At 41.0% G+C, this 264,233-nt stretch overlaps 3 protein-coding genes across 10 annotated transcripts; 2 read left to right on the top strand and 1 right to left on the bottom strand.

Annotated features, from left to right (window-relative positions):
* Positions 1–63,480: 63,480 nt before the first annotated feature.
* TIGD4 (tigger transposable element derived 4) lies at positions 63,481–73,985 on the bottom strand. Of its 2 annotated transcripts, none has more exons than XM_082638108.1 (3): positions 73,628–73,985; positions 66,179–66,269; positions 63,481–66,004 (listed from the first exon to the last, which is right to left on the bottom strand). In XM_082638108.1, exon 3 carries the CDS (start codon positions 65,460–65,462, stop codon positions 63,924–63,926), a length of 1,539 nt encoding a protein of 512 aa, XP_082494234.1. In that variant the 5' UTR covers positions 65,463–66,004; positions 66,179–66,269; positions 73,628–73,985; the 3' UTR covers positions 63,481–63,923. The 2 variants fall into 2 exon arrangements, with proteins under 2 accessions (XP_082494234.1, XP_082494235.1); XM_082638109.1 differs by having other exon boundaries at positions 73,819–73,985.
* Positions 73,986–74,017: 32 nt separating this feature from the next.
* On the top strand, positions 74,018–197,754 carry ARFIP1 (ARF interacting protein 1). Of its 7 annotated transcripts, none has more exons than XM_082638136.1 (10): positions 74,019–74,147; positions 92,767–92,846; positions 116,521–116,622; positions 133,324–133,432; positions 139,113–139,208; positions 140,509–140,621; positions 151,498–151,719; positions 159,294–159,451; positions 168,669–168,843; positions 195,885–197,754. In XM_082638136.1, the coding sequence occupies exons 2-10, from the start codon at positions 92,769–92,771 to the stop codon at positions 196,038–196,040; spliced, it is 1,209 nt and encodes a 402-aa protein (XP_082494262.1). In that variant the 5' UTR covers positions 74,019–74,147; positions 92,767–92,768; the 3' UTR covers positions 196,041–197,754. The 7 variants fall into 7 exon arrangements, with proteins under 7 accessions (XP_082494264.1, XP_082494262.1, XP_082494265.1 ...); XM_082638134.1 differs by lacking the exon at positions 74,019–74,147 and adding an exon at positions 74,194–74,282; XM_082638135.1 differs by lacking the exon at positions 74,019–74,147 and adding an exon at positions 74,429–74,512.
* Positions 197,755–223,633: 25,879 nt separating this feature from the next.
* FHDC1 (FH2 domain containing 1) lies at positions 223,634–263,207 on the top strand. The gene is made up of 13 exons (XM_082602320.1): positions 223,634–223,717; positions 228,246–228,870; positions 239,601–239,662; positions 240,329–240,431; positions 246,075–246,160; positions 246,253–246,353; positions 248,336–248,406; positions 248,507–248,614; positions 250,964–251,034; positions 253,720–253,837; positions 257,123–257,287; positions 259,319–261,954; positions 263,185–263,207. Exons 2-12 carry the CDS (start codon positions 228,382–228,384, stop codon positions 261,344–261,346), a joined length of 3,402 nt encoding a protein of 1,133 aa, XP_082458446.1. The 5' UTR covers positions 223,634–223,717; positions 228,246–228,381; the 3' UTR covers positions 261,347–261,954; positions 263,185–263,207.
* Positions 263,208–264,233: the final 1,026 nt, after the last annotated feature.

Raw genomic sequence — 264,233 nt, 5'->3', positions numbered from 1 at the left:
GGGAGTAAAGTCAAACACTTCCTGGTTCCTATCAGCCTCCAGAGGGGACGTGTTCCTTTCTTCCTTCCTGCAGTTATTCACGGGTGGACCTGGTCAGGGTGTTTCCTGTGAGCCAAACAAAGGTATTTTAGCTCAATGCTCATGACCTGGGAGGCAGGGTTCCCAGAGATGGGCCATTAGGTACGATTTAAGCTTATAGGCAACATTCCTTTTGTGATTAATCTGTAATAGAATACAAAAGTTCTTCCCTATTACACCTCCTCGACAGAGTCTTCAGGGCCTAAGCAGATGGTCTGGTCACCAAAAACGAAACTGAGAAGGATTGAAGTTAGGAGCTGAAGTGGCGTGTGGGCTCTGGTCTGGAGGGTCCTGTGGGGAGCACCTGAGGAGAAGAAGCTGGCTGGTCTGGAGATGCAGGGCCCTCCTCTCAGTGATCAGCAAGCCCCTGAGGGCAGGGGGCTTCTCTGTCTGGTTCTCCAGTCTAGCCACAGCATTTAGGACAGTGTTTGTTTTGTTCTGGGTTTTGTTTTTTTTTTTTGCAGTACGCGGGCCTCTTACCGTTGTGGCCTCTCCCGTTGCGGAGCACAGGCTCCGGACGCGCAGGCTCAGCGGCCATGGCTCACGGGTCCAGCGGCCCCGCGGCATGTGGGATCTTCCCGGACCGGGGCACGAACCCACGTCCCCGGCATCGGCAGGCGGACTCTCAGCCACTGCGCCACCGGGGAAGCCCTGGTTTGTTTTTTTGAATGAACAAATGAATGAATGAGTAGACAGATAAAAAACTCCCTTTACAGCCGTAGTTTGTAGGTGGGCTGGGGGTGGGGGCACCTACCCCAGAATTATTCAGGGCGTTTGTTCAAATGCGTAGCCTCGGACCCCACCCCAGCACTACTGAGTCTGAGTCTCTGGAGCTGAGCTCCAGAACTCTGCATTTTTAATGATGCTTGGGGGCATTTTCACACACGATAAAACTAGAGAATCACTATTCTGCGTTTCATTTTTGGTTCCTAGAAAGTTATGTCCCCTTTGTCGCACAGTAAGAAATAAATAGCACGAAGTATTTTCGTTTTTGCCTTGTTTGCCAAAAAACCTGGAACTAGAAGTAAAGCTTGGGTGTAGAACTTTCATTAGCCCAGGTTTCCTTACCACTTCTAGGGACATTCCTTTCCCTGGCTAACTCTAACTCATCCTTCAGGACTTAGTCTAGGAGACATCTCCACCAGGGAACCCTCTCAGAAGCCTCCCCCTGCCTCCAGCTGGCCTAAGGGGCCTTCCCCCACCTCATCCCACAACACACATCAGAATGTACCAAGAAGATCCGGTTGGTCAGTCTCCCCACCTGACTGCCCTGGTGGCCTCCCACACCTGTTAAAAGGAGTTAAACTTCCTTCCACTGCTGTTTCAGTTTTGATCAAATCATATCTTGATAGCTTTTCTTTCTAAGTCCCTTCAAGTATTTTTGAAGTAGGACATACATCACTAATAAATACAGCGTATCTATATCAAAGTCCACTTGAGAATGATAAATGCAGATGAGTGACCTCAAGGCTTGTTCTTTTCTTTCTTTTTCTGTTTAATTTGACTTTCCAGATTCACAGTCGATGGGGTACTGGCCAACTAAGTCCTCAACACCAATGAAACTAGAAAATACAAAGGCACAAAGATTTGGGGGAAATAGTAAATTATAATGGAATAAAGAAAGACACCACGAGGAACAACTCCAGTGCCAAGGTATGTGGGTCATGCCAAAAATAAGCAAAAATTGGGAGGATCTGAATCAAGTGGGAGAGAGTAGGGGAGGCTGGGATGTAATTGTTTTTAATTTAAAATAATATATTTTTAAATTACAAAAACAGTACATGTTTATTGTGGAACTCTTTTTTTAAATAAATTTATCTATTTGGGTCTTCACTGATGTGCACAGGCTTTCTCTAGTTGCGGCAAGTGGGGGTTACTCTTTGTTGCGGTGCGTGGACTTCTCATTGCGGTGGCTTTTTTTCTTGCTGAGCATGGGCTCTAGGCACGCAGGCTTCAGTAGTTGTGGCACGAGGGCTCAGTAGTTGTGGCTCGTGGGCTCTAGAGCGCAGGCTCAGTAGTTGTGGCGCACGGACTTAGTTGCTCCGCAGCATGTGGGATCCTCCCAGACCAGGGCTCAAACCCGTGTCCCCTGCATTGGCAGGCAGATTCTTAACCACTACGCCAGCAGGGAAGTCCCTATTGTGGAACAATTTTACATGCATATAAGCAAAACGAATGTATTCCATGTTTAAATCCTTCAGATCTTTCTCTGTAGATATTAGCTAGCAGTATCACTTCTACTTCCACTTTGCAGCACTAGCCATTCATGTCGTTATCCTGCCAACAGACTGTAGGTACAAACTCGGGTATGGAAAAATGGTAATTTGCTCTATTTTTCTATTATAGCATCAATTTCAAATTTCAGTTCTGGTCGTGGTAAACTGAATACAGTCACAGATATAACCCGTCATCTCTCTCCCTCCATCCTCCAGCTTTCTCTGAGACTGCCTTGGGAATGCCAGAGCTGGTAGGGAGGGCTGTCTCCTTCCTTGGGCCTTTAGAAGATCACAAGAGATTGACTCTTTATCTTTGCATTTTAGCTGAGTTCTCCTTTTCCTAGACCAAATAGTAGCCTAATTTGCTAGTTATGGGGGCCTTAGGCAGGTGTGTAAATGGAGTCCAGAGCCCCCCCAGTCCACATATTTTTTTAATTTCATCTAGTATCCTGCCACCGTGTTCATGATAATTTCAATAACAGTGAAACTAACTCCCCTGGAGGAAGGATGGATGTGGTGGGACACTGGCTCCACTGGACTGAGAATCCCAAGTTCAAGGCCCCAGTCTTAATTCTTTCATGAACTAGATTCTCTGGCCTCATTTGCTTTGTCTGTGAAACAGTGGGGTTGACTAGATGATTGCTAAAGCCCATATTCTATGAGTCTATGAGGTTCTTTTGAGAGCATCCTCATTTAAAACTTCTTAGTGGAGAAATAGACCTCAGCTTCTAAAGACAGGACCTGCAACAAACAACCCAGCCCATTCTCAAGCCTGTCCTTCATCACTGAGCTGCAGAAATGTAGGCAGGTATTTACAGCAACGTTGCAGCCCTGGGCTGACTGAGAGAGGAGGGCGGAGGACCTCCAGAATTGCCAGACAGCTGAGTATGATGAAGTTGAAATGGAGCAGCTACTAACATGGGGTTGGAACAGCATGACAATTGTGGATCTGGGGCAGGAGGAAGGAAATAAACAGGCAAGTACACGGAAAAGAAAGATGATGTGTTTCCTTCACTGTTTGTGAAGCAGCAGGCGCAAAACTTATCTGAAGGCGGGGACAAAAGTCTTCAAGTCTCTACAGTGACGATCATTTCAGCTACAACCACACAGGGGCACTGGCACTGGTGTCGCAGCACCCACGGGTCCGCAACAACTCCACTACATGGTAAGAGGTCGCTTACTTCTAGATCTCATTGTGAGGTTTTCTCTTGAGGAGAATGGCAATCCCTTATAGCTGATTAGATAGGAAGGACAGGAGTTTCACCCACGCCCTGTAACTTGGCAGTTTCTCCCACTCATGTAGGCAACATTTACTTCCCTGCCTTCTCGATCTTGACCCAGGCCATGTATGACTTGCTCTGACCAAAAAAATACGGGTGGAAGAGACAGTGTGGGCTACATTCTTTCAGAGCCATCACACAGTCTGGCTCGCCGTCTTGTGTTCCCGGGATCTTGCATTTCTGTGATCTGAGATCCTGAGCCCCGTAATGCAAAACAGACCTCAACAAGATCAGCAACCTGGAAACCAGTCTAGCTCAGCCTGGATCAGCCAAATCTCAACTGACTGACAGATCCATGGACATAAATGTTTATGACTGTAAGCTATGGAGAGATTTAGGGTTGTTTTCACATAGCATCAGTACAGCAATAGCTGACTAATGTAGCTCTTAAGATCCTTCATTCACAAGTTGCAGACCTGAATAGAAAATGTCAGAGAAGAAAATAAGAGCTGCTTTTGGAGAAGTTGCACTGAGAAATGTGGCTGTCACATCATCCTGTAAAGAGTAAAGATAAGGCTTGTGGAGATAGAGCTGTTTACACTTAACTCGCCACTGTCACCCTCCTGCCCGCCAAGTGTGGGGGCCAGTGTTCAGTCCAGTGCCAGCAAATGTACATGGCTGAGTCATGCTGAGCTATCACCCATGGCCTTCCTGGATCTCTGGGTCCCTGGACAATTGGGCCGGAAACACTGTTCATGGCAGTATTTATTGGAGAGGAAGTATACTGATAGCATCCGCAGCATGTTAGCTGTACTCGTGACCTTTATCACATTATATTTGGATTATATAATTTACTGTTTTCTTTATTTTTTATTTGTTTGCAATACACAGGCCTCTCACTGTTGTGGCCTCTCCTGTTGCGGAGCACAGGCTCCGGACGCGCAGGCTCAGCGGCCATGGCTCACGGGCCCAGCCGCTCCGCGGCATGTGGGATCTTCCCGGACCGGGGCACGAACCCGTGTCCCCCGCATCGGCAGGCGGACCCCCAACCACTGCGCCACCAGGGAAGCCCTGGATTATATAATTTAGACACTCTCTTTCTGCCCTGATGGACCATGTGCTTCTGGAGAGCAGGATCCTTGTCTGAATCAACGTGATGACTTCCGTCTCCTCAAAACTCTGCCCCACAAGACAGCCTAAAACGACTGAATACATGTTGAATGAACAGAGGAATTAGAGGAAGAATCTAAAAATGGCCCTTATTCAAGTGGGATTTTTAAAACTCTCTTCTTTGCGCTTGGGCACCTGCATGTGTAAACAGTCACGAGTTACTGAATCAGAAACATCTCCCAGCCAGGAATTTAATCCGAGAGCCTTTTCAAAGGAGCACAGTCCCTGGAATGAGCCCCAGTAACACCCTGCCTAATTCTCCTCCTCTGGTGTAGCTATTTTTTGCCATTGCATAAACCTGTCTGTCCTCTCTCCTCAGGGTCCTTTGCAAAACGTGTTGCTTCTTTAAAAGAAAAAAAGAATCCAAGAGAATGGAATGGAGGTCTTCATGTGTGGGTTAGGGTGTGAATACCTGAAGGGGTTCGCCTGGCCTTCTTGGGCTACCCAGTGGTTCCGGCGCATGTGGCTGCTCCCGTGGGGCTTTGGCAGGAGTGGACTCTATTTCCGATACCTGCAGAGCACGAATAAAACCTCCTCTTTGACCATCTTTAGGGATGGAGAATTATTCTGGCCAGACACAGAATAAGAGAAAACTCATCGTCATCATATACAAACATTAGCACGTTGAAAAAGCAGTGGGGAAAAAATATGCTTGCATCTGGATAGAAAACTGGAGGATAAGACCCACCAGGAATTAACAGTTATCTCTGGAGAGGGACAGTGAAATCCGGGCGGGAGGGGGCAGGAGGAAGGGGAGGGGAAATCAAGGGGACAGATCTCCTTTAATACACTTTGGTACTATCGGAAACAATGTAATACATGTATTACCTTCTTAATATTAACAAACAGAGCAAAAGAGATGTGTGAGGAGAAAAAGAGACCCCACAATGAGGGAATGACTTTTAGGCCTGCAGGTAGGTTGGAAAAAACTTGGATTTTTAAGAGAAATTGTGTGTCAAAAGTAGGATTGTCTAGTAAACAAAGATGGAAGGATGAGTTAGAAAAGAGGAAGTGTTTTTGAGTTCAGTGTCCAGAAAATGAAGTTTTCTCCTGGGAGATTCTGTGGACAGAATCCAGAGAAGCTACTAAGTCTGCACATGGATAACTGCAAAAACATCCTTATAAAAGGTTGGCAGAGAGTGGGAGAAGGCGTCGGACATGGAATTTTAAAAAGCCTTGTTTATCTGATGATGAGAAAAGACTGTGAATGGGGCTAGAGGGAACAGTTTAGGGGGAGAGATGGAAGGGTGACCAGAATACAACTCTAAGGACTGCCCCGGTGGTCCAGTGGTTAAGACTCCATGCTTCCAATGCAGGGGCACGGGTTCAATCCCTGGTCAGGGACGTTCCACATGCCGTGTGGTACGGCCAAAAATAAAAAACCCAAAACAAAACAAAACAAAAGAACACGACTCTAAAAATTCATCCTATACCAGGGGTTCTCACCAGGGGCGCTTTCTCCCCAGGGACATTTGGAAATGTCTAGAAACATTTTTGGTGATGCTACTGGCATCTCGTAAGGAGACATCCTGCAACACACAGGCCAGCACCACCACCAAAGGGGTCATCCAGCCACCCCAAATGTCAATAGCACTGAGGCTGAGAACCCCTGTACTAGACTAAAGTGAAAATTGAGATTGAGACGTGAACACCTCACCCTGGGTGTGCTTTACAGCTTACAAGGTGTTTTCACACCCGTTTACTCCTCATCTCAAACCCTGAGGGAAGCAGGGCCGGCATCCTCATGTCCCTGAGGCAGCTGAGGACCAGAAAGTCTGGGAGCGACCCAAGGTCACAGAGCTTGGAATCCAGCTACTGGGCCTGGGCTCCACGCTCGTCCGACTTTCTCGTGGAACCCACATGACACACCGAAGTCCTCTTGGAACCAAATGGTTGAGTGAATATGTGCTATACTCCAGGAAAGGGGCTGCCATTGAAGCACAAAGTAGGAATGTCCCAATTCCAGGGTGTAGTGATCAGAAGAAACTGTTCGAAAATTATTCAAGTGTCAGTGAAATAGCTACAGAGTTTTCTCCTTCGTAGTGGCTCTTAGTCACGTTGGTTGTACACCCGCAAAAGGAATTTTTGATATACAGAGATCTGAAAGTGCTCGGCTTGCTCAGGGAAGGGCAATCTCACATGGTCAGAAAGTGGGGTGTATCACGAGACGTGGTGGGCGATAAGGTTAGAGAGGAAGCTAGGACGAGGGCTGGAGACGGAGTGAGGAATGGAATTGGATTCTGTCGGTGACAAGGAACCCTGGATGTTGTTAAAGGCAGTGGTGACACGACTTGACTGGTATTTAGTAAGCCTGCTCCATGAAGAACATTGTCTTTTAAAGAACATTTATTCTTCCTGCCCGTATTACAAAACAGGTTGCTTTTGAAAGCATTGCATTTGATGTTGATGGGTTTTCATCGAGGACTGGGTGCTTTGCTGCAATTTGGATGGAACCACTTTCCGAGAGATTGGAGGCAGATGAAAATAGCATCTTGCACAGCTGTCCATCTGGGTGCCTATTTAAGTACACAGTAAGTGAAGTCATAGCAAATACTCACATGACTAACCATCATCTGAGCTAACCCAAATGGGTTTATTACTCCAATTCTAAAATCAAATGCACGAAAATAGGCTCCAGTGTGTTCCCAGGGTATGTAGTGTCATTTACATGTGCTAACTCTGGAATGGAGATCATCATACTCAAAGGCATTAGAAAAGAGAGCCCTTATTTACTTACTTATGGCACCATGCTGGCTACTACACCAAATAAATGGCTGTCTTTGCCTTTTAATTGCTTCCAATTCATATGTTAATACAACATTTATATATTTCTCTGGTGATACATTCTCTTTGTAAAAACATTAGAAAATGCAGATAAGTAGATGGCAGAAAATGTGTCACCCACTATTTCTTTCTAGAGTTTTTTTCAAATTAATAAAGATAAGTTATCATTTTTTTTCAAAGAATAATTCTGAAATCACACTTGTGTTTTCCTGTTTAAAAATTAAATCTTGGGACTTCCCTGGTGGTCCAGTGGTTAAGAATCCGCCTGCCAGTGCAGGGGACACGAGTTCAAGCCCTGGTCTGGGAAGATCCCACATGCCGCAGAGCAACTAAGCCTGTGCGCCACAACTATTGAGCCCGTGTGCCACAACTACTGAAGCCCGTGCGCCTAGAGCCCGTGCTCTGCAATAAGAAAAGCCATGGCAATGAGAAGCCTGTGCACTGCAACGAAGACCCAGCAGCCATCAATCAATAAATAAATAAATAAACAAATTTTTTTTAATTAAAATCTTTCATTTAAGTAAATACATAAACCTAATCTATCCTCCAGGTAACTCTTTTTCTTCTTGGTGAGGTTTATGCCAATGTGATAACCTCTCTGGGAGTATAAAGCATGTACAAAAGTATTTGCCCTTAAAAAAAACTACAACATTGCCTCATGAATTGTTTTTTTTTAAACTAGTTAATTTAACATTTCTAAATATTCTTAGTCTTTCAGAAATTATGATATTGTGGATAATTTGCTCCTATAGAGCACATTTTTGTTTCAGCCCTGATAATTCAATTTTCATCTCTTTTCCCCAAAACAGGTTAAAAATCATTGCTGATTCTAAAAGAGAGACTTTGATTCAATTTTACTTCGTTCTTTAAACCTGCGGTGGGGGAATCAGTGCGTGTCACTCGTTCACAGCTCTCCAGGTCACGGAGGCACAGTTAGTACCATGAGGGTATCACAGCAGTGACTGAAGATTCTAGTTCTAGAGTTGTTTTCTAAGTCATCCTTTTAAACATGCAAGGCATGGTGCCTTTCACTCCTAACTTCCTCTTACAGTTTCAGGGAAGATACATCAGGATATTTTATTGTCTTGAGGTTGTCACTGTCATTGTCACTCTAGGGGGCCCTCGATCCAACGCTGTCCAGTGACCCATAAGGTAGTGGGCCTGAGGGCTTTTGCCCTGTGAAGGTGATCACAAGCTAATCAAACTTTGTCCCTCTGAAATGAGGACTAAATGATTTGTGGCCCTTTGGCCAGTAGGTAGTGAAAGGAGAAGGCAGAATTCACAAGCAGAGAAAGAGAGGCCTATGCAGGAGACCACGTGGGTCAGAGAAGCTGGAGGCAAGGAGAGGATGGAGGAGCTGTGAGTGGTCCATCCACAGGCCTCCTTATAATAAACCGCCTTTCTCTTTAAGGGGACCACATGCCTTGTTTTTGTTTCGAACAATCAAAAGTGCTCCATGCTTATTTTCATTCTAGAGTTCATGGTGATTAGCATAAGCTTTACACAAAGTGAGTCTTAATGTTTATGGAAATAAATAATTCATTTGTTCTCTCCAACAACATTGTATTCAAGACCTTAGAAAAACTCCACATAAAATATCATGATTCTGAAAGACAATATGAAGAGAATTGGCAGACAAGACCCAGACTGGGAGAAAATACTTGCAAAAGACATATCTGATAAAGGACTCTTATCCAAAATATACAAAGACCTCATAAAACTCAACAATAAGAAAACAAACAACTCAAGTAAAAAAGGGGCTAAAGACCTTAACAGACACCTCACCAAAGAAGATATACAGATGGCAAGTATGCATATGGAATAATGCTCCACATGTGCCATCAGGGAAATGCAAATTAAAACAAAGAGATACCAGTACACACCTATTAGAACGGCCCAAATCCAGAGCACTGACAACACCAAATACTGACAAGGATGTGGAACAGCTGGAATTTTCATTTATTGCTGGTGGGAAAGCAAAGTATTACAGCCACTTTGGAAGACAGTTTGCCAGCTTCTCACAAAAGGAAACAAATTCTTGCCACATGATTCAGCGATCTTGCTTCTTGGTATTTACCCAGAAGAGTTGAAAATTTTATGTCCACAAAACAACCTGCACATGGATGTTTCTAGCAGCTTTATTCATAATTGCCAAAACTTGAAAGCAACGAAGATGTCCTTCAGTCGGTGAATGGATAAACTGTGGTCCATCCAGACAATGGAATATTATTCAGCACTAAAAAGAAATGAGCTCTCAAGCCATGAAAAGACATGGAAGAACCTTAAATGCATATTACTAAGTAAAGGAAGCCAATCTGCAAAGGTATACATACTTTGGGATCCTAACTATACGCCATTCTGGAAAAGGCAAAACTATGGCGACAGTAAAAAGACTGGTAGTTGCCAAGGGCTGGGTTGGGGAGGGATGAATACCTAGAGCAGAGAGGAGCTTTAAGTCAGTGAAACTACTCTGTATGATACTACCGTTGTGGACTTATGTGATTTACATTTCCCTAAACCCGTAAAATGTACAGCACCAAGAGTGAACCCTAATGTAATCTAGGGTCTTTGGGGGATAATGATGTGTCCATGTGTGCTCCTCATCCGTACCAAATGTACCACTCTGATGGGAGATCTTTTTTTTTTTTTTTTTTTTTTTGTGGTACGCGGTCCTCTCACTGTTGTGGCCTCTCCCGTTGTGGAGCACAGGCTCCAGACGTGTAGGCTCAGCGGCCATGGCTCACGGGCCCAGCCGCTCTGCGGCATGTGGGATCTTCCCAGACCGGGGCACGAACCCGTGTCCCCTGCATCGGCAGGCGGACTCTCAACCACTGCACCACCAGGGAAGCCCTGATGGGAGATCTTTTAACAGGGGTTGGGGGTGCTATACATGTGTGGGGCAGGGAGTATATGGGAAATCTCTGTACCTTCTTAATTTTGCTGTGAACCTAAAACTACTTTAAAAATATGAAGTATTTTCTAAAAATACAACAACAACCAAAAATCATCATTCCTGATCTCAAGGAATTTTTGAGATATACACACAAATATCTGCAGACAAATAAAAATATAGTAATTTTAAGATGGCTAAAATAACATATAACATTTAGGATGCTTTTGACTTCAGCAAACAGAAGACCTAACTTAAATAGCTTAAACAAAGAGAATCTCACATAACCAGAAGTCTGGAGATAAGGCACCTCCAGAGCTTGTTGGTTCAGTGGCCCAAGGACATCATCCAGGAAGGACGTGGGTTCCTCCCATCTTTGTACTCTGCCATCTTCAAGGTATTGACTTTGGTCCTGAGGCTTGTTCCCTCATAGCTGTCAGACGGCTATTCCTCCTCCAAGTATCAAACCTCACATAACAGTCTGAAGACTGGCACAGAGAATGTTCCTGAGTCCTGTTCCAAGGGAAGTTTTCCCAGAGACCTACCAGCTGACTTCCCTTCACATTTATTGCCATTTTTTTATACCAGTCACTGGCAGGGGAAATGGAATTACCTTTATTGGTTTAGCCTAATCAAGAGTCCCACCTGATTATACTGTAGTACAATAATTGAAATTTGCCAAGCAAAATATTCTTTCTCTTTCCCTCCCTCCCTCTCCTTCTCTCTCTCTCTCTCTCTCTCTTTCTCCCTCTCTCCTTCTCTCTCTCACACACACACAAGATAAATATATAAGACGACGGATGTGTTAATTAACTAGATGGGAATCCTTTCATAATGTATACATATATCAAATCATCACAATATACATGTTAAGTATCTTACAATTTTATTTGTCAACTACACCTCAATAAAGCTGAAAAAAAGACTTTAGAGGGGCTCATGAAGTATATGACTATCCAGTCCCTCAACCTAATAGGGGTCTAGTAAACAGGAGGTAGGGGGTATAAAATGACTCTTGAGTGGGCGAGAGCATCAGTCACATGGGTCAAAAGGGCAAGTTAAAAAGACTGATAGAATAAAATAGAGGATAAATTAAAGGTAGTAAGAAAAATCTAGATAAAATATAAATTAAGAAAAAAGATTAAATACAGCATAGTTTAATGAGAAGAGGAAAATAAAAGCTGAGGAAAATTAAGATCTAACTGAAACATTAAATCCAGAAAACTAAAAGACTGAAAGGATGAAATGATAAAACAGGTTAAGACCAGCAGTTCTCAAAGTATGGTTCTTGAACAGGCAGCAGCAGCGTTACATGGGAACTTGTTACAGATGCAGATGATTGGAACCCACCCCAGGGTTACTGAATCAGAAACTCTGGGGGTAGGGCCCAGCATCTGTTTTAACAGATTCTCCTGGTGGTTCTGATGCAGCCAAAATCTGAGGATCCAAAAGGGAAATAGACATTTTCAAACATTAAGAATTATAAAACTGAAAAGATCAATAGGCAAAAGGGCAAAATAAAAACTGGCACCTGGACCAATTCCAGGGTTAACGCTCCTCTGACTCCCTTTAGCACCGCCAGCCACCCTTTACCATCCCTTCCTGACTGACCACCCATTTGGTTGCCCAGCCAAATCAGAGGTTCTCCCCCAGCTACCCTTTAGAATCACCTGGAGAATATTTAAATGATGTTATATCTCAGATTCCACCTCAAACCAACTAGGTTGGAATCCCTAGGGGTGGGGACCTGTCATGTGTATTCTTAAGAAATCCTTAGGTGATTCTATTGTACACCCATAGCTTTGAACCACTGGCTGAGAGCCTCTGGGCTGAGAGCTGAGGGTCAGAGAGGCCTCCTGCTCTCTGTGGCTCCCTTGGCCTCATGTTTGCTGCTCATATCCCCAACAACCTGACTAAGAACATTTGGGAAAAGATGAAGCAAGCACGCGTGCAGCTCATTTCTCCAGCAGGTCTACACATCCTGCTCTACCAAATAACTCCATTTGGAGTCTGGGTTGCTCAGTGTGGGAAAGCACAGGCCGATGCTGGAGTCCTTTATGTCTCTTGTGTTTTCTAAACACCTGCTGCGAACACAGTGTCCTCCAGCTAGGCAGCATCCCATCAGTGAAGCTGCTTTGAATGGTCAGAGCTTGGCCCCCACGCAGGCTGGGCGTGGCAGTTAAGAGCAAACCACGCTGGCCAACAGCTCATCCAAGCGCTCCCTCAAAGAGGGCCCCTCCCCAGGCTGGTCTGGTGCTCCGTTCTCTCACCGAGAATGCGGCAACACTTTTATCTCAGTCTTGGGCAGTTGTATTAGCCAGTTTTCTTTCCTGGCTCAGTTTCGTCCCCTCTGTGACATGGATCGCTTGATCCTTCAGCCTAATGCAGTGGACTCTAGGGGCCCATGGCCCACACCACTGACCCCTCATTGAATCAGCAGTGCCTACAAGGTAAGACACTCCCTGTTCACTTGGAGAAAGATTTCTGGAGTCCTGAACCTTAAAGGACCACAGTGCAGGCCTCTGGTCCATTCTTGAGCTTCACATCTCTGCAGACAGATCCCTTCTCCTCTGCACACCTTAGTGCCTGTCTGCCCTTATCCACCCTGCGGATAGGACCTGCTGACTCGTTTCCCCTATGAGTCCTTCAGTCAGCAACCTTGACCCCCACGGTCCCCTCATCATACATCTTAAATATCTGAATCAATGATTCTCAGTCATGGCTAGACTCCCCTGAGAAGATTATATACATACATGGGACTTCCCCGGTGGTCCAGTGGTAAAGAATCCGCCTTCCAATGCAGGGGACATGGGTTTGATCCCTGGTCAGGGAGCTAAGATTCCACATCCAACGGGGCAACTAAGCCCGCACACCACAACTACTGAGCTCACACGCCTCAAAAAGAGAGACTGTGTGCAGCAAAAACTACAGAGCCCACGCGCCACAACTAGAGAGAGAAAACCTGCATGCCACAGCTAGAGAGAAGCCCGCGAGCTGCAACTAGAGAGAAGCCTGCACGCCACAATGAAAACCCGACACAGCTTAAAAAAAAAAAGAAAAGAAATAAAGAAGATAATATATATACATATGGATAGTGCTTTGTGGTGGTGATGCTTCTCAAGAGGGTGAGTGCAGAGAGGAAACAAAGAAGGGTCTAAGGAAGGAGCCTAAGGGAATCTAAGGAATTTGTGTGTGTGTATATATATATATATAATTATAATTATAATATATAACACATAATATATAATGTATAAAGGAATTAATATAATACGTATATAATATATGTATAAAGGAATTTATATATGTTATCATAACATATAATATGTAAGTTCGTATATATAAAGGAATTTACATATATAATATAATCAAATACAATATATAATCATATATAATTAATATAGTATATATTATATTGATTACAATATTATATAAAAATTCCTTTATATTTATATACTGTATGTAATTATAGTACATATGTAATTATATATACATATATATGAATTTCTAAGAAATTTTATTACATATATTTACATACAATATAATATCCTATTATATTATAATTAATATAGTACATTATATATTATTTATGTATATTAAGTTACATGTTCCATGTAATTATGTTATATTAAATCCCTTTATATATTATATGTAATTATTATACATATACCTATATATAAATTCCTTAGGAATTCATATATGTAAACTATTATAATTAATATGATATATAATATTGAAAGGAATTTATATATAATGTAGTTAATATATTATATATTAATTACATATGATTACATATTATATGCAATTATATATAAATTCTTTATATAAGTTCATATATTATATATAATAATATATATACATTCCTTTAGTTATATGTAATTATTTTATATTATATAGATATATAAATTCCCTAGGTTCCCTTCTTAGAGATTCTGATTTACATGGTCTAGGTCGGGGTCTGAGCATTTTAGAAGCTTCTCCAGTGATCTTCCTGTGCAGCCAGGATTGAGAACCACCAATTTAGAGCACATTTAAAGCAAAAGGGAGAAATACAGCTAACAAAAGTCCCCAAGTAATTCATGTCCAGGGGAAGAAGCCCTGGCTGGTCACCTCCTCTGCCCTCACCCGCTTGAGAAGCATCACCACAAAGCACTATCAGTGGCCCCTGAAGCCACACGGACTCCTCCACTGGACCTTCATCTTCCATCCTGGCCCAAAGTCTTCACTCGCACTCCCCCCACCCCACCCACCGACCTCCACACCGGTAGGGAGCTCAGTTCAATCGCCTCTTCACACCTGCCTCTACTGCTAAGTCTCCCTGGACCCAACCACACAGGTGATGCTCCTGAGGCTTCTTCTCGTCTTCAAGAACCTCCCAGTAGTGGCAAAAAAAGACACGTGAGAGGAATGCCCCACAGGCCAGCAAGCGGCAGTTCAGCAGAAAAGAGCACTGGGAGGTAAGTGACCAGCTGTCCTGACTTGCTAGTTTCAGTGCTAAAACTGGGACAGTATTAGACAAACCAGGTCAGTTGGTCACCCTACAGCCTTGTATCCTTCTGGAATGGAAACTCAGGTGGGCCAGTGAGACCTTCCTTAACACAAGCATCTTCTGTCTTCTTTGTTGCCCTGTACCCATGCAGGGAGTTATTTTTCCAATTTTATTTTTTGCTTTTTCAAAAAATTAAGCAATTGATGTGTCAATCATAGAAAAATTTAAATATCCAGAGAAGCAAGAAGAAAACAAATGAAATCGCTTGTAATGTCATTCCCCAAAGTGAATGACTTTTGAGATTCTAGCGTTTCTCCTCCCAATCTTTTTATGCATATATATTCTAAATTTCTATGCATATATAAATATGTTAAATTTATTTTTCTATTAGAGAAATCAAAGATGTTGAGAGAGTAGAAAAGATCATTCAGCGCAAATGAAAGAGGGCACACCAAGGGAAATGAAAATGAAAACATGAATGACTCGGTAAGTTAAAGTGGAGAGCATTTGAGATTTGCCAGAGCCATGGTCTTGCTCTGAGGCATCGGGGTTGTGCTTTGTCTGTGAGGGAGGTGGTTAGAGCCATGAGGTCATGCTCCTGGCATCCCCTCTGATGGTGACCAAGGTTCTGTGTACATCCTAGGCTCCAGAACTCAAGGGGCCTGTATGGCACTTTCACAAAAGGCAGTTGCTGTAGCACATGGAAAGGGCTCAGAGAAGAGAAACAGGGATGGCTAAAGGGAGCACAATGAAGCCTGTGAACAGAGGTGAAAAAGCAGAGCTCTTCAGCCTGAAAAGAAAGAAAGTGAGGGGCAACTTAATAGCACCCTTCATGCAGATGAAGGGTTTGCCCCGCAGGCTGACCTGCTGTTCTCCATCTTCACTAAGGACCAAAAAAGGAGAACAAATAACAAATGTTCCTCTCCTGTGTAAGGGCTTTTACTTTGTCCAACGCCTTTCCTTCCCATTGGTTGGTATCATCCTCAGAACATCTCTGAGATGCTGAAAGAGCTCACACAAGGGATTTAGTTTACACAAGAGAAAATGATGTGAGGGTTGTTAGAGCACCCAATGAGATTTTCCATGGAGGTCACAGATTCTTCTTTTAAAGGTCAATGAAAACGGAATCATTTTTCATCAAGTAGGGATGCTTTATACATCACCCTGCCTAAGGACAGGGAATAATAAGTATGCCTTCCATTTATATAATACATTTAAAAAATATCTTTCACCTTCCTAAACTCATTCTTTCTATGAAAGAATCATTTGAGGTCACAAGGAGATATTACTTTCCCATTTTCCAGATGAGAAAATGGAGGTTTAAAGAAATGAAGTGGCTTGCCCGAAGTCCCATAGTGAATTGGGGAGGTAGAGTATTTTCTAGACCTAGTGGTTCTTGGTTTCCAGGTCTAGTGGTCCAGGTCTAGTGGACCACACTAGTGGTCCTCAGCTTTTAGCACACATCGGAATCTCCAGAAGGGCTTGTTAAAGCACAGGTCACTGAGCCCCCTCGCCCCCAAGTTTCTGATTCAGTAAGTCTGAGAATTTGCATTTCTAAGTTCCTGCTGGCCAACTAGATTAGTGATGGAAAAAAATGTCAGTAAGGCCTTAGACCCATAGAAGCTGTGTTTAACTTCAGAAATTGTCTCCATGGAAACCATTACCTTCTGACTGCCTTTACAGCTGGCCCCTATGTTATCAGAGCAAAATAGCACATATGTCTGCTCACAGTGTAGGGGTCCAGCTCTCCTTCCCAAACAGTGTCTCAGAAGAATACAACCCAAAGGGTAGAAGTGGAGCAAGAAACTAAGACATTTTGGGCACCTATTCTTTTTTTTTTTAATTATTTTAAATTTATTTTTAAATTAAAAAAAATTTTTTTTTAATTTACACCTATTCTATTCTGTGACAAGCACTCTTCAGGTCTTTTATAATAACTTACTTTATGTTTGCAGTTACTCTTTGATATAGAAACAATTATTCATTCCCATTTTATAGATTAAGAAAGTGAGGCTCTGGAAAGCTATGCAACTTGCCTAAGAAAAGAATTAGAATTTTCAGTTTTGAAACTATATTTTTCTTTGACATCATAGATTTAATTATTTTAGATCCATTACCTGATTTCCATTATACTCAGCCTAATATTTTTAGGTCCTCAGCATATTACACAATGGTTCTTTCCCCTACTCTACATGGTTAGTTATTTTCCCCAGCCTATGGTATTATACTCAATTTCTTTTTAGTTCATAAAGTTCTTTTCTGGACCTTGGAGCCAGAATCATTTAGGATTTGTTAGTTGGCTGATGAGTTTGATGCAAAAGACATGCCTAGGAGGGAATTAGTTGGGATATTGTGGTACATCCATACGATGATGTTTTATTTAGTACATATTGACCTGAAAAGATTGGCATGATATATTTGATTTTTTTAAAAGCAAGTTATAAAACATGCACAGAATGCTGCTTTTGTAAAAAAAAAAAAATTGTACGTAAAAACACACATGTGCATATGCAAATGCACATACTCACATTCCAACATATATACTCAGAGCAAACATCCAAACATTAACAGTGATTAACTCGGAATAAGGGGATGATGGGTGACTTTTTAATTTTCTCCAACTTGCTTTTCTGAATTTTATCATTTCTCTTCCATGGGTGTATATTATTTTTTTTTTTTTTTTTTTTTTTTTTTTTTGCTGTACGCGGGCCTCTCACTGCTGTGGCCTCTCCCGTTGCGGAGCACAGGCTCCGGACACACAGGCTCCACGGCCATGGCTCGCGGGCCCAGCCGCTCCGCGGCATGTGGGATCTTCCGGGATCGGGGCACGAACCCGTGTCCCCTGCATCGGCAGGCGGACTCTCAACCACTGCGCCACCAGGGAAGCCCGGGTGTATATTATTTTGTGTAAGAAAGTCCTCTTTGCCCACCCTTAAAACTTCCCCCTTCTCTCCCCACACTAATTTCTTTATGTGTTCCGGGTGTTTATTCTCCTAATTAAATACTTAGCTCTATGTTATTCTCTATACCAGGAAATAGTAGTTCTTTGGGAGCAGAAAGAAAAAACACCAGCCTCCCACCCATGTCCCATTCAATGAGAAAGAAGGCAGCTACTAAATGTCCCCTTGGACTCCCATTCTGTACTTGCAGTGTGAGTGCTACCCCAAGGCGTCTAAGAAGAGAACGTGTGTAATAATGATCTCTTCAGGATTCCAGGGCTCTGGAGGGTATGCCTAAGAATTTACTAATTATTTATACTTACCAACTCGCAAGTCTAAATGATTAATATCAACGGCAAATACACCATAATAAATACTTATAGGACGCAATGAACAAAACGTGCATGTTGCAGAAGTGCCTAAACAATTAATAGCTGGTGTTTGAAGCCCTCTGTAAAGTAGTAAATCCTCTGGCATTTCTCTGCCCAAGTGACTCTGTTTGAGACCCCCGTACAATGGGGACCAAAGCTGTGCAGGCGTGAAGAAGGAAGATTCTGCAGTGTGAAGCCAGGGCCCCTTGAGGAACAAGCCTCGGGTCCAGGCCTCTTCCAGTGAAGGTCTTTCTCCACTGAAACAGGGACCACAGGTGATGCCCTGGGTTGGGGAGTACTCACTCCGTCACACCCGATGCCCTGGGTCATCCACCCACCCAGTTAAAGGGAGTGGATCCTCAAGGACACAATCACCTTTGACCTCTGATGTCTCTGGAGCCAGAAAGGGAAGGAATGTGTCTTCTTTCATGTAAGCTTCTAGAAAGGACAGGATCAGCAAGTGGGGAGTGAGGGGACAGGGAATCATTCACTGCACAAAGACAAATATTTGAAACTGGGACATCTCTAAGCCTGCAAAGTAAAAAGAAATCTATACATCTTCGGAATAGGGTCATGAGAGTGAAAACATCCTCTGGTCCAGGTCCCAACCCCTCAGTGCTGTGTTGGGACAACCCTCCTAAGGAAAACAAAGGAGTGACCCATCAGGACTGCTGGGCCCGGCCTGGGTTCTGGCTGCTTAAACAATGACTGTCTTCTAACGAACTCTCAGGGGGAGCAAAAGTCATGCAAGCATCTCAAGCGTTCTATCTGCGAGAGCCAGCCTCTGGCATTCTCCACACTCACCCTGCACCTTATCTGTCTTGTCACCATTAAACAGGTGATGTGGGCAAGAGATATACAAAAAACAGAATGACTCACAGGCCCTGCCCTGCAGGTTAGGGATCCAGGCAACTGTTTGCACCTGGGTACCTGGTGGCCAAGAGCGAGGTGCCCTGTTGCTGCATTTCCACTGGGCGCTGGCTGAACAGATGCCTTGTGCCTTCTCTCTTGGCCCTGTTGCTGAACAAAAGTACCCCAGACTTGCTTCCTCTCCAGGGTGATCTTTGGGTACAGATGTGCATGGAAGGCGTCTGTTCCCGGCCTAGCCTGCCTGCCTACAGGGAATTAAATCTACATTTCAGCCCACCCTCAGCGATGTCAGGGGCTACCCACAGCTTGTTCCTTCCCCACCTCCCAGCACTCAGAGGGTCTGTGCAGACCGAGGCCCCAGAAAGGAGGGCTGAGCAGGACAGCAGGGAGACGGCCCAGCTGGCGGCCCCTCACACCCTGAGCCCTCTGGCCAAGCAGCACTGAGAAGGTTTCCTGATCAACCTAAGTTAAGAGGTAAATACACAGTGGTCCTGGGAATGCCTCTGCTCCAGCAGAGAAGCAAAACCACCACCTTGTACGTGCAAAGGGGGAGAGAGCTCTTAGAAAGATTCTTCAGGAACCTTGACAAGAAGCTAAATACCACGAGGCACAGCCGTTTTCTAGCCACATTTTTTGCAGTTCTGTGCTGTGTGTTTATAACTCCCGACCACTCGCTTTATCACTCAGCCTCCTTCCTCTCCTCCAGAAAGGCTCAGGGAAGCAGCATCTCTCCGAGTGCCTTCCAGAGCAGCAGGATGTTTCTTGTCTCCCGCAGGCTGACGGCACCTTTGCTCCTGTAACCGAACCGGGGCCCCTTCTCCCATCCTGTCCTCCCCCGATGGTGGGGTCACTGAGAACACATTCCCTCTGCCTTTCTGCATCATAACTAAACGCCATGACACTGATCTTTCTGACCTGCTCCCCCCTCCCCACCAATTTCTCAGGCGCGCTGTTTTACTTTGAGTTTCTAAAACAGCTTGTGTCGGCAGGTACAAGAAGCCTATTGTGTAGACAGCCTCAAGCTCAGCTACTAAGAATGAAGCTAGAGCAAGACATTTGAATGAGCCCCTGAAAAGCTAGGTGGATGGCAAACAAGCACATGAAAAGATGCTCAGTGTCCCTTGTCCTTAGAGAAATGCAAATTAAAACCACACTGAGATACCACCACCTATTTGAAGAGCTAAAACTAAACTAAACTAACCACACCAGGTGCTGGTGAGTATGTGAAGCAACAAGAACATTCATACACTGCTGATGGGGATGTGAAATGGACAACCACTTTGGAAAACTTCAGCAGTTTGCCAGTTTCTTATAAGATTAAACACATACCTTACCACGTGACCCGACAATCCCACTCCTAACAGAAATAAAAACCTATGTTCACATAACAAACTTTATTTGAATGTCTACAGTAGCCTTATTAAAAATTGCCCAAAGCTGGAAACAACCTAAATGTCCTTCCACTGGGAACAGATATGCTTCATCCGTACAGTGAAATATTACTCTGCAATGAAAAGTAAGGAACTACTAATATACATGCCGCAACACTGATGAACCCCAAAAACATTATGCTGATTGAAAGAAGCCAGGCTCAAAAATCCACATAATGTATGTTTTTTCCATAATCATGATATTTTTGTGAGATTGTTGCAAAGGCAAAATTTTAGGGGCAGAAAACAGACCAGTGGTGGCCAGGGACTGGGGGTATGGAGGGGTTAACTACAAAGGGGTGTGGGGGAATTCTGGGAGTGATGGAGTGTTCTAGATCTTAATTAGGGTGGTGGTTACACTACTGTGCACATTCACCAAAGCTCACAGAACTATACACTGAGGGTGAATTTTACCCTACATAAACTATACCTTAGCTTTTAAAATACAAAGCCAGAGTCTCCAGGTAGCCTGTGTAAATGCTTACGATGTCACCTTTCCAGTCAGCCTCCCCTGAAGGGCCATGTCACTGCTTCTCTCCTCCCCGTCTGTATGAGAAATGTCACCTCAGAGTGGCTGAAAAGGAATGTAGTTTCGCCACAGGCTTTTCCAGCTCTGGAGGAAATTGCTGTTGCTGCTTCGTTGACAGAGGTGATGCTGGTAACGAAAGTCAGCTTGTGCAGCTGGTTAAATCCAGCTGGGAGGGACGCTGTCAGGTCTGCCCTTTATACACATCAAGTCATCAGGGGTCATGTAGGACACGGCCACCACGAGCCACTGAGCACCCAGGATGACCTCTAGGGTGAACGTGAGAGGAGGCAGCCCTGCCTACCCTGTGGTCAGCACATGACAAACTCAAGAAGGTCCCCAACCCAGGTTACCCCCCATGCCTCCCCACCCCGACACAGTGCCCAGTGCCAGAGGTGGGTGCAGGGGCAGCTGTCCTGGTGAGCAATGCCTCACTCTGCAAGCAGAAAGCTGCCTGGCTCTGGCTTAGAAAACCAGGTCCCCTGGTTGCTGGTTACCCTGATGAGCGAGGTCTAGCTCTGAGCCAGTTTGAGACTGTGGGTTCCCTCCATGCGGAAGGCACGTGTTCCTGGGAGCCAGCCAGCTGCTGCTTCTGGAAAGAATCCTTTGGGCCCGAGTTGAACTGGGCCCTGGATGGTTCTCCCAGGTGAGTTCCTCTCCAGGCTGCTGAGCCCGGGGGGGTCCCTAGCGAGCAGCACGTGGAGGGCAGGATGAGGATTCACCTTGCCCCTGGTTTCTGCCTCGCCCTGGCCCCAGGCCTCTCTCCACTGGTCTTTCTCCTCAACGTTCTTTCCTGGCTCTTGGGTATTCTGGCCATCAGCTTCTCTCTGTCTAGCAGCTTCCTTGAGGTATAACTGATATACGATAAGCTGTACACTTTAAAGCTCACAGTTGGATACATTTTGCCATGTGCCTACATCCAGGAAACCCTCACCAGAATCAAGATAGAGAACCTACAGATCTCCCTCCAAAGCTTCCTTGTGCCCCCTTGGTCATCCCTCCTCCTGCCCTTGCTTGCCCCTTATTCCCAAGAACCACTAACCTGCTGTCATTATAGGTTAGTTGCATTTCTAGAGTTTTACATAAATGCAATCATACAGAATTGCTCTTTTTTCGGGGATGGGGCTGGGGAGGGTCTGGCTACTTTCAGAAAAATTATTTTAAGATTTATCCATGTTGCCACATGCATCAATAATTCATTCCTTTTTACTGCTGAGTAGCATTCCACCATATGGCTACACCACAATCCATTTATCCATTCATCTCTTGATGAACATTTCAATTGTTTCAAGGTTTGGGGCAGCCTTTTTCTTAAACCAGTCAGGTTGGCAGTTCTTTAGGAAACACCCAGAGCTCCTCACTCTGGCTTCTTGCTCGGACCCCTCCTGACCTGCCCAGTGGGAGCAGCAGGAAGTCATTCTGAGGTAGGAGGTAGATAGGCCTTGGGAAAACCTGCTGTAGCCAGTTTCATGCTGACCCTTTAAGATAAACTACCAACGGGAACAATGCGCCCTGACTGGGTGAAAGACAAAGCAGCCCAGCGCAGCCTCCTCATTTCTGTGGTTGAGAGGATTTCCCAGTCCAACACATGCACAGAAGGGCTCTCAAGTCATCCTCTAGTAACCTTGGCTGCCCTGTAATATCATTATAATATCATTAGCATTGCAGCCCCCCTCCCCGTGGGTTTTTCTCAGGTGCTCCCCGGAAAGATTCAGAATGGCGCCTGGTGGAAGCCCAAATAAGGAATTCTAGATGACATGCTCATAGGGGAGGGGAAAAGGGAGTCATCCTCATCTAAAGCCCTGAAGACTAACCCCATATTAACACCCTAAGCTACCCCTATAGGGTGCAACTCCCTCTGCAAGTTCTCGTGTGTGTCCTCCCACACTTACTTGCTTCTGATAAACTCTGTGCCTGCTATGCAATCGTGGTCTCTTTGCTGAATTCGTTCTTCAAGGAAGACAAGGACCTTCACTTACTGACAACAATTCCACAGAGCCTGGGAATTACGGTGGGGAGCACTGACATCTCCTTACGGCCTCCTCCTTCCCACCGCCCCCGTTCCAGTGGCCTCTCGAATCTCAACTGCCCCTTGATTTGAGCCAGAAAGAGAGGTGAGAACTGGGAGGAATGGGGCAGTTCAATAGGGACACCTTCTCTCCGTTTGCCTTTGAGAAGAAGGCAAGTCTCTGCAGAGTAGTTGGTTGCTGACAGTTTTTATAATACCGGCTCTTGGAACATGTTTTTAAGAGCCCAATTATAGAATGTCAATGGCAGTGCTTCTTAAACTTCGACGTGGACACAAATTATTATAGGATCATGCTAAAACTACAGATTCTGATTCAGTAGGCCTGGGATAGAGACCTCAGATTCTAGATTTCTAGCACGATCCTAGACAATTTGATACTGGTGGCCTTCAGACCACACCCTTGGGAGGGGTCAGTCACAGGTGTTAAATTATTTAGTAATTGCTTTTAACAGGCATTTAATCACTACCTATGAAACTCCACTAAATACAGGCTGATTGCAGTCTGCCTCTCTCCTGGAGATCCTAGAGCTCTTCTGACCCGGCCAGGGCCTACTGAACCCCTCCAGTGCTCCCCTGAAGCCAGGAGGAAGAAGGACTAGATCTGGAGGGTCAAGAACGGCATCTCTTCTGAGCAGGATATCCACGGCTTCTCTTGTGTTCTGCCTTCTACATTACTTCCTGGGAAATACTAAGTTCAGGAAGTAAGACTGCAGAAATGGGTTAAGGGACAGGCTGAGAGACTGGAAAAAAGGGGAAAGGAAACAAGGGTATTCAGAGGAAAGCAAGGAAGATCTCCTAATTATGTTCCCCAGGCAGATCCAGCTTAAGGCTCAGGACCGGATGGGGAATCTGAGATGTGCTGTTAGTTTAAAACCTCGATCCCCAGGAAAACTTCCCAAAAGGGCTCAGCGGCTCCGCTATCCCCATGAAATACCCCTCCCCTTCCTTTCACTGGCCCTCAATAACCCCCACGTTTGAGAAACGGTTGCATTCATCTGGCTCATTCTTTAGGCCATATACACTTGGCCCAGAGCCTAAACCTAATGGAATCTTTTTTCCGTAGGGACCAACTATCGCAGACCTATCTCGGGTGGAAATGAGCTGGTAATGGTAACTGTGGAGATCATAGATCTCTGGGTGAAACGTTTCAATCAAGTGATTCACTCAATCATGCAAATGAATATCCATCTCCTATAATGTGCCAGGCACTGTGGACACCAGCCCCTTCCCTCGAGGGAGGACGAGATATATACTGATACATCTACACTCCTTCATGGGGGGAGGTACAAACAAGCTTCTTGGGAGATCAGAGAAGGTCACTTCTAACCATGGTATACAGGGAAGGCGGCCCTGGGCAGGTGGCACTTACCTGAATGATCGCTAGGAGGTGGTCAGGGGAAAACTGGGGAGAGGGTTTTCCAAGGCAAAGTCACAAAGGTGAGAATGCCCGCTGTCTGTGGAGAAAGCAAGTCACCTGGTCTTTGTGTCGAGAGGAATGGAACATGGAGGTGTGCACGGATGCCAGAGGCTCACCTGCTGCACTTGAGGGCTAACTGGAGATACAGAAGTGACAGAACAAAAATGGTTCTTTAGTGTTGATTGGCCCCAACGTGCTTGGATCAGAGCGTGGGTGAGTCGGGAAGTGAGGAGAACAGTTAGGAGGCCACCTTGTCAGTCTAGGTGGGAGGGCCTCGGTCAGGATGGGGTTCTGGGAACAGAAACGTGGTTCAGATGAGCGGGTAGGGAAGGAAGACACCCCAGGATCAGGTGGCTGCATGTCAGAAGTGACGGAGAGCGGGTGCAATTCTGAGTCTTTCTGGGAGAATGACTGTTCCAAACCGTGAGTTTGGTTTTCGTTAAATTGAGACATTTATGTGAAAATGTCCAGCAGTCAGAAACACAAAGCTGCAGCTTTGAAAGCCAGGGCCGCCCAGAGACACGTGCTTAGGTTACTCACACTGAGGTCCTTTTACAGTCAAGCCAACAAAAACGAGAGGATCTCCAGTATCCCACGCAGTGCTGCTCACTGCGACTCAAAAGAGTCCTTCCCTTGTGGAGTTCTCATGTTTGTAAAGGAAACAGGCCCTCCTGCAATCACAGATCCCAGGGCCGAGGGCCATCTGCAGTGGAGGTGTGTGCGGAGCTGCGGGAACACAGCTGGCCAAGGGGTGTGAGGGAAGGACAGGCTCTTGTCTCTCAGGCCTACATTTTCCCAGTGTTTACAACAAGCCAGGCACTGGGCTGAGCATGGCAAAGTGCAGACTCGTGACCGCTGCACTATACTGTCCCACTAAGTAATGTCTGCCTAGGCAGAGGAGAGAAACTAGTCAGAGAAGGAAATGGAAAGGAACAGTCCCAGGGGTAGGAAATCAAGATACTGAGATGTCCGGGAGCCAAAAAGGAAACAATTCCAAGTGATAGCCGTGCTCATCAATGTCAAATACTACCAAAAAGTCAGGAAGGAGAAGAACTGAACAGAGGTGACTGAATTGGGGACTTAGAGGTCACGGTGACCTTTGGTAGCAATTTCAGTTAAGACGCATCAGAGAAAGTCATATTCTAAGGGATTAAGGCAGGTAGAGGAACATTGAGTGTAGATGTCTTGTTAGAAATTTTTGGTAATGAAAGGGAAAATGACTGCTCCTGGTTCAAGGTGAGAGCAATGTAAGATTCTTTTTTTTAAGAGAGCCTGGGGCAGGACTTCCCTGGTGGTGCAGTGGTTAAGAATCCGCCTGCCAATGCAGGGGACACGGGTTCGAGCCCTGGGCCGGGAAGATCCCACATGCCACGGAGCAGCTAAGCCCACACGCCACAACTACTGAGCCTGCACTCTAGAGCCCACGAGCCACAACTACTGAGCCTGTGTGCCACGCCTGTTAAGCCTGTGCTCTAGAGCCCGTGCACCACAACCACTGGAGCCCATGCTCCGCAACAAGAGAAGCCACCGCAATGAGAGGCCCGCGTGCCGCAACGAAGAGTAGCCCCTGCTCGCCGCAACTAGAGAAAGCCTGCGCGCAGCAACGAAGACCCAACGCACGCAGCCAAAAATAAATAAATAAATAAAAATAAATTTTAAAAAAAGAAAAAGTACTTTCCCTTTAAAAACAGAAAGAGAGCCTAGTCCAGGTTGGTATTCAGAGGAAGAAGGAACCAATGGGGTGGTAATGTTCAAAGATGAAGGAGATAATTAACACACTAGATTCAAGAGTGTAAAGGTCTCCTGGGCTGCCCACATCTAGGGGCCCTGTCCTCCCCTCGGCAGCCACCAGGCCCTCACCTGTACCTGCAGCTCTCAGCAGGAAAACAGGGCCCCCGTCATCAGCATTCTGGTTGGACCCTGAGTCCTTCTGGAGCCGCCCTGCCCTGATCTGTGCTTTCTCTCTCCTGCTCCATTTCCCTGACGGTGAATCACTGGCCTAAAGCCCAGTTTCCTAGGGGCGTATTTCTCCGTGTTCTCACCTGTAAATAAAGTTCTGCCCTAGACCCAGAGACCTCAAGAAACTGGTTTTCCTAGCCCTGAACACCAGAATCCCCTGATACCCAGTGACAGCTCTGTTAAGTGCTGACCATTTGTCCACCTAGATGTCTATGAAGTCCAGCTATGTGGATGTTGACACTCAGGATGTAGGACTCGATTTGGAAATTTTGGTAGCTGTCCTCCCAAGAGATGTCACTTGGAAAAATGCTTTTCTTAACCCACAGCTATCAAATTACTTGCCTTATTTGCACCAGATAACCAGTGTTCAGCTTTCTCCAGTTTAGGCAGCCTGCTGTTGCTTCAGCTTCAGGGTTGAGAACAGGAGAAACTGTGCTAACAGGCGTAGGTGCGGGGCATGGGGTCGGGGGGGACGTCCTTCCCTCCAGGAAGTTTAAAGTTAGAGGAGAAAGCTTGGGGAGCTCCAGCAGGTCAGCCTGGAGCTCCCCAGGCTCCAGCCACAAAGCCATCCTCCTGTCCGTTCTTTTATTCCACCCCTCAGTCATCCACTTCCCTGTCTGCCGGTCAACAATGCTAGTGAAACACCCACAGCATGCCCGGCTCCAGAAACAAGAGACCGAGAAAGCCTCAGGCAAGACTGCAACTAGCCCATCAGTGACTCAGAGACCTAGACACACCCAAACCTCTCTGCTTTCTGCCAAGGAGAAAGGGGAAAACCTGTTTTATTTGCAGTCTCAGTGCTGGGGCTTCCCTTAACCAATTAGGACCGCAGGCCTCACACCCCACAGTCCTCCCTAGGAGGTGTAAGCAGACCCATCCTTTGGCAATGCTGGGTAGTATGGCCAGCACGGGGTGCCAGGCATTTAAAGACCTCGCCCCATTGCCCAATCCAGAGGTGAGGATGAACACTACCTGCCTGATAATTCTTGCTATTAATCACAGTGACAGGAACATGAGTATTTTTAGCATTTGAAACTCAATTCGCACACCAGGCCCTGCTCCAGCAGAAGCCCCATTACCAGCGGCTTCTCAGCTTCTCCTGTTCAGCAGTTAGGGACCAGCAGCGGCTCCCACAGCCCGGTTCTACCTGGAGACGTCTGCTTCTGCCTCCACTGCCTTCCCTAACAAGACGCACGGGACCCACAGTCCTTCAGGCTCCATCTGCTCCTCCAGGACCAGAGCAGAGCCCAGCCTAAGGCCAGGGAAGGGAAGATGCGGGGACACCAACTCAAGAGAGGAGTGAAAGAAAAGACTAACAAACCAGCAGGAAGTGGGGTCTACCTCACCCGGCCTCTGTCAGACATGGGAATCAACAGGCCTCTAGTTATGTGATGTTCGTTTCAAAATAGATTCGTAGTTTTTACTTTTCTGATTAAAAGCAAAAATACTGTTATGGTGGAAATTTATCAAACATTAAAAAGGATTAAGAAGAAAGAAGAGTCATCCAGAAATAAACACTGTTCACATTCAGTCTTCTGCCAGCCTTGCTTTGTCTACATATATGTTATATGTTCCCAAAGTTGTCTCCTTTGTAATCGGCTCTTTTTTTCACTTCATACATCACGTCCACTTCCTCACATTTTCAGATATTCTTCGACACCATATTTAATGGCCATGTTGAATCCATGAAAAGAATAATAATAATGACAGCAGCTAACACAGAATAGTGCAGGCACTTTACACAGAGTAACTCATTTCATTCTCACGATAACTTAATGGGGCAGATGCTATAAAATTATCTTCATTTTACGTATGAGGACACTGAAGCACAGAGAAGCCACACAGCTAGTAAGTGGAGAGGCAGAATTTGAACCCAGGCCGTCTCAGTGTCCATACTCTTAACCACTTAATCATACTGCAACGAAATGTACTGAACCTAAATTCCCTCTTCATGGAGATCAGTCCAGCTCAGGGGCTTTTTTGCTGTCGTAAACAATACTGAATTGAACATCCTTGAATGCACAATTTTGTACACACTTAATTATTTCTTTACGACAATTCCTAGGCCAAAGGGAAAAATCACTTTTAAGACTTTTGATACATATTGCTGAATTTCAGAGACATACCAAATTATATTCTGCATATATGAAAGTATGACTTTTTAAAGAATGCTTACCAATGCTGGGGTTTTTTTTCCTTAGCAATTTATTTGGAGGAAATGGTTCCTTATGATTGTTTTAATGTGCATTTCCTTGTTACCTAGTTTTATAGAAATTTTTTTCATAAAAGTATTGGCTAGTTGCATTTTTTCTTATAAATAACCATTTTGTTTGTTAACATATTTTTTCTATTAGGGTATTCTCTTTTATTTTAATTAGAAGTGTTCCGAGTATATTAAGATTTTAAGTCTTATGTCAGGTACGTGTGTTGGAAACATCATTCAAGGTTGTCATTTGCCTTTTAATGTTGTTTACAGTGGTTTTTAAAAATATACAGACATTTTTAATTTTTAGTTTTTAATGTGTCCAATTCACTGATCTTTTCCCTTATGTTCTATTTTTATGTTCTATTTTTAATGTTCTATTTTTAATGCCATGTTTAGAAAGGATTTCCCTACCTCAAGAGATTAATATTCACTTGTATTTTCTTGCAGTTCTTTCCAAACAATACCATTTAATGGCTTTATGGTCCAGTGAGGAAAACTGCAGAAAATCAGAACAACTTGTCCAATGACATGATTGTTTGCCCAGCTCAATATCTACTTTGCTGCCATTTAAAAAAATGTCCCTCTTGGGAAAGGACAGGACTCGGTGCCATTTTGTGGGTCTCCTGGGACCTGCCTATCATTCCAACTCAGGGACTTTAGTTCCCCACGTACCCCAAGGCTTCATTTCCTATCTCAGAGGTTGCCTGCTTGAGTCAAGATGATTTCTTTGCTGCTGTTGATGGGAGCCGCGGGTTTACCATCTGTGTGCACTTGGACCACTTTCTTTCCTCTCCAGCCTTCTCCAAAGAATACGTTTAGGAAAAATAAACACCTAGAGCTCCCAAAGACATTGAGAAATTGGTCCAAGGACTCCAACATTTCCTTTCTTAAAAAAAAAAAAAAAAAAAAATCCCGCATGCCCTGCAGCGCTCCCCCTCTACACCAGAAAAAAAGACCAAAGTATTAAGAATTTCAAGACAGCAATAACAGAGCATTAAACTAAGCACTGGGCCCTTCTAAGTGTAGGACCCTGTGTGACTGCAGGACCTGGGAAGCCCGTCCTGGCTATAATACTCCGTAGGAGTTAAATGGGAAGGTGGATACTTTTATCATCTCCGCCCCTTACACAGGCCGAAGGAAAGGCACCTCTACAGAACAGGGCACTTCCAACCAGAGCTCTCCGAGTTCTTTTCGGAATACCCTAGGACACCGACACACACATCCCTCCATGACAAACCCCTCCTCATCTAACTCAGGGACACCAGCGACAAAGGCCTTGGTTCTGCACCCAGGGCACAATGGGACAGTTTCATGGCAGGTTACACTGCCTGGCACCAGGGGAGCTCAGATTCCAAGAGCCCGATCTCCAGTATTGTGGTTATGTGGGAAATGTCTTTTATTCTTAAGAGATACATGCTTAAGTACTTTGGAGTGAAGCATCAAAATGCCTGCAACTAACTTTCGGATGGTTCAGGGTATATGTACACTACATATACATGTATTGGTAAGGGAAGGCCACTCTAAGAGTGCGTCAAGTGGAAATCTAGGGAAAGAACGTTCCAGAACAGGGAACCACAGGAGAAAAGCCTTGAACCAAGGTGCCCTTGAACAAGGCAACCAGCCTGGCAGAGCTAAAAGCTTAAATTTGGGGTTGTGAAAAGAAACACTTTATTCCATCTATCACTGTAGGAGCTCATCTTGCCCTGTTGTTTGTTTGTTTCTCTCTCCTCTCCCCGACCCATTAGAGTGTGAGGCCGTGAGAGACGGAAGCCTGGGCTCCTTATTCACCCTGTCCCACTGGATCCCAGCACCCAGAACAGGGCTGCAGCCCGAGGAACTCAGGATTTGTTCACTGGGTGACAATGGATGAATAAGTGGTCGGAAGGTGCGTTTAACTCAAGACCGTCCCCGGGGCCGTTTCTCCTTGTTCTCCCGCGCACTGTTGGCCCGACGGGAGGAAAGGAGTCGGTGATGTCAATCCCAGTGATCCATCAGATCTGCTGCAGCTTCTCGGGAGTATGAGCCGTTTCAAAGAAAGCCAAGGTGGGCCTCCCTGGCGGTGCAGTGGTTGAGAGTCCGCCTGCCGATGCAGGGGACACGGGTTCGTGCCCCGGTCCGGGAAGATGCCACATGCCGCAGAGCAGCTGGGCCCGTGAGCCATGGCCGCTGAGCCTGCGCGTCCGGAGCCTGTGCTCCACAACGGGAGAGGCCACAGCAGGGAGAGGCCCGCATACCGCAAAAAAAAAAAAAAGAAAGAAAGAAAGCCACGGAGAGGAGTGTGCTTTTGCTAGAACGGCAAACATCTGTGGAGAGATGGTGGGGTGGGCGGGAGAGGAGGATGAAAGGGGGAGCGCTTTTCCTGCTGTTCAGATCATTCCACATAAACAGAGTCTGGGCTCCACCACCACCCCCCCTTTCCCTTTGTGGGCCCTCCTAAAATGTGTGTGCCTGGAGGGTGGAGGAGTTGCTGCCGGTGTATTTCATCTTTGCTCAGCAGCCCTCTCCTGTCAGAAACAGGATTTCAAAGGTCCAAGGGTTAAAATACCACGAAGCCCCCTCACCAGGCTCCCCAGGGGGCTTCACAACCTGTTGGAATTAATCTCCTGAGGTTTAAGGCATAATCCACGGAGCGATGTGGTTATTATAATTTTTCAGTCTGGCGAGACACAGGAGCAGGCTGATTTAAAGGGAGATTTACATTCACCTGCCTAGAATGTTGATGATCTGGCAGAATTACAGGGGAATCCAGGGCCACATTTTCAAAATAATTTTTAGCAGACAGGCCTAGTCTGGTGCCAAGAAAAAAAGAAAAAGAAAACAACTGTCTGGGAGATCAAATAAAATGATAATTCCGGACCTTGAGAAGCAGGGTTGTTACATGCCACGGTGCTCAGCACTCTTGTCTAATATGTTTTAAGAACAGCAGTTTTCTTAAAAACAGCCCCATGTGCGGTATTGAGCAACCTGTGAGGTTGTATCCCCACCTTGTGAAAATGTGTGCATTTATTCATCCTAAAGCTTCCTGAGATTGTGAAATACTAAAAAGTAAAAATAGGACTTGTCACGTCAGACAGACAGGATTTACGAACCAAATATGACTTGTATGTCAGAGAGTAAAAAATAGAAGCCTCTGAAGAGTTGGAAGTTTGAAAATATAAAGGTTTTTTTTTCCTGTCATTCCCCAAAGCCAAGAAAACAAAATACAAATGATGCCAAATGATTCCACTGTTTCTCTCTGCTTGTAAGTTTAAAATATTTTTGGGAACAGTCCATCTGTTTAGATAAAAGAGCAACAGTCCCTTAGCCTTGACACAGGTCAAACTTCTTAAGAGACTTGGCCCTTTGCCTCGGATAAAAGCTAGACACGCCAAGTCCACAGACGTATCAGAAATGAAGGTGATTCCCTTCCAGGAACACTTATTAGTTCAGCCATTTGGCAAATGAATAGATAAGCGCCTTGTCGGCAGACGGACAAAACTGAAGCAAACAGCGGCTTGAAAGTTTCTGTAGCTTCTCTCACAATCAAAGAAATAAAAAGTTGGTGATATTACCCAGCCCATTATGGACTAGAACAACTGGCATTAAGTATTCCATTGCAGCAGGGCTTGTATCATACAAATAACCAATCTAACGAATCAATGCATCTAACAATAATTAGACATCTCCTTTAGAAGAATTGTCACCTACGTCTTTGTCTTAGTCATCGTAAGTTTTAAGAACAAACTTAAAACTACTAGCAAAATCAAGCAAATCCCTTCAGATGGTAAACAAGGGTCTGAAGACGACCGAGGAAATAAATGTAAGGAAAGGCCAAGTTCATTGTCTATTTTCCTTTGGGTCTTTACTTCTGCTTCTTTTGCTTTCAGGCTGGGGCAAGTCTTTTCTTAACAGTATCCAGCTAATGTCTTAGAAACTAAACCAGTAAGAACTGATACGGGGACATATGCTGTTGAGATAGCCTCTGAAACACACATTTTAAATGAATTTGAAACTATTTTCTAAGACCTATGTCTAAATATTAGTCAGAAAACTTTTTAAAAGCCCAGGCTTTCATGAATTCATTTGGAAAAAAATGTTTGTTATACATGTATGTTGGAACCAAAACAACACCTTTAATTTTTAAATCTCATTTTCTTTATTCATATAAATGAAGTAATCATTTCTATCTTATGATTGCTACTAGATAGAAAAATGCCCTCACACTAAGACTCTCAGCAAAGAGGGCTGATCATGTGTTCAGCTCTCTTGCCTATGATGATACACGCCACTCATTCTCTATTTACTGAGACCCACTATGTGCAAAGAAATGCACTAAAGGCTTTGGTGCATACAGAGATGGCTCAGGTGTAGCTCTTTTTGCATTTTGCATGTTGGATGAGGGACACACAGGGTTAGAAATTGGGGGATTGAGTTCTAGTCCTGGGTCTGCCACTGACAGTGTGACTCTTGGCAAATCACTTAACCTCTGGAGGCTGCACTCTCTTCACCTATAAAAAGAGGAAGAAACTAGATCAGTAGTTTCTAACCTGGGGTCTACGACCCCCAAGGTGTTCAAGGATGATATTTGGATCAATCAACTTGTATGGGGAAAAAACCGCATTGTATTTCCACTCACCTCTAACTGAAAAAGTACATTTCCTCCCATTGTGAACGTAGGCAACAAACCACAGTTGTATTAGCTATGTATCAGCTGTGCTTTGCCACCAATAGAAACCAAAGATATCTTCATTTGGCAATTGCTGCAAATATGTTGAAATATTGTTTAGGCTCATTATTACTTTGAAATTATGGTAATTATTAGACCAGCTGCTAGATTTTTTTAAAAATAACATGTTAATAAAAAGCATATATATCTATTACTACAAATTTGTTTTTAAAAATATGTTGAAAACTCCACCTTATACCCATTAGGATGCTTACCATTTAAAAACAAACAAACAAACAAAAATAACTAATGCTGGAGAGGGTGTGGAGACAAAGGAACCCTCTTGCACTGTTGGTGGGAATGTAAAATGGTGCAGCCACTATGAAAAACAGTATGATAGGTCCTCAAAAAATTAAACATAGAATTACCATAAGATCCAGAGATTCCACTTCTGGGTATATACCCAAAAGAATTGAAAGAAAGAGCTCAAACAGATATTTGTACACCCATATTCATGGAAGCATTATTTATAATAGCCAAGAAGTGGAACAACTCAAATGTCCATGAAGGGATGAATGAAATAAATAAAGTGTGGCTTATACTTACAATGAAATATTATTCAGCTGTGAAAAGCTACATCCATGCTACAACATGGATGAAGCTTGAGGCCATGATGCTAAGTGAAATAAGCCAGATACAAAAGGACAATACCATAAGATTCCCCTGTTTTTTGAGGTACTTAGAGTAGACAGATTTATAGAGACAGAAAGTAGAAGGGTGGTTGCCTGGGGCAGGGTTGGGATGGAGGGAGAACAGAGGGTGTTTGTTCAATCAGCACAGAGTTTCGGTTTTGAAGATGAACAGAATTCTGGAGGTGGACGGTGCTGACAGTTGCACAACAATGTGGTACTTCATGACCCAGCACAGTACATTTAAAAATGGTTAAGATGGCAAATCTTATGTTATGTGTATTTGATCACAATTTTAAAATAATAATAATATATATTGATAACTATATTTCAACGTGGTTGACATTTCTGGAATCTTATGCATTTTATTTTATGCATTTAAAAATATTATTCTGAAAGGGGACAGTGGGCTTCACAAGAATGCCAAAGAGGTCCATGACACAAAAAATAAAGAACTCCCGAAAACCTCCCAAGCGGTTGTCAGCTTGGAAACTCTAGAATTCTCTGAAATGGAAAAGGAAGCAAGAGAAAAAAAATAGCTGTTTTATACGATGGAAGAATGCAGCTCTACAGAGGAATATTGAAACCTTCACTATGAAGTATTTTTTCATAATAAAAATTTTAAACTAGATTCAGAAATTATTTGAAATGTTCTTCAAATCCCAAGAAATAACAACCATTCTACAAGCTGCCCTTCTCTTCATAATGCTCACCTTGGGCATCTGATCAGGCGCTCTATGAATAATTTTAATTATTGATTACAACTAACCAAGCCTTTTTTTTTTTTTTTGCGGTACGCGGGCCTCTCACCGTTGTGGCCTCTCCCGTTGCGGAGCACAGGCTCCGGACGCGCAGGCTCAGCGGCCATGGCTCACGGGCCCAGCCGCCCCACGGCATGCGGGATCTTCCCGGACCAGGGCACGAACCCGTGTCCCCTGCATCGGCAGGTGGACTCTCAACCACTGCGCCACCAGGGAAGCCCCCCAAGCCTTTTTAATTTTTTTCCAGCATTTACCAAGATACTGTAGCAGGCTGAGACTTTTATATCATTTTGCATGTAGGAAGAAAACAGAAAAGACATCCTTTCACTTTTTTTTTATATATTGACTTCAAACGGGAAGAGGAAAGTATCTCCAATCTTTAAGGCGGTTTATGTGCTCTGACGCTGCTGCACCAGCCTCCCCTTGCCTGCCGCAACTGGCCCCACTGCAGAAAGCAGGCCAGTCTGGGCAAAGGTCAAAAGGAAATTCCTTCCTCAAGGAGAAGCAAGGTCTGTTTCCCTTACCTGATCCTCAAGGTTTTGTCTAATTCCCTAAGTTGCACGTAGGTCATTTTCAGTTGTAAAGGATTTTTGTATAAACTGCCAACTAGGGTGTCATTTGTACAAACTGCCCGCCCTGCAGAGTGTCTTCATGTTGCTTGTCTCACACGTTCCCGACTTTGTCCTCCAGGGACATGTGGCCAGGTCTGGAGGCATCACTGGCCATCAGGACTGAGGGGTGGGATGGGGGGGGTGTAGTGGCATTTGGTGGGGACGTCGGGGCCAGGGGTGCTGCCACACGTGCTGCAACGCACAGGACAGACCCCTACCCCCCAAAAATCATCCCGCTCCAAGTGTCCATAATGTTCAGGTTGAGAAACCCTGCTTTATCTGATTTTGTTTAAAAGAAAAGGATTCTCAGATGTCTCTTGAGAGCCATCTTGGGGGGAGGGGCAGTGGACAAGGGAGAGAAGCAGAAAGTCATACTGAGCAGTTTAGGCTTTACTACCTAATACCTGTCATGCTCACTGCGACCGTGTATTTTAGTATTTTCTCCATTTGTACAAATGAAGAAATAGGCTCTGTAAACAAGCCACTTGGGGTTGTGATGTGACAGGTCTAGAATGAACCTGAGACGGTGTGGCCCTAAAGCCTATGAGCTCTCTATTATTTGTGATCTAGGTCCTAAAAATTCATCTGGAGTGTAATAGAATGAGCCTCAAAAACCCGGGTCCCTAGTCTTTATTAAGCCCTTACCATGCCATGGACAGAGACCTAGGACCTCATACAAGACCCTGTCTAGCCTAACCCTCTGTTGCTAAAGCGGCGTATCAGAGAAGTACTGGATTGTTCCAGGGGAGCAGAAATGAATTGAGAAGAGAAAATGAATCTGTACGAAGCTACTAAATAATAGCACAGCCCATTGTCGTACAGTGTATTGGATTAATAGCACACATATACAACAAGAGTTGAATGACTTGGCATCAGCGGTGAGTGCGATGGGAGTTGAGAAGGGGCCCCTCCCATGTGTGCTGGTGTAGACAGGGCAGCTTCATAAAGGAAGTCGGGGAACTGCGCTTTCAGAGAGCATAGGCTTTGAAGACAGAGTTAAATTCAGGAGGTTAAGGCAACATGTTACTGTGGGGAGTAGGAGGTGCTCAGACATCAGATTCCCTAGGTTTAACTCCTTCCTCTAGCACTTAATAAGTGGTGTGGCCTTGGGCAAAGCATTAAACCTTTTGGTGTTTGTTTTTTTCATAGGTAGAATCCAGATACGACAGTTGGGTTGTTATGAGAATTAAATGAGATAATGCACGTAAAGTCTTAGCCTAGCACTCGCCCCATGGTAAATGCTCACTGACTGTTAGCTTAAAAAAAAAGTCAGGGGGTGTGTGTGTGTTTGTGTGTGCATGTGTGGGCACGCAATGTCAGCAGGAGTTCTTATTTGGAAGCAACAGAAATCTAGTTAACTTAAGCAGGAAATAATTTTGCTGGAAGGCTACAAGGTAGCTCCAAGAATTGACAGAAGGCAGGAAACCTGGATCAAGAAGCCAAGGGCAGCTGGAGCACTGAAATTACAGCCCAAATCATGTGGTGACAGGCATGGTCCTGTCTCCCACCAACACTCACACCAGGAGGAGTTCCCCCAAGGAGGAAGGGGACAAAGACTTTGGGGAGCTTCTCAATTATGAAATATCTACTAATGTGGGTGTTATGTTTGGGGGGGAGTCAGGATGGATTTTAAGGGTTCGATGGTGAAGGGTAACAAGAGGAAAGCCTCTAGTATTGAACGGACACAGAGTCGGAGGTGCAATGGAAACTTCCCACGGTGCCTATAAGAGCAAGTAAAATGAGAGGAGGAGTGAGTGGAAGGGAAAGCGGCTTCACCAGCAGGCAGAGGAGAATGAGCTCTGACCTCTGACGGACCGGAAGGCACAGCCCAGAGGGACCTGCCACAAACTCAAAACTTCTTTTAAGTGTCCAGTTTAGAATTTAAAGTTGCTGTGAATTTAATATTCTTGTTCCTAATAGGTTTGTTTTACTATATGCTATGATTTAGGTGCCATACTAGTTAAACTTTTGAATATTTTTCCCTCAAATCTTCAAGTAAAATGGATATTACAGGAAAATATATTTTATCCATGTGACTTCACACATCCCTACCCAAACTGGCCTTGTACTCTCCAGGGGGATATGCATGGTTTCAAACATTCATTCATCAAACCTTGATTAAGCCCCTCCTATGAGCCAGATGCTAGGTCTACGAAGTGAGTAGTAACCAGTAAGGCCCCTTCCCATGTGGAGTGATGGTCTAGCTCATACTCCCATCTAAGAAGCCTGAATCCTAGAGGGCTGCGAACAAACACAGCTGGAGAAACATGGATAGGGCAGACCATGGAGTCGATCTCAGTTCAACCAACATGGGGCCTAAAGAGAGAAAAGAGTTTACACCAAGCAGGAGAGGCAGGCAGGAAGAGGCGAAAATTAGACTCAGAAAGTGGGCAGAAAATATATAAAGACTTTCCGTATGAAGGATGTAATTCCTCATAGAAATACCTATAAGAAAGAGAGACAGCACAAATGAGTCAGAAATGAATTCTGCAGAGGAGGGGCCATTGGCCTGAAGAGGGTTTTAAAGGATGACTCGCAGCCGACCAAGCAGGCAGTGAGGGAAGGGCCTTCCAGGCAGGGAAGACACAGCCTTGCGACACAGTGTGGGGTGCTGGGGAATTTTAAGTGTAAGAGAGCGAGTGGAGGAGACTGGAGAGATGATCAGGGGCCAGACAGTTGTCCCTTTGTCTGTCTGTCACATAAGTGCTGGGACTTTATCTGAAAGCAGTGAGGAGTCACCAAAAATGTGACATTTCTCAGGAATGAAAGGATCAAATTTGTTTTCAAGAAACCTAACTATGGCAGCACTGGGTGGGTCTAAAGGAGACAAAACCACGGACTGGTTGGAGACTAGCGAGATAGTCTAGGCAATAGATAGTAAGAAGCTGAAATGGGAAAACCACTGTGGGGAGGGAGAGGAGGGAATAAATCCAGTAGTGATGAAGAAGATGATAATTAGAGCAATAAAAAATTCCAGTTAAGGTTAATAAAAACCATTACTATATGCTAGGCACTGTTCTATGGTCATTAAGTGAATTATTTCATTTTATGAATTCACTTAATAAATATTTATTGAGCACCTACTATATGCCAGATACAGAACCAGGCAATAGGATACAGCAGTGAATAAGCTCAACAAAAAATCCTTGCCTTCATAGGGCTTACATTCTCCTGGGGGAGACAGACAATAAACAAGCAATAAATACAATTTAGTAGCATGTTAGATAGTGCTAAGAGCTAAGGAGAAAAAACTGATGCAGGAAAGGGGAAATAAAGTATTGTGGAGGGTGTAAAGATTTTAGAGAGCAGAGCCACACAAGACCCCGATATAAGGTGAGATGCGAATAGACGTGAAGAAATGAGGGAACCAGCCACAGAGATATCTGGGGGAAGGGCGCTGCATGCAGAGTGAACAGCATGTGTGACACAGAGGCCAGAGCATCCCTGGTAAGTTCCAGTAACAGCAGGAAGGTCATTTGGTCTTAGCTAATGAGAGGAAGAGGAACTGGGGACATGCCAGGAGCAGTGATGGGGTCGTGATCTTGTTGGACCTTGAAAGTCATAATAAGGACTTTGGCTTTTACTGTAAGTGATTTGGGAACTGGAGCACCCAGAGCAGAAGAGTGACGTGATGGGACTTGAATCTTAACAGGGTCACTCCCGTCTGATTTTTAAGAATAGATTGCAGGGACCAGGGCAGACTCGGAGAAACCGATATGGTACCGTCATCCAGGAGAGAAATGATGGTGGCTCAGAACAAAACAGTCACAACAGGGATGGTGAAAAGTGATCCGTCTCTGATTAGAATTTGAAGGTTGAGTCAATAAAATTTGCTGATGGATCAGATATTGTGTGTGTGTGTGTGTGTGTGTGTGTGTGTGTGTGTAAGAGAAAGAGAGACAGAGAGAGAGAAAGAGAAGAGAGAGAAGACAGAAACCAAGGATTTCTAAGGGTTTTGGCTGAGCAGATGGAAAAAATCGAATGATGTTTACGGGGGAGACTGCAGGGGGGTGGATTTAGCTGTTCATTTTGGGACCTGATAAATTAGCAATGTCACGTCAGCAGCTGGATATGTTGGTCTGGGCTTCAGGGGAGCGGTCTGTGCTGGAGATAAAAATGCTAGAATGATCAGCATATAGGTGATGTTTAAAGCTAGATGAGATCAACGCGGGAGTGAATAGTCAAAAGGAGAGGTCCAAGGACCAAGTCCCCATGCATTCTGACGGTCAGAGGTTGAAGAGTTGAGGAAGAAGAAATTATTATAGGAGATGTAGACGGAGTAGTCAGAAGGGTGGGAGGAAAACCAGTAAGTGTGCTGTCCTGGAAGCCAAGTGAAGAAAGCGTTTCAAGGAGGAAGGTGTCGGAAACGTCATCTGTGTGTAACTTGAGACTGTGAAGACTTAAGCCAGGGGTAACACCGGAGGGAAGGTGAGACAGCTATTAAAATAATCAAAAAGTGATACGAATGAGTGGAGACTAGGTGTTCCGGTCTGAGGACAAGATCATCAGAGATGACACGACAAGGAAGAGCCCCACCCCACCTCCAAGCTCTGTGAGTGGGGATCCGGCCCCCAGCAGAGGCCGCAGGGGAGGGAGTGTCCCTGAGGGACAGGGCCAAGTTTCAGTTAGGGAGGACAAGAGACTGCTCAGGAGAGGTAAGAGAAGGAGGGTTTTGCTGATGACTGACCCACGTTCCAGAGGGCAGGTGAAAGGGTTTCAGAGATGGGGAGGGGGGCCCAATGAGGCCAGAAAATAGCGTGGGGATTAGACTCCCAGGGACGAGAGGTGACCTGTGAATGCCGAGTCTTGTGGGGATGGGCATCGGTGGGGATAAGGGACACGATGGGTTAGTCGTGGTGGTCACAAGGCAGATAGCAAGGGATCTGGGGGACTTGATAGGAGTTGGACAGGTTTGGGGGCTCCCCCCTGATGGCTGTTGGGAGGGGTGTGGGGTCTGGCACAGGGGTGGTCTACCCTGAGCAGGGCCCTCTTTAGGGCCCTATTTAATCCACACAGCACTGTGAAGTGAGTACCGTTATTATTCCAATTTTACAAAAGAAGATATATTCAAAAAGCAAGGAGGCTGAAAAGCAACAGGACTTGGTGAACAAAGGCCTTAAGTTGCAGGTTGAATCTGGTCTTAATCACCAGAAGGGAGTTGAGAAGGGAGGCTACTTGGGTGTGAAAGTGGAGGGAAGAATAGACTGGGGAGTTGATTCCTGTTTAACAGGTTTTGAGTCGAAGGTGCAGGCAGAGGGGAAATGAGTTGGAGATGACTGAAAACATAGAAGCAGGCTTGACTGATGTGTCAGAGCAGGAGAGGTTGATCTGGAAGTCAGCAGTCCAAGCCAGAGCACACCTTTCCAGCCCAGATCTTCCCTGGGTAGGGGTCTTACTACCACAGGGGAAACGTGTTTTCCAGAGGTGAGAAACAGGAGGAGGTTAGAAATGGATTTCAATGTAGGAACTTGATAAAATCCCAGCTGTTGCCCTCAAACTACCCTTGGTAGTTTGTCTTCAACTTCTTGCCCTCAACCTCTCATGCCAACTTCTCACTTGGCGTGATCTGAAGGATCGTCTCTCAATTTTATTGCTGGTGTAAAGCTGATGCTTTTGAAATATTGCTTGAACAGCGACCTCTAGTGTTATAAAGAGATCTCTGCTAACCGATGAGGCAGTCTAAAAATGAAAATTCCCTTAACCTAAGAGTCATCGCATAGATTCATATTGCCAGGATGTACCTTAATAAATTATTCAGTCCATCTCTCTGCCTTTAGGGAGGACATCCCTTGAACAATTCCAGGTCAGTTCCCTTCAAGGCAGATGTAATAGAGCTTGAGAAAGTTCAGAGAATGGCAGCTAGAGTAAACAAGGAGAGAAAAGTACTTTCCTGTGAGAATGGATGTTTTTTTAGAGATGAAGAAGAATATACTACAGACTAGAAAGTTGACACATATGAAACACTGAACTAACAGAACAGATCTCCAAGTGTGAGATCTCTTTGAAGCCATGAAGAGAGGGCTTTAGTATAATACTGGCTACACTTTTGAGTATTTGCTCTGTGCCAGGTATGCTTTCAACCACCCTTGAGGTAAGAACCATTATTATCTCCATTTTACAGGTAAGGAAACCAAGGTATAGAAAAATTGATTGCTATTGTAATGAACCAAGGTGACACAGCTGAAAGGGGGCAAAATCAGGATTGGAGCCAGGCTTCCTGACTCCCAAGTCTGCACTCCTAACCTGTAGACACAACAACCCTGGAATAAACAAGAATGCTAATTTAGGTATAGGATGCACATGAATCAGCAAATTAACAAAGGATAAAAGTATAAATTTGTTCAAGAAAAGTGTGGTTGTGGCCATGGCAGTTTGGGAATGACTGGGATATTCTAGGCATGGGTGGTTCTCTTCCATTTCTCACCCAGCGTTCCTCAGTCCTAGCAAACCCTGGATCTGTGGACCTTCAGAGAAGAAACCCCATGCAGACTGAGCCATGCATTTCAATTTTTTAAAACCCTCATTAGCAGAAAAGTTCTTCGTGTCTAGTCTAAATCCCTCCTGTGGATGCCCATTTTCTTTTATTCTTTTTTTTTTAAAGAATCAATTTATTTAGTTATTTAGTTTTGGCTGCGTTGGGTCTTCGTTGCCACACACAGGCTTTCTCTAGTTGTGGCAAGTGGGGGCTACTCTTCGTTGCGGTGTGTGGACTCCTCATTGCGGTGGCCTCTCCTGTTGCGGAGCACGGGCTCCAGGCGCGTGGGCTTCAGTTGTGGCACACAGGCCCAGTAGTTGTGGCTCACGGGCTCTAGAGTGCAGGCTCAGTAATTGTGGCACACGGGCTTAGTTGCTCCGTGGTATGTGGGATCTTCCTGGACCAGGGCTCGAACCTGTGTCCCCTGCATTGGCAGGAGGATTCTTAACCACTGCGCCACCAGGGAAGTCCTCATTTCTTTTATTCTGTCATCAGTGAAGATGGAAAACAGGTGGACAGAATCCTCGCTGTTTCTCTGTATCTGAATACCATCCGTAAGTCCCTCTTCAGGCTTCTGGTCTACCCGCCTTCAAGATATACCATCACCCCCATCCTTTCCAGTATCTCCATAGGTCTCTTGTCCACCTTAAGACTTTAATGCATCTTATGGGAACATTTTCAACCCTAAAAAGAAGTTTGTGCTTACAAAATCAATCATAAAAATTGTCTTCCTTCATAATATTTACACAATATTTCTCATTTTCAAAGGACTTCCATTTACCTTATCTTCCTTGATTCCCATGTGCTTGTCCCTGTTTAACAGAAGAGAAAATGAGGCTCTGGGAACTGAAATGATTTGCCTAAGGTCCCATAAGGGAGTAGTAGAAAAATAATGAAGTTGACAAGAAAAGAGGCTGCATGGTATTTTATGACGTTTTTTAGAAGGCATGTAAGGGTTGGAAAATAATCCTTTTTACCTTTTCTGTTTGTTTTGGTAGCTATCAGCATCTGATAATAGAAATATCCAGCAAACAAAACAAAAGTACAGCTTCCCTTTCCGGTCATCCTTGGGGCTTTCATTTTCATAATTAGAGCCCAGAACCTCTCCTTCAATTTCTGGGACTTAGGTAACTGCCAACTCAGTGCCACCTAATTTACTGGGCCAGGCACTGTTCCAAGCACCCTCCATGTACCAACTCATGTAATCTTCACAGCAGCTTTGTGTGGTGGGGACTATTTTTACCTCTCATTTTACAGATGAAGAAAGAAGCACAGACAGGGTAAATAATTTGCTCAAGATCTTACAGGTAGTCCTGGCCAATATACAGGTAAAGTTAAGATAAAATCTGCCTAAATCCTGCTGTGAAACAGTAAGCATCCATCACGGACTATGACCCATTATAATGCTGTGTAGGCAGACAAATATGCTTCCTGTGACACGTGAGGCATTTGGGCTTTAGTGAGATTACGTCACTTAGTGTTGGCCACACAGAGGGGCAGGGCTGGTACCCGCTGGCGCCCTCCAGTGGTCATACCAGTGGTTAAAATGGTAAATTTTTCTACACGGGTTGACCGTGCTGTTGCCTGAAGCTCCCCAAGAATCCCCATCACCCCTGCTGCCCAGGCTTCTCCCCTATGAGCCCTCCAGATCTCCCTACAGCCCGGCGACTCCAGGGGTCCCTGCTCCGATGACGCTTTCACCCGGCTCTGGCAGGCTCCCTTTGGGAACTGGCATCAGGGAGACAGGAGGGGGGTTTCAGGGAGATGGGGTGTCCACAGGAGAGAGGGCAGCCCAGGACAGGAGGATTTGAGGGGTGTCTGCTGCATAGATGGTTTCATTTCCCCTCTGCGTTATTACCTAACAGACAAAATAGGACTCAGGAACAGCAGAGGAAGTATTTCTCCTTTGTTTTCACATTTCCCGGAGAAACTCTAGGTGTCTGAGCAAGGAAACAACCCTGTCTGTGCTGCTGGTGGACTTAGAGGAGAGAGGACCCCAGCATCTGGGGAGGGCCAGAGGGCTGGAAATGAAGACAAAGGGATCTCTCTCCTTCCTGATAGATGGATCCATGATGATACATACACATGAAGCCCTCCTATACCGGGCCAGGCCCTTACCTGGGCCTCCATAAATACGTGTGTCCTTTCTTAAATTATGATGTGAGTTGTTTAAGAAAGAGCCATGAGTCTGCTTTCAGCCTTGCATTTAGTAGGCGATTACTGTAGCTCCAGAGCAGACAGGCAGCAGCCGGGAAGGGATTACCAAATAGGGGGACATTGTTTTGGTAAAAGAGAGAGTCTCTGAAATGGGCCAGTAGTTATAAATATCAGTGGGAAATGCCTATATGCTGATGTCAGAAGATGAATAGTAAAAGCAAGAAAGTCTTAGAAAAGGCCTGTGAGCATAACTGATTCTTCCAAGTATAAATCCTCTCAGTTAGTTCCCAGCCTCCTCAGGCATTACGTGGAAAAAGGAACAGCAGATGAGGCATCCATCTGTCTGTACAAGTACACTCTCAGAGCACAAGGAAGCAAACAGAAGCAAAAACAGGATAAATGGCACAGGGTGAGAAGTCAGGACAGATGACCAAGAGACGGAGCCTGAAAACTGGCGAGGGTGTGTGAAGTGTTCCTTGGTCAACAAAGAGATTCCACAAAGATTCACTTGTTGAGTTTAATAACCACATCCTTGCACAGGGTATAGCAGAAAGAGAACTGAGTCATAAAAAGCAAAAGATGTTTGTATTACTTTCCTAGGGCTGCTAATTCGGTGACTTACAACAAAAATTTATTCTCTCACAGTTCCAGGGGCCAGAGTCCAAAATGGAGGTGTCAGCAGGGTCATGCTCCGTCTGAAGGCTCCAAGAGACAAACTTTTCTTGTGTCTTCCAGCTTCTGGTGGCTCCTGGCATTCCGTGGCTTGTGGCAACATCACTTCAATCTCTGCCTCTGTCTTGTGACCTCTCCTCTTTTTATTTTTATTATTTTAGGGGTGAATTTTTTTCTTCCAGTTTTGTTGAGATATAATTGACATATAGCACTGTGTAAGTTACAGCATCATGATTTTTTTTAACATCTTTATTGGAGTATAACTGCTTTACAATTGTGTGTTAGTTTCTGCTTTATAACAAAGTGAATCACTTATACATATACATATGTTCCCATATCTCTTCCCTCTTGTGTCTCCCTCCCACCCTCCCTATCCCACCCCTCTAGGTGGTCACAAAGCACCGAGCTGATCTCCCTGCAGCATCATGATTTGACATACATACATCGTGGAATGATGACCACAATAAAGTTAGTGAACATGCATCATCTCATACAGATACAAAATTAAGAAAAAGAAAAAAAAATCTTTTTTCCTTGTGATAAGAACTCTTAAGGATTTATTCTTTTAACTTTCACATATAACATATAGCAGTGTTAATTATATTTATCATGTTGTACATTACATCCCTAGTATTTATTTACCTTATGACTGGAGGTTCACACCTTCTGACTGACTTCATCCAACTCTCCCTCCCCCCACTCCCCACCTCTGGTAACCATACATTTGATCTCTTTTTCTATGACTTTCTGTTTGTTTGTTTGTTGAGGTGTAATTGACCTACAGCACTGTGTCAGTTCCTGACACAGTCTTTCCTTTTCTTATAAGAACACTGGCCATTGAATTCAGGGCCTGCCCTAAACCCAGCCTGATTTCATTTCAAGATCCTTAACTCGTTACGTCTGCAAAGACCCTCTTTCCAAATAAGTCCACATTCTGAAGTTCTGGGCGGATATGAATTTTGGGGGGGTCATTATTCGACCCACTACAATGTGTGACCTATTGCAGGAAATGGACAAAAGGGGGAGACTATGCATTTATAAGACAGGAAATTCTTTTACTCTATGTGATTAACTTGTTATTCTTACTACAGCAAATTATCTCACGATTGTTGACAATTAAAAGCAAACTTGACTTTTACCTATATCCTGTAGGACAGTGGTTCCCAGATGCTGGGTGATAGCACAGCCCTGGTCCAAGGGAAGTTTTCATAGGTCAAGGCATCTTTCCCTATAAACCCTGCAGGCCCTGAGTTGAGGCCCCGGGGCCTCCAGCTGCCCAGTCTCAGCTAAGCGGAATCACTGAGTAGGAGTTTCTTATAGGCACCTGGGTTCTTCAGGGCCCAGCAGAGAATGAGTGTGGCATCAGCGCTGTCAGTGAACTTGCTTCTGTTTGCACAGAATATTCCAAATTAAGGGAAATGCCATGAAGAGTGTCACTTCCGTTTTTGTTAACAAATCTATGAGAAACAGAGTTTAATAGTGAAAGATAAAGGCAAAATATGAGAATAAATTGAATACTTACACTCTACTTCATGATATCTCATTGAATATATAACCACAAGCTGATAAATGTGTATCAAACTAACAATTATATAAATGTAATATTGTAAAACAAAATTTCATATTGCAATTCTTCTCAACTCAAACACTATGTATATATTTGTAAAATTATATTTCACCTGTGTTTGTTGTCAGGCTCTACCAACTGACCTTTATGCTATGTCCTTTTTACTTTCTGTATGTCAAATTAGTATTTTTTTAATGAAATAATAGCAAAAATAGATTTCTACCTCACAAAATTTAAAGAGGGCAACTTTTTTTTTTTTTATTTGCGGTACGCGGGCCTCTCACTGCTGTGGCCTCTCCCGTTGCGGAGCACAGGCTCCGGACGCGCAGGCTCAGCAGCCATGGCTCACGGGCCCAGCCGCTCCACGGCATGTGGGATCTTCCCAGACCGGGGCACGAACCCGTGTCCCCTGCATCGGCAGGCGGACTCTCAACCACTGCGCCACCAGGGAAGCCCAAGAGGGCAACTTTATGTTGTTCTGTACCTTAAAAAAAATTTACTGAATATATTTTACGTTTCAATGACTTATTAACCTATTGTTTTGGAACACAGAATGATTACAGAAATGGATTTCAGAATCTAAAGGTATTTCACCATAAGAAAAGAAAACCTGCCATTTAAAAGTCAAATTTAAAGGCTATATTGGTTAAAATATTACTATATGTACTGTTTTGCTTTACAGTAAGAGAGTTTGCACTTGAGGGAAGGTACACCATGGAGGCCCTTTACACAATCAACTTCTGAAGTGCATTTACAATATGATTCCATTTTATATTTAAATCCAAAGTTTAAAGAGTATAGACTCTTTGCAAATCAAATTACAGCCAGCGGTAGGCAAGGTATTCTATCTGCAGCTCCCACCTGTCCCACCCACCTGAGTGCTCCCCTGGCACCTTGAGGTCAGGCAGGAGGAAGGGCTGCAGAGGTGGGAGCCACACCCCGACTGAGCATAGCCATCCTGGCCGAGACGTTGGCTCTTCTTTTCCCTGGGCCTTTACTGTAATTGACCAGCACGTGACAACTGACAGTGATGGCAGGGTCCCCGGATCGTCACTCCAGTCACCTTCAAATGCAGAAGACCTCAGTCCTCCTTCAGAAAGAAACCCTCACCCCAGCCTCGTGTAAAGGAACTTGAACACCTACTCTGTCCAAGGTGTTCCAAGGGGAGTGGCTCACGCCTAATCGTGTTTTATTGTTATTTCCTCTTTGGTGTTTGTCTGTGTAACTGCTTCTGTGCTTCTCTCCTTGTATCAAAACTTTCAGGTGCTTTACTAGGAATTGTTTTTGTCACCTATTGATAATTAGAAAAGCACTAAATCAAGTTGTCATTTAGTCTTTCCAAATATTTCAAGCTTTTAGAAACCAAGGTCTTATTCATTTTAAATGTTTTCGAATTACAACCAGAGGTTTATTTACCAATCTCTAGTACAAAGTCATATGCTAAGAGACATGTCTGTCACATGGCTGACTTGCTTTCAAATTCTAACTCGTGGTATATGCGTATCTCTGGCTGATTCCCAGTGAAATCTCTTATTCACCTCCATGGAGATACATAGTTTAACTTGATGCATCAAACTGCTTGGGCCTTGCATTCCAGAGAAGGAGCTGGCATAGACAGGAGGATGGCAGGAGTCTAAAAAAGATGAAAAACAATTTCTTCTTGGTCTCTCTTGTGCTTCTGCAATTCATACATAAAATACATTATGCCCTTGGAAATGGCGCTTATTTTCTCCCCATCCTTCCATCATGTTAGAGTCTAATATGTCATAGTGTGAGGCACATATAAGCATCCTTTTGGATTGAGCTGGCCGGTAAATTAACTTATGCTAAACGCTGTCTGCCCATGACTGTCAACTATGTCATCCTTGTCAGCCTCCTTTTCCTTCCCCCAGACATTTCATTTCACTGTGGGTGACATTTCATTTCATTCTCCATACCATTTCATCTCCTTGCAATGTATGAAATTTTTCAACAAACAGCATACTCACTGACCCTTCTGAAGCTGACAAGGATACTTGTATGCCCCCTACAAGTCCAATAATACAACACTGCTTGGATTCCCTTCCAGTCTCTCTCAAGCTTGTCTACACATCAGAAGCTGAGTTCTTAAAACGGAGCACTTCGGGCTTCCCTGGTGGCGCAGTGGTTGAGAGTCCGCCTGCCGATGCAAGGGACACAGGTTTGTGCCCCGGTCCGGGAAGATCCCACATGCTGCGGAGTGGCTGGGCCCATGAGCCATGGCCGCTGAGCCTGCGCGTCCGGAGCCTGTGCTCCGCAATGGGAGAGGCCACAACAGTGAGAGGCCTGTGTACCGAAAAAAAAAAAAAGAGTGAAAAAGGAGCACTTCTCCCACCTGTGCTCAAATCCCAAAACTGGACTTAAGCCTTCATTACAGACACACACCATCAAGGATAATCTATCACATGAAGGTCTTTAGTAGGCTAGTGGGCAAAGGTCATCTAGGAATCAGAAATCAAGATATTTTCTGAGCACTTAAACAGTGTGACCTTGGATGTTGGCCTGGTCTCAGAGTCACCTTAGGAGCACGTGATCCTCATGTGCTTTATGATAATAAGAGATTGCTAGCAGAACAACTTTCTGGACGTTTCCTATAAATATATTGGGAACCTAAGTTCCCTGCACCTCTTCAATCCAGATACAGAATCACTTTTTCACACAACTATTTACTGAGGTCCCACTATGTGCCAGGACTGGATATTGTTAAATGCTGAGAATGCAAGGCTGAAAAAGATGTGTGTGGCTTAGTTCCTCACCAAGCTTATGGTCTGGCTGAGGAGCTAGACAAGAAAACTATGAAGAAAAGAAGCTGGGACGTATAGAACACTGTGGGAGCACACAGGAAAAAATCCCTAACACAGGTCTTGGGAATCAGGAGGGCTTCCAAGAGGAAGCAATATTAAGCTGAGACCTGAAAGGTGAGTGGAAATTAGATAAGAGAAGAGTGAGGGGCCCAATCTCCTGTGGATTAAACATTGGCTAGGTTTATTATAGCAATCACTCACACACATGCACACACACCATTCTAGATTAACTTTAATGACGTCTTACTATTTCATGCTCTTCTGAAACCTGAGATGCAGTTTCTGCTTCTACTGCCCAGTCTCTACAGCTCGGGCTTGGCCAAGTCCTGGCTCATGGTGGGTGTTCAATAAATGAATGAAATGAAATGACCACTATGGACCCAGCATCTGACTCAGTGAAGATGCATTCTTTTTTTCCTGGGAAGATGAATCAACTGAATGGAGACAGGACGTTTTCGGAGAGGAAGTAGAATGAAGTAGTAATCATAGGTTAACCTTACGTACTCTGTGCACCAGATACTATTCTACACATTCACACATATCAATGCTTGTGCTCTTAGGACAGTTACTTAACCTCTCTCTGCCTTAATTTTCCCATCTGTAAAGTGGAAATAATAATAGCACTGACCTCATAGCCTTGTCGTGAGAGTTAAGTTGGTTAATCCATACATAAGTCTTAGAACAATTCCTCATACATGGTAAGTACTCAATACGTTTTTTGTTTTTGTTTTTGTTTTTGCGGTACGTGGGCCTCTCACTGCTGTGGCCTCTCCCCTTGAGGAGCACAGGCTCCAGACGCGCAGGCTCAGTGGCCATGGCTCACGGGCCCAGCCGCTCCGCGGCACGTGGGATCTTCCCGGACCGGGGCACGAACCTGTGTCCCCTGCATCGGCAGGCGGACTCTCGACCACTGCGCCACCAGGGAAGCCTCTCAATATGTTTTAAGTCTGATTAGGTTATGAAATCACCACCCCTCCATGTTTTACCAATGTGCTGTTCTGAGTTCAGTAAATAAGTGCTTTACAAGTTCTGAGATGAGGCCAATGTAGGCAGTAGGAGCATTTACCAGAGGACATAGGATTGAAGCTGGGCCTTCGCTCAATTTGGGCGGGCAGAGTGGAGTGGGAGGGGCATTCCAGGAGGAGGGAGGGTGTCGGGGGATGAGGTCACAGTCATCCTCTAACGTGCTTGGATTCCAGCCTGACCATTTATTGGTTTCCCTATGTGCCAACTCAGGACAATATCTGCCTCACAGTCTTAGTGCTATTTGGGTGTTCCGTGAAATAGTGAACAGACAATTCCTAGCACAGTGCCAGGCACACGGTAAGCATCCAGTGTAGGCACCAGGGTTACTACTGTCATAGAATAGAAGGGCAGAAAGAGAAGTTTGTGAGACTCTGAGGAGACGGACCGCTTCCATCTAGAACTGGCTCCCCTATTCTATCACTACCTTAGTGACTTTTTCACCGACGTAAGACCTTATGAACAGCACAAACCTGGTTTAAGTGGAGCCTTAAGTTTTAATGGTTTGGAATTGGGGAGTGGGAAGTGGGACCTGATTTTGAAGAGACTACTTAGAATACCTTTCACTCTTAAACTGGTTAGGGTTAAAGTTACTGAGAAACTGAATCACTGGAAAGTGAACCAAATAGCAAGTGGAGTGCGGAGGTGATTTGTTCTTTCTTCACACCCTGGCAAGCAGGCAGACTCGTGCTCCTTGTAAGTCACCTTGCTGCTGCTGGGGCAGGAAGAAGCAGTAACATGAGCCAGGTGCCTTTCCAGCCACTCCTTAACATACTTGATATGAACTTCTAGCTCCCAAAATAATTTCCCTGAGCTCAGCGCTCTTTTGGACTTGGGTTTTCCCTACTTGATCTTTCAGCCAACCCTACCCCAGATATCCTACAGAAGCCCAAGCTTAGGCCCCTCTAACTTTTTCTTTCATATCTAGGGCAGGAATTGCTGTTTTAATCAATTTTTGGTTTCCCGTGAAGATTCCGTGCACATATGGAATGGAAGGGCATTTTCTCTTCAGAGCTTTATGCACTCAAGGGTGGCGTTTTGTAGATTTATCTACAACATGTACGAAGCCCCAAGTGACTTCATGGACTCTTCTACAATCTACATTTGGAGATACCGTAGATGTACACTCTTTCTTCCTTATATACAGCACAGAAAATATCAAATTAAAAACCTCTGAATTCTTCCAACCTGGCTTTATTGCCCTGCACATCACCTGTCCAGGCCTGGGACCCCCTGCAGGAAAGCTTCCTGACTAGAGCAGCTCATGCCAAGCTTTTCTCTATACTCTAGGAGTTCTTTTACCACACAGATTTGAAACTTAGCATACAATGGCTTTTATTACCCAGTGTGTTTATTCTGTCTTCCCAACCAGATGGCAAAATCCAAGGTAGGGATGAGGCCTTTCACTGCTCTTTATCCTCTCTCACTCCCTAACACAATGCACTGGCAGAGAAAGCTCTCAAAATAATATCTTACCCCTATGTGATAGTCCTCTTCCCATTTCAGAAATAGCTCAACTAATAGCGATCCTATGATTGAATCTTTATTTTCTTTGCTCTGAAAACAGAAAATACGTCATTCTGAAGAGGTTAGCTTGGGGTCTGTAGGGTTCACTTTTAAAACATTGTGTTTCAGATGCTTCACCAGATGATAATATCTCTGAGTGTCAAAATGACCAAGTCCTGGTGGTGGAGATTCAGCTGGGGGCTAATTTCGGACTCTGTGTTCAGCTTCTAGAGAGCCAAGGCCTCAGACAGTTCTATTTATTAATTGGATCTGGCAAGGGGATTTAATTCCTGGTAAAAATACACAAGCAAGCTTTTAAAAATAATAGTCAAAGAAGAAAGTTAAAAATAATGTGCAAAAGACCAAACTTCTTAACTCAAATACAAGTTTAGAAAAATAATTCTCTTACAATTTCTTTAAGTGTTTATTGGTAACATTGAAGAGTTTGAAAAAGAGGAGGGAGACGTGGGATGTTAGCTTAATATCCTCAGAGACTGAGAGTTCTTTTTTCTTTTGTTAACAGTTTGTATAACTTTTAATACTGAATACTTTATATACGGTGGAAAGATGAAGCAGGGTTTCTTAATAGTGAAATCTTAAACAAATTTTATACGCACGTCCTTTGTCTGGAGAAAGTCCAAAGCTTTATTTGAATTCTCAGAAGGGGCTGTTAATCAGAAGAGATTTAAAAACACAGGTAACCTTCCTCCATACTACTCTGAGTTTAGTAGGAGAGATGTAGACACTTCTAAATTCCCTTTATTCCAAGTACGTCTCAGATTTCAATGCGTTTTTCAGTTCTTTTAAAGTAAACAACAACCCCCAAAATCCTGTACCTTTAACAATCTTAAAATTAAACAGAAAAAAAAAAAACGCACAGGTAGTATTTATTCAAAGGCTAGGCTTATACAACGATCCCATGGGCCGATGGAACTTGACAAGGATTTCTAGAATTGCTCTCCAGAGCTTTGAACATCTGGAGTCCTCATAGCAGTGGGCTGCTAAGTCATTAAAAAGTGTTAGCTTTTTAGTTTGCCTGATTAAAGACATGTATCATCTCCCTCAGGCCCCACAAAAACCACTATAAGTACTAAACAGATTTCCACACAGTGAAACCATTCTCTGGGCAGTTAATTAGGAGCCAGGTCTTCCCTAGACTCAGACGTTTTTGAACTGATCAGCACAATGTATCTATTCCACACATTATTGAAAGTAAAAAAAAAAAAAAAAAAAATTGCCAAATTTGTGGAGAAGGTTCTTACAGAAAATAAAAATCCAAAGAACCATCTTCTAACCAGGGGCATTATGTGTGATAGTTTTTTAGAAGTCTGGCTTCTCATTTTGAAACAGGGGGAGATGGAGTAGTGTGAGAAGAAAAACGGATTGTCAGTGAATCATTTTAAAGACACCGGCTCCTGTTCATGTGCTCGTCACACAGCAGTGAATGATACTCGAGCTGAGAACAGTGGTCATTCAAGGGACAACAGAATTTGGAGAGGACAGCGAATCATTCTAAAAATATATATTCTATCTTTTACGTTAAGGAGAGCTGCAGAACATGATTAAAACACCAAAGAGCCAAAATTAACAATTAGAGAACGAACCTTATCTGTTTTGCTTTCTACCTCCTAGAATATACCTTTATTATTCCTTCTTGAGCCCCAGCCTGTTATATAGACCAGCACATCTTGTTACTATACTAGATAAGAAAAAAAATAAAGGAGGGGAAAATCATTTATTAGAGAATCATTTGTTTTTAAACATTAATTTTGCCTTTTGTCATGTTTTTTTTTTCCCCTCCTCAAGTGTTTTCAGATCCTCCTTTTGAGGCTTGAATCTTAAAAGACATAGCTTTCAGATGGATTATTTAGTTTTTTCCCCAATAGTATTGAGGATGTTTTATTCCAAGGAGGATGTTCATTCCCAGTGAGACCATTTGAGAGCACTGGCCTAACATAATTCAAGCTGCCCCCGATAAACCACACCTCAAAACAGAGAATTAGGAGAACCTTGGTTATTATTTAACCTGTGGTTCCCAATTACACACAATAGTCATAATATTTATAGAGAAGTGGCAGAAAGGGAAGCAAGAATGTTAATATGTGGGGTGGGGGAGGGACAGACTGGGAGTTTGGGTGAGCAGATGCAAACTATTACATACAGGATGGATAAACAACAAGGCCCTACTGTACAGCACAGGGAACTCTATTCAATATCCTGTGATCAACCATGATGGAAAAGAATATTTTGAAAATGTATATATATGTATAAGTGAATTACTTTGCTGTACAGCAGAAATTAACACAACATTGTAAATCACTACTTCAATTTTTAAAAAAATGTTAATATGAGACTGTTGAAATCTATTTTATTGTCTTGTAAAGATGTATGTCTTACAGCATGACCTTATCTATTTGTTCCATAGACACATTCTTTCCTTCCAGGTTATAATTCATCTTAACATAAAGGAAATGGTTTCAGCACTGGGAGAGTATGTTGGGAGGAGGGGGGCACAGTTTACAGGGGTCTTAAATGAGCTCCGTTTAGGTCCTATTTCAGGAATGGGAAGATTTCTCTTCCTCGTCCCCACCGCCATCTCAGAGGCATCCAAGGTCCACCTCCCCTTCTCTTGGGCAGTTGAAAGGCAGGCTGCTCACGTGGGGAAGTGGACAAGATCTGCCAAGGTCTTGGGGCTAAGACTGGAACCACCTCTGCAAGGCGGTCACCAAACAAGGTACTGGCTGCTGTGGAAGGAGGATTCCCCGGATGCCATGAGGACGGAGGGGCAACGGACACGGCCCATCCCAGGGGGCACTGGGCTATCTGCAGAGTCAACTCAGCTCCCGTAGTTATTTGACCTCCAAACAATGTCCATCTCAATGACCCTGGCTATAATCTTCCTCATTCCTGTGTGGTTCCCAGGTCCTTTCTTTTCTCGCCACACCTGGAGGAAATTTTTTTTCTTCTTGAGAGGAGCCTCCAAACTCTCCTTTCTAATGCTTTGCCTATGTTCCGAGTCAGGCTTTGGAAAACAAACATGGGAAGACTTCTCCTTTTCCTCCTCCATTTTATTTCTGTTTTGGTAAATAAGAGAGCGAACGCTTACCCCGTCCTGACTGTAGGCCAGTCCCTGCAGGCCTAGCCTCTTCCTCCTCCTCCCACTTTTCATCACTTGAGATGCTTTCTTCCGGTTCTTTAACCCATTCAGTCTCCTTCCCTCCGAGAACCGTTGCCTAGAACGTCTTCTCCTTTCATCTCCTTTGACTCATTGACCCTTATTTATCAGGCAAATCTCAGATCTCAGGTCCCGACACTTCCTTCCTGACCTTGGGATTAGGTCAGGTTCCCATATTATATGGTTTTATAGGAGCAGGTACTATCCTTCAGATATTTCAGCATGGTCGTAATTTTATTTTTCTTCGTGTCATTATTGAGTACCGTCTGCCTCTGCCACTAGCCTGTCAATTCCATCACGGCGGGGACTTTTTTTTTCACTCTCACCGGTCAACCCGCAGTCCCTCGCATAATGAGTGTGATAGGCTCTTATGGAATAACCAGCCATTTTTTTTCTTCACTATAATCTTCTGGAGTCACTAGGCTTGATTCAAGTCTATCTGGAAAATTCTCTGAGCAACAAAATCAATTAGGCAATATCAATCTGGACTTCCTAGGATTTTGTATTATTTCTCTAACAGAATAACTGAATATGGCAGATAATGATCAAAGGTAGGGAAAGAAAAAAGACAAAGTTGAAATTCCACAGCCTAGGTGGATGTTGTAATAGGTTATTAGCCTTGTAGTAGACTTTAACTGTACAGCTACAATTCAGGAATGCAAAAATATACGTTGTTTTTTTTTTTTTTTACAAAATTAAACTTTAAGGGACTTCCCTGCTGGCGCAGTGGTTAAAAATTCACCTGTCAATGCAGGGGACACAGGTTCAAGCCCTGGTCCGGGAAGATCCCACATGCTGCGGAGCAAATAAGCCCGATTGCCACAACTACTGAGCCTGTGCTCTAGAGCCTGTGACAAGAGAAGCCAACGCAATGAGAAGCCCACGCACTGCAATGAAGAGTAGCCCCCAATCGCCACAACTAGAGAAAGCCTGAGCACAGCAATGAAGACCCAATGCAGACAAAAATTTTAAAAAAAAGAAATTAAACTTTACTTGTCCACAAGCCCCCATTTCCATTTAGCAGCAGAAAAACAACAATCTTTCCACTTAAAATATTAATTGTCTTCTGGTTTAAAATTTACTTTCACTTTAGAAATTACTCAGACATTGTGGGATTTAAACTCTTCAGCATGACCTCTCAGTGCAGGTGCAGGAACTTGTTATAAATAGAAAAGACATTACAAAAGAGTAAACTAGTCAGGATGATAACTTTCCCTTTAGGAAAACAGGATTAGATCCTTGCCTCTACCACACAAAGGATAAATCCAAACATGAAAACAAAGCTTGTAAGCTACTAGAAGAAAATCCAGAGGACTATTTCACGGCCTTGAAGTAGGGACAAGAAAAATAAAATAATTAGTATAAATTAAAAAAACAGAGATTAAGTGATCCCAATTTTAAATAATGAAATGATCTGACTAAAACCATACTTGAATTAGTAAGAAACTTTGATGATGTGACTAGATATAAAATAGTCAAAAATCATTCACTATTCTCTATACTAGTAATAATCAGAAAATTAAAAATTAAAAAACTATTCCATTCACAGTTGCAACCAAACTATAAAATATTTAGGAATAAATTAAGAAAATAAAGGATATATATGGTCATCTGAAGCAAACATCATATTATGTAAATTGGTAGATATTTGTATTGTATATACTTTCCCATACTTTTAAATTAAAAATTAGAGTATGTCAAATTAATGATTATTCTCTTATGATATTGTATATGAGTCTTCTTTTACCAAGTTTATTGTTGGGTGACTTTACAACAATTAAAATGGTTGCAATGCATAGGTCTGAGTTTTTTGGTGTTATTTGCTTTATTTTCTTTCTTACTTTTTTGGTAACTAATTTGTTTGGTTTAATTTTACTTGGGAATTAACTGTTCATTGCAGTAAACAGCATGAAATTCTCATAGATATTTAGAGTGTAGGGGTGGGGCAAATATCTCTCTGCAAACCACTCCAAGTGTTGAGAAATGCACTTCTGGATCTTTTTTTGGGAGCAGTTGTGCTCAGTGGGGCAGGTAATAACATGAAAATGACTCTTATCTCCACGCTGAGTTATCTATTTTGAGATATAGAAAATAACGCGTGGCACCAGCCAGCAATGCTGGTATGACTTTGTATTAACAACAGGAGAGTTTAGTGGCATACAAAGAGGAAGTTAGGGGAAAACAAAACAAAACAAAACGTGGCCTTTATTCCTAATACAGGAAACAAGACTCTCTGTAACGTCATTGAGTTCCCCAATTGAGCAAATATTTAATCATATCAACAATCTGCCTATACTTAATAGGTACTATTGGAAGGATATAAAGGGATTATATAAGAGTCCACCTTTAAAAAGCAAAACATGATGTTGTTGGGATTTGATGACTCAGAAAAAAATAAGTAAAAGTGGAGTGAAACGGGGCTCCTATTCTTCTGATTTTTCTCCCTGACACATTGGCTAAGAGTTTTCCTATCAAGGAAGCTGACTTCTTTGGACTTGTATTGGACTAATGTGCGAAGGTGAACACGTAATTTATAGTACCTTAAACCAGCAAGTCTAGTTTTTCACCAATTCGATACTATGTATAGTTTCTGTTTCACTTGGCAAGGAATTTTCTAGCCTTGTGGTAACAGTAAGATGTTCAAAAAGGAGAATCAGAAGGGGATTTTAGTTCCAGAATTTGCAAGTTGAATTTAGAAAATATTCACTTCAGTTCAAGCAAGGAAATTTGCATATACACACAAATAAAAGAAATTTTTAAAAAGTTTAGACCTTGATGTTTCATCAATGTAAACATATATGTAATCAATTTCCTTAAAAACCTTCAAATAGTTTTTGGTTTTTTGTTTTTGCTTTAAGCTATTATAGGACTGCAATCTGCTATCTGCATTCTGAAACATGAAAAGCTCTGAAAACCTTTTTGTAACCTGTATGGTGGTAAAAGCTGACCTGACGTGAACTTATTTGGCAGTAAAAACTAGGAAGCTACTAAGCTATTTATAATCTTTACATATCTGACTTCATGTGAGTATGATTCACCGCAAAATTATTGTTTGGGGATGCTGCCATAGTATTCCCAGGGGGTGTTAAATAATATGAAGTATATGCATTATTATCTTTTTCAAATCTGAGAAATTCTTAATTCTGAAACATATATGCCCCCAAGGTTTTGGATAAGGAACTATGGTCCTGTATACACTGCAACAAATATTCTTAATATCTTTCTTTTGTTAGGATGAATTTATATCATGTACAACATATTTCTAAGTCAGGTTTTCTGGGTTTAAATCCTTGTTTTGTTATTTATTAGCTGTAGCTGTTCTTAAATTTTCTCAGTGGTAAAATGGAAATGATAATAATTGGAGGTATTCTGAGGATTAAGTGAGACAACATATGCAAAACACTTAGAACAGTTGGGTAATTACTAAGCATTTAATACATGTCAGCTATAATTTTAACAGAGTGTACCAATTTATATTTCCAACAACAGTGCACCCGTTTTTCTGTGCTCTTGTCTACATTTGGTATTATCCTTCTTTATAATCTTTTCTAATGTGCTACACCCTCCCCCAAAAGATATCCCATTTTTGCTTGCATTTCTTGTGATGTTGAAAATATTTTCATACTTTATTTTGACACAACTACTTTTCTTGAGTATCATACTTTTTAAAAGATCTCTGTTGAAGTAATATTAAAATATTGACATTTACCTATATTTTTCTTAGTGTCTGCAATTTTCTTTCCTCTCTTCCTTTCACTTTTTCTTTTTCCTTTCCTCTCCTCCTTCCTTTCTTCCTTTTTTGCTTTCTTTCCTTCTTTTCTTCCTTTTAAGAGTTTAATCCTTCTAGGATTCATTTTGAATATGACTTTTAAAAAATCCTATATTGTTAACCAGTTGCCCCAGTGCCAGCTACTTAATAATCCATCTTTTTCACCACTGATTTAAAACTATTTTTATTATATGCAAATTCTTTGTCTTCTTCTAGACATCATACATTATTCATTTGATTGACCTATTAATTCCCTTGCCAACACTATACCGTTTAAACTTCTGCTATAGGTCAAATACTACCTATTTTTATTTTTCAAGAATTCCTTAGATATTGATACATTTTTATTCTTCCAGATAAAAATCAGAATTATTTTGCAAAATTTTCAGCAAACCTGGATTGGGATTTTGTTTGAAATTACCTTGGAGAAAACAGACATATTTCAAAGTTGAGTCTTTCCATTTGTTCAACGACATGAAATATGTTCCCATTTCTTTTTAAAGTTTCATAAACTTTAAAGTTTTTGCTAATAGCTACAGCTAATTAACAAGTTCTGAAATATGCATGCCTTTTTAGTTTATAGCAAATTGAAAACTAAATTAATATGTGAGAACAGTTAACCCTTGAACAACTTGTGGGTTAGGGGCACCGACCCTTCAAGAGGTTGAACATATGCGTATAAATTTAGTCTGCTCCCTGTATCCATGCATTCAACCAACTGGGGGCCAGTGTAGTCCTGTAGTATGTATTTAGTGAAAGAAATGCACATCTAAGTGGACCCTTGCAATTCAAAGCTGTGTTTTTCTTTTTCTTTTTTTTTTAATTAGTTTCTGCTTTATAGCAAAGTGAATCAGTCATACATATACATCTGTTCCCACATCCCTTCCCTCTTGCGTCTCCCTCCCTCCCACTCTCCCTATCCCACCCCTCCAGGCGGTCACAAAGCACCGAGCTGATCTCCCTGTGCTATGCGGCTGCTTCCCACTAGCTATCTACCTTACGTTTGGTAGTGTATATATGTCCATGCCTCTCTCGCTTCGTCACAGCTTACCCTTCCCCCTCCCCATATCCTCAAGTCCATTCTCAAGTAGGTCTGTGTCTTTATTCCTGTTTTACCCCTAGGTTCCTCATGACATTTTTTTTCTTAAATTCCATATATATGTGTTAGCATACGGTATTTGTCTTTCTCTTTCTGACTTACTTCACTCTGTAATGACAGACTCTAGATCTATCCACCTCATTACAGATAGCTCCAAAGCTGTGTTTTTCAAGGGTCAACTGTACCTTCATCGGTACGAGGTAGTCGTTATGGACAGAATGAATGACTCAGAATTCACATGTTGAAGCCCTAACTCCTCAGTGTGATGGGACTTGGAGATGGAGCTTTAAGAAGGTAATCAGGGTTAGATGAGGTCATGAAGATGGGGTCCTCACGACAGGCTAGTGCTCTTATAAGAGACACCAGAGGGCTAGCACTTGCTCGCTCTCTCCCTGTGCTGACACAAAGAAGAGGCCATATGAGCATCAGTAAGAAGACAACTGTCTGCAACCCAAGGCGAGAGCCCTCACCATAAACTGACCAGCTGGCACCCTGATTTCAAGACTTCCAGCCTCTAGAATGGTGAGAAAATAAATTTCTGTTGTTTAAACCACCTAGTCAATGGTATTTTGTTATGGCAACCCAAGCAGATTACGCTAGCAGTGTGTATATTAGTATTCCCCCTGACTCGGGGTTACCCTCAGCTACACAAGTTAATCACAGGCCAAGGAAACAGTACAATCAAATCAGCTAGCGTGGTGGCGGAAAGGGCTACTTAGAAAGGGCTACTTCACAATGAGTACTTATTGTACTGAATTGCTTTCCGTGAGGATCAGTTTTTTAAAAATGAAGGTTTCTAAGTCGCCTTATTCCCTCATTCAAAAAGGAGATAATTTTTTTATTTCTACAGATGAATTGCATATTTCTAGAAGTGTTGGCTTTCCTATTTTACTGCACAGAAGAATCTCAATGAGAAAACTGTCGGTGGTGTTTAGCGACCACAATATTAATACTTGTGCATATCTGGGAGTAGTAACATAGAGGCACCTTTCTGGTCATTCTCTATAGTTCTGGAACACTTCAGAGTTTGCTAAAGGCATTCACATGCAAATTTTTCTTTCATCTTCAAAATAAATTCAAATGAAGTGTCAGTCTCATTTTATGGATGGAGGAAACTGAGATTCAGAGAAATGAAATGTCTTTTGCAAGGTAGCCTAGAACTAGGGCCAGATTTCATATATTCCAGCGAATGAAATGTTTTCTGAGAACTTAATTGTATGCATATCGTGGCCCCTAACCTAGGTCTTTCTCTCATGGGGTATCCTCTCAGCAGCTAGGGTAGCTGTCTGGCTGCCTTATACCATGCTGTCCTCAGCCCAAGTAGCTTTTAGTGCCCCCAAAGATCCAGCCCACCACTGGACTCTGAACCTCTGGGCAGATGTGTGGTGTCGTCTTTCCTAGAGGCAAACCTCTGTCTGCCTGTCTCTACCATGCCCCTGCTGGGCCAGTGATTGAGAGGGCTGCTCTAGACATCTGAGGTGTTTGTGTGGCAAGCTCTCCTTCCACTCTTCCTCTCCTATTTTACACCCCCTTCCAACTATTCTGCTTTGTATACACTAAGAGGGAGGTTTAACATTTGATATTAGGTCCAAATAAGAAGCCAGGCAAGTAACATGAAACCCACAGGCCTTGATTTACTCACTGTCCTACTTTATCCTGAAGCAAACCTCTTACTAGTGGAGTGAATCAATGTCCCAAATCCAATACAAGATTTGTTGTTTGATGAAGTAGAAACAGGCAAAAACATTGTTGAAACAGTAGGAATTTATAAGGAAGAATAATGAAAATAATGCCACATTTAATTGAAAAATGAGTGAATTGTAAATCAAGTCCTTCTTTGAAAAGATAAGTGACATTTAGTCCCAACTTTTTATTGACTGTGTATAGAGAAGATAAATCAGGAGTGAGGCAGGCAGGTAGTGACTGTCTTAGGAAAAGTGACTTTTTTTTTCTTTTTTTTTTTTTTTGCGGTACGCGGGCCTCTCACTGTTGTGGCCTCTCCCGTTGCGGAGCACAGGCTCCGGGTGCACAGGCTCAGCGGCCATGGCTCAGGGGCCATGGCTCAGGGGCCTAGCCGCTCCGCGGCATGTGGGATCTTCCCGGACCGGGGCACGAACCCCTGTCCCCTGCATCGGCAGGCGAACTCTCAACCACTGCGCCACCAGGGAAGCCCAGGAAAAGTGACTTTTTAAAACTTTTGTTCTGAGAATGATTTAAATCTATATATCTTGTAAATTACACAGAAGCATACACATCATCAACAACTTAAAAGTTTATCTTTGAATTTAAATCTGCAAGCATCTTTTGCTTATTCTTTATAGGAGCCTTGTCTTATTTTATCACCTTTAGATTTATTATGCCCCAGAAGTAAAAAATGGTGATGTCATACAGAGGAAAAAAGAGTAGGTACTTTCAACACTTTGGGAATATTAAAGTTTTTCTAAATATTTTCGTTAGAACTCCACTGGAACCTCTGTGTTAAAGTGGTACAGAACTACCAAATCTAAAGGTCCTGGTATTTTCTGAAATACTTTGACCTCGGGGCCCTAAACTCAAGGGAAAAAACATCAGAATTTTCTTTTATAGAGTATAGAAAAGAAGTATTGTGGTATATAGTTAGAAGAACACAGGACGAGGTGATGGGGAACTACTGCATTTTAGTTTTGGTCCTGAGATTTTAACCAAGTCATCTTTCCAGGTTTTAATTTCCTCATCTGTAAAGATGGAGATAATAATTCTTATGTCATAAAATATCTGGAATGATTAAGTAAAATATTTGATATCAAAATGGTATGAAGTGGAGAAAGAAAGAAAAAATTTATTGAGGGCTCAGTATACACCAAGTACATTAGTTACAGGTGGGGCTCTTAAAAGAGATCAACGTCCATGATTTAGGTCCATGATTCCACCACTTTAAAATTTTAAATCAAATCATTAATAAAAATGCTTTTAATTAAATTTAAATAATCCATATTTCACTCTAAAAGAAACTTTCTTAATATTAATATATTTTTAAGGCTTACTGTTACTAAATCTCAAAAGCAAAGTAAATCAACAGTGGAAAATAAAAATACTTTCTATAAATATTTCCTTCCAAATGTGTCTTGTGTTGGCAGATTAATGATAATTCAGAATAAAAATCATCCATATAATGTTTTATACTTTTTCAAAATACTTTTCAAAGGGAACGCTAAATTAGATGTAATAAGTTAAATAAACGTAGTGTTTAAAATTTAACAACAGAAAAGTCTGACACATTGTTATATTTTTCTGTTGGTTAAAGACTATTTTATGGATGGAATATAAATAACTTCATACAACATTTTAAAACATTCTGAAGACAAAACTTCCCCAAACAGAAAGTTAATCCAAAATGTTACCCACTGGATTTGAAAAAAAAAAAAATCAAAATATGCTGAAAGAACAATCAGTCCTGAAAATAAAATTCAGTAAAACCAAAAAAATTCAACATTACAGATTAAAAGTTTCAGCTCTTAAAATCAGAAAACTATCTAAGAACTACATAAGACATTTTCTTTTTTAGTAACTGCATATGTATATTCATATTTACCTTTTAAGAGTAATCTTATTAAAATATAAATATCATAAGAGTTTAATACATGTTTCAATAATGTATTTTTCTATTTAAACACACACATATACATACAAATATTTAGGAAGAACCCATATCACCTTCTGGTTATAGATGATTTAAAGAAATCTGATAAGGTCATAGTCTTTTATTTGATCTTATATAGAAATAACTTGAAAGTTAGACACATTTTTAAACATATCGGTATATAATTGGGTCAGATTTTAGTTTCAGTAATTTTTCATAGTTTTTATTAGGACGATTAGCTAGTTATGAGAAAAATAATTTAAAATTAACATTCCATATTTAAGTCTAGTTAGTATATGTTTATAAAACTAAATATCTAACCAGTAGATAGATATTTTGTTTCTTAGATGAGGTAGATAAATTAAAATATCCTAGAACATGATCTGAACTTAAAAAAACCCAGAAAATAGCAATCACCAGTTCAACCTGTATGAATCAAACAGCTGGAGAGTTCTTTTTATTTTTGACATATATGCTGTATGTTTCAAGTACAAAGCCTCTGAAATTCATTTTCTGCTCCCCAAAACCTTAGTAAATTGAAATTCATATTATTCATTTACTTACTCATTATTTAATCTACCTAGGGAACTTTGCTCTTCAGACTAAAGACATTTGCAATTAAACCAAAGATTACTAGTTTTTCATTTTTTAGGTTTAAGTAGTAGTATTTTCCCTTTACATACCTTAAATAGTAAAATGTATTACAAAAAGCTATTATCTTCAGATGTTGTACAATAAATAATTACTTAGATGATAAAGAGTTAATAAAAATTTCAAGGTCTGCTAAAGAATTATGAAGCTCATCATTCATATCTTGACTTCTAAGAAAACTTTTCAGAGTATCTAAAGCGGTTATTGCCACATTTTTTGATGGTAAAGGGAGTTCGGTTCCCAGAGATCCACCATCATCCTCTTCATCAGAAGTATAAAATCCAGTTTCATCTGATTTACTTTCTTTGGTCCATACAGCGTCACCACTTGGTGCTGTTTCACATGTCTCTAAATCATCATCCAGGGCAGCATACTCTTCTATGGATAAGCCTTCAGGAAATTCCACTCCTGCCGCCTGGGCATGGACAACCAAATCAAGACCAGTGTCCGTCTCTGCATTTGTCTTGTCACTTTCTCCCTTTTGAGATTTGAATCCTGCCTCTTCATAGCTCTTAACAATAGTCTCTGGGGTGACAGCCCTCCAACAGAGATGCAACGTATCAACTGCATCTAGCAGGGAAAACATAAATTCTTTGCTGCCTTCAACAGAGCTTAAAAATTTCTTAATGAGACAATGTCGATATTTGATTTTAAGGCTTTTAATAACACCTTGTTTCATGGCTATAAGTTTGGAAGATAAGCATGATGGAAAGAATGCTAACTCAATGGATTTTAGGTTTTTTACCTCTGGATGTGCAGGAAACGATTCAACAAAAATCACCACTCTTCTTTGCTGGGCTTGAAATTTCTCATCAAGCTTCCGCATCCATTGTTCAAATACAACTGAGGTCATCCGTGCCATCTTGTTAGCTTCATAATACACAGGCAATGATTTTACGCCTTTGAAACAATGTGGATTTCTGTTCTTTCCAATGATAAGCAAAGGAAGTTTCTCTGAGCCGTCCATGTTTGTCCCAACCACCAGAGTTATTCTGTCTTTGCATAACTTGCCAATTGAGCATGTTTCTCCTTTAAATGCAAATGTATTTGTAGGCAACATTCGATAAAGCAGCCCAGTCTCTTTTACATTAAAAACATTTTTAGGATGATAATCATTTAAATAATAAGGAAGTATGTTTTGGTGCCAGACATCTGAAGGGTCTACTGATACACCTGTAGCTTCTACAGGTTGAGCTCTGAATACTAAACCATACCTGGATTTAAAGCGATCCAGCCAACCATTGCTGCACTTAAAATCATTATGTCCCAGTTTCTGGGCAAAATCATTAGCTTTTAGACGCAACATTGGACCATTAACTGGTACATTCAGACACTGGGCGATTCGATACCACCTCATTAGTGCCTCTTCCAGATCTGTGTAAAAAGCAGTTCTCAGTCTTTTTCTCTTTGGATCAAATCTCAGAGATTCAAAGGCTTCTAGAACCTTGTCTTTATTCTTCATAATAGAAGACAATGAATTTTTCTTTATTCCATATTCAGCTGCAATCTCTGCTTTTTTCTTACCACTTTCTACTGCATTTATGATGTCGATCTTTTCTTCAATGGATAGACTTTTCTTTTTCTTCACAGTTACGGGCAGAGTTGAGGTATCCACAGGAGCCTCTGCCATCTCACCCTGTGCTTATGTACAGATGTCTTCTCTTTCTGGGTCTGTTTCTTGATGAAAATTTATTTTCCAGTATGATACAAGTTGCTGCTTTGTATTCCACTTCATATATTAAAAGTCGGTAAGTGTCTAATAGTCGTATTCCTCAGAAAATGGATGAGTAAATAATTTCTTCAAAGGATCTGAATAAGAAAAATGTTATCTGCAGCTAGAATATTTTAGAAGAGAAATTTCCTCCCCAGGGCCTTGTGTAGCTCAGTTTATAGTTTATTCAGAGTTCCAGAAGTCAAGCTAAAATAGAAATCTCATTATGTCAAACCTGTCCAGTCCTGCTGATGTATTTTTGGAACTTCAATCCTTTAAGATGATCCATTTTATCCATGCGTGCATTCAACCTCCTCTTAATTCTCCACAGAAGGCCTCAGAGATAAGAAGAAAAGCATCCAGTAATTTCATGCAAAATGTTACCCATTAATTTCCAAGTCTCTTTAGGATGGAGAAGAATATGGTAGAACCCTTCTAGGACTTGACGATATCCTCTATCTCTTGAAATATTAAAAAAACAAAACAAAAAAAACACACAACAATTTTAACAATGATATGTCAACTGAATATCAAAAAATATTTATACAAATTAGTTATGCTTTTAATAATAATGAAAAGAATAGGAACATATTTCTAAAAATACAATAACTAAAGTTTCCAGGGGAAATGCTTACCTCCTAAATGGTGTCTCTGTGAAAAGCTCTCTAGCTCTGCTCTGAGCCTTTGAATTCTCACTTGCCTTTGAATGCTTTGTAATATATACTTCTGAAATAAATCAGACAAATTTAATCTGTTTTGAAAATGTGAGCTTACCAAAATTAAAGAACTAAAAATGATGCTGGATAGATCTTTGGTGGCTATTTTTTCCATGAAGTCACAAACTGCCCCCCCTGACTTCTCTAAAAGAAAAACACAGTCAGACAGTGGTCACAAGGCCCAACTTTTAATAGCACATGGGAGACAGTGTCTCTTTTATAGGAGTCTGGTACAAAATGCTTCACTAAAAATCAAACCAAGGGATTCCATTACAAATTTTAAAAATCAAAATCTTATTCTATCTAAATGGTTAAAAATCTAGTAACTTTTTATCAATTTGACACATTAGCTGGATGCATAAAGGCCAAAAATACTTGATAAAATGCATAGGAATAAACAAATTACTGAGAAGATATAATGCAGAAAAAGACCTAGACGAAGAGTTAGGAGAGTGACCATGGTCTTAACCTCTCAGGACTTCCACTTTTTTATCTGTAAAATAAAGGGCTTACCATAGTGTAAGGAGATGGACTTTGGTGCCAGACACACCCGAATTGACAAGTGACTCTGCCATTTAGTACTGAATGTGATCCTGGGTAGTTTATTTAACCATCTGAAGCCTTGGCACCCTTATTTGTAAAATAAGGGTAACTACAGCAAGTACCTCATGGGGTAATTGAACATTCAGTGAGATGGTGTAAAGCACTTAGCACAGTATTTTGCACCTTACAGAGTGTTCAATAAACATTTGATGATATCATCATCGTCTTCTCTCTAATGTTCCTTTCATCTGTGTCAATCTATAAAATTCAGAGATTTAATGAAATTGTACTTCAAATAGAAGCAAGAATCCCACCTAAAACATATACTGAAAGCAGAGCTCTTCTTAAGCCAAAGAGTACTGTGAGAACAGTCACAGGGCCCCAGGTGGGCTCACCTCTACCTTCCCAGGTAGCATCTCCCCTACCGGAAACCACAGTCTTTGGGCCTCCTGCAGGCCAAGGAAACAAGCTAATTTGATGAACCCGTGTTACTTCCCTGTGAGAGTGTGGGCACTCCATTCCTCTAATTTTTCTCTGTCCTACGAGGTTTCAAGATGACACGTGCATTTTTTTTTTTTTGCACAAAACTTTGTTAAAATTCCTCTGCCTTTGTCATCAAAATCAAAGAAGTAATTTTTATTACAGGAAATACAACCAGTAAAGGAGTTTTCGTTGTTGCTGTTATTGCAAAAAAAAAGGTCTTAAAAATAATTATGAGAGCCTAGAGTGTTAGTTTCTAAACTGCTTTACTTCCTGTATTCCAAACAACACGGGAGGGAGGTAAAAGTGGATTTCAAAGCTCATACAGTTATAATGTGGTTGAATGCAGTCCAGAATCCAGGCTTTCTAATGTCAAGTCTACATTCTTTTCACTATATTACAGTGTCCTTGAATTACATTGTGTGGCTCCTCTAACAGGGGCACATTCTATGCCCCCAGCACCAAGCCAACTCAGCATTTCCAATGCCTATCCAAACCTACCCCCCACCCCAAAAGGCAATATCAGGCCTCCATAGGAGAATAGCCATTATGAATTCTGTGGACACAAATAGCAACCACATTCCATATCCAACTGTTAGGGTGGGGGGTATTTACCTTAGAAAGGTATTTACCTTTCTAAGTAAATAAGATTTGACCATTCAACTAAAAAAAAAAATCTTACTCATATATGGGACCTCCCTGTATATTTTTCTGCAGTTTCCTATAAATCTACCATTATTTCAAAATAAAAAATTAAAAATATCTTGCTCTCATTAGGAAGATACCAACCTTCAGAAATTTAGGTAGCAAGAACCAATTTCTTGAGAAAAATTAAGGAAAACTACTCTCCAAAAGAAAGAGGGAATCTCTTTCTTCTTTCTGTTCTTTCCTTTCTTCCTCTTTTCTTCTTTCCTTCCTTTTTCCCTCTGCCTTATTCCATTTGTCAGAAATAAACCCTATCATCTCAAATAACAAGGATTACAGAAAAGTGACTTGAATTTTCTCCCTTACCCCATCCCAAATAAAGCAATGTAGTATACACAATCAGAGATTACTGATTATCTTGATCAAATTGAAAATAGTGATATGTTTATTTAGGAAGATAGTTTTTTTCTGAAGTTAACAGTATATATTTCCTTCTTGAACAGTAGTCAAATCTACAATTTTCCACGGTAAGATGCAATATATATTTATTCCTGAAACAACCACACTTCTAATGACAAACCAGACATGCTAAACTTTTTCCCTAGCGAAGAATAAGGCACCAATACTGCCTAATCAATGAAGCTGACATTTCCCATTCTCCCACAGTACAATGGCTGGGATATTATTTTGCAGGGAGAGATGGCAACAGCTAATATTTCTTAGACTATTCATTCTCTCAATCAATTAATCATTCTCTCAATTAATCATTCTACCCCTTGAAAATATTACAAGAGAAATGCTGTACTACATGTTAGGAACAACCTTCTCTATGTCAACAGTAAAGCTAACTAACGACTAAGAACGGGCAATTCACTAAAAAAGACTTACCAACTGAATTCCAAATAAAGAAAACAATGGTCAGTAATAAGAGAAATGTAAATCTTCCTTCAAAACAGGAGATACCTTTTTGTTTTTGCTTTTATTTCCTAGAACAGCAGTATCTAGTGTTTGCCAGGATGCAGTAACATAGGTTGCTAGGAACCTATGTTAAATAAATTGGTACAAAGCTTATGGAGGGCAAATTAGCAATACAGTACAAAAACCTTAAAAAGGGGGCTTCCCTGGGGGCGCAGTGATTAAGAATCTGCCTGCCAACGCAGGGGACACGGGTTCGAGCCCTGGTCTGGGAAGATCCCACATTCTGCGGAGCAACTAAGCCCGTGTGCCACAACTACTGAGCCTGCGCTCTAGAATTTGTGAGCCACAACTACTGAAGTCTGCGCACCTAGAGCCCGTGCTCCACAAGAGAAGCCACCACAATGAGAAGCTCCTGCACTGCAACGGAGAGTAGCCCCTGCTCGCCACAACTAGAGAAAGCCCACGCACAGCAACGAAGACCCAATGCAGCCAAAAATAAATAAATTAAAATAAATAAATAAATAAAAAACAACCTTAAAAATGTGCATAAGTTTTATCCAGCAAGTCCGTACCGAGGATTTTATCCCCTCCCCCAAAAATCGTAGATGTAAAAATAATCTAGCTTACAAATATATTTATTTTCTATTGCTGTGTAACAAATTAACACACATTTAATGGCTTAAAACAACACCCATTTATGATCTTACGGTCTGTAGCCAGAAGTCCAGGTGGGCTTAACTAAGTCCGCTGCTTCGGGTCTTACAGGGCAGAAATCAAGATGTCAGTCAGACTGGGCTCTTATCTAGAGGCTGGAGGAGAAACTGTTTCCAAGTTCATTCAGGTTATTTGCAGAATTCAGCTTCTGTGGTTGTAGGGCTGAGGTCTCTGGGTTTTTTGTTGGCTGTGAGCAGAGACTGCTCTCAGCTCTTGGAAGCCTCCCTCAGGTACTTGCCTGTGGCCCTCTTTATTTCAGCAACAGAGAACCTTCCTCATGTCAAATCTCTTTCATGCTTCAAACCTCTCTAATTTCCTCTGCTGCCACCAGCAGGAGAAAACGCTCTGCTTTTAAAAGTTTCATGTAACCTAATTAAACTTAAAAGCTTTTGGACAGCAAAGGAAACCATACACGGAAAGAAAAGACAACTTACTGAATAGGAGGAAATATTTGCAAATGATGTGACCGAAAAGGGGTTAATATCCCAAATATATAAACAGCCCATTAACTCAATATCAAAAAACAAACAACCCAATTAGAAATAGGCAGAAGACCTAATTAGACATTTTTCCAAAGAAGATACGCAGATGGCCAACAGGCACATGAAAAGATGCTCAACATCACTAATACTCAGGGAAATGCAAATTAAAACCACAATGAGATACCACATCACACCTGTCAGAATGGCTATCATCAAAAATAATAAAAAATGTTGGCGAGAGTGTGGATAAAAGGGAACCTTTGTACACTGTCGGTGGGAATGTAAATTGATGCAACCAATGTGGAAAAAAGTATTGAGGTTCCTCAGAAAACTAGAAACAGAGCTATCATATGACCCAGCAATTCCAGTGCTGGATATATATCTGAAGAAAACAAAAACATTCATATGAAAAGATACACACACCCCAATGTTGATAGCAGCATTATTTACAATAGCCAGGATATGGAAGCAACCTAAGTGTCCATCAACAGGTGAATGGATAAAGATGTGGTATAAATATACAATGGAATATTACTCAGCCCTAGAAAAGAATGAATTTCTGCCATTTGCAATAATGTGGATGGACCTAGAGGGTATTATGCTTTGTGAAATAAGTCAGAGAAAGACAAATAGTCTATGATATCACTTTTATGTGGAATACAAAAAATAAAACAAAGGAATGTATATAACAAATCAGAAACGGACTCACAGATATAGAGAACAAACTAGTGACTACCACTGAGAAGAGGGAAAGGAGGAGGGGCAAGATAGGGGATTAAGAGATACAAACTACTATTTAAAAATAAATAATCAACAAGGATATATTGTACAGCACAGGGAAATGTAGCTATTATTTTGTAATAACTTTAAATGGAGTATAATCTATAGAAATATTGAATCATTATGTTGTACATATGAAACTAATATAATATTGTAAATCAACTATACTTCAATAAAATAAAATAAAATATAAGGCTCACGTAGTCAGTTTAGGACAACCCAGATTATCTTCCTTTTGAGTAACTCAAAGTCAACTGATTAGTAACCTAAATTACATCTGCAAAATTCCTTTTGTATGTAATATAATATAATCATAGGAATGATATACTATCATGTTCACAGAGGAGGGAATTATACAAGGTGAACATCTTTGGAATCATCTAAGAATTCAACCACACAAGACTGTTCCTCGTATTGTTGTTTTATAATCATAGACAAAACTAAAAATAATCCAAATGTGTAACAAAAAGGATTAGATAAATAAATTAAGGAATATCTATATGCTAAAATACTATTGAGTCACTGAAGGAGACTATTTAATGATATGATGGAAATTCCATACTATATTAAGTGGAAAAAGCAAAATACAAAACTGTATGCCAACAAATACAACATACACTGAAAGTTACATGAGGGCAAAGGCTCATGGCTATTCCTACAGTGCTTAGTGCCCAGGAAACAGTAGGTTCTTAAGAACGATCTGTTAAATAAATGAAGAAATAAATACTCACAGAAAAAAAAGATCCTGACCAAAATGTTGAATGTTAACTCCAGAAAATGGAATTATGAACACGTTTTTGTTCTTTTAGTTAAAACAACTTCTACTCTGATGTTCTACTCATTCTACTATTCAAGGGCTTGTTTAAATGTTCCATTAATCAGTACCCTCTAATCAAGGGTTTATTTCCAGAGAATGACACTGTGCAATCAGTAACTGAATATCTCTTCATGAAAAGGAAGCTGTCAATAAACAGTGATAAAATTACTGGGACACTACCAGAATCCCCCTAGAAAAGAAAAATAGCACCTTCTTCTTCCAAGGAAATATTGATAAGCAGAATACAGTATTCAACATCTAAAGCAAAGAGAAAAGGTTGCATCCACATTTAATTCACTCAGAAAGGAAAAATAACAATATCCTTTAACCTGTTGCCTCCTTTCCTTCCTGGTCAATAAATAAAAGATAGGCTGCCACAGTTCCCACAAGCCAAGTGAATAAATGGTACCTGATTTTTCTAAAGCTAAATAATAGCCAATAGCAGTGCAAAGGTAAATGAGTAGATAAGCCCCATGTCATAAGCATATGTGACAGGCAGCTATTCCCTTTTTGTCTTACTTCTCCAAACACAATGGCAGTTAAAAGAAAAGTAGTAATTTTCTGTTCTTCCTAAGGAGAATGGGCAGGCAGAATTCCCCAAGCTGTAGGGAGAGGGGGAGATAGAGAGAGAGATAGATAGAGAGGGAGAGAGAGAGAGAGACGAAAAAAAGTCTCCATCTAAGCAAGGTTAGGTTTAAAATAGTCTTTGAGTTAGTATGAAAAATTTTCCCCAAACCCAAGAATAACGACTACTACTTCCTTTTTCCCAAAGAAAGTGCATAGACTTTCACTGTTTTCCATCTACTACTAAGTTCCATTCTGTTCCTATATAATAAGAGCAGTAATTATCCTAGATTAGAATCCTTTTCTTATAATTGAGAAGACTAACAGGATGGCTTTGAACGGGAAAATCCACAGTAAACTGTAGAACTTAAGTTAAATGAATCGGCATATATATTCACCCATTTAAGATAAAGGGCCCTTTAACCACAGATTTATGTTTTGGGATTTCATTACGGTTTTTGTCAGAGAAGGTGTCCTGGAGATTTCAGACAATAAATAGTTATTTACTTTTGAAATACTTGTGGTGTCACGGGTATCTACTCTTCACAGATATGGGAAAGATTATCTGTACAGGGATGTACAGTTCACTACGCCGAAACTCCCTACAAATTTGGAGAAGCAGAGTTCTGCCATCGGGCACTTAGTCATTAAAAATGTCTTGTCAACTAATGTGACAAGGCAGGTGAGAATTATGTTCTAAAGAGGGGTAGGTCCCACGGAGTGCACTGTTGCCTTTGGCATTCTTGCAAGTGAAATGGTGGTGAAAATGAGCACCCAAGGCTGTCAAAGTAAAAGCGGAGTCCGGAACCTTGAAGGGAGATGCGCTCGGCTGGGTCACCGGTATGTACTGTATGTAACTGAGCTTCAGGTTTGTCTAGCACCACTGCAGAGCCATACGGTGCTGGGGACAGGGAGAATATCCGAAGTACAGACTGGGGCCTCCACTTAGGAAACTACAAAGGGATCCGAGAGAAGGACTGTTCGTCGGCTTCTGTAGACAGGGCAGTGATCTACTTAAGTAACGGGGCGAGCAAAGAAAGCAGAAATCAGTCCTCTGGATAAACAGGAGCAGGAAAGAACAGTATCATGGATACACTGTCTGCGAGCGAGCAGAGCAGAAGGTGATCACAAAGATAGAGCAAATCATAAGAACTCAGGGATGCCGCGCGAGGGGGTCTGGTCTTCCTGAAGCGGGTGGGCGTGAGTGACGTGGCCAGAGGGTGGCTTCCCAGGCACTGGGGAAGGAGAGTGAGGCGCCCGCATCCCGTCTGCTCCCTAAACCCCGCATTCCCTCCACCCTCCTACCTCCCACGGGGCTGGAATAACCTTCTACGTGCTCTCTGGCAGCTGAGAAAGAAGCTTGGCTCTCCTGTGATTGCGAGGCGGTGAGCTACGTCCACCTCCACCCTCCCGCCACCGGCTCACCGTCTGTTGGGGGGACGCCTAATACGTGAGGCTGGGGTGTGTGGGTGAGAAAAGGATGCCGAGGGCTCCTGGACCTCCGACCACTCAAGACCAGGCCGGCGCGCCCTTCGGCAAGCTCCCGGCTCTGGCAGGTGCATCTGGACCCGTGCTCACACACCCCCACGGTGATCTAGCCGCAGCCAAAAAATTACCCGGGCAAAGTCGCCGGCTGAGTCCCGGATGTGGTTGCTAGGGGCCGCAGCGGGAGGGGCGGGGCCCGCCTCCTGGAGCGGGGCGGAGGGGGCCTCGGGGGAAGCGCGCTGGCACCATCGAGACGTGGCTGGGCCGGCCAGACTGAGGGAGAGAGAGGCCGTCCAGGGCTACGGACAACGCTACTTCCGGTCCCCTCACTTCCGGCTCCGCTGCTCGCGGTGTTGGAGCTGTAGGCCTGGTGGAGGTGCCGCCGGTCTGAGTGTCCTCGGCGGTTGGTCAGTGTGAGGCTGTGACAGCTGCTGTTGCTCCCCGCCCCCGAGGAGCCGAGGTGCGTGGGAGAAGGGGAGGAAGGAAAAGGCCCGGGTCGCGTTTCCGCTCACTTCTTGCCAGGGCTGAGGCGACTCCGGAGAGCAGAGGCAGGGATAATCCTCGACGTGAGAGCTGCCGGCTTCCCTGCAGACAGGTGAGGGCGGAGCTGGCCGGCTGGGAAAGAGGCGGGGGAATGCTTCTCGGAGATGGTTGGCGGGGCTGGACACGTTGCCTCTGGGGCTCGCAGTTCCGGACTTCCACGGGGCACTTATGTCCTTAGTCTGTGTGTGCCGTCTCTCTCTGCCCAGGCATTCGGCGTTGGGTTTCTGCTCCTTCGTTCCTCCTGTCCCCCTGAGTGTGCCCCCGAAACAGCCGGGTGAAGAGGTAGGACTGGCCCTCCCAGGGCGGCACCCTCCCGGTTTTGCTTGTATTTAGTGGGGAAAGGGGTTGCAGGATCCAGGAATTTCTCGACTGAGTCTCGGAGCGGGCCACCTTCAGGTTTGGTGTCCAGCCTTTATCGCTCTCCTCCTTTCCCTGCATCCCCTCTTTCTCCTCTCCCGCAGTGAGAGGAAGGGAGCTAGCGATAGTCCCTGCGAGAGGTTCCTCGGGCAGTGGTGCAGGGAGGAGCCTTGCCTGTGAAATGTCCCAAGCCTGACTGCTTGCGAGGACGTCCAAGGAATGCTGGAGTTTGGGAAGGAAGTTGTGCCGTCGTCTCGTCCGTTCCTCTTTGCCAAGTTACTACTGTTTACGTGTCTAGGAAAAAGGAAAGAGGTTTTTGTTTTGTTTTAAGAACAGTTTCTAGACGCTTTTCCCTTTTACTTTATTTTATTATTACTTCCTTTGTTTTATTCTCATCTCCCTCTTGAGCCCTTTGATCTCAAAAGGTTTGTAGTTAACACTTCCTGCAGATCCTTTAGCCACCCCGTTTGAGGATTGCTGGCCCCCTCCCTTCCTTTTTTTCTCCTAGATTAAAGCATATAATTTCTCTCAGTCGGTTCTTAAGGAAAAAATGATTTGCAGGACTTTGGTTAAACTTATGCTTTCACCTGCAAGTGTGGCAGGTGTGGGTTCACATTTGCCATTTAATTAACTTCACTGGCGTGGGAATGTGCACCAAAATTGGGTACCTTAAATCGTTCCTTGTTAACGCTGCAGGAATTGGCCATTTTATTGCTGCTGTCTGAGAGTGAATGCAAGAGACTACATGTCAGTACTGTTTTAATTCCACTTGTCTTTTGTTAGTCCTGTGTTTTTTTGTTTTCCCTACTCCACATGACCAACACCCTCTCCCAGCCACCACGTCTAACACTCATTAGCTGAGAAAACAAAATATTTCTAATCTTGTTTTATTTTCTGGACTAAAATCTCGGTCTCAGTTACTTTCATTCCGTTTCAAATTGATAAATTAGTTTGCCTTAATCCTGGGTCATGCCTTTGGGGACTGTGGTCTAGTGAGTGGTCAGTGACTTTCAGGGGACTTTCTCATCCCCACCCCTGAAATTAAGTGCACAGTTTTGTTTTCAGTGCATTTTCTCCTTTCTGGGGAGAATGTCCATTCTTCTTATCAAATTCTCAAAGGAGATATATAACCTCCAGGTAGATTAAAAGCCACTCCTTAGACAGTGTCTTGAAGTTAATGAGAACTTTTTTTGTGGAGCTACTACTTTTTCAAACTGTACATAGCTAGTTTGGGCACCAAGGAGAGTAGAATGCAGAGATTCCAGCTTTATAGTGATGAAATCTCTAGCTACTTCAAAACTTCAGTGTTTCTAAATTTCTTCCTAGACCTAGAGAAGGAAGTAAGACTGCCTGTTTATTTAGTTCCTGATTTGTGGTTTTGAGGTTTCTTTTTATGGATAAGTATTTGTGGCCAATGTTGTGGCGATCCAGTGGATTTATAAATTGATACATTTATTATTATTTAATACATATTTAGTATCACCAACCTACTGGGTACAGTTCAGACTAAAAGTTTAAATTTCTAGTGTACTTTGTTTTCATTTTCTTGTTTTTCACTTGAGGCATCTACTTTGGGCTTCGGCTTTGTTCAGAAGGGCAAATGATGTTTCAGTGGTGTGGTCTGTAAGCCTTTGGCATGTTGCTGCTTATCTCGACATCTCCTTTCCCTCCATATTACCTCTATATTAGGAATTTAATGATCGTTCTCTTTTGTGACTAAGATAGTATCCTTCCAAACTTAATGTAAGTTTAGAGTGCATATTTGAACTTACTGATTTGATGGTAAAGTGTTTGTTGATCAAGGGTTGACGTGCTAAAATGTTTGACACCTGTTTCATAGAACGTTAGAACTTGAAGAGACCTATACAGCTCATCATAGTCCATATGGAGTAACCAGTGTATTCTGCGCCCAAAATAATTTTCCCTCTGTCTAGCATCCTCACTTTGGGGGGCAGAAAACATAAGTTTATAAAGAGTCAATTATGCTAAATTAGTTTCTTTCTAAGGTAATGACAAAGTCAGAAGATTGACTATATCTGATACCATAACAACAGTTAACATTTGTTTACTTACTGTGTGCCAGGCATGATGCTAAGTGCTTTATATGATTATCTCATCTAATCCTCACAGCAACCTTATAAAGTGGCTAAATGTTTCATTTTTGTAGATGAAGAAGTTGAAACTAAATGATTAACTGAAGCTAAAGTAATCTGCTCAGAATTACACTGGTCAAGCCAGGATTGAACCTAGGTTATCTGAATCCAGACTGTGAGCTCTTAACTACTACTCTAGGCTGCTTCTACCATATTTTCTTTACATCTTTTATTGGCATGTGTTGGGGTATCTCACCTTATTTTCTATCAGACATTAAGTAAAGAAGGTCTTTTCCTTTATTAACCTTCAGTAGCTGAACACCTGGTTGAATGTCATACCAAAAAGTATGACAAAAAGAAATGAATTCGGAGGAGGCCTATGGAGTGTTATTTGATAGTTTTCCCACAGGGCGGATATGTGTATGTGTTTGTCGTGTGTGTGTGTGTGTGTGTGTGTGTGTGTTTGTATGTATGTATGATGACATATGAGGAGTGGAAAATGTGAAAATAAAGGTTTTAAGTAATAGACTTGGCATTGTAAGAGTCTGGAGCTATAAATACATTCCAGAATGATAACTTTGGGATGGGGTAAGGAATAAATTCAGGATGGAGGAAGGAGTAAATTTAATAGGGAATTTAAGATAATATGGCTGTGGATGAAGAACTAACAATACATGTGCAGATTGGAAACAGTAGTCCCACAAAATATGGATGATGATGACGTAGGGACCATAACAGTCTAAAAGTCAGACATACACCAGCATTAGTTCTAGGAAGTATGAAAAAGACTATCAAACAAAGGCACCTGAAAATAATCTTGTTCTCTTTAGTGTCTAGTTTAGCTTTAGGCAGTCATGGAAGCCAGTGATTAGCTCTTACGGATTCTCAGCTATTTTCTACAAGACAAAAGTCTACATTTTCTTTTTCTCTTTGTTTCTTTTCTCTTTCATCTTCCCTCCATCCCTATTCCCCTCTCTTCCATTACTTCTAAACTTTTGTCTTAAGATGGTTCTAGGCAGATATCGCTGGACATGGCTCAAATCTTTTGTGAAACTACCGTAACACCTTTGCCGTATTGTCACCTGAGAGTTTTTATTTTGTTTCATTTTTTGTATGTGTATGATGGCATTGGACCAGCAGCTCCTTGATGTTCGGGCTTCATCCTTTGGGGGACTGTGACATCCCTGTCTTCGAAGCAGGATCATAAGAATAACAGAGTTGGTGGTGAGCCCTAAATCATCCAGAGGAGGGAGTCATTTGGCCATCTCCAGCATCTGCCGACATGAGACAGTGTGTTAGAGCAAAGTTTCCAAACATCTGCATCATGGCACACATAAAAACGATTATTTGCATGGCAGATTCCCCAGCTCCCTGTAGGCCGAGGGGGCCAGGGAGAGGGGGTGTCAATATTTCAGCATGTCTGTAATCCTTTTTTTTTTAAATGTATTTTTGGCTGCGCTGGGTCTTTCATTGCTGCGCACGGACTTGCTCTAGTTTCAGTGAATGGGGACTACGCTTCATTGTGGTGCGCAGGCTTCTCATTGCGGTGTCTTCTCTTATTGCAGAGCAAGGGCTCTAGGCGCACAGGCTTCAGTAGTTGTGGCACATGAGATCAATAGTTGTGGCTAACGGTCTCTAGAGCGCAGGCTCAGTAGTTGTGGCGCACGGGCTTATACTAAGGGATCTTAGTTGCTGCGGAGCAACAACTAAGATTGGGATTTTCCCGGACCAGGGCTCGAACCTGTGTCCCCTGCCTTCCCACCAGGGAAGTCCCTGTAATCCATTCTTGGCATATTGATTGGAAAGCTTTGTCCAAGAGAGGAGAAATATGATACTCTTTAATACCTTCTTTTTATTTAGCATATAATAATTTACAAAGCATTTTCCCATACATTCTCATTTTGTTTTTACTCCAGCCATCTCAAGTAGGTAAGAGCAGATAACATTACCATGTTAGAAATGAAGAAATTTAGATTTTAGATGACGTACTTTGCATAAGGTCATACATCTAATAAGGGATGGATCAGGAATTCACATCCCAGATGGAAAGAGGCCCTGGGGTTAAGCCAGTGTAACGTAACCTCTAGGATGGCTGGGATTCTGTTTTGCTTCAGAGCTCTCCCCTTCAGTATCTAGGGCAGCGCCAGGCGCATAGAAGTCCGTAATAGTTGTCATTTATCGAGTGCTACTCTGGCTAGGCATTATGCTTTATAGATGCTCTCTGTGTATTAGGTACCCTTATTTTCTATAAACAAATGAAGAAACAGGCATAGAAACCAGCAGAAGTAATTAGTCCAAGTCATCCAAATAGTGAAAGGAGAACCACAGACTCAAAGTTGCTTGACTCCAAAGCTTGTACTCTTTTTCACTATAGTGACTAATGATTCCATGATATTGTGGGGTAGAGATTGGGTTCCAGTTACAGTGGTGGCAGAGGGTGGTCGTGGTGGTGGTGAAAGGGAGATAAGCAAGAGGACTATGAAGTGTTTATTTTTGGCAGCCTTGAGGTAGAGTTCTAGAGATGATAGCTTTCTAATAGGATTCTTAAGGTGTTTGGGATGGGGATGGGGTAGAACAGGAATATGATAAAACTCAGAGAGAGTAACGGGCCATTGGTGCGCCTTCTAACAGAAGGGTTAAAAATGTAGATCCTCGGGCTTCCCTGGTGGCGCAGTGGTTGAGAGTCCGCCTGCCGATGCAGGGGACACGGGTTCGTGCCCCGGTCTGGGAAGATCCCACATGCCGTGGAGCGGCTGGGCCCGTGAGCCATGGCCGCTGAGCCTGCGCGTCCGGAGCCTGTGCTCCGCAATGGGGGAGGCCACAACAGTGAGAGGCCCGCGTACCGCAAAAAAAAAAAAAAAAAAAATGTAGATCCTCTTCATATAGGGCTAAATGTTAATTATAGATTATTTCTTAAAGTAGGTTTACAGATTATTTTCATTTTCCTCTTTCTGTATTTCCTAATTTTTCTGTGCATTTAATTAATTTTAAAATTAAAAATATTTTAAATTTCACAAGTAAGATATATTCTTGAAATAAAAATTCAAATAATATAACAAGCAGATGGAATGAGAGCTTCTACTTCTTTACTCCCTCTATCCCCCACACTGGCTCTCAGTTAATTCACAAGGTGGTGGTTTGGGACTAGATGAAATATACAAGGAAGCTCTAAAATGCTCCTGTCCAATAGAGTAGCCACTAGCCACATGTGACTATTTAAATTAGTTAAGATAAAATAGGATAAAATTCAGTTCCTCAGTTCAACCAGTCACGTATCAAGTGCTCAGTAGCCACATGTGGCTAGTGGCTACTTTACTGACTAGTGCAGGTATTGAATATTTCCAAGGACATTGGCCAGCCCTGCTAAAACTTTAAAATACTGTATGATTAGTGACATAATAAATATACTGTTGAAACAAGATTTTTAAAACTCTGTGTTCCGCATGGTGCCTAGCAGTTTTTGTTGTAGTTGATGAAATATTACTGCCATGTTCTGTCTCAGCTTTTTGTTTTAACTAAATACAGATGGTCAAAGTCTAACGTTTTTCTTGGATATTTGGCAATTATAGTTAGCTGCTTTACTAGGATAAAGACGTCAGCTTTTCTAAGGACGTGAGTGTTTTCTATCTCGTCTGAGCTCTAGATCTATATAGTTTGCTTTCTAGTTGGCACCTCTCTTGCATATATTAGATATCGCAAATACAAGGTCTAAAACTAAACTGGTTTTTCCCTCACTCCCAAAACCCCCGCAAAATGTTGGTCCTCTTTCTTTGCTTTTTATTTCAGTGAATGACTCCATTATTTTTCCAGTTGGAAAATGCAGGACAGTAGGAGTGATCCTTAATAACTCCATCTCCCTTATACGTCTAGTCTGTCAACAAGTTTTATTAATCTTACTTTCTGAGTATCTCTTAAATCTGTCTGCTACTTCCCGTTTCCACTACCACCACTTTAGTTTGTTACCATCATCTTGCCTGAAATTTCTACAATAGCCTTCCTTCTTGTCTACCCACTTCTGTTTCATCCCCTCTCTAATCCAGTATCCATCCTGAAGGCACAGTGATTTATTTTGAAACACACGTCCGATTGTCACTCTTCCCTCCTCTTCCCCAGTCTTTTTATGGCTTCTCATTGCTTTTAGGATAAAAACGAAACTCCTTAACAATGGTCCAGCCTTATTTTTTATCCTGTTCTGCTGAACTCTCCATTTCACCCATGCTGGCCTTCGTTAGTCCCTTTGTACTTGTCTTGCTCCTTGCATTACATGGCTATTGCCCATGCTTTTCTCCCTGTCTTTACCACTCTTTCTTTTCTTTCATTTCACTTGTTGGTTCTTAGCTATCCTTCACACCTCAACTGAAGTTTTGCTTCTTGAGGACATATCCTGACCTCCCAGATGAGGTAGTAATGTCATACGTTTTCCACAGTTGCCGTTTACGTTTATATGTGTGACAGTAAGATTGTCTTTCTCTTCCGCTACCGCCATATCCATGCAGATAGGGACCACATCTTATTTTCTTTTTTGGCTTATTATTGACTCCCAAGGACCTCGACCAGTGCCTGACACCTAATTATTGATTGAATTTCCAAGTTGATAGTATTAAAGATTTCAGTTCATGGAGTTTTGCCATATAGGATTTTAAATATAAATATTTATAAATATATTAAACTGCCAGTTATGCTGTTTTTTCCAAGTGCATGGAAATAAATTTTTTTCTTTTTTATTGGGGTATAGTTGCTTCACAATGTTTTGTCAGTTCCTGCTGTACAACAAAGTGAATCAGCTATATGTATACATGTATCCCCTCCCTCTTGGACCTCCCTTGCCCCTCCATCCCGTCCATCTAAGTCACCACAGGGCACTGAGCTGAGCTCCCTGTGCTATATAGCAGGTTCCCACTAGCTATCTGTTTTACACATGGTAGTGTATATATGTCAATCCCAATCTCCCAGTTCATCCCACACCCCCCTTCCCCACCTCCATGTTCCACACATCCCTTCTCTATGTCTACATCTCTATTCCTGCCATGCAGATAGGTTCATCTGCACCATTTTTCTAGATTCCACATACATGTGTTAATATACGACATTTGTTTTTCACTTTCTGACTTACTTCACTCTGTATGGTAGACTCTAGGTCCATCCATGTCTCTACAAATGACCCAGTTTCATTCCTTTTTATGGCTGAGTAATATTCCATTGTATGTATGTGCCACATCTTCTTTATCCATTCATCTGTCTGTGGGCATTTAGGTTGCTTCCATGTCCTGGCTATTGTAAATAGTGCTGCAATGAACATTGGGGTGCATACATGTAAAAGAATGAAATATTTTAATAATATAAATTTATATTATTAATATTAATTATTAAAAACAATAATTATAAAATAATAATATAGCAAAGTATTCTTAGATTATTTTATAATAAACTCTTATTTTAGAATTACTTTAGATTTACAGAATTACTGTAGAGATAGTATACAGATTCCTATATACACCATGTCCAGTTTCCCACATTATTAACATATTACATTAGTATGGTACATTTGTCACAGTTCATGAACCAGTATTTATACATTATTAGATAACATATGTTCAGATTGCCTCAGTTTTCTCCTAATGACCTTTTTCTATACCAGGATTCTATGCAGGAATAAATCCTGGTTATCATGTGTCCTCTTAGCTTTAAGAGTTTCTCGGACTCCTCATTTTTGATGACAAGTTGATAGTTTTGAGGATTGCTGGTCAGATGTTATGTAGAATGTCCCTCAGTTGGGATTTGGCTGATTCTTTTCTCATGATTAGACTGGGTAATGTGTTTTGGGGAGAAAGACAGCAGAGGTAAAGTGCCATTCTTTTTTGTTTGTTAGTTTTGGTTTTTTTGTTTGTTTGTTTGTTTTTTCTGCAGTACGCAGGCTTCTCAGTGCTGTGGCCTCTCTCGCCGCGGGGCACAGACTCCAGACACGCAGGCTCAGCGGCCATGGCTCATGGGCCCAGCCGCTCCGCGACATGTGGGATCTTCCCGGACCAGGGCACGAACCGGTGTCCCCTGCATCGGCAGGCGGACTCTCCACCACTGCACCAACAGGGAAGCCCCAAATTGCCATTCTTGTCGTATATCAAGAGTAAATACAGGGACTTCCCTGGTGGCACAGAGGATAAGACTCCACGCTCCCAATGCAGGGGGCCCGGGTTCAATCCCTGGTCAGGGAACTAGATCCCACATGCTTGCCGCAACTAAGAGTTCACATGCCACAACTAAGGAACCCCTGGAGCTGCAACTAAGACCCAGCGCAACCAAGTAAATAAATAAATAAATATTTAAGGGGAAAAAAAGAGTAAATACAATCAATATGCCTTACCACTGTTGATGTTAACCTTGATCACCTGGCTTAAGACAGTGTTCGTCAAGTTTGTACCTTGTAAAGTTACTTTTCCTCTCTTCCTTTTGCATATTGTACTTTTTAGAAGAAAGTCATTATGTGAAGTGCACACTTAATGTGTGGGGAATTATGTTCTACCTCCGTAACAGTGGGGTGTGTACATAAATTTTTTGGAATTCTTCTGTAAGGGAGATTTGCCTCTTCTCTCCCATTTATTAACTTATTCAGTCATTTATTGATATCAGCATTGACTCATGGTTATTTATTTTATACTTTGCATTATAATCCAGTGTTACTTTATTTTATTGCTCCAGTTGTTCCAGCGTTGGCCACTGGAAACTCTTTCAGTTGGTTCCTATATTCTTTTGAGCTTCTGTTGTTGTTCTGTTATGGAGTTTTTTTTAAAGCACGTTCTTACTTTCCAGCACTACAAGATACTCCAGGCTCATCTTGCGTGTAGTCCTGCCTCAGTCCTAGAATCAGCCATTTCTCCAGGGAGCACTGGTTCCCTTTATTGGAGAATGGTATTAGAAACCAAGATCTGGGTACTATGTGTGTTCATCGTTGCTGGGGCTGCTGCTAGGAAATATACACTAACTCACGTATATACACATGTCTATACATATTTCTCTGTGTAACTCTCTATACTATTAAGCTGTCTTCTTAGATTATTTCCTCTGAGCTTTTTCCCACTGAAAAAATTACCTGAGAATATTGAGGGGTTTATTTTATATGGTTTTGGGAATTAATACAGAATTTTACAGTGACTCTCCAATTCTCTTGGTTGGCTTCATTGCGAATGTTCTGAACCTTAGCTAGCCGTTTGTGAAGAATGAGGCCACAGTACACTGAATAATTTAGAGTTTATTTACAGCTAGCTTTCTTTTCAGGGAGTAATTTAGTTTTGAGAGTCTTATCATTTTACTTCTCATTAGTTTCTCTGTAACACAGTCTGAATGGGGAAAATAAAAAGACTTCTCCAAACTGTTCACTTTGTCACTTGGTTAGAAGGTGGTATGATGGTGAGGATGAGAATAGTTGAATATCTGTTGATTTTTAAATTGTTTCTCATTACTGCATATAATTGAGAATTAACTTTTTTTTGTCAAAGCTTTCTACTTTTGAATTATCTAGACTGATGTGTTTATCTTAATGAGCCACGTGAACTTAAGTTATCACTGTCTAAAAGAATTTAGGAGTATCTAACAAAATAGCTTTTACAGATACCAGATAGTTGTTGACATAAAGACAGCAGTATAATGTAGATGATTCTTTATCTTACTCTTGATTATTCTACTTATCAAAGAAAATGTAATATACTTTGAACATATTGTGTGGTAAACCATTTTCAGTTTAGCATCATTTGCATTGACAATAGGGAAAAGGATCTTTCCTCCATGTTAAGGAAACTACCATCATAAAAAAAACCCACTATTTTAAATTGTTTTGACCAAAACTAGAAAGCTAATGTATTTTAGATACTATTTTTCACTCTTAGCATATATAGTTATTTAATGTAGTCACTATGTATTTTAACTCTAAATTTTTTACTGTAAACAAGTCAGTTCAACTTGAAAATTAATATTGAATTATGAAATTAAAACAAATCTTACCATTCTCTTCCTGTTTATCTATGAGCAAGAAAAGATGGACATATTTGAGTGAAAGAAATAGAGCCATTTTCTTTAATCGCTAACCAGTCTCTGAAATCAGTGATATACCCAGTCTAGAGAAGCTAAGCAAGTTCAGACCAAAGCAAGCCCAAGTTTTGCTACTTTTTGCCCTCAGTTTTCTGTATTTACCTCCCTAGCATTGTCCTTGAGTTCCAGTCAGAACTCCTTACTCCCATACATCAAAATTAATTATAGTACTTCTCCAACTTTTTTACTGAAGTACCCCTAGAAAGAATAACTCTTCAGATATTCCTTTGGAGATTCGTATTTCATCATAAAAATTCAGAAAATTTCTTAGAAGGCTTATGTGTATTTTATTCAAGTGAATTTTGTTTTAGATTCCATAACAGCATACTTATTTTCATTTAAAAAAAAGTGTAAATTCTCATTCCACTATGATGTGCTGTGTTTATCCTGTTTATATCTGCTCTCCTGTGCCCTGAGTATACCATTTCAGATCCCCTGTGGTATGTGAGTACCTTAATTTGAAATGTGCTCATGTTATAATTTCTATTCAACATTCATTCTTTAATATTATAATTCTGAATCTTTAACTCATGGAGATTGTAAATGCAGTTTTTTCTTTTCTGGTATCCATGGAGTATTTTGTTTCTTCTTATCTTCTAGGATCCTGGCAAGTCTCTTACCTCCTGCCCTCTCTTTCCTGGGTCCTTGGAAAGACCTTAAATGCACTTAACAGTTGTAGGATATAAAATTCTCCCTCATTAAATTCTGGTTAAAGTTCTTATATAGTTTCCCTCTATAAACTGAATAGATCTAGTCTATTCAGTTTATAGAAAACAAAATGTGATTTTGATAATAAATCAAAAACAACTCCAAAAAGTTGGATGAATTATAAACTTCAGGTAATATTAGTTATGCTTTTTTTTTTTTTTACAAATGTTAATTAGTAATTCACTTTATAGGTCATTGGTTCTTACACTCATTAGTTAATGAATACCCCTGGCTGATTTATGGAAGTAGAGCCCCAGAGATGACTTGAAGCATATTTGGCCTCCAGTATAAACCAGTCTGTGAAGTCTCAACATTGATGGAAGTTTTGTAATAATGATTTATCATTTTATTTTGAAGACAAATTTAAAGATAACTTCAAATTCGTGTAAAGATCAGAACACATATATCTTAAACAGCACATTCTGTAAGTCATTAACTTCTTTTTTGGTTTCCCATAATTATAAGTTTTTTTTTCTTCCAGTTTTATTGAGATATGATTGACATATAGCACATATAAGTTTAAGGTGATAATGATTTGATTTACATACGTCATGAAGTGATTATCACAGTAAGTTCAGTGAGTAAGTCATTAACTTTAAATCTTGTTGTCATTCCCTGTGTGTGTCCATTATTAAAGTTATGAACAAATGAACTTTTAAAAAATGTGAAGGTAAGACCATTTAAATAATATGAATAAAACACAGACTTAGTACCTGACTCCGTAATTCTCAGAAATTTGATTCCCTGTTTCCCTATCTGCTTGGAGTTATTTGGTCTTTTTTTTTTATATACTTATCGGTTTATTATATAGTAAAGGATATGATAAAGGATACAGATAGATAGCCAGATGGAAAGGACATTGGGCAAGATCTGGAAGCGTTCTGAGTACAGGAGCTTCTATCTCAGTGAGTTGGGGTGTTCCACGATCCCAGGACATGGATGTGTTCACCACAGAATTTCTCCAAACCCCATAGTTCGGGGATTTTTGTGGAGGCTTCCTCACCGACGCATTATCAGTTATTAACTCCTCTCACTCCTTTCACCTCTGAAAGTTCCAAACTTCTAATCATGGCTTGGTCTTCCTGGTGACCGGCCCCATTCTAAAGCTATCATTTGGTCTTTTCTTGAGCTGGATGATAATGATATATTTTGCTAATTGGTGCAACTGATGAATACAGAGGAAAGGATGATAACTCCTATTTCACAAGGAAGTAGAAGACAGCAAAAATGAACTGCCTTAGCTTTCTTCTGTTTTCCATTCCATTCCTCACTATTTCCATGGGTTCCTTCCTTCTTTCACTCTTCCTTCTATCTAAGGAAGAGATTTTCTATCTAAGGGTAATTCCTCTACCTTTGCTCAGCATTCCTTACTGTTCTTTAAAAACTTTTATTTTGATCTAATTTTAGACTTGCAGAAGTGGTACAGAGAGTTGCTTTATATTCCTTACCCTACTTCCCATAATGCTAACGTCTTACATAATCATAATATAATTATCAAGAATAAGACATTAGGGGCTTCCCTGGTGGTGCAGTGGTTAAGAATCCGCCTGACAACGCAGGGGACCCGGCTTCGAGCCCTGGCCTGGGAAGGTCCCACATACAGAGCAATGGAGCCCGTGCGCCACAACTACTGAGCCTGCGTACCACCACTGCTAAAGCCCACGTGCCTGAAGCCCGTGCTGCACAACAAGAGGAGCCACCGCAATGAAGAGTAGCCCCTGCTCACCGCAACTAGAGAAAGCCCGCGTGCACCAACAAAGACCCAACGCAGCCAAAAGTAAAAGAAAGATAAATTAATTTTTATTAAAAAAAATAGAAAATTAACATTGATATAATAGTATTAACTGAACTACAGACCTTATCAGAATTCCACCAAATTTTCAACTAACTGTCCTTTTTTCTGCTGCAGGATTCTGTCTAGGAACCCATATCGAGTTTGGTTATTTCTCCATAGTCTCTTTCAATCTGTACGTTTCTCACACTTTCCTGGTCTTCATGACCATGACACTTTGAAGAGAACTGGTCAGTTATTTTGTAGAATGTTCCTCAGTTTGGGTTTGTCCAATGTTTTCTCAGGATTGGACTGAGTTAATGCATTTGGGGGAAGAATACCACGAAAAATAATGTTGTCCTTTTCAGTGCAATGTATCAGGGATTACGCTCTTGATATGTCTTACTACTGGTGATTAATTAATCACTTGGTTAAGTTAGATCTGCTGAGTTTCTTCACTGTGAACTGTGAGTTTCTCCCCTTAACTGTCTTTCTTTTTTCAGTTGAGTACCTTGTGGGAGGTTTTGGAGATTATGTAAATGCTGTTTCTCGTCAAACTTTTGCTCTCTAATTTTAGCATCCATCAGTGAGTCTTTCTGCAACACTTATTACTGTGATGTTTGCCTGATGGAGAGTTCTGGTTTTCTCTCTTTTCTGTGTTTATTAATTGAGATTCTGTTGTGAGGAATTGTCACTTTACCCCCATTTACCTATTTATTTGATTATTTATTTCTATCAGTATGGATTCATTAATATTTGTTTTATTCTAGGAGTTTCAATTCAGTACTGTCATTATTTGTTGCTCAAGATGTCTCAGGATTGGCCATTAGGGGCCTTCAGGTTGGGTCCTTTTTTCTTTCAATAAGCCCCTGTCCTTTTTTGAATTTTTTCCTATTTTCTGACACCAAAAAAATGCCCCAGGCTCCTCTTGTATTTTCCTTGCCCCAGTATTAGAATCAACCACTTTTCCTTAAGAGTTGTGGTTCCTTTTATTGGAGAATGGTGTTTAGAGACCAAGATTTGAGCACCAAGTGTACTCATTGTTACTGGGTATCACTGCTTCTAGGTCCTCTCAGTGGACAAAGCTAGGAAACCTATACATACGTGCATATGTATATGTATAACAAATATATATACACGAATACGGACACACACATATTAAAAACCATGTGTTTGTACTGATAACTCTAATTCCAGTCCAGTACCACAAGGTTTATTTAGCATTTCTCCTTTCTTTATTACTTTTTTCTCTAGCAGTGAGAAACCAAATTCTCAATATCTACATTCTGTTTACATATTTGTTCTGTTCTGTTACATACATAAAGTACTTTAAGAATTATTAACCTATACCCCTGTGAGAAGTACTTTTACTAACTATATTAACAGAATTTGTGTATAATTCTTTTTGTCTTCAGCCTCGTGGTGTCCAGTCAAGACACTCTTTTCTCCTGCTCTTCCTTTCCCTCCCTTCTTCTCCCTCTCCGCCCCCATCTCTCTTTGCCCCGCCTTCCCCTTTCCCCCTTCCCTTTCCTGGGTTATTCATTTCTAATACAGTTGGTTTCATGTGTTAGTGATTTTTTACTGTTTGAATTCCTCTCAAATCCTGGTTGGTTTTTTTTTTTTTTTTTATGAGGGGTGTGTGAAAATTTCTATGGTTCTAAGAGTCAGAATTATTTCAAACTATATATTCAGAGAAGTGTCACTCCTTCTTGATTCCTGCTACTTTGTTCCCATTTCCTACCTTTTTTTCCACTCTTTTCCCACCTCTCCTTGTAGGTAACCTATCTCTTTAGTTTCTGGTTTATTCTTCTTGTATTTCTTTTGTTCCAATGAGCAGAAACATGTATTTTCATGTATCCTCTTTGTCCTTACATGGAGACAGCATACCTATAGGTGTTTTTGGACTTTGCTGTTTTCGCTTATCACTACGTCCTGGAAATTACAGTATATCATAGAGATCTTCATTTTTTTCAACAGTTGCACAGTGCTTCCTTGTCTGGATGTGTCTTAGTTTATTCAGCCACTTTCATATGTAAGGACATTTAGGCTCTTCCCAATATTTTACAATTATGAAGAATGCTGCAATGTGTAAGTATTTTTGTATTATTGGAGATGTATTCCTGGGATGGATTCCTAGACATGGGATTGCTGGTTTCAAAGGTAAGTACATGTGTGATTTTCTTAGGCATTACCAAAGTTCCTTCCAGAATGGATATACAAATTTGTGTTCCTATCAGCAATGTATATGAGTGCCTCTTTCCTTACATCCTCAGTAACAGAATGTTTTGTTACATTTAAAAAAATTTTGCTAGTCTAATAGATGAGAAATGGTATCTCAGTGTTGTTTTAACTTGCATTTCTCTAATTATGAGTGAATTTGATCATTTTTTATATTTTGGAGACCATTTTAATCTTTTTTTGTGAATCGTCTGTTCATGTCTTTTTCCTGCTTTCTATCTGGTTTTGGTTTTTTCCCCTTTGTTTTTAAGACTTCTTTATATATTAGGAATATTAACCCATTGTGGCATATGTTGTAAATTTTTTTTTTTTTTTTTTTTTTTTTTTTGGCTACACTGGGTCTTCATTGCTGCGCGCCGGCTTTTTCTAGTTGTGGTGAGCGGGGGCTACCCTTCGTTGCGGTGCGCGGGCTTCTCGTTGCAGTGGCTTCTCTTGTTGAAGAGTATGGGCTTCAGTAGTTGTGGCTCACAGGCTCTAGAGCGCAAGCTCAGTAGTTGTGGCACACGGATTAGTTGCTCTGCGCATGTGGGATCTTCCCAGACCAGGGCTTGAACCTGCGTCCCCTGCATTGGCAGGCGGATTCTTAACCACCGTGCCACCAGGGAAGCCCCTGTTGTAAATATTTTATCCTAGTTTTTCAGTTGTCTTTTTTCTTTGTTTATAGTGCTTATGTTATACAATTTTTAAAACATCTTTATTTAGTCAAATTAATCAATTTTTTAAATTATCTCTAGATTCTTAGAATTAGAAAGTTTAAAGAACAATTCATCTATGTTTTCTTTTAGCAGTTCATCTATGGTTTCATTTTTTACATCTAGATTCCTAATCCATTTGGAGTTTATTCTTGTGTGTGGTGGTCTAATTTTGTATTTTTCCAAATGGCTACCTAGTTTTCCTGGCATCATTTATTGAGAAGCCCATCTTTAATTAAGCAGTTTGAGACGTCACCTTTGTTATATATTAAATGTTTGTATATATTTGGTCTAACTTCACACTTTTTATTCTGGTCTCTTTGTTTATTCATGTGCTATACCATAGTGCTTTAAGTATAGATACTTCATGGTATGTTTTAACATCTGACAAAGTTAGTCCCCTTGTGAGTTTCCTTTTTCAGTGTTTTCCTGACTACTCTTGCATGTTTGATTTTTCCATATCAACTTTAGTATAACTTATCTAACTGTATAATTTAGCTTGTTATATTTTTCTCTATTGCAATGAATTTGTAAATTAACTAAGGGAGAAATGACTTCTTTATAATGTCATCATAGCCGAGAACAGGATGTCTTTTCATTTGCTCAGTCTTTAGTGTCTCTCAGTTGTGTTTAAACATTTTTCTCATATAGGTTTTATACATTGTTTAATCTATTCCTAAGTATTTAATCTTCTTTGTTGTAATTGTAAACGGGATTTTTCTCTGCCTTTATGTCCACTGATTATTGTTTTTCAATAACAGTTCAAAAATTGTTGTTTTTTTTAATTGAAATATAGTTGATTTACAATGTTCTGTTAGTTTCAGGTGTACAGCAAAGTGATTCACACATATATATATAATATATATATAATATATATATATATTCTTTTTCAGATTCTTTCCGCTTATAGGTTATTACAAAATATTGAGTATAGTTACCTGTGCTATACAGTGGGTCCTTGTTGGTTATCTATTTTGTGTATAGTAGTGTGTATATGTTAATCCCAAACTCCTTTTGTATGTTAATTTTTTATCCTACTTTTTCACTGAATTCTTTTAATTTTTAGTTAGTTTTACCATTGAGTCTTTGGAGTTTTTCAGGTGTACTATCATTCATCTGCAAAAAGAAATAGTTTTACTTCTTTACCTATTATTCTTCTAATTGGTTTATCTACTTGGATTGGCTAATACCTCTAGTTCAGTGTTGAATAGTAGCAGAAATGGTGGGTTCCTTTGCATTGTTCCTGTTTGTAGTGGAAATGCCTCTGTTATTTCTTTATTAAATAAAATAATGGTTGTAGGACTAAAGCATGTATCATGTTGAAGACATCTCCCTTAATTCCTTTTTCCTTGAGTATTGAATTATGAATGGGTATTGAATTGTCAATAGATTTCTCAACATCTACATAGAAAACCATGTTTTTTTCCCCTTAGATTTATGAATATATTATATATTAATAGCTTTCTTAATTGAACAGCCTTGTATTCCTGGAATAAATCCCACTTGTTCATGTTGTATTATTTTCTTAATGTGGTATTGGATTCGATTTGTGAACAATAAAATTGTTCCCTCCCTTGTATTTCATGAGTAAAACTTTGCTTCTGTACATTATAGTACCTAATATGGTGTTTTGTACTTATTTATCTGTCTCCTTGATTAGATTCAGAGTACAGTCGCCCTCGCTATATATGGGGTATGGGTTCTAGTACACCCACAGATAACAAAATCTGCAGATGCTCAAGTCCCTTATAAAATGGTATAAAATTGCATATAACCTATGCACATCCTCCCATGTACTTTAAATCCTCTCTACGTTACTTATAATATATAGTATAATGTAAATGTTACATAAATAGTTACTGGTGCATGGAAAATTCAAGTTTTGCTTTTTGGAACTTTCTGGAATTTTTTTTTCAAATATTTTTGACCTTTGAACCTGCAGGTATGGAGGGCATTATGCTCTTATAACCTGAATTAGATTTTACTTTTCTTTCTCCTTAGTGCCTAGCAGAATTCTTCATATGTAGTTGGCATTCTCTAAATGTTGTTGAATAAGTTAGAAGCAGAAATAGCACATTAAAGTTTTATTGAATGAAATCTGAGTATAATTTGACTTTGACAATGAGCAGTCACATCTGTTATCAGTACTAAAGAGCACTGGTCAGAGAGTTGGAAGATATCTGAGTTCTGGTCTGAAACTTTGATTTTATATAGGCCATGAATAACTAATATTTTGGCTTTACCTTTGGATATTTTGACATTTTTGATCTTAGTTTTTTCATCTAGCAAATCAAGTTGACACTCTGATCTTTTAAATTGTTTCATATCTAAAATGGTTTTATGAAATTATTTTTTACTCACTGAGGTATGTGTTTTTACATTTTGCATAAAAACTTTTCCTGAATTTTGTCTGTTTTTAGAATCGTTTATCTGTTATAATCAATAGATACTCATGTGGTTATAGATAGTTTTGCAAAACAATTCTGACTGCAAATAAATGATTTATGTTGTGGAATATTTGTAAGAATATCGGTAAGGTGATATAGCTCTTTTAACTAAATTATTTAATGTGTGCTTAACACGTTTTACTTTTAGGTATGTCTGACTGCAGCAATGATACTACAACTCTTGGTACATCTAAGCCAGCCACAGAAGAAGTCAAGTCTAATTCTGAGGTGAATGGGTAGTATTTATATTGTTTTTTTAAAGTCAACCCATATCAATCAAATTTAGACTGTCCAAATTGACTTAGTTTGTCTAAACATGTGCCATTCTAAATAAACTCTTCTACACACATAGACACAGGAAAGGGGTGGGAGGAGAGAGAGCTATTTCTTCATAATTGGAAGTAAGTTAACATCTGCCTTTGGGCATATGAAATTTTAGAGTATACCTGTCCCATAAAAATCAACATAAAAGTCTGGTCGAACTATAGTTTTAAGCTTAAACATGAAATGAAGTTTCTGTTGAAATAACAGTGGTAATTGGTTCACATTTGCACGCATCTGCTCCCATATTCTCTCTCTAGTTAATTATGCATCAGAATCCAAATGTAGTGTTTAAAAAAAATACTGAGTTCTGGACTTCACTTCAGACTCACGAAATCTGAGTCTGTAGTGATAGACACCGGGCTGTGTGTGTGTGTGTGTTTTCTTTTTGGAAGTTCTACAGGTGATTCTAATAGATACCACCCAAGAACCACTGTTCTAGCTCATTAGAGTAGAAAGATGTTAAGAAGTTAATTTTATATTGAATTCAAGTCATCAGATGCTTTTTTGAACACCTAATCCTAGTAACCTCTCTCAAATTTATAGTGCTTAAAGATTTACAGAGTAGCACTTTCATATTGTCCCGCCTTGATCCTTAGACTGATTTGATGCAATTCAGTTAGGCAAGTAGAACAACCATTATCTCCCCCATTTATTTGTTGATCATATTTAACTTTCACAGAGGTGGTGCCTGAGTTGGAGTAACCAGCAAGGCTGGAACACAACATGGGTTCTTCCAGCTCCAGTTGCAGTGTTTCTGAACCAGTTTGCCTTCTGTGTATGTGGCACAGTGCTAGCCACAGTGTTTCATCATCACGCCAAGATGCTGAGTCTGTGTGATAGACTTTGATGTAGGGTTTAGAGCTGGATAATTTATTTTTCGCCCACAAGTCAAAGATGAGTTCTGGTTGGCAAAATATGTATTATCTGTGAGGGATTCAGGATTCTTCTTGATTTAAAATAGTTTGGCTGGGACTTCCCTGGTGGTGCAGTAGTTAAGAATCTGCTTGCCAATGCAGGGGACACGGGTTTGATCCCTGGTCCGGGAAGATCCCACATACCACAGAGCAGCTAAGCCCGTGCACCACAACTACTGAGCCTGCGCTCTAGAGCCCGAGAGCTGCAACTACTGAGCCCGCATGCCACAACCACTGAAGCCCGCGTGCCTAGAGCCCATGCTCCGCAGCAAGAGGAGCCACCGCAGTGAGAAGCCCGCGCACCACAACAAAGAGTAGCCCCCGCTCACTGCAACTAGAGAAAGCCCGCGCATGGCAACAAAGACCCAACGCAGCCAAAAATAAATAAATTAATTAATTAATTAAAAAAAGAAAAAAAAAAGTTTGGCTGTTTACCATTTGTCAAAGCAGTGTTGTAGTTATATTTAGTTCTGAGAACCTAGGGAATTATGTATACCGTATTTGTCCTAACTCATGGATTTGATTTTTTATGATCAGATCTCTGAATCTATACTGTTGAGAGATGGTCAGAGGAAGTTTAATGCTTGTGAACTACAGGAAGGATTGGCAGCCCTGTCAGTGATGGGACTCATCATAATAAATGAAAGTATTCCCTCTGTGGTTTACCACTGTGAGTTTCTTCTATGTGAATGTCACACCAATAGATGCTAAACTAGAAATCTGCTCAAGAGAGTTAAGGCTGGATGACAGTGATATGAAGGAATCCACTGCCAAATAATTGTTCAAATTTGTCTGTAAATTAACATTGTAATTCATATTAGGCATTCCCAGTGTTTTTAGCCATGCCCAAATGTGCAGCATCCACAGGGAATATGGTAATCAAAACAAAACAAAACAAAAAAAGGCCAGGTGTATGAGTATAATCTGAATTTATACCCAAATTTAAAAGCATTGTATGAGTTTACAGTTAACCAAAGTAGGATTTAGGAATATTCTGTAACTTTAAAATTCCCCATTTATCAATATTAGTATTCTACTAACTTATATCTTCTTTTTTCAGTATCCTTGATGAAAACATTTTGGGGGTCAGATTTGCTTATAAGAGTTCTTCTTTTAATATATGTGTATATATATTTATATTTTAAAATTTTTTGTCTGCGTTGGGTCTTCATTGCTGCGTGCAGGCTTTCTCTAGTTGCTGCAAGCGGGGACTACTCTTCGTTGTGGTGCGTGGGCTTCTCTCATTTGCGGTGGCTTCTCTCGTTGCGGAGCACGGGTTCTAGGTGCGCGGGCTTCAGTAGTTGTGGCACGTGGGCTCAGTAGTTGTGGCTCCCAGGCTCTAGAGCGCAGGCTCAGTAGTTGTGGCGTGTGGGCTTAGTTGCTCCGCGGCATGTGGGATCTTCCCGGACCAGGGATCAAACCTGTGTCCCATGTATTAGCAGGCGGATTCTTAACCACTGCACCACCAGGAAAGTCCCTTCTTTTAATCTATTATAACTCTATATGTATTATGGCCATTAACTCTCAATTAAGTGTTCTATACATTGGACTTTTCAGTAATTCAGGCTAATCCTAGCAGAGGTTGGCACATCACTGATGGTCAGTTTGATGAATGAATTAGTCCTCACTCCACTAGTATAAACGATATATGGATACTGGTTTCTTAGGAATAGAATATGATGACCTGGATGATAGTTTTCATTTCTTTAAGAGCAAAACAAAACAACAACAAAAACTCCAGCATTTTGAACTGAGCCAAAAACAGTATCAACCCTGAACAAGAAGGGACTTAAGGTTCATTTTAGGTTCTGTCAGGTGAATTGCCTTTGTGCAGAATCACTCAGCTAGTTAATTGCAGAATCCAGGTGATTTCCTCTCAGTCAAATGATGTTTTCATTAGGATATCCATCCTATCAGTGACCATAAAAACGCTTTCTTCTTCTCTTTTTTTTATGACATCAGTTGTTTGGGTTTTTTTTTTCTTTTTGAATTAAAAAAGAAGAAAACGTGAGCTTGGCTTGCTTTGTACTCTATTCCAGTCTTGATTAGAGCAGAAAAAGGTAGATTTTGTTTTTGTCTTTTTAATATTCAAACTTTATACCCTGAAATGTGTTTAAAAACTGCAGTTTCTATATCTGTAGAAGAAATAATAGCCAAATAGGCACCATTCACTGAGAGCCTGTTAGGTGCCAGGCACTGTACTGGGTTTTATGAGATATATTATCTCATTTAATACTATAATAACCCGTTTGCAGTTGAGGTTTTCTCCCTCATTCTATAGATTAGGCAACAGAGACCTGGAAGGGTTAACATGGCTGATGAGGAAAAGAGCTATGATTTGAACCCAAAGAAAAGTGGGAAATATGAGTAAATGTAAGAAATTTTATAGGAAAAAATTATGTAAAGATGGAATCAAGGAAGTTGGGAAAACAAGTGTATTTTTAACAACAATAAAAAAGGAAAGAAAGCAAAATAGTTGTGTTAGGTATTTATTAGTGTATCTTAGGATTATTGCATGAATTCTCCTTTTCTGTCTGCCCTTTGATACAGTAACACTAATACATATACTTACTTCTAATATCCAAGAAAAAATATACAAATATTTCCATTTCTCTTTTATGTAAGTAACCCAGAGGTCTAAAAGTGAATTCGTTTAGATCCTGCACTCAAGCTGCATGTTGATTATTAGAGGATATTTTAAAATAAATAAAATATAGAATAATAATGCCTTTAGAGTGGTACAGATGAAGAATTGTGGCAGTTCAGAGAAGTATCAGCCAGGAATATCAGTAAAGGTGGTGTTTAAACTGTTTCTTACAGTGTGGGTAGAATTTGAGTATGTGAATGATGATGGTCACAGCTTGGGCTGAGTTGTAGAGAAAGGAAATTGAGAAGTGTGAGTAATTAAGTTTGATTTAATAGGGTATCTGAAGAAGCATAATAAGTGGGAAGAACATAGTTCAGGTCATGGAAGGATTGTGAGTGTCAGGAGGAGTTGGCTTTTATGTTGTAAACATATTGGGGAGGGAGACAGACATGTTAAATATATACATAAATTATTTTATAATATAATGTAAAGTAGTCTTTACTGCTGTAAAGCAGGATAAGGGGCTAAAGAGTGATGAAGTGTGCTAATTTACATCCTTTGGTCAGGGCAGGCCCTTTCTGTTTGAGCAGAAACCTAAATGAAATGAGGAAGGGTCATGTGAAAATCTGGGAGTAAGAACCTTCCAGAGAGAGCAAAGGCAAGGGCAAAAATAAGATTGGTATGTTTGAGGAATAGCAGTGAGAACTCTGGCTGGAACTGAGGGTCAGTGAGGGAGGAGTGGGCGGAAATGCGGTTCAAGTGGTAGCTAGTGGCAAAGATTGGCTTGACCCAGAAATGAGAATGACAGGCAGAAGGTGAGAAACTTGGGAGACCTGACATGCAGTATTCGAGTAGCAAGTGGTTGAAAATATAAGACAAATAGGTGTTGATACTAGTAGATTAAAACATCTGTTAAGAAAAATTTGCAACGTATGAAATGAAGGTGAAGTAGTAAATGAATTACCATATATTAATCATCCAGATTCAGTAATTATTTGGACTTGACCACATTGCTTTCTCCATCCTTATGTAGGATCATCTTCCTTTTAAAACCATGAAATTGCCAAGAAAGAAAAAAAAAAGAACTTGGCCAAAGACGATAACATTTGTAACCATATTTCAGCTCTGTCTTGATATTGGTCTGTTTTAGAGAAATGTATTTAGGGTACCCATAGTGACAGTTAGGAGGAGTAGCTATGCTGGTAAATGCTAGTGTTGATGGGACTACTCCAATATTTGTCCTTAGCCGAAATCAGTGTGCTATAATTATGACATCTTTATAACGTTTTCAGTTTGCCAAGCAATTTCATATTTGATTCTTATAATAGCTATATGATATATAGGTGAAGTTAAGAATCTCATTTTATAAATGAGGACATTGAAACTTAGGGAAGTACAATGACTTCTGTAAACTTATAAAACAGTGGCAGAGCTGGTCCTTAAATCTATGTCTCCTGACACCTTGGTTAGTTATCTTGAGACCTCATGGGTAGGCTTAGTCACCTAATACTTTTGAACCATGTTAAATTAACTTTGCTATAAATACATTAACCAGTTTTCAAAGCTCATATTTTTACTAATACAGAGGGAAATTTCAAAGACTGAATTATGAGTTTAAATGTTAAATTAACTTTGCTGTAAATACATTAACCAGTTTTTAAAGGTCATATTTTTACTAATACAGAGGGAAATTTCAAAGACTGAATTATGAGTTTAATAGAATTGCTTTCTTTTTTTGTAGGCAAACAAAAATCTAAATAATTTCATCTGACACAGAAGGCATTTGTGCTTTTTGGTTTTAGAACAAAATATGGTCTCTGTTGACGTACATAATTAGTTCACTAAGCACTGCGACCTTCATTGTCTGAAACCATAACTAGAACAATTAGAGTTGAATATTTGTAGCTTCCCTTCTTTTCTTTTTTTTTCCCCACACTGTTTACTTTATTCACTGCCCTTTTGTCTAGATTTGACTGAAATTAAGAATTCAGTCCTTTAAATTAGAAGAACTACTTGATAGCAGAACAAAATACCTACTGAGCATTAGAAATATTTCATAGTGCTTTTCAATGAATTTTCAAATAACTTTTTTTAAAAAAATGGTAGATGTAAGAAACAATTGGAAAATCTTTAAGCTTATTATTATACCACTTTATTTTTACCAGCTCAGTGGTAAATTGGATTAAAGAACAATGTTAAATATGTGTGTTTTAGAAGATGTGATGCCTTGTATTGTTCCAGAAGTCTGATTAAGGCTAAGACAAGTTCTTTTACATCCTTTCTAGAAAGTTTCTATCTTTTTCTAATAAGCATTTTAGAAATTAGGTCTTACCATTCATAATGTAATATATTGATAACATCAAGAAACTTATTTCCAGTATCCTTCTCTTGCATTACTAAGATAGATTTTTAGTCTTTGGGTGAATTTTTGTTAATGTTGAATCTTTTATTTTCCATGAAGTGTTCACCCATAGATGCTGATTGTCTAATGAAAAGCCTTTTATAATGTTAATGTCAAGGTATATTTTCAGGATTTGAAAAACATAAGTAGTGCCAGAAAAAGTTACGCGAGCTTTTTTCTTTTAGCTCTGGTCTTGGGCAGCTACAGAAAAGGCCATAGACTAGGAGTTGAATTTACAGGGAGAAGAGTTACTGTGCACCATGAAGTGAGCAGACATTTAGTTGTCCAGTATGGAGAAAGTTAGGGAAGAATATGGTCTGAGAAGTAGCTGGAGAAGTGGGTAGGGGTCAGCCTGTCAGCAGTTTTTAAGAGCCATGTTATAGCTATTGTAGTGTTGAGAAAGTTCTCTGGAGTGATGGATAGTGTTAAGTGGTGCACCAAAGGAGGGCATGGGGGAGTTATCCTCACCCAGTGCAGTTGGTCTTGCTTTGAAATGGGTTACATTTATGACATTAAAGTAAGTTTTGTTTTTAATTGAAGTATAGTTGATTTACAATGTTGTGTTAGTTTCTGGTGTACAGCAGAGTGATTCAGTTATACATATAGATACATATTCTTTTCCATTATGGTTTATTACAGGATATTATATACAATTCCCTGTGCTATACAGAGGACTTTGTTGTTTACTTTATATATAGTAGTTTGTATCTGTCAATCCCAAACTCCTAATTTATCCCTCCCCCACCCCCTTTCCCCTTTGGTAACCATAAGTTTGTTCTCTATGTCTCTGAGTTTGTTTCTTTTTTGTAAATGTGTTCATTTTTGTCATATTTTAGATTCTACATATAAGTGATATCTTATGGTATTTGTGTTTCTCTTTCTGAGTTACATCAGTATGATAATCTCTAGGTCCATCCATGTTGCTGCAAATGGCATTATTTCATTCTTTTTTACGGCTAATATTCCACTGTGTGTATATATACACCACATCTTCTTTCTCCATTCATCTGTCGATGGACATTTAGGTTGTTTCCATGTCCTGGCTGTTGTAAATAGTGCTGCTGTGAGGATTGGGGTGCATGTATCTTTTCAGATTATAGTTTTCTCTGGATATATGCCCAGGAGTGGCGTTGCTGGATCATATGGCAACTCAATTTTTAGTTTTTTAAGGAACCTCCATACTGTTCTCCATAGTGGCTATATCAATTTACATTCCCACCAACAGTGCAGGAGAGTTCCCTTTTCTCCACACGCTCTCCAGCGTTTGTTGTTTGTAGATTTTTTTGATGATGGCCGTTCTGACTGGTGTGAGGTGGTACCTCATTGTAGTTTTGATTTTCATTTCTCTAATGATTAGTGATGTTGAGCATCTTTTCATGTGCCTGTTGGCCATCTGTATATCTTCTTTGGAGAAATGTCTACTTAGGTCTTCTCCCCATTTTTTGATTGGGTTGTTTGTTTTTTTGTTATTGAGTTGTATGAGCTGTTGGTATAATTTGGAAATTAAGCCCTTATTGGTCACATCATTTGCAGATATTTTCTCCCAGCCCATAGGTTGTCTTTTCATTTTGTTTATGGTTTCCTTTGCTGTGCAAAAGCTTATAAGTTTGATTAGGTCCCACTCGTTTATTTTTGCTTTCGTTTCTATTGCCTTGGGAGACTGAGCTAGGAAAACATTGGTACAGTTTATGTCAGAGAATGTTTTGCCTGTGTTCTCTTCTAATTTTATGGTGTCATGTCTGATATTTAAGTCTTTAAGCCATTTTGAGTTTTTTTGTGTATGATGTGAGGGTGTGTTCTAACTTCATTGATTTACATGAGGCTGTCCAGATTTCCCAGTACCATTTGCTGAAGAGACTGTCTTTTCTCCACTGTAGATTCTTGCCTCCTTTGTTGAAGCTTAATTGACCATAGGTGTATGGGTTTGCTTCTGGGCTCTCTATTCTGTTTCATTGATCCATATGTCTGTTTTTGTGCCAATACCACACTGTTTTGATTACTGTGGCTTTATAGTATTGTCTGAAGTCTGGGAGAGTTATGCCTTCAGCGTTGTTCTTTTTCCTTGGGATTGCTTTGGCAATTCTGGTTCTTTTGTGGTCCCATATAAATTTTAGGATTATTTGTTCTACTTCTGTGAAAAATGTCTTGGGTAATTTGATAAAATGAGTAAATATTAAGACCCATTGGGCCTGCTATTATAAGAAGCAGTTTATAGCATCAGGCTATTTACAGTTTTTCAGCCTTGACTCTGTGGCATATTTAGCTATATGATTTTTTATTGTGGGGGATTATCCTGTGCATTGTAGGACCTCTAAGCAACATTCCTGGCCTGTACCTTCAAGAAGCCAGTAGCACACCATCCCCAGCTATAACAACCGGAAATGTCCCTAGACGTTGTTTGGGGGGATGGGTACTAAAATTGACCCCAATTGCTAACCAAGGAGTTATCAGGATCAATAATAACATACATATTTTCTGGCAGCTGATGCCATTTGCAGCATCAGGCTTAGTCCATATCCTGAAGCTCCTGATTCCCAGATGTCCTAGTTTAATTCTGCAACCTCCCACGGCTAGGAGTAGGAAGTTCCTGGTCACAGCTGTCTCTAGGGCTCTGTTATTAGCAAAAGGCAGCAATAATGATATAATTGGAGGCTGTTGCTTCCATCTTGAATTGTTGGATTGGGTCAGATTAAGACAAGTAGCACAGTTAGAGTAACGCAGGTTGATATGGAAACAGAAGAAACAACAGTACAAGTTGTCAACATCAAGAAGGCAGTACGTTTGACTCACAGATATCTGAAGGCATATATATTGGTTGGCATGGCCCATTGATGTATTTCAGTCACCTTTAGGGAGGCAGTATAATGTCGAGGTTAAAAATAAGGTCTCTGAAGCCAGACTGCCAGATTTGAATCCCAGTTCATCACTTGCTAGCTGCATGTCATTAAGCACATTTCTTAATCTTTCTGTTCTCTTACCTGTAAAACAGGAATAATAATGGTATCTCGGTTCTCGAGTTGTGGTGGGTTTGAATGAGTTAATGCATAATTAGAATTAAATCAGTTAGTATGTGAAAAATGTATAGAACAGTGCCTGACACTTGGTACGTACTCATCGTTAGCTCTTACTATTCTGGTAGGGCTCCATTTGCAAGAGGATACATTATTTAAATCATTTAAATTCTTTAACCTCCCTAGCCCTCAGTTTTCTCATCTGTAAAATTGGGGAAATCTTATCTACCTTACAGGGCAGTTGTGAGGGTTAAAGGAAATATTTCCTGTCATGTGCTTATTATTACCACCATGCCTGGCATGTGGAAGGCAGTTAATTAAGGTCAGCTTTTTGGTTATTATTGGCATATTAGATTAGGGAATCATGAAGGTATGAAACAAGTTCCATAGCTAACTTGTTCCGAACATTCTCAAAAGTTTCTAGACCATTTCATAGTTATCACTTGGTATGCAGAAGCACTCCTAAAGATACTGCAAGACCTTTTCACATTTACCCACTTTTTGCAGGTCAGCTGTCAGGATCTTCTGTTGCAAGCAAATGAAACCAACTCCAGCTCACTTACATAGAAAAGACATTTACTCAGAGGATCTGAGGTAGCTTACTGGAAGGTTGGAAAACCAGACTGCAGGCTCCGTATCTGGGAGTATGCTCCAAATCACGGTTCAGCACGACGTCAGTGAGGGCACTGTCGCTGCCATTGCTCAGCACTGGCTCTAGCACCTCGCGCTGCCGGGACTCTGGTGACTAGCTCTGGGGACTGGGTGCTGCCCCTGCTGCCGTGGCCACTGCCGAAGGCATGTGGTCTCACTGCAGTTGTGGCTGCCCCAGAGTGAGTTCCTCATCATTCCTCTTGCTTGCTATCGCTAGTTTCTGATTCCAGGTCTGGGGCAAGTGCCTTTGATTTGGCAGAGCCAAGGTCATATGGCAGTGCCCCCAGAGTTTGGGAAACAAATAATTATAATGTAACCTATATACCACTTATTATATGCCCGATACTTTTCTAAGTACTTTATATTTTATTTTATCCTCACAACAACATCGTAAGGTAGGCACGATACTATTATCATTTTACTGATGAGGACAGAGACTTTTAGGAAGTTGACATAGCTAGTATGTGGAGGAGCCAGGGATCGAACTCAAGTAATCTGGCTCCAGATATTTGCTTGATTATCTGGTGTTTTGAGCTTTTATATAATAAGAAGCAGGCTCTGCCTTTCCCCAGACTTAGGTGGAGGCTTTCCCCAACATTAAGGGGGACTGAGGCTGGGCAGCCAGGAGAATGAGATATACACAGTACTTGGCTAAAAGTCTGACTTGGCAAACCAGTCATTGCCTCTATGGCTGCCTTAAAAGATCTAGGATGAGGGACACTGGATCTGAGGAACAGAGGGATTTTTTTAATACTCTGCCATTTTTTAGATATTCTCTTAGAGGCAAGTGCTTGTGAATTTTCAGACTCTGGATCAAACAGGGAATATATATGTCTGTAAATGACACTTAGGATTCTGCAGTAATTTTTATAGTGAGAGGGTAGTGATCTAATTTATTTTTGTCATGAACACATATTTTGGAAGGTGACAAACTTTATTTGCTACTGGGTTGTAGAGCTGCAAGTCCGTTCTTCCTTGTAGGTGGGCAAGGAAGATCATGATCAGGGCCATATGCCTCCCCGCATCAGACTGGTATGGTCTCCCTGGGGGTGGATTTTGGGCTTTGAGGCAAAACAGATCCTCTGTCCTTAGATAATAGAATGGAATTCACCCTTAAAAAAAAATTGACAGTTTATTGAAGTAAATTTTGCATATGATAAAATGCATTCATTTAAAATATACAGCTCGATGAGTTTTGACAAATGTATAAACTTAGGAAACCCATAGTCACAATCAAGATACAGATAAAGTTTCTTGTGCCCCTTTGCCATCAGTCCTCCCCTATCCACCCCTCTCCCCAGGCAACAACTGATTCGTCGTGATAAATTAATTTTGTGTGTTCTAGAGTTCTGTATAAATGGAATCATATAGCATGTATTCTTGTTGTGTCTGGCTTTTTTTGGCTCAGCATAATATTATGAGATTAATCAACAGTTATTGCATGCATCAGTAATTCACTCTTTTTTATTGCTGAGGAATATTCCGTTCTATGTATGTGCTATAATTTTTTTATCCATTAACCTGTTAATGGGCATTTTTTTTTTCTAGTTTTGGGCTCTTACGAGTAAAGCTGCTATGAACACACATATACAAGTCTCTTTGGGACATTTGTTTTTGTTTTTCTTGTGAATGCTTAGGTACAGAATGACTGAGTGATATGATCAAGTGTATGTTTACTTTTATAAGAAATTGCTAAACAGTTCTCCAAAGTGAAGTAGTTTTTTACATTTCCTCCAGCAGTGATGCAAATTCCAGTGACTCTTTACCAACACTTGGTATTGTCAGTCTTTTTAAACTTTAGCCATTGCATTGCGTATATAGTTGTATCTTCTTGTGGCTTTAAATTACATTTCCTTGATGATTAGTGATGAACATCTTCTCATGCGCTTACTTGCCATTCATTTGTTTTCTTCAGTGAAGCGTCTGTTAAAATTTTGGGCCATATTTTATTTGGGTTGTTTGTCATCTTATTGAATTTTAAGACTTATTTATATATTTTGAATACCAGTCATTTGTCAGATACATATCTTACATCTGTTTTCTCCCTATCTGTGGCTTGCCTTTTCATTTTTTTAAGGGTGTCTTTTTGAAAAGAAGTTTTTAATTTTGTTGAAGTCCAGGTTACCAGTGTTTCTCTTATTGTTTATGGTTTTTGTTTCCTAAGAAACGTTTGCCTACCCCAAGGTCATTGTTCAGTCTACTAATAAGCCCGTCAAAGGCATTCTTCATTTCTGTTATTAACTGATTTTTGTCTCTAGCATTTCTTTTTGGTTCTTTCTTAGGATTTCTACATCTCTGCTTATGTTGCTCGTCTGTTCATGCATGCTGTCTGCTTCATCCATTACAGCCCTTAGCATATTAATCATAGTTGTTTTTCTGTTTTTTTTTTTTTGCGGTACGCGGGCCTCTCACTGTTGTGGCCTCTCCCGTTGCGGAGCACAGGCTCCAGACACGCAGGCTCAGCGGCCATGGCTCACGGGCCCAGCCGCTCCGCAGCATGTGGGATCTTCCCGGACCGGGGCACGAACCCGTGTCCCCTGCATGGGCAGGCGGACTCTCAACCACTGCGCCCCCAGGGAAGCCCCCATAGTTGTTTTTAAATTCCTGGTCTGATAATTCCAACATCCCTGCCATTTCTGATTGTGATGCTTGCCCTTTGATCTCCAAGTGTGCTTTTTGCCTTTGGAAGCCTTGTAATTTGTTCCTTTATAGTCAGCCATGATGTATCAGGTAAAAAGAACTGCTGTAAATAGGCCTTTAGCAATGTCTGGGTAAGGTGTGGGAGGAGGGAAGCACTATGTAGTCCTATGATTAGGTCTCAGTCTTTTAGTGAGCCTGTGCCTCTGGATTATGAACTTCACCAGCGTTTCTCAGTTTTTCTGTCCTCCCCTTAGGTGGGACAGGATAGTTAGAGTGTGCTGGGTTTGGGTGTTTCCCTTCCTCATCTCTGTTAGGTGCTGGTTTTACCCAAGCAGGTTAGGTTCTGGTTTCTCCTGAGGGTAGGCCTTGTTAAGAACAGAGTGCTTGATTTATTTCAAAATGGTTTCAATTCTCCACCACTTGCTGGAAGGATGAGGGTTTTTTTCTGTGATATTTGCAGGGGTAACCTGGTCTGGCTCTTGGAAGCAAAACTCAATATTGTGGGACCCTGCTTATGACTGGGTCGCCCTGGAGTCTTTAATTCTCACAGTTGTCCACACTGAGCCTCCAGCAGCTCATCGATTACAGTTCAGGTTTTCCTACCCCAGCACTGGTTCCTGAGGTGGTTTTTGCTGTGGTGAGCCATGGCTCCCTGCATTTGCCTGTCTCTCCAATTTTGGGAGTAGCGGTGTGCCCTGTGTCTCCCCTTTTACGAATCCAAGAAGACTTGTTGACTTTTTAGTCTGTTCAGCTTCTTAATTGTTGTTAGAATGAAGTGGTGACTCCCAGGCTCCTTCCATGCAGAAACGAAACCGGAAGTCAAGGTCATGACCGAGTGCTTCCTCACACCAAGATTACCACGGTTCTGCCTACAGTCATCGTTCCTTATTGGTTTTCTTTTTGAACTGAATCGTATGGTATGTACTCTTTGGGCCTGGCTTCACTGGCTCAACATTGTCCATGAGATTTTTTGTTTTTAATAGCCGCAGTTCTGTTTTATTGCTGTGTAGAGTTCCACTGTATGATTATACTACAGCTTCTTTATCCATTCTACCGTTGATGGACATTTGGGTTGTTTCCAGTTTTTAGCTATTTTGGATAAAGCTGCTATGAATATTCTTTTTTTTTTTTTTTTTTTTTTTTTTTGCGGTATGCGGGCCTCTCACTGTTGTGGCCTCTCCCGTTGCGGAGCACAGGCTCCGGATGCGCAGGCCCAGCGGCCATGGCTCACGGGCCCAGCCGCTCCGCGGCATATGGGATCCTCCCAGACCGGGGTACGAACCCGTATCCCCTGCATCGGCAGGCGGACTCTCAACCACTGCGCCACCAGGGAGGCCCTATGAATATTCTTGTATTTGTTTTATGATGGACATATGCACTATATTTCTTGGGTGTGTTTCCTAGGAGTGGAGTTGCTGGGTCATAGGATAGGCATATGTTTAACTTTACTAGTTAAATACTGCCAAAAAGTTTTCCACAGTGATTTTACCAATTTTTACTTGCACCAGCAATGTATGAGAATCCACATACTTGCTAACACTTGGTTTTGTCACTCTTTCTAAATTTGGCCATTCTAATGGGTGTACACTAGTATCTGATTTGTGGTTTTAATCTGCGTGACAAGTTGAACTGAATGACTTGTAGGTCCTCCCCAATACTCAAGTTTTATGTTTGTTTGTTTGTTTAAAGAGTCTAGTGCCTGCTTATAGCAGTGGTTCTCAATTAGCTACACGTTGGAATCTCCTGGTGGACTTTTAAAACTTAAAGTTCCCCAGGTAGTTCTAAGATCCAGAGAGTTCTTGAAAATCATTGGCATTCATGGATGAAACAGTCTGTGCTTCTCAGGACTTTGCCGTACCCTTTGGTGAGTGACATGTTCGTCTTTCTCCTTGCCCAAGCCAAAAATTGGGTAGGGGGCAGGGAGGGGGCATGGGTCATCCTACATTCCTCCCCCTTCTTGATCCCCCACCATCTAGTCACTCTGTAAGTCTCTTACTTGACCTCCTAAAGAACTCTTGAATCTACCTTTTTCCATTCCCACAACCTTAGCTTAGATCTTTATTATGTCTCACTTGGGCTGTGAAATACCTCCTAAATCGTTCTTCTACTGCTAGTCTTCCCGTCTTTCCCTTCAGTCTAACCTCCTACCAGACTGTCCTCTAAAATAAATGGATCAGATTCTTCTGCTTCTTTCTCCCTTATCCCTTTTAGGCGAAGTCCACACTTCTTGGTCTGGCATTTATAAAGTCCATCATGATAGTCTCCTGCATACTTTTCTAGCATCTTTTGTTATTTTTATTTTTCAAACTTTAAATTTTGATAAAATTTCATACAGAAAACTTAAACTCTTTATCCAGATTCACCAGTCATTGTTTTGTCCCATTTACTTTAATGTTTTCTCTTTATATATATATATATAGTTTCTTCTCTTTTCAACCCTTTGAGAGTGATTTGCAGACATCGTGTCCCTTTATTCCTAAGAACAAGGACTTTTTCTTATATAATCTCAGTACTTTTATCAAAATTAGAAAATTATTTAGGCAATTGATACAGTACTATTATTCAGTCCACAGTTGTTCCAATAATATCCTTTATAGCTATTTTTTTCCTATTTTGTGATCCAGTCCATATTGTATATTGTATTTAGCTGGCATTTATCTTGTCTCCTTTTATCTGCAACAGTTCATCTACTTTTATTTTTCATGAGCTTAAGCTTTTTTGAAGCATGTGAGCCAGTTTTTCTACTGCCTACCATCTATTTCCTTGATTTTTGGTCTTTATTATTTCCTTCCTACGTCTTACTTTTAGTTTAATTTGCTCTTTTTCTGTTTTCTTAAGGTACAATCTTAGATGGTTGGTTTAAAATCTTCCTTCTATTCAAATATAAGCATTTAAAGCTCTAAATTTCTCTCTAAGCTTTGCTTTAGGTGCATTGCACAAATATTGCTATGTTGTGTTTTCATTATCATTCAGTTCAAAATATTTTCTTTCTCTTGTGGTTTCTTCTTTTTCACATTAATTTTTTAGATGTGTTATTTAATTTCCAAATTTTGGGGGTTTCCTGCATATCTGTATGGATTGATTGTAATTAAATTCCACTGTGGTCATAGAACATTCTCTCTATGATTTCACTCTTTTAAAATTTATTGAGTCTTGTTTTATGGCACCAAATATGACCTGTTTTGCTAAATACATCATGTTCGTGTGAAAATAATATGTATTCTGCCATTATTAAGTTTCCTATTCCATAAATATTAGTCAGGGTGGCTGATGGTGTTCAGATCTTCTATGTCTATGCCAGTTTTCTTTGTCTAGTTGTTCTTTCAGTTGCTATAAGAGTGGTGGTAAAGTCTCCAAAGATGATTGTGGAGTTGTCTGTTTCTCATTTTAATTCAGTCAATGTTTGTTTCATTTATTTTGAAGCTCTATTACTGGAACCAACATATACATTTATGATTGTTACATATTCCTGATGAATTGATCGTTTTATCATTATGAAACATGTCTATCTTTGGTAATACTTAAAAAAAACACTATTTTATCAGATATTAGTAAAACCATGCCAACTTTCTTATGCCTACTCTTTGCATGGTGTATCTTTCTCCATCCATTTATTTTCCATCTATTTATACCTTTGGCTTTAAAGTGCATCTCTCATAGATAGAAGATAGTAGGGTCATTTAAAAAAAATATCCAGGTAATTCCCTGGTGGTCCAGCAGTTAGGACTTTGCGCTTTCATTGCCGAGGGCCCAGGTTCAATCCCTGGTTGGGGAACTAAGATACCGCAAGATGTGTGGCATGGCCAAAAAAAAATAAAAATTCCATTCTGACAATTTCTGCCTTTTAACTAAAATGTCTAGTCCAATAATATTTAATGCCATTATTGATGTGGTTGATTTTGTATCTACCTTCTTAGTTTCTTTGTTTTTCACTTCTTTCCTCTGTATTTTTTCTCTCCTCCTCTTTTCCTGCCTTTTTATTTATTATCTGAATATTTTAAAGAATTTCACTTTTATTTTCCTGGTAATTTTTTAGTTATACTTCTTTGCATTATACTTCTAGTGGTTGCCATGATTATAGTATATATATATGGTATATATATTAAACTTTTCATGTTTCGCTTATAATTAATAATGTACTGCTTTTCTCTTAAAACATAGAAATTTTGTATCCTTTGTATCCATATTTCCCTTACCTCCCCCCTTGTTTTGTTTTGTTTTTTTTTTGCATTACACGGGCCTCTCACTGTTGTGGCCTCTCCCGTTGCAGAGCACGGGCTCCGGACGCGCAGGCTCAGCAGCCATGGCTCACGGGCCCAGCCGCTCCATGGCATGTGGGATCTTCCCGGACCGGGGCACGAACCCGTGTCCCCCGCATCGGCAGGCGGACTCGCAACCACTGCGCCACCAGGGAAGCCCTCTAATTCTTAAAGGATATTTTCACTGGATATAGAATTCTAGGTGGACAGTTTTCTTCTTTTTACCACAGTGTCCCACTCTCCTCTGGCCTTTACAGTTTCAGATGAGAAATCAGACATTAGTTGGATTGTTGTTCTCTGATAGTAATTTTTTTTTTCTCTCTTTCTGCTTTTGAGGTTACCCTTTTCTCTCTCCTTTTCTTTTGGTATTTTACTTACACATAAATTGGAATATTTAATATTTTCTTACAGGTCTGTGAAGCTCTTTTTCTTTAGTCTTTTTTTCTCTCTGTTCTTTACCTTGGATATTTTATATTGATTTAATTTAGTTTTACTTTACTCTTTCCTGTCATCTTCATTTGGCTACGTCCACCTAGTGAATATTTTCTTTGAAAAATTGTAGTTTTCAATTCTAGAATCCATTTGATTCATTTTTACTATGCTGAGATTTCCTGTTTTTTTCACTGAGATTTTTGATTCACTGAAAATATTTTGTTTTACTTAATTGAAGGTATAATAATAGTGTCTTTTAAATCCTTATCTGTTAGTTCCAATCTCTTGTTCATCTCAGAGCCAGACTAAATTGATTTTCTTTTCCCTTGGGAATTCTGTTTCATTTTCTTGGTTCATTATATACCCAATAATTTTGGATTGTATCCTGAATGTTTTGAACATTGAGATGTGAAGATCTGGATTCTGTTATTTTTCTCCAGTGAGTATTGCTCCCTTTGTTTTGGCCGATAATTTTTTTGGCTGGACTTGCATTACAGACTGTTTCTTGGGTGGCAGCTCTGGTCTCAATTCATGTCTTCTGGCTTTAGGTGAGCTCAGTCGAGTCTGTTCTGTGCAGGTACCTTGAGGGGTTAGAGATGTGAGTAGACAGAGTTTGGGAATCCCCTTTCTGGGTCTTTCCTTTTCAGGATTCCCCTATACCTTTTACTTCTGTGAGCTTAACTTTTCCCCAACTCAGAAGGACTAGTTTTCCCCTGGATGCTCTGGCAGCTACCGGGTGCACAGCATAGATAGGATTTAGTTTTAGGCTAAAAGCCAAGGAGATGGAAACTTGCTTGCATAGCTCCCTATCTCCCCTCCTCCAAGCAAGCATGTGCTCTCCACCAGAGTCTCTTTACTCTTCAGTGCCTTCAATTAATTGCTTTTTAAATTGTGTTCCGCTTTTACAGTTGTTTACTGTGCAGGGTTGGGGAGGTTTAGTATAGGGTCTTAGTGCATTAGTTCCAGAAGCAGAAACCTGTCCTTGGAAGCCTCCTGTTGTGGTTTTCCTCCTGCCCTGCTTGCCATCCCTTATACGCTTCCTTTGCTAGTTCCTCCCACGTCCAAATATTGGGGTGTCCTAGAGCTCAGTCTACAAACCTCTCTCTTCTATCTACATCAACTTTCTAGATCAGAGGTCAAGCCAAATCCATGCCTAGCCATTTATGTATTGCCTGTGTCTGCTTTTGGGCTATAACAGCAGAGTTGAGTAGTTATAACAGAGACCTTACAGCTCACAGAGCCTAAAATGTTTGCTCTTTGGCCCTTTATAGAAAATGTTTGTTGACCCCTGTTCTAGGTGATCTTATCCAATCCAAGGGATTTAAATGTTGCCTACACACTGATGACTTCTAAATTTCTTATCCCCAGCTTCAAGCTTTCTTCTGGACTCAGGCTCATATATCCAAGAGCCTAGTAACCTTATCCACATAAACCTTAATATGTCCTAGACTAAACTTTAGCTATTTTCTCTATGTTGTGCTCCACCCCCAGTCTTGCCCAGGTCTGTTAACAGCAATTCCACCTTTCCAGGTGTTTGGGCCAAAAACCTCTATAGTTGTCCTTCACCTCTTTTTCCCATCTTTCACATCTGTCTGTAAGGCATTCCAATTGGTTCTACCTTCAGAATATGCCTAGAATCTAACCACTGCTTACCTCCTCAGCCACTGTCACCTTACTCCAGGCTACCATTATCTCTTGCTCAGATTATTCCATTAAATTGTTCTTCTTGCTTCTGCCTTTGCTCACTTATAGTTTAATGCAACACAGCAGGAAAAAAGTGATCCTTTTCAAACATACATCAGGTCATCTCACTCTTACGTTCAAACCTTCAAGTGGCTTCTCATTTCACTAAGAATAAAATCCAAAGTTCCTATTATGGTCTTTAAAGCTGCACATGTTCTTGCGCTTCGCTGCCTCCCTGACATTTCCTTCTGTTCTCCTCTGTCCCTCAAGCGGCGTGGCCTTCTTGTTGTTCCTTGAAAAGCTGAGCATGTTCCTACCTCCTCGTCTTTGTATTTACTGTTTCTTCTGCCTGGGATTCTGGACTCCCGGATATCTTTATGGCTCACTCCCTCACTTTATTATTCAGGTCTCACAAAAATATGATACCTCTTCTGAGGTTTTCCCTGACTACCTTATTTAAAGCAGCACATTCATGAACACATGCCCATTAGCATTTATGACTGTATAACATGTGTATTTTTTTATTTGTTTTCCCCAACTAGGATATGAGCTCTATGAGGGTAGGGAGTTTTGTCTGTTTTGTTCACCACTCTATCCTGAGTATCTGATTGTGCCTGGCACATGAGAGAGCTCAATAAATTAGTAGAACTGATGAATGTATGAATGAATAATCACCATACTACCCAAATTGCTTTAGTTGCCGTTTCTAGAATATACTAGACTCTTTCTATTCTGCTCCTGTTATTCCTTCTATTTAGAATCTCTCCTTTACTGTGTCCCCATCTGTCATCCTATAATATTCAGCTTAAATATCACCTCTGATTAAGTCTTCCCTCTGAGTGCTTACCATGTTAAGTGCTTCCCTCTGGTGCTCACCACACTGTACTGTAATTATTTTTTACCAACACTTCTAGTTCCTAGAAGCCTAAGATCTGATTTCTATTTCTATTTCATCCCATGCATACTGCATAGAAGATAGTAAATACCTGTTGAATCACCAGCTATTTTTAGGAGGAAGAAAGTAAGAGCATATCTTACAATTTGGAAGAGTGATGATTATTTAGATAGCTAGATCTTAATCTTCCTAATTGGATTAGAGACCAAATACCTAGTGTCTGTACATCTCTTAACCACAAGGAGCAGAAGCTTAACTCCAGTAGCCTCAACTCAGTAGCTGGGTATATATTGTAAGGAGGCAGTGGCAGTGAGCAAAATAGGGATCTCAAAAGAAGCCAAGATACTGAGACCCTTCAATGGAAAAAGGGAAGTCTCTTCAACAGATGGCGCTGGGAAAACTGGATATCAACATGCGAGGTGGACCCTGTCTTATACCATACACAAAACCAGCTCCAGAATGTATCTAAGACCTCAATGTAAGACCTATAACTATAAAACTCTTAGAAGAAAAGCTTATGATAGTGGATTTGGCAAAGATTTCCTGAATATGACATCAAAAGCACTGGCAACAAAAGTAAAAATAGACAAATTAGGGGCTTCCCTGGTGGCGCAGTGGTTGGGAGTCCGCCTGCTGATTCAGGGGACGCGGGTTCGTGCCCCAGTCTGGGAGGATCCCACATGCCATGGAGCGGCTGGGCCCGTGAGCCATGGCCGCTGGGCCTGCGCGTCCAGAGCCTTTGCTCTGCGGCGGGAGAGGCCACAGCAGTGGGAGGCCTGCGGACCGCAAAAAAAAAAAAAAGAAAGAAAGGAAATTTTGACACATGTCCAACATGGATGAATCTTGAGGACATTATGAAAAATGAGATAAGCCAGTCATAAAAAGTCAAATACTATATGATTCCATTGGTATGAGGTATTCAGAACAGTCAAATTCATAGAAATAGAAAGTAGAATGATGCTTGCCAAGGGCTCTGGGGGAGTAGGGGAGGGGAATGGAGAGTTGTTGTTTAATGGGTATAGAGTTTCAGTTTTGCAAGATGAAGAAGTTCTGGAGATTGCACAGCAATGAGAATACTATACGTAACACTACTGAACTATACATTTAGAAATGGTTAAGATGGTAAATTTTACGTTACACGTTTTTTACCATAATAAAAAAAACAAGATTTTCATAAGGTCATAATTTAGAAACAGAGGAGGATCTAGATACAGATAACACTTTGTCAACAAACTTTGACAAGTTTGATAACACTTGTCAAGTGGAGTTTGTGAATTTTTAAGCTGTGACTTTTCATCAAAATAATTCTATTCTTTGCTCTTCTTGTGCTTTCACTTGTCTTCCCAGTACCCTAGTTGACTGATTCGCTTAGCATCCCCAACTCACACCTTCAGAAAGAGTCTGATTAGCTCAGGAAACTCCTCTTTCCTCTGTTGAGCAATGGTTTTCTAACCCGGCCTTACCTTGAAACCTGTAGCTTGCAAGGCCTTGTGTCAGGGGTTCTTCTTTGGTTCAATCAGGGGCCACCCCTTAATTGGGGACTGTGAAAGAGACAGTTTCTCAGTAGAGATCAGTGAAAGTCTGTAAATATATGCATAAAAGTAGCCAGATATAATTTAAATGACATTTCAAATCCTTTTAAGGTAGATACTGCTTTAGAATAATAATAAGGAAGATATAGTGGATGCTATGGTGAGGGGCTCAGTTACCTCCTTTAGGACCAGGGCTGTCCTTCCAGGAGTGATGCCTGCTGAGGGCTCATAGCTGAGTCTCCCTAGGAATTGCCTCTGCCAAAGAGTACTGCCTTGTCCACGATTATACCCCTATCCAGGGGATAGCCTGCATCTAATAACCAGGGGTAGGGATGCTGGGGTACAGAGGCCTGGCCCCCTTCCCTTAATTTGGAACAACTTTAAAGAGCCACCTCAGCTTCAGTGCTCCATGTACGATTGGCCGAGGCCTATGATGTAACAACAGCTTTGCAGCTCCGTCCAGTCTTACTACCCTCACTCACTGCATTCAGAGACTCTTCCCCCAGAATCCAATCTAAAGCAGAGAAGTTTTTGTTTTCCCCTCTTGAACTTTTGAAATCTTCTCTCTGAAAATTTTTTTTTAATCTTCAAGTCTTACATGAAATGTTCAGTTTATTGATTCCCTCACTAGTTCCGAGCCTGTGGTAAGGTGAACTCTGAAATACGGCATTTTTTAAGCCAGTATTTTTTTAATAAGATATTTAGGAATGCAAGGAAATAACTGAGCTTTCTGGGAAATGTTTTAAGTGATATTAACAGGGTTTTGCCTTATTATAAAAGTTCTCTTTTCATTGGCTTAACCAAGTTCAGTTTGATATTTTAGTCTTTTATTAAAACTGTCTCCATATAATTAAAGTACATTGATTTTGAGATACTTGGTAATTCACTTTTTTTGTTTTGCTATTTCGACATTTCCCCTTGGTTTGTTTTACTGCAGTGATATCCATAAGAAGTAACGAATGTGTGACTACATGCTTAACGGGTGGGACAAGGGAGAGAGTGAGGGTGGAACATAAGTGTACAATGATCATTTTAACACCTTCATAACTACAGATCAGACTTTTGATGTAGCTCGTATCCTTTCCATTCAGAAAACATTTATTGAGGACCCTGGGCTAATCTCTAATGATACAGAGATGTCTATGACTGTCTCTGTCCTCAAGGACCTGACTTTACTGAAAGGGAATGTATCATTTATTTGTTTAGATTTGTATTCTGTTGCCCTGGGAATACAAAGATGTAGAGGTAGTCTATTAAATTTTGTGTCAGACATTAGAAACATTACTATGTATAAAATTTGTCATGGTAAAGAAAAAGAGGTTTGTATAAGGCGTAGAAGTGTAATATAAATGTGGATCTATGGGAAGCAGAACATTTCTAGAGCTGCCAGGAAATAGAAATCTGGCCTAGGAAGACTGTAGGATTTATGCAATCTATAACTATTCCAAAAGGTTTGGTTTTAGAGGATCCAAAAGAGGGGCAGATACTTACTGTTCTAGGTATTTACTGAAGAGTCCAGTCAGTCTCCCAAAGTGAGTCAGTGGTACTTGCCCCCAGAGCAGTGCCTATCTTATCTTTTTTTTTTTTAATATTCTCTAGAATCTAGTAGAGTGCCTTGCACGTAACAAATTTCACTAAATGTTGGTTAAATTTGTCTATACCAGTGTTTTTCAAAGTGTGGTCTGTAAATGGACTTGAGGATATGGGGAGGGGGAAGGGTAAGCTGTGACAAAACGAAAGAGAGGCATGGACCTATATACATTACCAAACGTAAGGTAGATAGCTAGTGGGAAGCAGTCGAATAGCACAGGGAGATAGCTCCATGCTTTGTGACCGCCTGGAGGGGTGGGATAGGGAGGGTGGGAGACGCAAGAGGGAGGGGATATGGGAACATATGTATATGTATCACTGATTCATTTTGTTATACAGCAGAAACTAACACACCATCGTTAAGCAATTATACTCCAATAAAGATGAAAAAAAAAAAAAAGTGTGATCTGTAGATCCAAGAATCTTTCAGGCAGCCTGTAAAGTCAAAACTATTTTCAATAACACTAAGACATTATTTGCATTTTTTGATTTTTGTGTCATTTGTACTATTTACAAGGTAAGGATATTGCCCCCTGATACCTACAATAAGATCAAGAAATCTAAGTTGAATGCAGTTTTAAAGTCCAGATGTGTTTTTTATTATATTGGTATCATGTTTATTTCATAAGGATTAGGTAGGTTGTAATTTTTTTTTTTTTTTGCGGTACGCAGGCCTCTCACTGTTGTGGGCTCTCCCATTGCGGAGCACAGGCTCTGGACGTGCAGGCTCAGCGGCCATGGCTCATGGGCCCAGCCACTCCGCGGCATGTGGGATCTTCCCGGACCGGGGCACGAACCTGTGTCCCCTGCATCGGCAGGCAGACTCTCAACCCCTGCGCCACTGGGGAAGCCCGGTTGTAATTATTTTTAAAAAGGGCTATAATGGTGGCTTTTAAGTGCTATAAACATGAATATAGTCTTTTGAATATTTGCCTTTTATGATTTGGTGTTATTTATGACTATTTCTTTCCTCCTTTTTTTAGGAGTCTACTATGGCTCAAGAATCTCCAAAAAATTCAGCAGCAGAAATTCCAGTGACTAGTAATGGAGAAGTTGATGACTCTCATGAACATGGCTTTAATAGGGTAAGAACACTTTTCTGTCTCTTAACACAAAGAACCATGATAAGCCCTTAAAGCTGAGACAAAAGTAATAGAGTTTAATATAGGAATATGCTCTTAGATTGGCTGAAATGCCAGGAATCCAGTGTTATTACGGAGGAATGACTAGGTGGGTCATGTTAGTGATTTGTCAAGATTAAGCTCCAGGCCAGTAAAGCACTTAGGTTTTGATGTTACTGTCTGCAATTTTATTACATGACCAGAACAAGAGTATATCTGATGATTTTGGCATATAACTTTATAGAAAATGACTTCATTTTACTTGTGATAAGAAAAAATATTAACTATAGATTAGCCTTTAAAGAACTGGTACTATCTTATCTCTTTTCTGAGTACAGAATTCCTTAGTCCACAATTCCTCAGTAGGCTTCTCGTGACTTTGCCGTTACTTTCTAAAATGGCATATTTGACTCAGTGGAAAATGAAACCTGGGGTGTGTTTGATTTTGATCTGCTGCGCATTTGACATTGACATTTAATGCATTTTAATGGAAGCATCATGGGTTTAGAGATAACACGGGTTCACATTTCAGCTGTGCCACTCCTGGCAGTGTAACCCTGGGCAGATACTCACTTAATCTCTTCTAGTTGCTGTTTTCTAACCTCTTTAAGTGCGATCTCATTTTCATGGGCATATGAATATTAAATGAGATTTAAAGAAGTTATATGCCTAATACAGTCCTAGAAATGGTAATGATGGTTCTCATTTCTGGAGATACTTGAATTAAACCTCCCTTTTTATGACATTTGATACATGTGTACAACTTTAAATAACTTTAAAAATATAGTTTCATATTCTTGAAAAAGTATTGGTTGAAAGATACGTGAATTATTTTACAGCGTAAATAGGACTCTTTTTACTTCGTACGTTTTCAGAATAAAATTCTTTATTTTAGTTTAACAGAAGGTGATATTTTAGATCAGGGTTTCTCATTCTCAGCATTGTCTACATTCTGGGCCAGGTCAATTCCTTAGTGGAGGATCCAGTGGCACCCTCCAGTTGTGACGAGCAAAAATGTCTCCAGATGTTGCCAGATGTCAAGGGTAGGGGAGAACTTGCCTCTGGTTGAAAACCACTGTTTTAGATAGATCATTTTAATGGATTTTTAGAAAATTCCACTGAATTTCACTTATTTTTGACTCAGCAGTCCTTTGGAAGAAACAAATGTGTTTTCAAGTTTGGGATATGTCTATTTTAATTGCAAGTGTTTTAACTCGGTTTCTAAGCATCCATGGCCCAATATAGGGTGACTGACAGAAGAAAGACTTAAATTCTGAGCGCTCAAAGGAAATTTTCACTTTCTGGTATTTGAAAACACTAAGACACACTTGGATATTGAGGAGACTCAAGTTACCATCATTAGACAGTCTACCAGTTACTTTATAAACTTCTATTAATTCAAATAATTTGTTATACCAGGATTTTAGTTAATGATTGCTTCATCTTATTTTTGGTAACAGCTCCTTTTTGTGAATTTATTACGCAAACATTTATTGAATGTCTGTTGTATACCAGGCACTGGGGATATCACCACAACAAAAATGACAGAAATACCTGCCACCAGGGAGTTGACACTCTAATAGACAGTCTAATGAAACCTTTGAGAAAAATGCAACACATACAAAAGGCTGCATTATTCTGGGGATCCACCTGCCATCTTCCATCTTAAGCCTTAAGCCTGTTCTTTTTTTTTTTTTTTTTTTGAGCTATAGCTTATACATAGTAAAAAGCACAAATATTTTAAGTGTAAAGCTCAACAGAACCACTACCCACATCAAGAAGTAGAACATTTTGAGGTCCTGCCTTACCTGGCTCCCTCTTGCCCTGTTCTAAGCAATATACCTCCCTCCCTTCCAGGGTAATTACTGCTATAATTCTGTGGTCATTGATTGCTTTTGATTCTTCCTGAACTGCATATAAATGGAATCATACAGTGTGTACTCTTTTCTGACTGGCTTTCACTCAACATTATGTCTATAATGTTGTTGTTGCTTTGGCAGTATTTAATTCTTTTTCATTGTAATATAGTTTTCCATTGTGTCAATACACCACGATTTGTATATCCATTCTTCAGTTGATGGATACCTAGGTTGTTTCCAGCCTGTGCCTATTATGAATAAAGCTGCTGTGACCATTATTATACAGGTCTTTTGGTGTACATAATCACCTATTTCTGTTGAGTATATACCCTGAGTGAAATTGCCAAGTCATGATGATGTTTGGGTTTGGTAGGTATTGTCACCTAGTTTGCCGAGTGATCAAACCAGCTGACAATCCTCACAGCAGTGAATAAGTATTGTAGTTATTCCACATCATTACCAATTTTTGGTATTGTCATACTTTAAAATCTTAGCCATTCTGATAGAATCATAATGGTTATCTTATTGTGGTTTTAACATGCATCTCCCTGATAACTAATGATATTGAGCATATTTTCAGACTATTATTGACCATTTGAATATTATCTTTTATGAAGTATCTTTTCAAGTCCTTTGCCCATTTTTCTATTAAGTATATGCCTTTTTCTAATTCATTTGTAGGAGTTCTTTATATGTTCTGGGTATAAGTCATTTGTATGGATATGTGTATTGCAGATGTTTACCTCCAGTCTGTAACTTGCTTTTGTACTCTATTAATGGTATCTTTAGATGAGCAAAAGTTAATTTTAATGAAGTCCAATTTATTAGTGTTTCTTTCCCTTTAATGATTTTTGTGACCCTTCTTAGAAATCTTTGCCTATCCCAGTATCATGAAGATACTCTATCTTCTTCTAAAAGTTTTACTGTTTTACTTCTTACACATAGGTCTGTGATTCACCTTGAATTTTGTGTATGGCATGATGTAGGAGTCAAGTTTCATTTTCTTTTCTCATATGCATGTGATTTTCATCATTTGTTGAAAAAACTATCCTTTCTCCACATAGGGGCCATTGCTGTTAATCAGGTGATCGTATATGTGTGGCTCTGCTACTGGGCTGTTTTATTTCTTGGCCTTTTTGTCTATCCTTGCAATAATACCACACTATCTTACCTACTTACTTATTAGAGTAATTAAGTCTGGAGCAAATACTAGCTTCAACCGTGATACCTAGTAGTTAATTCCGCCAGCTTCATTCTTCTGCAGGGTTGCTTTGTACCTTAAACCTATTCATGAGGCTTTAGTTAAGAACCTTTATTGCCTTTGAGTAGTACTGAAAAGTTATTTTTAATCCTTTCAAATTTTAACTTTAGAATAGAGTCTTATTAGAGTGAAGTGAATATAAATCATTATATATCTGTATAAGTTCTTTGCTTAGGCAGTCAAAGCCAGTTAACTTGCTGCTTTGTAAGTTTACTTCTTATTTAATGTTTAATTCTCTTTCTGGAGATTCCCCTGTAATGTTATTTCATTTTCTATGGGGGGTGGGTAAAGAAGGAAAAAAGGAAATGTTGTCCTGAGCTCTCCTCTTACTGGATGTGAACTTTACCAGTAGGCAAGACTCCTTAGAAGCAATAATCCACTTCAAACAGTACACCCCACTTTACCTCCCTAAAGAAATTCAACATCATAAAAGTTGTTTCTCTTTGTAGCTGCTCTTATGAACAATATATATCACGAGAGTCTCTTACATATTTAACATTCTTTAAAATAAAACTTGGCTATGTGATCCCTTTTACTATGAGTGAAAACAGTATTTCAAAAGCATCTTTTGACTCTTTTAAATAAATTACACTGAAGACTGTTAGGCATATATTTACCTACATTTTGGCATACCCCTTTATTTTCCTGAGCAATAAAAGGGAAATTGTATTTAACGTCATATTCATATTTCTCTTTTAATATAGATAAAAGTTCACAAGGAAATTGTGAATAACGTACTGCTTAGCATTATATAGACTAGTAAAGAGATTTCATGAGAAACTAGCTCATAACTAAGGGTATTTTACTAATATACATCTTTTATACATATTTGATGTTTAAAATCATACAATACACAACATTGTAAATCAACTATACTTCAATAAAAAATATTGAAAAAATGAAATAAAATAAAATCATATAATGGCTTTTATTTAATGCATACTGCATGATACACTTTAAAAATTATAAAGTCTTGTATGAAATTAAGATGATGGCTTATTAAGTTGTCATAACTTGGCTGGCCAGTTGGCGTCACTGTGGCCCAGGCAGTGAAATTGTAAATGATTCTGTTCTCCTTTCTGTGTCTCACTGCCGATGTTTCATTTTTCATTTAATTTCCCTTCTTAGTCTCCTACTATGAGAGGCTCTGGTGGACTTTAACTCAACATTCACATTGAAATAGAGAATGTAATGGGAGAATTTGTCCTAGAAATTCCCTGGCAGCAGCTTAACATGTGTTAATGTTTCAAGGTTTGTTACTTTTTTTATTAAGATGAGGGGCAACAGCTATATGTAGAGAGGATAGGATAATAATCTTAGTATTATTGCAGTTCTTTACAGCAAAAATATTTTTGCTTCTAAATAAAAAGTAATTGTTAGTTTTTAAAGAGTAGTAAAGTTTAATCTCTAAAGAATACAAATTACTCTTTTACTTATAAACCACATATTATTTATAATTTATTCTGTTATAGTGCTGGTCAAAATATTAGATTAGAAATGTGCAATTTGTACCATGAGTTAAAGAAGTGAATATTAGCTCCTTGTGAATTAAGTTGAAACTTCTTGTGAATTAAGTTATATTTGGCAGATTTAGAAAAATTACCTTAGTAAATATAGCTAAAATAAACCTTTTCCTGTGGTAGGCCCCAAACTAAAATTCATAATTTAGGTTTTTCCAGCTATAGACCTTTTCTCTAGAAAAACCTGTATATACACAAAGCTACCAAATCTTGTGTTAAATTTGAAGGAGTTTAGGATCCCTTGAACCTTGCAGGTGGATCCTTAGGTTCCCTGTGTTTTAAATACTCCTGATCTACAAGTTTTGAGTTAAATCACAGGATTTTAGCCCAGTAGGAATACCTTGAAGATCCCTGTGTCTCACTACTTTATTTTACAACTGAGGAAAAGGGGCCCTGAGGTTGTGATGGAATTACCCATATTAACTTGCTGTACCAAAAGCCTATGTGATTGACCGTAAGTACAGTGTGGGCAAGAATGCTCATGCATTACCTTATGTCCAGGGCCTGGCAGCATTGCTGGCACATAATAGATAATCAGGCTTTCATTAAGTGTTCAGTGAATGAATGAACAAACGTTAGAACCAGGACTAGAAACACGGTTTCTAGACGTCTGTGGCACAACAGGAAGAGATATCATACTCTTAGACTTGACACATCTTTTGCCCTTAATTTTCCACGTGCATCACGGTCATCATTGTTGTAGTTGTTGGAAGTTTTATTGTTTTGAAAGTTCTTACTGTCATTTTTCTGTTACTCTTTAATTCTTTTGTTAAACTAAGTAGTTTCTCCATTCCCCTTTACTTATTAGGCTGGATAACATACTTCAGCAGTCTAAAGAAGACTTGGGAAAGAATATAAGAATAGAAATTATAAGAACCCTTTTTAGAACATATTTCCTCTCCTCACCTTGATGTCGTAACTGTCCATTTATTTATCTGCTTTTCCCAAGAGCTTGGAATCACTCTGTTTAGGGCAGAGACGGTATGTGCGCACTGCACAGCTTATGGTTCACAGTAGTTGTTCAGTGAAAGAATGAGTTTCATTATGACTTAAATTTAACATAATTTCTACTTCAGCCATCCTATCCTAGAGTTTGAGTAGCATCTGATGACAGTTTTTCCCCATACTATATGGTGATACAATATAATGCTTCTGCATTGTCTGAAAAATTCAGTAGCTCTGTCATTGGCAGCATTGATTTGATGAGGGCTTTTTCCTAAGGCCAGTTTTTACCGGATGTATATCTTAGATCCTTTTAAAGGTATGGCAAATGTTTTTCAGGGGTTGTTTAATCCATGCAAATCTAAATTCATTTTAATATTTACTTATTTTAAGTATAGAATATATTATTAGTACTATTACCACAAATTAAGTTTTAAAATATATGTTTATTATATATACATCTATTAAATTAACTCTGGATTCATATTCCTGTTGAAAATTGTGAATAAGTATAATTTTTAATGAAAAGATGAAGCCATATGTATCTTAATTATAGTTTTTAGATTGCACCTTTATAAACAAATGCTATCATGGATAACTGTTTTACTATTTAGGAGAAATTGTTTTGAATGTAGTTATATACAAACATTTCCATAGTGATAGTCTTTGAATGAATTCAGCATTTCCTTGATGCAAATTGGTACATCTTAACTTCAGTACTACTTAGAATCTAGACTTTAGTCTAAGATGCAGGGATTGGGGTGGAACCAAGAGAATAGACAGTAAACTGCCAGAAGATAGTGATGCTTTAAGTTCTTGTTAAATGTTTGTTGAGTGAATGCAAGGGAACTGGGGAGAGAGAGAGAGAGAAATGAGATTGAGATTGTGTGTGTGTGTTGATAAAATGACGAAAATAGGTAAGTCAGGAGATTTGCTGTCTTGATCAACTGGAGTAACAGATATGGGAGGAGATTGTGATCGTAAAATAAGTTATTAGATTTAAGATTCCAGAAGTGTTGCTTCCTGAGCTGTGACAAGATCCAAAGAGTGGCCATGGGAGTTCCAGTTGCTTAAGTAGAATTGGGCATGAAAGGTGAAAGGCATTAGAGATGAAGAAGTTAATGAAATCTGAGACTAAAATGTAGGTTGGGATGTACTGTATTAGTTGAATATATCTTTTATCTGCCGTCACACTCTTTTGGCCCCTTGTCCAACTACAGATCACCAAATCTGAATGAAACTACCAACCTTAGGCTTCCTACAAGCATACTGAGGGGGAAAAAATCATACATCTTTACAGATGGTTATTACTACAACCCATCATTCTGCGTCAACATAGGTAGGCAGGCTCATGCAATAGATTTTATTTCATTTTAAGTATTTCACAGTTTGTATTTAAAAAAAATAAAGCAACAGACTACATACCGTGCCATTAGTAGAGTATGTTTTTTAAGAGCTGTAAAACTCAGCTTAGGGCTTCCCTGGCGGCGCAGTGGTTGAGAGTCCGCCTGCCGATGCAGGGGACACGGGTTCGTGCCCTGGTCCGGGAAGATCCCACATGCCACGGAGCGGCTGGGCCCGTGAGCCATGGCCGCTGAGCCTGCGCGTATGGAGCCTGTGCTCCACAACGGGAGAGGCCACGACAGCGAGAGGCCCGCGTACCGCAAAAAAAAAAAAAAAAAAAAACCTCAGCTTAGACACCTTACATATCACTTTGGAAGTAATTGCAAACTGAACATAGAGTCATTCCCTGAAAGCGTGCCCAATGACATGCAAAATGTTGGGAACACCCAGGATAATGGCAAAAGTTGGGGATAGAGCAGAAGACCTGGATATGCCAAAGCCCTCATTATTGAGGGGACTGACCGGAAAGAAGGTGGGTGACTGAGGGTCGGTAGGTGGGGCGGCCCGCAAGGGCAGTGAGGGGTGGGAGTCAGCACTGCACACTACGGCAGAGTTCCTCAGAGTGTCGACAGAGGGTTACCTACATCAGAGTCACCTCACTTACTTGTTTGAAATTCTGACTCCTGGGCTCCACACTTCAACTTAACCAGAATTACAATAGGCAGCTAAGAAGAACCTGCATTTTTAGTAGTTTTCTCAGGTGATTCTTACCCAAGCCAAAGTTTGAGAACTGGTAGTTAGGAAGTGGAGAGCTGAGAAAATGCTGACCCTCCCTCTACCCGCTTGATAAGCAATGTTAGAGAATAGTCCACTTTGACTCAAGATAATTGTAGAGTGTCAGAGAGGCCACCGTGAGGAGGTTAAGGATGTTGCAATATGTTTACAGCAGAATTAGGAATGTGGAGGTCTGTTGAATAACAGCTTTGCTTCTGGCAGAGACTCCTTATAAGCAGCTAACTGTTAAAACAACAAAAGGGGTTTTAAATTACCAAAGTTTATAGAATATTTAACATAAAATTTTCAATTTGTTTCTTTTAAAATTATATTGTGTAAATGCTATGGAAGGTTTTATCCATTTTGAAGAATGAGAGAAGGTGTTTAAATTGAGAAAATTAAATGAATTGTTAGTATTATATCTGCTAAATACTAGGAGTACCAAAGAAGAACAAAATAGATGGTCTTAGGGAGCTTACCGTCTTCAGGAGAGAGAATGTAGACAAATAATGTCAATGCTGTGTGAGAAGTGATATGCTAAGCCCGGTATAGCATGGGCTGATAACGGGTACGAACAAGTATGGGAAGATTACCTGAGGAAGTGCTATCCAAGCTGAATCTAAAGGATGAGCCAACCCGATGAGGAAGAGTAAAGAATGGTCCCATCAGAGGCAACTAGAAAGACCTGAAAAAGGTGCGAGACCATAGAATTGAAAATTCACTATTGTTGGAGTGGGGAACGTGGGGGCAGATGTGTGAGAAATGAGGTTGGAGGGTAAGTAGGGCCAAGGTCCTGTAAAACCTCAAAATCGTGTGGAGGAGTTTGGACTTCACCTAAAAAGCAGTGGAGGACCACTAAATGAGTAAAAACTCAAGTGCCTCATCACATTCTCATTTTAGAAAGTTGTCTCCGCCTGCTGTACAAAGAATGAACTTCAGGGCTGACAAGACTAGAGACAAGGGAGACAGGTCACCCTGGGAAGAAGGGAAGTGAGACTTCGGACTTTGCTCTTGTAGGGAAACTAGAGCCAGGAAAGAACACCAAGCCATTTTTAAAGATGCAGATAGGAGGAAAACTGGGAAAATATAGTGTAAGGAAACTAGGGAGAAGAGAGTTCGTGTAGTTTGTGGAATGCTTGGAGAATCCTTGCAGATGGTTGGTGGTTACAATGCATGCTTTGCGAATTCCTCCTTTTTTTTTTTTTTTTTTTTTGCCGTACGCGGGCCTCTCACTGCTGTGGCCTCTCCCGCTGCGGAGCACAGGCTCCGGACGCGCAGGCTCAGCGGCCATGGCTCACGGGCCCAGCCGCTCCGCGGCATGTGGGATCTTCCCAGACCGGGGCACGAACCCGTGTCCCCTGCATCGGCAGGCGGACTCTCAACCACTGCGCCACCAGGGAAACCTGGGAATTCCTCCTTTTTAAAAGATTTCTCCTCCTCTCTCTGAGTAAAAGGGGAGAATTCATTAATGAATCTCTAGTTCTTTTTTTTTTTTAACATCTATATTGGAGTATAATTGCTTTACAGTGGTGTGTTAGTTTCTGCTTTATAACAAAGTGAATCAGCTATACATATATCCCCGTATCTCCTCCCTCTTGTGTCTCCCTCCCTCCCTCCCTATCCCACCCCTCTAGGTGGTCACAAAGCACCAAGCTTAAAATCTCTAGTTCTGCTTATATACTGTAGTGTTGTGCATCTTATTGAGCATGTGTATTTTCTCTTTATTAATTAATTAATTTTATTTTTGGCTGCGTTGGGTCCTCATTGCTGCGCGCGGGCTTTCTTTTAGTTGCAGCGAGTGGGGGCTACTCTTCATTGCGGTGGGCGGGCTTCTCATTCCGGTGGCTTCTCTTGTTGTGGAGCACGGGCTCTAGGCACGTGGGCTTCAGTAGTTGTGGCACACAGGCTCAGTAGTTGTAGCACGCAGGCTCTAGAGCGCCGGCTCAGTAGTTGTGGCGCACGGGCTTAGTCGCTCCGTGGCATGTCGGATCTTCCCGGACCAGGACTCAAGCCCATGTCCCCTGCATTGACAGATGGGATTCTTAACCACTGTGCCACCAGGGAATCCCCAAAGCATGTGTATTTTAAAGCAAATTTGCTGAACATTTGGTGTTCTTTAATTGTTAATTTTGCACTAACTTCAGTTCAAAAGTAGATTACTATGCTAAATTATAAAGTTACATTTTTAACCTCATTCTTATTCTTACCTCTGTTAAAATATGCAAATGGAAGCAAGTTATTTTGGTTGAAAATGAGCATCTCTTCACAGCTTTATGGAAGCTGTAACTACAAGTATTATCTTGTATCCTCTGAAAAGAACTTAAACTATACATGAAACTTTTTTGCCAAAAGCATTATATTTTATTTTAATTGTTTGAAGATTTATTTTTAAAAACTGTTAAATACTCCAGTATTATCCTAGTAGCTTGAATAGAAAATTAACTTCAGGTTTATTCCATTTTATTGTGCAATTGTTAAGCATGACTTTGCAAAGTCTTAAAAGTTGAGTTGAATGTGAGCGACATAAAAATGCAAATTAGGGATTTTACGTTGTTGGTTATAAATGGGCTCGTTGTCTTTCAAATATATTCTGGAAACTAGGAGTAAATGCAGTAACATATTTTAAAAGTTACTAAGCTAGGCACAACCTTACAACTGAGACACTAAAAGTTTAAGGGTTATGTAAAGATACGTTTTTAAGTTGTTGTGAACTATGAGGCTAAATTATATTGCTTAGAGAATGTGTATTTTACAGAAAGCAGTCAACAAGCTCAGAAAATACTGAGTGTTTTCTTACAAGTCATGCATTCCACTCTCATAGCGCATATCATTTTGTGTTGCAGCAACTTAACTGCCAGACCACTATCAAAATGATAATTCTGTTCACAATCTGAATGGATCTCTTTGTACCACTTTTGGTTAGGCTCCTTCTATTAGTAAGAGTTTAAGCAAAGGAAGGCCTTAGTGTTTTTCAGATTTTACAGCTGTCTTACATAAAGGACACGAGGTTTTTTTCTAGAAGAACTTTTGTTTGTTGAGTAAAGGACCCTTGGGAGACCATTGGGAGGGGTTTGAGTGAAATGTAATATCCTCAGACAGCTAGAAGTCATTTCTTCCAGAGGCCATGCATGACAAGATGGAAGCATCCCTTAACTTTTTAGAAACTTAGGGAATGAGACGTATCCATCAAATTCCCTATTTAACCTGTACTCGCTCCCCTCTTCCCAACTACTACTACTGTATCTCTTTTCTGGGAATTCACAGTGTTTTGTGACAGGACAGACGATTCAAGTGAATAATGTTCTTTCAATTAAGTTCTAAGAATACAGCAAACACAACTCTCCTGGACCTCTCTGCCATTTGTATGTTGTTTATGGTTTTTCACCCTCATATTTTGAGAGATGTCTTTGATACTTTTTTCCTTAAGGAGAGCTAAAAAGCTTTCAAGACTTGGAGCAAAGCAATATCCAGGGAAACCACTCTATAAATAATTGACCTTAATAACCAAACTCACAGAGTTTAAGAAATATCTTGGTGCTTTGACGTTATTTATTTTGTAAGTGATGTATTTGTCTTTTAGAGAGAAAAAATTATCTGGTTTTATGTAAATATGAATAAAAGTGTCAGTAATATTTAAAACTGGAAACCATTGATTTAGTACATTCGTATATTAAAAAATAAACTGGGAAGGTAAAGATCATTTATTCAGCAAAATGAACAGACTCAGAGATTTGGTTTAAAAATAAGAAGTAAATAAAACTGAGTGTAAAGAGTGTTTTCTTTTTAATTCTAAGTGCTCTCCAAAACAGTACACAGATGAAAAGGATGTTGTCCTGTGACAAGAGGTTTTACGTGACATTAGGAAATAAGTGAAATGGAATGAAAGTTGTTATCTGTTTTGTACCCGTAGGAAATTACAAGTTGAGAATATATTTGCATTAGTGTGTTTAAACTAGTGAGCAGCTTATGCAATGATTTTTAAAAGGTATTTTTAAAATAATTTTTTAAGAAAACATACTAGCTAAACTAAATTGAGTCTCTAACAAACTGTTTGTGTCTGTTTACATTTACTACACATTACAGTTAATAGCGTGTCTTGAAGCTTAGTCCTTTTTCTGTGTTCCTGTTTTCTCATCTGTAAAGTAATAGTGATAGTACTACTGACTGAGACAATAGTAGGCAGCTCTTGCTTTGTATAGTTCCAAAATGCATTAGTTTTGGTTACCGTGGTTTCATTAAATAATATCTGTCCCCGACAACACAGCTCAGATTTCTGTCACCACGGTGCATTAACTGTAGGTGTGTAAAGTACAAACTTCACTGCTAGCACTTAACTTCAAAGACCACCATGTGAATGACGATGCATATCCTGATTATTGAGTAATCATGTCACTTTCAAAGCCTCTTGGTAATTGCTCACTGTATCTGTTATTCATTTCACACACAGACAGCAAATCCTGTGGTTCTGTTATCACCTTGTCTCCTGGTCATAAACCCATGTGGCATTTTACAGGAGTGGATAGTCAAAAGGGAATGGGTGAACAAAGATAGAAGTGCAGCGAAGAAATGAAAAGGGATAACATAAATTCAAATCAAACCTAAACGGGGTATGTTGGGGGGCTTCCCTGGTGGCGCAGTGGTTAAGAATCCGCCTGCCGATGCAGGAGACATGGGTTCGAGCCCTGGTCTGGGAAGATCCCACATGCCGCGGAACAGCTAAGCCCGTGCGCCACAACTACTGAGCCTGTGCTCTAGAGCCAGCGAGCCACAACTACTGAAGCCCGTGCGCCTAGAGCCCATGCTCTGCGAGAAACCACCACAATGAGAAGCCCGCGCACCTCAACGAAAAGTAGCCCCTGCTCGCTGCAACTAGAGAAAGCCCGCATGCAGCAACGAAGACCAAACTCAGTGCCCCACCCCAAAAAAAACCTAAATGGGGGACTTCCCTGGGGGCACAGTGGTTAAGAATCCACTTGCCAAAGCAGGGGACACGGGTTCAAGCCTTGGTCCAGGAAGATCCCACATGCTGAGGAGCAACTAAACCCGTGTGCTACAACTACTGAGCCTGTGCTCTAGAGCCCAGAAGCCACAACTACTGAGCCCACGTGCCACAACTACTGAAGCCCGTGCATCTAGAGCCCGTGCTCTACAACAAGAGAAGTGACCGCAGTGAGAAACTCACGCTCGGCAACGAAGAGTAGCCCCCGTTCGCTGCAACTAGAGAAAGCCTGCACACAGCAACAAAGACCCAGCACAGCCAAAAATAAATAAATAAATGTATTAAAAATAAAAAATACCCCAACAAAACCTAAATGGGACTTCCCTGGCTGGCGGTCCAGTGGGTAAGACTTCGAAATTCCACTGCAGGGGGCGTGGTTTTAATCCCTGGTAGGGGAACTAAGATCCATGTACCCCGCAGTCTGGCGAAAAGAAAAATAAACCTAAACGGAGTTGTGGAAGAAATAACTGACCCACAGGCATGTTGACACTGCCACTGTTTGAGAGACTCTAGATTTGATCCAGAAGAACTTAGTGAAGGCTAACTTAACAACATAAGAAAGGAAAGAGTTTTTAAACGTTTTGACAAGAATTTTTGAAGGTCATGGAATAATCAGTTTTTCCCATTAACCACTTTGCACAGTTTCTACTTGCTTGGTCATTTTTATGATCTTGATCTTGCACTGTCATGCAGAGTGAAGACTGCCTGTACATAAAGTGCTTAGAACAATCCCTGGCACATAGTAAGTGCTCGAGAAATGTTTGCTATTGTAATTATTAGTGATAACACTAATTAGTTGTAAAGATGATTGTAGTAGGGGAGAGGGATGGCCAACTTAATAACTGAGTGCCTAAAAATATGTACCGGGTATCTCGCCCATATTTTCTCGTCTAATTGTCATAGTACTCTGGGGTAATTTTGATCCTCTTTTTACAGCTGAGCTAACAGGAGCTAGAAAGTTTTTAAGTACTTACCCAGGATCACATAGCCACTAAATATTGATAGGAAACTAGTATTCAAATGAGGCCATCTGAAATATCTTTCTAGGTCTTTCATGTTTCTAGTAATAGTTGATACTTGATGAGACTATCAAACTTTAAAAAGTGATTTTAGAGTCTTTGCTGTTGGTAAACATTTTTAAAGTTTGCCATACAAAATTCAAAAGGTGATTTCACGGGGAGCTCTAATTAGGGTGAAGAAAGCAAGAACCAATTTTTCAGCTTACTTGTATTTACTATTATGTTATTGTGCTTTTATTTTATGTTTATTAGTTTTTGTTTGTCCTCATAATGATTAGCAGTGAGATCCTTAAAATTTTTTTTAAATTATGTCAAAGCTTTGCTTATTACAAATCATTGGAGTGGGTACTCTTTTTTTTTTTTTTTTACAGGCCAATTCAAATAAATGTCCCTGGTAAAACTAATGTTAATTAGTTTTCTCTTTTGGAGTAGACATATCATCTCCATTGGATTATCCAACAAAAAGCCTGCCTTTGATCTTTTTGGTCTTGCTAATGAAAAACTCTAGGTGTTAAGTGTACATTGGTTTTACCGCTTTTTTTAATGTTTTTATCAAATATTGGATATAAAAGAGTGTTGATACAATATGTATAAGATGTAAAGAATAACTATACACATAAAAGGCATACAGATTGGAAACGAAGAGGTAAAACTATCTCTATTTGCAGACAACATAACCTTGTATGTAGAAAATCCTGAGGAATCCACACACACAAAAACCTTTTAAAAATAATAAGTTCAGCATAGTTGAAGGATAGAAGAGCAATATGCAAAGCTCAGTTTTATTTCTATCCTCTAGGAATAAATAATCCAAACATAAATTTAAGAAAACAATTTCATTTACAGTAGCATCAAACATAAGAAACTACTCAGGAACATGTGCAAACCTTGTACCCTAACAACCATACAACATTGAGGAAAGAAGTTAAAAAGATCTAGTAAGTGGAAGGACATCTCACGTTCACGGATCAGAAGACTTCATTTGTTAAGATGGGGGTCTCCCTAAAGTGATCAGATTCAACACAGTCTCTCTCAAAATCCCAGCTGGCTGTTTTTTTGTAGAAATTGACAAACTGATCATATGTAAATGGCTCACTCCCTCATTTTGTTCAGAATTCTGCCCACATCTCACCTCTTCAGAGAGACCTTCCCTGAATATCCCATCTGAAGTGGCACCCTTGGCCTGTCACTCTGTATCCCTCTTATCCTGCCTTAAAAACATAAACAAACACCCTTACAATTTATTACAGTTTACCCTTGAACAATGGGGTGGGTGCCCACCCTCCCCACAGTCAAAGTTTTGTGTACCTTTTCCTTTGGCCCTTCTTACCCACGATTCGGCGTCTGAGGGGTCAACCACCTCGGATCGTGTAGTACTGTAGTACAAGCATATTTATTGAAAAACATCGGCATATAAGGGGATACAGTTCAAACCTCTGGTTTTCAAGGATCAGCTGTACTTGCTACAGCACTTACTATGACCTGAGATACATTTATTTACTGTCCATCTCCTCCTTCCCCTATACCTCACATGAGTCTGATGGGCAGAGACCATCTGTTTCCTACAGTACTTATCTGTAGTGTCTAGAGGAGTGGCTCTCATAACTTGGTGCTCATTAAATGTTGATTCAATAAATCCTTTATGTTCCAGAGCTCCAGCAGTACTTTCTCTTTTCCTATTCGATTTTCATGGACTTAGTCCCTATTGTGAATTCCTCTGATACTTATTGTCTTTACTTTGGCACCAAGTTCAACTTTTATATTAATGTTTGTGTATGTTGTCTCTCCAGTGAGGCAAGTACTGTACCTTATGTTATCTTTTTCTTTGCCCAGCAAGTCTAACATAGTAAGAAAAAGCAAATACTCATTAAATTTTAAAATAAGCCTATTGCTGTATCAACTTCTTAATCTATATGGTGTTGTCATAAGTCCTTTAGTTTATTCAACAAATTCATTTATTTTTTCATCCAACAAATATTTATTGAATATAATAAATTATTTATTTATTTATTACTAGCTACTTCATGATAACTGCTGTGAGAAAAATAAAACAGGGTAAGCAGAATAGGGAGTTCCAGTGTGAAGGCTGCAGGAGTTTCAAATGATAACTGTACATTGTATGTGGTGGAATAGAGTATTAAGAAAGGATTTCAAAGACGTTTATCTTTTAGTGCATCGCTAACTTGTCATTGTGAAAAAACAGTAGGGTCCATTCATAGACTCTGATTATGAAAATTGGGTAATTCCTCATATCCAAGCCAGAGGACAGAAAGGACTTCTAATTGGAAATCTGTGTTTCGTGGCCTTTTCTCTTTTCTTTTACTATAAGACTGAATGTCAAATATTATATTTATTACCATTAAAAGCTAAATTGCACTTAGGTTGGCTAATATAATTTATATTATAGGTTGGTTTATTATAAATCTAAATAACAAGAAATTTTCTTTACCTCAGCCTTTATCTCACCCTGACTGAAGTGAGAGAAGCCCTGTTAACCTAGCTAACCTGGAAATCAAAGGGAAGTTTAATTTTGCAAATGAATGATTTGTTTAGACTGAACATTAGCCAGGCTCATCATGATTATATTAGACATCAGTGAGTTTTTTAATGTTAGACTTGACTTTTTAATCTTAATTCTACTCTTTAAAATGATTTTCCTGACGTATCAGTGGATTAGAAATTTGAAATTGAATTTTAATATCTGCCTGATGCTTAGCTCTAAAATGATGACAGTATTTTGTATTTGATATACACTGTATCTCTTAATAGCAAATCTTGCTGAGTTTGCTGCTGATTGTACATCATTACAGAACACTGTGACAGTATAAGGGAATACTACATAGGAGAGAGAAAAAATAGTTTAAGGCGGATCAAAAGGACATAGTTATGCTGAAATGTTATGTGAGGTTTTTTACAAGATCTTCTCTTTTATTTGAATGTTGCTAAGGATTTGAAGCGTTCATTACCAGCTGGACTTGGTCTCTCAGAAACCCAAATCACATCTCATGGCTTTGAAAGTACCAAAGAGGGGGTTATTGAAGCAGGAGCATTTCAAGGTAAGGAACCCATTATTTTTAAAGATGGCTGGGGTGGAGCCTTTATTAATAAAGTATGAGGGTTGAGCCCTTTAATTCCGTGATAAAACACTGATTATAAACATAATCCTTTTTCTCTTCAATTTAAATAATTTAAAAATTGTTTAGTAGTCATCTCTGTATAAATAGATCAATGTGCATAATTGTACTGATTATTACTTAAGAATTGGTTTTAAAATACTGAAATAAAAACTCAAAAATTATGTCAAGAATGCATATTTAAATTATTTTAGGGGTAACCACAAAATTTATAGGTCAATATTGATTTGTATAAATACATATTTCCTGTTTCATAGCAATTAGGAAAATGAAACTTTTATTTTTCTTACTATACATGCTCATACTATACTATACGTGTAGGAGGTCTCCAAGACCACCCTCAGATTCAGTAATTTCCTAAGAGGACTAACAGGACTCAGTCTATAGTCATACTCTAGGCTATGATTATTACAGCAAAAGTATACCGAGCACAGTTAGCAAAGGCAAAGAATGCCTGAGGCGAAGTCTAGGGAAACTGGGCATAAGCTTGCAAGGATCTTTTCCCGGTTGGGTCACACAGGACATGCTTAATTCCCCCAGCAGAGCTGTGACAACAAATGTGAAATGTTGCTAACGAGGGAAGGTAGTTAGAGCCTCAGTGCCCAGAGTTTTTACTGGAGGTTGCTTGCTCACATAGGCACCGTCTGTGAGCACGTGCCCAGATTCCAGACTCCCAGAAGGAAAGCGTAAACCACATTGTTTGTATAAACAGTTTAGGCATAGTGAGCAAGTCTTACCATTTTGGGAATGGAGGGAATCACCCCAAAATTAAAGTTCTTAGATGCCAGCCAAGGGCCAATCTTCTGTAAGCTGGTCTTTTTTTTTTTTTTTTTTTTTGCGTTATGCGGGCCTCTCACTGTTGTGGCCTCTCCCACTGCGGAGTACAGGCTCTGGACACGCAGGCTCAGCGGCCACGGCTCACGGGCCCAGCTGCTCCGCAGCATGTGGGATCTTCCCGGACCGGGGCACGAACCCATGTCCCCTGCATCGGCAGGCGGACTCTCAACTGCTACGCCACCAGGGAAGCCCTGTAAGCTGGTCTTTTTAAGGATAAGTAGTTAGACCTACTATGTTAGCTCTTTTCTGCACACATCCCATGTATATATGTCTATTTTTAATATAAAGAAAAATGCTTCCTTTTTTAATGCTCTTGCCTATAATAACATTTTTTAGGTATTCTTTCATTTTCACACAAGTGAAAGAAAGTAAAATCATGTGGAAATTTGGACGTGAAAATGGATCGTTTTCTCGACAGAGCTATAGTTAAAGTAGTAATAGTTGATGTTCAATGAAGAATTTTAATTTTAATATTGCATTATAATTTCACAAAATAAAAAAGATATCTCCATGCCTTTGTAATCCTTAGCCCTCTTGCAGATAATAGTATTCTATATTTTTATTATACTAATGGCCAATACTTTAGTCAGAAACAACTTATATTTTGGGACTTCCCTGGTTGTCCAGTGGTTAAGACTCTATGATCCCAATGCAGGGGGGCCTGGGTTTGATCCCTGGTCGGGGAACTAGATCCCACATGCTGCAACTAAAGATCCTGCATGCTGCAACTAAAGATCCCACACGCAGCAAAGAAGAGCCCATGTGCTGCAGCTAAGACCTGACACAGCCAAATAAATAAATAAATAAAATTTTTAAACCTGTATTTTGAAATATATTCTTTGTTAAATGGATCCTGGAATAGGATAACCCAATATAATATCCTCTGCTCTAGGCTGTAAAATGAGTGGGCTACCTACTGACATTATTTTTTTTCATTTTTCATTCTTATGTTCAGAAAAATAAAGATATAGAAAGGGAGCATACGTGTCAGTATCTCCGTAGTCATTGCATAGTATTGTGGTGTTATTCTCTAGAGGATAACTTTGAATTTGAAAAGGTTGACTGATTGCCTAAAATTATGAGTGCTTAAAGATATAAGGCTTACTTTGCATAATGTGACATCATTTTTGCACCAGTCACCAATTTCCAAATTTAAATGTCAACATAGAATTAAAAAAAAACTTTTACAATTAAGATATTTTAAATATTTTCAGTGAAATTATTTAGCTGATGTTTGGTTTTATTCTTTCTCCCTTAATCAGAATAGTATTATACAATAATCGAAGTCAGCTGGCCATTGTAACCTGCTGTGCATGAGCATGAAAATGCCAGTCACTTTCACTTGCTTATAGATCTATCCTAATCCTTCATATTGGAATAAAAAATGTCTCATGATAATGGCGGTAATTTATGTCTTTTTGAATTGACTTTGTAAAACACTTTTTAAACAAACTGTGTTGTTTATATGAAAAAGATAATCATTCTGCCATACTCAGATTAGTTGAGCATTTATTGGAAAGTTGTTTTAAGTGCCCTTGTTTTTGTTTTGTTTTTTATAAATTTATTTATTTTATTTATTTATTTTTGTCTGCGTTGGGCCTTCGTTGCTGCATGCGGGCTTTCTCTACTTGCAGCGAGCGGGGGCTACTCTTCATTGCGGTGTGCAGGCTCCCATTGTGGTGGCTTCTCTTGTTGCAGAGCACGGGCTCTAGGCACACGGGCTCAGTAGTTGTGGCTCGCGGGCTCTAGAGCACAGGCTCATTAGTTGTGGCGCACGGGCTTAGTTGCTCCGCAGCATGTGGGATCTTCCTAATGCAGGGCTCGAACCCGTGTCCCCTGCATTGGCAGGCGGATTCTTAACCACTGCGCCACCAGGGAAGCCTTAAGTGCCCTTATTTGAAGACATACTTAGATAAATTGGAATGAACATGATTTTCTCATGTTTAGAATTTAAGAAATAGGTCTTATGAAAAAATATTAGGAGTTGGGGCTATGTTAGCGCTCTGGAGAAATGACTGAATGATAACTTTAAATGACTCTATTACCATTTACTTTTCCATCTCTAGAGCAAATTTAGAAGAAATGATACTTAAATTCAGCCTAACAACAAGAAATACTGAAATCTGCCCAGCAAATACATTGTAGAATTAATAATAGTAGAAATCATGAATAAATCAACGCATAAGAGTGAAGTATACTTGGTATCTGAGTTTTGTTTTAATGGGGCTTTGATCATTGCATACACATTCATATTCCTAGATTTCTGCTGTTGAGAGAAAACAGAGCAAATTCCCCAAATTTAGTCAACTAGCAGAAGCATAGAGTTTTAAGAATTATTTTTTGTTGGAATGATTTACTTATTTATTGTGAATGATTTTAGTAACTAATTTAGTCTCAGTTAGTGGTTTAAAGGGTTGAAGATACAGAGAATAATTACCTTGAGCAAACAGTTGAAGGTACACACTTACCTCAGCACCATGTCTTTTGCTACTTTAGTTTGGAAAGTTCTGTATCATTTGTTACATATATTATAAATATCTCATGTTATGTCATGGGGTTATCTCTTATGTAAGATTAATAAACAGTAATAACCAGAACAACAGAGCTCTGTTCCTGGGATCATCAAGAAATGGAACTACAGTAGTCATCTTTTATTTAACACTTCCTTATATAATAGAAACCCTTGTGCCTTGGATAGTAGAGATAGCCTTTGTTTAAAATGGTGATTGAACTGGATAACATTAAATGCCTTCCAACTCAACAAGTAATTTATGGATTCGTGTTTTCTGTATTGAATTTAATAATGGAGACATTGTGGTGTGGATTTGGAACATCTGAGTCTCTAATAAGAAGCTGTTTTAACCTCTCTGCACCTCATTTCTCCTGTAGTTTAATGTCAGACTAGTTGATTTCCGTTGTCCCTTCCAGTTTTCTTGTTTTGTTTTTTTGTTTGTTTGTTTTGGCCGAGCGGCATGTGGGATCTTAGTTCCCTGACCAGAGATTGAACCCATGCCCTCTACATTGGGAGCGCACAGTCTTAACCACTGGACCACCAAGGAAGTCCCCTTCCAGTTTTAAATTTTATGGCTCAACAGATTTTTTTTTTTAAAGACAGGTATCTCTCACTTTGAAAGGTAGCACCAACCTATTTAGATCTATTGCATGTTTGGATTTTAACATTAGATCCAGTCCAGATTAAGGTTTTCATATTATTAAACCTGGTGGCTGTTTCTGATCAGATCTTAGTATATCTGGGATATGAGAAAGTTGATGTTGATTCTTATTAGAAAATTTTAATTATAAATTTTGATACATTATGTGTTTTCTAGAGAACTGGGAAAGAGTGTAGTTGAAATAAAATTATCTTATAAACATTAAAATATACTCAGCTAAATGTGGAAGGATGTTAATAATTTTTTCAACTTCTTTTTAATTATCACTTCCCTAAAGATATATAGCCTTTAGAATTTAAAATAAAGAAATCAGTTGAAGCTAATTTTCTTTAATGCCAGACAGTTTTCTTAGTTTAATGTCGGCCATTAGCAACAATGTTGGGTAGTCAGTTTTTCTTACTTTATAGGTAACTAAGGCTCAGAGACCTTAAGTAATTTGCCAGGGTGTTACTGGCAAATTACTGATACTAAAATATTGATACTATGTGGTTAAATAGGGCCAGAATTTCAAGCCCAGAGTTAGAATTTAAAACTCAGTTGTGTTTCACTCAAAAATTGTGTTCTTCCCTCTGGTTCTCAAACTTAGTTGTGTTTGAGAATAGCCTAAGTAGCTTTTAAAAAACTACAGTTGCCTAATGTGCAGCATGGTGACTATAGTTAATAATCATGTATACTTGAGAAGAGATCTCAAGTTTTTTCACCACACACACAAAAGAGGTAACTATGTGAGGTGATGGATGTAAGCATTTCACAATGTATACATATATCAAAACATCACTTTGTACACCTTAAATATATAATTTTTATTTACCTAATAAATAAATGAAAACCAAAAATCAATCGAATAAAAAAGCTAAACCTGTCAAAAAAGAAAAACAAAGCCCTACAGATACCTGTTTCACTGATAATCAGAAGATTTTATGGAGTGTCTCAGGTACGTTTTAAAAGCTTCAGAAGTAATGCTTATGATTAATCGGAATAGCACTCTATATTAGCACTTCTCAAGCTTAAAAAAAAACATGCAGATCACCTGAGGATCTTGTGAAAATGCAGATTCTGGTTCAGTAGATCTGTGGCAGGGCCTGAGTTTTGCATTTCTGGTGAGCTCCCGGGTGACATAATTGATGGAGACCCCTTGCATCCATACTATGAGCAGCAGTGACCTACACTATGTGATATTTGATATATGATATGAAAATTTTGGCTACAATTTCTGTGAAGGCTGTGATTCATTCACATTTCTATGAATTTTAATTTTAAATTTGATACAGTGTTATGTGCCTTTGGATTTCTACTTGAAAAGCTTTCCTCCCTATGTTAGAGTAGCAAGTGATAAAATATTTACTTAAGCTTTAAATCATTCAGCTGTGGGACTCTAATCACATTATTTTAATTGATTTGGAAACTAAGAACTCAGTCTAATAGCATCCATTTATTATGAGTCCATTTCTGCAAGAAAACAAGTATATTAATTCTAGCTTTTAATCCTAGTTTTTGAATATCTTAAAGAAAATGTCAGTACACCTGTATTCAAAATGTAATTATGTGGAGGGAGAAAAGGATTTTCACGGTGAAATGTCTGCCCTTTTCAGGTTCCCCAGCACCACCACTGCCATCTGTTATGTCTCCTAGCAGGGTGGCAGCTACTCGACTGGCTCAACAAGGAAGTGATTTAATTGTTCCTGCAGGTATTCACTGCACTGGTTGGATAAAGCCCTTCTTGCTACTGCTGAAACTAAACTAATTCACTCGGCTTCTTATCACTTGCGTTATATTCTTAGGTGTGCGTTATTCTGGCTTTTTTGCTGGCTGCTTTTTTTTTTTTTTTAACAATAAGGAAAATAATCTTTCTAGCCATAGCTTATCTTTCTGGCTTTTCAAAGTTTATTAGGCTCTATTTCAAACCGGAAATTTAATTTACCTTACGATTAAACAACACTGTACAATCGACTCATTTTCAATCATCCTCTCTTTGCTCTGGAAAATGTTGGTTCACTTATGTGATCCTAAAGTACTCTGCACTTCAGTATTGCTGGACCATAAAAGCAGGGAAAAAAGAAACTGTGTATTTCTGTTTACAGGAAATGTTAATAGTTTCTATTTTGTTTCTGTGAGAATTTTGTAAATTCTTAAATGTGTTTGATGTGTTTGATGCTCTCCTCTTTCTTAGATTGTGGTAAAGCTGTGGGAAAGGCTGGGCTGGCTAGAGGAGTGAGAAAAGAGATTTTTGCTTGTCTTCTTCTCATTGTTATTTTAAAATTATTATGAAGTTTCTATCCCAAGTCATGAGCATCATAAATGTTTATTAAATATTTTCTTCTACAAAAAATATTTTACTATTAGGAACTATATAGTTGTAGAGTTGCTTTTATGTCATAATTTCTTGATTGTTGGAGCAATGCATTATCAGGGCTTTATACTGCCTGTATTAATTATGGCTGTTTTGGGAAGTGGGGGGGGGTCTCTTGAGAAAAAACGAAGTACAGTGTAGGTCTTGTTATAACACAGCCTCTTATACTAGTGGTAAGATATTTTTAATGACTTTAAAATTATAGTGTTTTTAAATCCTCCAAAATTACAGTAACATTCTATTGTTGCTCTCTTCTGTGTAGTATAGTGAAAGGAGATCACTGTGAAGAGTGCGTGGCCTTTCAGATTTTCACTGACAGTTTTTTTTAGAATCATTAGGTTATAAGATTAATTGTGGAAATTTTCTTTTCTTGAAGTAAACAGCAGTGTATTCAGAGAAGAAGGCCAGTTGCAGGATTTGCTTTTAAGAAGATGGACAAACCGCAGAAACATTTTTTTTTTAAGTGTTAGGAAATTATCCTCAAAATGATTCCAGGAAATTCTAGTCCTTCACCTTGTGGGAACTTTTTTATTTCTTTAAATGCATAAGTAGTTTAATTTGAACAACATCAGTGTTTTGTTTTCTTTCTACTTGTCTTTATCTGGTTTGCATTTTTATCTTTTGTTCTGATCTTATAGGTGGCCCGAGAACGCAGACAAAAAGTGGACCAGTTATTCTAGCAGATGAAACTAAAAATCCTGCAATGGAAAAGTTAGAACTTGTTAGAAAATGGAGTCTAAATACCTACAAGGTTTGTAATTTTTTTTTAATGTTTCTACCCTATCTGGCTCTAAGAATTTTCATTTGTATGTTATTCAAATTATTATTTTGCAATTATATGAATATATAGGAGAGAATAATGCTATTTAAACATAAATATACAATTAGAAAATGAAGTATTTTGTCTTATTGATCTTGGCACAAATGTATTTTAAAACGTCAGTAGCAAGAGTTTAAAAAAAAGCTACTAAAGTTCTTACTAATTGACAGATAACACATAGCTGAAGAAGAAATACAGTGCCTGGGAGGGAGCACATTTAGCTGTATACAGAGCTGCTCTAGATATGTTTGTCACAATCTGCAGCTTTTTGATGCTTTATAGCAGCTTAATGTCAAAAAAGGTATATTAGTTTTCCAAACTTTGGAATTCTCTGGTTTATTGTAATAACTAAGCACTAACGTACACCCAGCAAATGAGTTGGATTTCAAAAGTTTATTGTTAGTTGTATTATTTCAGAGTAATTGTTGGTTATTTTTGTTATGTTCTCACAAAACAAGTAAGCAAATTATTTAATCTGTACTATATTTGATGTATTACAAATAGATAAGCCCCAAATCCACTTAGTACCGTCAAATCTTAACAGAGACAAGATGGTAGAATTCATAGAATAGTTAAGTGGGTGAAAGCCCTAGCAGTTCAAGTTAGAGCATTAGCCGTAACACTGGCTGTATTTGTGAATTGGTAGTGGGCCTAGTGGTTTGTAAGTCAGGAATTGTCTGTATTTTTATACGGGAGTCTCTTATGTGTCTTCTAAAGAGTAATACAAAAGCAAATTTATTCTTTCAGTTAGTATTTTTAAAGTATGATCTGCAGTTTTCTACAAAAGTACAGGTATTCTTAAGATGGTAAAAGTGCCCTGAAACCGCTACATGAAGCTTTCCAAAAAAGTATTTAGTTCATGTCAGTGTAGAACTGAGAAATGCCAGTGGTAGCCGTCAAAAAGTCATCAGTGGATGCCTGCAAAACTGTTCCCACTCAGGACATTCTCTTTACTCATTGCCCCTTTTGTTCTCAAGGACATGGATTCTCTCATTCCATGTATTGTTTTTCCCTTTGTATTCCCTCATATCACAACAGTTCACCCAAATATTCAAATGTCTACTTCATCTTCTCGCTGATTCCACGTATCTAGTTAATTATTAAATGGATTCTGCCTCTTTAAGATTCTTTGACTTTATCCCCTCGTCTCCATCTCACCCTTCACAGCCATATGATTACTCTCTCACGTTACTGTAGTAGCTTCTTGACAAATTCTCTTAGCCTACATATTCTGCTCTGCCTGACATGGTTCATTCTTGCTTAAAATCCTTCACTCGATCCCCATTGTCTTTAGAACAGCATGAATCTGACCCCATCTACCTTTCCAACTTCATCTCCTGCTGCTCTTCTCTTCACCCAGGGATCCAGTGATCCATACCAGGTTATCCAGATGTTTCTTAAACAAGCTGTGCTTTCTCACACCTCTACTGCTTTGTTCACGGGGCTGTATTTGCCTACTGCTTGGAATTCCCCTTCATGCTCCCTTTCATTCCACTTGTTTATCTTTCATACCAGACTGAGCTTCATTCATTTATTTATTAAATTCTGTTCAGCCGTTCCTTTGTTCATTTATTCCTGAAATTTGACTCTAACCATTGACATTCTCTGTCCACACATTTGGAGCCTAAAGAATACAGGCCTTATTTCTGAACTAAATCCTAGTAATTTTACAGATTACCAAATTAAATTTTTCTCATTTTAGCCTTCCTCTCTTACGTCATTTAATTTGTGTTTTCCTTGTTCTTTATCTTTTTTTTCCCTATATGTGTGTGTTTATCATGTATTCCTTTTCTTCTGTCTTTTACCTCTTCAGTAATCTGAGTTGAATCATTAAGATTCCAGTTATCTCTACATTAACATACCACATTCAGACTTTCTGTTAATAAAAATGACCAGTCTTCGTAATGTGTACACATGGCATAGTACTATGTGAAAGAGTTATTCTCTTCAGAGTGATCACTTTATTTTTAGCTGAAAATTTTTTTCATCAGAAAAGTTTGGATATCTCAGTCTAAGTCAAAAGAGAGAAAGTCCTAGCTTACATGATTTTATGAAGTTTGTAGCCCAGTGTGTCTGGGCTGACATATGCCGCTCTATTCTTGTGGCTTTTTGACCTTTTTGATCCAAATTGTGAGCTGATATAGGACATTCGTTGTCATTTGGATAATCCTTCAAGTATTGATTCTGATTTGGGTGAATTAGGACTTTGCTTGTTATCCATCACTCTTGAGGACCTTGATTCTAGCTATGGCTTTGATCCTTTCTTTCTTGGACTTCAGTTCCTACATGATTTCTAACTTTAATTTCTTCTGTCTGTTTCTGTTCTCTAGCAAACACTTTAAGGCTTTTCCTAAAAGAGAATATTAGCACCTCCTTTATTGGTTGTTAATTTTGGCTCCAAGAGCAGTCTGGTGATTAAAACCAAATATGTAATAGGAGTGATTTAAGTTTAGGCCTTGGACCTATCTTCTTAAATATTATTATTATTATTAATTTATTTACTCATTTATAGCTGTGTTGGGTCTTCATGGCTGCGCACAGGCTTTTTCTAGTTCTAGCAAGCAGGGGCTGCACTTCGTGAGCATGCACGGGCTTCTCATTGCAGTGGCTTCTCTTGTTGTGGAGCCACAGGCTCTAGGTGCACGGGCATCAGTAGTTGTGGCATTCGGGCTTCAGCAGTTGTGGCTCGCGGGCTCTAGAGCGCAGGCTCAGTAGTTGTGGCGCATGGACTTAGTTGCTCTGCAGCATGTGGGATCTTCCTGGATCAGGGCTCGAACCCATGTCCCCTGCATTGGCAGGCAGATTCTTAACAACTACACCACCAGGGGAGTCCCTTAAATATTATTTTAATCTACCTGATTTTATTTGCACAGTTTGAATACAAAATTTATTTTCTTATTTATTCACATCTGCAGGAACAGTTGTGAGTAATGAACTCTGGTTTATCATTTTTGTTTGTTTTGTATTTTCCTAGTGTAGAATAGGGTACTTTTAGAAGTCCATCTTATTTTTTTAAGAATAATCTCAGTTTCAGCATTCAGACCTCTTTGGCATCTTTTCCAAACATTAAATGTTTTTTTAAAATGTTTTAAGAATGTGCCACCATTATTCACACCTTTATCAAGTTAATATTTGTTGTCTTAAAGCCAGTATCTTTAAGACTTTCATTCCCGTTTTTCTTATCATATTACCTTATTTATTTACTTCTTGAGCTGTCTCCCCTGTTCAATTTCTAGTATTTCCTTTTATGCTCCCTTTTTCCCTATCCTTCACTCTTAATAACTCTTTTAATGTAATATCTATCAGTTGCTGCCATGAAATTATTCTTTTCCTTGTACTTAAATTGTTTTATTCCTTTTTTTTTTTTTTTGCATGTACAAAAGCTCCTGGTGTTATTTAAATACTAGTAGTACCCAGTGACTATCTTGTAAATTCATGACCTATATGGTGGTGATTTATGGTATTTTATACACTGCTCATCGTTATATTATCTTCCCCCAAGTAGGAGATCTATGTAGAGCAATAATTTACTTTTGCTTCTTCCTGCCCCTTTAATTTTGTTCCATTTGTCCTATTACTTTCAAAATGAATTCTTTTTTTCCCTGTTTTTTAACATCTTTATTGGAGTATAATTGCTTTACAATGGTGTGTTAGTTTCTGCTGTATAACAAATGAATCAGCGATACATGTACATATATCCCCATATCCCCTCCTTCTTGTGTCTCCCTCCCACACCTCTAGGTGGTCACAAAGCACCGAGCTCTTCTCCCTGTGCTATGCGGCTGCTTCCCACTAGCTATCTGTCTTACGTTTGGTAGTGTATATATGTCAGTGCCGCTCTCTCACTTCTTCCCAGCTTATGCTTACCCCTCCCCATGTCCTCAAGGCCGTTTTCTACGTCTGCGTCTTTATTCCTGTCCTGCCCCTAGGTTCTTCAGAACCATTTTTTTTTTTAGATTCCATATATATATGTGTTAGCATACAGTATTTGTTTTTCTCTTTCTGACTTACTTCACTCTGTATGACAGTCTCTAGATCCATCCACGTCTCAACAAATGACTCAATTTTGTTCCTTTTTATGGCTGAGTAATATTCCATTGTATATATACACCACATCTTCTTTATCCATTCATTCAATGATGGACACTTAGGTTGCTTCCATGACCTGGCTATTGTAAATAGTGCTGCAATGAACATTGGGGTGCATGTGTCTTTTTGAATTATGGTTTTCTGTGGGTATATGCCCAGTAGTGGGATTGCTGGATCATATGGTAATTCTATTTTTAGTTTTTTAAGGAACCTCCATACTGTTCTCCATAGTGGCTTTATCAATTTACATTCCCACCAGCAGTGCAAGAGGGTTCCCTTTTCTCCGCACCCTCTTCAGCATTTGTTGTTTGTAGATTTTCTGATGATGCCCATTCTAACTGGTGTGAGGTGATACGTCACTGTAGTTGTGATTTGCATTTCTCTAATAATTAGTGATGTTGAGCAGTTTTTCATGTGCTTCTTGGCCATCTGTATGTCTTCTTTGGAGAAATGTCTATTTAGGTCTTCTGCCCATTTTTGGATTGGGTTGTTTGTTTCTTTAATATTGAGCTGCATGAACTGTTTATATATTTTGGAGATTAATCATTTGTCCATTGATTCTTTTGCAAATATTTTCTCCCATTCTGAGAGCTGTCTTTTCGTCTTGTATATGGTTTCCTTTGCTGTGCAAAAGCTTTGAAGTTTCATTAGGTCCTATTTGTTTATTTTTGTTTTTATTTCCATTACTCTAGGAGGTGGATCAAAAAAGATCTTGCTGTGAATTATGTCAAAGAGTGTTCTTCCTATGTTTTCCTCTAAGAGTTTTATAGTGTCTGGTCTTATATTTAGGTCTCAAATCCATTCTGAGTTTATTTTTGTGTATGGTGTTAGGGAGTGTTCTAATTTCATTCTTTTACATGTAGCTGTCCAGTTTTCCCAGCACCACTGATTGAAGAGACTGTTTTCTCCATTGCATATCTTTGCCTCCTTTGTCATAGATTAGTTGACCATAGGTGCGTGGGTTTATCTCTGGGTTTTCTATCTTGTTCCATTGATCTATATTTCTGTTTTTGTGCCAGTACCATATTGTCTTGATTACTGTAGCTTTGTAGTATAGTCTGACGTCAGGGAGTCTGATTCCTCCAGCTCTGTTTTTTTCCCTCAAGACTGCTTTGGCTATTTGGGGTCTTTTGTATCTCCATACAAATTTTAATATGATTTGTTCTAGTTCTGTAAAAAATGTCATTGGTAATTTGATAGGGATTGCATGGAATCTATAGATTGCTTTGGATAGTATAGTCATTTTCACAATATTGATTCTTCGAATCCAAGAACATGGTATATCTCTCCATCTGTTTCTATCATCTTTAATTTCTTTCATCAGTGTCATAGTTTTCTGCATACAGGTCTTTTGTCTCCCTAGGTAGGTTTATTCCTAGGTATTTTATTCTTTTTGTTGCGGTGCCAAATGGGAGTGTTTCCATAATTTCTCTTTCAGATATTTCATCATTAGTGTGTAGGAATGTAAGAGATTTCTGTGCATTAATTTTGTATCCTGCAACTTTACCAAATTCATTGATTAGCTCTAGTAGTTTTCTGGTGGCATCTTTAGTATGCTCTATGTATAGTATCATGTCATCTGCAAACAGTGACAGTTTTACTTCTTCTTTTCCAATTTGTATTCCTTTTATTTCTTTTTCTTCTCTGATTGCTGTGGCTAGGACTTCCAAAACTATGTTGAATAATAGTGGTGAGAGTGGACATCCTTGTCTTGTTCCTGATCTTAGAGGAAATGCTTTCGGTTTTTCACCATTGAGAATGATGTTTCCTGTGGGTTTGTCGTATATGGCCTTTATTATGTTGAGGTAGTTTCCTCTATGCCCACTTTCTGGAGAGTTTTTATCATAAATGGGTGCTGAATTTTGTCAACAGCTTTTTCTGCCTCTATGGAGATGATCATATAGTTTTTATTCTTCAGTTTGTTAATATGGTGTGTCACATTGATTGAGATTTGCATATATTGAAGAATCCTTGCATCCCTGGGATAAATCTCACTTGATCATGGTGTACGATCTTTTTAATGTGTTGTTGGATTCTGTTTGCTAGTATTTTGTTGAGGATTTTTGCACCTACATTCGTGAGTGATACTTGTCTGTAATTTTCTTATATTTTTGTATCTTTGTCTGATTTTGGTGTCAGGGTGATGGTGGCCTCATAGAATGAGTTTGAGAGTGTTCCTCTGTCTGCTATATTTTGGAAGAGTTTGAAAGGATGGGTGTTAGCTCTTCTCCAAATGTTTGATAGATTTCACCTGTGATGCCATATGGTCCTGGACTTTTGTTTGTTGGAAGATTTTTCATCACAGTTTCAATTTCATTACTTGTGATTGGTCTGTTCATATTTTCTATTTCTTCCTGGTTCAGTCTTGGAAGGTTATACCTTTCTAAGAATTTGTCCATTTCTTCCAGGTTGTCTATTTTATTGGCATAGAGTTGCTTGTAGTAGTCTCTTAGGATGATTTGTATTTCTGCAGTGTCTGTTGTAACTTTTCCTTTTTTATTTCTAATTCTATTTATTTGAGTCCTCTCCCTCTTTTTCTTGATGAGTCTGGCTAATGGTTTATCAATTTTGTTTATCTTCTCAAAGAACCAGCTTTTAGTTTTATTCATCTTTGCTATTGTTTTCTTTGTTTCTATTTCATTTATTTCTGCTCTGATCTTTATGATTTCTTTTGCTAACTTTGGGTTTTGTTTGTTCTTCTTTCTCTAGTTCCTTTAGGTGTAAGGTTAAATTGTTTATTTGAGATTTTTTTTGTTTCTTGAGGTAGGCTTGTATTGGTATAAATTTCCCTCTTAGAACTGGTTTTGCTGCATCCCATAGTTTTTGGGTCGTCGTCTTTTCATCATCATTTGTCTCTAGGTATTTTTTGATTTCCTCTTTGATTTCTTCAGTGATCTCTTGGTTATTTAGTAATGTATTGTTTAGTCTCCATGTGTTTGTGTTTTTACATTTTTTTCGTTGTGATTGATGTCTAATCTCATAGCCGTGTGGTCAAAAAGATGCTTGATATGATTTCAATTTTTTAAAATTTACTGAGGCTTGATTTTTGACCCAAAATGTGATCTATCCTGGAGAATGTTCCATGTGCACTTGAGAAGAAAGTGTAATCTGCTGTGTTTGGATGGAATGTCCTATAAATATCAATTAAATCTATCTGGTCTATTGTGTCATTTAAAGCTTCTGTTTCTTTATTTATTTTCATTTTGGATGATCTGTCCATTGGTGTAAGTGAGGTGTTAAAGTCCCCCACTATTATTGTGTTACTGTCTATTTCCTCCTTTATACCTGTTAGCAGTTGCCTTATGTATTGAGGTGCTCCTATGTTGGGTGCATATATATTTATAATTGTTATATCTTCTTCTTGGATCGATCCCTTGATCATTATGTAGTGTCCTTCCTTTTCTCTTGTAACATTCTTTATTTTAAAGTCTATTTTATCTGATATGAATATAGCTACTCCAGCTTTCTTTTGATTTCCATTTGCATGGAATATCTTTTTCCATCCCCTCACTTTCAGTCTGTATGTGTCCCTAGGTCTAAAGTGGGTCTCTTGTAGACCGCATATATATGGGTCTTGTTTTTGTATCCATTCAGCGAGCCTGTGTCTTTTGGTTGGAGCATTTAATCCATTCACGTTTAAGGTAATTATCAATATGTATGTTCCTATGACCATTTTCTTAATTGCTTTGGATTTGTTTTTGTAGGTCCTTTTATTCTCTTGCATTTCCCACTTAGAGAAGTTCCTTTAGCATTTGTTGTAAAGCTGGTTTGGTGGTGCTGAATTCTCTTAGCTTTTGCTTGTCTGTAAACTTTTGATTTCTCCATTGAATCTGAATGAGATCCTTGCTGGGTAGAGTAATCTTGGTTGTAGGTTCTTCCCTTTCATCACTTTAAGTATATCATGCCACTCTCTTCTGGCTTGTGGAGTTTCTGCCAAGAAATCAGCTGTTAACCTTATGGGAATTCCCTTGCATGTTATTTGTTGTTTTTCTCTTTCTGCTTTGAATAATTTTTCTTTGTTTTTAATTTTTCCCAATTTGGTTACTATGTGTCTCGGCATGTTTCTCCTTGGGTTTATCCTGTATGGGACTCGCCGCGCTTCCTGGACTTGGGTGGCTATTTCCTTTCCCATGTTAGGGAAGTTTTCGACTATAATCTCTTCAAATATTTTCTTCGGTCCTTGCTCTCTCTCTTCTCCTTCTGGGACCCCTATCACGTGAATATTGTTAAGTTTAATGTTGTCCCATTGGTCTCTTAGGCTGTCTTCATTTCTTTTCATTCTTTTTTCTTTATTCTGTTCTGCAGCAGTGAATTCCACCATTCTGTCTTCCAGGTCACTTCTCCGTTCTTCTGCCTCAGTTATTCTGCTATTGATTCCTTCTAGTATATTTTTCATTTCAGTTATTCTGTTGTTCATCTCTGTTTGTTTGTCCTTTAATTCTTCTAGGTCTTTGTTAAACATTTCTTGCATCTTCTCGATCTTTGCCTCCATTCTTTTTCCGAGGTCCTGGATCATCTTCACTATCATTATTCTGAATTCTTTTTCTGGAAGGTTGCCTATCTCCACTTCATTTAGTTGTTTTTCTGGGGTTTTATCTTGTTCCTTCATCTGATACATAACCCTCTGCCTTTTCATCTTGTCTATCTTTCTGTGAATGTGGTTTTTGTTCCACAGGCTGCAGGATTTTAGTTCTTCTTGTTTCTGCTGTCTGCCCTCTGGTATATGAGGCTATCTAAGAGACTTGATGGGAGGGACTGGTGGTCGGTAGAGCTGACTGTTTCTCTGGTGGGAAGAGCTCTGTAACACTTTAATCCAGTTGACTGTTGATGGATGGGGCTGGGTTCCCTCCCTGTTGGTTGTTTGGCCTGAGGCAACCCAACACTGGAGCCTACCTGGGCTCTTTGGTGGGGCTAATGACAGACTCTGGGAGGTCTCATGCCAAGGAGTACTTCCCAGAACTTCTGCTGCCAGTGTCCTTGTCCTCCTCGTGAAACAGAGCCACCCCCCGCCTCTGCAGGAGATCCTCCAACACTAGCAGGTAGGTCTGGTTCAGTCTCCCCCGGGGTCACTGCTCCTTCCCCTGGGTCCTGATGTGCACACTACTTTGTGTGTGCCCTCCAAGAGTGGAGTCTCTGTTTCCCCAGTCCTGTCGAAGTCCTGCAATAAATTCCCACTAGCCTTCAAAGTCTGATTCTGTAGGAATTCCTCCTCCCGTTGCCAGACCCGTAGGTTGGGAAGCCTGGTGTGGGGCTCAGAACCTTCACTCCAGTTGGTGGACTTCTGTGGTATAAGTGTTCGCCAGTCTGTGAGTCACCCACCCACCCGTTATGGGATTTGATTTTACTGTGATTGTGCCCCTCCTACCATCTCATTGTGACTTCTCCTTTGTCTTTGGGTGTGGGGTATCTTTTCTGGTGAGTTCCAGTGTCTTCCTGTCGATGGTTGTCCAGCAGCTAGTTGTGATTCTGGTGTTCTTACAAGAGGGGGTGAGAGCACGTCCTTCTACTCTGCCATCTTGGTTCCTCCTCTGTCTGCTTTTTAAAAAAAGGACTGCTTTATAAAAAATGTTTATTCATAAAAATCCTTAGTTGATGATAAGAGAGAATGTCAGGGAATTCATTTCAATTTTAAAATAGAAAAATATGAGTAGCTAAATATAAATTTATGTGTATTGACAAGGAAAAGTCTCAAGATATTCGTTCTTAGAAAGGAAATGCTCAGGATATTATGTATAGCATAGCATGGGCTCATGTGTACTTTAAGAATATTATATATGTGATTATATAGGTTTAAAGGAGAGTCTACACTACCCATCAAACTATTAATAGTTTTACTATTTAGTCAAATTAAAGGACGGAAGAGGAATTTCATTTTTATTTCATTCATTATTTTAACTTTTACAACAAATACTAAGAATTCAGGAATCTGTAATCTCTACCTCTTTCTCTTTCTCTGTTCCTCCCCTCTTCCCTCCCTCCCCACCTCCTCTTTCTTCTTTCTCCTTCCTTTCTTCCCCTCATTCTTCCTACTCACACACATATACACAGCTATTTAAGGGGAAAATCGAAGGAAAAAAAGCATTTGAAACCAATAGAATTTTGGTATTCTTATTATTCCTATATTAATAGTCGAGTATTATTCTTAAATCAGTGCCAGGTGTCTCAGTTGTTTTCAGTAATCTACCAAAGTGCACAAAGCGTGAAATATGATTATGTGAGAGAGCTCATCTGGCAGTATATACACTAGCTAGATACGTCTTAAAACTTCCTCTAATAAGTAATAGTTAATAAACATGTCTGATAAATTTACTTTCTGGGGCTTCCCTGGTGGCGCAGTGGTTGAGTTCCCGCCTGCTGATGCAGGGGACACGGGTTTGTGCCCCAGTCTGGGAGGATCCCACGTGCCGCAGAGCGGCTGGGCCCATGGGCCATGGCCGCTGGGCCTGCGCGTCTGGAGCCTGTGCTCCGCATCGGGAGGGGCCGTGACAGTGAGAGGCCCGCATACCACAAAAAAATAAATAAATAAAAAATTTACTTTCTGAGTCCTGATGAACCTCTAAGGGGGCTGACAATTTTCAGTTTGTTAGGCTAGCTTGTTTGAAGCCAAAAATGGTGTATGCCATATGCTCCAGCATTTGCACTTTGGATTGCTGTATTACTGTTTTTTTCTTCTGTTCTTTTTTTTCTTCCTAAACAAAGTATATCTTTCCACTTCTAGTGCACTCGACAAATTATCTCTGAGAAGCTGGGCCGTGGATCAAGAACTGTGGACCTTGAACTTGAAGCTCAGATTGATATATTAAGAGATAACAAGAAAAAATATGAAAATATTCTAAAACTGGCTCAGACATTGTCAACCCAGCTTTTCCAGATGGTGCATACCCAAAGGCAACTCGGAGATGCATTTGCTGACCTGAGTTTGAAGTCACTAGAACTCCATGTAAGATTATTTGAAATAACTATTGGGGGGTGAGGGGGATGAAAATGGCAATAGGAGTATACTAAGAGGTAAGTTGTTACATTTCTGATTTGCTGAATTCTTAATAAAATTGTAATCTTGTGGTGTTCTTTAAGATATTTCATATAATTTTCAAGAAGGCCCAACTGACTTCTGTCACCATAGTGGTCCAGTTGTACCCTAAAGAAGATGTCATCTGGAGGTTTCAGGGGAAGGGAACTTGGTAGAGGAAAGGAAAAAGAGTACTCAGCCTGCTTGAGCCTAGAAAGAATCATAGCTATGTATATAGCTGGGCGTGGGTAAAAAGTAAATTCAGGCACCTATTGAAAATCTCCTGCATAGTCTCTGAATGTCCTGAGCAAAGAGTAGCATGCTTGACTGGATTTGTGATACACTTTTACTGAAATCATTAGTGTAAAATTATGAATTTTAGAATGAAATTATTTTTCTGTATATATAAGTATTCAGCCAAGCATTATTAACAACTTCTAATGATATCTTAAGTGACTCCTTTTATGTCTTTTTTTTTTTTCCTCACATGGAGCGAAAAGGTACAGAAATTCCTTGCCTACAGACTTCTAACTTGCACAGTTAGATAATTTAGAGCATTAAATCATTTGATAATATCTTGTGTCTTGGACAAAGAAAGTTTGGCTACAGATGACAATGTTGAGAAAAACATTGAGATTCAATTCTAACTGAGTCATTAGACAGTCAAAAAGAAGAATGAAACTAATATTTAGGAAGCCGAGTTATCATAACAGCTGCAATTATTGAGTATCCACAATTTCAATATAATGGGCTAGGTGCTTTGTAACCATTACATCATGTAATTTATCTAACACTGCAAGAAATGTTATCCCCTATTTATAGATGAGGAAGTTGAGGCCAAGAGAGGTTATGTAGTTTTTATAAACTCACAAAACGAATAAAAGATAGAATTGGAATTTATATCCAGGCCTTTTTGTTTCTCCACGATCTCTTTTTTTTTTAAAATAAGAATTAATAGCATTTTAAAAAATACTTATTTTTTGGCTGCGTAGGGTCTTAGTTGCAGCACACAGCGCACAGGTTCTTTGTTGAGGTGTGCAGGCTCCAGGGCAAGTGGGCTCAGTAGTTGTGGCGCATGGGCTCTCTAGTTGTGGCGCGCAGGCCCAGTTGCCCCGTGGCATGTGGGATCTTAGTTCCCCAACCAGGGATTGAGCCAGTGTCCTCTGCATTGCAAGACAGATTCTTAACCACTGGATCACAAGGGAAGTCCCTTTCCATGATCTCTTGCGGTCTCTTTAAGTGGAATCTTTAGGTGGTCTGTGACCCAGAGAAAAATCCCCACAGTGTGGAGAGAGGTAGCCAGAGTATAGGGTCTGGGGAAGTGTTGCAGTAATGTTATCACTGATGCTGTATTCAGTAGAACCTATTAATTATAATAGTTAACAGAGATTGGGGACTTACTATACACCAGATACAGTGGTTTATATGTGTATTAGCTCATCTAATGCTCAGTCTTAGCTAGTAGTACTTTTATTATCTTTCTTTTACAGATGTGAAGTCCTTTTTTTTTTTTAAACAGAACTGAGAGGGTAATCCTCAGTATTCAAGTCCATTGGACCCAGTTTGAATTTTTGAGTTTTTTATTTGAGCATTTTAAACTCTTCGTAAGGATTGGTATTTCATGACTTTATTCTTTCTTGGAGGTCTTCCAATGAGAAAATTTACTTATGCTTTTAATAGAATAAAACTTGTTATCTTGCAACTACCATATGGGTCCATTGGAAATCAGACATGATATGGGATCTTAATGATCCTATTTTCCTATATCTTAAAACATTTTGCTGTTTCACCATCTTAGGAATTACTTCATTATTACTCATCAGTTTTTTCCTACCATGTTAAAGGTGACTAAGACAATAAGAAAACTAAAGAATGACAGCATTGCCTAGAAGAATGATACAATAGTGAGATAAATACTTTTTGTTTGTTTGCATTGCCAAAAAGAAATCTGGAGAAACTATTTATGTAGTTGTTTTTTTTAATGTTCATGCAACACAATTAAGAATTTTGGAATTTTTCATTTTTGCACTTGATGGAAAGAGACTACAATACCAGCTGAATACGTTTCACAATTATTACACAAATCAGAAGATGACTGCAAAGAGATAGCACTATTGACTCTTAACAGTGATGGCAAAATTGATCATATCAGTGAAATTGCGGGCTATAAGTGTTCCAATGATGATATCCTAAGTGAATTTTCTTAAAGAGTCATTGAATAATAATGTATTTTTAAGGACAAAAGGAAATACGGTATTGTATTAGTCAAGATTCTCCAGAGAAACAGAATCAACAGGATACATAGCTATATAGAGATTTATTTTAAGAAATTGGTTCACATGATTGGCAAGGCTGCTACATCCAAAATCTGCAGGGTAGGCTGGCAGGCTGGAGACCCAGGAAAAGAGTAGCAGTACAAGTCCAAAGGCAGTCTGCTAGTAGAATTCTTTCTTGTCCAGGGTAGGTCAGTCGTTGTTCTATTAAGGTCTCCAACTGATTGCATGACACCCCCTCACGTTATGGAGGGCAGTCTGCTTTACTGACAGTACACCAATTAAAATATGTCTCATTCAGAAACACCCTCACAGAAACATCAGAATAATGTTTGACCAAATATTTGGACACTGTGACCCAACCAAGTTGATGCACAAACTATCCCAGGTATTTTCATTTAGTTAGTTGTTCAACAGGAACAACTCCAACAAGCAACATTTTTTTAAAGAATCTGGACCATCCTATTTTGCTAAGAAGACATGATACTACTTCTTTTATGATGTTTATGCACCAAAATATACTTGATATATTTGTTAGTGAACAAATGCTGAAAGTAAGTGTGTGTACAAAAGTGATTTGAAGGAAATATATAATATAGAAATTTTTTTAAATTCATGGAATTGAACATTCTAATTGGTATTTATAAATGTAAAAGTAATGGTAAACTAGAACCTACTGGAGATGAGTTTGAAATCTGGAATCAACATTTACAAGGAGGATGTTTCTGTATCATTCAAGGTTTTCCAGAGAAAGAGCATCAGTAGGAGATACCCCCCCACACACACACACCCAAAAGATTTATTTTAAGGAATTGGCTGACACTATTATAGGGATTGGCAAGTCTGCAATCCATAGGGTAGACCAGAAGGCTGGAAACTCGGACAAGATTTCTGTGTTACAGTGTTAAGATGGAATTCCTTCTTCTCCAGGAAACCTCAAACTTTTGCTCTTAAGACCTTCAGCTGATTAGACGAGGCCCATCATGTTATGGAGGATAATCTCCTTAAAGCCAACTTTAAACCACGTCTTCAGTGTTTATCATCGTAAATGTTGATCACATCACAAAATCTGCACCTTCATAGCAACATCTAGACTGATGTTTGACCAGACAGCTGGACACCATAGTCTTATCAATTGGGCACATAAAATTAACCATCACAGTCCACCCTTTGTCAGCTTAGCAGCACTTACATGCATCTCTTTAAACCACACTTAATCTCCAAATCAAGACAGTAAAGTCTTACTTCCACCTAATGTGATATAACTATCCTGTGTACTATCAAAGACACAGTAACTCTTTCCCTAGAAGATGATGCAAAGTCCTTGGGTGAGGATCACTTTTTTCCTTGACCTCCTGAAACTTAAATACTATGGTGTTAAGTTAATAATAGCTATATATCATGATATAAAGTTAATATATCTTATGTGATAAGGGAAGAAAGATAAGAGAGGGAAGAAAACAAAGGTACTTTACACACACACACACACACACACACACACACACTCATAACAAAGTAAGGAAGGAATAAGAATTATAGTCCTGGTGGCGCAGTGGTTAAGAATCCACCTGCCAATGCAGGGGACATGGGTTTGAGCCCTGGTCGGGGAAGATCCCACATGCCGTGGAGCAACTAAGCCCATGTGCCACAAGTACTGAGCCTGCGCTCTAGAGCCCAGGAGCCACAACTGCTGAAGCCCGCGCGCCTAGAGCCCGTGCTCTGCAACGAGAAGCCACCGCCCTGAGAAGCCCGTGCACCGCAACAATGAGTAGCCCCTGCTGTCAGCAACTAGAGAAAACCTGCGTGCAGCAGCGAAGACCCAGTGCAGCCAAAAATTAAATAAATTAATAAATTTATTTTAAAAAAAAGAATTATAGTCCTCATTTCTACAAATGGTCACATGGTTGTAGCTTCTTCCATTACCCATTCCATATTGCATTTGCTCTCAGGTAGCACCTCAGTCTGTGGTGGTTCTTTGCCTGGTGAGGTGACCCAAACCATCATTCCTGAAAGGTCCAGACCATTGGCAGTCCTTCCTGAAGTGGGCTGTTGCAGTTTTCCATTGAAATTAATCACAGGACCTGGTAGTAGTCAGGGATCGCCTGGGTTCCAGGCGTACTCTTCCTCACCTCCATTGTGGAGGGGCAGTCCAAATTCTCCTTGGTAATCAGGATCAGTCACACCCGCCAACACTGTAACTCCCTTCGTTGCCTGTTGGTTCTTTTTGAGGAAAAGTTTATAGAGGACAGTGGTGAAGAGCTGGGGTCCACTTCCTTCCACCGTATGCCATATTAACTGAGATTTCTGGAAAATACATAGTGCAGGGGCTGGCACATAGGCGGCACTAGATAAGTTATGATGGTTATGATAGCTGTTGTTGAGATTGTGCCATTTGGGGGTTGAGGAAGAATTTATAGATTAGTCCAGTTTCTTCATTTTCTAGAGAAACAACCAATATCCAGCAGTAAAAAAAAGTCAAATCTCCTGAAGGGGATAGGAAATGATCTTTTAATGAATGCCTGTCGTCTGTCAGAAACTTTATACAGGTTGCCTTGTTACACTTCCTGTCAAGCTTGTAAGGGAATTATCTTCATTTTATTAGTAAGGAAATGGAGGCCCAAAGAATTTGAGTTATTCATGAGAGACACAAATCCATTGAGTGGCAGAATCAAGATACGAATCACCAAACTGTTTGAATTTCCTAACTAGACTTTTACCATTTCATCACATGCCTTCTTCCTCCTAGTTCTGTTGTACCATGGCACCTTATTAAATTGCATTTTCTCAGTTGAGAGGAGAACATCTACATTGAGATTAGGAAAGTTTCCACAGTCCGAATTACTATCAATTATCAATTAGTTATTGTGATTCTAGTTTTTTACTGCTCTGTATTATTGTTTTAAATAACTCATTTGTTATGAATTAGGTAATAATATCTATTACTAAAACTTGGTGTTTTAGGTCCAATCATATGCTTCTGTTATTTAGTCCTAATGTATAAGTTGAATGGGAAATGGTGGTCATTTATATTTGGTAAATTTACACGTGATAAATATTGTAAATAATGTAGGAGCTGCTGAAGAGAAAAAAAGTTCAAGTGTTTTGAAACTTGATTCTCTCTATATATAAAGCAAGTAAATTTTTAGATCAAGGAATTGTGTTGGCCTTTCTTCTTCACTGACAGAACTACAGCCCTGTTCTTGATATGTTTACCCTTTGACTATTATAATAATGTGTAAAATACCCCTGTCCACTGAAAATACTAAAATAACTTATCAACTAAATGAAGTTTGAGGCATGTTTTATTTTATTTTCATTGCCAAAAAAGCATATTTAATTATGTATTTATAATGCATATACATATGTATATTTATTTATTTATAGTGTCCTAATTGTTTTGTAACATTTACTACTATGTCTCTTGTACCTTACTATAAAAAAGCTTTTTTATTTTAGCCAATTAAGTTTCCAAATTATGCAATAAAATCTGAAGTTTTATACACATTTTCATCACAGAATTATGGGCGAGATTTACACTCATGAAACAGAACAGTGTCCATTTACTCCTGTCTGCTTTGAATTTAGGGCTGTTTTTCTCATCTGTAAATATAGGATTCCAAATTCTGCTGTATAACATATCAATCTGCTATGATTTCATCTTACAGTACTCTAGTTTTTTTGTTTATTTGTTGTTAGTAAAAGCACAGCTTTCTAGGTTGTATAGATCTCCCTGTGGCTAAATTAGGACTTCTGGCATTTTCAAAGTTAATGTGGAATTGTGGATGTTGAGAACTTTTAGCAATGAACGGTGTTACAGGGATATGATACAATGACATATACTTTGTTATACAGTGAATAGAAAAACTATGATATTTATATCCAACTCAATTTCATATTTTTCTTCCTCTTATTTGGTGATTTTTTAATTTTGCCTTTTACCTCTTAATGAACACCAAAGAAAATAATAACAGTTGTGTGAACTCTAGGTTTTTTTTTAATGTCTTCTCCTATATTCTATTTCCAGTAACATTTATTTAGTCTTGAGTATTGTAACTTAGCTTGTAAAAATGGTGCCAAAACTCTTCAGCTTTTCTGCCTTTTATTTTAGTTTTTACATACATTGATTGATAGTCCTCTTATGTAATCCTTATCTGCCAATATTTGCAAATCAGGGGGTCTACAATTTTGAAGACTGAGTTCCAAGTAAAGAGTTACATGGACCTCTCTTAGATGGAAAATGCTTGTAGCATAATAAAGATAATTTTACTTCCTGTATTTATTAATTATTGAATATTCTATCACCTGGAAATTTAATTGTACCTATAGCACTAACATTAAATTTGCCTCTTCTAAAATTCTAGTTAATTTAATAATTACATTATTTTTTTCAGCTGAAATTTAAAAATGTTTTTTAACAAACTCACAATTCTCACATTGAATGATATATCTTATAATAAGATATATTATTGATAATAAGATACATTATCTTATAATAAGATATGATCAAAGTTTTTATTTGGTCAGATGTGTTCCTGATAATCTGTTAACTAATCAAACTTAGACTGGAAAGTTTTCTCTGCTCAGAATTTAGAGTTAGTCCTTGCCATTCATATGTTAAGGAGTCATGTGTAATGTTTGCTAGGACTCAGTTTATTCAGGGAGAATGAACTAAAACTGGTGTTGAGTGATCCTTCCTCAGCTGTTTGTCCAGATAGATCTGAGCTTGGGAGTCAACTGGTTGCTAAGTTTACAAAGAAATGTGTATTGTTAATATTTATACTTTAAGGAGATTCAGTCAAAACACAAAAATTGCAATCTATTTTATGTCTGAAAGTTTTAGCCAATTGTTACCTAATTTGGTTGTGCAAGTTAAAGTTCCTCTGATTAATAATCTGCTATATTTTTCTTCTTAACAGCTGTGCTTACAGTATAGTAGAAACAAAACGTAGAAATGAAAATAATTTTTCTAGTACAAAGTAGTTTCACTTTTTAAAATTATTTGATTTTAGCTATGCCTCAGAGCTGAGCAATTTGGTTTATTCGACTTTTTCTGTAATTCTGTAGCTAGTTGTGATTTAGATTCCTATTTATTTATTTAAACATTGAAAGAGAAAACTTCTAAAGCTAGATTTCTAAATCAGATATTTTCCCAATAGTGATATGTTTGAGATTTTCTTTAGTCACATTTACTAATTAGTAACTGGATAAATTAAGATGACTTTTTTGTTTTAGGAAGAATTTGGCTATAATGCAGATACACAGAAACTGCTGGCTAAAAATGGAGAAACTCTTCTAGGAGCCATTAATTTTTTCATTGCCAGTGTGAACACTTTGGTGAATAAAACAATTGAGGATACATTAATGACTGTGAAACAGTATGAAAGTGCCAGGTAGGTATAGATTTTCATTATATTGTCTGTTTTACCAGGTGGTACATAATTCGGTTAAAGTTTTGGGTTGCAAATAAGAGAAACTGACTCTGGCCAATATGGGCAGAAAAAGAATTTATTAGAAGGTTATAGGGTAGCCCACAGAGCTAACAGAAAGGCAGGAGAACAGATTCTAGAAACAAGCAAGAACCAAAGCCAAGTTAATGCCTCGGAAGAATCTGATTAGGGTACTTGATGCTGCTACAGCTCCCATAAATAAAAATTTCCAAAAGGCTCCTGAGTACTTTGCTTCATTGCATTGAGAGTATACGGTTGAGCGTTGGCCATGTGCCCAAACCCTGCCTGCTAGGGAATAGGGAGGTGGAGGACTCCTGGCTCCAGCTTCCTTGGAAGAGGACAGGGCCCTGTGTTCTGCCAGGTAGATACCAGATGCCCTTTCTAATCTGGCCTAAGCCTGCCTCTTCAACCATACTACCACTGCTTCCCTATAAGCAGTTACACTGCTTCTGCAACAGCCAGACTCATAGTTTCAATTTCTCTTGACTATACTAGTTCATTTCTGCCTCCATGATTTTGTTTATGTTGGTTATTCAGATTATAACCAGCCTTCAAACTCTTCCAAATTTTACCTTTTACATAAAGTATTTACCTTATATTTTCATAGTTTTTTATAATGCAGTGTTTTCATACATCTTTTTATACACACACACACACACGATTTCTCTATCTCATAACCATCCTGTTAGGTAAACAAAATGCATATTAATAGGTACTTAGAAATGTCTAAAAAGTAGCAGATCTACGATAGCATTTTTCAACTTTTGATTCCAGGCCCAATTTTTTTCCCCGACTCATTCCTGTCCCCTTTGAGTTTTTTTCCTCTGAACACTTGATTTCTTTATTTCCTGTTATATTTTTTATAGCATAGTTGAAGATAGTGCAAACTTTATTTTTTTAATGTATCTAAGTAGTTTTAATGTATAAAACACCATGGGGTCTCAACAAATTTAAGCTGTAAGAAAGAAATAGATTAAATTCTTGATTACTAACATTTCAGGGATGAAATCTAGCTTTAAGACCAAATGGCTTTTTGAAGACATTTTAGAATACATATAATGGTATGATTTTTAGAGAATAATATTTTAGAGAATAATATTTTTATAGTTCTTTTCTAATTTTTTGAAATCTTAAAGTAAACTAACAAAAGAATCAATAATTATGTTTTAACAGTTTCTTGATGTATTTTACAGATTGTTTCCTTAGGAGTAATCTCCCAAGTGTTTCAAACATTTGTATGAGAGCAAGAAAGGTTTTTTTTTGTTAAAATGTATTTCTATAGATTAGAAATAAAACTTGTTGAATCTAGAGTAGGTCAGTCTTAAATAAGAAACAGTGAAACGTGATCTTTGTATTCTGAAATTTTTTATAGCATAGTTGAAGATAGTGCAAACTTTACCTTTTGGATATATAACTTTACTTTTGGCCTCTTGATGTAGTTTAATGATGTGAGAAATGCCTATGAAAACTCTAAACTCATCTAGTCTTTTTGCTATTGAGTACTTATTCTTAAGTATATATGTCCTTATGCTTTATATAGCTAAAAGCCCAAACCATTTGGAAAGTTAACTTTTTTTTCTTAAAATTTATTGGTGGTAGTTATTGAAAACATTTTTGTACCTTATAAACACTTATACAATTCTAATTCAAGCTATAAAAAGTTACTACCGTGTTCTGTCTGTAGCTTGCCTTTTTACACACACCCTCCTGACTCTCCTGAAACTCCCTTTTTTTTTTCTATTGAACTATAGTTGATTTACAGTATTGTGTTAGTTTCAGCTGCCTAGCAAAATGATTCAGTTATGTATAGATTCTTGTTCAGATTCTTTTCCTTTATAGGTTATTACAAGATACTGAATATAGTTCCCTGTGCTATACAGTACATCCTTGTTGTTTATGTATTTTATATATAGTGGTATGTATCTGTGATCCCTCCCCCCCTTTCCCCTTTGGTAACCAACAGTGTGTTTTCTATGTGTGTGAGTCTGTTTCTGAGTTGTAAATAAGTTCATTTGTATTATTTTTTAGATTCCACAAGCAAGTGATATCATGTAGTATTTGTCTTTCTCTGTTTGACTTAGTTCACTTAGTATGGTCATCTCTAGGTCCATCCATGTTGCTGCAAATGGCACTATTCCATTCCTTTTTATGGCTGAGTCGTATTCCATTGTATACATGCACCACATCTGTATCCTTCATCTGTCCGTGGACACTTAAGGTGCTTCCTTGTCTTGGCTCCTGTAAGCAGTGTTGTTGTGAACATTGAGGTGCATGTATCTTTCTGAAGTAGAGTTTTCATCTTTTCCAGATAAGAGCCCAGAAGTGGGATTGCTGGATCATATGGCAACTCTATGTTTAGTTTTTTAAGGAACCTCCATACTGTTTTCCGTAGTGGCTGCACCAATGTATAGGCCCACCAGCAGTGTGGGATGGTTCCCTTTTCTCCAGACCCCCTCTAGCATTTATTTATTATTTGTAGACTTTTTGATGATGGTCACTCGGACTGGTGTGAGGTGATATCTCGCTGTAGTTTGGATTTGCATTTCTCTAATGATTAGAGATGTTGAGCAACCTTTCATTTGCCTAGTGGCCGTCTGTATGTCTTCTCTGGAGAAATGTCTCTTTAGGTCTTCTGCCCATTTTTTGATTGGGTTATTTTTTTGATACTGAGTTCTGTGAGCTGTTTGTATATATTGGAAATTAAATCCTTGTTGGTCACATCGTTTGCAAATATTTTCTCCCAGTCCATACGTTGTCTTTTCATTTTGTTTATGGTTTCCTTTGCTGTGCAAAAGCTTATATTTGATTAGGTCCCATTTGTTTATTTTTGCTTTTGTTTCTATTGCCTTGGGAGACTGATCTAAGAAAATATTGCTACAGTTGATGTCAGAGAATGTTTTACCTATGTTCTCTTCGAGGAGTTTTAAGGTGTCGTGTTTTATATTTAAGTCTTTAACCATTTTGAGTTTGCTTTTGTGTATGGTGTGAGGGTGTGTTGTAACTTCACGGATTTACATGCAGTTGTCCAGCTTTCCCAACACCACTTGCGGAAGAGACTGTATTGTCTCCACTGTACATTCTTGCCTCTTTTGTCAAAGATTAATTGACCATAGGTGTATGGGTTTATTTCTGGGCTCTCTGTTCTGTTCCATTGATCCATATGTCCATTTTTGTGCCAATACCATGCTGTTTTGATTACTGTAGCTTTGTAGTATTATCTGAGGTCTGGGAGGGTTATGCTTCCTGCTTTGTTCTTTTTCCTCCATATTGCTTTGGCAGTTCTGGGTCTTTTGTGGTTCCCTACAAATTTTAGGATTATTTGTTCTACTTCTGTGAAAAAAGTCATGGGTAATTTGAATAGTGATCTCATTAAATCTGTAGATTGCTTTAGGTAGTATGGCAATTTTAATAATATTAATTTTTTCCAATCCAAGAGTATGGAATATCTTTCCATTTCTGTGAGTCACCTTCAATTTCCTTTATCAGTGTTTTATACTTCTTAGCATATAGGTCTTCCACCTCCTTGGTTAGGTTTATTCCTAGGTTTGTTTTATTTTTGTTTGTTTGTTTTGTTTGATGTGATTTTAAACGGGATTTTTTTTTTATGGATGGTTAACTTTTGATCTTTGCACAAGAAAAGATGCTTCTATCCTATGCTGTGTTTGTAATTTTCAGTTTAGTATTAACATACTAAATCAGATTCTTACCAGATCTAAATCAGATTCTTAATGACTTAGATAGGAAGGTCAAGACAAATAGCTGTGGTTGTCAGGTGGGAGAAGGACACAGATGGATCTGTGTGCCTTATTTAGGTTTTGGGCTTGGTTTTTTATTTTTCTTTATTGTTTGAAGTATTTACTAACATAGTATTAAAATCAGAAGGTGGGAAAAAAGAAACAGAAGAAATCTATCAATATGATTTCCCTCAATAACATTGCAGGAATGTCTCAATAAGGTATCTTTCAGTGGGACTTCCTTCAGTTCCCAGTAATTGGTTTTCCAGTCTCTGTTTAAATCCTTTCATGGGCATTGCCAGTATTTTTCAAAGTATATACATTATCTCAAAGTATATACATTTATTATGTAAATTTTTCACTTCTGTAAACTGTTTGGTTCTTTTCCAAATCTATTCCTATTCTTAGTATCCTAATTTGTTTTCCCTTTTACCTCTTTAATCATTTTAAGCATTCTTATTTTCTAGTCTAAAAAGATTATTTTAAATATGTGCTTTTGAAGATGAAAATTCTTTTGTTCCAAAAGTATCCCCTATCACTTCCCAGTTAAGAACTACATGGCTCTAGTTTCTGTGGACTTTGTAATTGTCCACCTGTCCTGAAATATATTTTAGCTACTATTTTTAGTTTTGGGTATTTTAAAATATAAAATATATTTCATTTGAAATATGTCATATGTTTCTCTTCAGCCTTAATTCCTAACATGCTTTTAAAAATATTAACCCATATTAAAGAAAGACAAATATATTAGATGTCACTGTTCATACAGAAAACATTTTATATTAAATTTGCGAAGGAGAAAAATAAGCCTCTAGAGGTTAAATGGTTTGTTCCCAGGAATCAATTTCAAAGCCAAAATGAAAACCCATGGACTCCTTACCTTCTATTTTTGATCATTAGGCCTCAAGCCTGAACCGGACTAATCTCAAATTTTCACATCTAATTATAAAAAATAAGTTTCATGTTTTATGATGAGGAATCTGACTTAATGTACAATGTGATATAAAATCTCAATTTATCCAATGTATAGGTTTGTTTAAAACGTGAGCAAAATTATAAACCAGGTTATATGTACTTGGTAGCTGGTTATCAGGAAACCTTTAGAATACCTCTGTGTGTACTTTAAAAACCAACAACAGTAATGACCTCATCCCATAATTTATTCTCTTTTATTGAAATTGCAATATATGATTTTATTCATTAAGCTTAGCTTGGTGGTTAACTTTTCTGTACATTTATGGAGTAGCTGCGGCATTGACTAGTTGTAACACTAAAACATTGTCTACTGAGGGATAACACTGAAAAAGAACCCCAGATTAAAAGTTTCTCAGTAGCTGAATTTTCTTCTCTGTCAAAACCAGAATTTATTGAGTTTTAGGGCAAGGGTCAGCTATTTGATCAGCACAAAAAGTGGCAGTTTAGGCAAATGTCTGGGTGGCCTTTTAATGCTCCCTATTATGTATTGTACAAGTATTTCCTAGCTGTCTGGTGCTTCGTGTATAGAAAATCTTATAACAGCCCATTCAACACTTCTCCATAGCAGCACCAACAAGGGAGCCTATTGTGGTCAAAACTTTGCAGATGTGGACACCTGCTCTCTAGAAGTTTTATAGAAGCCATAAAGTAACCAGCTATCACTAACTTTGTTGGTATGGACTCAGGGCAGACTGGCAACCTTGAAGTGAAGAGTTGCATTTTGAAAACTTAGTATACTTCTCTTCCTAGTGTTAATGAGCACTGTTAGATAAGCTCTTAGGGGAAGTTTTAGTTTGACACCATCTACAAACTGGATATAAATGAAAGGATATAAGATCAGTATGATAACTTTGACTGTGTTTAAATTAACTGCTGTTATTTAAAAGTATACCCGAGGCTATGAGGAATATTTGTCTTCACATTAAATCACCACACATTACTGTTTATTTTTGTCTACTTCTCTCTCATTTTTTACTGTTTTTAGTATGTTTGCTTCAGGCCATCCCTCTTCTAATTTGGCTGAAATAATAAGCACTCTAAAAATATTAGTTATTAGCAGGTGTCCCAAGTACTTTGTACATATATTTTTTTGTGGAGGTTATCATTCCCATTTGTAGATGAAAAACTGAAGCAGAAAGAGAGAAAAAAAAACTAGCTCAAGACATTAGAGCCAGTGAAGGGCCGAGTGGTCATGCAGTTTGGCCACAGAACCCATGGGATTTAACTTGCCATTCCCATGTCAGTCTTGCCTCCTGAATTTTTAGTAACTGTCTCCTCCTCCTTAGCGTCACTGCCATTATCCTTCCTGATTCAGTGACTCATTTCTCTTTTGCCCAGTCTTCTAATTGGTTTCCTTGCTTCTGATTTCTTAATCTTCTACTCTGGTCCATCCTCCATGCCTTATATTACCACTAGAGTCACCTTTCTATCCTGAGCAAATAGAATGTGTCACTTTCTAGATTAAAGTTCTTCCATGGCTTTCCATCACTTGTCCTACTGGAGTCAATCTCATCCCTTTAATATGGCCCGTAAGGCCCTGCTTAATCTCAATCCTGCCTTCCTGTCTGATACTAATTCCTTTCATTATCTTATTCCAACTTCAGGTTCTAAATTATTGAATTACTTCCCAAATATGTCATGGTAACTTACAGATCTATGCCTTTGTTCATGCTGTTCTCTTCCTGAAATGTTCTACCAATTTCCCGGTCCCAATCCACCTCATAAACTCTTACCATCCTTTGAAATTTAATTGTTTTAATTCTTTTCTGAGGTGCCTCTTCAGGTACCTGATTAAGTAATTCTTCCTCTTGATTTCCACCATACCTTATCTTCCTTCCCCCATGGCAGTATCCATTATCTCATTTTGTTGTCTGTTTAAGGGCTTCTCTCCCTCTAGGCTGTTAGCTTCTTGAAGATAGGCTATGAAGCTGAGCAGGTAGTTTTCCTTTCTAGCACAGTGCCTGGGACATAGTTAATACTTAATGTTTGTTGAATGGATCATTGTATCAGTGAATGAACAAATGACATGCTTTTGACCCTGAAAGGTAAAGTTACTAAATTCAGTACGAGTTGAGAATAAATTAGGCTTGGTGTGAGGGACTGATGTGTTCTTTCTCACGTCGTATATACATTCTAGAGTAAGTTGTTTATTAATTCCTGAAATAGGAGATATGAATTGTACTATAGATATTTTAATAAAGAGCTTTAGTTTTAGGGCATACGTTTGTGGTGCTGATTTTGACTAAATTAGAGATCACTTTGCTTCTTCCTAGCTGAGTACTGAATAGTTGACTGCTGGATAAGTCACTGTTTAGTTAGCAAGGTAATGCTATGCCTACATGGGTGCTTTGACAGAGGTATTGTAAAGTGCTGTGGGATTGTGGTTTGTTGATGGTGGGGTAATTATTTCAGTTAGTGGTGGGAGAGTATTAGGGGAGGCGTCTCAGGGAGCACAGGATGATAAGTGCTCTGTAGTAGATGCCACTGTCACGTTCTAAATACTAATGTTACGGATAGCCGTCTAGAGTTCCCATACGGTGGTCACTAGGCACATGTGTCTATGGATCATGAAATGTGGCTAGCCTGAATTGAGATGTGATGGAAGCTTAAAACACAATGGGGACTTCCCTGGTGCCACAGTGGTTAAGAATCCGCCTGCCAATGCAGGGGACACAGGTTCGAGCCCTGGTCCAGGAAGATCCCACATGCCACGGAGCAACTAAGCCCGTGCACCACAGCTACTGAGCCTGAGCTCTAGAGCCCGAGAGCCACAATTACTGAGCCTGCACGCCACAACTACTGAAGCCCTCGTGCCTAGAGCCCGTGCTCCACAACAAGAGAAGCCACCGTAATGAGAAGCCCGTGCACCTCAACAAAGAGCAGCCGCTGCTCGCCGCCACTAGAGAAAGCCCGCGCGCAGCAATGAAGACCCAATGCAGCCAAAAAATAAAATAAATTTAAAATTTTAAAATTAATTAATTAAAACAAACAATGGATTTCAGAGACTCAGTCCCCCTCTCCCCCAAAAGTAAGATAGTTCATTAGCAATTTTTGCATTGATATATGTTGCAGAGATAATATTTTGGATATATTGTGTAAAATTAAATATACTGTTAAACAGGTGAAGTTAACTTTTATTAGTTTAATATGACTGCTAGAAAATTTAAGTTACATATGTGGCTTGCATTATATTTCCATTGTGCATTGCTGACCTAGACTATACTTTAAGAAGCGCCAGCCCACAGTTAACTCCCTTTTACCAGTTAGTTTATGTCAGTCTAAAGTCTACTATCCCAACACAGCCAAAATTAAAAAAAAAAAAAAAGTCTACTGTCCTCACCTGCTTTGCCTTATCAGTATTAACCAATTCACATGGGGGGTTGATCACTACCCTGATCTTGCTAGCATTACGTTTTAACATCTGTTTTTTAAACTGGTTTTTATTTATTTATTTATTTTAGCCTCATGGCACGTGGGATCTTAGTTCCCCCACCACGGATTTACCTGGCACCCCCTGCATTGGAAGCACAGAATCTTAACCACTGGACCACCAGGGAAGTCCCTAAACTGGTTTTTAAATTGTGGAGGGACTTCCCTGGTGGTCCAGTGTTTAAGAATCCACCTTCCAATGCAGGGGACCCGGCTTTGATCCCTCGTCGGGAAACTAAGATCGAATGTGCCGCGGGATAACTAAGCCCATGCACCACAACTACTGAGCCTGTGTGCTCTGGAGCCTGTGTGCCACAACTAGAAGAAGCCCACATGCCGCAGCAAAGAGCCCGTGAGCCGCAACAAAAGATCCCACGTGCCGCAACTAAGACCCGATGCAGCCAAAAATAAATAAATAAATAAATATTTTAAAAATAAATAAACTGTGGAAATTTTACTCGTCAGTTAATACTGTTCTTGGAAAGGAATAGTTAATGAGATTAAGATGCAGCCCCTCCCCTCCCCTCCCACCATGCTTATATTAATAGCTCTTCGTACCAAAGAAATACTTGATTTTAAAGGCATAAGGTGGGCTTCCCTGGTGACACATTGGTTAGGAATCCGCCTGCCAATGCAGGGGACACTGGTTCAAGCCCTGGTCCAGGAAGATCCCACATTCCACAGAGCGGCTAAGCCCATGCGCCACAACTACTGAGCCTGCTCACCTAGAGCCCATGCTCCGCAACAAGAGAAGCCACTGAAATGAGAAGCCTGTGCACTGCAACGAAGAGTAGCCCCTACTCGCTGCAACTAGAGAAAGCCCGTGCATAGCAAGGAAGACCCAACGCAGCCAAAAATAAATTAATTAATTAAATTTTAAAAAGAAGCATAAGGTATCAAATATGTGTGAGAATTATTATATATTAATGTATAATATGGAACTATTATGTAGTTCCACTTCATGTCCTGAACTTATTTCACACTGTCTTTGTAGTGTGCTTCACTTACTCTCTTCTTTCCAGAATTGAATATGATGCATATCGTACTGATTTGGAAGAACTGAATCTTGGACCACGTGATGCAAACACTCTGCCAAAGATTGAGCAATCACAGCATTTGTTCCAAGTACATAAGGAAAAATACGATAAAATGCGCAACGATGTTTCTATCAAGTTGAAATTTCTAGAAGAAAATAAGGTAAATTTATTCTTTACCTTCTGAGATCTTTCTGTGGACTTTAAAGTCACCCTAAAGAGAGATAAATAGAAAGTTTTTTGTTTCTGTTAACTGTCTTTCATTATAGAATTGACCCTTGAACAGATTGGGGGTTGGGGTGCCAACCCTCCATACAGTCAAAAATCCACATGTAACTCACAGTTGGTCCCCCTGAATCCAGAGTTCCCCGGAGTCTGCGCTTCTACATCTGCAGGTTCAACCAACCACAGATCGTGCAATTCTGTAGTATTTACTGTTGAAAAAACTTAACATATATGTGGACCCATGCAGTTCAAACCTATGTTGTTCAAGGGTCAACTTTGGAATTGTTGGAAATGGGATTCCATTTATAATCAGCGTTTTAGTTTTTAGAAGTACATAAAATATATTTACCTTTCTGTCAGAAAAGTCATCTTTCACATGTAACAATTGGCAAAAATTACTTGATGTTGATCTTCAGATTGGTGTTGGTATCAAGTGCTTTAAAAAGTTACATAATGATAGATTCTGTTCTGAATATTTTGAAAAATTTTTATTAATGGTAGGTACAGATTTCAAGAAGGGAACATCATTCTTCCCAGTAACTAATAAATGAGGAATGACTGAAAGGTTCTGTTGAGGGCTGCAGTTAGCATAACCTAGAATAAATAAGCCAGGAAACCAATTTTACACATTATTTTCATGTAACATGAATACATCCAAGGACTAGAACAGTAAGATCTGAGATGGACCTGCTTTCCTTGGAGGTAGAGTCAGGTAATAACAGGCTCCTGAGCTTTGGTTTAAGTGAAGGACTGGTTCCCATGTTTAACATTACATGCATATTCAGTTTGGGGAGGGGGATTGCAGTTCTGAAAATGGAAGAGCCAGTAGTGAGCTGGGTACAGAGGAGGTGTAGATCAGTCCTCTGGAGATGGGGTCTCATCATTGCACATTGGTGCCCCCCTTTCTGTGCTTTTCACATCCTCTGAAGTCATAATAGACCTTCAGCTCTGCTTTCTTCCAGGTATCGTCTTAATATTATTCTTCAGTTCTAATTGTCTGTTGATATCTTCTTGTTTTCCTTAACATTTCCTTAGAAACTCTTCTGGCTACCATAAGAGCTGCATACATTTCCTTCAGGCTAGCAGTATCACGCACTTTTTTTTTTAGCTACAGTGGGTGAAAAGTACTGATTTTCCATTACACTGAAACCATTATAGTGTCAGTAAAGGAAACCTCAGCGGAGTCATCAGACAGCTTGCCCAGCACCATGCAGACAAGAACACAGTGAGCCTTTTAGCGTTCATTAGCTGAGCACGTGAGATGGCATTCATTTCAGTCATTTGGTTTAATATTTTGAAGGATAGGAATATGTCAATACTTAGATATAGACATATATTTTAAATAAAAATATTTTTTACATACTCCCCTAGAATCAGCACAGTACAGTGTGGTGCTAAATGAAATATGCTAGAATTTTATGGGCTCTACCTAAAGCTAATTTGAATGGAAAGAAAGGAATTTGTCTAATTTGGGGGTTCAGGACCTCTGCTAATAGAGAAAATTATTTTAGGAAATGTTTAAAATGGTAATTGTGGTCTATTGGAATCTATTGGTATTTATTGTGTGCTATTCTCTAGATAGTGAGATTATGGGTAATTTTTGTTTTCTGTGTATTTTTCTGTATTTTAGACATTTTCAATGAAAAGTTACGTTGATTTTATAAAAAGGAGAGAAACTTATTTTGAAAGAATTAGTATCCCTAAACCATCTGTTTATATGGTTCTTGCCAGAGTAAATAAAAATAAGCAAATTATACAAAGATAAATAATGCCTGTGTGACTGCTGCTTCTCTTACTATATAACTGTTTTTGAAACTTGGCAGTAGATCTCCAGATTTAGACATGAATCAGGGAAGGCAGTTATTTGTCAGTTACTAGGCATTTCACTTATATTCTCTCACTTAATCCTCATAACAGCCTTCATACTCAGGAGACACACTGAGAAGTGAGGAAAGAAGAGACCAGCCAGGTCATCTCTGTAAATTGTACATGTCAATCAGGTGGCTCTCACATCCAATTTTATCTTATTGGCATTGAAGAATTTTTAAAGTTGGGAGTAACAGAAAATTATGACTTAAAAACACTCTTCAGGCACCATAGTAAGGGTCTGGACTAGGATCATTGCATTAGCAGAGAAAGGAAAGAGCAGTAGTTTCAAGGCTGCATGACAGGAACTAGGAAATCACCATAGGAAGCTGGTTTGGACTGAAGCTTATGAGGGATGAAGGTTGGGAACTTGTTCTATTTAACCCAGTATTTAGTTTGAAATGACAACAAGATATTCACATGGAAACAATTGGTGGGAAGTTTATGATGTGGGTTTGCAGTTTGGATGAACAAGGTCAGGGTTCCAGAGATAAAGGTTTAGAAGTCATTACTTTGAGAATAGTGTTGTCATTGTCACATCCTCTCTTCTTTCAACCTTCCTTACTATAAAATAAAAAAGAAAATTGCCTTTATTCTCAAGTATTTTATGTTCTTTTAGAGCCTAGAGATATTCTTTGTTTGGGGTTTTCCGCAGTTGTCATCAAGCTAAGTTTCAGTTTCAACTCAGTAATCATTAATCAGCTGTCTAAAACAAAATCTAAAAGAAACTGATCTTTTTATCTTTTGTGTTTAATTCTTTAAAACTATAAAAAGATAATGTTTTTCGTCTCTATTATTTTAAGCAATAAACAACTATAATTTGGGTGAAGACTTAGATCCATGAGAAAATTTTTCTTTGTTTTTTATTATTGTTGTTGAGCAACTTTTACCCTTTTCTCTTCTTTTATAGCTCTAACAAAGGGAGGAAAAAGCAAGCCTTTAGGCCTAGGAATTGCCTGTCATTCCTGTTTGCTTTCTTGACAGTTTGAAATGCCTCAAATTGGGGGTTTTCTTCTCTTGTTGAACTACAACTGAATTTGTACCTTAGTATTTCTTTTATGCACAATTGTCAGGTAATCTACTTAGCACTTGAATTTTACCAAAATATAATATACTCTATTTCTTAAATATTGTATATTAAATTTTTTTTTAAATGTAAGTTATCTGAAACATCGATGAGTATGCTATTTTGTAATTTGATGATGTCCTGAAGGCTACTGTTTTTTTCTAACGTTGTTTTTGCAGCTTTTTTTGAGGGTGGCGGGGTGCCAGGGGAGGGGTTCTTTTGGTTCTCATATCCTGGCTTTTGGAGTGCCCTACCAGCAACACTTCTCTTGCAAAATGCGAGACCAGATAACCAAACAGCTAGAATAGTGCAGAAGTAAAATAGTCACTCAGACTGTGACTGTCGTTATAAATTTTAGTGGCCAAACATTGTGAAAATATTTTTGTTTATTTTTTTTGAACTTTAAAAAAAAAATTTGAGAGGGACTGGGAGATGGATTCTTTACTATTATTTTAGAAAATAGAGGTGTTTATATGTACTTAGTCTAACCTTCCTTCTCTCTGGCAAAACAAAGGGCATAGGTGTGTAAAATACCTATGTGCATACCGGGGTGTGTATGTGCATGCATTAATGCTGAGAGATATGTGCACATATCCATGTTTGTCATTTCCCCTTAATGGAAAAACTTGAATTCTTCTACTGTTTACAGTCTATACTCTATCCAGCCCCCAGCCCTACCCCCCACCCTCCTGATATATTGTGTTTACCTTTAACCTAAACAACCCTCTGATATTCTCTTCCTTGTTTACTAAACAACACTGAGTTGCATAACAGTAAGGACACAGTTAATTAGGCTCTTCTAATGTTTCTCCTTTCATCAATATTTCTTTTCTTCTAGACCTTTAAATAATGTAACTTGAGCTATTTTCTGACTTAAGGTAGTTTACCTTTTTATTGTACCTTTGAAGGTTCAAAACAAAACAGAAGCTAGAAAATAGAAAACATAGTCAAGAGAGAAAATAGTCATTTCTGGTGCTTTGTAGACTTTGTGGGAACACAAAACACATTGTAAATCAACTATACTTCACTTTAAAAAAAAAAAACAGAGAACAAAGTAAACATACTCACATAATGTAAGACAGCTATATATGTAGTTGTGGTTACCCAGTGACTTTATACAAATATGTACTGTAATAGGAAATACCCAAAGCGTAGTACATTTTTATAACAATATGCTGTAAATGTTTAGAAAAGCTTGGAGAACAAAGGTATTCTTCTCTTTGAGAGGAAAAAATATAAGCCTCTGAATTTAAAAAATGGATACCTGTTGCCAAATTTTAAGAAACATGTTAATCATTACTTAATATGTACAATCAGATACATTCTTGAAATCTCTTTTTCCCTATTGTCAAAAGAAAAGGACCCTAACTTTTTACTCTTGATATTTTTTAAATAGTCATGCCAGTGATGTACTGTCATCTTTATTTCTGTAACTGTAGGCATATATTCTTGGTATTTGCTCATAAGTCAAGTGAAATTAATTTCTATAGGTAAAAGCACCCGGTTCTAAATAAAAAATAAACATTTATGGATTGAGATGTGTAAATACAGTAAGCAACCTCAACACTGTGCCAAATATGATTACCTACGTTTGGATCCTGTGAAACAGTCCCTTAGTCCTGCAACTCTACTTCCACACTTAATTCCTCAGTGTATTTAATCATGTAATTTGATATAATCTCATGTTGTTACTGTTCTTTTTTTCATTCATTTAACAAACATTTATCAAGTATTATACTCTGTACCAGGAAGTGTTCTGGATATTGGTGATACCCAGTGAGCAAAAGTAAAAAAAATTCAACCCTTAGAGTTTATAGCCTAGTTAAAGAAACAACACTGATCAAATCACACCAAAACATAAATGTAAAATTTTGGCTGTGACCAGTGAGTGCTCAGGCTCAGGCTTCCATGTGATGTTGAACATTAACCAGGTAAAGTGAGAAGCAAAGAGTATTTCTGGCAGAAATGGCAGGGTGTGGGAGGTAAACGGCCAGACGATGCAGGCCTTATAGGCCATGTTTGGGAAAATTTATTTGAATATCAGTGGGAAGCCACTGAGAGAATTCTTGGCAAATGATGGGTCTGTTTTTGTTTTAATATTTATTTGGGTCTGCACCGGGTCTTAGTTGCGGCAGGTGGGCTCCTTAGTTGCAGCATGTGAACTCTTAGTTGCGGCATGCATTTGGGATCTAGTTCCCTGACCAGGGATCGATCCTGGGCCCCCTGCATTGGGAACGTGGAATCTTAACCACTGCGCCACCAGGGAAGTCCTGGCAAATGACCGGTTTTAAAAATGGTGCATAGATTTTAGTAGAACCTAAGAGTGAATATAGGAGTTTAGCCAAGAGATAATGGGAGCTTGGATTAGTGTTAGTGGAAGTGGAATGAACTGAAGGTTTCAAGAGATCCTTACAAGATAAAACAGAAATACATGTAAAATACTAAGAACAGATTGATGTAATTGGCACCTTTGACATTTTATTCCTTTATTCAGCAAATATTAATGGTTTTTCATATGTCGGTCACAGGGTTAAGTAATAGAAATATAATGGCCTTGTTGTCATAGAACTTTTGGTCAAGTAAGAGAAATAGACATTAAACAAATAATTACAGAAATACAAACCATGATCAGTGCTGTGAAGGGAAAATAGAGGGATCTTGTGAATATACAAAGGGGACTTGGCTTGATGTGGTAGAGAAAGTGACATTGGAGCTCAGGATTCAAAGGGATGGAGAGGAGTTACCAAAAGTGTGTGGAGGAAGGAATAGAATATGCAAAAGCCAGCTGAAGCTCAGTGAGGCCAGAGTATGAGGAGAATGGGGGAGAGTAGCTCTGTATGAAGCTGGACCGGTAGATCAGGCCTACACAAGGATGAAAAGACCTATATACAGGTTATTCATCACAGTGTCACTTGTAATATCAAAAGATGAGAAACAACTGAAACAGTTCAGCAGTAAGGCCTAGTCGAATCAACTGTGGTTCATTTATGCAACAGAATACTTTTCAGCTGTTAAAAAAAAAAAAAGAATAGGGATGCAATTGATAGAAAGATCCTCAGAACATACTATTAAGTGAAAAGAGCAAGATGCAAAGCAGTGTATATGGTACAGAACCTTTTCTGTGAGAAAGGAAGGAAATAAGAATGTACAATCGTATTTTCTTGTGTTTGCATAAAGAAAAACCAAAGGAATTAACTAATTAAAATTTCTTATCTATAAGGGGAACAGAGTATTTGGAGACAGGACTGAAAATGAGACTTCTCATTATATGCTTTTTGTGTCCTCTCAATTTTGATCCTACCTATTGAAAGAATAAAATTTGATTTTTAAAAGAAAGGAAAATAGGTATAGATAGAAAATGTTTGTTTTTAAAATAACGTACCTTCTGTTTTCAAAAAGACTCAACTAGATTTCTGTTTTTCTTTTTTCTTTTTTTTAAAAAATATTTATTTATTTATTTGGTTGCACCAGGTCTTAGCTGCGGCTCACCAGCTCCTTAGCTGCAGCACACGGGCTCCTTGGTTGTGGCATGCAAACTCTTAGTTGCGGCGTGCGTGTGGGACCTAGTTCCCTGACTAGGGATCGATCCCGTTCCCCCTGCACTGGGAGTGTGCCACCAGGGAAGTCCCGATGTCTATTTTTCAAGCATAGCTTAATATACATATTGATGTAACCTATAATTTTCCTCTTAGCTTAAAATCAAATGATTGATTCTGTGTTGGAAAGAATAGAAAAACAGTTTCATCTTAAGTGGCAGATTAGAAATGATGTGGTAGCGCCTTCCATTAATGCAGGAAATATTTTCTTGTGTTCTGCCATGTTGGCTGTTTTTAGTGGTTTGACTTCCAGGTCCCTTTAAAACTTTCTGAACACACGTGGAGCAGGAAAAATTTGCCTGTGATTTGCATTGTCTTCTTTCTCTCTTGATAAAAGAGGCAGAAGTTAACTATCTTTATATGAATCATGAAACCAAAAAGAATTGTGAGTTGTGGGTTGACTTTGAAATTAACATCAACCAAGCCATATCTATCCAGAGTCGGTTGGTAATTTGCAGTTCTCAGCTGGTGAAGGCAGGAGAGAACACACCCAGCTGACCAGTTCATACAGTCTCTCTGTTGGTTGTGCTAAGATTTCCAGCATGCAGTTTTTGTGAAAGAAAGGTGTTTTGTACAATAGATTTAAAAGCCTTCCAGAGGGATAGCTGTATAATCATGAGTTGCTGTTTTTATGTATTTGACTTAGTTCTGTTTCTTGGCAATTATATTTAATAAAGTACTTGGGTTTTCTGACCCCTTTTGGTCGTAAGTGACCAACTCATTTGGAGGATAGGTTCATTTTTCTGTTGTTTATCTTATAGAGGAGAGGATTGTTCAGTCCTTTCACTTTGAGTGTATAGGATTCACTTATTAAAATTTACTTCTTGGGAATCCCCTGGTGGTTCAGTGGTTAGGACTCCATGCTTCCACTGCAGGGGGCCCGGATTCAATCCCTGGTCAGGGAACTAAGATCCCGCAAACTGCACGATGCAGCCCCCCCCCCAAAAAAAATTAACTTCTTGACCATTACTATTGCAGTGTCTCTGTTCTCTTAGATGGTTGGTACTGTGTATGCCTCAGATCCACATTTCACTTATTTTGCCGGCCTTGGGTATCACCCAAGTCAGTTTGCCAGGTTTTGTGATAAAGGTGAGTTTTTAAGTCAGCAACCAGTGTGAGATTTGAACAGATCACTGATACTCCACCTTGGTTTTGGAGGCGGTGGCATTACTGCACTTTTTTTTTAGCTCCTAGTACTTACAGTCTCTGAGATTTACTTAAAAGTAAGCCCTTTAATTAGTAAAATCTCAGACGATACCAGCAGTGTTTAAGAACTTGACTTTGCATTGTTCTTTTTCACCTTTCCTTGAAGTCCTTTCAGTAATGACTCAGTGCTTTCCTGTTGACTATATATACATATGCTAAATTACATATATATATATGTAGTTAGGCATTACAAATAGCGTGCTTTGGGCTATTTGTAATGCCTAATTCTAAAGAAATACTGTATAATGGTATTATGACAAGCTTGCTGACAAGCAACTTACAGTCTAATGGAGAACATTTAGTAAAATCTATTCTATACAAAATGCTGAGTAAAGCATGAGGAAGAAGAAACCTAAGAATTTGATGAAGAAAACCTTAGTGTGGGCTAGAAGTACTTGCTGGGCTGGGTGGCAGTGTGACTTGAGCAGGACCACACAGAATGAGGAACATGAGCACTGGCAGAAACAGGTCAGAAAAAAAGTCTTCAAGAAATCCTGGATCATATGTTTCAATGATTTGTAAACTTTTGTTATATTTTCTGTTCTGTTCTTAAAGCAGAACATAGTATTGCTGCTTATGGATTTTTTTTAGGAAAAATAATGGTTTTATAATAACAAATTTTAGTAAAGCTTTTCCATTAAGTTTATAAACAGCTGTTAGGTGCATGGGATGAGAATTTTGTAAGCTGTATAAGAGGGGAAAAAAGTTAGCTTTCCAAGATAAAATAACAGAACCATACTTCTGAAAGAAAACTATTTTGTGAATGTAAAGATGAATTTGAATTGGCCATTGGTTTATCTGTAAGTTCCTGTTGCCCAGTGTCCAAAGGCCAGTGAGAACTGGGTCACCTAATTAATGAAAGGAAATACCCAGTTCCTTAACTACTCTTCTGGACCTAAATTAATTTTAAACTAGGAGTTCAGATGCTAACCGGAATGATTTCTGCTACTTAATATTTCCTCGAGCAAAGTTTCTTTCTTTCTTCCCCTGTGTATTACGATAGTGCCCAGGGCTTTCTCCAGTTAAAGCACAAATCATACTGTGCTGTGAATGCCTGCTAGTCTGTTTCTTCTCCTAGAGGTAAGCTCCATGGATACATATTTAGGGCATTCCCTTCCTACAGTAAGTGAACTGATGGACACTGACCTTTACGTAATCTGCATATAGAGGAAGCTTTCTGCAAGTATTTTATATAATATCTATATGTATATCTATAATCTGTGATCTAGATGATCGTATACTAGTGTACAGATGATGATGCTGAGGTCCAGAGAGGTTAAGTAACTTGCCCAAAGTCTCACAGCCAGACCAGGATTCAAATCTAGATCTGTTTGACTCCATAGCCCTGCTTTTAGTTAAGTAAATGATGTTATAAGGCTGCTCCAAGAAAGGCTTGGAGGGAAAAGATTGGAGATAACGTTGGAAAACAGAAGCCATGTTGGTCACATCTAAACCTGGAGCTCTTGGAGGGAAAGGTGAGGACAGGGAGTTAGCTAACATGGTAAGCCATAGAACAGAAGGGCCAACAGGCATTTTTGCTAAGGGTGAGAAAACTTGTGCGTTGAGAATTTTAATGTACCATTGGATAAAAAATGATAAGGCGTGGTGCTGTGACTCACTGTTACTGGAGTTTACAGATTGCGTTTCATCAGTTATCTTCTTTTCAAAACAAAACTGCCATTCTTAACTCATAGGATGCTTTTTTTAAAAAAACCCACTTGTCAGTGATTTGTTGAAACCATCCCAGTGAGTCAGAAAAATAAAATCTATCCTTCCACCTCCATATTTGTCTCTCCTTTTTCTCACTCCCTTCCCAGTGCCCACTCCCATATTTCTGATAGTGCTTCTCCTTTTCAGCTGGTAGCTGCTTTCGTGACAAACATTTCCGAAGCTATTACAAAGTAATAAAATTATACTTCACAAACCTAATAAAAGGCCAAGACAGGTATACATTCCTGCTGTTACTCTTCTGGTTTCTTACTTACTGGAAAAAGATCAGTGATGGGCAGAGAAAGCATATCATTATACATTTTTAAATAGTTGGGAGTAAAGAAAGGAATTAATTCTTTACATGTCAGTGGTTGGAGACTTCTTACTAAAGAATGATTTTGTGGGCTTCCCTGGTGACGCAGTGGTTAAGAATCCGCCTTCCAATGCAAGGGACATGTGTTCAAGTCCTGACCTGGGAAGATCCCACATGCTGTGGAGCAACTAAGCCCCTGCACCACAACTACTGAGCCTGAGTTCTAGAGCCTGTGAGCCACAACTACTGAGCCCATGGGCCACAACTACTGAAGCCTGCGTACCTAGAGCCTATGCTCCGCAACAAGAGAAGCCACGACAGTGAGAAGCCTGTGCACCACGAGGAAGACACAACACAGCCAAAAATAAATAAATAAATAAATAAATTAATTTTTTTAAAAAAAGAAAGAATGATTTTGTTCCAGCTTTTCCTTTCATGTTTAAGCCAAGGTACTGCCCCAGTATTGTTGTACACTTAATATAAAGCCCTATTTTATATAATTACTGGAAGAGCCAATAAGTACTTTGAAGAACTTAACAATTGTAAATATATTCAAACTAATAGCTTTTTTAACTAGAAATTACCTCATTTAAAAAAATTACTTCAGTGTCTTTGATAAAAAGGCATGTAATCTAAATTTGATTTGGAAAAAAGTTCATTTGGTAGAAATAAAGTACTTTTTTATGGTTTTGATGCCTATGAAATAACACTTTAAGTTTTTTAGTCAATAACTTTGTGAGTGGTGTTTATCTTGTTGATACATGCTGTATCAGCAGGAGAAAGTTTTCAGTGTGATCCACTTGACATCATCTATCAGTTCTGCTCTTAAATTTCTCTTACCCAGTTTCTGTTTAAAACCTCAGCTTGTCTCTGTGTCTCATTAGTCAGTGCTGAAGTTTGTTTTGCCCTTTAACAGTTAAAGTATTGTATGGTATATTTTCGGTCATTGACCAGATGTTGCTATAGTGGTTTTGCTTGTGTCTGATCTGAGTTGCTCATTGTTTGGTAGGTCTTTATGAAAGTTCTTAGTAATTGAGTTCACAGTGATTTAGCATATTTCTAAATTACTCTGTTTCTGATGTTAGGTTTTCAAAGTTGGTCAAATCTGTCATCATCTCACCACAGGAAATATTACCTCTGTCTTCTCCTATTTTAAATCTGCTTTTCTGTCATGTTTTATTTATCCTTATAACCACTTTAAACCTTTTTAAAGTTAGGAGATAACATACATAAATAGCTCAATATAGATTTTTTCCCTGCTCTGTAATTATGGAAAGATTATATGAAAGTTCTTTATTATATGAAAGTTTAATATTGCATTATTCTTCATAATTTTAGAAAGAATTAACTTTTATCTGTTCCAACCCTTGCATTAGATCCTTGTCCTGAGGCTGTTTAAATGCAACTTCAGGACCAGAGATAAAATAGGAAGGAGGTTTAAATATATCTTTTCTATATTTCTACCCTTCCTTTAACTGATCTGTTATACCTTCTTTTGTTTGTTTCAAACTTTGTTTAAAAGCTTTCTAAAATGTAGAATAGAGGCAGGTTAGAATAGGTGAAAGAACATGGACCAGTCTTGGAATAAACATTCCTAAGTTCCCCAAATCCAGCCTATCTGCTTCCTACCTGTCTAAAACTTAGGTGAGTTACTTAACTTTCTGAGTCTGTATTTTTTTTTTTTTAATGATAACATGGAGAGAACAGAAGATATAAGATGTAAGGGTGACATATTACCTGTCACACAGAAAGTGCTTCACAAAAGTTAGTGTCACCCACCATATCAAAGAATAGTCTACCAAAAATGCTTGGCTGTTTCTGTGATACTGTATGCTTATCACTTCTCATGATTTCATAGCATAAATATAGAAGTAAATTGAAAAAGTGTAATGACCCTAAAATATTTCCTCCAACATTTTGGCTTTTACCCTTCTCCTAAAAGCAGGATTTGACCTTTTTCCCCCCACCTTATGTTCTTCATCTCTCTCCTCAAGCCAGTTCTACTTGAGAAACCAGAATCTTTCCCAGACTGATCTTTTTTCTTTTTTTAAATTTATTTTATTTACTTTTATTTTTGGCTGTGTTGGGTCTTCGTTGCTGTGTGTGGTCTTTCTCTAGTTGCGCCGAGCGGGGGCTACTCTTCGTTGCAGTGCACGGGCTTCTCATTGCAGTGGCTTCTCTTGTTGCGGAGCATGGGCTCAAGGCGCACAGGCTTCAGTAGTTGTGGGTCACGGGCTCTAGAGCGCAGGCTCAGTATTTGTGGCGCACGGGCTTAGCTGCTCCACAGCATGTGGGATCTTCCCGGACCAGGGCTCGAACCCATGTCCCCTGCATTGGCAGGCGGATTCTTAACCACTGCGCCACCAGGGAAGCCCTCCCAGGCTGATCTTTATAAAAAAGCCAGATAGCCTAGTAAAGTGAACCTGATAGACAAGCCAAATACTTAAACTAATACTTTTAAGTCTTGTTACAACTGCGTATTATATATCGTGACAACAGCACCGTATCATTACCAGGGTTACAAAAGTTATCTTTAAAATTGCGTTGCAGCTGCTTTTCTAATGTTTCTTAATTTTTCCTCTATTGGTAAGGATTTGTATTTACTTAATAACCAAAGCATTCTGAAGATTCTTTGTAGCCTATCAGTCAAAGCTGCATTGAATACATTATATGAGTACAGACCCTAGTGCAACTTAAAATCAGTCAAACATAAATGGAGATTGGACTTCCCTGGTGGTCCAGTGGTTGAGACGCCGTGCTTCCAGTGCAGGGGGTGTGGGTTTGAGCCCTGGGCAGGGAAGTTCTGCATGCTGCATGGCATGGCCGAACGTAATAATAATAATAATTAGAGTAAAAAAATAGAAAAAAACAATTTTTAAGAGAAAAAAATAAGTAGAAAAGCAAACTATTCTAAGTTTTTAATTCATTTAATTTAGAAAGTATACTCCTGTTGAGAACTGATTTATTCATTTATTTTAATTGACCTTCATTTTTGAGTTAGTAATGGTTTGATTAGATAAAAGAGTCAACTTACCATTGTTATTTAAATTTGCATCTGATTTTGAAGACTACTACCAGAACTAAAACTCATACTAGGATAACACTTACATAATCAGTGCTAATAGAAAGATGAGATAAGTTGTCTGTTTTGGTATGAAACAGCTTCTGAGATTAAAGTGACAATGAAATTTTATATTTTATTTCCATAATTATAATTGAAAAGCTGTGACTCCCCAGAGGCTCTCTTTATTCCAGGAACTTCTCTGAAGTGCAGATACTTTAAAAGGCTTTTACACATCAACCTTCTCACAGTTACCAAGAGAATGTTTTTGTGAAAATGGGTATTGTATTATTTTGTTGTGAAAACTAGAATTCAGTCCTAAAAAGCATCCTCTTTCCTTTATTTCCCATGGATTAAGTTTCACTGGGTAGTGGGGGACCATTTTAAATACAGCTAATGGCCCCGTTTTGAGGCTTGGGTGGTGGGCTCCCAAGCTTCCCTCAGCTACAAGAAGAAGTGTGTCTCTGTGTTAGGTTTGTCGACTGTCAGGGGGTGGGAACTCTGACTTGTGTTGACAGCAGTGGGGTTAGCTAAAAGTTGTCTGATGCCCTTCCCACTTTCTTTCTGACTCTCTAACTTTCTAGGCCATTGTAACCGCTCTCTGCAGTTCAGTACGTGAATCAAATCCTGTGCTCTTTTACTGTCTTCTCCAATTCTTTTTGTTTTTTAATATTTATTTTATTTATTTATTGGTTGCATCAGGTCTTAGTTGTGGCACGTGGACTCCTTAGTTGCAGCTCATGGGCTCCTTAGTTGTGGCATACGAACTCCTAGTTGCAGCATGCATGTGGGATCTAGTTTCCTGACCAGGGATTGAACCCGGGCCCCCTGCACTGGGAGTGTGGAGTCTTAACCTCTGCACCACCAGGGAGGTCCTTGTCGTCTTCAAGTTCTAAAACACTGGGATTTAAAATTCAAGTCAAAAATTTTTTGTGGTCTGAAAAGGAGTAATTAGTTAGAACCTATTTCTAAAAATTATTAGAATTTCATATGAAAAATACAGAAGCCCTTTAGTTGCTCTGTTGCTCCAGGAGCCAAGGGTCATCTGAAATTGGAAAACAAGGAAAGCCAAATAATACTAGTAGGTGGAAAATTACTCTGTGACTCAAGTAGGTTACTACCATGAAATCCTTAAAAAATAACTCAATAACAGGGAAGAGTGTTTATAAACTGGTACATAAACTTCCAGCTAAATTTAATACATCTCTAATAGAAGTGCCAGTTTCTGTCCTTAAAAATAAATAGAAATAATGTTTTTCTACTGAAAGAAAGCCTTTCAGCAGAACGGCTTTTTCAGAGCCATTTGAGTTTCCAAATATATGTGTACCTCTATTTAGAAAGCAGTTTTCTCAGAAAGTTTTAGTAGAAAGGAACCATAAAAATGATCTTACTCTCAGTTTCTTCATTATGCAAATGAAGAGAGTTCATATGGTTAACTTGAGGCAGAAATGGGAGTTGAGCCCAATTTTCCTGAATCTTTCATTCTCCTTCAACTATATCAGCCTCCTTCTGCAGTTAACAAGAGTCTCTACAGGCAAAGAAAAAGATTATCTACTTAATGGACATAGAAAATAGAAAGTTAATAAATGGTTTATTTGTGGTAGATTTGCTTTGTTCCTAATCAGGGAAATGTCATTTTAGAGAAGGAAATTTTACTTACGGGTGCTTTCCAAAGAATCAAAATGCATCACATATCAGTTTGTAAGGATTGTAACATCATATTTTAGGGCCAGATAGGAGTTTTCCTTGAATTCTCTGAAGTGTATTACTTTTAGAATCTACAAGCAAAGGTGAAAGTCTCGATTATAAACAGAACTGACTTATGGCTTTAGGGAGAATTAGAAACTAGGAAGATTATTTGAAACTTTCTAATTTAGTTTCATTTTTAAATCTATCTACTCATTTATAGTCTTTATTTTTTATACTACATTTGAAACAAGTCATGAAGCTTCATTATTTTCCTTTTTTTTTTCTTTTTAAAAAAGTATTTGGTATATACACAAAACAATATATGTAATGCATTCCTCTCATGTCAGTACCTAGTTGTGGAATAGCTGGGTTGTATGTATACAAACACACGGGAATAGTAGGTACATGTTTAACTTTTTAAGAAACTGGCAAACTTTTCCAAAATTGTTGTACCATTTAACATTTCCACCAATAGTATATGAGAGACCAATTTGCTCCACATCCTCACCAATAAGGTATGGTTAACCTTTCATTTTAGCCATTGGTGGATGTGTAGTAGACCTCATTGTGGTTTAAATTGGAATTTCCCTAATAAATAAAGATGTTGGTCATTTCATGTGCTTATTTGCCATCTGTATATTTTCTTTGGTGAAATGCCTGTTCAGATTTTTTCCCCATTTTTTCATTGGGTTTGTCATTTCCTTATTCATTTGTAAGAATTTTTTGTATATTCTAGCATCAGGTTCTTTGCCAGATATGTGTTGCACATATTTTCTCCCAATAGGAGAAACTAGATAACATGCCGTGGGACCAAACACAGCCTATATGTATATATATAATTTTTTACAAAGGAAAAAACAATAGGGATGATGAGCAAAACTCAGAATAGGCAGGAAACTTGCACAAGCCTCTTAGATAGCCTCAGACAGCAGAAGCAAGAAGAACTACAATCCTGCAGCCTGTGGAACAAAAACCACATTCACAGAAAGATAGGAAAGATGAAAAGGCAGAGGGCTATATACCAGATGAAGGAACAAGATAAAACCCCAGAAAAACAACTAAATGAAGTGGAGATAGGCAAACTTCCAGAAAAAGAATTCAGAATAATGATAGTGAAGATGATCCAGGACCTCGGAAAAAGAATGGAGGCAAAGATCGAGGAGCTGCAAGAAATGTTTAACAAAGACCTAGAAGAATTAAAGAACAAACAAACAGAGATGAACAATACAATAACTGAAATGAAAAATACACTAGAAGGAATCAGTAGCAGAATAACTGAGGCAGAAGAACGGATAAGTGACCTGGAAGACAGAATGGTGGAATTCACTGCTGTGGAAAAGAATAAAGAAAAAAGAATGAAAAGAAATGAAGACAGCCTAAGAGACCTCTGGGACATTAAACGCAACAACATTCGCATTATAGGGGTCCCAGAAGGAGAAGAGAGAGAGAAAGGACCCGAGAAGATCTTTGAAGAGATTATAGTCGAAAACTTCCCTAACATGGGAAAGGAAATAGCCACCCAAGTCCAGGAAGCGTGGCGAGTCCCATACAGGATAAACCCAAGGAGAAACATGCCGAGACACATAGGAATCAAATTGGCAAAAATTAAAGACAAGGAAAAATTATTGAAAGTAGCAAGGGAAAAACAACAAATAACATACAAGGGAACTCCCATAAGGTTAACAGCTGATTTCTCAGCAGAAATTCTACAAGCCAGAAGGGAGTGGCATGATATACTTAAAGTGATGAAAGGGAAGAACCTACAACCAAGATTACTCTACCCGGCAAGGATCTCATTCAGATTTGATGGAGAAATCAAAAGCTTTACAGACAAGTGAAAGCTAAGAGAAATCAGCACCACCAAACCAGCTCTACAACAAATGCTAAAGTAACTTCTCTAAGTGGGAAGCACAAGAGAAGAAAAGGACCTACAAAAACAAACTCAAAACAATTAAGAAAATGGTAATAGGAGCATACATATTGATAATTACATTAAATATGAATGGATTAAATGCTCCAACCAAATGACACAGGATAGCTGAATGGATACAAAAAGAAGACCCATGGGGCTTCCCTGGTGGCGCAGTGGTTGAGAGTCCGCCTGCCGATGCAGGGGACACGGGTTCGTGCCCCGATCCCGGAAGATCCCACATGCCGCGGAGCGGCTGGGCCCGCGAGCCATGGCCGCGGAGCCTGTGTGTCCGGAGCCTGTGCTCCGCAACGGGAGAGGCCACAGCAGTGAGAGGCCCGCGTACAGCAAAAAAAAAAAAAAAGAAGACCCATATATATGCTGTCTACTAGAGACCCACTTCAGATCTAGGGACACATACAGACTGAAAGTGAGGGGATGGAAAAAGATATTCCATGCAAATGGAAATCAAAAGAAAGCTGGAGTAGCAAACTCATATCAGATAAAATAGACTTTAAAATAAAGAATGTTACAAGAGACAAGGAAGGACACTACATAATGATCAAGGGATCAATCCAAGAAGAAGATACAACAATTATAAATATATATGCACCCAACATAGGAGCACCTCAATACATAAGGCAACTGCTAACTGCTATAAAAGAGGAAATCGACAGCAACACAATAATAGTGGGGGACTTGAACATCTCACTTACACCAATGGACAGATCACCCAAAATGAAAATTAATAATGAAACACAAGCTTGAAATGACACAATAGATCAGATTTAATTGATATTTATAGGACATTCCATCCAAACACAGCAGATTACACTTTCTTCTCAAGTGCACATGGAACATTCTCCAGGATAGATCACATTTTGGGTCAAAAATCAAGCCTCAGTAAATTTAAGAAAATTGAAATCATATCAAGCATCTTTTTGACCACAACACTATAAGATTAGAAATCAATTACAACGAAAAAACGTAGAAACACAAACACATGGAGACTAAACAATACATTACTAAATAACCAAGAGATCACTGAAGAAATCAAAGAGGAAATCAAAAAATACCTAGAGACAAATGACGACGAAAACACAATGACCCAAAACCTATGGGATGCAGCAAAACCAGTTCTAAGAGGGAAATTTATAGCAATACAAGCCTACCTCAAGAAACAAGAAAAATCTCAAACAATTTAACCTTACACTTAAAGGGACTAGAGAAAGAAGAAAAAACAAAACTCAAAGTTAGCAGAAGAAATCATAAAGATCAGATGCAGAAATAAATGAAAGAGAAACAAAGAAAACAATAGCAAAGATGAATAAAACTAAAAGCTGGTTCTTTGAGAAAATAAACAAAATTGATAAACCATTAGCCAGACTCAGCAAGAAAAAGAGGGAGAGGACTCAATAGAATTAGAAATGAAAAAGGAAAAGTTGCAACAGACACTGCAGAAATACAAATCATCCTGAGAGACTACTACAAGCAACTCTATGCCAATAAAATGGACAACCTGGAAGAAATGGACAAATGCTTAGAAAGGTATAACCTTCCCAGACTGAACCAGGAAGAAATAGAAAATATGAACAGACCCATCACAGGTAATGAAATTGAAAGTGTGATGAAAAATCCTCCAACAAACAAAAGTCCAGGACCAGATGGCTTCACAGGTGAATTCTATCAAACATTTAGAGAAAAGCTAACACCCATCCTTCTCAAACTCTTCCAAAAAATTGCAGAGGAACGAACACTCCCAAACTCATTCTATGAGGCCACCATCACCCTGATACCTAAACCAGACAAAGATACTACAACAAAAGGAAATTACAGACCAATTTCACTGATGAATATAGATGCAAAAATCCTCAACAAAATACTAGCAAACAGAATCCAACAACACATTAAAAGGATCATACACCATGATCAAGTGGGATTTATCCCAGGGATGCAAGGCTTCTTCAATATATGCAAATCAATCAATGTGATACACCATATTAACAAATTGAAGAATAAAAACTATATGATCATCTCAAAAGATGCAGAAAAAGCTGTTGACAAAATTTAGCACCCATTTATGATAAAAACTCTCCAGAAAGTGGGCACAGAGGGAACCTACCTCAACATAATAAAGGCCATATATGACAAACCCAGAGCAAACATCATTCTCAATGGTGAAAAACTGAAAGCATTTCCTCTAAGATCAGGAACAAGATGACGATGTCCACTCTCGCCACTATTATTCAACATAGTTTTAGATGTCCTAGCCATGGCAATCAGAGAAGAGAAAGAAATAAAAGGAATACAAATTGGAAAAGAAGTAGTAAAACTGTCACTGTTTGCAGATGACATGATACTATACATAGAGAATCCTAAAGATGCCACCAGAAAACCACTAGAGCTAATCAATGAATTTGGTAAAGTTTCAGGAAACCAAATTAATATGCACAGAAATCTCTTGCCTTCCTATCACTAATAATGAAAAATCTGAAAGAGAAATTAAGGAAGTACTCCCATTTACCATTGCAACAAAAAGAATAAAATACCCAGGAATAAACCTACCTAGGGAGACAAAATACCTGCATGTAGAAAACTATAAGACACTAGTGAAAGAAATTAAAGATGATACAAACAGATGGAGAGATATACCATGTTCTTGGATTGGAAGAATCAATATTGTGAAAATGACTATACTACCCAAAGCAATCTACAGATTCAATGCAATCCCTATCAAATTACCAATGGCATTTTTTACAGAACTAGAACAAAAAATCTTAAAATTTGTATGGAGACACAAAAGACCCCGAATAGCCAAAGCAGTCTTGAGGGAAAAAGACGGAGCTGGAGGAATCAGACTCCCTGACGTCGGACTATACTACAAAGCTACAGTAATCAAGACAATATGGTACTGGCACAAAAACAGAAATATAGATCAATGGAACCAGATAGAAAGCCCAGAGAGAAACCCACACAACTATGGTCAACTAATCTATGACAAAGGAGGCAAGGATAAACAATGGAGAAAAGACAGTCTCTTCAATAAGTGGTGCTGGGAAAACTGGACAGCTACACGTAAAAGAATGAAATTAGAACACTCCCTAACACCATACACACAAATAAACTCAAAATGCATTAAAGACCTAAATGTAAGGCCAGACACTGTAAAACTCTTAGAGGAAAACAAAGGATGAACACTCTTTGACATAAATCACAGCAAGATCTTTTTTGATCCACCTCCCAGAGTAATGGAAGTAAAAACAAAAATAAACAAATGGGACCTAATGGAACTTAAAACGTTTTGCAAAGCAAAGGAAACTACAAACAAGACAAAGCGACAACCCTCAGAATGGGAGAAAATATTTGCAAACGAATCAACAGACAAATGATTAATTTCCAAAATATATAAACAGCTCATGCAGCTCAATATTTAAAAGGCAAACAACCCAATCCAAAAATGGGCAGCAGACCTAAATAGACATTTCTCCAAAGAAGACATACAGATGGCCAAGAAGCACATGAAAAGCTGCTCAACATCACTAATTATTAGAGAAATGCAAATCAAAACTACAATGAGGTATCATCTCACACCAGTTCTAATGGGCATCATCAGAAAATCTGCAAACAACAAATGCTGGAGAGGGTGTGGAGAAAAGGGAACCCTCTTGCACTGTTGGTGGGAATGTAAATTGACACAGCCACTACTGGGCATATACCCTCTGAAAACCATAATTCAAAAAGACACATGCATCCCAATGTTCATTGCAGCACTATTTACAATAGCCAGGTCATGGAAGCAACCTAAATGCCCATCGACAGATGAATGGATGAAGAAGATATGGTACATATATGCAATGGAATATTACTCAGCCATAAAAAGGAACGAAATTGGGTCATTTGTAGAGATGTGGATGGATCTAGAGTCTGTCATACAGAGTGAAGTAAGTCAGAAAGAGAAAAACAAATATCGTATATTAACACATATATGTGGAACCTAAAAAAAATAGTACAGATGAACTGGTTTGCAGGGCAGAAATAGAGACACAGATGTAGGGAACAAATGTATGGACACCAAGGGGGGATAGTGGCAGGGGGATGGTGGTGGTGGGATGAATTGGGAGATTGGGATTGATGTGTATACACTAATATGTATAAAATGGATAGCTAATAAGAACCTGCTGTATAAAAAAATAAATTCAAAAAAAGAAAACTCAGAATAGGGGTTATGTAGGGAGCAGGCTGGTTATCTATTTTATATATAAAGATATATTCAGAGAAAAAAAATACCACACCTAAAATGTTACTTACATTCATTCACTCAATAAATATTACCATGGATCTGGTGTTGGGCATTACTCTAGGGGCTGGAATGCCTTTATATATAGAGAGAGAAAGAGAAATAGATACAGATATAGATATATCAATATATGTATATAAAGAGACATATATATCATTATATCTGTATCTTAATTTACTGTTCCATAGGATATATTCATCTTTCATTTTACTAGTTAATGCCAAACTTTTCAAAAGTTTTACAAATTTATACACTGATCAGCAGTGTATAAGAGCTCTTATTAAGTCTCTCTAATGTAGAGGGTAAAAAATACCATCCCACATCAGTCTAAATTTGCATTTTCCTGTTTTCTAATGAGACTGGAAGTCCTTTCAGATTTAATTGGCCACTCCTGTTTCCTCTGCTGTAAAATGGCATTCATGTTATTTGCTCTTTTTAATTGGGTTCTCAGTGTATAGGAGGTCTTCACATTTTCTAGATGTGTACCCTTCGTCAGCCCCTGTAATGCAGATCCCTCTCCCCAGTTTGTAACTTGTCTTTTCAATCTTTGAGTGAATAGAAATTCTAAAATTCAGAGTCATTGAATTTATCGATCTTTTCGTCATAATCTATGACTTTTTATCTTGAAGAAGTTATTTCATACCTAAGGTCACCTGGAAACTTTTCCACCCTTCTGTCAAAACGCACTGCCCTCAGAGCTCTCCTTTGACCAGTCTTTGACAGTCTGTTCTCCAGAAGAGACCTGAAACTCATTCACACTGGCAGAGGTTACTGAGAACAGGTCAGTTTTAGAAAACATTTTTATGTGAATAGGAATCAGATGCGAACTAGCCTGTAATAATTTACTTTACTTCTTTTTTCTAGCTGTAATTTTCATTGACTCTAGTGACTACAGGAAAGAGATTTGGTCCTGAAATCAAACTCCATTCATGTAAGGTGAACACTGGTTATAACTTTAATTAGCATAATTTGACCTTTTCTTAGTAGACACTTAACACAAATCAGTTTATCATTTTAAAGCTTGTTTTAAAAGTGATTGCAATGCAAAACTTTTCTGTCTAGACATAGAGAAAGAAGTCAATATGAATTAGTGGAAGTCTGTATTAAGAATGGTTGAACAAATTTTTAGTGTAATACTGTTAACTTGAATGGTGCTAACCAGTGAATAATTTGGCAGAAATTAGGTGCCTTCTTGTTGCTTGAAAAATGTGTTCATTTTAGAAGCACAGAATCATGGGGTTGTAAAGGGACCCTTAAAGGTTCTTCTGAGGTGATCCATTAGGCAGAGGAATTCCTTCTGCAGCATCTCTGCCCTTGGATTGAAGGCCTTGTCAAGGCAGGCAGTGTTGATAAACCGTGTTCATGCACTCTTGTCAACAAAATTTATTGGCTTAGCACACACCTTTTTTTCAGTGTGCGAAGGTAGACTTCACATCAGCTTCTATCTTTGAAAAGGAAAAAACTCTATGTTTCTTGTTTCACTCACAGCACTTCTCTGACATCAGATGTGTGTGGGGTTTTTCCCCCACACAGACCAAGTCTCTGATCTTCTGGACACTAGCTGGGTGTCCTACAATTCAGTTCACTTCTGACACTGTGGACCCCCCTCACCACCACCTTTAGACACCATTCGAAAGTCCAGGTCATCACCTGTGCTTCTGACCAACCAGCTTTAAGTCGAAGGTTCCCACAACCCCCTTCTCAGCTTCAGTCATTTCCTAGAGCAGCTCACAGAGCTCAGGAAACAGTTTACTTATTAAATTACCAGTTCATTACAAAAAATATTAAAGGATACAGATGCAGAGGTCCATAGGGCAAGGTCTGGAAGGGTCCTCAGCACAAGAGCTTCTGTCCGCATTGGGCTTGGGGTGCACCACCCTCCTGGCTTGTGGATGGGTCAGCCAACCCAGAAGCTGTCCAAACCCCCCACTGTAGGGATTTTTACGGAGGCTTCATTGCATAGGCACAGCTGATTAAATCGTTGTCCTGAGGTTGGTGGGGTGAGGGTGAAAATTCCCACTCTCTAATCACAATTTAGTTCCCCTGGCAACCAGCCCCAAGCTGTGGTTATCTAGGGGCTTTCCAAAAATCTCCTCATTAACATAAAGGCAGGTGCCGTTGAAAAGGGCTTGTTGTGAATAACAGAAGACACTATTCACCTTTAATAGCTCTGGGGCTATTTCAGGAACAGAACCAGAGACCAAATATTACAACAGAAGATGCTTCCTAGGCTCTTATCACTTAGGAAAGTAACAAGGGTTTTAGGAGCTCTGTGCCTGGAATGGGATGAAGAGCAAATATTTACTTCTCATTATAAATCACAGGATCACAATCTTACTTCTTATAAGTTCCAAATCAGGGGGTTCTAAATAAATGAAACTTTATTTTACTAAAAAAAGTCAGTGTTGTTTGAAGGTTTAAGCATCACCTAGGTAAACTTAAATTCCGCCGAAATCGAATGAGTACTGATCCTGTGTCAGACACTGTGCTAGGTAGCGTCTCATTTCATTTAACCCTTACAACGGCACTACGAATGCGGTTTGGTAACGGCATCCCTGGTAAACGGATAAAGACCTGGGCCAGTGAGGTTCGAAGTAACCCGTGCCTGGTGTCACAGAGGAAACTGGGAAGTGGTACAGCTGGGGCTGGCACGCGTGCCTCCTGATTCCAGAGCTCTTTCTGGTCATTTCTATAAAAGAACAGTACTAGTAATGGGGGTATTTTACTAATGACCTAGGTGAATAACAAATAAAAATTTGGGGAGGCTGTGACCAGTATCAACTATGCCTAATGCACCTCTTCCCAGAGAATTGGAAGTAAAAGTTCTCAACGTTACTGTATGTACTCTTCAACTGCACTTAGGTCTTGGGCCTGGTTAATAGCAGTTTTGCGTCGCTTGTTTGTTTGAGTCTCTGTTCCCTAGCTGCTTTCTCAATTAATTTCTCTCCTGTATCACAGCCATGTTTTAGCCTTTCTTCATTCTAGGCCTGTCCTCCTCTCTCTGATTTTCCTCCTTTTCATTGTTTTCTAGACCCTCATTCATTCCTAGGAAAGCACATTCTTAACCTTTTCCTTTTTTTTTTTAAATAAATTTATTTATTTACTTATTTATTTTTGGCTGCATTTGGGTCTTCATTGCTGCACGCAGGCTTTCTCTAGTTGCAGCAAGCCGGGGCTACTCTTCGTTGCGGTGCGCAGGCTTCTCACTGTGGTGGCTTCTCTTGTTGTGGAGCACTGGCTCTAGGTGGGCGGGCTCAGTAGTTGTGTCTCACGGGCTCTAGAGCGCAGGCTCAGTAGTTGTGGCGCACAGGCTTAGTTGCTCCGCGGCATGTGGTATCTTCCCACACCAGGGATTGAACCTATGTCCCCTGCATTAGCAGGCGGATTCTTAACCCCTGCGCCACCAGGGAGGTCCCTTTATTTTATTTTATTTTATGTAATAAACATTTATTTTTTTATATATTTATTTAGTTGCAGCATGTGTGCTCCTTAGTTGTGGCTCACCAGCTCCTTAGTTGTGGCATGTGAACTCTTAGTTGTGGCATGCATGTGGGATCTAGTTTCCTGACCAGGGGTCAAACCCGGGCCCCCTGCATTGGGAACACGGAGTCTTAACCACTGTGCCACCAGGGAAGTCCCTTTAACCTTTTTCAGGGATGCACCTCTTTTGCTGCATAATGAAACACCCACTACTTTGTGGCCTGTTACACCAGTGATTTATTATTTCCCACCATTGCCTAGGTATGGGATAGGTGGATTCTTCCTGTTTCACTTTCAACTACAGTGCCTTCTGGGCACTGGGAGCAGCTGGAATGACTGGGCCTCTGTCCCCGTGGGCTTTCATCCCAAAGGGAGGCTACACAGGGCTTCCTCACAACGTGGCGACACCAGTCCCAGAGCGCCAGCCCTTGCTTATCAGGCCTCATTTTCTAAAGTTACAGGCCAAGCTTATTTTCATTGTAGAAGCCTCCCCAAGAGTGTGGATTGAGAGGGGTGGTTGGGGCCATTATTGTAACAGTCATTATAATAATATACTTTGCTCACCTCCTAATTGCCTTCTAGAAACCTGCTTTTCCTATCATTATCCTGTTCCCTTAATAATTGCCCCTGGGTGGAGGTTCATCATCCTTTGAAATATCCCCCCCCTTATCTCAGCCCCAGAGGGCAGGGGAGTTAGAGTTCTCCCACCCCGATGTTCTCTTTCAACCTTTCTTGAAGAAACCCTCTTCTCCCGACAAGTGCCTTTTTTATTTTTTTTAAGTTAACAAGATGTATTTTTACTACCCATGTATCATATGAACCATCATTTTTACTGCACTCTGCCTTGGCCTTGTATCCTCGTGTCCCTAGTACTGTGCCTGGTGCATAGTGTTATGCATCAGGTTTTGTGGTCATCCTTGTACCTGGTACCAAAGGTTTTCATTTAGGAAGGTTACAGGCCTTAAATTTCTGACCAGGTGAATTCAAGGTATTTTTTTTAGTTTGTACAGGCATTTTTAGTCTCTGGCCCTTTTAAACTATCTCCCTGCCAGAAACTTTCTTATCTTTGTCAGAGAAAGAGGAAAAAAATCTGTTTTATTTTTTAAACAGCTTTAGTTGAATCAGCAGCTCCAAATGCCCTAAATGTTAACCCAGCTTCTTCGCAAGGCTTGAGATACTCATTCCCTGGGGTCAGTACTTATTTGGTTTCCTGCCTACCTCCTCCTTTTTCCACCCCAAGACTGTAAGCTCGTGAGGGAAGGAATTTCCTTCTGTATCTCCTAGAACAGTGCCTGGCACTTAGAAGGTACTTAAGGTCTGTTGAATGAACAAATGAATGGAATAAAAAGTTATCTAAGATACTTTAAGTAAACATCTGTTACTGAAAGTGTGCATGGTGCAATCCGTTTATGTTTTTAAATATTGTATATAAGCCTAGAAAATTTCTCAAAGGATACACAATAAAATGTTAACAGTGCTTCTCTCAGGCGAGGAGGAGAGAATAAATGCAGCGTGGATCAGGAGATTTTACTTTATAATCTTGAGCATATGCCATTTTTATAACATTTTAATTTTTAAAATAAAGGCTTTACAAATCAGAGATATCTACTATAAATATATTAGTGTGATTTCCTTTATAGAGGTACATGGACGAAGAAGTGGCTAGAGAGACTGTGCATGTGTGTGTTAATAGTGAATACAGGTGTCATGTCATATATGTTAACAGTGAACACAGGTGTCACATCGTATATGTTATAATCCTAGTTTTTCACTTAGCATCATATATCAGATGTTTTTACATTATTAAAAATGATTAAAGCTCAGTTTTAATGAATATTGCATTGGGTGGGTAAATTAGAGTGTATTTTATACTTTACTGTTGAACAATTTGCAGTTATAAATAAGACCTCAGGAAACACTTCATTCATAAACTCTTTTTGATGCTTTGCTGATTTCTTTAAAAGAGTCATAGAGATAGTGTTACCTGATTAAAACATACTCTTGGGCTTCCCTGGTGGCGCAGTGGTTGAGAGTCCGCCTGCCGATGCAGGGGACACAGGTTCATGCCCCGGTCCAGGAGGATCCCACATGCTGCGGAGCGGCTGGGCCCGTGAGCCATGGCCGCTGAGCCTGCACATCCAGAGCCTGTGCTCCACAACGGGAGAGGCCACCACAGTGAGAGGCCCATGTACCGCAATCAATCAATCAATCAATCAATCAATCAATAAACTCTTGATATCATTAGAAGTAATAAGCAATTGAAAGTAACTGAGAGGCCTATGAACTTTAATTGGCTTTCTGGGCAACTCTTGGCCATCCTTCTTCAATCTTTGCAGAGAAGTGTGGTATTTAAAAGTATCCAGCCTACTCAGTTTTACGTAAAGTGTGGCCTTAATGATGTCCATACTTGGTATAGAGCATGTATCATATAGTAATTATTTATGTATAATTTAGCCTCTTCAAAATTTGATTTTGAATATACTTAGTTTGAAGGGGGATCTAATGATTTATTTAATTAAAGTAAGCTCAATAATGTTTGAAAATGGTTAAGAGAGTACATATTTAGCATCTTAAACTGATCTGTTCCCTTCAGGGAAGTTAAGAACCTTCATCGAAGGTTCAGTGACTTTACAAAGCAATGTACAGTCGGTGTGTGAGAAATACTTTGTCAAAACAACTTTTCTGGAGGAGAGATATGCTCTTTCATTACGACATGTAATAAGTCACCTTATATTTCATTGTCATTGGTGTTAATGCTCGGTCTTGTGATTCTGCCCTGTTCACAGGTTAAAGTGTTACACAATCAGCTGGTCCTTTTCCACAATGCCATTGCCGCTTACTTTGCTGGGAATCAGAAGCAGCTTGAACAGACACTTAAACAGTTCCATATCAAATTGAAAAATCCTGGAGTGGACACCCCGTCTTGGCTTGAAGAACAGTAAAATCGCACCTGGAAAAAAAGAGAAAGTCACATTGTTATATTTCTAAACAAACGTAATAAGAGTTAAGCAGAGTTGGGGGAAGAGGGAAAGGGTGACAACGATTGTAGTGATTCTTGCGCAAACAGCTTTAATTTTTCCCTTTTTTCATACTTTAACAATTGAACTGTTAAATTTTATGGGAAGGTGGGTGGTTTTAATGTGAACATAATTTCTATAATCTAAACACAATAATTTTCCTTTTTGAGAAATCCTTTTGTATTGTGAGGGTTGATGGCTATTTCTGTAGTTTGAAAACACTTAATATAGATTTGCACTGACAATAAAAATTCAAGGTTTTGGGTCCTGCAAATGAGGACCAGTTGTACCTTTTCCGAAGGGAGGTTTACATGATTTGTATCAACATCAGATATTTTATATATGAAGATATTAAATATCTTTAAGAGATTCGTTTTCATGTATTGTCTTAAAGAAAAAAGAAACTATTTTGCAGAGTAAAATTATATGGTGTTCCTGCAGCATCCACAGAGAGGTGGCAGCTCTAGTGAATGGCTGATTGGCTTGTGGAGTTGTGGCAGATGCCTTTTTAGAAATGAATCTGTACCATTATAATTTTGTTTAAGACTTTTTCTTAAAGACGCAGGAATCACACTGTCATTTCTGTGAGGCTTTTGAACTTACGAATTTGCGTCACCCAAAGTCATGGAGCCTTTATGTTAGCCATTTCTTTCATTCATAATGAAACCTGCTTAAGAGAATTTTTTTGACAGGTAGACTTGGGAATAGAAATTCTCCATGGTTTCTAGAGTAGAACTCTGTGCTTGGAAAGCTAGTTTTTGGGTAAGTTCCACTTTGACAGAAGTGAATTCCTAGACAGCTTTCATTGACTTCTATGTGTAACAATACCGGTTAAGCCTTAAATCACAGATATGTGCCTTCTCAGATACAGTAATTCTCATTCAACCAATGTACATAAATCCATAAAGAAGCCCCTTTCAAATAATGTTTGATGTGTCTGTTACTTCCTTGCAAAGGAGCACTGTGTATAAATGTTGAGTTTCCTTGTGTTTGTTAAGCCACATTTAAGGTTTATGGAGAAGTCAACTCTAGAATTTGCTGTTTGGTTTTTCTTCATTCCTTTTGCAGAATGGGAAGACAGAGGACTTCTTTTCATTTGATTAAAGGAAAGGTGATGTGGGTCCGTGTGGTGGTAGCCAGAAGAAGGGGGCTGGAAGGGCCAGTGCTGTTTCGGTTGCTCAGTGCCTTTGGTTTTGTGTTACGTGGTCGGTCTGTCTGCTGTGTGGTGTTATCAGTAATGTAATCCTTTTAAAATATAAGTTCTCTTGATTTTTGACATAGACATAAATTAATATTTTGAGAGGTATCTCTTCTCCTGTTCATTTCTTTTGTGTTGAAGTGAAGTACTTAAAATTACTGTTATACATAAACTTTGTGGACTGTAAGATTTGTTATATATGTTCAAATGCCATTTAGCTGGCTTTTTAATTAATATGCCTGTTTTCAGTGCTTAACACAATGTAATGTGACTATAAATCATAAACCTATTTTAAATCATTCCCTCCTGTATATTTGTACTCTGAGAGAGCCTTATTTTATTCTTCCAGCAGAATTACTACTTGTGATAGTTCATTTACATTCCCCAGAATGTGCCTCTGGTGTGAATTTTGTATTCTTATTAAAAGTGTTTGCTTCAGTACCTCATTCCTCTGACTCTTCATAATTTAAAATAAGAAGCAACTATTTGGAAAAATGAGGACATGTGATTTGTCTTTAAAAACAGTGACAAAGGGCTTCCCTGGTGGTGCAGTGGTTGAGAGTCCGCCTGCCGATGCAGGGGACACGGGTCCGTGCCCCGATCCCGGAAGATCCCACATGCCGCGGAGCGGCTGGGCCCGTGAGCCATGGCCGCTGAGCCTGCGCGTCCGGAGCCTGTGCTCTGCAACGGGAGAGGCCACAACAGTGAGAGGCCCGCGTACCACAAAAAACAGTGACAAAAACTGGTGCTTCTGTCACTTAAAATTGTTTTATTTCAGTAAGTTACTCTTTTCCCTCAATTGGAATCTCTTGGGAGCAGCAGAACATGTCCACTCTTACACACTTCAATAACAGTTGTAGCTAAGGAACTCAGTTGTTTCATGGATTGATGATTTTTCAGAATAAACTAAAATTATCAGTGATTTTGAGTAGTGGGTACATGTGCAAAAGAAATAAGTAAATTAACATATTAGCCAGTGGTATATTTTCTTTGTTAGGAAAGTAACTCATATTCCTTGTAGAAAAGAATTTGAAGATAACCTCAAAAATTGAGGATAAAATAAATAACTTCCCAAATCAATAAGTACTGCATGGGACCCCCTAAATCCCCCTGAAATTAGATACTTTAGTTACCAGTTATTTCTATTGTAAGCTCTAGTTTGAATATCCTTTAAGGTGCACTCTTATCAGGTTATTCCATTAGGTTAGATTCCAAAAGTGAAAATGAGCCCTCAAAGTATATACACATTTTTAGGACTTTACTATGCATTGCCAGTTGGCTTTCAAGAAAGATTTTGCCAATTTATATACATGTGCCTGTTTAGCATATTTTTAAAGCCAGTATACATAAAAGGACACCATGCATATAGTCAGCAGAACATCATTTTATAAATGTTTTAAGTGGATAGGGGAAAACCGTCAAGAAGATAGAGGCTGAACCATCAGGATTTGGGGAGTTGTGGGGTGTGGGGCAGAGGATAGGTAGAAATGGCTAACTTTTCTCTCATTAAAATAGAAATTTTTCAAGAAAAAAAATGCACTGAAGAGCAAGCCTGTGAAATTGAACTCTTCATCCTGTTAAAAGATAAACTGAGGCATATTAAAAATTTTGAGTTTATATTTAAAATCGATTTGAATCAGGCAGCACCGAACTGGAAGTGGTTAGCCCTCCACCAGCAGGAGCTGGGGTTGGGACAGACTTTTATAGAGAAGAGGTGGGTGCAAAGGAAGGAAAGCATTTGATTGACTGTAGCTTAAGGGTTGATTATCTGGGAAAGCCTAGTTGGCTGTTTGTGATTAGTTGTCCTTTGGTTTTGATTTCTTAAGTTTGAGGCATTTGTGGCTGAAGTATTGGTTTGCTTACGTAGGCTAAGGCATTAAAGCCACCTCAGTCTGATGACCTCCTTTTTAAATTAATTTAATAATCCCAAAGTTGCCAAAATCTTAGAGCCCAGGAGGGACATGGGCTTATATAAGTAATTTAGCTGAAATCTAGACTTTAAGCAGCATCTTTTCCATATTCAGAGCACACTGATGATGTTACTGAAGTGTATCCCATAGAGTTGAAGCTAGAAGTTTCCTTACAGATTATCTGTTTAAGGCCCTTTTTTTCACAAGGCCCCAAAACATTAAACTGACCTAGCCAACTCCCAACTCCAAATGTGATGCCAGGTGAGTATTTGCAACTAAATATATGAATTCCCCTTTAAATCCTTCCAGTTTCAACTGCATAATTAAATCAATGTGTCAAAAGTATCATTTCTTCTACTAAAGCACTATGTGGATAAATGTCTTCTCAGTTGAAAAAAATAATCAACCCCCAGATGGATTCATATTAGATATATTTCAAAGTATTTATGATCCACTGATCTTTAACTTAAAGTATTCTGAAATACTGTGAACTTCAAAAGGACTATATTAAGTAAAATTATGCATATTGAAAAAGCTAAAGTTAAATCTTAGGACTGTTAATTTGAAGAATAATATATCTACCTCATATGCCCAGTCTCCTTTACCCTTCACTAGAGATGACTGTAGGTGTGGAAAACAAAAGCAAAATATCTAAATTGCTAATTCAGTGTAACATCTGTATATAATTTGTACTGATTTTTGTGAAGCTTAAGAATGCCTATATTTTGTAGTAATATTCCTTAACATCTGCCCATTAGCTCTTTTCTTGAACCTTTCTGGGAGAGTTGAGACCATCTGAGATCCTTCATCACTCAATTCTAACCAAATTTAGGCACTTAAAAAAATTATTCCCCCTGTAAGACTTCATATTTTTATATTGGCTAAGACTATCCAGTTGTGAATAGGCTATTTTCTGACCAAAAGACCAGTTATATTTTGCATTAGTTCAAAGCTTTTCCAAGGGCCACAGGTCCTTAACTATTTTTGCAACATAGCAAGACCTGTTAAAATAGAATGACAATGCAAACAACTTTCCTCTTTTAAGGACCTGCATTAAATTCTATTCTGTGTTCCCACTTGAAGGTTTCCTGCTCAACAGGTTTCCTGGCATAAATGAGCCTTTATAATAAATTGCCAAGTGATTCTCCTAATGTACAGAAAACTATGAAGTTCAGCTTTGTTTTTGTGAAGTAAAGACAGACTCGTAGCAGTTTCTGTATGTTAAGTGAGAACTAATTATTATTGTGGTTGTAACTCTGCTGTGGAAAGAGGAGACTCTCCATATGAGGAAGGGAAGTAAGGCCCCGTCCAACAGCCCTAACCCTGCCCCTGAGTAGGTAGTTGATTAATATGCTCTCAGAGCTGGAATGTCAGTGACATTTTTACAAGTGAAACTTCCATTAAAAAAATAAAACCACAGTTTGTTTGGTTTGGGCCCAAGCTAGGCTTTGCCATATGCATCCTCTGTCGAAGATTGAGAGCTTTCTGCAACTATGGTTTCTCATCAGATGTTGATTCATAAGAAAAATCAAAGAAGAATGAGACCACTTTGTTGAGCTTAGACACAAAAGTAACCTTCCATATCTTAGACTTCCCTATTGTTTTGCTTTTGGTACAGGTGTATGTTGTATAAATATCTTAGAAGTGAAATGTACATTGAGCTGCCATGGGGGCACATAGGGAACCAAAATGTAACCCATATGAGTCTTCACGATATCTTGGAGCTTTCACTATTGGAAGTTCTACGGAAAAAGCAAAATCTCACTGTAAGGAAAAAGTGGAAGGTATTATGGGGTAGGGAGAGGGAAGGTAACTTTAATCCTGTTGGCCTTGCTGCAAAGTTTGAAAATTATGAAGTTTTTAGAATAATGAATTAAGTACTCAAATTATTTTTATATTTGCGACTTGACTTTGATCCTCCCCCTAAATGACTTCTAATTCTGTATTAGGAAGCTTTTTATGAAAAGCTACCTAAGGTTTTAGGCAGATAATTGTACTTCTTTCCTTTGAGGAATATATATGTGCTTATTATTAAGGCTAGGCTCTAAGCTCTTGAGAAAGGCACAGGGTATTGCTTTTTATTCACCCTGCATCCCCAACTCCTTGTATGGTTCTTAGCTCAAAGGAGCCATGTAGTAAAAATGCATCTGGTTTGTGATACAAAATTCAAATATAGAAAAACATTTGGTGGGGACTTCCGTGGTGGTCCAGTGGGTAAGGCGCCACGCTCCCAATGCAGGGGGCCCAGGTTTGATGCCTCTTCGGGGAACTAGATCCCGCATGCTTCAACTAAGAGTTCACGTGCCATAACTAAGAAGCCCACATGCTGCAACTAAAAGATCCCACATGCCACAACGAAGATCCCACGTGCCGCAACTGAGACCCAGGTCAGCCAAAATAAATAAATAAATATTTAAATATTTTTTTTAAAAAAAGAAAAAAAAACTGTTGGTGGTTGCACTGCCATTTCATGTGAATGAATTATAAAGGAGGCGGTACATTTATAACATTCTAAATCTGTCAGGGTGTTACCTAAGGTACTAGGAATGGCCAGTTAAAAAAAAAAGTAGAGATATTGGCAGACTTAGAAAAGTCACCATTTTGCAGCCCCTAGTGAAATATTGATTCAGACAGGGATCACCAGTGGAATCTAAAATCATTAGAGGTTTAAAGAAAACGGATTATGTACATAATATGAAGTATTACCTCACGTATCTCTCAATGTGAAAGGGGGGAAAAGTACCATTTGTAAGAGTTTTATGCTTCGCGTCTAGCTCGAGTGATCAAAGTTAACATCACTAATAACATGATAATCATGTACCTCCAGATATGATACAGTATAAATTATGCAACATCACTTGTGAGATGAGATATTCCTGCCGGGGTTGTTTCTGGGTAAAGAACAAGTTAAATGATACCATGAGGAATTAATTGGACAAACCCAGAATCTGGGACTTTCTCCAAGGTAATTGGTGTCGTTTCTTCAAAAAGTATGTTACAAAAGAAAAAATATTTTAGAAATTTGTTAGAAAATAAAAGAGACTTTAGATTACAGTTCAAGAAAATAGCTATATAAAACATGTGAGGGCTTCCCTGGTGGCGCAGTGGTTGAGAGTCCGCCTGCCGATGCAGGGGACACGGGTTCGTGCCCCGGTCCGGGAAGATCCCACATGCCGCAGAGCGGCTGGGCCCGTGCGCCATGGCCGCTGAGCCTGCACGTCCGGAGCCTGTGCTCTGCAACGGGAGAGGCCACAACAGTGAGAGGCCCGCGTACGGCAAAAAAAAAAAAAAAAAAAAAAAAAAAAGAGGAACCACTGAGTAATCTGAATGTGTATTTGATATGACTAGCGACCTTTTGTTAATTTGGGGCTGTGCTATTGTGGTTGGGGGAAATGCATATGCCCAAAAGCATTGAAAAGTGGAGTGGCATGATATCTGCAATATACTCTTACGTGGTTCAGCAAAAATGTATACATTCATGCATACATACTTGCAGAAAGCTGGGGGAAAGAGAAAAGGAAAAAGAAAAAGACATCTTAAAATAAATATGGCCTTATGTTGGCGGGTGGCTGTGTGGGGTTTCACTGTACTCATCTTTGAACTTTTACTTTTTTGAAATTTTTCTTAATAAAAATTAAAAAGAAAATATCTAGGATATTTGGTCCAGAAATGCAGGCAGCCTTCTCCTAAGTCTTCCCTCTTGCACCGAGGTGGCAATCAGGGGCTTCGTTCGGTTGCAGCCAATGACACCACTTGCTTCCCTCCTGCAGGTACCAGAACCCCTCTGCCAGCATGTAAAAGAAATTGGTTTGTACTTGGAAGCACAGAAGTTCAAGGAAGTGTAAAGTTGAACAGTTTTCTATTTGTCAGTAAAGATTACAGAAACTTAGGACAATTGAAGAAATAGAAATAACTTAGGATATGAGACTAGTTTAAAAAAAGTCATGTAGGAAAACGTGCATTTACTAAACTAGATTTTTTTTCTTCTCCTCTTTCTCAATTTTCTCAATGGCTATTTGCAACTATAAGGGAAATTAAGCCCCAGAATCAAACACTAACTTGATGGTAGCTTAATACCAAGTTTCCTCTGTCTCGATGTTTCCTCCTCTTCTCATAAGTAAGCATATATACTGTTTTGTACTAATACTCTAGATTTCTTAAAGCTTAGCTGCTTAGAGCTTCACTTATTATAACAACTTAGACTTCTTAAGGTAAATTGTATTTGTACATTGGTAATTTTTAATAACTTATTTTCAGTCTGAAAAGATATCTTAAGAGCCGGACAAGTTGTCCTTAATTCACACTTGTTAAATTAATAAAATAGCTTAAATCTTTAAAGAACTCCCCAGATAAATAACGGATGTTTACCTTGTTCTCAAATTCTCTGTTTCTCATTCCCTCACCCCTACCTTAGGTCAGAACAAGGAAAATCCTGTGGATTAAACTTTCCTGACTAGTTTACGTCAGTAATAGAAGCAGTAAAAAGCCCAGACGATGTTTTGAGAATTGAGTTTTTACCATGGCGATGGTTACTATATAATCACTGTTACTATCAAGTGAGTTGGAAAAAAAAAAAAAATCTGTAGGTTTAAACGGTCATGAGTATTTGCTGAACAAACCAGTCAGTGTGTCCATGTTGCCTTTCATCACCTGATTCCACCAACACCCTCAAGAGGGTCAGAGAGTCCCTGAAGTGGGTCTAACAATTCCTTCTTGGATGGGGGTTGGCCACTGGAGAAGGCCAGGCCTTTAACTTGTCATTCAGATTTCCCGTGGGGTGCCTTTTAAAAAAATAATCTGTCTTCGTATTCTCTAAACTTTATCTAAAAAAGCTCCCTACATTTTCTTTGTGAAGTTCAGCATTTTCCTCCAATTAAGAGTGATAAACTAAGAGAAATTACTTAGAAATTGCAAATGAAGAGCTCTAAGTCTAATGATAAGACTTTTATAGATATGTATATGTATATGTGTGTGTGTAGGAGACCTTGTCTAGACTCACAAGGGCAGGGAGAGTACAGTATTGAATGCTCATAGCAGGCGCTAGTCCTCACTTGCCTCTGTCCTTTACAAACCCACATGACATACTAAGAGGCTGCTGTGCTGTCTTCGGGCTTTCAAGCTTCAGAGTCACTATTTATGCTCAAGGCTGGAGCAATGAAAACAAGTCTTTTTTCCCCAAGACACAGTAGCTTCAGTCCAAGCTACTCCAGACTTCCTTGCCAGTGACCTCAACACTGACCTTGACCTATTCTAGGAAGAACTCTGCCTGTTTAGTCCTTTTAGCTCATTTTTACGTGAATTTCTGTTCCCTAGTAGTGAACTGGAACCACCCAAGTAATTAAGAAAAACCTCATTCATGATTTACTTAATTTCTACTATGCTGACTTTTCATTATTATAATATCATCTTTCCTCACGGTGGCCTGTTTGGGATCTTGTACACCAGGCCTGCAGAAGCAGGTTCCCCGAGCAGTGGCAGAGCCAGACGACTGTCTTTCCAAGGGCCTCTCTTCGTCTGAAATCAGGAATTCCCATCTCTTTTTGATTCTCAAGCCTCTGTATCAAATTTCAGAAGAGTGCACTCAATCCAATCACTCTTTCTCCCAAACCGTGTCAAAGCTGGAGGTGTTGTTTGGTGCATCGCCAGGCTGCACGGCTATACTCAGGACATCAGCGTGTCCTTAGAAATATTTCCCATGACTGGCCTGTGCACGCCTACATTTCTTCAGTTCACTGTGAAATGTTATGATACCTGGCTGTTCTCTTCATTTGCCCTTATATCCTGTTCCAAAGAGCTTGAGTCTCGTCTGGTGGATTCCCTTCTGGATTATAGATGCTTCTTGAGGGCAGATCTGTTTTGAACGTTTGTGTAGCCCTCCCTGTGCCTTGCACACAAAAGGCATTCGGTTTTGTTGATAATGATGAATATCATTGCTGGAGACTCCAGCTTGGAAGGACTGGAGGCCCCTTGGCCTCATTTGCAGTGATGAGGACCAAGTTTAGTTGACAGACGCAGTGACAACATTCATTGTCAGAGCCCTGGGGGTAGATACTACTGAGACATGAAGATAAGTAAAGTGGCCCTGCCCTCAAACTTTTTGGTTTAATAGGAATAAAGTCCGTGCAAATCCTCGAAAGGCATGGTGTGGGGAATACATGCTGTTTATTAGTGGTTGAGTGCAGAAGCAGCCAGCCTTCAGCTCCAAATGCAAACGTGTGCATTGGGTGCAGAGTGCATTTACCCTCCTGCCAGGGCAGCCCCGTCAGGGGAAACAGTCCTATCTGTGTTGTCCAACTAACCCTCACGTAAATCAAATGTTAAATATAGTACAATGTTATTTATTTATAGGCTTTGAATCAACACTATTTTTTTCCTGGTACCAGTCCATCTATCAGAATGCTTGATTCCTTTTTTTATCTAATAGCACTAGAGTGTATTTAGACAAAGAGGCAGAACTTGTCTATAACTTCTAGGTCATCAGGGGAGACTTGTTGGTCAGAATATATGACTTAGTTTCCATCTGGAGGTCAACCTGAATACTTCCTTTTTTTTTTTTTTTTGTACTCCCATTTTTGAAAAGGAAAAAAAATAACTACTTCCCTAGCTGCTCAAATGTGTGGATTATAACTAGACACACAAGGACTGGGGTGCATGCTTGTTTCAGGGTCCCCCGGGCAAGCCTTAGAATGTGCAAAAATGGCCTTCTGGAATTTGAAAACAACTCTGGTAAAAGTCCTTTATTATGATTTCAATGACTGCAGCCCAATGAAGAAATCAGCTTACTTTGACAGGGAAGACACACACATGCAAAAAATGTCACTGGTGGTTATCTGCAGAGCTCTGGCCCAAGTAGAAACACATGTGACTTTTGTTAACAATTTGATGGTAATAAGAATTTGGGGGTGATTCCTCATCTCTATGGCACCCCCTTCTCCTGCTATGCCTGCTACAGCCTTCTCAGCCCCTCTGATTTCTTTATGGTGCCTCAAGCCAGCCTGTCACACAGGACAAAGGTCTTTGAACATCAAGTGACTTCTGTAGACTCTGTACCGTGAGCATGGGATCACAAAGGGCCCCCTTTTTTATGAGCTCCTGTGCAGTGGAGCTGCCAGCTAGAATTTCTTCCTCTGCCGTCCCCTCCAGTAGACAAGGTTTAACCTGGTTCTGCCCAGCAGGCATGTAGGGCCCTTGGAAATTAGTCTCCTTTTTGAGATCAACTGTGCAAAGGGCATGCTTGGAAAGAAAGCAAAGCTAGAAAATATGTTCAAATCTCTGATAACGGGAAGTCTGAAGGAGGGGAACGAGATGCGGGAACAACCAGCATGTTCTCTGCTTTTACTTATTTACACTCCTCTTAAAATGACAAGTGTGACGGGTCTTTGTGACCCCAAACTTGAAGTATCAATAAATACAAATCCAGAGTGAGAAGATGTTCAGTTTTCCTGGAAAGAGAAACACCCTCTTTTGTGTGTGTGAAGCCATTTCCAAATTTTAAAAATTCCATTGCGTAAGTAAATAAGTCCTGCGCTTAATTGTGTGCTTGCCGTGCATCCCCCAGCCCCCCTCGTAAACCAGACACCCAGAGCAGCACTGCCCATTAATCATCCCACAGGAAACATGACAATTCAAACCTCAAAAATTCTGAAGTTCATTCACCTGTGCCTTCAGCAAAGCGATACGGTGTGCAGTGAGTCCGGGGTTTTACTTAGGAAAACCAGCTACGTTTCAAGAAAAAAATTTTTTAAAGTCATTTGCTCTTTTCTCTAGCCTAGTCCTGAGAAATCACCACCAATAGAAAACTAATTTGTATAGGTAAATTTTACTCTTTAACACACAAAGTTGATCATATGCACAAAAACACTAGATAAAAGGAACTTAGAAATGTGAGGGGAAATTTTTTCGTCCATTTTAAACTACAGATGGCTGAATGTGTAATACCACCCCTCCGAGTTAAGTACAGGAGTCTCTTTTTTCAGGAGGGAGCCAGCAAGTTAGGAGTAAAGATAAGTCCTGGGTTTAATCCCAATGCATCCCCTTTCAGTTTTAACCTGGTCAGCCCACAAAGGGATATAAATGTCAGCTAATTGTGATGCTGAGTATTTTGACAGGGATCCTCTTTATGGCCAAGACCAATCAAAACTTGAATAACGGTATTTCCACCAAAAAGCTCACCCTCTTTACTTTCTCCAAAAATGGTCCGTTATCATTATTTTTATAAATCTGACTTGAGAAATTTTAAGATGCTAATTGTTATGGGCTGTTTTTATTATTTGTTATCATACCCAGAGTATTTACCTTTTTATTAAAATGGAAGCTTAGGGCTTCCCTGGTGGTGCTGTGGTTAAGAATCCTCCTGCCAATGCAGGGGATACGGGTTCGAGCCCTGGTCCGGGAAGATCCCACATGCCGTGGAGCAACTAAGCCCGTGTGCCACAGCTACTGAGCCTGCGCTGTAGAGCCCGTGCTCCACAAGAGAAGCCACCGCAATGAGAGGCCCACGCTTCGCAAGGAAGAGTAGCCCCCGCTCGCCGCAACTAGAGAAAAGCCCGCGCCCAGCAACCAAGACCCAACGCAGCCAAAAATAAAAATAAAACAAAATAAATAAATAAATTAAATGGAAGCTTAGTGCGAAGGGATTGTTCATAAACTAAGTACAAACTCAATTTCCCAGGGGAGTAAAAAAGGCTTTCCAAATTGCTAAGTCACCAGCATGGCCTTTCTCCCACCTTCATATGCGTACAAAGTCTTGTACAAGACATGGACTTAGTATGTTCCCAGGGATACACACACACACACACACACACACACCATCACATCCCAGTATTGTTGGTTCACTGGGTTTCTGTTTGGGGACTGCCTATGCTCTGTGTGTTATGGTTTTAAATCACTGTTTGCTCTTCTAACTTCTTGGAAGGTAAACAACTTGGAAAGAGAACCAGTAGCAAAAGAAATTGGCATCTGACATACTCTTTACCCTAATTCCTCATTGAGACTCACAGGTTTTTTTCTTTCAAATAACTAATTAATTTATTTATTTATTTGGTTGCACTGGGTCTTATTGAGGCTAGCGGTCTCCTTAGTTGCGGCATGCATGTGGGATCTAGTTCCCTGACCTGGGATCGAACCCAGGTCCCCTGCATTGGGAGCACGGAGTCTTAACCACTGCACCACCAGGGAAGTCCCTCACACTTGTTTTTGATGATGGTAGTGGAAAGAAGTGATACGCTTTCATGTTTTGTTTTGTTTTGTTTTTGTGGTACGCAGGCCTCTCACTGCTGTGGCCTCTCCCGCCGCGGAGCACAGCCTCCGGACGCACAGGCCCAGCGGCCATGGCCCACGGGCCCAGCCGCTCCACGGCACGTGGGATCCTCCCAGACCAGGGCACGAACCCACGCCCCCTGCATCGGCAGGCAGACTCCCAACGACTGCGCCACCAGGGCAGCCCTCATGTTATATTTTAAAGCTATTTTTCTCCTCAGAATTTGAATGTTGTAACAGGCAGACATACATTTATAATTAATACCCACCAGTTTTCTAAGCACTATACCAACTGTAAACTAAAAAAAGGCCTAGCTGAAAGTTTTCTGGGTGAAAACTCTGTGATACTTACAGCTTTTCTCTTACCTTAGTCTCCTCTTCCTTCCCTGTCTCCAAACACACACATAAACACACACACACACACACACACACACATGCACACACGTCTTAAAAAAGAGAAAATGAACAATTTGCTCTAAGGAAACATAGACAGGCAAGGACGAGGGTCATGGGGTGTCTAATTACCTCAATACTATACATTGGGTAAGGATTGTCTGTAATCTCTCCTACCCCCAAACAACTCAGGCGCTGTTGTTGACAAAGTACCTGTATTTACTTCTGGCAAAGGAAAAGCCGTTAATGCTACCATGGATATCAACATCACGTGTGGAAACATTTTCTATTTAAAACTTTCAGAAATCACTACTTAGCATCCAGAAGCAAAGTTTCTCCCTCTTAATGATCAAAGCCTAGTCATTATTTACTATAGTTAAAGGCAGCTTACAATTTAAATTTCTTAGTCTGAAAATATAAAACATCGCTTTGTCAGTTCAAAGTTGTTTGGAAAATTATAATAATAATACAGTGTCTGCAATTTGCGAGTAACGTCACTATGGATGCAAACCTGCATCCATAGTTACATTAGAAATTCTGCTGATTTTGTTTTTACACTTTCGTTCTCTGAAGGACACAAGGTCTAGCAATTTTTCTTAGAAATGGCTGTTGCTAGAAGGGCTGGTGAGTCTTTCCATTTGTCTGCAAGTCTGTTTAACTACAGAGTTTGTAGTATGTTTCTTTTGCAGTTTCCAGCTGTAAGAGCAGACACAGCCTATAATCTACCGAACAACTGGATCTCATCAGAGATATGTTTTCAGAAGAGCAAAGATTAAGTAAATCTCAGTCTGTATCAGAGAGAAAGAAAGAGGGAGAGAAAAGTTTAAAAGTCAGCTTGGGGAATTCCCTGGCAGTCCAGTGGTTAGGACTCCAAGCTCTTACTGCCGAGGGCCCAGGTCGGAATCCCTTGGCAGGGAACTAAAATCCCACAAGCCACACGGTGCAGCAGACCAAAACAAAAACCAAAAAAAACTACATTTAAAAATGAGTTTGGGAGAGACCTTCAAGACGGCAGAGGAGTGAGACGCGGAGATCACCTTCCTCTCCACAGATACATCAGAAATACATCTACATGTGGAACAACTCCTACAGAACACCTACTGAACACAGACAGAAGACCTCAGAATTCCCAAAATATATATTTTTTTCTCCCTTTTTCTCTTTTTGTGAGTGCATATGTGTATGCTTCTTTGCGTGATTTTGTCTGTATAGCTTTGCTTTTACCATTTGTCCTAGGTTTCTCTCTGTCTGTTTTTTTGTTTGTTTGTTTGTTTTTGTATAGTTTTTAGCACTTGTTATCATTGGTGGATTTGGTTTTTGGTTTGGTTGCTCTCTCTTGCTTTTTTTTTATTACTTAAAATTTTTTTTAAGTAATTTTTTATTTTAATTATTTTATGTTTCTTTCTTTGTTTGTTTCATTTTTTCTCCCTTTTCTTCTGAGCCATGTAGCTGACAGGGTCTTAGTGCTCCGGCTGGGTGTCAGGCCTGTGCCTCTGAGGTGGGAGAGCCGAGTTCAGGACATTGGTCCACCAGAGACCTCCCGGCCCCACATAATACCAAATGGCGAAAGCTCTCCCAGAGATCTCCGTCTCAGTGCTAAGACCCAACTCCACTTAACAACAAGCAAGCTACACTGCTCGACACCCTATGCCAAACAACTAGCAAGACAGGAACACAACCCCACCCATTAGCAGAGAGGCTGCCTAAAATCACAATAAGACCACAGATACCCCAAAACACACCACCGGACGTGGTCCTGCCCACCAGAAAGACAAGATCGAGGTTCATCCACCAGAACACAGTCACCAGTGCCCTCCAACAGGAATCCTACACAGCCCAATGAACCAACCTTAGCCACTGGGGGCAGACACCAAAAACAATGGGAACTACGAAGGTGCAGCCAGCGAACAGGAGACCCCAAACACAGTAAGTTAAGCAAAATGAGAAGACAGAGAAACACACAGCAGATGAAGAAGCAAGATAAAAACCACCAGACCAAACAAATTGAGAGGAAATAGGCAGTCTACCTGAAAAGGAATTCAGAATAATGATAATAAAGATGATCCAAAATCCTGGAAATTGATTGGACAAAATACAAGAAACGTTTAACAAGGACTAGAAGAACTAAAGAGCAAACAAACAATGATAAACAACAATATAAATGAAACTAAGAATTCTCTGGAAGGAATCAATAGCAAACTAACTAAGCAGAAGAACGGATAAGTGACCTGGAAGATAAAATAGTGCAAATAACTACTAAAGAGCAGAATAAAGAAAAAAGAATGAAAGGAATTGAGGACAGTCTCAGAGACTCTTGGACAACATTAAATACACCAATATTTGAATTATAGGGGTCCCAGAAGAAGAAGAGAAAAAGAAAGGGACTGAGAAAATATTTGAAGAGATTACAGTTGAAAACTTCCTTAGTATGGGAAACGAAATAGTCAATCAAGTCCAGGAGGCACAGAGAGTACCATAAAGGACAAATCCAAGGAGAAACACGCCAAGACACATAGTAATCAAACTATCAAAACTTAAATACAGACATTCACAGAAAGATAGACAAGATGGAAAGGCAGAAGGCTATGTACCAGATGAAGGAACAAGATAAAACCCCAGAAAAACAACTAAATGAAGTGGAGATAGGCAGTCTTCCAGGAAAAGAATTCAAAATAATGATAGTGAAGATGATCCAGGACCTTGCAAAAGGAATGGAGGCAAAGATCGAGAAGATGCAAGAAATGTTTAACAAAGACCTAGAAGAATTAAAGAACAAACATCTAGAAGAATTAGAGAACAAACAAACAGAGATGAACAATACAATAACTGAAATGAAAAATACACTAGAAGGAATCAATAGCAGAATAACTGAGGCAGAAGAACAGATAAGTGACCTGGAAGACAGAATGGTGGAATTCACTGCTGTGGAACAGAATAAAGAAAAAAGAATGAAAAGAAATGAAGACAGCCTAAGAGACCTCTGAGACAACATTAAATGCAACAACATTCGCATTATAGGGGTCCCAGAAGGAGAAGAGAGAGAGAAAGGACCCAAGAAACTATTTGAAGACATTATAGTAGAAAACTTCCCTAATATGAGAAAGGAAATAGTCAGTCAAGTTCAGGAACCACAGAGAGTCCCATACAGGGTAATACCAAGGAGAAACACACCAAGACACATAGTAATCAACCTGACAAAATTTAAAGACAAAGAAAAATTATTGAAAGAAGCAAGGGAAAAATGACAAAAAAAAACATACAAGGGAACTCCCATAAGGTTAACAGCTGATTTCTCAGCAGAAACTCTACAAGCCAGAAGGGAGTGGCATGATATATTTAAACTGATGAAACGGAAGAACCTACAACCAAGATTACTCTACCCGGCAAGGATCTCATTCAGATTTGATGGAGAAATCAAAAGCTTTACAGACAAGTGAAAGCTAAGAGAAATCAGCACCACCAAACCAGCTCTACAACAAATGCTAAAGGAAAGTTTCTAAGCAGAAAAAAACAAGAGAAGAAAAGGACCTACAAAAACAAACCCAAAACAATTAAGAAAATGGTAATAGGAGCATACATATTGATAATTACATTAAATATGAATGGATTAAATGCTCCAACCAAATGACACAGGCTCGCTGAATGGATACAAAAAGAAGACCCATATATATGCTGTCTACTAGAGACCCACTTCAGATCTAGGGACACATACAGACTGAAAGTGAGGGGATGGAAAAAGATATTCCATGCAAATGGAAATCAAAAGAAAGCTGGAGTAGCAATACTCATATCAGATAAAATAGACTTTAAAATAAAGACTGTTACAAGAGACAAGGAAGGACACTACATAATGATCAATCCAAGAAGAAGATACAACAATTATAAATATATATGCACCCAACATAGGAGTACCTCAATACATAAGGTAACTGCTAATGACTATAAAAGAGGAAATCGACAGCAACACAATAATAGTGAGGGCTTTAACACCTCACTTACACCAATGGATAGATCATCCAAACAGAAAATTAATAATGAAACACAAGCTTGAAATGACACAATAGATCAGATAGATTTAATTGTTATTTATAGGACATTCCATCCAAAAACAGCAGATTACACTTTCTTCTCAAGTGCACATAGAACATTCCCCAGGATAGATCAGATTTTGGGTCACAAATCAAGCCTCAGTAAATTGAAGAAAACTGAAATCATATGAAGCATCATTTATGACCACAACACTATGAGATTAGAAATCAATTACAACGAAAAAAAACGTAAAAGCACAAACACATGGAGACTAAACAATACATTACTAAGTGACCAAGAGACGACTGAAGAAATCAAGAGGGAAATCAAAAAATACCTAGAGACAAATCACGATGAAAACACGATGACCCAAAACCTATGGGACGCAGGAAAAGCAGTTCTAAGAGGGAAGTTTATAGCAATACAAGCCTACCTCAATAAACGAGAAAAATCTCAAATACACAATCTAACCTTGCACCTAAAGGAACTAGAGAAAAGAAAAACAAAACCCAATGTTAGCAGAAGGAAAGAAATCATAAAGATCAGAGCAGACATAAATGAAATAGAAACAAGAAAAACAATAGCAAAGATGAATAAAACTAAAAGCTGGTTCTTTGAGAAGATAAACAAAATTGATAAATCATTAGCCATACTCATCAAGAAAAAAAGAGAGAGGACTCAAATCAATAGAATCAGAAATGCAAAAGGAGAAGTAACAACTGAATCTGCAGAAATACAAAGCATCCTAAGAGACTACTACAAGCAACTCTATACCAATAAAATGGACAACCTGCAAGAAATGGACAAATTCTTAGAAAGGTATAACCTTCCAAGACTGAACCAGGAAGAAATAGAAAATATGAACAGACCAATCACAAGTAATGAAATTGAAACTGTGATGAAAAATCTTCCAACAAAAGTCCAGGACCAGATGGCTTCACAGGTGAATTCTATAAAACATTTAGAGAAGAGCTAACAACGATCCTTCTCAAACTCTTCCAAAATATAGCAGATGGAGGAACACTCCCGAACTCATTCTACAAGGCCACCATCACCCTGATATCAAAACCAGACAAAGATACTACAAAAAAAGAAAATTACAGAACAATATCACTGATGAACATAGATGCAAAAATCCTCAACAAAATGTAGCAAACAGAATCAAACAACACATTAAAAAGATCGTACACCATGATCAAGTGGGATTTATCCCAGGAATGCAAGGATTCTTCAATATACACAAATCAATCAATGTGATACACTATTATAACAAATTGAAGAATAAAAACCATATGATCATCTCAATAGATGCAGAAAAAGATTTTGACAAAACTCAACACCCATTTATGATAAAAACTCTCCAGATAGTGGGCAAAGAGGGAAACTACCTCAGCATAATAAACGCCATATATGACAAACCCACAGCAAACATCATTCTCAATGGTGAAAAACTAAAAGCATTTCCTCTATGATCGGGAACAAGACAAGGATGTCCACTCTCACCACTATTATTCAACACAGTTTTGGAAGCCCTAGCCACAGCAATCAGAGAAGAAAATGAAATAAAAGGAATACAAATCGGAAAAGAAGAAGTAAAACTGTCCTGTGTACAGGTGACATGATACTATACATGGAGACTCCTAAAAATGATATCAGAAAACTACTAAAGCTAATCAATGAATTTGGTAAAGTTGCAGGATACAAAATTAATGCACAGAAATCTCTCACATTCCTATACACTACTGATGAAAAATCTGAAAGAGAAATTAAGGAAACACTCCCATTTACCATTGCAACAAAGAGAATAAAATACCTAGGAATAAACCTACCTAAGGAGACAAAAGACCTGTATGCAGAAAACTGTAAGGCACTGATGAAAGAAATTAAAGATGATACAAATAGATGGAGAGATATACCATGTTCTTGGATTGGAAGAATCAACATTGTGAAAATGACTATACTACACAAAGCAATCTACAGATTCAGTGCAATCCCTATCATACTACCAATGGCATTTTTCACAGAACTAGACAAAAAATTTCACAATTTGTACGGAAACACAAAAGACCCAGAATAGCCAAAGCAATCCTGAGAAAGAAAATCACAGCTGGAGGAATCAGGCTCCCAAACTTCAGACACTACTGCAAAGCTACAGTAATCAAGGCAGTATAGTACTGGCACAAAACAGAAATATAGATCAGTGGAACAGGATAGAAAGCCCAGAGATAAACCCACGCACATATGGTCACCTCATTTTTGATAAAGGAGGCAAGAATATACAGTGGAGAAAAGACAGCCTCTTCAATAAGTGGTGCTGGGAAAACTAGACAGCTACATGTAAAAGAATGAAATTAGAACACTCCCTAACACCATACACAAAAATAAACTCAAAATGGATTAAAGACCTAAATGTAATGCCAGACACTATAAAACTCTTAGAGGAAAACACAGGCAGAACACTCTATGACATAAATCACAGCAGGATCCTTTTTGACCCACCTCCTAGAGAAATGGAAATAAAAACAAAAATAAACAAATGGGACCTAATGAAACTTTAAAGCTTTTTCACAGCAAAGGAAACCATAAACAAGACCAAAAGACAACCCTCAGAATGGGAGAAAATATTTGAAAATGAAGCAACTGACAAAGGATTAATCTCCAAAATTTACAAGCAGCTCATACAGCTCAATAACAAAAAGCCAAACAACCCAATCCAAAAATAGGCAGAAGACCTAAATAGTCATTTCTCCAAAGAAGATATACAGACTGCCAACAAACACATGAAAGAATACTCAACATCATTAATCATTAGAGAAATGCAAATCAAAACTACAATGAGATATCATCTCACACCAGTCAGAATGGGCATCATCAAAAATCTAGAAACAATAAATGCTGGAGAGGGTGTGGAGAAAAGGGAACACTCTTGCACTGTTGGTGGGAATGTGAATTGGTACAGCCACTATGGAGAACAGTATGGAGGTTCCTTAATAAACTACAAATAGAACTACCATATGACCCAGCAATCCCACTACTAGGCATATACCCTGAGAAAACCATAATTCAAAAAGAGACATGTACCAAAATGTTCATTGCAGCTCTATTTACAATAGCCTGGAGACGGAAACAACCTAAGTGTCCATCATCGGATGAATGGATAAAGAAGATGTGGCACATATATACAATGGAATATTACTCAGCCATAAAAAGAAATGAAATTGAGCTATTTGTAATGAGGTGGATGGACCTAGAGTCTGTCATACAGAGTGAAGTAAGTCAGAAAGAGAAAGACAAATGCTGTATGCTAACACTTATATATGGAATTTAAGAAAAAAAAATGTCATGAAGAACCTAGGGGTAAAACAGGAATAAAGACACAGACCTACTGAGAATGGACTTGAGGATATGGGGAGGGGGAAGGGTAAGCTGTGACAAAGCGAGAGAGAGGCATGGACATATATACACTACCAAACGTAAGGTAGATAGCTAGTGGGAAGCAGCCGCAGAGCACAGGGAGATCAGCTCGGTGCTTTGTGACCACCTAGAGGGGTGGGATAGGGAGGGTGGGAGGAAGGGAGATGCAAGAGGGAAGAGATATGGGAATATTTGTAGATGTATAACTGATTCACTTTGTTATAAAGCAGAAACTAACACATCATTGTAAAGCAATTATACTCCAATAAAGACGTAAAAAAAATAAAATTATTGCAAGCTTTCTTTAAAAAAAAACAAATGGGACTTAATGCAACTTAAAAGCTTTTGCACAACAGAGGAAAACATAAGCAAGATGAAAAGACAAAGAATGGGAGAAAATATTTGCAAATGAAGCAACTGACAAAGGATTAATCTCCAAAATTTACAAGCAGCTCACGCAGCTCAATATCAAAAAAACAAACAACCTAATCCAAAAATGGGCAGAAGACCTAGACAGACATTTCTCCAAAGAAGATATGCAGACTGCCAACAAACATATAAAAGGATGCTCAACATCACTAATCATTAGAGAAATGCAAATCAAAACTACAGTGAGGTATCACCTCACACCAGTCAGAATGGCCATCATCAAAAAATCTACAAACAACAAATGCTAGAGAGGGTGTGGAGAAAAGGGAACCCTCTTGCACTGTTGGTGGGAATGTGAATTGGCACAGCCACTATGGAGAACAGTGTGGAGGTTCCTTAAAAAACTAAAAATAGGGCTTCCCTCGTGGTGCAGTGGTTGAGAGTCCACCTGCCGATGCAGGGGACTAGGGTTCGTGCCCTGGTCTGGGAAGATCCCACATGCCGCAGAGCGGCTGGGCCCGTCAGCCATGGCTGCTGAGTCTGCACGTCCGGAGCCTGTGCTCCACAACGGGAGAGGCCACAACAGTGAGAGGCCCGCGTACCACAAAAACAAAAAAAACTAAAAATAGAACTACCATATGACCCAGCAATCCCACTACTGGGTATATACCCTGAGAAAACCATAATTCAAAAAAGTCATGTACCACAATGTTCATTGCAGCCCTATTTACAATAGCCAGGACATGGAAGCAACCTAAGTGTCCATCGACAGATGAATGGATAAAGAAGATGTGGCACATACATACAATGGAATATTACTCAACCATAAAAAGAAATGAAAATGAGTTATTTGTAAGTTAGGTGGATAGACCTAGAGTCTGTCATAGAGAGTGAAGTAAGTCAGAAAGAGAAAAACATATACCATGTGCTAACACATATATATGGAATCTAAAAAAAAAAAAAAAATTGGTTCTGAAGAACCTAGGGGCAGGACAGCAATAAAGACGCAGACCTGGAGAATGGAGTTGAGGACACGGGGAGCGGGAAAGGTAAGCTGGGACGAAGTGAGAGAGTGGCATGGACATATATACACTACCAAATGTAAGATAGATAGCTAGTGGGGAGCAGCCGCATAGCACAGGGAGATCAGCTCGGTGCTTTGTGACCACCTAGAGGGGTGGGATAAGGAGGGTGGGAGGGAGGGAAACGCAAGAAGGAGGAGATATGGGGATGTATGTATATGTATCGCCGATTCACTTTGTTATAAAGCAGAAACTAACACAACATTGTAAAGCAATTATACTCCAATAAGGATGTTAAAAAAATAGAATAAAATTAAAAATAAAAAAATAAAAATGAGTTTGATGCCTCAATCCTATGCCAGAGGGGACTCGTTTCAGTGTGTCCACTGTGGTCCCCAGAGGGCCCATGAAGTCAGCTCATGGATTAGACTTACTCTTTGAGCAAATAAGCCTGTCTTAGAACTGTGAGGTCTTCTTTAGAATGCATCCTGGCATTTGCTTCATTTTGGTTTGAAAGTTTGTTTCGTGGCTCCTAATGACAGATTGAAATCCAAAATGCTTGATGTAGGAAAAACTGAAAGCTTCTCAGGGCTGAGGAGGTGAAGCTGGAAGAAAGGAAATGAACTGGGCAAAGGAAATGGAGCGATCTGGAAGGGACAGCCTGGGGAGAGGGAGGAGCAAGCTGCAAACAGAATTCTTCAGTAGGGCTTGCAGCCGGCACCCGGGAGGCCACTGTGAACCACTGGCACGCTCCCAGGAGGTGCGGCTTGCTTGCAGGAGTGTGGGCTGGCCACCGATCAAGGCTCAGGAGCCCAGGACGTAGCAGCAACAGCCAGCTCCAAGCCACAAGCTCCAGGGCTGCGCTCACTTTGGGCGGCTTGGCTTCAGGAGTCTCTCCAGCCTTTTCCTCGCAGACGGGGCGGCCGGCAGGTTGCTGGGATACAGATGAATGGCAGGTCCTGTTTTTTTTTTTTTTTTTAACATCTTTATTGGAGTATAATTGCTTTACAATGATGTGTTAGTTTCTGCTGTATAACAAAGTGAGTCAGCTATATGTATACATATATCCCCGGATACCCTCCCTCTTGCGTCTCCCTCCAACCCTCCCTATCCCACCCCTCTAGGTGGACACAAAGCACCGAGCTGATCTCCCTGTGCTATGCGGCTGCTTCCCACTAGCTATCTATTTTACCTTTGGTCGTGTACACTCCCAAGCACGATCTTAGGTGAGATGACGGTGCGGCTCACAATTAATACATGAAGAATAAATCGTCCTCTGGATGTGCAGCCTCCAATCCAAGGCATCAGCACCTTGACTCTACGTGGGGGCTGCGTTCTGCTCTATTCAAGTACTTCTTGGCCCCCTCATATGCACAACACCAAAAAGAAGAATCAAAATAAGCATGTCACATTCAGGGGCAGCACACAATGCTGCTCGAGCGAAATGGGAGGGAATCAAGACAGCAGAGTAAAAGGATGTGGATCTCACTTCCACCCACAAATACATCAAAAATACATCTACAGGGCTTCCCTGGTGTCACAGTGGTTGAGAGCCCGCCTGCCGATGCAGGGGACGCGGGTTTGTGCCCCGGTCCGGGAAGATCCTACATGCCGCGGAGCGGCTGGACCCGTGAGCCATGGCTGCTGAGCCTGCGCGTCCGGAGCCTGTGCTCCGCAACGGGAGAGGCCACAACAGTGAGAGGCCAGCATACCGCAAAAAAAAAAAAAAAAAAAAAAAAAAACATCTACAAACTGAGTGAAATGGGGCGCTTCACACCATGGAGATGGAGGCAGGATGCTGCCAGGGGCAGCCTTCCCCGTAGGCACCTACATAATCTACAGAAGGCTTGAACAGGTGTGTAGTGTGATGAAATCAGACTTTTTTCTTTAATTTATTTTATTTATTTTTGGCAGCGTTGGGTCTTCGTTGCTGCATGCGGGCTTTCTCTACTTTCGGCGAGCGGGGGCTACTCTTCTTTGTGCTGTGTGGGCTTCTCACTGCAGTGGCTTCTCTTGTTGCGGAGCACGGGCTCCAGGCGCGTGAGCTTTAGTCGTTGTGGCATGCAGGCTCAGTAGTTGTGACACATGGGCTTAGTTGCTCCGAGGCATGTGGGATCTTCCTGGACCAGGGCTCGAGCTCGTGTCCTCTGCATTGGCAGGCGGATCCTTAACCACTGCACCCCCAGGGAAGCCCAAAATCAGACTTTTAAAAACACTGACCTGACAGCAGAGTAGGGAGAAGAGGGGAGAGGCAGAAAGATGGCTGAGGCAGTGGGTGCCCCAGTCCGGTTTCACTTGTCTAAGGCAGACAGTACAGAAGGCAGGGTTTCTAGGATGGTTGTGAGAATCAAGTGTGATGCCTGACACACAGCCAACAGCAAATGAACATCAGTTCCCCTTCCCTCTAATCGGGGCACGTGTAGTGGCAGTGGATGTCAAGTACAGATGGAAGAGATCTCACTGGGGAAAGAGCAACAAATTTGGCAAATACTTGGATATAAAAAATGTAAAAGAGGAAAAGAACCCAAGGGAAAGCTGGGATTTTGAATTTTAAAAGTCAGGTCTTAAGTAAGGGGTGCAGGCCGGAAGAGTAGTAGTTTTGAGAGACAGAGGAGTTGACTTTTGGACAATGAATTTGGACTTGAATCATTACAGGGACAATATGGATTCAAGAAGCCCTGACATAGAGGTGAAATCAGAAGTGGGTTCACCTCGGAGCTCAAGTTCTCGTGCCTCTAACTTTCCCCGGACACTTCCAAAAGCACGTAGCTGGTGTTGTATTGGTACATAAGTTTTTATTGTTTTTCTTTTAAAAGCTCCCTCATGAGTTACACAAGCTTCAGGCCCCACAAAATCTGGGCCCCTTCAGGTTGAAGTCAGAAGGCAGCCCCCATGGGATAATGGGAAATAAAGAGCTGGAAGAATCTGGTTACCATCCTCAAAGGACAAGAAGGGTCAGCAGAGGAGGCCGAGGAGGCCGAGAGCAGGCCTGTGGGCCGGGATGCTGCCGGACATCAAAGGGCTGAGCGGCTGAGGACGGGTCACTGGACTTGACCCTTCAGAAAAGTGACTGGTTTTAGAATGCACACTCAGTACATTGTGGGGAAGCCCAGGTTGGAGGGGGGCTTGACAAGCAGGAAGTGTGCAGTGGCTCGACTTCTCATCTGGCGAGGCTGACATAAAAGAAAAGGAGAGGATGCCATTAGCCCCTCACTTTGATATTCTGTAACTTAACGTTTGCCTGTGCGGTCAGTATGCCTTTGGGGGTTATTAACCCCCCGAGCACGGGGCTTTCTCTTGTATTACACTTCCCACTCCTTGAGATTTTCCGTGGTCTTAGCTGGATCTACTTCTCTTGATGGTTAGTGTAAGCCCAGTCCATGGCTAAAAAATGGGCCGTTGGTGGGCAGAATTTTGCTTTTTGGTTGGTTGTTTGTTTGTTTTCAGTTTTTACCCTAATAGCTTCTCTTTTTCTATTCCTGTGGAGGTTGAGAATTCTGTCCTGTGAGTTCAGGGGCTGTGGACCAGGGTGGAGAGGCGGAAGTTATCAGGCTCCAGAGGCTGGATAAGCCCTGGTCTGTTAACTGGGAGCACAGAGCCAAAGGTAGCAATGACTTCATCCCCGCAGAGGGCGCCTCCCCACCCTTGCAGCTGATTTCAGATCAGTCGGTTCTCCGGGGATAGGTTTTCTTTGATTACTCGGTTCTCACTGCCTGGCATCATAAGTCACTTTGAAAAAAGATGCGATAAAACCATTCCCCGGTTTCCTCCTGTGAGGAGCCTTTCCCAGACAGCATCTGTTCATGTGATCAGCCCTGGAGTGGACTTTTTCTTTTATATATAACTGAAAGGTTTCTGTTACCATCATCATTGAGGAGATTAAAAAAAAAAAAGAAAGAAAGAAAGAAAAGAAAAAAGTAACAAACTTGCAGGATGTCAGGTTCCAGGGAGAAGCTGACCTTTGGGAAGCTCCGGCCCGGCTGGGACTCGGCCACGCGGGCCGGGACAGTTCACCCAGATGCTACCTCCTGCTCCAGGGAATAACGAGTGTGCTGGGCAGAGGGTGGCCTGTGTGCGCGCGGGGTTTGAGCGGAGCGTGCATGAGTGTGCGTGTGCGCACATGTGTGTGCGCGCGCGTGTGCGCAGGCGAGGGTGTCGGGGAGGCTGCCGCAGAGGCTCCTTTGTGGAGCCACTTGCCGGTTCAGAGCCAGATTGCCGCCTCCCCTGGCTGGTTCCACGAGGACACCTAGCTCTTCTTCACAGTCCGTACATCTGTGTCCCCCGCCGCCGCCCCTACTTTCCTCGGTGGCCGCCCCGCTCCAGCCTTCAGGTGCTGGCAGCCGCCTGCCGGGTGGCGGCTCCCAGGCCCCCGGGGCCCCGCGCAGGTGAAGGTGAGCGCCGCAGCGCCGATGTTGGCGCTCAAGGGTGGGAGGGAGGAAGGGCCGAGGTGGAAAGGGCGTGCTGCCCTTTGCAGCTGGCGCTGGGAGCAGCCTGGTCTGCAGCATTGTTACCTGAGGCAGCGGCCGCGCCCCGCCCCGCGCCGCCCTGCCCCCTCGCGGCCCCGAGCAGCCCGGGCTGCAGTGACCCGGGAGGAGGCGACGGCGCTGGGAGACCGCGGGCGGCGGGGAGAGAGGAGCGCGCACTGGGAGCGCCGGCCGCGGGTGAGTGAGTCGCGCGGCCCAGGCAGGGCGATCGCTGCTCGGGGGCACCCGGGGACCGAGCCTCCTCGGCTCCGGAGGGCCGGGGGCGGGGATCCGTCAGGACCGAGGGCTGTGGCACTGAATCTCGGCTGCCTTCGAGCCTCACCGGGAAGGCTGGGGAGGTTTGAGCTCCCCCGACTTTGGCGGCTGCACTCCCTGGGCCGCAGAGGACAGCCATCCGTCCTTTGGGGGGAAGACGCGCGCGTCTGGACCAGCTAGGTCCCGGGCCGCCTCCGGGTTAAACCTGGGCCGGCTGATTTAGCTTTAGCTGCCAGGACTTTTGGCGAAACTGAGCTCCCACTTGCTCCCCGCCCGTCCAAGAGCGCGCAACCGGGGGCGCCCGCGCCGGGTCCCTGGCCAGCGGGGGAGCCACGACCTGCCCCTCCTGACTGTGGTGCGGGGCTGGCCAGGACCGCGTCCGGGTGATACGGGCCGAGGACAAGGCGGTACTCGCTCTGGCACGTTCGCTCTGCCCCTGCGAAGTTCAGCTTAGAAGTTGAGCCCTGCGCTTGTGGAAGTTTAGGGAGGAAGTGGGTGGGCTGGCGGGTCACCTCCAGCCTCTTCGGTGCCCCAGCTCGGGGACACCGGGCTCTCGGTTTAATCCTCCGACCAAACACCAGGAGTCTCCCCTCTGTGTTTTTCTCGCCGGCTCTTCCCCGCTCCTTTTGGCTGCTCCGCACTGCGGCCGTGAGGCTCTCTCCCCGCGCTCGGGACCCGGACCCCAGACGTGGGGAGGTGTCGCCGCGGAGGTTCGAGGAGGGGGCGGAGCCCGCAAACTGGGAGATCCCCCTTTCGCTTCAAGCACAGTGACACCTTCCCTAGTGAGCCCCCCACTCCGCTCGGAGGAGCCAGGTTCGGCGGCCCCCGCGAAGGGGGCGGGGCCTCGGGGATCCGCGGGGGAGGCGGGGGCCCTCGAGGCGAGGGGCGGGGCCGGCGAGCCCTGCGGGGCTCCGGGAGGGGCGAGCTAGTGCGGCTGCCGCTCCACTGGCTTCTGCCTGAGGACGCGCGCGCGCTCGGTGCCCGCGGGAGGTAGAGGGTTCCGTCGTGCCCCGGCGTCCGCCCCGTGGACCCGCGTGTCCTCGCGCGGCGGGCGGCGGCCCCTCCCCGGCGCGCGCCTCGGCCCCGCCGCAGAGCCTGCGCGGCGCGTGTGGGCGTCTGTCTGGGCCGCGCACCGGCGCCCGCTCTCTCACTCCTTCCGCAGCCGCCCAGATAAGGACGCGCTGCGGCTGGCGGCCCGTGGACTCCCCGGGGACTCGGACGGACGCGGCGCCCTCCGAGCCTTTCGTGAGGCCGAGCCGGTGGCGCTTTGGTGAGTGGCTGGGGCGGGACGCGGGCCGAGGGTTGGGGGCGGAAGGACGCGGTGGACCTCCCGCCACTGCAGAGACCTAGGGAACTGTTGGGCGTCCAGACTCTGCGAAAGAAATCGGGCCCCAGGTGTCCCCCACGCCGAGTTTCTTCAGGACCCAGGAGTCCGTTTTCAAACAGCTGTTTGCACTGAAACTGCGCCTGCTGTTCGGCCGTCTGTGACCCCCTCTCGTCTCCTGACCCACAGTTGTCTTCCTGGAATGAGTCGCGAGCGCTTCCTTTCCTCTCTCTGGAGCATCCTTTGGCACCCGTTTGCTTTGTTTGGGGACATTGAGAGAAGCTGAAAATGCACATTCAGAAACAGGCGGTTTTTCCCTCTGCTCCCAGGGTGTTGCGCTCGGGGGCATCTGTGGACTGTTTATGTTGTGCGGCGGCAGATTAAACGCGCGACTGGAAACATCTTGGGTCCTTCCACTGCTGGCGAGAGTGCCAGGGTGAAGAGCTGGATGTTGCCAGCTCTGGTTCGACTGTGGGGTTGACGTGCTGTGTTCAATAATCTAGAAAGATTTTGAAAGATAGGTGGTGGGGGAGGAGCCTGTTCGCAGTGAGTTGGTGGCGAGCAAAAACTCCATATTTAAAAATGGCCTGTCCCTCCCCCACCCTCTTCTCCCCCCAGGAAGACAGGGCCGTGTGTTCCTCTGTCTCTCCTCCACACCCGGCTTTCTCTGCCCCCGTTTGTCATTAGAAGGGTGTGGGCCCGCCTTTCCTTATCCCACCTCATCTGTGACACATTTCGGGAATCAAGGGGTAAAGGTTTTTCTGGTGTGGCGTTTACTTCTGATTATTGTTGACCTAGGCAGTGAGTGACCAGCTGAGCAACAAGGCCCCGCTAACCGTTTTTCAGGCGAGCTCTGAGCCCTAAACGGGCTTTCAGAAACATGTTTTCCTCCTAAATACACTGTGAAATGAAGCATACTTACTCTTTTCTTCCCTCCCACCCACTCCCTTGAAGAGAATAGAGCTTCAACGATGTTTCTGACACCAAGAGCAAAGTAATCCTGGCTATTTAGGCAAGGGAGTTTAGGAGGGGCCACAGGGCTTCTTTGAAGACCCTTATTCTCCTTCTCATTCTAAGACTTTTTGCTTGCTGATCAGCTAAAGGCTAGGTACATGGTCACAGCATCCCCTTATTAAAAATCCACACAGTTGGGAGATGCTCAGCTGAGCTAGTGGCCTCCCCAGGAGGCGACTTCACTGGAACTTACCCCCGATGGGTCATGATTAGCACCCAGGGGACTCAAAGAGAAGTTCTCATCTTCAGAGACTTGACAGCTGTACAATTTACTCAGGGCTGGGCATTTGTCAACCTTAGCAGCCATCCCCCCTGCTGCTGAGGTCCCCAAGCTGTAGGTGAGATGTTAAATACAAGCCTGTCTCTGTTTGCCCTGGGGAGATTGATGGGACACTTGACATTTTCCAGATACAGCCTAAGGCTAATTCCATTGTCCTGGCCGGCAGCTGCCCTCTGTGAAACAGCCGTCTTCGGGGCTGCTGCATCACCTATGTTCTCCTAGCATATTTGGAGAGTATGCGTTTGCACCTTTACTGCGGACAGTACCATAGTAAATCGAATATTCTTTGTGTATCCTCTGTTTTTAATATCTCGTGAGACTGTGGAAAGGGTTAGAATGTGTGTCTGCACTCTCTTTTTCCTGCCATCTCTTTGACATTGGAAATCCTGGCCCAGGGGGGAAACCCTATCAAAGCCCTATTGAGGCTTGTAGTAAAAGCATTAGCATCTTAGCTAATCATTGCTGGAGAACTCATTCATTAGAAGCTGTTGGGGGCCTAGGATCCTTGTATGTTACCCTGGGAAAAAATTAGCCAGACAACATACCAGGAACAATGTTGTAAATTTTCTTTTGTTCCTTTAACTTTCTAAAATAACATTCTTTCCCAAGAGGTGACAGTGGTTAGAGTCCTGCTGATGCATAGCTAACGTGTGTCACTTTTTACTTTGACAAGCTTTAATCTGGTACTTCCTCTGCAAAACAGACTATACTCAAAAGGACTCACATGCTTTGGGGCTTTGGTATTAGAAGATGGTGTTGCACGACCTCCGAGGGCATAGCCTTTTTGACTCTTTATTAATATCTCTACATTTGCTCTGTGAGGTTTAATGGCACAGCTGTGCATGAACTAACGCAGCACCGAATGAGTTATTGCTTTCTAGGTTGGAGACTTTTTTCACTTGTCACCATTCTTAACAGGGATAATCTATAAACAAGTCAGCATATCTGGAATTGGAGGATCAACAATCCTTCTATACATGAGATATTTCATGTACAGAAGTATTTTAAAATATGTAAGGATAAACTGCCAAGATTACCTGTACAGTCTTGAGAAAAGAAGAGTTCAGCTATAACTATAAACTGTAATTGACAGTGAGTCATTTGCTTTAGGGATGCCAACTATGAAAACAGCCTAGTTATGCCCCTAATGATAATTCTGAAAACTCCTTTTAAAAGCTAGTTGCATCTCAAGGGAGCTGTAAGTTGGCTTGGATAAAGATCTTCAGTTTTACTTTCTAAAAAATTATCCCATGATAACACTGCACAACACTGTGAATGCACTTAATGCCACTGATGTACACTTAAAAGTGGTTAAAATGCTAAAAAAAAATCCAGTAATAGTTGGAAATGCTATTTTCTACCCACACATAATTTTCAGAACTTAAATATTTAAATGTTTCATAAAAACGTTTGTTCTTGTGATGTAGAGATAACTTAATATACAATCACTGAGTATTGAAAAGAGAGCTCACAAACCTAGTAACTTAGAAAGCAGAGAATGGAAACATTAAAGGTGTGTTTCTAGGAGCCAAGGGCAACCTGGCGTTTTACCTATAAGCCCAATACATATTTTAAAGCAAATGTAGTGCCTGTGAAAATAAAGACAAATCGTATGTACCCGTGACACCAGCTGTTGTTAATAATGGCTAAGTATGTACCATCTTGGTAAGGGTGTACACGTATGAGCTCATTCATTCTCCTACAAACCAATGGAATAGTATATGCTTATAGTATAGAGGAGGATGCTGAAACATAGGTTAGGTAAACTACCTCACCCCAGGTTGCACACCTAAAGAAGTAGCCGAACTGGGATCTGAGGAAAAGCAGTCTGTTCTTGGAGTCTCCCCTCTTACCCCCAAGGCAGTCCTGCCTTTTATGTATGATTCTGTGTCAAAGATTTAATAATATTTGAATTAGTGATGTCAGATCATTTACTCCTGTAGAATTCTGCATTGTTTGATGAAGATGTGTAACTTTGAGCTTTGAACAGCAATGCCGTAGAAAGATAACTCCTCTCAGAAGTCCAGTCTAAAAAGCCCCTCCACGTGACCCTTTACGACCTAGACGAAACAGCCCCCTTTTCACACACCCAGATAGTTGGGGTGCTCATTCCACAAGCCTACACAGGACCCCGTGTTCTACATCTCCACTTACCTGTCCTCACATCTGAAGAACTGTAGTTATTTTGACCCCTGTTTTCACATCAGGTCCACAACAAATGAACAAAAACGAACATTTAAAGGTCAATAAAAACACAAGCCACCAAGATAAGTCAGCGACCGAGTGGATAAGGGGTAGCCGTGTGGCAGGTGTGATTCAGGCAGCATCCCCTTGTGTGTGTGTGTCTCCTCTGCTGAGAGTGTCACAGAAGAAGCAGAAGAGGCACTGAGAAGTTCTGGTGGTTTCCAGAGAGTTAAGCTCCAGAGAGCTTAACCAGAACCCCAAACGATCGCATCGGAAGTGACGGTGGAGGTCAGTGCCAACCTCCTAACTTTACAAATGAGAAACTCCAAACCTAGTGAGGCAACATGGCTTTTCTAAAATTGTAAGCAGTAAAGCTTGATTTAGAGCTGGAACCGTTTATCTTCACGTCTGGCGTTCTTTTCTCTATTTGCGGGGGAGCAGCATCAACAAAGTGTAGGGAGGAGACGACGGCACTGACTCCAGGGGAAGGAGTTCGGCCGTTATTTTATCATCCCCGAGTGCCCTGCCTGTTCTGTGCAAGGTGGAGGATGCCCGTTGGCCCACTGATGGGTAGGGGACATGTCCGTACTGGAAAAAGGCAGAGTCACTAGGGCTGCAGCCATTTGGGTAATTTCCCCAGGGGTTGGGGATCCACTGCCCAAAGAAGACGAGCCAGTGAATGAACAAGTAGCTTGTTCAGAAAGTGAGCAACACTTGCTGAACCTAGTGCAGGTTCTTGGTAAATATGGGTTTTATTGATGAATGGAAGGTTTCCAAGTTGGATTTATTGCTGTTGCTTTGGCAGCATTTCCAGGTGGTAAAATTTGGTTCACATTTAGAAAAGTATTAGTCCCTTCCAGTTCTCTTTTGGATGTGTGGCCCCTCATTGATTTTAATATCCAACTACTCTGGGAGGACGGGCGCTGGCCTCGGAAGGGAGTCGTTAGTACAGCAGTGTCTTCCTGCACTGATTTTAAAGTTGTTTTATCTTTGCAGGTTTGGAAGATGACACACAACGCAGTTGCCTTTGCTCTGGCGGCAGACTAGCGGGCGGAAAAGTATGACACAAATTTGATGTCGGCGTCTGCTTCCCCAAGGTCAAGAAATTGTCTCCTTAGAAGGCAACAGTACTATGCACGTTATGAACTGTGTCTCCTTGGTCAGTGATAAAGGAAATGGGAATATTGCCACGACAGCTGGATTCATGATCGGGCAAACGCCGCCACCACCGCCTCCTCCTCTAGCCCCTCCACCTCCACCATGCCCATACTCAGGGGAAGGGTTTCCGCCCTCTCTTCCCCCTCCCCCTCCCCCTCCACTGCCTGGAGGGCCTCCGGTCCCCCCTCCCGCCCCAGGACTACCCCCAACCTCTCACCTGAACGGCTACAGCCACCTCGGTAAGAAAAAGCGGATAAGGAGCTTTTTTTGGAAAACCATCCCAGAGGAGCAAGTTCGTGGCAAAACCAACATCTGGACCTTGGCAGCCAGGCAGCAGCATCACTACCAAATTGATACAAAGAGCATCGAGGAGCTGTTTGGGCAGCAAGAAAATACCACCAAGTCTTCCCCTCCTGGGAGAGGAGGGCCTTTAAATCCTTCCTTCAGGGAGGGCAGGGAAGAGGTAAGAACGGTCCGCGGAGGGATGGCTCTCCCCACACTGCACTGTTTTGTGTTCGGGGACGTGTGTACATTTCAAAACCTGCTAGAATCACTGAGAAATAAGATAATGCAAGTGAACGTGCTTTGGAAAAGATGAGCTTGAGCTGAGTAGCAAAAAAGTGTGAGAGGCATGCGAGCTGTATCCTGGCAGATATCCCAGAGGATGGTGACCTCATGCGGGGAACATGCTATCTGGAGGCCTCGCTCCTGGCCTCCCGGCAGCGCCTTGCCTCCAGCACATCTGCCTGGTTTCCCCTGGTGGAGCAGTTCTGCTGAAGCCCGGTATTATGAGTCGCCATTGAAACAAAAACCTGAGCTCCTGAGCTCAGTTACCTGAGATTAACTGGAGGTTTCTGAGACAAAGTGCCTTCTATTAAATAACATCATTAAATAGTGTCCATCCTTAGACTTTTATCTTTCCCTCCAGCTTTCTTTCCACAAGTGTTGTGAGGTGGCCTTCGTTCTTTGGATCTCTGAATTAAGTGTTGGCCGTTGTGGAACAGATTCCAGAGAGCCAAAGCATAAAGCTATTTTCAGATAGACTTTCTACAAAGCACATTTCCAGTGGACAGGAACTGTGTTACTTTGAGGACAATATAAAGCTAGCAAGTTAGGACTTCCCTAGCGGTCCAGTGGTTAAGTCTTTGCCTTCCAACGCAGGGGGTGAGGGTTCAATCCCTGGTCGGGGAACTAAGATCCCACGTGCCTTGTGGCCAAAAAACCAAAACAAAAAAACAGAAGCAATATTGTAACAAATTCAATAAAGACTTTAAAAATGGTCCACATCGAAAAAATCTTTAAAAAAAGATAAAATAAAGCTAGCAAGTTATAAGAAGGTAAGTGAAAGCATGGCTTCAGAGCTACAGGTCACCGAACATCATAGAAACTGAGTCAAAAATTACATTTCTAAGTACTCTCTGGTTAGAAACATGAAAGTAAATTAAGAAACCTCTATTTGCTAGAAGAAATAATTAGGAAACCGGGGTTAAAAGAAAAGAATGCTGTCCCCCCCACCACACACACACAAAAAGGGGACAACAGAAATGCATCATTTTTTAATCTGTTGTAAAAGAGCAGAGAAAATAGGTCAAAGATAGAGCTGACTAGATAAGAGAGTGGGCAGGCAGGGCTCTGGAGTGAAGTAGCAGCTCTCTGCATTATTGAATTCTTGAGCTGACAGTATTGACCTCTTTTCTCTGTCTGGCTCAGGAATTCACTTGGGGGCCCTTGAAGCTGGCGGTATGGCCCCCTGTTGAAATAGCCAAGAGTCTATTTATTATAAAATGTGGAGAGCCCTAGGACTGGAACTAGGCGTCAGCTGTGAGGTGATGTGAGAGGAAGTCTTCAGGACATCCGTAGTGCCCTCCTGCGCTGAACCTAGCTTTCCCTGCTCTTCCCTTTATGCAAAGGCCTTTCATTTCTCAGCGCATCCTTTCATTATCAGGAGCAAGAAGTCATTTCCTTAGTGCACTGGCCTCTGCCCCAGCTTCCAGCAGAGGCTCCTTGCTGGGCAGTAGGTCATGCTCACCATTGTTTCCTAGCTTTCCTTACTGGCCTTGAAGGATTTTAAAGGAAAAGAGTGGATGGGTGCGTGGAGACGGAGCTCCTGTCTCAGGAAAGCCCCTGTCACACACACAAGGGGGTCTGGCTGATCCCGCTCCTGGGGAGGCAGCTGACCAGGTTAGAAAGGGCAGTGTCCTTTATAAACTGGGGACATTTATTTGGCCAGTGATAGTTCAGGGGGCTGTGTAGAACTTGCTGCTTTATGTTAGTGACTTCAAGAGGGGTGAAGACCCACTGATGGAAGGAAGTGGCAGGGTGTGTGGCATCTTCTCCCACCTATGGCAGAAGCAGAGACGTCCATCTCTTAGGCCAGATCTACAATTCAGGTAAAAAGACTCTTTCTTTTTGCCTCTCTCCGCCCTAGGTACATTTCTTTACTCTTTTTGTTTGTTTGTTTTTCTTTAACTTAAAAAAAAGAAAAAACCTGAAACTGAACAATTATTTTTTAAATGGTGGTAAAATATACATAACATAACATTCACCCTCTTAACAATTTGTAAGTGTACAGTTCAGTGGCACAGAAACATCCACATTGTTGGAAGGCTGCCATCACTATCCATCCACAGAATCCTCTGCATCTCACAAAACTGAAACGCTGTTCCCCATTTCCCCCCTCCCCCCAGGCCCTGGAAGCCACCCTTCTACTTCCTGTCTCTATGAACCTGAGTACTCTAGGTACCTCACACAGTTTCTGTCCTTTTTTTTTTTTTTTTTTAAAGGAACCATTGAAGAGTTTCAGAAGAGTTGTGTTTTTTGTTTTGTTTTGTTTTTTGTTTTGGCCGCATGGCATGTAGGATCTTAGCTCCCTAACCAGGGATCGAACCCACACCCCCTGCATTGGAAGAGCGGAGTCTTAACCACTAGACCGTCAGGGAAGTCCCAGTATTTGTCTTTTTGTGACCGGACTGTTTTACTCAGCATAATGTCCTCAAGGTTCATCCATGTTGTAGCATGTACCAGAATTTTAAGGCTGAATGATATTCCATTGTATGTATACACCACATTTTGTTTATCCAGTCATTTGTTGATGGACACTTGGGTTGCTTCCACCTTTTGGCTTTTGTGAATAATGCTGCTATGAATGGTGGGTGTGCAGATATCTTTAACACATGTAGGTTCTAATCTGCGAGATAGCGGTCTAGAAAGAAAAATTAAATCGCCATGACTGTGTATCATGAGATAATCTAACTCTTCAACTTCTCAGTACTCAGGTAGGATAAGTAGTGTAGGTGGATGGATTTAAGGGCAGATTAGATAATATTGTCACATCACAGAGGGTTACCCAGAATTCGTTCCATTTTTCATGCTATCTCCAACATGGCTAGAAGTATTATATATACTTTTATTTTTATTTTTTGGTAAAAGAATATAGTACATGCTGTTCTCTTCCCTCGTTAGATTTTCTTTAAAGAAGTTACAACGCAGCAGAATGATGGTCTAACATGGACCAGTAATAAATCTTCCAATTCACTCTGTAGAAAGTGGAGTCCAGGGTTGACACTGTGTGGACTGGAGAATACATACATAGCACGTTTGGCCGAGGGACCCGTCCTGAGCCTGGAAACGTGGCCTTCCCGTCTGCTACCACACAGCTCATAATTCTGAAGAATCAAACACGCCACGGACCAGATTATGTTCCCTTGAAATGTAATAGCCTCCTACAGAAATGGCCTGCCATTATGCGGTAGGCTCCGGCTTTAAAGGGCTTACGAAGCACTACAAATAAGTTCCATTATACTACGAAGGAAGAAGTTATTGGGAGACAGGGAAGAGCTGGGTTTGGGAATGGCTGAATTTAGGGAGAACAACATCTAAAACAGTAAATTAGAACATGTAGTCAAGGGGGAAAAGGTTATGAAATACTATCTTGGTATCTTTGCTAGACAAAAATTAACTTGAAGAAGCTACAGATGTTACAATAATAAACTTTAGTAAAGTAATTAGAAATAACAAAGGGTATTACTGGGGATAATAATAAAGAGGTTCAACTCAAACTCCAACTTCTTTTCCGAGTTTGGTGATCTCACGTTTGAGAAGCCCCCATCCATCTGTTAGCGCTGCTCTTCAGCCCCTCGGAGCTGGTTAGTTGGGGCTACCCTTGTCTCCCTACAGAATCTGATATGCTCTCAAGGCAAGGACAGCCCTAGCCATTTGGTATCCTCCAGAGAAAGTAAACTGAACTGACAGAACTCAACCAAGGGAGCAAAGGGGCTATCTTGTAAGGTATCAGTATGATAAGTCAAAATAGGGGTTCACAGAGAAAACACAATAATATGAATAGGGTCTAAGGACATAATGTGAAACCTGGCAACTATAGTTGATAACACTGTATTCTGTAATTGAAATTTGCTAAAAGAGTAGAACTTAATTGTTCTCACCAAAAAATAAATAAATAAGTAAATATGTGAGGTGATGGAGGCAATGTATACAAGTATATAGTGTATACCTATATCAACTCACCATGATGTGCACCTTAAATATCTTACAGTTTTATTTGTCAGTTATACCTCCATAAAACTGAAATTTAAAAATGAAAAAGAAAATGCAAACATTGAAACACTTGAGGTCATTCACTATGGTGTCTGTGGTAATATTACAATTAGTGTTAGTTAATTATACCACATAAGAAATAATTAAAATTGCTTATTAGAAAAAGAGAGGACAGGAAAGAGAGAGGAAGGAAGGAAGATTGGTTTTTCTAAGTTTATGAAAAGTAATGTTATTCTCCCACACAGTAATTCAGGTATCAGTCATTCTTTGTCAACTTCTGTTATGGTCCCAGAATGTTCTAGAATTCTGAGACATGCTCAGTTGAGAACTATAGAACTAGGTAGAGTATTTGAAAGGGGAAAAAAAAGCTTCAACCGGACTATCATTTTTTTCCTCAGAGCTGGGGGAGGGACATTTCCCAATGAATAGCCAACCAAAAATAAAAAAAGAATGAAAAACCATCAGAACTCAAAAGCTAAGTCTATATTAGTGGATACAGGAAGATTTTTTAAATATTGCTTTTCAGATTTGACATAGGATTGAAATAACTACTATTTAGTGTTACTTGAGTAGGTAAGGAAGCCTCCTTTGACAAACTGAAGCTAAAGTGATTTAAGAATTTCTTCTTCCACCTTAAGGACGTTACGCTAAATGAAATAAACCAGTCACCAAAGGACAAATACTGTATGATTTCACTTATATGAGGTACCCAGGGTAGTCAGATTCACCGAGACAGAAAGTAGAATGGTGGCTGCCAGGGGCTGGGGAGGGGAAGTGGGAAGTTAGTGTTTAAGGGGGACAGCGTTTCAGTTTTGCAAGATGAAGGGTTCTGGAGGCGGATGGTGGTGACGATTCCACAACAGTGTGAATGTACCTATTGCCGCTGAACTGTACACTTAAAAACTGTTAAGATGGTAACTGTCATGTGTATTTTACCACAACAAAAAAAGAAAAGTTCCTTCTTCCTTTAACGAATATGGGAGGCAGATTTTGTGGTGGATGGATGAGAGTGCAAGAATTGCAGAAGAAGAAAGGGAGGAGAGCTTATATGGAGGTTTGAACAGGTGGGGCTGGGGGAGTAGCCATTCACGTGCTTCCCTGAGCACGCAGCTCTGCTGTTTCAGTGCCTCAGAGGGATCTGAACAGCCCCACCACCTGGCAGCCTGTGGGGAGACTGTTACGAGGGGGTGGGACGTCTTTGCGGTGGATGAGCTGAGCACATCGCCTTCGCTCCCCTGTTCACCAGGGATGGCGTAACTCTTGGGTGGGCCTTTCATGGGACCGGCCATGAGCTCTGTACGTGTTGAGTACACCCGCCTCAGCAGCCCTGCGGTGTCCAGAAGAGTAGATACGGATTGATTGAACTGGTGGGGAGGGAGGGGCCAGGTCAGTTCACCCCTGTTCCCAGGGTTGTTTGTCTCCGCCTGTGCAGTCCGCGAGGAGTGCGCTCCTGGGAGTGGCTCAAAAGCACCTCTAGCCACACACACTTGGGCGTCTGAACTGCCGGCAAAAGCCTTTGGGAAGTAAGATAAGCTAAGTCACACGTGTAGTGATAACCCTCTTTAAAGGACTGTGTAATAACACCGCTTTAGACGGCTGAGCGTGATGCCCTCTGAGAGGAGACTGCCCGTGCACCGCGCAGAGCTGAGGATGCCCGGAGAGTAGGGCACTGTCCCTGCAGTTATCAACTGTCTCATTTTCCTGTGGTTTGGAGGAGGCGCTGGCCTTTGTTTTCCCCCTTACGCTGCTCAGCGATGGCCAGCCCAGGTCTCCCCTTAGGAGTATTGCTGGATTCCCTTAAATTAGTGACCAGTTTCCTCGCCGGTGACACAGCTGCTGCCCCAGGCGTGGCCCCCTGTGCTCCCCGCGGCCTGAGCTCCACTCCCGGCGGCCGTCTCAGCTGGTGAGAACGTGAGTCCTGGGCTTCGTCCCACAGATACAACTCTGGGGTCACCAGGGGCCTCGACCAGGCCCCGTGGGTGGCTCTCTGCAGATCTGCCCCCATTCCCAGAGAAGCATCCCAGTGTGGATACTGGGCTGGTGGGCAACCTTCCCTACTTCTCTGTTTTCCTATATCCGCAACAATGTTGAAAGTCACTGGAACTAGAGTGAACAGGAACCAGAGAGACCCTGGGGCATTTCAGTTCAGTGTTGCTTTGGGGAAGGTATGAAATGACATCCCTGAGGCTCAGTTTCCTCATCTGTCCAATAGGAACAATAACAGTAATTTCTCCACCGCTTTTCCAGCGATAATAGCTGTGGATCTAGGCTGAGGGCACAGAGTCCCAGAGGGTTGAGGGGGGAAGAGGGTGGGGGTGGGGCTCGGGTGTGGAGGCGGGGAGGGTGCTGCTGTCGAGGGGTAGATGTAGCAGGAGGTGGTAATTTACTGAAAAAATATAATATGTTTTCCCCCCATTCTGGATAGAAGTGAGTGCAGAGAAAAGCTCTTCGGATATATATATATATATATATATATATATATATATATATATATATATAGCCAAATCAATGCACATCCTCCTACTTTTTAATTTGTGAATTATAATAAGCACATAGTTTCTGTCTTTTTTTTTTTTTTTTGTGGTACACGGGCCTCTCACTGTTGTGGCCTCTCCCGTTGCGGAGCACAAGCTCCGGACGCGCAGGCTCAGCGGCCATGGCTCACGGGCCCAGCCGCTCCGCGGCATGTGGGATCTTCCCGGACTGGGACACGAACCCGTGTCCCCTGCATCAGCAGGCGGACTCTCAACCACTGCGCCACCAGGGAAGCCCTAGTTTCTGTCTTAAATTTAGATTCCTCTCTTTGGTAAAAGCTTTCCTCTTAAAGAATGTTAAGTTTGACAGGTTTTATTCTCACCCTTTCTTTCCCCTCTCCTCTCCCCTCCCTTTACACTGAACTTGAACTGTAATCCGTGGGTAGGATTCCAATAAGGAGCCTGTCCTTTTAGCTTGGGAGTTTACTTTATGGCTGGCAGGTGATTGTGTTAACATGAAATAAACCCCTAGGACAGTAAATAATGTGATTGTTTAAGATTAGTCTTCAAAAGAAGGCAACCATAGTCTTGTAAAAATTTAACCTTCTAGCCAGGAAGTCCCATTAACTTTGGTTAACAGACTTGCTGCCTCTTATAAACTTAGAAGCAGGCCCGGAGATCAGGAATTTAATCTGAAACCTGATTCTTTTTTGTTCACGGTGTATCACATACTTTTGGAAAGAAAGAGCCTTATAACAACATTCCTATTTAGCTTGTTTCCCTTTTCCAAAAAACAATTGGGGAAAATTGCGGACTTTTAAGGTTATCTTTCTTCCATGTATCCTGGATATTTACTTCCAAAGAAATGGCTTCTGTATTTAATAATACCCACCCCCTGAAAAAAGATTCTGTCTAAATTTTAGTCTGATAAAACCCTTCCAGATTATTAAAATAGTTCTCCCTTATCTGCGGGGGATACGTTCCAGGACCCCCAGAGGATGCCTGAAACCGTGAAGAGTACCAAACCCTGTATATACAGATGGTCCCATGATGGTTCAACTTAAGATTTTTCTCCTTTATGATGGTGTGAGAGCAATAGGATACAGTAGAAGCCGTTCTTGGAATTTTGAGTGTTGATCTTTCCCCGCTAGCCATTTGAGGTACAGCCCCTCTTGTGATGCTGGGGCAATGGTGATGCAGCAGCTCCCATCAGCCACGCGATCACAAGGGCAAACAATCGATACACTGACAGACATTCTGTTTTCCACTTTCAGTACAGTATCCCATCAATTATGTGAGATGTTCCACACTTTATTATAAAATAGGCTTTGTGTTAGATGATTTTGCCTAACTGTAGGCTAATGTAAAGGTTCTGAACACGTTTAAAGTAGGCTGGGCTAAGCTGTGATGTTCGGTAGGTTAGGTGTATTAAATGCATTTTTCAGTATTTTCAATTTACGGTGGGTTTATCTGGACATAAGTCGAGGAAGGTCTGTACTGTGTTTTTTTTTTTTTTTTTTTCCCCTGCGGTACGCAGGCCTCTCACTGTTGTGGCCTCTCCCGTTACGGAGCACAGGCTCCGGACACGCAGGCTCAGTGGCCATGGCTCACGGGCCCAGCCGCTCCGCGGCATGTGGGATCTTCCCAGACCGGGGCACAAACCTGTGTCCCCTGCGTCGGCAGGCGGACTCTCAACCACTGCGCCACCAGGGAAGCCCTGTACTGTGTTTTTTCCTACACATACGCAGCTATGATAAAGTTTAATTTATCAGTTAGGCACAGTAAGAGATTAACAACAATAAGGAATAAGAGAATAGACCAACTATAATGTCAGCGAACAAAAATGGATCCGCTGATCTAAGAAAGGTGGAAAATTTTATTCGAGCCAAATTGAGGATTATAACCTGGGAACAGCCTCTCAGAAAGCTCTGAGAACTGTTCCGCCCATTAGAAGTCAAAGCACAGTTGTATAAATTTTTGAGTCAGAGGACTGTGCATTAAATGACGTATTATTGACAGTTTACACAGTCCAGATGTACCTGTACAAAGCGAATAGTGGGTCATAGGTCATGGTGGCCCCTTACAAGATTAAGAAGGAAGGTTATCTCCTAAGGAGTTATCTTGTTGATGCCAGGAGAATGTTGCTTTTTATGGTTGAGCAGGTATTTCTGCTGATGGGGAGGTTTGGGTGATGCATAAGGCAGATACGCAATGCACAGTAGAGGGGAAAGAGGAGGCCAAAGGGCAGAGAATAATTTTTATGTTTACATTTTCCTTGATTTGCTTTAGAATACGAATTTTTATTTCATCAGTAACAATGTACTATAATAAAAGTTATGTGAATGTGGTCTCTCTCTCAAAATATCTTGTACAAATTTAATGCCTTTTCCATTGTAATGAAGCACTTATCTCGCACTGTGGCTCTAACTTTTGCAGTTTAAGGTGCAACAGCAAAACTAGCAAGAATTTCTTTTTCCTTCTTCACAGTTTCTTGGATGGAAGATTCGTTCTTACCGTAGATCTTAGCAAACTCGGCATACGAGTTTTTTCTTTCCTTATTGAGAACTTTCACCTTTTCACTTAAAGGAAGCTCTCTACGGCCTCTCTTTGGCATATCTAAGTTGCCATCATCACTACTCCTGCGCTTTGGGGCCATTACTACATAAAATAAGGGTCACTTGAGAACAAGCACCGTGGTACCGTGACAATAACCCCATAACCAAGGTGGCTACTAAGTGACTAATGGGCAGGATATGCTGGACAAAGGGAAGATTCACGTCCCGAGACGTGAGATTTCAGATTTCATTACTCTGCTCAGAACAGCACACAGTTTAAAACTTATGAATTGTTTATTTCTGGAATTTTCCATTTAATATTTTCAGATTTCTGTTGACCTAGGGTGACTGAAACTGTGGGTAAGGGGAGACTACTGTAATTCCAAACAGCTTAAATCTAGTGCAACCAAAATCTGGGTTTGGATGGTACATTAGAATAGCCACCATATTGTATTAAATCAAAGATGATGCATATATTATAAGACATATCCTGATTCTAGAGATATTCGTATGCCAAAAAACAAAAGCAACGCATCTTAGACTTGGTAAAATACAGCATAAAAGTTTTCCTTTTTAAATTCTGAGTAAATAACGTGTAGGACGCTTTCTTACCTCCTCCTAAAAGGGCTACTGGACATATATATTCTTTCCCAATGAAAATAAAATTTTCCTTTAGAAAAACATTAAGAATTTTATTATGTTTCTGAAAATAACAGTGTTGGTCCTTTTACATCCCTGAATCAGGGTTGGGACTCACTCTGCCACAGCTTCAGTTCAAATCTCATAAGATTCTTGCTATGCTAAGACATCTATTTCCAAATTAGGGGTTTTAAATGTGGGCTATACTATTCTAAGAGGAAATTGCAAAATTTAGAAAATGTTAATATAATTTATTTTAAATTATACAATATTAAAATAGATCTATATGGGAATTCCCTGCGGGCCAGTGGTTAAGACTCAGCGTTTTCACTGATGTAGGCCCAGATTCGATCCCTGGTCAGGGAACTAAGATCCTGCAAGCTGCATGGCACAGCCAAAAAAACCCAAAAAGATATATGTAATTATTTTTTAAATTAATTACTTTATTTATTTATTTATTTTTGGCTGTGTTGGGTCTTCATTTCTGTGCAAGGGCTTTCTCTAGTTGTGGCAAGCAGAGGCCACTCTTCATCGCGGTGCGCGGGCCTCTCACTATCGTGGCCTCTCTTGTTGCGCAGCACAGGCTCCAGACGCGCAGGCTCAGTAGTTGTGGCTCACGGGCCTAGTTGCTGCGCGGCATGTGGGATCTTCCCAGACCAGGGCTCGAACCCGTGTCCCCTGCATTAGCAGGCAGATTCTCAACCACTGTGCCACCAGGGAAGCCCAGATATATGTAATTATTACCATTAAGGAAATGTATATTGCAGAAAGTAAATTTGGGGAGATAATAGTATTTTGATATTCATAAAATTATATTAGGTGCATCAGTTAATCACCAGATTTACATATGGGGAATTACTCTCTTATACATTAAAATTGGTGTTGTATTTTGATAGGTTTTAATTCTCTTCTTTCCTCCAACTCTTCTTATTCATACTTTAATAATCTTACGTGTCTTTGTTTTTTTCCAGATTACTATCTTGGATGCAAAACGGAGCATGAACATTGGGATATTTCTAAAGCAGTTTAAGAAGTAAGATTTTTGCACACATTTGAAACTTTAGTCACATCCCTGCTGTCAGCATCAGAGTCTGTGGGTGTGAGCCGAAATGCAGATTCTAATGAGGGAAAGCCATCCCTCATACTTTCAAATTGTTTTTAGACACATGGCTTGAGGAGGTCCCAAGTGTGTGTCGCTTTCCGCTGTTTCCCTCCATAAAAACATAATCAGGTGGCTTGGAGCCCAGGGAGAATTACCTTGGGGCATCTGTCCATGCCTGACATGTCAGGGAATTTATAAATTCACCTGAGGTGTTGCTCCATGAGTGGAGGATGGATGGGTGAGTCCAACAGTGTTAAATTCACGTGTCCTCAGTGGAAAGGAGAGGGCTCTGGCTCCAGGAGGCCCACAGCACTGCTTTTCTTCTCCCAGAGAAGACTCCCAGTGGTCGTTGCCACCTTCGCCCTCTCTGGGATGCCCGAGGATGGTTTTCTGGGGAAAGGGGCCTCTGGTGTATCAGGATCCCTGCTTTCCCTGGCAGTGGGGCTCTTATGATCGCTGACACAAAGCCACCCATCAGACTGGGGAGGAGGTGGAATGGAAGGGAGGGTGGAGGGGGTTTGTTTTCATTTCCCCTGGCTTGTGTTTCTTTGGCACTCCAGCCAATGTGAAAGGGAATCTGATCATTGTCTTTTCAAGGTCTCCTCTGTCCATTGTGGAAGATATTCATCAAGGAAAGAGTGAGCATTATGGATCGGAGACATTACGTGAATTTCTTAAGCTTTTGCCAGAGTCAGAGGAGGTAAGGAATTTGGGGTGTGAGTTTTAGATGTTAGGAGTGATAATAAAAGCTTAATATTTTTAGGAATGTCAGAACTCACATGGGAAGGGCACTCTCCTACCCAGAGCCAGAGTTTTCTCGCCTAACAATGAAAAGTTACCCAGTAGAAAGAGTATGGGTTATCGAGTTGGAGAACCTAGGCTTAAATTGGCGCTGTTCCCTTAATTGAGAAAGTTGGGCAAGTTTTCATAAATCCTGTGAACTTTAGTTTCCTCACCTGTAAAATGAGGATAATGATGCTTACCTCACTGGATTGTTGATGATTAAACCCTAGTTATGTATCTAACATGGTACATGGCACATGGGAGCTCAATAAATGTTAGTTCCCTTTTCTGTCATCTAAGGACGATCTTTGCCTAGGGTGTACCTGGGGTTGTTTCATAATACATATACTTTTTTAAAAAAAAAAAAGAAAAAAAACAACCACTTTTGAATAAAGATGCTCTAAAAACTGGAGAGGTAGGTAAATTGTTAATGTTGTCTATATAATTGATTAAAAGGTGGGGATTGCTATGACAGCAATATAGTACCACAATATAAAGTATTGATTTTTTTGGACTGAATTAACTGAATTTATGAATGATTAGGAGCTTGATAGGATAAAAAAGAGAAAAACAGTTTTGTAAAACCTTCCAAAATTGTGATATTGTCTATTTCTGAAGAAGTGACCCTTTAAAAGTTTCAGTAAGAAGTTACACGAATACGTTTGCTTGTAAACATTTAAATAATACAGAGCCTTATAAAGTAAGAAGTGTAAGTTATCCTTTTACACATATTGCTGGCTCCTCCCTCCCCGATCTCTCTCCACTTCCTAGACATAATTTATGGAACTTGACTTTAGTGCCATTAATAACAACAAGAGAAATGTATTTGTGCTTTTTCTTTTCCATCAGTGATAAGCTCACAATGCCAAACTGAGGGTCTTCGGGGGTAACTGGATATTTACGTATTCTGAGCTGCTCTCTCCACCTCGGGTTTTCTGTTTGCAAATCAATTATAATTTACCAAAGCCAAGATTAATTAATGGCATTTGTTAATGTTAGTAAAGGGTCTTAAAGAGTTGAGGGAAAGGTACATGAGATCAAAATTTACCCTGGATCCTGTATACTGAACACTCCTTAATCTTTTTTTTTTTTTTTTTGCGGTACGCGGGCCTCTCACTGCTGTGGCCTCTCCCGTTGCGGAGCACAGGCTCCGGACGTGCAGGCTCAGCGGCCATGGCTCACGGGCCCAGCCGCTCCACGGCATGTGGGATCTTCCCGGACTGGGGCACGAACCTGCGTCCCCTGCATCGGCAGGCGGACTCTCAACCACTGCGCCACCAGGGAAGCCCACTCCTTAATCTTTTATGTAAAGAATGGGCATTCCAAAATGTATTTTTTAAATTGAAGTGTAGTTGATTTACAGTATTGTGTTAGTTTCAGGTGTACTCAAGATCTTTTATTAGGATGGATAGTGTTTAATGAATTGAGTTTTCAAAAAGATTTAGTTGCTCTGGAAATCTCCCTGCTTGGGCATTTTTCACGCTTCCTCCTTAAGACTGCTCTGGTACCCAGTCCTAACAGAACTCTAAATTTCCAACTAAATGGGAGTTAGGCATGAGGGAGGCTGCCAGCTTCATGCCCTGAAGAGACAGGAGGTTAAATGCGGTTTCCTTAATACCTTCCTTCCTAATTTAACAATCAGAGGCGAGTAAAAAATTAAATTAAAAAAATGTAAAAATGCAAAGCCTGTGGAAGACTAAGGGACCTTTCAAAGAAGCAGCTTAGCTGTCGAACCTGTCATGTTTTAAAGAACCCTGTTTCTTGCATTGTCTGTGGGGTATAATTCAGAGGAAAGAGGCTGTTAAGGGCGTGATGACTAAAACCCACCCCAGCGCTGCCCTGAGACTCCGAGGCACTCTCTCTCCCCCAGATGATTAGCTGAGCCCGGAGCCCGGGCTCCTGCACTGCCTTCCCAGCCGCTGGGCCAGGCCCTCCCCCTCCCCCTGCAGGGTCACCGGAGTGACAGGGTCTGAGTATCTGACTGCTCCTCACACGCCTGCTTGTTTACATTACCGGCTCAGCACACCCTCGGGCTCCTCTGGGAGCTTCCTTCACAGGTGCGCCCTGACAGTCCTCAGGGCTGCTCGGCGCCCTCCCCGGACCAGCGGAGGGACCCACCTCCTGACCGCTGCCACTGCAGGGACAGACTGGCAGTGCTGGGCGGCCCGGCCCCACCCGGACGCAGGACCTACCCTGCAGTCCCGGGTAGAGGGCAGAGGATGGAGAAGAGGCCAAGGAGAGGCACGGCCAGCTGAGAGAGGGTTAGGAATGTGGCAGGAAAATGCGAATGAACGCATCGCTGTGTGTCCCTGTGCGTTGCAAGGTCTGTGGAGTAACGTCCTGTGCTCATTCTTAGCACGAGGGTGGGCGACACGTTGATCGAGTGCCCCGTGTTCCCGGCCCCGGACGAGGCCAGAGGCGATCAAGTGCTCAGCCCAGTGCCTGGCACCCATGGTGTGTGTGTGTGTGTGTGTGTGTGTGTGTGTGTGTGTGTGTGTGTGTGTATGTGTTTCATTGAATCCTCGCAGTGACATTGTAAGCTCTTCGTCATTTAACAGATGAGACAGCTGGGGCCCACACAGGTTAGATAGAGCTTGTCTAGTGCCACATGACTAATGGGCTGTCGAGGGTGGTGGGTTGGACCTGGTGTGTCTGACCCCAGAGCAGTTCCTGGGGCCGCACTCCACCACCGCCCTCTGAGGAAGGAAAGGCAAGGGTTCCCCAAACCCCGCCTCACTTCAGGCCGGCCTTGGGTCGCCTCCGCGCTCACGAATTGCTGGTGCGAGTGTCACTCATGATATGTCAGCTTGTCAGCACGCTGAACTGAGGGACGGAAACGGCCCGGCTGCCAGGCTCACCCCAGGTCAATTTGTTTTCCGACGTTCTCTGCCTTTCACCGCAGAACTTTTATCTGGCACGTTGTCTGTCTTGCCTCAAACTCATGATGAAAACGTGCAGAGGGAGAAGGTAGACTCAGAAATAAAAGCACGCTCCCCGTCTGGGCCCCGAGAGGCGTCTCGAGAAGGAGCCTTCCCTCTGTTGGCGCTGGTACCCTACGGCCACAGTCGGCATCAGGGGTGCCGGGCTGGAGGTGGAACTGCTGTCTATAGGGCAGCAGGTTGAGTCGCCTCCCCTGATAGTTTTATCACCTCATTCTTACCTTGTTCGTTTACTCTCTGTTCCTGGGAGGAGGAAGCCCCAGTGTCTTCTGTTGGGTGGGTCTGCTGGTGGGAAACCCTGCTGTTTCAAGGCCACATGAGTGGAATTAGAGGGGATGAAGGAGGCGTGCCGTTCGGAACACGTGAGTCTTGAGGAGCACGCTGTTTGCTGTTAGGGCAGAAACCAGGCACAGCCGGCTCATAATGAGAGTCCCTTGGCTCAGCCAAGAAAATGATGCCTAACAACGTTTGCTAAATGCTTTTTGATGATGATGAGAATGCAGAATAATTATAGGGTCTGTCCACCCTCTTTTTTACCTTCCTCTCTGTGAAGGCACAGTAATCCCTCTTAATGAACATAAATCTCATTTTGAAATGGAATTAACTGTATACATGGCATTTAAATCAAATACTATCTTTAGTATCACCATTCTGTTGAACTCCATAAGCATTTTTCCCTCGTTATGTAAGTGAAGGCAATTAATCATTGTTCATTTACAGTTCAGCACATGTTTAATAGAAATATCTACCAAGTGTACTTAGCATGACCTGTTCTTGTGCTTCAGACAGGAAACCGTGCTGTGAGTCTCAGAAGTTTTGCCCACGCTACATACGTGGTCTTGTATAAAGGCACAGCCCTGCTCAGCCCCTGCTCATATATGGTGACTCATTAGACTCTAGTTCAGGAGGGAACAGAATTCATCCCGTGGCTTTCTCAGTTCAGAAACTAAGCACTAGTTTGGGTTTAGCTAATGCAGAACTTCCATCTGCCCTTAAATTTAGTATGGTTGAAAATGGAAAATTCAATTTGGGGCACTAAAGGTAGGGGAAATAATGCACTTCTATAAATGGCTATTTTCTGCCCATTGTGGGGAAAAATATAGTCTTAAGGCCCAGACTGAATACCAGGGTGTCTGGGGTGTGCATCTGCACTGTTACATTTTGATGCAGATATTTCAGTTTGTGGATCTTTGCAAATACCCCTCCTCTGTGTTTTTGAACTGTTATTTCCTATTTTTCAAGAGGTTTAAAAAGTAGGTTATTTTTATGGACACCTAACATAATCCAGGGGGTGGAAGAGAGAAAGCTTTATAAAACATAACAAAGTGGTAAGTGCCTACTGAGAACAGTTAGCTTCAAAGACAGGCTATCAGCTTTACTCTAGAAGTCTTTTTTTTTTAAGTGAAGTATAGTGTATATATATATATATTTTTTTTTCAGATTCTTTTCGTTTATAGGTTACTACAAACTCTAGCAGTCTTAAGGTGCTCCTGACCATAAAGTGTTGTTGGAAGACTCTCCATTACAGTTGACAGAGATGTGTTTTTTGGGTTGGTCCTGTTTTCTCTGTGGGGAAGGCATGCCTTGCTTTCTGATGCAGTTTGAGAACTTTCTCTTTGCCTGCATCCCTACTTGCTAGCTGTTTGGCTATATTCCTATGTTGGAACCCTTTTTTTTTTTTTTCTTTACTACAGTTGAAGGAATATTTGTGTGTTTAATAACTTTTAGTATAACTTTTTACAGGAGTAGTACATGCTTATTGTGGACATTTTAGGAAATAAAAATGAGCAGCAGATGAAAATGATAATGACTGGTGATTGCATTGCCTAGCGTAGACGTCTGGTTTGTCTTGTTCCTGTGTTTGTAGTGTGTGCGTGAAGGGTCCGGGCATAGTAGACACTTCTTTTCTTAATTTACAGAAGTGGGATCCACTGTACACACTCTTTATGTTACCTGATTTTTTTTCACAGGGGGAAATCTTGACACTGATCTTTCAATTGTTTAAGCCATTTTCCTCTTTATCTTCCTGCTGGAGAGCCAGTGTGTACTCACCTCAACATCCAGTGATCCCTTCCTATAAAGCTACTAGATGTGAAGCAGGACTTAACCTCAGAAAGAAGATCTGTGTTAGACACCCTTCCCCAGTCTAAGTATCTTATATGCAAAATACTCAAAATAATAAGATTTTTTTCCTTTATGACTCAAAGGCTCTGCTATGGTGACTATCCAGTCTCTTCTTTCTTCCAAACAGTGGTCTCCCTTCCAGATTATAACTTACAGAACGTTTTCACCCTTGGAACTGATCCTTTCCCTTTAGTAACCTCTCTGAGGATTCCGGTGGCTCCAGCCTTCTGGTTTGTGTGGGATTGTTTATGCCCACATAAGTGACACAGCTCTCCTCTCCCTAATTTGCTTGTTTGGGTTTTTTTCTTTTAAACAACAAAGTAGTAGCTGTGATGATTCCCTTTTCTGTCTTTTCTTAGGCTGACATTTTTATTAATTTGAATTTAGCACTGATATCCTTATTTTCCTAAAGAAATTCTAAGATGAAATTTAAAATGATGTTCCATTTTAATCATTTGTCCTTTTTTTCTTGACCCCCTTTTCCATCTGTCTTTTAGATAAAGAAACTAAAGGCATTTAGTGGAGACGTGGCCAAGCTGTCCCTAGCAGACTCCTTTCTGCACTGCTTAATTCAGGTGCCAAAGTAAGGATCACCCATCACTGTTCTTTGCAGAGTAAGGTTTTGAAATCAACAACGTCAAATTCTACACTGTAGCTGTACTTTTTGTTTTTCAGCTATTCACTGCGGATTGAAGCCATGGTGCTAAAGAAAGAATTTTTGCCCTCTTGTTCTTCTCTATACACAGATATAACCATTCTAAGAACCGCTACAAAAGGTGAGTAAATACATGATGCTTCGTGTAATTTGATTTGATTAATTTTGGTAGCAGTTTATTTTTAAAAAACTGTTCAATTGAAAAATTAGATATGGAAAGTTCCATTTCTGATGCGCTGTAAAAAGGGAAATGAGATGTTACCAGGGATGGTATTTAAAGTTTATTTCCATGTACTTTTCTGCCTCCCCCGGTTAATTAATTTAATTAAGTGACTGATCAATCAATTAATTAGCCTATTCTCCTCCTGTAAACGGTTTCTTTCATCTCAAGCTTAGGAGTAAACTTGTTGGTAGCAGCTTGCTTTTGTTCCTCTCCTAGATGAGCTTTCTGTGTATGTGTGTGGTGTGTGTATAGTGTGTGTGTGTCTGGTGTGTGTGTACATGGTGGCGCGTGCTCATAGCCTGGGCCCGGGGCCAGCGGCCTGTCTCCTCCAGCTCTGGCCTCTGTTGGCGGCTGGGACCCTGCTCTTCCGGAAGCATCCCTCCTTCCCTCCCGACTCCTCCCCAGGCGTCTCCTGTTCTTCCTCTACCAGCTTTCCTGACGTTTCTGCTCCAGTGATGTCTTCTCCCACCCGCGTCCCCTCCAGGCTCTGACACCTGGTGGGCTCATTACATTTGAGAGTGAACACCTTGCTAATTTTTGCTGGCCCCTTGGATGGCCTCCTCAGCGTGCTCTACTGTCTCATTCCACAGGGTTGGGAGCTTGCTTTCTGGCATGTACGGCGCTGAGAATGCCGGCTCCAAGGCAAAGTCTCTGGTGCTCCCTGTGGCCCTCACGGTTCCCAGCATTCATCAGCTGGGATCTCCAGCCTGATTTCCTCCTGGTCACTTTCTGGGTTCCTAGTTATTGTGGCAGAATGTTTATTCCAATTTGGTTTTCTTGTTTAGTTGCTCTGACTTGTATTAAGTTTTTCTCTTCAGCTCATCATATTTTCTTCATTTTAGAGAAGAGACTAAGAATTAAGAAGAATTTTCCTCTTTCTATATAAAGACCTTTTAAAATTTCTTCCTGTGTCAAGCCTAAAGCAGCAATTTTGAAAGAATTGTCTCTCCTGTTCAAGTAGAGATGGGAAAATATGTTTTCATATTGAGTGATGCAAATTTGTGGGCATGGTAGAAACGTTTCTTATCTGGTTACCCTTCAAAACCTGGCCTTCTTAGATAACACAGTATAGGCAGTGATCCAAGCGTAATTTTTTGAAAGTAATACCAGACTTAATGGAGAATATTAACTTAACAATATCATAGGTGACATTTTATTACCTATATATACAGTAATTTTAATAATTAAATTTTCTTTTTAGCTTTTCAAATACATTAGCAATTTTTAATATTGTTTATTTGCGTAGGTGTGTGTACAAAAGACTTCATGTTTAACGAACTAGTTTACCAATATATGACAATCATGAGTTCCTTGTTAAACCTTTAAGCCAATCCAAATGAAATGTAGAGTTTTGAATAAAATGGAAAGATTCTCTGGGTACCTGCCGCTAAGGGTTGGAGCTTTGCAAGTGATTTACCTGTCATCCCAGCCTGTTTATTTTTTATCTCCTCATAGCTCATCAGCTAAGCAAAATGCTGTGCACTATTCATTTTCATAGTCCATAAATATAGTCTCAAAGGATATAAAGGAAACCATAAAGAAAAAACTGCTGAGAGGAGATTATTCCTGTGACACAGTGTGCTGCTTTTCCTAAGGCTTTTGTATTTTCCACTCCTTGAAAATTTTCATTATCAAAGTATGTGTGATACTTAAGTGTCATACATATTTGATTCCCAGTTGAACACTAGGATGTGCATCACCAATGGCCAGTGGTACATTAGATATACCATGCAGTGTGCTACTTTGTTTGTTTCAGTCTTTTATACAGTTTAGGGTCAGAGCTTGCTTCAGACACGCTTGAACTTGGATGTGGTAGCTGTCTCGTGTGTGTTTAAGCTGAAGCCTTCTCTAAGGTACCGTGGTGTGTTTCTTTCTGACAGAGCTGATGTCATGTGAGGAACTACATTCGATATTACACTTGGTGCTGCAAGCAGGGAATATCATGAATGCAGTAAGTGAAGTTCAAAAGAAATTTTTAATGTTGTATTTCCAACTTTATTTGTCTGTCTAAAGGTGTATGTATATTTTTTCTTTTGATTTGTCTTCTTTAGGGAGGGTATGCTGGCAATGCAGTAGGATTTAAACTATCTTCTTTGCTCAAATTGGCAGACACAAAAGCAAATAAACCTGGGATGAATCTCCTGCACTTTGTTGCACAGGTATGTGGAAGTGATTGATACGGAGAGAGAATGTACGTTACCCACCCCCGCCCCCAAGGCAGTGAAGTTCTTCAGAGGTGTAAGGTGGCATCAGAGTCAGGAAAGGGCACCGTAGGTGCCAAGAAGGTTCTATTTGCAGATTCCTGAGTTGGGCTGCACCTGGGGTTACAGGCCTGGAGGGAAGTGGAGGGGCCGGGGGCGAGGCAGAGTGGTGGCTGGGGAATCTGGACTTCATGCTTTAGCCACGGGGAGCCAGCAGAAGTTTACACACAGCACCATGGCCTGACCAGGTATGTTTCTGTTGCTAGGGAGATGAGGCAACGTGGAGGGTGGGTTAGAGTGGAGAGAGAATAGAAATAGGGCTATCTCTTGGTGGAAGTTGGCGCTCATTGTTTGGCGAGAGTTGAGAATCAGAGTAATGGCCACAGGGATGGAGAGCAGGGGCCTGGGTGTTGAAACGTTTCTGAGTTGACCTGACTAGAGTTTTGACCCGTGGTGTGTAAAGAGTGGAAGAGTCAGAGCAATGAGGGGATCACTTGCGTATTTTCTTTGTGAACCGGGGGCTACAGGGCCTTGCCGTTCACACAGGGTTTGGGGTCTGAACCCTGTCCATCACTTGCAATTTTTTTTTTTTTTTTTTTTTGCGGTACGTGGGCCTCTCACTGTTGTGGCCTCTCCCGTTGCTGAGCACAGGCTCCAGACGCACAGGCTCAGCGGCCATGGCTCAGGGGCCCAGCCGCTCCGTGGCATGTGGGATCTTCCCAGACCGGGGCACGAACCTGTGTCCCCTGCATCGGCAGGCGGACTCTCAACCACTGCGCCACCAGGGAAGCCCGATCACTTGCATTTTCGACTGGGTCTATGACATCCCAGTGACTAGTTACACAGTCAGAGATCAGCCAAGGACAGTTCTCTCTTTGTTGTTAAACTATCTCAAATAACGAATTGTGCTGGTTTGTTTTTCCCATTGAATCTCCCTGTTGTTTTGACAGCGATCACATAGATATGGCTTCACCTGGGAGGAAAGCTGTGTTGCAGCCTTGTTTCAAGTATGAGCTCTGATCAGAATAGAACGGGGAGATTTTCTTTTTCAATCTATTTATCCCATTCATTTCATCCTTGACTGCGTTGGGTCTTCACTGCTGCGCGCGGGCCCTCTCCAGTTGCAGCGAGCGGGGGCCACTCCTCGCCGTGGTGCGCGGGCCTCCCACCGCGGCGGCCCCTCTTGCCGTGGAGCACGGGCTCTAGACGCGTGGGCCTCAGCAGTTGCGGCACGCGGCAGCCGTGGCCCTCAGGCTCCAGAGTGCAGGCTCATCAGTTGTGGCTCACGGGCCCAATTGCTCCACGGCATGTGGGATCCTCCCGGACCAGGGCCCGAACCCGCGTCCCCCGCATTGGCAGGCGGACTCCCAACCACTGCGCCACCAGAGAAGCCCGAACGGGGAGATTTTGACTTGTCCTTTATTAGCTGTACTTCCTCAGACAAGTTACTTAAGCCTTAAGTTCCTCAATTTCTTTATCTAATGATGGGAGTAGTGATACCTCAAAACTACGTAATTGAGAGGGCGGAGGGAGATAATTCCAGAACGTGCTTATTAGCTCAGTGTTCCGAATATGGTAAGCTCTCCATAAACAATACACACTGTTAGGACTGTATTCTTCAGAAGACAGAGGGCACATTGAACTTGGCACTAATTTGTGTAAAGTTTCAGGGCATTGAAACCAGAAAATGTGTTCCTCATCCCATGTGGCTTGCAGCATCTCCCGGCTGCCCTTTCCGATCCCCATATCCCGGTGCTCTGTGGAGCTTGGTCCCTGCCCACGTGGGGGAGTTTCCTGAGCTGGTAACTGCCCCCTTCAGACCTGCCTCCTTTGTGCCCTCTGAACAGCTGAAGGATCCAAACACCCCCATGGCCTCTATACCGTCTGATTAAACTCAGTTTGCAAACTGGTCTAACAGCTGCAAGGAGCTCGGTCAAGTAGAGGCATACTCATAGGTGTGGGTGATATTTCAGCACGATATATTGGATTCTCTTAGGAACAGTGAGCCCTGCTAAGCCGCCGCCTCCTTCCACTGAGTCTTCATGCACATGAGTCGTGTTTCATGTCAGGAGCAGTTGCTCTGGGAAGTTAAATGTTTCTTGAGAGTAGGAGAGTTCTGGTCAGTCTTACTAAGAATATCAGACTAAGAGTTCATGACTCAGTGAATTGCTTTGAATGTATCAAGCCTAAAAATGGGAACAGTGATTTTTATGGTTCCTTTAAGCCCTGAAAAAATTTTCTCCGTATAGTGGATAAAATTCCAGTTTTATCCCTATATAGTGAGAGAAAATTCTGGTTTTGTTCCAGGAAGCCCAGAAGAAAGATGCCGTGCTTCTAAACTTTTCTGAAAAATTGCATCATGTTCAGGAGGCTGCTAGGTAAGCAAAGAAGAGAATTGTGAGAACAAGTTTTTTTGTTGTTTTTTTTTTAACTACCTTCTTATGAAAACTGATGAATATTTTACAACTTCTGGATTCATGTTTGAAATTTTAAAAGTTTTGTCTTGTTGAACTTTCAGACCTTCCTTTCATTTGGTTACAGAGGTATGTGTGCACCTTTGGAATTTGGGCGTTTTGAAAAATTAATCTTTATTTTTAATCTAAAAAACTCCTATTGCAGTCTATTCTAATGAATCTCATCAGTGTAAAAAAAAAAATATATATATATATATATATATGGATTAAGAACTTCAAATACCTCCACACCCAAAAGACAGGGCTCAAAGAACACAGCCTGTTACCTTGGGAGTTGGTATATATCAGGCAAGCTTCCAGGGCCATACATCACTGATTCCTTTAGAATCTAACATGGTACGTTTATTTTCTATTGCATTAAAAGAAGTTGGAACCATTCCAAGGGCTGTGAAAGGATTCTGTTTTAACTTAGTCACTCAACTTTGCAGAGAAAGTATCTACCAGACATAAAGCTCTATTTACATCACTGTTTACTTCTGATCCTAATATAGATGTGTATTTTAACATAGCTGTAATCTGTGTATTCATGCTCTTTTGAATCCTGTGCTTTTAAATTTACAATACATATCCATGCATCAGTGGTAAATGTTCAACGACCAGCTTTTCAGGGAGAAAAGTCCTGATTTGTAGCAACTGCTGATTTCCATGGCGTAACTACTGCTGCCGTGGCTGATCTCAAGCTCCTAATGTGGCACTACTGACTGTGGAGCTGGGGAGAGATACCCACAGCCACAGCTGTGTCCCATGAGCTGGCTCCAGCACCTTACCTCACGTATCAACCCAGTGCATGTCATCTGCTTGTTATCTGAGGGACTCTATCCAGTTGGGACATCTGTGAACCGTATGCATAAACACATGAACCAGAGCTTTCTAAGCCCCACCCCGCCACTGGCCCGCATCTCAGTGTTACTGACTGCAAACATCTAACCACAGATGACATGTCTTTCCCAAAGTGAGATTATCCGTCCAAAGGTGTAAACAGTTCACAGTTCATATTTACAGATCACCAGAGTATTCTCCCCAAAGAATGAGCATTTTCAAAGATGTAAACTGTTCTGGTTTCTGAATTACTAACAGAAATTTGGGTGGGAATATTGTTTCCGCTTCCTAGTATGGAAATGTTTCTAAGAGATACATAGAGAAATAACCGTTCCATTTCTGGTCAGAGTTAGATGGGGAAAGTTAGCTAGATATTGTCTTAGAAAAAACTTATTTACTAAGGTTATTTATTTGAAATGGAAAGTGAAGTACAAACAGGTCACAGGTGGGTGCCAGTGACCAGTGAAGGTGGAAAACTTTTTTTTTTTTTTTTTTTTTTTTGTGGTACATGGGCCTCTCAGTGTTGTGGCCTCTCCCATTGCGGAGCACAGGCTCCAGACGCGCAGGCTCAGCGGCCATGGCTCATGGGCCCAGCCACTCCGCGGCATGTGGGATCTTCCCAGACCAGGGCACGAACCCGTGTCCCCTGCATCGGCAGGCGGACTCTCAACCACTGCGCCACCAGGGAAGCCCTATTTTTTTTAAATAAATTTATTTATTTATTTTTATTTTTGGCTGCGTTGGGTCTTTGTTGCTGTGCACGGGCTTTCTCTAGTTGCGGTGAACAGGGGCTACTCTTGGTTGCGGTGCGTGGGCTTTTCCTAGTGGTGGCTTCTCTTGTTGCGGAGCACGGGCTCTAGGCACACAGGCTTCAGTAGTTGTGGCATGTGGGTCCTGTAGTTTTGGCTCACGGGCTCTAGAACACAGGCTCAGCAGTTGTGGCTCATGGGCTTAGATGCTCTGCAGCACGTGGGATCTTCCCAGACCAGGGCTCGAACCCGTGTCCCCTGAGTTGGCAGGTGGATTCTTAACCACTGCACCACCAGGGAAGCCCCTGAAGGTGGAAAACTATTGCATAAAAAAAAAGTTAGAATTGATCATGGAAGCATGAAAGCATCTTGATTTACGAATTTGCTAATTGAATTCCACCTGGATTTAGGTTTCATCTATTCACTTTACCGGGCAACAGAAACATCATTCATGCTCTGTTAATCTGGGTGTGACATACGTAACAAAAGCCTTGCCATCAATTCCACCATTTCTCCGCAGAACTGTTAGCTGTGTGTCAGTTCTCCCTAAGGCACAGAGTGCTGACTCTGGTTGCCTGTGGCGAGCAACATGCAGTCTGTGTAGTGTCTCCGTATCACCCTTAATATCCCGTTTATCGGCATGCTCTGCCTTGCTTTTCATGGGTTAGAGCTTTTGTATTTGTGTTTCATGGCCAGAGGAAAGTATAAGGATCTGAGTCCTGCTGAATTCTAATGCTAACAGCATAAAGACGTTCAGACCTAGTTTATGAAAAGCTTCACAAGTCCCGTGCTTTCGGTTATCTCACCAGCAAGAACAAAATTACATCCTGGTCTTTGAACCAGTGTGTGTCTTTAGGAAGGAATCACCTCTTAAGGAAACATAGGAGGAAACTCTAGATAAAGAGGTCAGTAAACGTAATCACGGTAGCTCTCCCCTTCTGTTTCCATGGTCTTGTTTGATGTACCTGCGTGACACCTGGCCTCCTGTGCCAGGTACCCACTCTCCCCTTTCTTCTTTCAGATTATCTCTGGATAACACAGAAGCAGAGCTGCACTCGCTCTTTGTCAGGACAAGATCTCTGAAGGAGAACGTCCAGCATGATGGCGAGCTCTGTCAGCAGATGGAAGATTTCCTTCAGGTGTGTGTATGATTCGAGTCCGTCCCCCTGATCTCATCTTCAGCAGCCCCTCAAGGCTGGTTACGTTTGCAGGGCTGTTTGTGGAAGCAGCAGGTTCCCATGCATATTTTTTCCCCAAGTCGGTAAAAGGAAGTTTGTATTTCAGTGCCCAGCCTTTGCTGGGTTGGTTTTTTGGCAGAGGATATTGAATATGGTCTAACCCTGAGGCTTTGGTTAGGGACAGGGTCTCTGTTTATCTCTGCTCTGTCTGCATGATGGCACCGCCTAGGAGTGAACTGGGATCCCTTATGCTTACACTTGGCAGCTTCTGTCTGGCAACTCAGGTTTTGCTTCTAAAGCACAGTTCAGGAGTTCCTGTCTCCCACTCGAACTTTTGGACACCAGTAGGAAGTTCCACGGAGATCGTTAAAGACACCTGAGCACTTGGGCTGTTGTTCCTTCCGTTGTTTTTGTGGCAGAAACAAGCTCCATTTTGGCATATTTTATAGGGAGGGCAGGAGAACACACCGGAGTCGGTGCCTCTCACCACCAAGTGCACCAGCCCCACAGGGTGTGGCAGGAGCTGTTCGGAATAACATCAACAAAACCCAGCAGAGAGAACATGTTTGTGACAGCTCACTGTGACTCACTAATCACAGTCTGACATACTTCTTTTCTCTTCCTTATTTTTTTAAAGAAAAGGTGGCACCTTTTCATGCTTCCAGTCTTCAGTGAAATGGTGCGCTGCCTTCAGTGTCAAGGCTTCGAGGCTCATGAGCTGGAATATACATGAGGTAGGGCCGCCCTGGGCGGTGGAAAGGGACCAGTGCTTTTGAGGGTTGGACCAGCCTCAGCCTCCCTCATTTCCTTGTAATGAAGTCACATCAAATGCTGTGAGCTGCAGCTCCCGTCAGCGAACATTTGATGTTGTTTGGCTCTGCTGGGAGTTTGTTTTTATTATTAAACACATGTTCTGTATTTTCTTTCATATGTCCCTAAACTCTAATTTTCCCTTAAAAGTGCACACATTTGCTTCTCAAAGTGAGACAACAAAGCAAACACCACCACAGAATCATCTAACAGTAGCTAGGAAAACACTCAGCAGTAAAGACAAATGGAACCAATCCAGAAATTCAAGGAGAAGCCCTGTCACACATCGAGAGAAGGATTCTGGAGGTCTCATTTCTCAGTTCTTATGTTAAAGGTTAATCTCTTATGCTAAATAGTAGCACAGAAAGGCTTATGATGCAAAGCCACACCCCCGGACTGCTCTTCAGAAGCAACCTTGTTTTCACTCTAAACTCGTCTTCCTGATAGTCAACTTTATCTCTCTAAGTAGACTGTTCCACACAGCTATTTATTTTTCTTTTTTAAGTTCATTTTCTTTTTAAATGGGGGAAATACAGTTTTTTAAGTTAGGTTATGGTCCGGCCATGAAGGGCTCTGAATGCCAGTTGGAAAACTTTGCTCTCTAAGCTATGGTGAACCATTTTTGAGCAGAAAAATGACAGGAACACAGTTTTGCAGATCTGTTTCAGTGTTTTGACCCTTTGGGTGAGAGGTACCAAGTGTACTGGTGTGGAACTTTGGTCCACAGCAGACAAGTTCGAGCTGGAAAGTTGAGATTGCTGCCGCAACTGCCAGTCTGTCGTTCATGCTTTGCCAGTGTTCTTTGGGCTTTTTCATCTATGGCCTTAACCATGAGGAAAGGGTTCAGCAACTAGCTCTTGGCAAACAACTCTGAGCGTGGTGGCTTTTCAGGCCCTATTCAGAATGTTTCACTTTCCCAGGTCCTAAGGGGACTGGAAGCGCTCAGGCACTCTCCTTGTCCCCACAAGATCTGCGATGAGACATCCCAGGTGGCGTAAGCTCCCATGAAGATTCTTGTCAAAGTCCTGTTTTTCTGCATTTGAGCTGTTCTTGGCTGGAATCCACCTTTCCCCCTGTGTGAGAATGACAGGCAAAGATTTATCCTTCCATTAATATCCTGCTCTCCTCGAAGAAAACTACAGCGTGAACGCGCACACTGCCTCGGGTTACTGACTCAGATGGTTACTTTCTCTGGCATTTGGTTTCCTAAATAGTTTTGGTCTCCTGCTACCGCTCGAATATGCTTGGTGGAAGAAAAGGGTTTTGAAGGGGGTTAGTGTGGGGGTAGGTGGGAGGGGATGCGCCTTCTCGGAATTTCTCCTGAGATTCTCTTTAGTGTTCCAGGAGTGAGCCCCTCCGCCAGTTGGGCAGCCCGCAACTTCACTATTTCCCACGCCCAGCCCTCCACCCAAGATGAATTTTCTCAAATAGAAGTGTGATTTCATAAAAGAATATACCCCATGCATTCCTTCTTCATATAAGCCTTGTTATCCAGTGAAAAAGCACCGTCAGGTTTCAGTGTGACCCCAAATGCTGTCTCCCCGGGGCTACGTCTCCTCTACCTGGCTGCTTCCTCACCTCAGCTCAACAGGAAATGTCACTGAGCTGCCGTCAGAGACAATTTGCTTGTGCCTTTGGCCCTGGGGATCCCCATCCTGAAGGGGCTGGGGCTCAGCAGAGGAGAGCGGGCTTCCTTTGGCCGCACTGCATTGCTGCAGTACTTGAGTCTGTATGGGCCTTGGAGACGTCGTTCTAGAAGAATTAGGAAAAAACAAAGAGGCCAAGAGGATTGATTTGTATAGGGCAGTAGTTCCAAGCCATGGGTACCCATCAAAACCTCCTGGGGAGTTTTAATAAAGTAATGGCAGGTCCACCCCAAATCTACTGAATGGCTTGGGGGTGAGGGGTGCAAGCGTGGGCCATAGACAGAGCTGACTCGGATAAGAAGCCCTGGCTGGGCATTTGTCCCTGCGGGGGTGACACTGACCCCGATAGAGCTCATTTGGGGGTAAGTTTAAACCCCTCTCAACGGGGCAGACCTCTGAATAAGACACCTGGTCAATATAAGTGACTTCCGGGACCCTGAAGTAGACCCTTGGCCCAGTCTAAGCCTCAGTCGTGAGAGAAAGAAGAACAGATACAGACAGATGCAGGGTTTTCCTTCACACCACCACCTGCGCTCCTGTGCCATGTGTCCAGTGACGTTACAGGGGAGCGTTTGGTTGGTGGCCTCCTCCAGCTTACAGCTCTGCAGTCTCCTGTGGCTCTCGGGCCTTGCATGGGGGTTCCCCTCGCTTCCCCAAGGTGTTGTCTGGGGTGAATTACTCTCCTGTCAGCTCGGAGGGACGTGCAGTGAGCCCTGAAAGTGCAGCCCAGGCGCCGGGCAGCAGGCCGAGCGCTCACCTCGGCGTGTGCTGTCTGTCCCCTTCCCCGCAGTTTGCCCTGGAAAAGCTGGCAGAGCTGGAGTGCTGGAAGCAAGAGCTCCAGGACGAGGCCCACACCCTCATCGACTTTTTCTGTGAAGACAAAGACACCGTGAAACTGGACGAGTGCCTTCAGATATTCAGAGACTTCTGTGTCAAATTCAACAAAGCAGTGAAGGTACGGCTCTGTGTTTCCTGAATTGTCAGGATTTTTCTTTTTCCTCTTCCCAGCCAGCCCTCCGCCTGTGGCGGAAAGGTGCTTCAGCAGCTCCGCGGCATCAGGAAAGGAAGGTCTGGCCCAGGCGCTGTTGCCCGGCTGTCACTCGGGATCCCAGGGAAAGGCTCTGCCGTCTCAGCCCCAGCCTTTCCCTGTTGGCAGGAATCTATTGTTTGGCTGCCTTTGCTACTTATCTGCTCATTCCTACGCTCGCTCTGATGCCCTCAAAGCATTTTGTTAGGTTTTTTTAGGATGGCAGTCACGATATTAAGACGCCTCTTTGAAGATCCTTCCCCCTTCCCAGGAGACACTTTCCTCTTTCAGGGGGACCTTTGTCGCAGTGGGATGGGAAGGCCCTCACTCCCCTGTTTTAAGCTCCATAGCCATTGCCAGGGGTTGGCATCTGGGGAGCCAGGCTGTCCTCGGCCAGAGTGGGCTTCAAAGTGCCCTGATAGTGAGGGAGTCTGCTGCTGTCCGAACGTGACTGCTGCTTTCTTGCACTTCAGCCTCCGGGTCCAATAATCTCTGAGTTCATGCAGAAGCCAGGAAACTCTTTGGGTTGCTTGGCTTTGCAAATAAAACTTTCATCTGTCAATTAAAAGCAAAATAACATCCCATCATTTCAGGTGCTGATAAGGAACCAAGTACTCGTGGGTCACCTCTTTCCCTATTTTTAAGTGCAGATGTGTCCGTAGCTGAATTTCTCTGAGGGGTTGCTCAGACATCTCCCCAGCCCTAAGTGAGTAGCTGGAGTTCTCAAGCTGCCTTTCTCTGTCCAGCGAAGAGGAGGCTGAGCCTGTGGCCACGTTTCCTCTCCCTTGTCCAAGCAGTGAGGTCAGCAGGCGGAGGCGCTGGTGGGCGGTAGCGGCCAAATTGGCTCTTTCTGAGGCCCTCGCTCCCAGTCAGAATTCTCCAGGCCCATGAGGCCACCTGTATGATGCTCTCAGCCCAGCTGTCCTGAGAGCCAGGAGCTGGCCCCATGCCCTCCCACAGGCAGCCTTGAAAGGAGAAGACCCGGGACCCTGGGGAGCCCGAGGGCAGAGCTGCAGGAGGGGCCCAGAACTTCTGGTCACAGCCAGAGCCTCTCAGAAACTTGGAAGGGAAAGTCCACTGTTTGAGGAAATTGATTTTCAAGTAAAAAGCGCTAATGATGACAGATTTGGGTGCCACATCTGCACGTTTACGTGACACGAGTATATTTAAGGACAGTAAAGCGTGCTTTGGTGCGTGCATTTCTTCCCGTTCTGTTTATTGCGGGAGGGCTGGCTCCTTGGAGCAGGGAGAAAGGTAGAAAGATTTGTAAAGCAAATCCTCCTCTCCGATTGTGGGAAGCGGGTGGGGCACAAGGGACAGAGCCTCGGTGGCATTTCTGGTGGTTCTTTACCAGGGAGCATTCAGAGAACACAGATTGAAAGGCATCTCTTAATGTCCTGAGTCTACATTTATGCATCCAAATCATCGTTAAGTAGAATGTGTGCACATGAGTTTGTGTGTGTAGATGTTTCCATGCAGCACAGATTCTTTTAACACCCGTTGTAGTTTTCTCTCTGCTCTTTTGCCTAAATAGCACTTTCCTGGAAGTCCTTTCTCTCTTGCCCTGCTTAGAAACCAAGTTGGGTTTCCTCCGAGTTGAGGTCTCGGGCATGTGTGGAATCACAGCCCGCACTGAGGGCACGATGCCTTGACTGGAAGTTAGGCCCAGGGATCTGATGACAACTTTAGGCAGATGGTTGGAGCCAGGCCTAGTGTGCACGCCCGGCCACGCCCATGTTGCTTGCAGAGAACGGAGGCCTCCAGCCCCCCGGGCACACATGCACGTGCAAACACACACTCGCATGCAAACACAGGCCGTCTCCCTTGCTGAAACAAATGACCCAGGTCTCTCCTCCCGCCTGTGTCTCTCAGTGGGGTCTTAGGGTAGCTGTCTCTGGAATTGCACTTGGGTCCCACGTGTCTCATGCATCTTCTGGCTTCTCTCCGTCCCTCCTTCAGGACAACCACGACCGCGAGGTGCAGGAGCTGAGGCGGCTGCAGCGGCTGAAGGAGCTGGAGCAGAAACGGCATTCCTGGGCGGCTGGGGAGCTTGGATTCGGCCGGAGCAGCAGTGAGAACGACGTGGAGCTGTTGACTAAGAGGGGCGTGGAGGACCTGCCCCCTTTCCTGCGCTCCAGGCCCATCATCCTCTCCTACCGGCCCCCCAACACCCGCCGCTCCCGCCTCTCCCTGGGCATCGTGGCCGACCGGGAGCTGCTGAGCTTCCTGGAGAGCTCCACTGGCAGCCCTGAGGAGCTCAAGTTCCACAGCTTGCCCCGGAGCTGCCCCCGGCAGGCCCCGGCCAGCGGAGCCCGGACAGAGCCTGGAGAACAGAGGGACCAGGGCTCCAGCCCAGCACACAGACCTCCGGCCTCGGAGGGCCAGGAGGAAGCCCCCCACCCCACCTCCGCTTGGCCGAGCCAGCTCCCGGCCCCCTGGCCTGAGGAACCCGCCTCCGCCTTACCCCGGGTTCGGCGCAATGGGGTCAGCATCCTCCGAAAGAGGAACAGCGAGCCCGTGGGCCTGGGTCCCGCGCGGTCCCCTCCACTCTCGCCGTTGGCTCTAGGGATTAGGGAGCATGAGTTGGTGACGGGTCTGGCCCAGTTCGACCTCCAGGCTGCCAAGGGCCCGGAGGAGCTGGCCCCGCTGACCGTGAATGACTTCAGCCCAATGGAGCTGGCGTCCGTGGGGGATGAGAGCCCGCAGTCCCTGGGCGCCAGCAACGGCAGCCCGATGCCCGTGGGCAGAGGTGCCCAGGGGGGTCCCAGCCCGGCCCCAGGGGATGGCAGCGCTGCCCCGGATGAGCCCATCAGCACGGCTCCGGTATCTGAGGGCAGCAGCGACCCCGAGAACCAAGATCCTGGGCCTTTGTTCTACATCTCGGACACCACCGACTGCTCGCTGACCCTGGACTGCTCGGAGGGAGCCGACTCCAGACCCAAAGGGGGGGACCCGGGGGAGGGGGGCGACGGGGAAGGCTCCGTGTCCTCCAGGGCCGGGGAGACGGGCGGCAGCCAGGTCTCCCCAAACCCCGCCTGCCACCCGCCTGCGGAGACTCCCATTGCCGCCTCCGCCTCCGCCGGCTCCGTCTTGGGGAAGAGCGAGCCGGGCTGCAAGGGGGGCCTGCCCAGGGACAGGCCGGCCAGAGGGAGGGAGGCGATGGCCCCGAAGAGGAGCCCCCTCAAAGAGGCGTCGGCGGGGGCGTCCAGGCCGGGGCCTGCCCGGCGGGGCGCAGGGGCGGCGGGGCCGGCGGGGCCGGTGCGGACGCTGACGGGCTGGGAGAGCGAGAGCATGCGCAAGGTCGTGCCCATCTCGCGCGCCGGCCGCGCCCCCCCAGCCGGCAAGCGCCCCCCTCGCGAGGCCCCCGTCGGCGCTAACCCGCCTGCGCCGCTGTCGCGCCGCAGCTCGGTGCTGGGGCCCCCGAACGCGTCGCCCGGGAGGTCTTCGACGGCGGCCCGGCCCGGGAGGGAGCCCCCAGCGCCGCCCAGGAGCTCCTTCAGGAAGCCCAGCGCCAAGCCCCTGCGCAATGTCCCGCGGCTGAAGCCCGAGGAGAACAAGATCTGCCGCTCCGGCTCCCAGGGCCCCGACAGCCCCGAGGAGCCGCCCCGCGCCCCGCCGGCCCCCAGCGCGCCCCGCGGCCCGGCCCCGGTCCCCAGCTTCGCCCGCAGCACGGTCGCCTCCTCGTCTCGGTGCCAGAGGACCGACTCCCCCCCTGTGGCCAGATCCCCGGGCCTCACCCGGACCGTGTCGCAGCGGCAGCTGAAGGTGAAGGGTGGCCCCGAGGACGCCGCCCCCAAGGACAGCGGCGCCCTGCGGCGGGCCGGCAGCGCCCGCGCCCCCCGGAAGGGGCCCGAGTCGGCCGAGGGCCCCGGAGACAGCGCCCAGGCCCCGCCGAAGGGCCGCGGGGCCGGGGAAAGGGCCTCCCTCCGGCTGAAGGACGCCTGTCGGGGGGCGCTGGGGAAGGGGCTCCATCCCTTGCGGAAGTGAGGGGCGTCCGCGCTCCCCGCTCGCCTGCTGGGGTTCGGGTGGTGAGGACTGACTTCTGCGAAAAGCCGACCCCGAACGTCTATTCCACGTAAAGTTCGCCGGGGCCACCTGCCAGTGCTCCTGTCACGGAAGGTGTAGCCGTGGGTCCCGCCCACCATGCCGCGCTGACTCCGGCTGGACTGGACGGACGGACGGACGGACGTCCTGCCGCCATGGGCAGGCATCTCCGCCCGCGCCCCGGAGGTGGACCAGGCGGACCCCGTCTCCCAAACAGACCACAGAGACCGGTGAACGACTCAGACGAGGAAAATGACTTTCCTATGTAACAAGTAAAAGAAGATTTGGGGCCAGTTTTTATATATCAATGACTTATTTTTTAATATAAAAATTAAACGTTGTTTTAGTTGGTTCCTTTCACGGAGTGAAATGCATCCCGGGGGGAAATGGTGAAGATGTTTTTATCTTCCTGTGTTCCCTGGCCTCAGGGTTCCACCTGCCCACCCCGTGCATAGCTGGCAACTGGACTTCCGCAAGCCCTTGGGTGTTCTGTGGTTGGCCCCGTCTTCCTGAAGACCTTCTTCTTTGCTCGCCTCACCCTGCTGACTTTGGTGAGGGTTTGGGTGTGGACAGGAGGGAAAGTGAGACTGGTGGACGGAAATCGGGTGCTCCCGTGTGTTGGGGCAGGCACCGTGGGCAGTGGGGCAAGTCTCCCCTGCAGATGGGTGGCAGCCCCTGGAGAATGCTGAAGCTTCCAGAGTTTAGAGGTGCCATATTTTGATGGAAGGTCATCAGGGACTGTTCAGCTGAGCACATCTTTCCCGTTGTGTTTTCTCATTTGAGTATCTGTTGTAAAACTGAGTGAAGGTTGCTATGACTTGTGTTCGCTCTAGTTACAGGGAAGAAAAAAGCCTTCAGTCTCCCACTCTTTCCTTTGCTAATGTGACCTGGAGCCTGGAGAGGAGCTCTCTCCTCTCATCTCTCTCTCTCTCTCTCTCTCTCTCTCTCTCTCTCTCTCTCTCGATGATACTTTTTAATGTTGCTGTCTGTTCTTTGGTACAGTGGTTTTAAATCCTGAGAAAAACCAGATCAAGTTTTTAAAAACACCAAAAGAAAAAAAGAAAGAAAGAAATTGCTTTAGAAGATTTTATATTATCAGGAAATTTTTGGAAAAAAAGGTCAGGCTTCATTCAAAAGAAAGAGGCAAACATGTACTATCTCTACTCAGTGCCAGTTCACTATTTCCCTCTGACTAATTGGGAAATGGGGGAATTCTTGAAACTCTTTTGTTATTTAAAAACTGCCCCCCCACCTTTTTTTTCACTTTTGATCACTTGTTAGTGAAACTTTGTTTTAGATCTGACAGCGGTAGGTGGATTTTGGCAAATATAATGTATTTGTGATGAATCCATACGGTGGATGTTACAGTCTCCCTCCTGTAGAATGTTGCCTTCCATTCAAATTAATTGGAAACTCTGAGCTTCCATAAGTCAGCTAAATTGAAAAGATAAACTTCATGGTTGAAGAAGTAAGGCACTTGACCACAAAACCTCTTGTAAAAGCAGCCCTCAGTAAGTATTTCCAGTGCTCCACAAAGATGAATCCTGAGCCATTTTTCACCATCTCAAAAAGCCTTAAAAATCATGTATTTAACCATGCAGACAAAAATGTTCAAACCATAGGGCCTGTGAAAGAGGTCAAAAGTTTGTGGATTTGTGGGTAATGCCAGGGTCGGGACCCCTTGGCAGGACCCTAGAAACTGAGGTCAGAGTCCCTGTTCCATCACTGATGCTGTGTGGTTTTGGCAAGTCACTCCCTCTTCTTAATCCTTTGTTTCCCAGTCTGCAGAAGTAGGGGCATGGCCTCGATCATGGTCTTCAAGAGTCCTTCAAACTCCAAGAGTCCAAGTCATCATGAACAACCAAGGACCCATGTCTGCCCTGGGATCAGCTTCCAGAACTAACCCCCAGCGTCTCTACAGCAGAGGTCTCACATAAAGGGCCGCTCAGAAGAAAGAACCTTCAGAATGAGTTGTTGCTTTGGTATCTAATAAGCTGAGTTTCCTGAGAAGTGGTGTTTTGCTTAGCCCTATGGACAACTTGTATGCATCTGTGTGAACAGGTGATCATTCTATTACCTTTTATTGGTAGTAAGCTTGGAAAAATAATTTAAATATATAATGCAGAACTGTAAATAAGTTTCTATATAAATTCAAGATAAACAATGTATTTAAAGGTCCATTTATATGTTCTTTAATGTAATGTGTAGTTTAATAAAGTTCCTGTTTATGGGATTTGTGTTTTCTCCTTGGCTGCTTCTGTGGATATGTGTACTGTGTGATCCCAGTAAGAGAGTGTGTCATTTCCTGCACAGAGAGAAGGCGGGTTGCAGGAGGTGCCAGAGGGCTGGGATACAGCAGTCCTATCTTCAGAGGGCTCAAGAGCCAAAATTCAGCTGTTGATGTGTATCTTCTTGGTAGCACAGAACCTGCATTTAACCGAAGGCCCAGGGAGTGGGCCTTGCGCCAGACCTGGGATGTGGGCATGCATCTGACACGTGGGCCATCCATGGAATGTTCAGCACCTCATACACGCTTACATTATTCCATGTTGTGGACCAAGCTTTGTGTAATCTCCATGGGGCCAGCAAGTCTGGATCTGCTCCTGTGTGTTCTCATGTGTTTTGGCTCAGGACGCTGTTGGGAAATAGCAGCTCACCTCTGTGGCTGCCTCGGGAGTAAGAGAGGGAGGGAGGTGTGGTTTTATTTGAAGCACAGTGTTGGTTTGAAAAGAAAGGGGGTTTGTGTGTAAGCTGAGCCTCATACCTTGGGGTTTCCTGTCAAGTTTTACTCCTAGGTACTCTTCCAGTTTAGCTGACAGTGGGTTAGAGG

This window comes from Mesoplodon mirus (genome assembly GCF_964341445.2).
Source record: "Mesoplodon mirus genome assembly, chromosome: 2".
NCBI lineage: Eukaryota > Metazoa > Chordata > Mammalia > Artiodactyla > Ziphiidae > Mesoplodon > Mesoplodon mirus.
This window is presented reverse-complemented; position numbering and strand designations above follow the sequence as displayed.

Bases quoted from the DNA above. Each gene is read 5' to 3' on its own strand.
- TIGD4 (XM_082638108.1), bottom strand. From the start codon at position 65,462: ATGGCAGAGGCTCCTGTGGATACCTCAACTCTGCCCGTAACTGTGAAG.
- ARFIP1 (XM_082638133.1), top strand. From the start codon at position 74,399: ATGTCCTTAGTCTGTGTGTGCCGTCTCTCTCTGCCCAGGCATTCGGCG. The intron at 151,720-159,293 runs GTAAGATTATTT...TTTTTGTTTTAG, and splicing joins TGAAGTCACTAGAACTCCAT to GAAGAATTTGGCTATAATGC. The intron at 168,844-195,884 runs GTAAATTTATTC...CCCTGTTCACAG, and splicing joins AATTTCTAGAAGAAAATAAG to GTTAAAGTGTTACACAATCA.
- FHDC1 (XM_082602320.1), top strand. From the start codon at position 228,382: ATGCACGTTATGAACTGTGTCTCCTTGGTCAGTGATAAAGGAAATGGG. The intron at 246,161-246,252 runs GTAAGGATCACC...TTTGTTTTTCAG, and splicing joins TGCTTAATTCAGGTGCCAAA to CTATTCACTGCGGATTGAAG. The intron at 257,288-259,318 runs GTACGGCTCTGT...TCCCTCCTTCAG, and splicing joins AATTCAACAAAGCAGTGAAG to GACAACCACGACCGCGAGGT.